Source organism: Argiope bruennichi, chromosome 1, assembly GCF_947563725.1.
Source record: "Argiope bruennichi chromosome 1, qqArgBrue1.1, whole genome shotgun sequence".
NCBI lineage: Eukaryota > Metazoa > Arthropoda > Arachnida > Araneae > Araneidae > Argiope > Argiope bruennichi.
Genome location: NC_079151.1, coordinates 34,211,530 through 34,499,887, shown reverse-complemented (window position 1 = coordinate 34,499,887; position 288,358 = coordinate 34,211,530). Strand labels below are relative to the sequence as shown.

At 29.5% G+C, this 288,358-nt stretch overlaps 7 protein-coding genes and 1 long non-coding RNA gene across 10 annotated transcripts; 5 read left to right on the top strand and 3 right to left on the bottom strand.

Annotated features, from left to right (window-relative positions):
* The first annotated feature begins 22,598 nt into the window (after positions 1 to 22,598).
* On the top strand, positions 22,599 to 56,252 carry LOC129964992 (aldehyde dehydrogenase, mitochondrial-like). The gene is made up of 12 exons (XM_056079147.1): positions 22,599 to 23,022; positions 23,496 to 23,600; positions 25,446 to 25,586; positions 31,728 to 31,807; positions 42,028 to 42,139; positions 45,222 to 45,464; positions 47,217 to 47,319; positions 47,624 to 47,808; positions 49,948 to 50,112; positions 53,270 to 53,427; positions 54,442 to 54,556; positions 56,089 to 56,252. Exons 1-12 carry the CDS (start codon positions 22,912 to 22,914, stop codon positions 56,119 to 56,121), a joined length of 1,551 nt encoding a protein of 516 aa, XP_055935122.1. The 5' UTR covers positions 22,599 to 22,911; the 3' UTR covers positions 56,122 to 56,252.
* A 9,637-nt stretch (positions 56,253 to 65,889) lies between these two features.
* On the bottom strand, positions 65,890 to 88,225 carry LOC129965505 (U4/U6 small nuclear ribonucleoprotein Prp4-like). Its single transcript, XM_056079472.1, has 16 exons — positions 88,150 to 88,225; positions 86,667 to 86,889; positions 85,980 to 86,053; positions 85,823 to 85,895; positions 85,323 to 85,450; positions 83,814 to 83,893; positions 82,466 to 82,559; positions 81,650 to 81,744; positions 78,242 to 78,300; positions 77,151 to 77,274; positions 75,336 to 75,428; positions 74,218 to 74,340; positions 71,142 to 71,249; positions 69,287 to 69,405; positions 68,143 to 68,192; positions 65,890 to 66,097 (listed from the first exon to the last, which is right to left on the bottom strand). Exons 2-16 carry the CDS (start codon positions 86,860 to 86,862, stop codon positions 65,951 to 65,953), a joined length of 1,563 nt encoding a protein of 520 aa, XP_055935447.1. The 5' UTR covers positions 86,863 to 86,889; positions 88,150 to 88,225; the 3' UTR covers positions 65,890 to 65,950.
* A 340-nt stretch (positions 88,226 to 88,565) lies between these two features.
* On the top strand, positions 88,566 to 96,759 carry LOC129970668 (geminin-like). The gene is made up of 8 exons (XM_056084479.1): positions 88,566 to 88,789; positions 89,546 to 89,647; positions 92,844 to 93,186; positions 93,464 to 93,532; positions 93,730 to 93,792; positions 95,073 to 95,155; positions 96,354 to 96,443; positions 96,560 to 96,759. The coding sequence occupies exons 1-8, from the start codon at positions 88,748 to 88,750 to the stop codon at positions 96,572 to 96,574; spliced, it is 807 nt and encodes a 268-aa protein (XP_055940454.1). The 5' UTR covers positions 88,566 to 88,747; the 3' UTR covers positions 96,575 to 96,759.
* Positions 96,760 to 106,473: 9,714 nt separating this feature from the next.
* On the top strand, positions 106,474 to 203,141 carry LOC129981330 (integrin beta-PS-like). Of its 2 annotated transcripts, XM_056092124.1 has the most exons (21): positions 106,474 to 106,615; positions 111,756 to 111,813; positions 118,058 to 118,143; positions 124,466 to 124,564; positions 126,007 to 126,091; positions 131,828 to 132,056; positions 132,673 to 132,844; positions 135,651 to 135,734; positions 139,109 to 139,372; positions 140,826 to 140,905; positions 142,845 to 142,896; positions 145,495 to 145,650; positions 147,043 to 147,185; positions 159,055 to 159,127; positions 167,635 to 167,716; positions 169,850 to 169,959; positions 184,663 to 184,758; positions 185,364 to 185,490; positions 192,782 to 192,895; positions 201,094 to 201,260; positions 202,962 to 203,141. In XM_056092124.1, the coding sequence occupies exons 1-21, from the start codon at positions 106,595 to 106,597 to the stop codon at positions 203,049 to 203,051; spliced, it is 2,388 nt and encodes a 795-aa protein (XP_055948099.1). In that variant the 5' UTR covers positions 106,474 to 106,594; the 3' UTR covers positions 203,052 to 203,141. The 2 variants fall into 2 exon arrangements, with proteins under 2 accessions (XP_055948099.1, XP_055948107.1); XM_056092132.1 differs by lacking the exon at positions 139,109 to 139,372.
* LOC129981343 (uncharacterized) lies at positions 150,810 to 197,685 on the bottom strand. 2 transcript variants are annotated; one of them, XM_056092160.1, is made up of 5 exons: positions 197,621 to 197,685; positions 169,029 to 169,232; positions 158,602 to 158,746; positions 153,978 to 154,064; positions 150,810 to 150,873 (listed from the first exon to the last, which is right to left on the bottom strand). In XM_056092160.1, the coding sequence occupies exons 2-5, from the start codon at positions 169,209 to 169,211 to the stop codon at positions 150,860 to 150,862; spliced, it is 429 nt and encodes a 142-aa protein (XP_055948135.1). In that variant the 5' UTR covers positions 169,212 to 169,232; positions 197,621 to 197,685; the 3' UTR covers positions 150,810 to 150,859. The 2 variants fall into 2 exon arrangements, with proteins under 2 accessions (XP_055948135.1, XP_055948144.1); XM_056092169.1 differs by lacking the exon at positions 150,810 to 150,873 and adding an exon at positions 153,250 to 153,319.
* Positions 203,142 to 206,558: 3,417 nt separating the features above from the next.
* On the top strand, positions 206,559 to 213,840 carry LOC129981342 (glycogen-binding subunit 76A-like). Its single transcript, XM_056092146.1, has 2 exons — positions 206,559 to 208,728; positions 213,211 to 213,840. Coding segments are annotated over exons 1-2 (2,040 nt in total). The 5' UTR covers positions 206,559 to 206,689; the 3' UTR covers positions 213,212 to 213,840.
* A 5,008-nt stretch (positions 213,841 to 218,848) lies between these two features.
* LOC129981617 (ras-related protein Rab-22A-like) lies at positions 218,849 to 230,179 on the bottom strand. The gene is made up of 7 exons (XM_056092533.1): positions 229,895 to 230,179; positions 229,704 to 229,783; positions 229,066 to 229,147; positions 226,045 to 226,116; positions 223,303 to 223,426; positions 221,567 to 221,659; positions 218,849 to 219,229 (listed from the first exon to the last, which is right to left on the bottom strand). Exons 1-7 carry the CDS (start codon positions 229,934 to 229,936, stop codon positions 219,138 to 219,140), a joined length of 585 nt encoding a protein of 194 aa, XP_055948508.1. The 5' UTR covers positions 229,937 to 230,179; the 3' UTR covers positions 218,849 to 219,137.
* Positions 230,180 to 230,454: 275 nt separating this feature from the next.
* On the top strand, positions 230,455 to 238,171 carry LOC129980929 (uncharacterized). Its single transcript, XR_008785280.1, has 4 exons — positions 230,455 to 230,619; positions 230,926 to 230,993; positions 232,305 to 232,393; positions 233,989 to 238,171. It is a non-coding gene; the product is annotated as an uncharacterized LOC129980929 (long non-coding RNA).
* The last annotated feature ends 50,187 nt before the right edge of the window (positions 238,172 to 288,358 follow it).

Below are 288,358 nucleotides of genomic sequence, written 5' to 3'. Positions count from 1 at the left end.
GATAGATTGATAACTGCTGATCGCTCATGGCATGCAGTTAATAAATACATATCTGTCTGAGAATATGCGAGATAATTTTTAGGAAACACTCCTACTGGTTTCTTAAACGAAGAACATCAACACTTTTACAGATATTATCTAAGTATATATAAAATTAGTCTTCTCTTATTTAAGTATATATATGTAATGATATTTTAAACTCTTAATTTCAATTTAATTAATTTTCAAGATTTTATCTTAATTTAGCCAATAGGAACTTCATTCTGAAATATTCTCTTATTTCGTGATCCAATGCCACTTTCTCTACTTAATTAATTCAAGAGAAGCTTTATAAAATTGCTTAGTCAGCTAAACGCCGATACTTTCACGCGCTCGCCGTGAAGGGGTAAAAATGTCCAGTAAGCACATTCTTTCTTAAAAGATCCCCGTGCTTCCCTTACATGTGATTGGCATGCGCCAGAAATCCCTATCAGAATCTTAATAATATATTAGCACAATGAAGAAATATTTTCCCTGTCAAAATCTAAGGTTATATAAGACGAGGGATAATTTATTTCGGCCCTTTTCCCCCACCGCTGCTTTTGCAACGCGCTGTGGCGGACGCGTAATGTCCGCGTCTTATCTTGTAAATAATTATGCTTTCCCGATGGATTAAAAAGAATTTAAAAATGTAAAAAGTCTCTTCACTGTCTTCAAAACTGCATCCTGCTTCACAACAAATAATGTTACATATTAAAGAGCCGATTGGATTCGAAAAGTGTTATATGTATCAATAATGCCGCTATCTATTTAATTTCATGAAAATTAACTAATTTAAACCTACTCTTTCTTTTTGAATAACCCTGCATTTAATTACTTTTTAGATAAATTGTGGAAAAAAATTCTGACATTTCTAATTGATTGGATTGAACAGCAGTAAAATACTACGATTTCATACTTGTCTATGTCTATTTTATTATGGCTGTCAAACTTACCAATAGACGCGTGCAGCTTGAATCCACAGTAGTGACAAAGAACAGGTGATAAACGAGGCTTAAAAAGTAATAATTCTGTGCGTGACAAAACTGCTTGTATGCGCCTTTCACGAAATTTCCTTTTTGTCACAGTTCAATGAATAAAAGACACTTGAAATTTTCTGTGGTAGTATTCGAGTGGAAATCCCTTTTTAATTAATTAAAAAAAAGTGCTTTGCTTTTCCGAAACGCTTAGCGGTTAACCAATGGCGAATACGGTAAAATTCACTATTTTACCATTCTACTATGTAAAAGAATTAATTTGTGGTTGTAATTTCGTAATGGTATTTCCGTATTATAGTCATTTTTTCTTTTTGCTTTGCTATCAAAGGCAGCTAATGCATTTTAGTTTGGAGATGCTGAGTTCTATTTTGCATTGTGCAGCAAAATTTCTTGAAATAGTTTAAATTTTACCTCTCCTAATTAATTTTTAATAATTTAATTATTAGGTAGTAAAAAATAAGTGATTTTTTTTGTCATGCATGCAGTTTTTAAGAAATAAATAAGTTTTAATTGATTACAATCTTGTATATATATATATAAAATACAGAAAGAAAGTATTGTTATATTAGTTATAATTTGGCGTAATGTTGATTTTCTTGCAAAATTTCCGTCACATCAAGCACTCGGAAAAGTAATTCGATGCATAATTATTCAGCTAATGCAAAGACTTGTTTATTGCTCCAAAAAAATAAATGTATATAATTGTTTTAATTTGAATTCTTTCATTTAATTAATCTGCATCTTCTTACTACTCTGCAGGTATTTTTAATAATCAAAATTAAATAAATAAATAAATGAAACATCAAAATAATGCATCATCCGAGTGCAAACCGAGTTCAAACGTGTTTTATTCATACGTGGCATGCCTCACTGATCTTTTTTTTGTATTTTCCTATGTGTAAGGCGTAGGAAACATAATATTACTTTTGTTTCTATTGAGTTTGTAACTTAATATAGTTGCCACTTTTCTTATTTGGATTTAAAACCGTCTTTCTTACATCTAACTAACACAGTAGATGGAAGGCGGACAGGAAATTAAAATCAGGCGCGACAACAGTTCATCGCGAGTTTTCTTTTTTGGCGAACGCTGATTTCGGTGATGTTTTGCAAACGAAAAACAAAATTTTTCCTGAGTTAGGACACTGATATGGTTTATTTTAACTTCATTTGAAAACTGAAAGAACGGACATTTTTTTTTCTCTTTTTTAATTTGACAGATTATATTTAAAACGGTGTTTGTATTATTCAATATCAAAGGCTTTGGCGATAATATAATTTTGCATTTCGGCAAGTCATCAGTGCTTGTAACTCGTCTTTAAATCTAGTTATCCTGATGAAAATTGTATCATCTTATAAGATTTTCTCTGTTCTTTCAAAATATTTGTTTCTTTTACTTTTAGATCTGCCAAAAACTGTAATTTTCGATCCCCCCCCTACCGATTTATAGCGTATTTATTTTTATGCGGTATAACTTGCCAAGCTTTTCTATCAACCTCTTTTATTTGTCACATTAGGTCAAACTGACCCCGTATATATTGTTGCAAAGTTATTTTCGACTTCACTTCAATATTTTCAGCTTCATTTTGTTCTTTACTTCCTCCCACTCCCACTGGGGAGGGGGCATCGCAGAAATGAGAAGGAGAATCCAGTATGATGATTAGTTCTCGCCACCCTAGTGGATACAGAAATGTTGAGAGTCAGTTACCTCTTATCGATGACGAGACGCGCTCCCAGCGGGAAAGGTTGTATCGTGGCCAGTAATGGCTCTTCGGACTCGATATAGTTCTAGCCAGTGTTGCTGTCGCAGCGATCCGATCAGTCAGATTTAATCTAAATGCCCGTAGCCAGTGTGGTTACCTACTTACAGTTTCCAGTAGTACAACCCTAGTCAGAAAATTTAGGCACCACTGATTTTAATGTATGGTTACCCAATGTGAGTGTGGTTACCTAATGCGCGGTTTAATGTGTGTTTGGTTAAGTGTGGTTACCTACTTCCAATTTCCAGTAGTACAACCTTAATCAGAAAGTTTAAGCACTACTGATTTTAATGACCACGCAACTGGTTATATCGAAATTTAAACAAATTTTATTGTTTCATCAAATCTTTTACTCGAGTGCTTTTGTGAGTGTTTAAATTTGGATAAAAATAATTGCTTTCTTTGGTTCTTAATTAGAAACAGGATTTTAACTTTCAATTTTATTACTATGATAATACTTTTTGGGGGGACCGACATTCTTTCTCTTAATTGCATGATGTAAAATCCGTTACGTAACGAATGTGTCAGCTGAACCAGAAGAAGACAACGCAGAAGAACTATCTGTCTAAGATGTTTCGAATTAGAGGTTCAAATTTTCAAGTGCGTACATAATTAGTATCAGTTGTTTCATTTTGAAGCAGAAAATTTAGTTTTCTTTTAGCTACTAAACAATGGACATCACTCTGCAACATTTTTACTTTCACGTGAACAAAGTATAGAAAGAGAAAATATTGCAATAGTCATAAAAATTTGACCGTATCTTTATGCGCCCAGAACTCCTCAACCCCGAAAAACACATTTTAGAAATTATGCTTGACAGTCTGTTTATGAATAAAATAACTCAAAAATGCTAGAAGAGTGAAATGTAATATGGTTTATTTATATTAAATACTCGATCAAATTTTGGACGAAGGCTGTCTGATTACTGGAGAACACATAAATTCAAAACATAAATAGCTAGATGGACAAAATTTGGTACACAGTTTTAGCATCTGTAATATAGATCTACATCAAATCTTGAACTATATCCGTCCAGACTTCCATTTCCATATGAAATTTTGCATGCGATTTTTTAACTATAACTGTCTAAAACTGTAATTCTTTATCAAATTTTGGTTTTAATCGTTCGAAAAGGAGACTTTCAAAATGTATACTTGGGTTTCTCAGCTACATATATTACGAAGTACAGACCATTTATTTACAGGGCTCTAAAAATAAAAATCAGTGCACTTATCGAGGTCACAGCTTTACTCAAGATACAAAATTTTAGGCGATTTGATTACTCTAATATTTAGGAGTATCCCAGAATCCGTTGGGAAGATCCCCCTCGTTGATTTTTGTTTCCGCATTTCTTACTGAATTCTTCTTCTTCTTCTTCTTCTTTTTTTTTTTTTTTTTGTTATTTAATCTTATATATATATTCATTTCTTATAATTATTTCAAGAAATAATTATAAGAAATTTTTTGAGAAATTTAAATACCAATAATCAGTTTAACGAGATCTACTGTAGTGAATAAAACAAATATTCAAAGCATCGAACATACAGATTATAACAGTGCAAGATGCATTTTGGGTCGCGGTGGCCTGGTGGCAAGGTCTCGTTTCGTGAGCCGTAGGGCTTCAGGTTCGAGATCGAGACCGTTCAGGTTCGAGAAGCGTTGTGTAAGGGGGTCTGTTGCACGTTAAATCCGTCAGGCCAAACGTCCTTCTACTGATGTGGTCTGGAGAAGGGGATGCCAGCTCAGGTGTCGTCCTCGTCATCTGACCGTGGTTCAAAATGACGAGGTCCGTCCCAAAATAGCCGTAGTGCTGCTTTACAATGGACGTTAATATAACTAAACTAATCCATGCATTTTATGACTCCAAATCTTTATTATCACCTATGTTCTTTGATTAAATTTTTACTATCGTAATTTATGTTATGATTCTTTTTATTGTCTGGACTTTTTTTCTCGTACTGCCTTAAATTATCATAATAGTCAAGTAACTTAATAATATTTGAAGGATTTATTTTCGATTTCATTGTTCTATACTTTATTTTATTTTATTAAGTATTATTATTTTTACACTCTCATACACAAAATATACAAAAGACAACATATTATATTTGTCAAAATTCACCCATGACTTTTTGACGAATCTTAAAGTTCCAAAAACATATTTTTGGAATTATGTCTGTCTGTCTGTCAAGTCGAAAACTAAAAGTTGATTTAAATTAAATGTGTGAAACTCTGTCTATACACAAATTCTATCAAAGTTTGAACGAAGTTCATTCTTACTTTGTTTATCTTTTCGAATGCAACTGAACACGATGGCTATAAAAGATATAAAAAGTTATACGGATAAAATTTAATACACAGTTTTAACATCTAAAATCATCTTGATTCTTACCAAATTTCCGATCAAATCGGTCAATGGTTTGAACATCTGCCGTTTTGTACTTTCACATGTTTATAAACACTATAATTCCAAAACAAAACGATTAGGATAAATTACTTTTAGTGTATGATCTTGTTGCTTTTCAACTCTTTCTTCAATTTTCAACTTTTGGTGTCAATAAACATACAAAAGGCATACTCGCTATGGTAGAAAGCACAAAACTCTCAAGTGTGGCACTCTAAAAATAAAAATCTTAACCTTTCTCGAATTCCGTAAGTAATGCGAAATGAGGGTTGCCTTTTTAGGAAAAATGTAGGAACGTTTCATGGAGATCACTTCCATTAATTTATAATACTTCTCGATTCATGTCCTGAAATGAAAATGAAATGATTTTTCATTTACTTGAAAATGAAAGCTGACAATTACTCACGTTCACAGTCAGCTAATCAAATGAAACGCAATTTCAATGCAAATCCTTGGGTTTGTTTGCGGAGCTGAGTTTTATACAATTAGATGCAAATGGAAGAAAATGTAATCTCATGTCTGGAGCGACGTCAAATTTATTGCAATATTCATTATCAATATACACTTAAGGTGAGAATGTTCTTTTCGCAAACTTTATTTTTATTAAAAGTATTAAATATTTTGTTCTTTTTATTCCAAATTATCGGTATTATTCTTTTATGGCTACCCGTTAGTATTTCTGACCAAATTTCAATTTTAACGTGAATTTCATGAAAAATGGTTTTTCTAAAAACCTTCTGGCTTACACTAATAATGATGTTATTCTCTTTCTCCAGCGTAAAATTGTGGACCATTGATCAGGCTTTTAACACGAAGAGGGCTCCGATTTTTATTTTTAGTGTTCCACATATGAGAATGGTATATTTTGTGTTACATTAATATTAATCGCAGGTCATTGGCGAGCAATATTTATGAAAGAGCCAATTAGCAGGCGATTTTAAGTAATTTTCATTTGAGATTAATCGTAAATATGTGGTTAATACACAAATACTAGAAAACCAAATAAGAACTTTTAACAACTTTTTTTTCCGATTAATTGAAAATATAATGACACATTACAATCGTAGATCAAATCATTGCGCTTTCGAATTCGATATCCAGTTCCTTATGTACAATTTCTTGATAGTTAATAAAAAAATTCTAAAAATAATTGATTTCTAATAACTTAAAAACTAATAAAATCTTGGAAAACCATTTCTTAGTATGAGCCATCTACCTACGAGATAACTCCGTGTCAAAGTTGGTAAATCTGTGTTTAACAGATAACCTGTAGGGCGTCTTGAATAATTATCTGCATACTGATGATGAATTTGCAAAATTTACAGAACACAAAGCTCTTCCTTAATACGTACTAAAATTATGTAGTGCTACATGAAAATACAAATGTAAAAGTTTAATATTCATGCCTTTATATACATTTTTTGATAAACAACAAAATGACCCTAAAAACAACGTTGATTTCTAGCCACTTAAAAACTAATTAAAATTTTGGAAGATAAGAGATTTAAAAGGCTACCTAAGAAATAATCCCTGTAAAAGTTGGCAGCTCTGTCGTCAATAGTGAACCTGTAGGGAGTCTTAAGGTGTACGTACACACTTCAAGATTTTTTTAAAAATTTTAACTTTAAAAATCCAGCTTTTTTACAGTAGGTTTAAACTCGTATATGTTTAAACCCATTTCAGTGAGAAAAAAACCATATTACACTAATTATTAATGAATTAAATAATATTTAATGAGCTAATTAGGCTATTTTTTGAAACATGATATCTTAAATTCTAATTTGTACAGACACGCAATTCTAGTTGGAAATGATGCCTAATATTAGTCTTCATGTTGTCTGCCTCAATTAAGTTATAAAAATGCATAGTTTTTTTAAAACAATTTTTTCATCAACAATGAATAGAAAAAGCGAGATTTTTTCTGTCATTTTAACTTTTAAATAGCTATTAAAAATGTACTTCTATAAATATAACTTTGATTGAGGCACAAAACATCCGCTATTTCATACAGATTATTTTGATATATAAATAACTGTATTTGATTCATTTTTTGTTAAGTTATGAATGTTTGAATGAAGCAACATAGTGGGAAAATATCATTCTTCATAAAATGAATTTTAAAAAAACCGCAACTAGAGTTTTTAATGAAAGCACCTCAAGAAAAATAATTATAACTCGAGAAATATTTCGAATATTGACAACATCTTGGTATCATTTGAAATCTAATGGATCAGAGAACATTATTAAACAATAAAAAAAAATATTCGATATTTTGAACGATTTTCGAAGTTTCAAGTGTGTACATACACCTTAAATAATTCTCTGCATCATGCATAACGCAGTTTATAAGTCGGATTCTAACATAAAAACATTTTCTTGCTAAAACATTTGTAGTACTGTAGTAGTGGCATTACTCTATCTTCTCTTTTGGATAATAGATGGCGATGCCTGATTATATACGCATCCCATAGTGCATTGCGATTGTAAATATAATCAGACGTGAATGCCAAGTCTTGTCTTCGTGTTTTGTGTTTGTTTTGTGTGAAATGCGATCATTAAAGAAATGGTCTCGAAAACATGGGCCCTCTTGCTTCCACTGCACGGATCATAATGATCTTCATTCCACCACAGTACATAATATCTAAAAGTGAAAATGTATCCAAATAATGAACTCAAATATTTCGATTATAAAGACTTTATTTTTATATACTTTATATATGGGAAAGTAAGAAAGGCATGGATAATGTGTTTTATTTTTTCCATCATTACAAACAGATTACAAAAAAGGAAAGGGAAAAAAACCATTTAATCCCTTAACTTTTCCCTTTTATTACCCTATTTTCTCCCACAAATGATACTTCAAGCAAACAGTAATGGTTTTCTTCAAAAACCCGATAAAAACCGATAAAAGTCAGTTACTGCTGCCCCACTTTAATTATCGTTTTCCTAATGCCAAAATGTAACTTTGTCCTCCAAAACACACGCAAAAAAAAAAAAAAAAAAAAAAAAAAAGCATCTCAATACCAACAGGAACTAGTTAGACACGCTTTCCTAAGTATGATGGATATTATTTTTATGACCTCTCCTGAGACGTAAGATCTATAATTCTAAACAACAAGACATTTTCATTTTCCGTTTTCGCTCCAGAAAATGAAGGAATGAGCGAAAGAGGGGTCTTTTAAACATCCACGGCAGTTCTATGAGCCCTCGCCCTGCGAAAATTTCCACAGATCGGATCCTGATATCGGCCGGCAGAGCCCAACATCCTGCCGATCAATTATGCTTGTCACAGACCAACAATAACACGTGCAGGGAGTGAAGTTTTTTTGTCTATGTTTAGGCATGGCTACGTGGGATTGTATTCTTTGAACCCTCAACAGAAAATGAAGCTGATATGTATCTGCTGACCTTTTTTACTGAATGTAATGCTATTTTTCTTGAACAAGACATCTTTCATTCTTGTGATCTGCCTATAAGGTGGATGATTAATGGGAGGTCGGGACTTGTCAATCAAGAAATTAGGAGGCGTGGTAATTTTTTTTAACAATGCAAAGATTGCCCTATTGTTATTAGCGTCATATGTAAACATATTATTGTTTTCAATAACTTATTAAGATGTCTAGGGGTCTTAGGTAATGGAAATTTCAGCCCGCCTTTTTTCCCACTCTCTATCATTCAAAACTAGATATTTTTTTTATTTATTTTAATTAAATTTCTATGTTAGTAGTTTTGAGTGGCAAATTTTTGAAAAGATACTTAACTCCGTGCCACTTCCAAAACATTTAGTGTTAGTATCTCGCTTATAAAGGGGAAAGAAATCCAAAAAGTAATTTTTAAACAAAATAGTAAAATATATACACATGTATATTTCTTTAACACAAGCTAAACGGATAGGTGTCCCTATACCGTCATTCGACGTTCAACGTACGCTGATGAGATCAACGCTTGCTTGAAATCATGGCCACTGTGGCGTAATATTGGAAAAAGTCCAGCTAAAAATGAACATGCGCGTCCAAATGCTACAAGATCCATCTGCTGACAATTGTTAGATCAACCAATTCTCGCACAATTTGTTAGATATCGGCGATGGTAAAGTTGCTGTCTATAAAATTACTGGATGCATAAAATTGCCCACTAATTTCTGCACTATCGTTGATTCGTACAATGCTCTCATTGACCGCATATTTCCCGATGTACGCACACATGAATCATGTTTGGCTGATGGGAAGAGCCATTTTGGCAGCAAAAAATGTGGACGTCGACGATTTAAACTTCAAGATACAGCAGTCGTTGTCGGGTGACTTGGTATCATAAATTTGCGATGCTAACGAAGCTGTAAATTATCGAACATAGTTTTTGAACTCACTGGATTTGCCAGACATGTCACCACACCTTCTACGACTGAAAGTTGGATCTCCGGTTATTTTACTTCGAAATTTGAACCCATCATGGCTGTGCAATGCCACGCGATGGGTCATTAAAAAATTAAGGAAAAACGTTATCGAAACCACCATTTTGAATGGCAAATTCCAAAGCGAAAATGTTTTGCTGCCACGAATTCCAATGATTCTCACAGACATGCCAATTGAATTCAAACGTGTTCAATTTCCTATTAGATTGGCATTCACATTGACAATCAATAAGTCGCAAGGCGAAACGATGTCTGTTTGCGGCTTAGATTTGGGTACACCATGTTTTTTACACGAACAGTTATACGTGGCATGTTCTCGCATGGGCAAACCATTGAGTTTATTTGTGTTGGCTAAAGACGGGCTGACAAAAAATATCGTACACTCAATTGCTCTTCGAAATGAATATCGATTTTCTTTATTTCATTTTTATACTTTAGGATAAAAAATATATTAATTTTTTCACTTTACGTTTAACTTTTAAGAGATCAAACAATGTATATGTTCGTTACGTTAATGAAATATATTGTATTGAGAAAATGAATGGTTGGTGTCTTTTTGTTTTTATCGGCGATCAATGTCTACAGCGCTCCATTCCGCTTTCTGTCATAGATCCCATCCCCACACACTTACAATACATTCGTTATTTTTTAATTTACAACCAAAATATTCACTAGAAATGATTTATATGGCAGAACAACGTTTGCCGGGTCAGCTAGTATAGAGATATTATAGTAATCGTCAAAAAATTCGAGCTCGAGATTTTTGACGAATCTCCACGTCTTAGACATCCTTGAGTTCGAAAAACACATTTTTGGAAAATGTCCATCTGTCCATCTTTTAAAAAAATGTTTAAAAAAACTTTCTGGATTAGACGATTGAAATTTTCTATGCGGTCTTAACACCAAATTTTCAGATTTCTATCAAATTTTGAGTACAATTCATTCATCGGAAGTCCGTCTGTCCGACTGTTCGAATATAAGTTAACACGATAATTATAAAATGAAGAGAGCTAAATGTATACAATTTGGTACATACATTTAATATGTGTATTGTAGACACCCATCAAGTTTTGAGCAAAATCAAATGAGTGTTTGACCGTCTGTTTGTTTGTACTTTCAGAAACATTCAAACGCGATAACTCAGAAACGCAGTGACTTATATATATCAAATCTGGTACGTGATTTTGCGTCTTTAAATACAATTTTGTGTCAATTATTTTTCTCATTCAGCTGGAAAGAATGTATCCGAAATCCAAATTCGAATTTTAGATACTTTTAACCACAAATCAGAGATTTATCGCCAAAACAAGCGCCAAGGATCACACGATGGATTCAGTAACAATGCTAAACTCACGCCAAAGGTTAATATTTCGTAACTATTGTACGCCAATATCATTCAGGACGCTTACTAAGATAACATCTTTATTGGAGAGTATGCGAGAAAGTTTTATGGAGACTACTCTCCCCGGTTCAAAGCAGAATAAAACAACATATCTTAAAATTATCTGTATTAATAATACAAATGAATGCGTGTGTTGGCGTTCTAGGCCAGATCGTTTAACTTATAGTTACAAGTTTGGTACAGATATACCTTGGAAAGATGAGCAAGTGCATCTTCGAGCAGAATGGAGCTGAATTTTGTCGTTTTTCTGAGATAACTTCCGAAAATATTATCATTTAAAAAATTGACCTTTTAATGATACTCATTTAATAGTCACATTTTTCTATAATTTTGGCAACTTAAAAAAAAATTCCAACATCATTACCCTGAAGTCCAAATCGTTTCCAATGTTTCATCAAATATTTGATCGCGTGGTTTTCTTACATTGTCGAAAGTTAAAGATGGATTTCGTTTAACATCCTGTGTAGTTTACAAGAAAAATGAATAAAATAAAGTTACAATATCGCGAAATTTAGGAGATAATTTGTTATTCACGTTTTTAATAGCATAATGATATCATGGAACAGTCTCTATTAGAAGGATTCATCTCCACAATAAACAGAACTTAAAGGAGACAATTAAAATAACACAACTGTAATGGGAAACAATTTGGTGGAATCATAAACATATATGAACGATTTACCTTAAATTAATCATAACCAACAATCCAGGCGAACCAGCTGATTGCCTGAAGCGACCATTAAAACAATATAATGTAACATTTACAAATGTAATTAGTTAAAAATGCTGTTAAAATAATGTTCTGAAATTTAAACGAAACAATATTTGATTCTAATTTAAATAAGTTGCCGAAGAATCCTTGTACCAATGCGGGGGGGGGGGGAATTGGGAAGCAGACTCAATGGTCTTTTATCTATAGCTTCAAGCAGTGAGTTCAGTGTGATCAATAGCATCACAAATAATTTGCGCCTAAAATTAAATGAGTTTTAGCATAGATTTTATACATGCATGTAGTAAGAAATAGAAATTCTTTTTTTGTTGTTGTTGATCACGTTCAATTCTGAAAAAATTATTATATTAATATTTGAATCTTCCAAATAAATTATTGGCCAATTGCTTTTCACTCTATCTGCCTTCTATCAATCGGTAGAGCTATTGTAAATTTAATGAAAGAATAAAAATTCTGAAAATATCACAAAAAGAAGAAAAAAAATCTTAATGCTTTTGGCAGTTTCAAAATTTAGAGACTTCCAGACGACTGCCTCTTTGATAATCTGGTATCAATTATTTGTTGAACGAAATCGGCGGCAAGAAACAGTTCGAGGAACAATAACGTATAAATTTTAAATTGCCATCGTCGTTTCAAAATGGTTTAAGTTATTGTTTTAATTTTCTGTTGACGCCTCTCGCTACCAGAGTGTTCCAAGTTGGAAACCTCCACTAAAGATCCACCGTGAATGCGATCCTCATGCAAATTAAACCAGTCTTCGTGAGCGAAGCGTCTTCCCATTAGTGTAGTATGGAGGTTTGGAGAAGAGGTGCCAGCTCAGGTGTCGTCGTTGTCATGGTTGTCATTTATTGGAGGCTCCAAGTTCGAGACTTACACTAAAGATCCGCTGTGTATGCGATCTTGGTGCGCATTAAATCTGACGTCGTGAACTAAGCATCCTCCAGCTGGTATTGAAGTTTGAAGAAGTGTGAGCTCATGTGTCGTCCTCGTCATCTGGCCGTGATTCAAAATTATTAGGTTCGTTGCAAAATAACCCTAGTATTGCTTTCAAACGGGACGTTAATATAATTAAACTAAACTAAACTAAAGTACACCTCTCACGATTTCTATGGTCCTCTAAAATGGCTTACGTGAAAATCACAGGTGGAGATCATTTTTTTCCTTGTTTCAATATGAGTTCCGATCTTTTTTCCTACAGGGAAAAATACTTTAATATGTATTGTTTCAAGTTTAGTTTACCACAGGGTTCATTTCTTGGCGTAGAATTTTCTTAAAAGCTTGGAACTAATCCAAACTCATTTTCCCCATGCATCATTTTTTTGTATATGAGATGCATTTGCTTGTGCTCTCATTTCTGTTTTGTGCGTTGTAAAAGACATAGATTTTCCGATTGTAAGAAATAGAATAGAAAATTAAAAAAAAGAGAATGAAGACGATAATAATAACACTTCCCGGTATTCAATAAATGAAGAAAATGGTGAAGTGTGAGATTCTAAGAGTGGGGATTCTTTAGGATTTCTAGTTTTCTATTTTATTTCAAAATTTCTGTAAAAATTTTCAAAACAAACTGACTTTGAAATTAAATGAATCTGAAAACATTTGCACTCTCTTTTAACTAGGAAAAATATTACCGTAAAAGTCGGCGTATTATATTTTGAAAGGCAAAAAAAAAAAAAAAAAAAAAAAAAAAACATTTAGATTCTTTTATCTTCTTGAAAATTCCAATTAATTTATAAATAATAATATATTTACATACAGAAAATATAAAAAATACATCCCGTATTTTGAGAACGGAAATCATCTATATCCAATCACATTTAGAGAATAAAAGTAAATCAAGAATATATTATACAAAAATCAGCTTTTCACATACTTGCATAGAAAATGGTGAGTTTTAAGTCAGATTTCTTCTTGTAGTGATGGGAATATAATATGTGTTTTTGGACCACTGGCACAAAAATCTGATATGGGTTTACAATTTCAAAGCAAAACGTCAGTTAGCTGGCCTTTTATAATCTCAAATGAATACATTCAAACATAAAAGTACAAGCAAGCACATATAGCGCCCCACCCCCCTTTGGCAGATTTTGACACAACAACAGCGGTGCATGAATCATGCGAAATTCCACATATCTAGCATGTTTCGATTTTGACTTAGCACGTAGAGAACGCTGAGATCATATCGAAAAGACAGCTTCATGCAAGGTTTTTCCAGTCTGTCAATCTGTCCAGTCAACGCTTTAATGGATTTGCTCCAAAATTTGTTATAGATTTAAAGTTAAAAAATCGTGCTACTTGTTTATCGTATTACTACAATTTTAAGTTACTATACTCACATGTAAGAAGGCAAATAAAAAAATAATTTTCCGTCGGTGGGATTTCTAGACGGACATATAGACAGACAAAAAATTCTGATTCCAAAAATGGATTTGAGATTTTTAACTACCTAACTCTTTCTGTTCCCCAAATACCTTTAGAGCATCGAGTTATAATATTTTTAGGTTTAGCTAAAATTCTTATGAATTAACCCCCCCCCCCCTTCCCCTTCTAATGTGACTCAAAATTTTGGATAAGGAATAAGTCCTCACCGTCAGACGGACGGAAAAATATGATTTGGAAAATTGATTTAACGTGTTTAAAGGCAACTCGACCAGCTCTAATTTATTATAGCTTATCTTACTTTATATTAAAATAGCCCTTGCAGTGCTTCAAAATGGTGCAATATTATAACTAATCAAATTATACATTTAACACTTAAAATTTTAAGTCTCCATATTCATAAACATAGCGGCATTGAAATAATTCCAAATATGATTATTTAACTAACTTCTAAAATTATGTACTATACAATGATTTCCAGTTCTTAATAATTCTACAATATCTGATAGTCGATACGTGTTCCATATAAAAACCTATTTGAATTAGTTCTGTGACTCCAAAAGAGAAATGAAAAAGCAATAACATAATACTCGTTGCTGCTTGCATTGCAATTCAAAATTTAAAGTGCTTTATAATACTTTTCTAAAATATATAAAATGAAGTTAGGCACATTTGATAAAAGTTTCCAATAGCAATTTCCGAGCATGATGCCGATTGATTTTAATTATCATAGTTTTGGTTTACTATTTGACTTGCAGATGGCAGCACATGCTGAAAAAATTAAAAAAAAAAAGAGCTACGGTTTGGCGGTTTAATTTATATTACGGTTTCAAAATAATTTTAATTTCCACGCAGGAAAATAGTCTTTCAATCGAATAAACAGAAATTTAAGTACTTAAAAAAAGAAATTATTTAATATTTAAACGTTAGTCTGATTTAATAAAATGAGCAAAAATGGAAAAATATATTTTTCTATTATAGTGGTGTGTTGTGGTTTTCTAAGGAATTGCCCGGTTTTAAATACACTATTTTTAATCTACACAAACACAGCTACACTACAAAATTTACAAATACTTATTATTACAGACACATAGAAGATTAGGTTAAAAAACAGTATGGTGGAGGGATTCCACGGTATCCAGCCGAAAGCAGTCAACGTTGGCGCAAGGGTTGAGCATGGAAAAAAGTCGACCTCAGGATGCAGGTCTGACTTTCAACTGCTTGTCTTCTGTAAAACGCCGCAAAGGGGCGCTCTCTTCTCAAGGGGGAAAAGAGGTGCTACACTATTATATATTCACAATATTTCAAACTCTATAAAAGAGCCGGATTATTAAACTGATAAATTTGGCAACTGTCTTGAGTTTCATAATTTCCGAAGGTCTCGAAGACATCCAGATCTTAACTGATTTTTTTATATTATAAAATTTTGTTCTCTTATTTAACTTACAAGCAAATTAAAATAATAATTTCATTTACTCATTCAAATTAAAGTACTATATTAGTTTCAGAATAATACACTTATTATAATTTTTTTTTTCTTTTTCTCGAACTCGTTCTCTTTATAATCCAAAAAATTTCGCAGTTAGCCGAAAAATAAAAATTCAACAGATTTGGTGAACCTTCTATTAAAACACAAATTATGGTTTAAACGTTTCTTAATTTTTTACACATTTTATTTAAAATTATATATAAATTAACTCTTTATGTGAAAAAATAGACTACAATTTTGAAAAGGACCTGCATATAAATGTCTTTTTTTTTAATTCAGCTTATCATTATGTCTAATACTTGAAAACTGTATATTTAGAAATTAAATTAAAATCAATGATGGGTCAATATATGGTTGGAAATTTGAAAAGTGGATTCCCGTAAAATTATGTTACTTAATAGTGCCTACAGGGTTTAATCCGATCTTTCTAAGAAATAAAAAAGATCCATAAAAAATTAACCAGTGATTTGGTATTTCTAACTATTATTACGGAAATATATCTTTTTGAAGTACAAGAAGCATTTAAAATCCTTTAAAAAAAAGTGCGAATATCTGAAATCTGCCTTCGTATCCATATTTCAGACCGGTCTGAGTTCGAAAAACATATTTTCAAAACTGTGTTTGTTTGTGTATATGATAAGCTTTGAACTGGACAGATAAAATTTAGTATAGGATTTTTACACCGAATTTGTCGATTTTTATCAAATTTTGAATAATATTCATTCAAATTTTGAATGATGAAGTTCGATTAACCGAGTGCAAGTGAAATGATAACTACAAAATATAAAGAGATAGACAGATAAAATTTAATTCACAAATATAAAGAGATAGACAGATAAAATTTAATTCACAAATATAAAGAGATAGACAGATAAAATTTAATTCACAAATATAAAGAGATAGACAGATAAAATTTAATTCACAAATATAAAGAGATAGACAGAAAAAATTTAATTCACAAATATAAAGAGATAGACAGATAAAATTTAATTCACAAATATAAAGAGATAGACAGAAAAAATTTAATTCACAAATATAAAGAGATAGAAAGATAAAATTTAATTCACAAATATAAAGAGATAGACAGAAAAAATTTAATTCACAAATATAAAGAGATAGACAGATAAAATTTAATTCACAAATATAAAGAGATAGACAGAAAAAATTTAATTCACAAATATAAAGAGATAGACAGATAAAATTTAATTCACAAATATAAAGAGATAGACAGAAAAAATTTAATTCACAAATATAAAGAGATAGACAGATAAAATTTAATTCACAAATATAAAGAGATAGACAGAAAAAATTTAATTCACAAATATAAAGAGATAGAGAGATAAAATTTAATTCACAAATATAAAGAGATAGACAGATAAAATTTAATTCACAAATATAAAGAGATAGACAGATAAAATTTAATTCACAATTTTAGTATCTAAAGAGTAGATCTGTCTTAAAATTTGAACTAATTATATCAAAGGGTTGATGATCTTTCAGTCTATATTTTTTCATGCATGTAGATACGATAGCTCAAAAATGCAAGAACTTAAATAAATAAAAATGTGGTATATGTTGTCGAAAATTGTAATTATATCTCAAACGCTGGTTTCAGTTGGTTGGGCGCCCACAATATATATTCGATTTTCTGGCACTTGTTTGTTAATCACATTTCAGTGATTAATCATAAAAAAAAATCTGATTCAGTAAAAAATACAAATTCTAGATGCAGTAAAAGTGTTAGAGTCATGCCAAAGATGGATTTTTCGTAACTATTGTTCACCAATGGCATATCATTAATATACAATTACTTTGCCTTACTATGGAGATAAAATTTTCATATGTGGATATAAAAATCTGGGCACTTATAATGTTTAAGACCTTGCACAAGGTCCATGACTTTATGCAGAAATAGCACTTTTATTAACCCTTTAAAGGGCCATTTTTTTTCTAGTCATATTATGTTAAAATATTTTTAGGCTTGAAATTAGAATAAGAAAAGGGATTTATTTAGCTTATTAGATAAATTTAATTTGATTAATTAATTAATTAATTAGGTTAATTAATAATTAAGTAACAAATCAAGACACATCATTTTGTGTAAGATAAAGAACTGAAGCCTCCAAGTTTCTGTCTTTCTACAAAAAATGTGTCAGAACTGATGCCAACCTACATAAATTCATACAAAAATTGATAAATTTGGTGGAAAGCATACTTCCCACGGCCCTAAAAGGGTTAAAGAATATATGAATAAATTTGAGTTCACTTTCGCTAGTTTATCGAAATTATGTCTGTTTATCGCTTTCCCTATATAGGATAACTAAATAATACTTTGAACGTAGTTGAAATTTAGTATATGGTCTTTGCAACATATTTGCAGATTTTTATTAAATATTTAAAGAAAGTCATTCCAAGAAAACCTGTCTGTCTGGCAGTCCGAACACAAGTGAAAACGATAACTAAGAACGTAAAGAGTTAGCTGAATAAAATTTGATACACCAATTTAGCATTAAAATTGTAAATTTGTATGAAATTTTCAGTTAAATCCATCAAAGGGTTAATCGTCTGTTGGCTTTTACAGTCATATACTAAAAAAGTCAGACTTAAAAACGTTGTGACTTACATAAATGTAATTTGCTATGTGATCTTAGTACTAAAATTGTAGTTTTATGTCAAATTTTGGTGTTATTTGTTTTTTTTAATCCAAATTTAATACTCGAATTTCTATACTATTCTACGAAGTACAAAAAATCACGAAAACAAGTAGTATTTGCTTACGAAAAGTATTCTACTGATATTGTATGAGCATTATTGTTATGAATAGCACTTCTGGTATTCACGACTTTGCCCAAGACCTATTTTATGCGATAACTTTAACCCTTTAAAGGGCCATTTTTTTTTCTAGTCATATTATGTTAAAATATTTTTAGGCTTGAAATTAGAATAAGAAAAGGGATTCATTTAGCTGATTAGATAAATTTAAGTTTATTAATAAATTAATTTGGTTAATTAATAATTAAGGAACAAATCAAAACACATCATTTTGTCTGAGATAAAGAACAGAAGCAACTGAGTTTCTGTCTTTCTAAAAAAATGTATCAGAACTGATGCCAACCTACATAATTTCATACAAAGATTGAAAAATTTGGTGGGAAGCAAACTTCCCACGGCCCTAGAAAGGGTTAATTTGAGAGTCAGCGAGAAAGTTAGGGTGAGATCCCTTCTGCTGATTTTTATTTGTGATTTAATAATTGTGCAATCATTCATAGCAATTTAAAAAGTTTATGTACTATTTGGCTTTTAATTATTGGAGTTAGACTGCTTATGTAAATTGATTTGTGGATTTGTGGATTGTGGATTTTGTGGATTTTATTGGCACAAGAGCCATGATATTGGCTATGCTGCGCCAAACTGTGTTTTTCAGGATTAAATTATAAAATTTCAGCTATAAAAAAACAATTTTTGAGAAAGATGAAGAAAACTTAAATATGTGGATAAAAACCTATTGATTTCAAAAATGCAAAAATTTGAACATGTGGTGTCTTACCAAGCAAAAAAGGTAATGGAGTATTCGTATTTTGAAAGAATTGATAAACCTATTTAAAATTTTCTAATAATCTAACTCGAGAGAAAAAAAATTAAAATAACTCTTTTTTAAATTTCTTTCTCTTATTTCACATACACACGGATGATATCAGTGGAAATTTAATCCCACTATTTCATATGTTTCATTAGTTCTTTATTAATAATGGTATCAATCCAAATTGAAAAAAAAATTCAACAACAATGGAAACTTTTAAAATTAACTTAATGTGTTCGTCTGAAATTCTTATATATCTTTTGTTTGAGTTCTTGATCGAGATACGTTTAGTGTTATTTTCAAATTCTTCCATGTCTTTGCATTCTTACTCATATTTTCTTATTAATTTATGGTTAAAATGAAGTAATATTTGACTATGAAAATGCGGATAAAGCATTGTTAATTGTACGTTTGCTATTTCTTAAGTTAAATATTGTTGAAAATAATTCAACGTCATTACAATAATAATTTAAAATCTCTAACCACAATACGGGAGTCTTACAAGAATCATTTTGATTAATTTAAAGAATATTAAGCATGCATTTTCCTGACGTCTATTTTTTTAAAGTTGGGAAGGCCAGTGATTTTCTTGTGTCTTACTTAACAAATATTGATATATTTCCCTTCTAATAATATGACGATACTGATTTTTTTTTTACAAATAACTCAATAATGATAATTCTATACGATATTATAGAAAGTGGTGTTTCGAAGTTAAGTGATACCCAGTATTATTCATTCGCTCCTTTATAATATTTTTTCTTAAAAAAGTGACATGAATGGTCTAATATTTTGTTCCTGCGGCCCCTCTTTAGATTTGCACCCGGATCATCTGCACTTATCTGTTGCCCTCTGGTTGCGCTGCGAAGTGAGGGGTTAACAGGGTGTTATAAGATTTTGCCCATAAGGACCATAACTAAACCATTATCACACATATGCCCATAACTGTCACTAGTGGGTTAGCAAATGTCAATAGGGCCCAGGACATGGCATTATTATTTTTGCTTTTTACAGCCATAAGTTCACTAATGTATTTTCTTCATGACGCCCCCGAAGACTGACTCCCGGTGAATCTAGATTCGTTTGCCCTTGCCTCCGATCACTATGGTCATGGTCATAGGATGTTTTACTGCACTAAGGTCTTGTACTTACTACAGAAAGAGACCTGGTCTTACCTCACTGTTTGAATAAAGAGAGGGAATAACTCAACAAATAATATCGGGTTCCAATGCCGACCAAAAAAAATAACACCTTTCTCATTATGAGTAGTTCTATATGCTGACTTCTCTTATAGAGGTACGACCCGTCATCGGTAGTGCTCGAGAGAGCAGCACCACCATTCTTATTCCACCAGGGAATCGAGAACCTGTACTAGAAGCATCTCATCCTATTATATGAGTTGCCCTTCGGTGGGATTGCAACAGGGGTAAAACAAACTCCCAATTTTCCAAACAAGAAGACAGACATAATTCCAAAAATATGTTTTCAGACATAAAGTGGTCTGAAGCATGGTGATTTCATTAAAATCTCGAGGTTGAATATTTTTGATGAGTACTATATATTGTTGTTTTATATTTCTTAGAATAAAGTAAAATTTATGATCAAAACGTTTCAGTTTCAAACTAAAACTAAAATTACAAAATTCGATCTAATTTGGAGGTATCTGACGTAGACAGACAGACTATTTAGATCTTAATTTTGAAAGAATTCCATTGTTTCAATTCTAAAAAAGTAATACAATTATTAGTAAATTTAATATAATATTTATAAAAATATTAATTATAATTAATTAATTAAAAAATTAATTAATTTTTAAAAAATTATATAATTAAAAAATATTAAAAAGTCCTTTTCTTGCAAAAATAAATCCGTTTTGATTAAAGTTGAAACGATGATTATTTATAAAAATTGTTAATTAATTAATTAATTAATTAAAAAATTAATTTATTGATAACACGTCAAGGATTTGGCAGTACAAATATACATTCAGTTCAATTTTCATTCAAGTAAATGGCATCATCTGGCCTCGATTCAAAATTACGAGGTCCGTCCCAAAATAGCCCTAGTGTTGCTTTACAACGGGACGTTAATATAATTAAACTAAACGTTCCTGTAAATGGAACAATGGATCGTATGTTTAGAAGCCGATTTCTATGGAATCACATTTATTCCACGAGATTTCCTATATAACAGTTTCTGAATGTGATGAACCTATTCCTTGGAATTGTAAATAATATTTCTGAACATGTTATTTATCTATTAATATGGATTTAATATACTTGAGTGTATCAGGTAATACTAACTATATTACCTGATAACTCCACAAATTTTACCAAACGGACGCTATTACCCAATAATAAGTTCTTCAGTAGGAGCACTACAGTCATCATTTCTTTTCTTTTTTTTTCTTCTTATTTTTAATATATTTTTACCATTTTCTAATTATTAGTTTTAATATTAGACAAATAGTTTTAATACTTACTACGCTCTGTACAATTCTATAAATAATGAAAACTTCGTAGCAGCTAGAGAGGATTCTACAATGAGCTGGAATCATTGTTTCTGAAAGAACTAGAAGACCCCAGTTCATGAATTCAAGCTTCATTGATATTTGAACCAATGACAATAATTATGAAGTTTAATGATATGCTTCATTTACTATTTTAATTCACTTTTAGAAATTAGTAAATATTATTGTATTTCTAGTTTAAAAAAATTAAAAATATTGAAAAATTTCTCAATAATGATCTTTGCTGGAATAGTGACTACAACTTATCAAATCTTGAACTTTCAGTTGAAAAAAAAATTAAAAAGTCATCTGATCGCTATTATTTTGACTATGATTAGTTGTTTATGATGATTGTTTTATGATTATACATTAGTTAGATTAGTTGTATAATTAATTCATAAACCCTTTGAATGTTTGAACTGTCTTTTCATTGATCGTATTCAATTCAAAAGCAGATAAAAAAAATATTCATTCAATCATGAGAAAAAAAAACCTGTTGTTAGAATTATTCTTAAGGTTCCAAAAATTCGATGACATAAAAAAAATTAATTTGTTCAGCGTGTTCGTTTTAAAAGCAAATATTTCAGCTCTTACAAAGACCGCATCAAAATGATTCGAGGTTTAGAAAGAATTATGGAATTACCTAAATTAATACACTGGCTAAATTTAAAACAAAAAACTTTCATAAGTTCCCACGTTTGACTAATTACTTCTACGGACGAATAGAAAACTTGAGTTCAAAACGCATCTGTCCGTGAAACGACAAGAAAAAAAAACTTCTGAAGGACCTCTTTTCTTCCTTTTGTGGCCTTGAATCATCAGACACAACAGGTAGCTGTTTTCCGAGTTTATGTTCTTTAATGGTACTCGCTTGTAAAAACTTTTATATTTAATCAAATTAATTATTTATTTTATCATATAAATAGGAGTTAACTGTTCTATATATTAAATCGTTTGGTGAAAGAAATATAAACGAACATAATAATATTTGATTAAATCTTCTAAAAGTGCTTTTTTTTTTCTTTCAAATATCTAAAGCAATTATCTTAGTTGCGAGGCAATTTTATCTGTCTGTCATTTTAAATGATAATACCTCACAGACTGAAAACTTATTTGGTACGAACACTTCCTTGTATCAGAGATAATGCAAGTTACTTTTTAGTTGTGTGTTAAGTATTAAGATAACCAGATTGAATTCTTTTGCTTTCCCGAAAGAAACTGCCGCTTTTTCAAGATGTGGTCAAGTAAACTGAAAGTGAATAAGTTGCCATTTTTGAAAATTGTGAGGTTTTACTCTAGTCCGACGCCTCAGCCTATTCGATCGCTTGAAATTCATCATAAAAAAGTTAGTAAATCTTTTTTTCTCTCTTTTTCAATTCAAATAAGAAACTGATTTAGGATGTTTATTATTATTTTTATGCTGTTCTGTGTTATTTTCTAGCTTCCTGTTTATTTTCCCTTCTTCTTTCATTATTTTTATTATTTTATTTTTATTCTTTTATTATTCCTCAATGGAATTGTATAATAGATTTGCATTAAATATTGTGCATATTAAATTGAATTTTAATAATTAATTTCAGTACTAGCATAAATTATATTTATTAGTTATGCAATATGAAACAATGTACTTTTGTACTGAAATCGCTATTTTCATTGTTTTGTTTTAACTTAATTTGGAGTTGTATTTTCTACACTAACTATGCTAGTTATCTTTGGAACTGCCAGAGATCAGAATTAGTGCCTATAAGGGCTGGTCAAATTTCGAATCGTTTTTTTTTTACCCTAGAAATTTATTTAAAAGGATTAATTTTATTTCAGATATTCATCAATAATGAGTGGCACAATTCCCTATCGGGAAAAACTTTTCCGACTATCAATCCAGCAACTGGAGAAATAATAGCGCACGTGCAAGAAGGAGATGGGGTAAGTTCCAAACCTTTAGTTTTAAAAAATAAAATGAAATTTATATATTTTTAGGCTACAGAAATTAAAATTTATTTGTTATTGTTTATTATAATTTAATTTAAAGCTATCTTTTTCTTACAATTTGTGCAAAAATAATTATTTATGTTTCAAGTATCTTTGCTTCCCTTTGACTTATGAATATTTTCATTGAAAGATATATATTTTAAATCTGCCCTAAATCATTTAGTTATATGATGTATCCAAACAAAGCAAAGCCAGAAACCTTTGATATTACTTTTCACTCGGTTTTATTTTTAAATAATAAAAATCATTCTTTTAATCTCAAATCATTTATATTTTACTATCCCGCTTTATACCTATTATAAACCCTCTTACCCATCGAGTTGGCCACGGTGGCCTGGTGGTAAGGTCTCGGCTTGTGAGCCGTAGGGTTTTAGATTCGAGACCCGATTCCACCGAAGAACCGTCGTGTAAGGGGGTCTGTTGCATGTTAAATCCGTCATGCCAAACCTCCTCCCGCTGGTGTGGTGTGGGGGTACCAGCTCAGGTGTCGTCCTCGTCATCTGACCGCAGTTCAAAATTAATAGGTCCGTCCCAAAATAGCCCTAGTGTTGCTTTACAATGGGACATTAATATAACTAAACTAAACTTACCCATCGAGTCCATGTATCATAGGAGCATCGAATTATCTCTTCTCAAATTTATCAGCTGAAATTATGAATCTTATTCTTACCAGTTATGGGCTGAAATTGTCAAAACAAACCTCTTTAAAACTGTCATCAGTATCCCTTCAGGATCCCCCCCCCCTCCTTCTTAATTGTTAAGTTTCTGGGTTTAAGATTCGATTCCCCCAAGATTCGCAACGTGCTCACGTCTGGAATCCATGTAATGCATCGGAATCGGCTCCCAGTATAATATTCTTTCAAGTTCTCCTCGTTATCTGATCATGGATCAAAGTCAACCGAATCTGACCTTTGTGTAGTTTTAAACGAAATTCGATCTGACTAAAGCGAATATATTATTTATCTGAATGATTTAATTATTGTTTTCTGCTCTACATATTCTATAAATGGCTAATTTTTAGGTTAATTAGGCTATCAAAATCAAAAGAGTACGATTAGTTGAAAAAAATGTAATTTGGAATAGCTTATATTTAGCAATGTAAATACAATACTTAAAAATACTTTTAAATAATTAAGAAATTAAACTTATATCATATTTTGATATTTTATTCCTTTTTTTCCATCGTTGTCTCCACAAATCTGTTACCAAATTTCATTTATGCAACTATCTATGTTTTTGAATTTTCGCACTTTCATGTATACGAATAGACAATTCATCAAATAATTAACCGTTTAATGGGTATGGTTCAAAATTTGCCATAAAATCTACAATATACGAAATTTTCCTCTTCTAGATTTTTGCATTTCTGCGTTATCGTATTTGCACTTACATGGAAGAAGAGACAAACTTTCCCCAGACTGATTTCTTTAAAAATTTGAAAGCAATCTCCAATTTTAAAAATCTCATATCAGATTTCACTCATCTAATGGCCTGGTAATAATGTCTCAGCAGCGGGTTCGAAGAACTGCAAATATGACCCTGAACCGATAACAATGAAGAACGGTTATGGACACAGGTTCGATCCAAGTTAAATCTATCGAAGCCAAATGCCCTCCCTCTTCTTGGTACGGCAGCTTAAGGAAAATGGAAATTCTGAACTATATCCATGTGATGGGTGCCGTTCTGAAAACCATCATCTTTCTTGTTCACAATACTCAGGTGAAAAACATTTAGATTTTAACTCCATTCCGTTCATTGATCGATTACTTTGTTTCCTAGGCAGATATCGACAAAGCTGTTTCGGCAGCGAAAGAGGCCTTCCGGTTCGGAGCCCCTTGGAGAAGACTGGATGCATCCGAAAGAGGAATTCTTTTGAACAAATTGGCAGAAAAAATGGAAAAGCATCGGAATTACTTGGCTGTAAGATTTTAGTTTGAAGTTCTATTAAGTATTATTATTACATCAACTGATAACATCTTTAAAAAATGGATTTTTCGATTTTAGTCTCAGAAAAAATTTTGGAAACTAAAGAGAAATTTTAGTTTCAAGAAATTCCATTAATTATTAAAATGTGTGATGTATATAGGTTTGAAAACTCAAAATGTCATAAATAGAATATAACTAATAAGAGCCTCATTCCTACCTTATAGCCCAGATAAATTGTCTTAATAAATAGCGAAATTTGAATATATATATATATATATATATATATATATATATATATATATATATATATATATATATATATATATATATATATATATACATACACTACAGCAATTTTATTAGTAAAGTAATGCATTCTCTACATTTCTTATAGGAAAAAGTAAAAATACCGTTTCAGAAAAGAGATAAGGATAAATAATGGGTTAAAATACGATCTATTTCATACAGATTATCAAGAGCAAATCAAATGAAAATAATGTATTATTTTTCTATTTTAAGACTATATGTAATATTTGTTTCCTAAAGTTATTTTTTTTTTTTTTGTTATGTAATAAAACATATATTTTGGTTGCCTTCGAGTATCACACATATGTATATAATGATATCTCTTAATCTAATTTAAATCCTAATTATTTTCCTAATTTTTATCGTAATTTAGCCCATATTTACTTCATTCTAAAATATTCCCTTATTTCGTTATCCAGTTCCCACTTTTTATTTAGTTATTTTTAACACGCACTCTAGAAAACTGACGACTCCAGCATTTTCCCACGCTCCGATTGAAGGGATAAAAATCCTTAATGCTTACAACATTCTTTTAAAGATACCTAAGATTCCCTTTCTTAAGCCTACACTTGTCAAAGAAATCCGTATCAAAATCTCATAGTAAAATCACTGAATTGAAAAATTCCGGTCTCTTTTACTCTTATGTCACGATGTAGACTGGCGTATCTCTTATCACTGTTTTATCTGTACAAATTATGACTCCTGTAGTGAAATAAAGCGAACTTAAAATTTCAAAATTCTCTATCCCACCGGGGACACCTCGTTATTGAAAATGAAAAGCTTCCAGCATGGTGGTGGTTCTCGCCACCTTGATGGGTACACGCCAATGTGGGAGTCTGGCTCCTCCCATCAATGAAGGGACGTACTTCCCAAGGGAAGGGTTGTGACGTGGCCAGTGGTGGCCCTTAGGACTCAACCACAGTTGCGACCAGTGTTGTTGTTGCGGTGGTCCGGTCATTACGATTTTTCCGTGTGTCTTCCCGCGGGTCGGAATACTTAGTTTAAGGTTTTAGAAGTCTCTTTTTCTCGGCCAAGAATCTGCTAAAACATGTTTACCACAATATCGAGTTCCAATGCTATTTTCCCATATGCTTATTTTACAGTAGGAAAGTATATAATTTAATCTACTGACATCCATGTTTAAAATTGATTAAATTACATGAAAAAAATCAGAAAATGGTCGTCTTTTATATAAGGCTCTAACATTAATTGATATAAAGTTTAAAATTGAGGAAATAAAAAGATGCAGGATGTATTATAAGTAACAAAGATTAAAACACAATTGCGAAAAACACTCTTTAACAAATTTACAATGCACTAATGTCAATTAGATATTGAACATTGTGAAAAATTAGCATCTGCGTTTTTACGGCGACTGCATATTTACAACTAATAAACAAACGAAAAAATACATCTTTGACCCGGTGCGCTGATTTAAAATTCGAAACTAAAACACGCAGATATCGATTTAGAACTCCCTATAAAATTAAGATGACAACTTTTAATGCTCTCTGAATTCGTTGATATTATACGAACGATCAAACAAGGAAAAGCAACACAAATAAATTTAGTATCAAAACAACTTTTTTTTCTCTTAATAAACATATCTGCAAACATAGTGTTATTCAAGGTGACATCAAATAACTTAATTTGAAACAAAGAATTCAGAAGATGAAAGCCATTTTTTTAAAAACTGGTAAGTTATTTCCATTCTTTTGAATTGTAAATGAGTGCTGATTTTCTCATAGATTTCGTCGTTAAAAAAGTAATTTTTCATAATAATTTGCCGATTGACAAGGATTCCTTTTGACAAAATTTGGATGGAGTGGAGATATTCATACGAAATCTAAATTTTCATCTTTTTGGAGTAAATTAAGCCGATATTTTTGATTTGTTAGATCTTATGAAAATAACTTTTTTCTTTTTTAAAATGAAACGCATATAATTTTCACTACTGTATGCGTTACTAATACCAAAAATGCATCTAGATTGCTTTGAATAAAAGGCTTCCATGGTAGTAATAACATTTTCATTTAATTGAAAATAAAATTGAATAAACAAAGGATTCAATTATCGCTTTGTTGTTCAGATGTGGGGAAAACAGCAGATGTTTCGGAGGACAATAAAATTAGGAAAGGCTGAATTATTTTTTCTTTTGAAAACGATAATTTGATGCTTGTTTAAAAATATTTTATATCGGCGAAAATAAAATCAATCGAAAAATGACTTCATTCTTTTTAATTCTTATAAACAGATATTTTTGTATGGCATAATTTCTTAAAAATTGATCATAAGTATATTCGCGTGTGCTAAAGCTACTCATTCTTTTAAAATAAATTTGAAAAGGCTTTAAAGTTTAAAATCTTTAATTGTTAACAAAAAAAAACAATTTTCATTTTCATTTAATTTTCTTTCTACTGGCAACAGATTTTTTTTTTACACCGAATCGAGTCTGTAATTTTTTTTTTTTTTTTTTTTTTTGTACGTACGCACGTGCTATTTCGATACGATCGATTACTGTGTATTTCGTACGTATTTCTTATCTTAAAAAGAAAAAAAAAAATTCGAATTCGAGATATTGATAGATCTCCATGTTCCAGCTCTTCCTGAATCCGGAAAACTAATTTTTGGAATTATGTCTGTCTGTCTGTTTCTGAACACTGTAAATCAAAAAACGCTTTTGAGGGAGACGGATGAATTTTGGTACTTTGATATTACATCAAATTTGTAAATTTCTATCGAAATTGGAATAAAATCCATTCAGGAGTCTGTCTATCCAATAGCCGGGTGCAATCGAAGCGATAACTACAAAACATAAAAAGCTAGATAGATAAAATTTGGTACACAGGTGCGCCATCTAAAATATATACTTTTATCACAGTTTGTGCCAAAAATATCAAAGGGTTGATCCTTTGTCTTTCTATATTTTCACATGTACATAAACGCAATAGCACAAAACTGCAATGGCTTAAATAGATTTAGTATGCGATATGGTAACTGTAATTACAATTTTATGCCAAATTTTGATTTCATTTCGTACGAAAACAAAAAGACATTAAAAATTCATATTCGATTTTCAGATATTCTTACGTTAACCGTAAGCCCAGAATTGATCCCAAAACATTCGCCAAAATTGGAAAACTAGATTCAATAAAAATTCTAAATTCATGAATATATTTTGTAATTATTGCAGGTCAGTGCCATATAAGGCATTAACGGCACCACTCCCATAATTTTATGCGTGAAGAGGAAGATAATATCTTTACTAGAGAGTATGCGAGTTAGTTTTCCTATTTTTCACCGACTATCATGTGATGAAAATCAACTGCGTTTCATAGGTTAGTTAGTTTCATTAAAGAGCCAATTACAAAATATATTATGTGATAAATTGCATAATAAAGTGGAAAGTCAGATAATATGTGAAACTACATGTGGTATTAGAGTAATACAACATTAATAGATTATATTATAGCTTTATGCAAATGGTTTGCCTTTTTATAAAATATCATTTTAATCAGTTTTTTTTTTCAAATTAATAATTTTAGACACGATTATTCTAATAAAAATATCAAATTCAAATCAAAATTTTGGTATTTTGTTAGTGAATTTTTCATACTAAAATGTAATTAAACGTATTTTAGATCTAGATTTTTGTTTGTAAAATATTAATTGACTTCTTTTTTTGGACTTTACTATTCTTGTATTTAAGACTTTCTTTTCTCGATTGTGGATTGATACCCAACCAAAGACTCTTGAGGAATCCCTTTTCATCTTTTTGTTTGCCGTTTGTTATCATTCTTCCAAATATTACTTCACCGCAAAGAATTTTGCTTTAAAAATATTAAGGATTTGTATTAGCTTGAGTGGGAAGTTATTCGAATTATGTTAACAAACTTTGTAGGGTTTTACTATTCATTTTTATTTTTTCGTACTCGAAATATATAAAGCGAAAGTTTAGTAATCATTAAAAAAAATCATCTCCAAGATTTTGACAATCCTCACGTTTCAGTCTTGCCTAAGTACAAAAGACACGTTCTTGGAATTGTGTTCGTCTATGAACATGATATTTAACCATTGGGTGTGGTCTCTACAAAACTTTCTCGCATAGTCTCTGATAAACTTGTCATGCCAGAGAACGTCATGCATGGCAAAGGACGTGAACTTTTCACGTGAATTTAACATTTTTTACTGAATATTTAGTGTTCTTTTTTGCGAGTTATTTGGAGATTAATTCTTGGCATGCGTTTAAAAGAATTGTAAAATCGAATTTGTGCTTTATACCCTTTTTCTCAACCGATTGACACAAATATTTGACATAAAATTGTAGTCACAAAATCCCATATCAAATTTGATATATTTAAGTCACTTCTTTTTTGAATGATCGGGTTTACTTATTTATGAAAGTACAGACCGACAGACAGTCAACCTTTTGTTTAATTTGGCTGCAAATTTGATAAATGTCTACACTGCACATGTTAAATCTGTGTACCTAATTTTATCTATCTAGCTCTCTTCTTTCTTGTAGTTATCGTGTTAACTTATATTCGAACACCCGGATAGACAAACTTCCTCTGAACAGATTTTACTCAAAATTAGAAATCTTCAAATTCGGTATAACGACCAAATACCAAATTTCATCTGTCTAGCTCAAATTGTTTTTGAGTTATGTTTGTTACAAACAGACAGATAGGCATTTTCCAAAAATGTTTTTCTTACTGAGGTAGACTCGACAAAATCTCGAATTCGAATTTTTTGACGATTATTGGTCTTTCTCTGTACTACTTATACGAGGAAGTAAAAATCAATCATTACATTGTAATTTCGTGAGAAGGAAAACATAGTTTGAAAGCACACAAGACATTTATTCACAGACATAGACAACAATTAACATTAAACATAAATGAAAAACAGGTTTAACAGTTTAAAATACTCCGGGATTTTAAAAACCAAACTAATTAAAAATGCTAACTATCAAGAGTTCAGGATCCGGTCATCACACACAGAACAAAAACCAAAGTCTCCCCCCCCCCCTTCTTGCCTCATCCTTTCTTTTTATATCGTCAATGCTCATCTCACTTCAGTTTAACTCCCAATAAGACCTGAAGAAGTTCCAACAAATTCGGCTCCAGAACTACTTGCCTTTATGAGTGGCAGGACGGTACAACATAGATAAATTCTAGTACGTAAATTTGAAAATTTCTACAAATTATGAGCCAGATCTATTCTCAGGAACTCTATCTGATAATTTTTTCAGGAACAAATAAACACAATAACTACAAAATGTTTGGCGCCAGAGGTTTAAGATTTGGTACACTTAACTTAAACTAAAACTTAAACTGTAGATACGTATCAGATTCTGAACCAAATCTATCAAAGGCTTATTCGTCTGTCTGTCTTTACATCCGCATGTACATAAAGGCGATAAATCAAAAATGCAAAGACTTGGGTATATGAAATTTAGTATTTGATCATGTTTCTAAAATTCTGGTTACGCGTTAAGTATTTATACAATTTAATTAAAAACAATGCATTTAAGATGCACAAGTGGGTTTGTTTACAATATTAAGCAATACAAGATGATCATGTTGAGAATATGCCGTCTGAATAAATCCTCTAAGGATTTTATGCTTGTTATTGTACTATTTTTTAAAATTTCACCTTAATCCATTATTCCTTTTTCTACTATACTTCTTTTGCATTTACCCAAAGCGTAGCGTATTACCTGTTAGGGACCTTTGCTCCATGTTTTATAACAAATCTTCTGAAGTCATTTATCAAATTTATATCATACTTTAGCATATCTTTCCTTTTTCTTCTGATTTTTTGCAGAACTTAGAATCGCTGGATGCTGGTAAGCCTATCAGTGATGCTTTCTACATTGATGTGGAAATGGCCATTAGAACTTACAGGTAATAATAATTCATTCAAAATAAATTTTTTAATTTGTTGATTTTAAATAAGAAAGTTTTCTATATCCTTACGTTTTTCTAAAACCATTCTTCGAGTAAAATCTGTCATTGATTAAAATTTTTTTAAAAAATTAACTGTAACAGAGATTATACCACTGATACTTGTTCTGGCCGAATTAATAGACGAACTCGATTTATTTATTTCTTGTATATTATTATTTAAAGGTATTGCTTATAAATTTAATTCAGTTATTTATGTATTCACGTTATTACACTAATGCTTTGTAGTTGTAAAGCATTTATAAGATGTTTTAACGTCCACAAGTCATGTGACACAAATGAATAAAGTCTGAAACATCTGCAAATAACAGACTATATAATCATACATCCAGAACATAACAAAAAGAGTAAAAATTCTAAGCATAGCTGAAAGCTTCTGATAGGTATTGTTACAAATCAACTTGGCAATGAATTTAGTGAATTTGGCAGCAAAATGGAAGGTTTTGGAAAATTCAAGAATTATGTCCCTATCTCTCGTGGACTACAACTTTCCTCTTTTTTAAGAAGTGTTCTGACAAGTTTACTGACTGATTATAACTTCATATGAAAACATGACATTATAACCAGCCAGAAAACTTGTATAAGCCCGAAGGGATAAAATAAAGTCATTCTCTTCTGGATGCAGATAGAATTGCGAATTGGTGACATCAAACGCTGTTGAATTGTTGCTGTTCCTATTGTTTAATTAGCACTTTGCTGTCTTCTTCTATTCTGTTAATTACTATAAGTACTGTTTTTGTTTTATTATATTTAGTTATGTTCTTCTTATCTGTGCTTCGTGTTTTGTTGCAGAATAAAGCAGCTTTTTAAATTACGCAATTGTTCGAGTTCCTAACACCATACGATAATTGGACGATTTCAGTAACAATATTTTAAAAATACTTACCATTACTTCATTTTTGCTTATGAATATAATAATAAACATTGCTTTAATGTTAAAATTTTTTATTAGTTATAACAAGAATTTAGTAGTCACGTGTTTGGATACCATTTATAAATAAATATAATAAAAACAAGAATGTTAGATATGTATAAAAATCATATAAACATAACTTTGTATATAGAGATGTGAATTTGCATTAATCTTTTGATGATGGTGTATTACAACTAACTTTTGTATAACAGGTTACCTCTGTAACATGGTTACTCTCTAATGTTTATTGATGTAACATCATAGTCAAGAGATAAACGATACTGCGCATGTCATCTAAATAGGATCAAAATGTAGCACTATGTGTCACATACGCTTGTCTTTAAAATCTTGCGATGTGTTAAAATGTTTTACGCTAGTTTGCATACCAAAAACAAGAGCATACAAATGATACTGCGCATGTCATCTAAATAGGATCAAAATGTAGCACTATGTGTCACATACGCTTGTCTTTAAAATCTTGCGATGTGTTAAAATGTTTTACGCTAGTTTGCATACCAAAAACAAGAGCATACAAATGATACTGCGCATGTCATCTAAATAGGATCAAAATGTAGCACTATGTGTCACATACGCTTGTCTTTAAAATCTTGCGATGTGTTAAAATGTTTTACGCTAGTTTGCATACCAAAAACAAGAGAAAAAAAAAAGCAACACATGTCGATTTTTACTCAAGGAAATTTTATCAATTAGGCTGTAAACGCCATTGATTCAAATGTTCCTAAAATTTATTATATTGATCGCATTTTAATCATGAACCAAAACACTTGTTAAATTACGATTTTAAATCTGTTGTAAGTAAAAATAGGGTTATAGTGTTAAAAATGTAATCGATTTTATGATGTTACATAAATATGTATATCTGTTGAAAAATATTCATACTGAACCAATGCATGAATATTTATTTATCATGATATCATTAAAATTGATCATATATGTGATTATGGTCATTGGAAATGATATGCAAAATTTTATTTTCAAAAGGCATCAGTTTTGAAGATTATGAAGCGTTAATCAGCTAACCCTTGCTTCAAATATAAAAAAAGTGACCTTCAAGCATGCTGTAACCTTTTAAACGGCCATTTTCTTCTAGTCATATTATGTTAAAATATTTTTAGGCTTGAAATTAGAATAAGAAAAGGGATTCCTTTAGCTTATTAGATAAATTTAATTTGATTCATTAATTAACGGTTAATTAATAATTAAGTATCAAATCAAGACACATCATTTTGTGTAAAATAAAGAACTGAAGCATCTAAGTTTCCGACTTGCTAAAAAAATTTGTCAGAACTGATGCCAACCTACATAATTTCATACAAAGATTGATAAATTTGGTGGGAAGCATACTTCTCACGGCCCTAGAAAGGGTTAATTTGAGAGTCAGCGAGAAAGTTAGGGTGAGATCCCTTCTGCTGATTTTTATTTGTGATTTAATAATTGTGCAATCATTCATAGAATTTAAAAAGTTTATGTACTATTTGGCTTTTAATTATTGGGGTTAGACTGCTTATGTAAATTGATAAACCTATTTAAAATTTTCTAATAATCTAAATCTAGGATACCATTGAATGGGTGCAAGTTTAGTTTCCATGATTCCATGGTTTGAAAATTAAGTATTCTAGTAATTTGATCCCTCTTTCTGCATATGATTTCACTTGCATCAGGTATTGTTACACCCTCCTTAAATTATTACATTTTCCCATTCTATCCACCTTAAATTGTGACAGACTTTACAACAAAGATCTTTACAAGCAGTATTACGAACACTTATGCTTTAAAGAAAATGATTTATCTCGAGTATTATTTATTTAAAAATTATTTATCTTGTATCAGAAAATTTTCTTTTAACCCTTTAAAGGGCCATTTTTTTCTAGTCATATTATGTTAAAATATTTTTAGGCTTGAAATTAGAATAAGAAAAAGGATTCATTTAGCTTATTAAATAAATTCAATTTGATTCATTAATTAATTTGGTTAATTAATAATTTGGTTAATTAATTTGGTTAATTAAGTATCAAATCAAGACACATCATTTTGTGTAAAATAAAGAACTAAAGCATCTAAGTTTCTGTCTTTCTAAAAAAATTTGTCAGAACTTATGTCAACTTACATAAATTCATACCAAGGTTGATAAATTTGGTGGGAAGCATACTTCCCACGGCCCTAGAAAGGGTTAAATAAGGAATGCAATAAAATCCGACACATTATATGAGCAATAATTTTTTTTTCTTCTAAGATTACTGTTGTATAAATTGGTAATTAAATAAATATGTAGTATTAAAATTTCAAGAAATTTATAGGGCATAAATACTTTTAAAAAATTTAGTTTATATTAATTTTGCAAAAGTTCTTTCTCGATTATCTATTTCTCTCTTGTTAAAAGATACCTGCAAGAACTAAATCTATTACAATCATATCCCATGAAGCTGTCATTCTCTATTGATTACTTTATTTGAAATCCTTATTATAGATAATATTGAGTCAACTCGGATAAGATATCAAACGTTTTATAATATCACTATCATTGCCTTGGCAACTGGGACTATTCTTTGCAAAATTAATCTATTTCCCTGCCAAGTTTTGCTTTCAGGCATAACTAAATTTAAACCGATATCGAATACATATATATTTAAACCATTTTGATATCGATTAGAAAATTCGAATTCTTTTTTTTATACTGAGTAGTATTGTAGTCATCAACAAATTCTGAAGTAGTAACATAGTTCGAAAATTCCACAAATCTCTTTGTTTTAGACATCCATGGGACAAAAATCGCATTTTGTCGATCATGTTTGTCTGTCTCTATCTGTGCAAACGATGACACAAAAACGTTTTTACATAGACAGATTACATTCAGTATGTGGTCTATACAACAAATTTGTAGATTTCTATAACATTTTGAACAAAATCCATTAATAGTAAATAAGTGAACTCAATAATTATAAAACGAAAGGAAGTAGATAGATAAAATTTGATTCCTAGTTCTATCGTTTTAATGTATTAAATTTTAATCAAGTGTATGAAATTAAATTTTAATCAAGTGTATGAAATTAAATTTTAATCAAGTGTATGAAATTAAATTAAATTAAATTTTAATCAAGTGTATGAAATTAAATTAAATTAAATTTTAATCAAGTGTATGAAATTAAATTTTAATCAAGTGTATGAAATTAAATTAAATTTTAATCAAGTGTATGAAATTAAATTTTAATCAAGTGTATGAAATTAAATTAAATTTTAATCAAGTGTATGAAATTAAATTTTAATCAAGTGTATGAAATTAAATTTTAATCAAGTGTATGAAATTAAATTAAATTTTAATCAAGTGTATGAAATTAAATTAAATTTTAATCAAGTGTATGAAATTAAATTTTAATCAAGTGTATGAAATTAAATTAAATTAAATTTTAATCAAGTGTATGAAATTAAATTAAATTAAATTTTAATCAAGTGTATGAAATTAAATTTTAATCAAGTGTATGAAATTAAATTTTAATCAAGTGTATGAAATTAAATTAAATTAAATTTTAATCAAGTGTATGAAATTAAATTAAATTAAATTTTAAGCATACCAGTGTTTGAACCAAATCCATCGAATGGTTGACCGTTTGTTGGTCTATACATGCGCATGCATTTGTTGCTGTTTATAATGGTACTTGCCATGGACAAGTTCGCTGACGATTTTAAGATAAGTCAGTGATTTTAAGACAAGGGAGCGTCTCTTGTTTTAGTAGCGCCAATTAGGGCCAAGAGTACGTCTTAGTTACTCACGCATCACATTCGCTTGCACAACCCCTTTTTACGGGGGGTCACATTCACACATCTCAGAGATAGAACAGATGAAGAACAACCATACCCGAACCGGGACTCGAACCCAGGACACCCAGGTCACGGGGAAGACGCGCTAGTTTTAGATTTTAGGCTTTAGATTTTTGACGAAAACGGCGTTCCACATTCGTACATGTTTTTCTTTATTTGTTCTGGTGTGGTGTGGTGTAGAGAAGGGGATTCCAGCTCAGGTATCGTCCTCGTCATTTTACCTTGGTTCAAAATGTCGAGGTCCGTTCCAAAATAGCCTTAGTGTTGCTTTACAACGGGACGTAAATATAACCAAACTAAATATTTGTTCTACGAAGCATAAAACGCTCAAGTGCGAAAACTTTGAAAATAAAAATCTCATAGCTTTCACTAACTTACCCAAGACCTTCAATGTTTATTCGGGAAAAGAGGGAAGGATCCCGTTATTACGAGTGTGTGAGACCATTCCCGCTGGTTATCATTATATTACAAATCAAAAAACGCACTTTGTTAGTGTACAAGAAACTCGAGGGAATAAACCCCCAATTCTTGTGGTTTCTCAACTGTTTCGCCTAATTGAAGCCATTCAAGAGCAAAATCCCAATTATACTAATCTTAAAAGCCTGATTAACTTTTCTGGTGCTTACGCACGTATTGTTGGAAGCCACATTTGAACTGAATCCTTATTACAGCTGAATGATTATGTTTCAGAGCGAAAGCGAAGTAACAACAGATTTATCTCTAATTCGCGAAGCAGTGCATGACGCGATGTTATGTCATCAAAACATAAAGTGTTGAATATTATATTATAGTTTTTCATTTAGATAGCTGAGAAACGCAAAATATTTAGTCTCAAATTATATAAATAGCTTTTCTATAAGTCAAAACATGCATCATCGCTAGTACTCTTTTTCAAAATATAATTTTTTTTATAAAAATAAATAAAATTTCTATCATTACTCTATTAAAAAATTAAATGAAATGAGTGTTGCGGCTATCAGATACTTGAATCATAATTGCTAAATTTGGCACAGATATAATATTTAAGACATGGGATTGTGTGTTCATACCAATTTTTAAAATTTTAATTAAAGTTTTAAATAAAAATAAAGTAATTTTCTATAAAATTTTTAAAATAGTTTCCATAAATATTGCACAAAATTGATTTTTTACTTTATTTTAAAATTTAAAAATGTCTTTTTAACTATATCAATTTAATTGAAGAGCAAATTTTTCCTCATTTTTTTTTCTTTCACTTTTTTACGCTAGTGGATTTTTTGCTATTCTTTTGCGGGAACTTGATGCTTTGCTACCGAAATATATCAGTTGTAAGCTGCTCGTCACTTTCGCTTCATCTATCAGAAATATTTTTCATATTATTAACTCTCCATGACCCTCGGGGGGGGGGGGCACCTCGAAATGAGGATGAGATGCTTCCGGCATGGTGGTTGGATCTCGCCACCCTGGAGGGTACACTAATAGGTGGGGGATCTGGCTCCTCCCATCGATGACGGGACGTACTTCCTTCGGGGAGGGTTGTACCGTGGCCGGTGGCGGCCCTTAGGACTCAACCACAGTTCCCGCCAATTGCTGTTGCGGCGGTCCGGTCATTCAGTTTTATGGTTTAAATCCGTGTGCCTTAGGGCGGGTCGGAGAGTTAGATGGTTATTAACTCTCCATAAGTTGCAATGCATAAGAATGTAATTTGTATTTAATAGTTGTTTTTAACGCAACACGATATGAATTTTCTTTGCTGATTACTCTACCATTCTCATAAAGACTAATTATTTTATTGCAAAGAAGAAAAAGAACTAATAACTAAATGAAACTAATAACCAAAAAAAACTCATAACAAATCATTAACTAATTGTTTTTATGGCAATAAAAAACTAATAACTAATGGTTTTATGGCAAAGAAAAACAATGATCAGTACTAAATTAATCGATTGTAGTATTTTAAAATTGAATAGATTTTATATCTATAGTGTACATTTTGTCCATATGAGGATGCAAACAACTGCAACTAACGGAACTTTAATAGCATTCAATTCCTTATGTTTTTCTCAAAAAACAATTCTCTATTGTAATATTTTTAGGAAAGACCAACGGAATTGGTCACTCTGAAATCTTCTCGTATATCAACTAATAAGATTGTATAAAACGTTGGGTCCTTGGATTACTATAAACAGCTACGCCTACCCGCCCGAAGTGACAGCAGCATAAAAATCTAAAATTGAGTCCTAAAGGCCATCTCTAGCCACTGTATAGCTCCCGTATTAAGTATGCCCTGTCATCCATAGAGGTAACTAGACCCCACACCATTTCTGTATCCACTTGAGAAACGAGAACCAACCACCATTCTCGAAACTTATCATCTCCCTGTCTGAAGTAACTCTCGAGGAAGAGATACTTCCATGGGAGAGATAAGACCATGAGAGCTGCGAGTACTCAGATTTTTATTTTCAGCCTTTTTCAAGCATGTTCTGTGCTTCGTAGAGTAGAGAAGAATGCTGGAAATTTTTTTGCATTCCTGTGATTCTACCAATGGACATAAAAATTCAACTAAGAATGACAATTTTAGTACCATGAACACACATGAAATTTCATTTATGTAAATTGCATGATTTTTGAGTTATCGCATTTATATGTATGAGAATCTATAGACTAACAGATGATCATCAAATCTGCGAATTTGTATCAAAATTCTATAAGGATAATCATTTCAATTATTTAGAAGTATATACCAAATTTTATTCATATAGCTCTTTATGTTCCCTTACACAAGGGCAGGAGTATAAATAAACGTTACGTGAATGAGTTCATTCAAAATTTTATTAAAATACACATATTTGGTGCAAAGATCAAATACCAGATTTTATCCGTTTGAACGCTTTTGAGTTTCATATTCACAGATAGATAGGCAGACAAATTCTGAAAATGTGCTTTTCTACTTGAGGAAAGTCTGAAATGTAGAGATTCATTGAAATCTAGGGATTGAATTTTTTTTGATGATTATAATACTTTCTCTTGACGAGAAAATAAAAATTAATGGCGGAAGGGGGGATAGACACATTCCAGCTCAAGTACAAAAGCACTGCTATAATCCTTGAGATGAAGGAAAATACCTAATTTCTTTTTCGATAATGAAATGTTCAATTCTTAAAACTCATTTCCTAAATAAAAACTGGATTCGACATTTCTGTTCGACCTTCATTATTTTAATCACGATTATGTAAGACAAAAGATATGAATGTGTACAATGTTCATGAGTTAGGATTAATTTTAGTTCAATATTTAAATAGTTGCTAATTAATAATTGAATTATTAAGTTTTTCACAGTTCCTAAAAGTATCGAAAATATTTTGAAATCGTATGTGAATCTATTTGTTTATAGCATCAAAGGAATCCAAGAAATGAAGATTTTTTTTAATATAAATAATCCCTGATTTTTATTTCATATTTAATCTTAAATTATTAATGTTTTTCATTTTTAACTGAGAGTGCTTGGCAAGCCAATGGAACTCATGTGAGAACATGATGCTGTTTTGGTTAGGGGGTTTTGAAGCTCGAAATCGCGTAGGCAATGAATAAAGCATAAATAGCATTTTTCATTTTCAGTTTTTTTCTTGACTGGCAAGAAAGCTTTGGAGCTCTCGTAAACCAGTTTAAGACGAATAATGACTTAAAAAAATAATAATGTTCTCACATGATAACTTGAAATTTGCGATCGTAGATTTCATTTTTACTTTTTTTTTATTATTTATTATTCACTCGACATCATTATTTAAACAATGAAAATTTTTGTAACAATAAAACAGTATTTTATTCTATTTATTTTTATAAAAAAACAACAAAATGTTCCTGTTTAAAAGGAAGGAAAGTGTAATAAATTTAAACTTTAGAAACTAAATGATTCTAAGCTGTTATGATAAAAAAGATGGACAATTACTTTCCTTATAGAAGAGTGTCTTAAATTCATTGGACAATTTGTCTTTGCTCATTGAGTTAATGGATTAAAATACTTCATTTTAATACTGATTTTTTTGTAGGTTTAGATTTTATTTGGACACTACGAATGAGCCTTAAAAATTCCTGATTCTTCTATAATAATAATGTATTTCGTCTTTGCGTCTAAAGCTAAGATGATTTTTTTTCTTAGTTTGAACTTTTCAATTTTTTATTCGTGACAACAGAGAATCAATATATAGTAAGGACATATATTTGGATTTATATTTAGATCAAAATGGTGGAAAGTAATTTTATGGAGTTTTATTAGGTTACACTGTAAAAAGCAGGCTTATAGGGTCAATATGTATATTGTTACAAATTTGTAATTTTGCTACTCGGCCATGAATAGTGTCATCGTGAGAAAGACCGTTGTAAGATCTGTGCTGAGCAGCTGCCGCGTAAATGACCTGAGAGCTTGGCGACCATTTGGCAACTTGGCGACAAATTTGGCGAGTTTGGCGACTAAATGGATAATACCAGAAAGTTCGAGAACTTTCACGATCCATCCACTAATAACAGAGATACACCCAGGTACGCACTGATTTGTCTGCAGTTTCTAGCCCCGCCTCCCGGAACTATAAAAGACGGGCACTCAGAAGCTACGAAGTGGTCGTGTCGTGTGTATCGGAAGAAGTCGTGTGGATCGTCAAAAGTTGTGTGTGTGAGAGTGGTCAGAGTCGCCGATGAGTAAGAGGTCTTGGAGGATTAGACAGCAAGAAAGCTGTTGAACTATTAGAGATTAAATGCGTTGCTTTATTACGATTAATTTGCGATATTTGTAGTAGAAAAATTTTTCGTAACAATATATATAGTATAGTTATAGGGTCTATACTATATAAGTCTATACAGCAAATCATTTCTATTACTGATCATGATCGGTGTCTGCCTTACTTTTTCAGAAATCGCCACCCGGGTCAGACAAGATATTTGCTCTTCTTGGAGGAGGGCCCCGTGCATGAATGATATGCGGAAAGTCGCCCTGGTGCTGTTTTAATTTGGGTTGACAACAGCCGTGATCAGACAATTCTTGCTAGATTTCGAAGTGGACACACTCGTGTACAACGTCATGTGACAGGCAACAAAGTTTATCTCCTGTGTCCAAAATGCAATGCGCCTCAAGCTGCTCCTGCCCACAATTTGGCCTGCATCTGTTTCAATAAAAGCCAACTGTTCTCGATTCCTGAGGCTGTGCTAAATTGTTTGAAGCTCTCATGGACCTGGTTTGATGTTACTGTCGACCAGGTGGGATAAGCCACAACACACTGATCATGCGGAAACATAATTGTACACGCAAACCCTGATTTAAATAGATGAATTTTTATAAGTAAAATATCACGTGTCTAACTGAACATTTCAAAAAGTAACTATAATATTAGTTTATATAGTTAAAAGAAATATTGATTAAACCATTTTAATTTAATAGGTATTACGCAGGATTTTGCGACAAAATTTCTGGAAAAACTTTGACAGTGGACGGCGATTATTTTTCTTTCACGAGACATGAACCTGTTGGCGTGTGTGGACAAATTATTCCGGTAAGTGCATTTACAAAAACATGTTCGGAGCATAAACAATTTGTCTAAACACATACTCAAATTTATATATGCAAGTTAATCACAAAAGAGCAATTTAAATTTCTTTTCTAATGTACAATAGATAAGAGGCACGATACGTCACTATCGGGTAAAAGAAAGTTCAATTTCAAATCCATTTCTTAAGTAAAGTAGAAATAATAAGTACAAATAAGTTCAATAATAATTTAAATTTCTTAAATAAAGTCATGAAGTAATGGGTCCCTGGTTATTGAATGTGCTTGATAAGCAGAGATGTGCTTCGATCTCTTCAATCTTAAAGATTAGCATACATAAGTGGTATATACACAATACCTTTTATGAACCTGCACAGATAAAATTTTGCGAGGTTAAAGTAAGGGATTTCTTGCGACTACTTTAGAAAGCAATTCGATTACATTCAGCTGTTTTATTAAACGTATGAGAATGACCATTGATTTTCCATTTCAACCAATATTGTACAGGGAGTGTAGAAAGTATTTGTACAGGAGCGGTTTCTTGAAAGACATTAGCTTTGGTTTGTTAATTCTGGAGAAATTAGCATAAAATTAACAAAAACTAATAAAATATTTTTATCAAATGTGAATGTATATAAAAATCAGAACAATATTACAACAGTGGTTATATTATAATAACAGTATTCATACATTGAAAGAAATGAAAATTTTTAATGTACTTTGTGTTTGGTTTAACCATTATGATATTGATAGTTGACGTCATCTTGAGAGTTATTTAAAAACCCTTCCGTGGAATTTGTAATGCAATAAAAAGCTAGAAATTCCATAAATGGTTGTAAAAGTAAAAAACGAGTGTTTCCGAAAAAGAATGAATTTCCATAAGGATGGTAAATCGTACGATGAAGTGTTTGTTCTGGTCGACAAACCCAGCTCAACTATGCAGTCAGTCATACTCAAGTTTGTTGCCAATGGAAAAATTGAAAACAGTGCTCGTTCTGGGTGACCATATCTGTTGTTTACTCTGACAGGCGGATTCTAAAACGTTTATTGAAGAAGGGTCCCAAAGTAAGTTCTCCTAAGCTAACATCAGAATTAACGAAAATGGGAACAGCAGTTTCGGCAAGTAATGCTTAAAATGCTTACAGAAAACAAGTCTCCTATGGTCGACTTGCGAGACGAAACTTTTTTGTGAATGAGAAGAATTGCTAGTTGCTATTTTCTTACGCCAAGAAATACGTGAATGAAAACCCTGATTTCTCAGATTATTTTTTCAGGTGAAAGCAAATTCAATATCTTTAGATCGAATAGGAGACGAATGGTATCGAGAAAGCGCAATACTGAAATGTATCCTAAGAATTTCTTGCCAACAGTGAAACATGGGGATGGAAGCCTGCTTGTTTAGAGCTGTATGAGTGCAACCGGGTGGGTGAATTAGCCTTTATTAAAGATATTATGAATAATCAACTTTATATTGGCATTTTGAAAAAATGATTTAGGACCTACCGCGATGAAAATGAGCTTATATACTGATTATGTTTTCACGCATGATAATGGCCCCAAGCTTACATTCCTAAATACAGGGCTGTGGATGTTATATAACATCCCAAAATTTATGAAATTTCCTCCTCAGTCACTGGACCTTAATGCCATTGAGAATTTATGGAGCATTCTTGATAAAAAAAATATTATATCCAGTCACATTTCGACTAAAATAATTTGGTATCAGCTCTTAATTAAGAATGGGACTCCATATTCAGTTCTATAACAGCAAATTTGAATCAATGGAATTGAATTTGGAATCAATGCCAAGAAGACTCAAGGCAGTTATTCTCGCTAAAGGTTACCTTCAATGTATTAGTTGAAGCTGTTGACCAGTATATATGTTAATGTACGAATACTTTTTATACCACAAGATGATGGATTATTTCAAATTTATAACAATTTACTCATGTATTTTCATATAAATTTCACAAGAAAACAGTAAAAGTACGCTCCATTAAGCATTTACAATTTAAAGTGGAATTTATGATTTGTATCGATGATAAATCGAATTTGAATTGATGATTTTTTAATGAATTTTATAGAATTTGATTTTTATTCTCTTTTTAATCAATACTCTTTATGTACAAATACTTTTTACACTCACCGTACCAATTGTAAATGCGTTTATAAGGATAAGGGACTTTTCTTTGAGCTTATAACGAAATGCAATGGATTCACTCTTTGTACACTGTACTACACAAAACTACTTTTACTGGAAAATTGCCATTTTCTCATAAATAAATAAAAAAAACGTGGCTTTTACCAGAATATCCGAATGTTTTTAAAATAAAATTTGGTGCTTTTCACTATCCAGTGATGTATCGTGTGTGTTTCATATTTTATCGTTTGTTAGAAATATTTTAAAGCTGCTCTTTATTTTTCAATAACCGTATATAAATATGAAGGTTTTGTCTTTAATTGTTCAGTGTTCTTGTGATTTGACGTCACCCGCAGATGGCGCTCTGATTTATCGTGGTTTCATATATTTAATTAATTAATCTCGCTAAACAAAGAATCGGGAAAATATCGTTTGATATTTTCGAACTTTTTTTTTTCAGTTTTAAATATAGTACTCTTGAAATACACAGCTTATGTTTATTTTAATGGCCGTTTTGTTTAATTTATAAATGCACTTTTACGACTTTTAGAAAATTAATTTCAACAATGCGTGGGAATGTTTGATGCGCAGCCATATTAAAACTTCTTGATGGAAAAAGGAAAGTATTTACTTTTTAAATTATCCTACAATTATATCTGTTTGAAGAATTTCAATTACAAAAACATCTTGAGAAAAAAACAACCTGGTTTGGTTTCTTTATAAATGTTTGCAAAATATTTCTAACTGCTAATACGATTTATCTACAGCCAATCAAATAATCGCTTAGAATCTTTTTCTAAATCATATGTTGCAGACAATTAGTTACATTTTTATCAATCCACATCCTTGGAACCTAAACACAAATCTGCTATAGGCCTCTAAATTGTAAAACAATTTCTTGAACATTTTAATGTTTTGATGATGATTTTACTTTTCTTTCCGAAACCAGTGGAACGTCCCTCTTCTGATGCAGTCCTGGAAACTGGCCCCTGCACTGGCTGCTGGAAATACAGTCGTCTTGAAGCCAGCAGAACAGACTCCTTTGTCAGCCTTGTTTGTTGCAGAACTCATCAAGGAAGTGGGTTTCCCACCAGGCGTCGTTAATGTTGTTCCAGGATATGGACACACTGCCGGGGCAGCTCTCGCTGCCCATAAGGATGTCAATAAAATAGCATTTACTGGATCTACAGAGGTGAGAAATCAAGTTCAGATCCGACCACGGTGGTCTGGTGGTAAGGCCTCGGCTTCGGAACAGGAGGGTTTCAGGTTCGAGACCCGATTCCACCGAAGAATAACCGCCGTGTAAGCGGGGCTGGTGCACGGCAAATCCACCGAGGCCAAACGTCCTGGTGTGGTGTGGAAGTTTGGAGAGGGGAGTGCCAGCCCAGATGTCGGTCTCGTCATCTGACAGCGGTTCAAAATTACGAGGCCCATATCAAAATAGCCCTAGTGTTGCTTTAAAACGGAACGTCAATATAATTAAACTAAACTTAAATCTAGATCCCATTCTAAGAAAAGTAGTGAAAAATGTTAGAATAAAATATAATTTATTTCACTTATTCTCAGACACAAGACCCCGCTTTCATTCCATAACAGAGTCTTTCTTTATAAGCAAGTTCTTTGACCTATCCTAACTTATGTAGTGTAAATCTGGGGTCTCGCAGCTAAACCCATCACCGAAATTTAAACTCAACAAAACAACAACAAAATGAATGCCCCTTGAACAATGATGAATGCCCTTTGGTTTAACCGAACTTCGGTCATCCATGAGAACTATCTAATTAGCAGCCAATTTGAGTTTACAAATAGCAATGGCAAGCGCTCATAACCATATTCGACTTATAAATGGTCACATCCGCTCACGCTGCCTTAATCTGTGCTTTTTTCATCCCCACTTTTTTTTTTGAAAAACCATTATTTAAACTGCGTCGTCTCTGGAGACTTCTGCCTCAACGCTTTCACGTAAATTATCGATGTTCTATCTCAAACGGTTCTGAACACTTATTCAGTGTAGAAGCGCATTTTTGAGTTCAGAAGAAGAGGTAAACTATTAAAAGACAGAAAGTGAGAAAAATTGTAAAAAAAAACTTACGACCAATTGTACCATTTGCTTCAATTTCCACAAATGTGTTTAGAATATTTTAATGAATACCAAGTACATAGTACATTGTAATAGTTTATCCTAAATATAAGTGAGAGCTGCGGTGTCCTGGTGGTAAAGCTTTGGAATCGGAAGGTTTTAAGTTCGCGATCCGATTCCACAGAAGAAACATCTTGTAAGCAGGTCTGGTACACGTTAAATTCATCGGGGTCGAACATCCTCCAACTAGTGTGACGCGGAAGCTTGGAGAGAAGAGTGTTCAGCTCATGTGTCGTCCTCGTCATCTGATCGTAGCATTGTTTTAAAATGAGATCTGATCCCAGTGTTGCTTTAAAACGAGACGTTAATAAAACTGAGTTGAACTGAACCTAAATATAAATTAATAAAAAGTATAGTGTAATGTGTATATTTTTAATATTTTTATGTTGTATATCCAATATTTATATTTAAATGCTCATTTCATTAAATTCCTTTTAAAAATTCAACTTAAAATTCTACGTAAACTTGACTATCAAGAGCATCCCCTATATTTGAGTGACGAGGCACCCCCGGAAACATTCTTGTCGCCCAGATATGGGTGACGCGGCGACAAATGTTAAGACCACAGCTTGAGGTATCTATATTCCCTTTGCACTCCGGTACCTAGGCCTGAAAAGACACTAGGTTAGAGTAGATGGTAGAATTTATATTGGGAAGTGTTAATATTCAAATTATCAAACTCTTTGGTTTCAAAACTTCAAACTCAAAAACTTCTAGTTTCGAATTAAATAACATAAAACGTAAAAAGCGAATAATTTTGTAAATAACTACATTTAAAAGGCTGAAATGTATCTTTATTTTTAGATCGGCCAGATTGTAATGGAAACTGCCGCAAAATCTAATTTGAAGAGGGTAACTTTAGAGCTTGGAGGAAAAAGCCCGAACATTGTGTTTAAAGATGCAAACTGTGAGTGTATTTTTATCACAAGATCCTTCAATGCCTTGCTTATTAAAACATCCATAATATTTTATTATAGTTGTATTCATATAGATCATCTTAAAGACAAAATTTGAAATAAAATTTTGGATAAAAAATAAGTTTTAATTAAATTTTTAAACTATTTGGAGTACTAAACATTTATAAGCAAAAATTTCAATAGCTTGACATACATTTATTCTTTAAAAAAACGTTTTTAAAAGGAGAAGTGTTTTTTTTTTCATTTTATGTATGGGAAAAACAATATTAAATATTGAAATTCGTTATTTTTCAGTGGAAAATGCAATCGAGGCGTCTCATTTTGGTGTATTTTTCAATCAAGGACAAGTCTGCTGTGCAGGTACGAGGCTTTTTGTGGAAGAAGATATTTATGACGATTTCGTCGAGAAGAGTGTCGAAATGGCTAAGAAAAGAGTCCTGGGAGATCCACTTGATTCGAAGACCACACAAGGTCCTCAGGTACGTTTAAATGGAATGAAATCTCAAAATGATGCAATGAATTTTTCAGTATAAGTTATTGCACTATTTGAAGAGATTTTTTGTTTTTATATTTCTATAATTAATATTGTGTATAAAAAACGCTGTGTTTTAATACAGCTGTTCAGTTTCATTGAATTTTAGCCCTTTTATAAGCTTTACACACTGAAAACAGCCAATATTATAATGCAATTTTTTTAAAATATTGTATGGAAATATGCATGCAACATTCGGTATAAATTATAATGTGCTTGATCGAGAATATCTGTAAATTAAAGAGAACAAAATGATATCCAGGATGGAAAAGAATCAAGAAATTAGTGTATGCTTAACAACCTCTGAAAAGTGACTTAAAATTCATTTTTTAATGAAAATGCTTTCGAAGACGAGTTAAATGATTTAGGCCAATAAAACTATTACTCAATTTAACTTCTTTTTTTTTAATCACATTATCTGATAAATGAATTCTCAAGGATTTCAATGTGCAGCATTCATATATTCAGGGATCAATTATGGTTATTTATTAATTAAAGGTGGAGGATTGGCGATTCGTGGAGAAAATAAATATTAAACAACCAAATAAAATGTTTATTAGTTTTTTTAATTAGAATTTTGGGTCTTTCATCGCTAATTGTTCTGACAAATTAACGGTGAAGGATTGACATTTGTTGGCACTAATTTGAAAACAAGCAACCAAACAATTTGGTTTTGGTGCTCCACTTGGCGAGTTTTGGCCTTTTCATCGTTAATTAATAAATATCAACTCCAAAATCCATTTCTTTTTGGGATAACAATTATGAATTTTAAAACAATGAATTACTCTCGAAGGCGTATTAAATGATTTAGGCCAATAAAATTGCTATTCAATTTAGCATGCTTTCAAACAAATCGTATTATTCAATAAATGATTTCTTAATTATTTCAATCTGCAACATTCAAATATTCCTGAATCAACTGTAGATGTAAGACGATATTTCTATGCTAATAAACTAAAAAATATCTTTTCCTACGCATTTGTTTTCTGAATATAATAGTATTGTTACGCATCTGCAATGTTGCTTTCCAGAACAGTTAATTCCATCTTAGGAAAAATAGTTCTAAGGACAGTTTTATTGGATGTTGATCGGATACCTTATCAATAACCTCCGGACTTGGCGATGATATTGGCCGCAAAATGGATGATACTGGAATCTTCAGGAATTTTGGCGATAGGGCCAATAGGAAGCGAATTATTTTGATTATTAGAGAAACTTCTGTATCCTGCTCCGGAAGGTTTAAAGACCGGCAGTCCAAGCCGAAGTCAGTCGTATAGAGAGAGTCGTGTAGTTAGTCAGAACTGAGTCAGTGACGAATTAGTCGGATCAGTCTAGCCATCTTCACGCAATTAGTGGACTGAGAATTGAGGTCTGAACGACGAGTTTTGGAGGCAAGTATTGAAGCAGCATCTAGTCTTGTGCTGAGTAGCCAGTCATGTAGTAGTGAGTCGGCATTTGTTAAGTACAGCTAAAACGAGAAGACAATAGAGAATAGAAGGCGTTTGGAGAGATCTTAGTGAATAACTGCTGAGTTCTGTCATCATTGTTTATTACCTATTACTACTTATAGACTGCTTTTTGTTCTAAGTGATTTCGGCTTGGACTGTCGGTCTTTAAACTTTCCGGAGCAGGATACAGAAGTTTCTCTAATAATCAACATAATTCGTCTCCTATTCGCCCTATCGCCAAAATTCCTGAAGATTACAGTAACATCCTGTGTACGTCTGGTTTGCCTGTTTATCTCTATATATTCGTGTTTTCGTGTTAATAAACGTCGTTATTTGTTATTGAGGCCGTTGACTGTATCATCAAATAAAAATATTTTAAACAGTCACACTGAAAAAATTATATTTGGAAACACTGGTTTTACAAATTTATTTCATTTGCTTAGACATATGACGGACATTGACTATAATTCTTTGATAAAAAGAGTAGGACTTGTAGAAATGCGTATTAAGTCCTTCAACACCGTAACTTCCTAAATTTCTATCAACTGCAAATGTCGGTTTCACAGATAGCATATTTCATAATGCAGCCATTTCGTTCCTTTTTATTTTATTTTCTTAATAATTGCTCTTCATTTCAGATCGATGAAAGCCAGATGAACAAGATTCTAGGTTTAATCAAAAGTGGAAAATCTGAGGGTGCTAAAATGGTGTGCGGTGGAAATCGTTTCGGAGACAAGGGTTATTTCGTCTCACCCACAGTCTTTGCTGATGTGAAGGATAATATGCAAATAGCGAAAGAGGAGGTGATACTTTAAATCATATATGTAATTATTAATAATCTATATAAACACTGCTATTAGATAAATAAGCAAAAATATGCTTCCTCTGATAAACGTATTATCTTTTCCAAATTTATTTCGATATTAATAACATTATTGTATAATATTTTACACTGTCCCCTCATGCGGCCAGCTGATTAGCCCGGCATATTAGCTATATTTGATTTCAGATAAATTATTTTGATATAACTTCGTATCCCTGATTCCATCAAACTGTCTGATACTAAAACTGTGTAATTTTAACTACATTACTGAAGTTCTATTTATTGTGTACATGACTTCCACCGGGGGAGGGGTACCTCATTGGATGAGAAACTCTTGGCATGGTGATTGGTTCTCGCCACCCGAGTGGGCGAAGACATTGTGGGGTTCGGCTACCTCCTTCCTATGACGGGATGTATTTTCCACGGGAAGGGTTGTACCGTGGCCAGTGATGGCCCTAGGACTTAATTTTAGTTCCCAGCAATGCTGATCTGGCGGTCCGGTTATTCAAATTTAATTCAGATACCTTTAAATGGGCGGAGCAGAGTAGCCTTGTGTGTTTATTATGTACATGAGCCTTTCTAATGGAGACAGTTCCATAACATCATGGTGTTATTGAAAATATAAATTTCCGACTCATCTGAAGTCTAAATTTTTCTACAAAAAAGGTAAATATTCGATTCATCTTTTTTATTTTTTATTTGTCTGATAAACAACACAGACATTGAATAGAATCGTTCTTCTTTAGCTCTCAACAATGGAAAAAAATCATGCGATTAAATATTTGATAAAACAGTGAAAAATATTTGAATTTCAGGCCAACAATGTAATCTTTTGTTGGAAATAAGTCAAATAATTTTTTTTTCTTAAATTGCTGAAATTCAGAAAATTTTTGCATTACTATTGAATTTGTATTGTGAAAAAAAAACAATTTTTTAAAATTTTTGAAGGATGCACGATTTATTTTTGTGCAATACTGTTTTTGGAAATTATTGCGGAAAAAAAATAAAAACAAAATTCAACGTAATTTCTAACTAAGGAAAACTAATTAAAATTTCAAAAACATCGCTCTGAGCATTCCCACCCTAGATGTATAACAAATTTATTAGCCGTAGGTCAAATGGTTTTGCCTGGAATATATCAATACTCACTCACAACATGCATTCATCTTTATTATTAGTAGAAATTATTTTGAATATTGGTGAATTCCATAAAATATTGTAAAATAGCAATATGCTACTTGAATAGGGCGAGTTAAAAAGAGCTGAACTTTTCCTGTAACCAAATGCAAGGGATAAAAATATTTTTTCAAGGAAGGAAAAGAGAAAGAAATAATTTTTTTTCTAATAAAAAAAATTGACATAGACATTTTTTCGTTTCGAAAAAGAAATATTGTCATTGCATTAGATGTTTGTGAATGACTTTTAACCCTAATATCAATGTAGAATTTTTCATTTTATCAGTATAATACCATGGCTAATTTTAGTCATTAGTAAAAATAATCAATGCATTTGTAACATGATATGAGCCTTTAAATAAATTCAGATATTTTTGCGACTAGCTGAACTGTTGTTTATACGTGGCGTTATAGCTTTATAGCCTAGCAAACTATACAGGATAATTAAAGTAGTAGCCCGTAAGTAACAGTATATCCGCTGTGCAAAGAGCTGATTAAGTCCCAAAATTTTTGCTTTTGCTTTTCCAAAGCTCTTTTGTGCACGTTATCGAAAACTAGATTATAAAATTAATTTCATCGAAAGAATTCCTCTCTCATTTATTTTAAGCGATATTTTTGAATTACTATTAAACAACAAATATGATAGCAGCCAATAAAGACTGCTAGCAATATTACCGAATTAAAGGAGTCAATTTATGCTAACATAGCTGATGTAAAAGATTCTGCATCTATGTAATTGTGATATCTAACTGCAGGTCTTGCAGAAGAGAAAAGACTTAATGTAACAGTATAAAGTTAGAAGGAATTAACTTAGATGTTTAATGAAATGCTCCATTATATTTATTAGTCCTGTTCTGTTAGCATAGCATTAAGCTAGTGTACCAATATTTTTCTATTATTTTTATAGCTTCGCATCATTGTTGCCAATACTTAATGACAACGTAGTGTTTGGCGATAACTTGTTCTCCTTTGGCTTGAAATCAATACTAATATGCCAAGGTCAGCAGTTATATTGCTTTTTTGAATATTAACGAATTTAATTTTATGTTTATAAAATCTAACTTGTTACCAATATCTTAGTTTCTTGACGGTTGGTTGATTTTCTTGATTTTATTGGCACAAAAGCCATGATGTTGGCTATGCTGCTCCAAACTGTGTTTTTCAAGATTAAAATATAAAATTTCAGCTATAAAAAAAATAAAAGTGAAAATTTTTGAGAAAGATGAATACAAAAAACTTAAATATGTGGGTAAAAACCAATTGCTTTCAAAAATGCAAAAATTTGAACATGTGGTGTCTTACCAAGTAAGAAAGGATAATGGAGTGTTCGTATTTTGAAAGAAGTGCAAACGTTGAGCATTGAAATTTGGACATTCTGACAATATATGTTGGACAGACATTTGACAGTCACACTGGGAACATAGAGGTTCTTGACGGTTGGTACTGCACTTGGAACCAACACTAACACGCCGTTGTTTGGCTACTACATTTGGTGTCTATTTAAAACTATAATGTCACCAATATTTGATGACTATTTATTTTGTCACCAATATTTATGACAATATTTTATCTTGACCCTGATCTTCTGTGAATGGATTGCTGACAGAAGAGCAAAGCGTTTGACTATTCGCAGAGTTGATAATAATAATCTGCACTTTCTCTGTTGCTATATCTGAGTTATTAAGATTAATTAACGGTGGTGATTCATTGGCGTTAATTTCGTTGGCGAAAGTACGATTTTTTTCCCTGTAAACTTTGTATAAACAGATGCTTGATTTCTTTTCGTAAGTTAGAAGCGCACTCATAGATTGGCGCGTTTTTGTGCTACATTTGGCGACTTAAGGGCTCTTTCACCATTAATTAATAAATAATTTAATTTTTAATTGCTGCTACTGATTTATTTGCGCTTGAAGGCTTGCCTCACTATTTTCAAGTCATTTCTTATGATTCACTGTTTAATAGATTTTTGGTCCTGTGATGCAAATCCTGAAATTTAAGGATGTTGACGAACTACTAGAGAGAGCAAACAACACCAAGTATGGCTTAGCTTCTGGTATCTTCACTCAAGACATTGATAAAGCTATGTACTTTTCAAGCGGTCTGCAGGCAGGCACTGTCTGGTATGGATTTTTGTAATACTTTTTCGCATTTTAAAAATGCTATTTAAAATTTTGAAATCCATTTTTTACTCTTTCTTTGAAGTGCTGAAGTTCTATAGTTCTAAATAGTTGTCTTCCCTTTGAAAAAATCTATTATTTTGATATTTTCAAAACTTAAAATAAAACCAAGAGATTAATTTATTATTAATTTTTACGCCATAAGAAACATGTCATCTAGTTATGTGTTTCAGAAAAATGACTAAAAGAACAGTTCAAATAATAAATTGAGAAATACACAAAGTAAGCATAAAAAAATATATAATAAAAAAATTTAGAAAGGGGCTTTTATTAATAAGCTAAAACATTTTTAATTGTTTTAGTAAAAATTTATAGGTAAAAAATCCTAAACCTAAATTAAAAAATATATATATTTTTGTAAAAATTTAGAAGAAAATCCTAAAATTCCATTCTATTAGCTCCGCTTACATTTCAGATTCTTTATAAATTCTTTATAAAAATTATTTTCTGTTTTTAATTCTGCTAAGAAAAGCCTATTTTAAATAAGATTTTTATTTTAATTATTTTAATATAATTTCAATTTAGCTTGCTAAGACGATATACTTTGATTGTTGTTTCAGACAGATACAGATTGTTGTTATTGGTAATAATCTGTTTCCAAAACAATATACATAATAATTTTGGTTTAAGATCGTATCCGATTTCTTGCCAGCTACTCTGAAATTGTGCCACCGATTCAACAAATCGCCTAAAGCTAGTCATCTTAGATGTCACATTACTACATTTGACAATAAATCGACATAAAAAAAGGTTCACTTTGGTGACCAGTCTCTATTTTTAAGTTCGGCTCATACGTTCATTTGTACTTCTCAAATATATTTGAGGGGAAAAAATCCTGTGCTAGAATATAACTAGAGTTCCATGAAATAAGTCCTTTTTAAACAGTGAGATGCATCAGAATCCCGACATCAAATTTGTTTACAAGTGCATCTCATTGTGATTATTCTATTTTTATAGGATCAATTGTTATAACGCCTTTAGCACTCAGGCACCCTTTGGCGGCTTCAAAATGTCAGGAATCGGTAGAGAAATGGGCGAATATGGAATTCAAGCTTACAGCGAAATTAAAACGGTAAGTTCTTTTTTTTATTGATCATCGCAGACAAAATATTTTATTCTTGTATATTCTAAAGGGCAAAATTAAAATATACTATTAAGGAAAATGTAATTCTAAAATCATAGACGAACAGGCTCAGTAACAAATAACCCAGTAACAATAACGGCAAATGAAAACACAAACACAAAGACAACAAAAACAGCCGAAGCGCACGCAATATCAGCAGTTACAGTAAACAACCGCTCACAAGCAACAAATTGGTAGTACAAACCGTAACGGCACAAAGCTTTCAGAAAGAACTCCCCTGGTGAGAGACTCCATACAACTATTTACGCCTCTCAAACGCCTTCTACTCTCCACCAATTACTCATCTGAGATGAAGATTGCCGATCCACTATTGGCTCAATACTGACTACACGACAGACTGCAGCTGTATCTCTCTGCTTTTCATAATTTTTATGGCAAAACAAAGAAAGATCTTCATAACTTGCTTCCTAATGGAACTATCGATAAAATTTCTGTTATTTATAGAATCTTCGATTTAGTCTTCAAGATCAGATCATCCAGGTTTCATTGATCCAGCATCTATTCAACATCCATCAGAATTATTTGTAAAACTGTCTTCCTTACCGCAGAGCTAATTGCATTTGGAAGCAACATTAAAACTGGTGTTTTTCGTTAATGTTAGACAAATTGTTCCAAATGTTAAAGATTCACCAAAAATAGGTCATTGTGGAGCCATAATTAAAATTCTTTTGTTCTGCTTTCTAAATAAAATTAGAAACTATATTTGAATTTTTATTTCTGGTGTGGTGGTGTAAAATTTTAATGGAATCAGTGGAACATCGTAACATTAAGTCTGTAGTCCAGATTAAAAGAAAAGTACATAAAGTGTTATGGAACTTTGGCATGTTAAAAATTATTCATTGACGCTTCCGAACATCGAAGAAGTTTAAGAAAATCTTGAAACTATTGTCATAGTTGCATTTTATATTAGTTGAGATGCTTCATTGTTTTGGTTTCCACTCAAATTATTGCTATAATTTTGATTTAGAAAATAGTTATTTCTTGCTGCTAACTAAAAAAAAAAAATTATATTTTTTTTGTTATCACTGCTTTTAATTTTAATAAAATTTTGGTTTTCTGCTAGAGAAATATCCAAATTATGGGTTAACAGATCTTTAGTAGCCCAAAATATTATACAATAACTCAATGATGTTGTTCGTACAATATCATGAAAATATTCATAATATATTCTGTGCTAATTGGGATCTTATTAATCCCAAAATGACATTTAAAACACTTCAGTTACTATAACAAAATTTACTCATCACACTTACAAAAAGTCGCTTTTTTCCCTTCATATAAAAGCAAATTTATAAGTGCCAAAATCTGTTTTTCAGCCAGAATTGTATTTGTTGGTACCCTAATTTAAAACAAACTATTAAAATTTCTTTTTATGTCAATTTGAGTTTTATGAATAATCAGGAATTTGCTGCGTATGATTTTACTATGCTTTATTCTCAAAAATTGTTCTTGCTTCACAGGTCACAATGAAGGTACCTCAGAAAAACAGCTAAAGAGTGAATTTTGTATTCTTCCAAATTCAATTTTGATAACGGCAAATAGTAAGACTGAAGCTATCCATGTAAATCTCGTACGCAAACATTGTCAATATCTACTTATATACAATAAATGTTATTTTATGGTTTAATAATTGCTATGATTCTTTACAATTTCTTTATTTTAAACGATATGAAAATTTTTACTGCGAGATTAGTTTAAAAATGATGAAAAATAGAACTTATAAGAAAAAAAAAATGAGACTAGATGAGTGAATATACTTGCAATAATTTCAAATAAATGAATTTTATTTCAAAGTAATCATAAAAAAAGCTAACATTATATTTAGAATTAAATGATTTCTGTTGCTGTTTATTAGAAAAAATGTGGAAATAATCAATTTAATTTGCTGCATGAGTTCTGTAAATGTTCTACTGGTAAGTTAAAATAATGATAACTTATTTGATCGTTTCTGACGACAATAATCTGTTAATTGGCTTTTTTGTAGGTTTCATTAAACTATTACATTGCTACATTACATTGGCACCTTCAATGTTTAGAGCTTATCTTCTATTTTCTCTTCTTTCTGCCATGTACATAACAAGCGAATGGCTGAAGCGAAACTAGAACTAGAAGTCTCGTTGCTTATGGAGGTAGGATACTTTTCGGTTAGCCAGGTGCAAGCGAAAAGCAGCCAAATAATTTTTACTTACGCACCAAAATAATGTTGTCAAAAAAAGCCTTTGCTTGTATAAAAGTTGACGTAGGTCTAAGGTGTTTTTTTTCTTTTTTTCGCAGGTTTAAATTATTTGACGATCTTTCGTTTGCCCTCGGCTAACCGAAAAGTACCGGAACTAGACTAAACATTGTGATTCATCCTCTTTCACTTTATAAAGCAGAAGTTGACTGCTACTTTTCACAGAAGAGATGCTTTCACCAATCTATTTTTAAGCCTATTTGTTATTCCAAAATGTATTTGTCATCTGTATGATGTAACTTGTTCCAATTCATTCTCATTCATCATTCCTGTAAGCCGATTCTGCAAGTAACTATTCCTCAATGCATCATAAACAGAAATTTTCCAAGCCTATTAGTTATTTCACAATGTACTTAATGTCATCTGTATAATATGACTTGTTCCACTTCATTCTCACTCTTCACTCCTGTAAGCGGATTCTGCAAGAAATTATTCCTCGATGCATCATAATCAGAAATTTCCTTTGCTTATTACAGTAAGCCACATTGCTATTGTAACTATAACTGCCCAGAGCACTGGAATTCTCGCTCACTTCGATATTTTAGACGAAGATAAACCCCTTCTTTTCACAGAAGAGATGCTTTCGCCATTCAAATTCAAAACCTATTAGATGTTTCAAAATATATTTCAGATCACCTATATAATTTCATCTGTTCCAGTTCATTCTTTAATGTCTTGTATTCTTCGTTAAACACAATGTTTTTCAACTTTCCTTCTTCATCGAAATAGCATAATTGCTCAGTTTCTTTCAGTATCGATAAAAGTCCATCGCACCTGTTGGATGCTCTCTTAAGACATTTTCGGATTCTAGCTAAGCATGTGGTCCTTTCTGGTTTGTTTTTGTAGTAGGATACAGCGGTAATGACGTATTTCCAAACATTGCTTAAGAACAATAGATAGATTTCGAAGGCCATATCAGTTGAGGCTTCCCTCTTTAACAATTTATTAATAAAAGTAGCATATTCTTTCAAAAATATTCCTTGTTCCTTCTTGGTTTTAGCTAAAACTACACTTTTAATATGATCCACAATATCTCGTTTGAATTCTCCACTTATATCTCTACAAAGGATTTTGCATATCATCTGTAAGCTAAATTTAGTATCTGGAAATTCGTCTTGCAATGGAATTCCACTGTCCTCTAATATTCCTTTTACAAACCACGCCAAAGCCCATAAGTTGTTTGCCATTGCGCATAATTTCTTTTTGCCACCAGAGTGGAAGTTGTTACTAAGTTTCCTTGAAGGAATAAGTTCGATTAAAGATTCCGCATACTTCATGCAACAACTGTGTAAGCCGAATACAAAAGAGGCAGCACATTCGGAACAATTCGAATCGGACATAAGATCCCAAATCGGATAGAATTCTTTTTGAATTAGATCTGAGGTCTGTTTCACAGAAGTCGTCTGTTTGTCATATCTGCCAGAGATTTCAACCATTTTTGTTTCAAGTTCATCTCTGTTGACCAATAGCTCGATCTGAGCAGATACCACATGCTTTTTCCAAACAAACCAATCATGTATGGTATTTGCACCAAACCATTCATGAAGTTGCCCCACTTGAATTTGTCGTGGACGTTGAAGAACAGAATTAAAATAATTGGATACTTCCTTTAATTTCCTAAAAATTTCCAGAACTTCCTCCTTCTTTCTCGTTTCCTCTTCATGGCTCGATTCTCTTGCCATCTCGCTAACATGAAATTTCAATGGCTCCCATAGATGGCGCTGGCATGTTTCATATATTTCTTCAGTGTAATTTTTTTCTGGAAAAACGTTTCGGACTACTTCATCTGCTGCTACTTGATACGTTTTCAGAAAGTCCAAGAACTTCATGATACTTTCATTTCTATCTTTGGCTTTTATATTTTTCAAGTCTTGTGCTTTATTTTCAGACCAGGTATCGGCCTCAGTCCGTAATATACTCCAAATACCAGCATGGGATCCTGTGATGTCTTCATACAGACTTAAACACATAAGAACAAACTGAAACTCGATACGCTTATTTTTATCATTTGCTATATCAAAACTATGAAGTGAACTTAAAACACCATGGCAGATGGTCTTTAAACCATTCAGAGCTTGAGCATAGATTTCTCCAAGAGGATTGCTCAGATAATTTTCATGACTAGATGGTAAAATCTTCATATTTTCATTCGTCTCCTCCAACATATTGTAAAGAAATTGGAAATCAAAAGTAAAATTTTGACGTGCTAAGCGAATAATGACTATAAACCGACAAGCCGAATCTTCAAAAGTAGAAATATTGCCTTGTACACTATGCTGGAACAACAAAGTTCGAGCAGAGGAACTTAGAATCTGGTCCCAACAAAATATACTCAAGTCAGTCGATACATTACCTTTTAAACCGTGTTCCAAACACAGTTTAACTAATAATAAATGTCTTTTTAACGCATCGATTGTATTTTTAGGTTTAGTGGCTTCTATTCTCACCGCTACATGCAACTGCCCTTGCTGATAACTTCCTTTTGATGTTTTTAGCGACAGCCATTCGTCAATGCCTTCAGCATATAAATTACCAACTTCAATTTCAGTCTTACCAATAAAATCATCCACTGACCGTCCGCCACAATGGCACAGATCCTCAGTCAAGTCTGAGCAAAAATACCAGCATCCACGTATGCTTCTTATGTTCTTAATCTGCTTTAAATTTTTTGCAAACCCAATCGGATCACTATCCCAAATTTCAAAATAAATTATATCCTTTTTCAGATCATGCAAATTAAATCGAAATTTTTCATTCCACATAGGATTTAAAGTGTGTTCCTTGACTTCTGTAGATTTATAAAATATCTTCCTATCGTTCAGCCAAATTTTACAAAAGGGATCACTTAATCCATCTGGATCAGTGGCGACTAGATCCATCGCCTCAATTACATGGATAGAAATGATAAAAGGAGGAGGAGGTATGCTTTTTGACTTCTGTAAACTTTCATGCTTTTTACGGGAATTCAAAGGAATAAGTTGATTCAGGAAAGAAGAGAGTTTCTGAGGGCCGTCGCTTTTTGGACCTGGCACACCGAAATAGTTATTTATGGTATAAGCAGAAATAACATACAACCCTTCCAGAAACTCATCCGATATATCATCGTGTAAAATATCTTCCAGCTTTGCATCGCGTATGTTGTATCCTGCTTTAAAAATTGCTTGCGATAAATGGTCTATTTTCAATTCTTTTGAAGTGTCTTTGTGGCTATCGGCTTTGAATATCGAAACTTTTGTTGATTCTGCAGCATCGAATCCATTAGTAGAAAATGAGAGCAGTTTTTGACCTGTATTCGTTTTCCTGATGGTGATGGATTTCCGCCTGCTGCTGTCTTCAGCTTCTGAATTGCGGATAAATTTGAACTGTTTGTTGCCTGTTGATCTTTGACTATCGTAAGTGGGTATTTGAATTGAAGCTTTTTTGTTTTGTCCATTTTCAGTGGAGTGATGTACATCTGAAGTATTTAGAGAATAACTGCTGCTATTAGCAGCAGAGTCATCGAGACTCGTGAATAGCATTTTGTGGATAGAACCTCTTTTCAGGATGGATTTGCAGCATTGAAAGAAATTGTTTTTGCAGATAATAACAACGAATCAGAGAAGATCAGAAAGGGCATCTGTTTCTTTTTTATTGATTTTCAGATAGAAGAAATAGTTCTATTCACATTTTCTGGAAAAAAAAATACTCAGATTAATTCAGATTACATATTTGCAACCAAAAAATATTCTGATAAATTCGGCTTATTTAAGAAGACGATTATATAAAAGAAAAACTGGATATATTTGACCCTTTGCGCTCAAGAAACTTCTAAGAAATGCAACCAACAAATTTCTATCAGATGTTTTTACGCTTTAACCCCTTCCAGTAAGATTTAATAATGAAAAACTGTGTATGAAATAACCAATTAATTTTTATGTAAGAAAACTTAGTTTATTTTATGCCGGCGTCCTCATAGGGGTAGCGCGTCTTCCCCGTGATCTGTCCTGGGTTCGAGTTCCGGTTTGGGCATGGTTGTTCTTCCGTTGTTCTGTATATGAGATGTGTGAATGTGCCCTCCTGTAAAAAGGGATTGTGCAAGCGAATGAGTGATGCGTGAGTAGCAAAGTCTTGGTCCTAGCTGGCGCTGCTATTGAAACAAGAGACCCTCCCCCACCGGCTTAAAATCGCTGCCTTCGTAACAGCCGGCTTGTTCATGGTAAGTGCCATAAGAAACAACGGTTTATTTTATAATTCTTACATATTTTTAATTAAAATTATATTATTGATATGGATATAATTGCAATTCGTAAGTTCATATTCAACACTTTTTCAAAAACCTCTAATGATTTCGGATTAACACATAATTTTCGCGTTTGTGCCAGACACTCCTATAATTTTTTTTTTTTATTGCAGGCACATTATCTATTTCCTTCCAAATCCATTCTTCTGATGCATGTGTCCATGACTCCAGAGCATTCACTAAAATCACTTATTAGTCGCTAAGCGCGTTTTTGTCTTCTTGGTAATATTTCGCTATAATTTGTTTCATTGTCAGTATTAGGTAAATGCACGCTTATTTCTTCTGATTCTCACCAATCACCTAAATCTTCATACTGCGCACTACTTTTACTCTTTATTGTGTTTATTTCACAACATGTTTTTCCTTTTGTGAGACATATTCACGCTAAATGTTTATAAGAATGAAGTCAACTGACTAACAACAATTTGGACGTGACTTGTGCCAAGACAATCTAACGGTAAACAATACGTGATAGTGATCTATGGTTTCTACGTAAGTAATAAAAGCGCTGCCGGATTCAGTGTACCAGAAATTTTAAACCACATTTATTATTATATTCAACAGTAGCTTTAGTCGTATGACGAATATATATGGCATAAAAAACCCAATGACGAACTATACTCTTCATTTTACTGAAGGGGTTCAAGTAGAACTGTCATAATGGCACCTAGTCCATAAGTACTACATTTAGTTTTTCATCGCTTTTGTAATCCACTCCAGAAAATTATCTTCTTATATTTTTTTTACATAGATTAGCAAATTTTATAATTTTTTTAAGTAGGATTTACAAAATGATACATTCTAGAAAAATAGTAAATTAATAAATTGCGCATAAGAAAAATGCTATAGACGATAAATTAAACTAGTCTCTGTAGTAAATTAATTACAAATTAATTGATTGCATTTTCAAAAAAAGAAGAAAGAAAAATCCCCAGTTTTTTTTTAGCCACAGAATGTTTATCTTAAATATTTTTTTATTTATTCAACACAGCAACTCAATCCCATTTTTAAACTTTATCAACGCAACTTCATTGGAATCCAATCTAGCCATTATCTTAGTACACCCATAATTATTATATAAATCAAAAAATGTGTTCAAGATTTAGACGAAAAGAAGTAAAAATGAAATACAATGCATTTCAAGAGGCTCATATTTGTTCTAAAATTCTTTATAAGAATATATGAGGATTGCCCAAATGAAAAGTGGACACTTGCGATCGCATCAGAATGACAGCAGCAATCGCAGCGCCACCGAACAGGGGTATAAAGGGCGGTAGGAGATGTGCACTGCATACGGCGTTCAACAGTGAAAGCTGTTCGTGGTAGAAGAAATTGGTTAGAAGTAAGGTCATGCGATGCATGGATGAGTCCAGATCAGAAAAACGCGCGGTAGTACTTTTTCTGATTCTTCGATTGCCGTGGACTCGTCATGATTGATTTCCTTCCCCAAGGGAATCATCAAACCAGCATATTACTGTAGTACTCTGACGAAACTACGGAAAGCAATTAAAAGCAAACGGATAGGCGGTTTTACACAAGTGATTCTTCCCATGACAATGCCCACCTACACTTCTCCTGTAAACCCCAGACGATCTTTAAAATATTCCTGGAACACTCGTCGTGCAGTCCGGATTTGTCACCCTGTGACTTCCAAATCTTTGGGCCACTTAAGAGAGCCTTACAGGGGACACGTTCCCATTTGGGCGACGAAGTGTGCATGCTTTCCTCAATTATCAACCACTGTCTTTCTACAGCAAAGGCATGTACCTGCTACCTAAATGTTGGTACCTGTGTTACAACGCTCATGGCAATTTCTTTTTTCCAATAAAGTTTTTGTTTTTTCATTGAATCTATCCACTTTTCATTTGGGCAACCCTTATAATTGCCTCCAACAGCGTACAAATTAGCACTAATTTCTCTGAAATAATTGTCTTGTAAAATTCTAATTTTAGAAACTAAGGTAATCAAGCATCAAATGATATATATTATAATGGGATTTTATGTGTGCAAAATTTTTCTGACATTACCAAAAATATATTTGATCTTAATTTTTCTTTCCAGCCAAAATCGAAATATTATAAATTCTCTCACCGGTTTGATCAAACCACATGGCATTTAAAAGCTACATAGTTTGAGCTTCTTCGATTAATCGTTATAAGTTCGTTTTCAGAAACTGCTTTTCGTAAATTAGGAATTTTAAGTCACAAGCTTTTTAAGGATTACTATTTTTTACTATGCAATATTTAAATATGAAATTTGAAGTAACAATTATTGTAGTAAAAATCTACAACAAAAAAAAAAAAAAAGTAAAGGTTTTTTTCCCCTCTTACCTTAATATTCCAAAATTTGTCCCCTCTCGGAAGCATCATCCTTTATTAAAAATCGGTGTACCAAATATTATTTTGTAGAGATTTAATTCTATTTATAAAAAGCAAAAATAGTTATGTTTATAAACATAATCGCATATTCAAAATGAAACAATGAAAAGAGAAATTATTGTTGAAAACTTTCAAACAGATAAACATTGTTTCAGATAAATCTCGTAGTAACAATTAAAAGAAGAGAAGAATAAATTCTGGAAGTGCTTTAATGAAATTGACTAGCTAAACGACTGAAATAAAGAGAAAATACTGTAATTATCAAGAAATCTAATTTTAGAGTTTTGATAATTCTCATTTTTAATTTTCCCGAAAAAACATGAGATTATGTCAATCTGTTTTTGAATATTATAACTGAAAATTTGGAAAGGATGAACGGAATTTAGCACATATTATGTATCAGATTTGGACGAAATAAATCAATGAGAAACCTGTCAATCCATCAGATTGCATATCAGTAGCATAACTCAAAAATGCAACGAGTCAACAGAGGAAATTTTGGCAAGGTTTTATTGCCGAAATTGCAGATCTTTATCAAATTTTAAACTAAATTCAATTTGTAAGTCCGTCTATTTGTAAGTATATCAACATACTTAATTAGAAAAGTTAGATAAATGGTGATTGAATATATTAATATGCCCTTTGAATTAGTCGCCAATATGTTAACCCAAACATGCAAGGGCGATTTTCACTGAATAAACGTTACATTCGACCTTACGTTTTCTGGTAATTTTTCGCCTACTTAATGGCTATTATCCTATGCTCTGAATTTATCTTTCGAATTTGACAACACCCTCAGCAAACATCAGTACCGATGTTTTCTGGCACCCACTTTAGTTTTTCTTGAATATCTTTAAAACTCCCCAGTTCTCACACTACATGCTTATAAAAAATTATATAATATAAAATTCCTCACATTTTCATCCTTTTATTTTTCTTCGTGTTTTAACATTTTAGAAAATAGGGGTTCTAAACTACTTTTTCGTTTTCAGTAATTTATGACCCCCTAGATCATCAAATCCACATGCTATCTACATGAAAAAATACTTTTAAGAATGTGCTTTCAGTTGAAAAAAAAATCATAATTGAAATACCATTTGTTATTTTTTTATTAATTTTTTACAGTTTCTAACAGTTCTCGAACTTTCTATATTTTTGCAATTTTTACCTACTAAACGTCGTTTGGGACCCCATGTTGTATGGAGATTCTTTATCCTCTTGATGCCTACTACCACCAGTCTGAATTTGTCGGCCGAATTCGGCAACACCCTGTATGTATTCATATATATATATATATATATATATATATATATAGTGGCTATTATAAAAGTGAACATTTGTATCTGTTGATCCTCTACAAGACAGACTATTGAAGAGCTATTAAATTTGGAAATAATACACTTAAGAGGGCGGAAGTGAACACATTTGGTGAGTTTGAAATTTTTAGTTAAAAAGTTTGGTGTTTTTCATTGATAATTTTTAGAAATATGGCACAAAAATGATTTTTTCCACTATCTTAAAAGCAATATATATGGTTTCAATTACATCAATTTATTTGTCAAAATTTTTTTTTCTTTCTCAATTTTTAGAAGTGTATTTTAATATCTAATTTAAAATAATATTTTTGATCATTGCAATGAAGTTTAAATCTTTTCTAATGTTTCTACTAATGTTTTAAATGCTAAGGAATGAAGATTTTGTTTATTTCTTCCATTTTCCTAAGCTAAGTAACAATGGATTTTTATTTTGTGTCATTAAATTTTTTTTGTGGGATCATTTAATAGTGTCCTCTAGGAATTACGTAATATATGTAATGTACTAAAATTATATTTACTCTTCTAAAATTTTTAATCAAAATTTCAATCTAGATAATATGCTATTAAACAAATCTACATAATAGAGTGGGTGGAATGCTCAACATCATTTCAGTGTTGGAATCAACAATATAATTAAATTGGGGAACAAGAAAGTGAATTACAACTTATTATAAGAAGGGTGAAATTAGATGTTAGATAAAGTGGTTAAATATCTTCATTTACACAATCGACTGATTGATTACATTCCTTGGTCATCTTTATCTGTGAATGTGCTTCTTTCTGAGATTAGAACAGTTTTAGATTTACACTTCGGTATATATTCAAGATCTGATATATATGTTGAAAATCTGATTTCAAGCCTGTCATTAAGAGGAAGTTTAAAAAGTGGAGAGAGAACTTATGTGATTACAGTATCTGCATATCAAAATAAAGAGGTAAGTAGCTTCCAAATAGGATCTTAATAAAATTAAATTGGAATCTGCCCTAACTAGAACAAAATACTGGTCCATAAAATGTCTGGCTATATAAAACAACATATGCATTTCCAACAAGGATTAATTAAAAATATCATTTTATTACAAACAAGAAAATATACAATAACTGTACAGATCTCAATTAGCTCTCTGGTGACCAGAGTTTAAAAGTTCTATCAAAAGACGCTGTGGCTATATATTTATCATCATTTGAGATGTCAGCCCCCATCACTTTGCCACTGTGACCACAAAGGGTTTGAATAGGAGTCCATCCAGGATGAGACCACACCTAATAATAAATTAAATGAGTTTTACTTTCAATTATAAAAAAAATGAACTAAAAATGCCCATATACTAGATAAAAATATTTAATAAAACAATATGTTTATAATAATAGGTTATAACATAATATGTTAACCCTTTAAAGGGCCATTTTTTTCTAGTCATATTATGTTAAAATATTTTTAGGCTTGGAATTAGAATAAGAAAAGGGATTCATTTAGCTAATTAGATAATTATTAATTAACAAAATTAAATTTAAGTAACAAACTAAGACGCACAATTTTGTGTGAGATAAAGAACTAAAGCATCTAAGTTTCTGCCTTTCTAAAAAAAATTGTCAGAACTTATGCCAACCTACATAAATTCATACAAAGATTGATAAATTTGGTGGGAAGCATACTTTCCACAGCCCTAGAAAGGGTTAATAATGTGCTTTGAATTTTATCATGAACAATAATGCAGATGAACATATTTTGACAATCTACAGGATAGACCATTATACCTAGAGCTATTAAATTTGGTATTGATATTACATTGTAAAAGAAGAATGTGCACTTTAGAGCAGTTTTTTTGTACATAATTTCTAAAAATATAACAATGCATAAAAACAAAAAAGCAAAATTAAAAAAAAAATATTTTTTAAAACAATAGACAAATTTGCACAGCAATTAAAATATTTTTAAAAACATTTTACAACACTATGCTACTAATATTTCAATTCCGATTTTTTTTTTAAATTTCATTTATTGTTGTTAACAAAAATAGGCTTATTTTCCTACTGGCCACTTTTAACAACCAGTTTGTTCACCAATAATATTGATTATGTTTAATTTCCATTAAATCTCTTATGCTAATTTTTATGTCCATAACTTGTTTTATTTATTGTGTAAGTGAATATTTGTAATGAAGCAGAGTTCTATAGCACCATAGTTCTATTAAAAATGTATCATCAACTGGAAATCTACTAACTTCCACAATACTTTCAATTTCTAATTCCTCACTAGGCATCTTTGGTGACTAGTTTTTATCAAACTTGATTTCAAGGGCTTTTTCAACCAAATATTTTTAAACTTTATTTGATATATATATCTTACATTATTTCAAAAGTTTTACAGCACTGTTGTTCACTGTGATCTGCATTTCCCTAATTTTCTGTCGATATCTCCATACACCCAATTATAAGAAAAAGCAGTAGTGTTTAAAAATGAACTCTTTAAAAAAATATTTTAACCTCAAGTTAAACCTTAATTAGTAAGTTCAGCAAAATTTAAAACAAATTATACTGAAACTTATAAAATATGGAAAAAGAAGTTGAATATTCATTATCAATAATGAGTAGAAAAAAACCAGGATAAATACTAATAGCAACAATGAAATATGTAGCTATAAAATAATTTTTAAAAAAATGACAATTACTCGAAGGTGCACATTTTCATCTTTCAAAGTATGTATGTACCAAGTTGATAATTCTAGATCAAATGGTCTGCGTATAGAGTAGCAACTCAAGAATTCATTATTATTATTACAGATGTTAGTTAATAGTTTCTTTTATTAAAAGCATTCCTTAAAGGTCAAATAATTGAAGTTTTTAACAAGAATTAATCCTAGAAAACCAACAGGTAGCTAAAAGCAGTAAGTTTAAAATAAAAGAATAAACAGAACATTTTTTTCTTAACATTCAATTCATTCTGCAGTGGCACATGAACAACACGATACACTTCAGTTGCCATTTAAACAGATGCAGCCTTTTCTCCAATTCTAAGATATGGGCATATCATAGGTTATCTTATTGCACCTCTAAAGTACATGGTATAATTATATGGCTAATGTAAAGCCTTTTGTAAAATCTTCCTAGAATATATATATGTCTTTGATAGTTAATGCACAGCATTGTGTATTGGCAATTAGTTATATAGAAAAATGTTATTTTAATATCCTTAAATGATGCGAGGGGAGAGAAGCTGTGCAACAAACAAAAGCAAAACTTTGAATGAGAACATTTGTAATTGATAAATGTTCTCATTCAAATATTATACAAAAGAAAAATCTTACCTTTAATGAGTTATCGTAGGATGTTGTAACTAAATATTCTCCATTTGTTTCTATAAATAAAGACAGAAGTTAAAAATAATTACACTTTTATTAGGAAAGATGCATAATAGTTTATATATTTTTCTAAATTTCCTCAGTAACAATATCTATTATTCTATTTTGAAACAAAATGCAGGCATGTAGTTATTTTGTGGAAAATTAGTGATAAAAAAGAAATAGTTTTTCACTCAATAATTTCAGAACATAACATTTTATGGTATTAGTTTTTCAATGATATTTGATACCCATAGAATTTTTTCTTCTTCTTAAAATGATGACTTCTTAATCTTTTAACAAGTGCAATTTTGTAATAATGTTCAACCAAATAATAAAATTATGAATATTTAAATAGCTCTCAGTTGATTAAGCAAAAATATGTTTTTTAACTTATAAACATATTTTGAAACAAAGACTGTTTGTTTAAAATGGTTATTTTTTTAGGCTGACATTCTTTCTGAAAATTATGTGAACTAAAAATCATTAATATTAACTGAGAATGTTAATCCGTCAAGCAAAGAATGTTAACATGTTCTGGAATAGAGCTTTTAATTTTTCTTATATTTGTTTTCAGCATGTAAGATTTAATAATTTTATAGGTTTATCTCATCCTTATTTATATTTCCTTCTAGGGATATTAAATTGTTAAATTTAGATATGCTAAATTGCAAAATTTAGCATATTATTTTCAACATTTTAGATGAAAATAAAATATCTGCAACAAATTACTTTTTTTATGAATATTTCAGATTACCATCATAATTCTATATAACCTGAATTAATTTAAATTAAATAGAAATTTCAAATAAATTGTGTTCCATTAAATTTTGCAAATATTATATATGTGTATATAATGCAAATTATTGCTAAGTATATATTTACTAATTTTTTTAAAAAAATATATAAAAGAATAGATCTAGTAAAAAAATTCAATAGATTCAATTCAGTAAATTTAAAATCTGCTGACTTAAATGGCATATAAAGAATAAAGTAATTTTTAAAACAAAAAAATTGATGTCATGTTTTATATGAATTCTGAGTTTACAAGCATAGATATAAGTTATTAGAAAATGAATAAATTCTTTAAGTAATTGTTTAGAAAACTCACTTTCAAAAAGTACTCTTGACACAAGATTTGTATGAACAGATATAGTGTATTCACACTTTTGTCGTCTCAAATCCCATACTTTCACTGTGTTATCAGCACTGCCTGTTGCAAGTTGATAACTAAAACAAAATTAAAATGTAGCTAGTAATAATGATATTATTACACATATAATATAATATTAGTTTCTTCTAATGTTAAAAAATAGTGAGTATTAACTTAAGAAGCAAATTTTGGAGTATTAATGAAATTGCATCTTCTAATATTTTTAAATTTAATTATCTCCTTATTTCTTGAATAACGCCTTAATTAAAAAAAAACCTTTTAGATATGCAATGAATAAAAATAAAAAATTTAAGAAAATTTTTAATTGCAATTATAAAAAACATATTCATTTAAATAAAATATTATTAAATCAAATATTTAATAAAAATTTCTAGGCTCTTTAATTTCTAATTTATTATTATATCTAATTTCTTTAAAATTTTTAATAAATATGAGCAAAAATAACTTTTTTTCACACTTAGAATAAATAATGTACTTATATACAACATCAAATTTTTGAATGATGCAATAATTAATATTTATCATATAAATGGTTCCATAGATTCCAGTTTAATAAATAAATAAAAAAAAGAATAAATTATAACAGAACATATAAAACACATTTGATTAGAATATTTCATTTTTTTTCAATGATAATAAATAAAATTTACAAAACTGATTTTTATACACTATGAGAAATCAGACCTCAGCATTTCTCAGAACAATGTTCCATCTTAATTTAGACTATTTCGCCTTAACTGATTAGGTACTAGATTTTTTTTTTTTACTTTACATATTTAACTAATGTTAGATTAGTTCTCATCTTTTCCAGGAAAATCAAGTAAATCTGATTTTAATTTTAGATAATAATCACTCTTTTTGAAGGGCTAAGTGCAAGGTTAAAATATTTTCTTTTGCATTTACAAATCTAAATTTTTCCAATATCACGATATTTCAAATATATGTAAAAAGGAATAGCTTTTCCTCTTAATTTTCATTTCAGATCTAACAACACAATCAGCAATTTAGTCGTGTAATAGAATAATGATTACTACAGTCTTGAAAATCATTAGATTGATATTTGAGACAGATATCACATGAAAATTATTTATAATAAGCTTTTTTTATTTGAATGTGAGAAGAACAGTCATGGTGCTAAATGGAATACAATTAATCTAAAAAAAATTATTAGCATTCATTGATAACTATTAGTCAGAAAGGGGGAAAAAAACCAATAGTATTTTGAAAAGTTTGAATTGAACTGAACGTGAAGAACAGGGAATAATTTTCATTAAAAAAATCTGTTACAGTAATTAAGAGTAATAAATAGTTGTGATTAAGGTAGTATGGATACAAAAACCAAATATTAGTCATTTTTACACATTTTTTTATTATGATAAATTTATTCACTTAATTTCAACTCTAGAGACAACAAGTAGCTATGAACTGTCCTACAATGATATCAAAATCTATATATATATAAAAAATTCCTACAGCCCATTCCTAAGTTTGTGAACTCACCTAAGTATATCCCTCATTTTGAATGCATTGATAATCATCAGAATATCTTTAAAAATTTTACATAATTTTAACTTTAATCAGAATTTATAAATATATAAAAGATCCAAAAAATCTGAATTCAAACGATTCCTTTTTTAATATTATAAGAGAAAGAAAAAGAGTTCCCCTATTTTATTTAAATCTTTTAGTATCTTCTAATGTATCAGTAAACAAATTTTGTCTGAAACAGAAAAAATAAAGAAATTCAGTGCATGAAAAAGACTAAAATAATAATAATACACAGTAAACATACCCATTTGGAGAAAAACATATTGTAAGCACTGAATTTTGATGACCATTTAGAAACCAAATGCATCTCCCTGTGCGTAAGTCCCAAACTCTTCCAAACGAATCCATACCTCTAAAATAAAATAATATAAAATGGTGAGTTTTTCAAAACATTTATCTGTAAATATATTTCAAAAAGATTTATACAACATCTTTAACAAAAATACACAGTGGAAAACCATGTTACTAAAAAATGGAATGCTTTTAAGTTATAACTAGATTCCAAAAGCAAAGTGATCACATTCAACTCAAAATGTTAGACAAGAGTATAGATGAGTTCAAAGATTAGGATAACCATAATCCAGGATGTCTGATCAATTTACCATTCATACTTTAATTAATATGAATCATCGCATAACAAATTAATGGAAGTATGAAATTGAATTGTCATCAATCATTAAAATATGGTGATCATATCTTCTATAAATAGTAAAACTAAAGAACTAGAAGTCTCCAGAGGTTATATTTTTAAAGTTTAATCTGGCCAATCTTGCTTTAATATGGACTATTTACTCTCTAATGATAAGACAATCCAAGACATTTTATTCAAATTTAGAAGTTAAGGAGCCCCCCCCCCCCTCCAAAATAGGAAAAAAATCAGATTCTCTTCTCTAATCTAGTATATGTCTGATAATTTTAATAAAAAACAAATCATAAGCAATGAAAATTATAGACTGCTATGATTAACATTTCAACTTCTATGATTCAAAAATTCTGGTATTAAAAACATAAATGAAAGTTTAATTACAATAAGCATAACAATTATGAAATTCTTTCTCATTTTGCACATACACATGGTTAATCACCCTAAGAAAAATAAAACATTAAGAAATTTAGCAATTGATTTAGTTTTTATCTTTTTTACACAATTTCTACGTACATGAAATCTCTGACAATTATAAATGTTATAATTAAATGTAAAACCATTAGCAGTAATAACTAAACTCCAAGCTTAGAATGGCAGCATTATAAATAAATTTTTTTGTAAATTTTAAATCCATTAGAAGACATATTGACTTATAGCTTTCATTGCAAACATGAACCATTAAAGTTTTCAAAATGAACTATATTTGATTTAAAACAAGTTATATGTCTTATACATGATACAACCAATTTTAAAAACTCACAACTTAGTATTAACATCTTCAAAAACCCAACTTTAATAATATAAAATACATCAGAGAAAAAAATATTTCTACTAAAGAATGACATTATTTATTTATTTAATGAAGATATGTACATCACAGAAAGCTGACTGCAGCTAAAATTCTATACTTTTTAAATGGATAAAATTCTTGTCAAAGCCTTAGAAAAAGAAAAATTATTCTTCACAGCAATAAACTAAACAAATATCTTCCCATTCTCATTAGATAAACTTTAAATTATCAATTAAAATTAGCTTAATTATGACGATTAGGTACAAGATTCCAAGAATGAAATATATCTCAGTAACTTTTATATCTGCAGGTATATTCCTCGGAAAGGTCCTCATGATCATATGCAAAGTGTATTTGAATACTTTCAGAAACATATTATCACTATATTTATTTTATTTAAAAATAATGTTTAATTGAACTGTTTTATACAAATAAAATGGTCACTCACATAAATTGAAATATTTTTCAAATAAAAAAAGCAGCTTGTCTAACAGATAATTAGCTAAATATTGCAGAAATAACTAACAATATAGTACCAAGTTGCCTTATAAGAAATTCAAGACTCAAACAACATATATGAAGAAGCTGATTATAAAATAGAACCTATTCTTTTTTTCATCATTCATTTTCTTACAAGCAGATTCATATTATAAATTTAGTTTCTTTAAAAAAGAATACTTCTAAGCTAAATTTAACATCAGAATTTTATATATAGAATCTTTGAATTTCAAATTTGAATTGCCCTCCAAGCTATATAAAATAGCTACTTCGAAGAATTGCTCCATTTTTTTTATAGAATAGCATTTTTTTTAAAAAAATGACAAAACTTACATCTGAATCTTTTTTCAGATCAGTAGATACAGTTTATAAAATGTTTCATATGAAAAATAGAGTGGCTAATCAGCATTTAAAGACGGAACATAAAACTTCACTAATGAGAATCTCTGATAAAAAGCAATTCATGTAATGAACAAACCAAAATGCAAAAAAATAGTTTGTTTAATGAATGACAAGGAGACAATAGGACATCACATGCTGGAATGATCTGAATCAGTCTACATTGAGCAATTTCTATAAGAAACCCTTTCTATACACATAAAAGACATTTTGTGCAAATGGTGTCGTCAAACATAACTCCCAAGGTTTTGAACAAATGCCTGTGGAGACAATAGATGAGATTGTTTTTGGTAAGAATATGGAGCTAGAGATGGATAATAATACCATCAATGAGCCAGAACAACAAAAAAGTTTAAGCAGCTGCATTCTGTGCCACAGCAAAAAAGCTGCCAAGGAGATTTGGAGAGGAGTGGAAGAAATAATAGATGAAGCAGAGTAACAATCCTCCAGTAAAATAAGGGAGAGGTTGAAAGGATAGGAAATTATTGCATCACACATTGAAAAGCATCGCTTTAATAAGAGAATAGATATGCATACTACAAATTCATTTAATGATAATGGTATGTCTCATTTTCACCAAATTTTGAAGCATACCTAAAAACAGATACCTTTAATCTTTTTTTTTTTTTTGCTAAAAAAAGCTTGTATTATAAATAATAAATTACATTATTATAAATCTGTAATTTTTTTTTTCGGAATGGTATGCATTGTCCTATTTTTCAGATAATCCTGGAAAAGTTGTTTTGCTTAACAAGTGTTTCACATTATGAATAAGATTCAAGAACAAATTATGCTCATTAAGCAAGGTTTCACTGCATATATAAACCTAAAAAAAAAAAAAAACCTTTCAAGAAATATTTGCATGTGATTTTTAATTTATAAACAAAATGCCACTTTAAAATTATGGATTGAATACAAAATTAAAAATCAAAAGCCATTATGAAGTGGTGAGAAAAGTTTTGTGTTAACAAAAATCAAGATGCATACCCGGTAGCTATAAGTGATCCATCACACTGAAAGCTTGCATCATACACTGGCTTACTGTGTCCTTCTTGATGTAAAATTTCCTCCTTCACTTCAAGATCCCAGAGTCTCCATGAATTATCGAAACTAAATGAAAAGAAAATGCGTATGTAATGAATGCCAATGCATATCCATGTAAGATAAAATTGTCATAAATAAATTTAAAAAAAGTATGAGCAAATATAGCTATCATTTTTATTTGTGTCTTATACAGAGACATTCCTTAAAATAAGCAGTTAAAGATAATGATAAATTCTAATATTAGTTTTGAAAAAGATATCTAAGATATTTAGAAATGATTTGCCTCTATCTTCAATTTAACATTTTAATCAGTGTATTAATTATTCAGTGATAACCAAAAACATCATGGCAACAAAAAGAGAAAAAGTGTCTTTCATTTTAAATATATCTGTTTTAATAAAGATGAGTCAATAATCTTAGAAACACAAAAGATTGACTGATAAATTGATTTCTGTTCCTTTTAATACAAAGTCACATCTAATAAACACAGAAGTAAAATTTTGTAATGATGAAAAATCATCATATATTAATCACAAGAATATAAAATTTCCATAAAAACTGGTCTTGAAAAGTACATGGAAATAATTTACATTGAAATATACTTCAACTAAAAAAAATTAATTGTCCTGAAGAGTGACAACATAGACTTGTATTAATTTTTGTTTATGGGTAAAATAATACCACAAATGAAAAAGCAACAGTGTGATGTTGTTTGAGAATAATGCTCATATTGTAAACCACTTCATAGATACACATTTAAATAGCTCAATAAGAAACATATAAGATATCATTTATTTCTCATTCATTTTCCCCAATCCTTTGTTAATCATTTTGAGTAATATAATTTATGGTCACTTTGTACCAAATAGCTTTTCTTTTGCATAAGATTCATTCTGTACAGTAAAAAAAAAGTGTAAATTCCAATGAGTGAAAAAGAATTTAGCAACAGCAGACATAGAATTTCTCCACAGAAGAAGGTATTGATAAAACAAAAAAACCACATACCAAAATTAACAAAAAATAAAAGTAAACAATTCCATGATATAATTTGAATTACTTACACACATGTAGCTAGAAAACGACCTGAAGGATGGAAGACACATCTAGATACTCGATGAGGTGCATGGCCCTCTAAATCCGCAATTGGCTCATCACTAAATAAATGCAAAAATTAAATTGAAAAATGTCTTTTTTTATAAAGTAAATGAAACACAATTTTTAGAAAAATAACTCTAACTTAAAGAATACTGAATAATAAATAGTTAATTTCAATTTCATACTTAAATCAAAAACTGTAACATAAATTAATAACATTAAATTGTAATTAACATAATAACAGCATTGATTGCTATTTATAAGAAGTTTAAAAAGCAAATTTACACTAAGTAATGAAAATATAATTAAGGATTATTAATAATCAAAATTAACATCTCTAAATACTTTAAAAATAATTTTGTATAAAATTCATTCTTGGAAGTTTCAACTTAAAATACATTTCAATCTTTTTCTGCAAAATATTAAATAATTTTTTTCATATCTTAAATATTACATTTTTCAAAGGTTAATATTAATTCTTAAAGCCTCAATTTATATTACACATAAAAAGTAAATTTCAATGATATCCTAAAATTACAAAATGTAGGAGAAAAAAGCCATACAATGTGAATGTAAAATTGTACAAAATATTAATCATTACTTCACAGACAGTTGTAAATAAAGTTATACATTTATATAAATAAATGTACAAATATAATTACATAATGCCTACTAAAGTGCTTATTCAAATAGCTCGAAAATATTTAAGTACAGTAAGCTCCAATAAAAATTCATTCTTTATTAAAACATACTAGAAAACTTGTCGATCAAGATGGTCTGTTATCTTCCTAACAATATCTCAAATATGAATCACAGTTAAGATAACAAAAGTTATAGTAGAAAATCTCATGCATACTGGCAGAGTGCTTAAGAAATGAAATCAACAAAAACTTTATTTGTACTACACTTTAAATGTAAACATTTAGTAACACCAAAACAAAAATAGTGTTGAAAGGAAATATTCAATAGACCTTAGCTCATTAACCTGTGAAATAATCCAGCCTAAAATAAATAAACAAAAATGCAAATAAAATGTACGGTAAATGCATGTAATTAATTTTTATTCTCTTGTCTTTGTCTCTGCCTTCAGACAATTCTCTCTCTCATTAACCTTCGTTTCTTTGCAGAAGGACCACCTCTAATTAACAACCTGAACACTCAAATTAACAAATAAAACTGGATTGATACAAATAGTGATCCATTAATAGAAAAATAATACATTGTCAAATACAAAATGTTAAAAAATGATGGGAAAAAATAACAGAAATAATTTTCAGTTGTCCTGTGAAGACAGAATATAATGAATTGAGACATGAAGCAGCAATCTAATAACATTTTTACCAATTAAAAATTTCCTAATCGATCTTTTATCAATTGCTTTGCCATATTTAAAGAACAATTTTGCTTTATTTTTCTGAATGATGTTAATAACAGCAATTTCTCAGCTCTATTCACACGTGCATTAATAAACACTTCTGGGTTCTGCTTGGGATAAAATGCATGTTTGCATAATAAAAATTGCAGATCTCAGCTCACTGATCTTTGCTATAATCCAGCAAACTAAATAAATAAATATAATATTAAATTTATGATCTTACTACTAATTATTATCAATGCTTAATTTGATTTGCACACATAAAAAAAACCTTAGTTGAATCACTAGATGACAGAACAGAAAAAGATGCTGGGTGTCAAAACAGCATTAAAAATTTCAGAGGATAATATTTAATACCGATATCATGGAATTATTATAAAAAATTATATTAAAATAAGTTATGTACCTTTTTAAATCCCACAGTTTAACAGTGCCATCTGTAGAACAAGATGCCATATTAACAGCAGTTTCAGACTGAGTCAGAGTTGCTTCGGGATGAAATACAATAGACCCAACATTGCAATTGTGACCTATAAAAATGAAAAAAAGTAGTTAGTACTAATTTTAATTAGAAAAGTATGCATTAAAAACAGAAAGTTAACCTAACATATTTCTAAGTCAAAGAGTCAATTGTTTGTCAATCAATTAAAAATGGGTAAAATTTTCATTTGGCATAAAATATATTTGAATTCATTTACATACTCTTCAAATCTGAAGGGAAAGTTATGTACATTTCACATGTAAAAGAAAATTCAAATAAAAAAATACTTGGTATACTATATTGATAACAAAAGAAAATAGATCAAAATCAACTTAATATAAGTTTTCCATTCTATTACAATCTGACAGATGTTTTTTTTAACAAAAACTTAGTAAAGCAGAATAAGTTTAACGATCATTTCCTGTGTCTGGAATCCAGAACATTGCAAACTGTGATGACAAATTTTGCCTTCTCCAGGCATATGAAATTGTTCTATTTCTCTTCCAATATTCTATATCAAGTCACAAAAGACTGTACTGTGAAAAGAAATATGAAAGAATATGAGAAGTTAACACATAGAACCAATAACCACTCTCCATGGGAATCTTAACACAGAGATAGCTCAAAACAATGATTTTTTTTTTTTTTTTTCATTCAGTGGTTAACAATATTAGAGGAAAAATATAGTAAATTTCCAACAAAAACTTCTTTGAAATTATGTCTATGATAATGGTAAATATGAAAGTTACAGCATACAATGAGCATAGAAATTCAGTTTAAGTACATTTCTGTATATATTTGGCAATAAATACTAACAATATAGGAAATAAAAGAAGATTTCTAGAGAAGATTTCTAATAAATAAAGAAAATAATAATATGATAAATTTATAGTTGCCATTCGAAAAAATATATTTATACTACAGTAATTTTTGCTATTTGGTGAGTTGTATGATACTGTAAGCCTCATTCTGAATTTTCCTACTTATAACATATTTTATAAGTAAAAAATACTTGCCCCTTAATGTCCTAATTAATTCGCAATCAGGAACAGACCATAGCTTGCATAAACCACTCCTGAGAAAAGGAAATGAATGAATAAATGAAAATGACTATATGAATTTACTAAATTTTTTCAAAGTCATTTTATTATATAGAACCAGAATATGTAATTAATGGTAGAATTAAAAAAAACATGTTCACACATAAACTGAAACAAACACTGTTTATTACTCATATCTTGACAAAATTATATATATATATATGTAACATTATTTGTTGTGAAGCATGATGGAGTTTAAAGACAGTGAAGATACTTTTAATTTTTGTGACGTCGTTCATTTGAAGAAGCAAGCATATGTACAAGCGATGAGCACACAAAGCGACACAGAAAAGGAATGAATGAGGGGAAAGCTCTTGGACATTTTATCCCTGGTCTTATATAACCTATGATTTTGATAGGGGAAATATTTCTTTACAGTGCTAAGGTATTATGAGATTTCAATAGGGATTTTCTTTATATGCACGGAGAAGGCAGGGGAAACACAGGGAGATTTTAAAAAAGAATTTGCCTGATCAGAGGTATTTTATCTCTTCACGCGCAGTGTGGGAAAGTTAGATTTTAGCTGATTCAACAAAGCTGCTCTTGAATTAATTAAGTAGAAACAGTGAAATTGGATCACGAAATAAGAGAATATCTTAGAATGAAGTTACTATGGGCTAAATTAAGATAAAATCTTGGAAATTAATTAAATTGAAATTAAAAGTTTAAAATCTCATCACACACACACACACACACACACACACACACACACACACACACACACACACACACACACACACACACACACACACACACACACACACACACACACACACACACACACACACACACACACACACACACACACACACACACACACACACACACAGTAACAAGACTGATTGTATCAATATAGAGATAGATTGTTGAAATTGAATTATTTGAATATATATATTTTGATATATAGAGATGAAGAGGGTTTTTTTTCTCAGTACAAAATGTAATAATTTTTTTTTGTTTTGTTATGTAACCTCAAAGCAACGTAATTAACTCTTTAATTAGAAAAAAAATAACGTAAAATTTGTTATCAGTCTAATTATGGACTGTCTTTTTAAGGAATAAATATATCAGTTTTGTTACATCTTGGCTTTCCAAATTGCACAACTACTTTCTTAAAGCACACTAAAATAAAAGGCATTTTTTGATTCTTGAATTCATAATAGCATGAAATCAAGTATGACACTTTATGCATTGATCATTTCTTTTTCTTCCATTGTTTCTTTACATATGATATTTCCTAAATTTTTATTTTTTCTGCATCAACATTTGTTGTCTCTACTGCCCTCTTATTTTTATTTGCTTGTTTCAATTTATGAGGACTACTGTTGATTTTAATAGCCTTCAAAGTTATTTCCCTAGCTTAAAATAATGGCAACTTTGTTTTAAACAGTTCAATTTAAGATCTGTTTGGGCTAATTTTCAGCAGCTTTTTGGTTGTAGGTACATGCAGTGTTTGTTATCTTTAAAATATTTTTGCACACTGAATAAAAATATTCTCTTCCTAGATATAATAATATTTTTGCTATTTAGTTTAAAACAGCATTCTGATTATTAATTAAAATATACATGATATTTAAATATATACATTTGTTTTCTAATTGCAGCTGCACTCTCTTTAAAAATTATTTCATAAATCACATTTACATTGTTAAAATATAATTTGTCTATTTTATGACATAAATATTTGATGGAATTATAGTTAAAGAATCAGTCCAATCTAGACAATGGTCTGAATCCAGTGATTTTTCTTTTGCAACTTAACACCTTTCAACGCTACCGATGAGATATCTCATCTTTCAGATATTTCCAATTAAATTGGAAAATATTGGAAATTAAATTGGTACCATTAAAAAGATTATTTTTTGAATCTTAACACATTCATCGCTAAGGATGAATTAGATAAAAACTCCATGAAAAGACGAATATCAAATATCAATGGAAGTATCTGAAGAGACAAGATATCTTGTTGTTAATGTTGAAAGTGTTAAATTTCCAGATTAGTTATTTTTTTAATACATAATTGGTAAATCTGTTTTACAATAAACTCATTGTCCTTTTCAAATCTCACTTATATGGGTATATAAATGTAAAGCATGTTTGATAAGTAATAACCTAAATGCTGTATGCACTGCAAAATATTATTTAATCTTATTAAACAAAAATATAAGTGAAGTTTATGAATAAATGAAATTTCTCAAAACACTTTTGGAAAAAAAATTTTAGGGATTTTTTTTTTTTTATTACTTTATCTCAAATTCTGAATATTAATTAGCTACTTTTTCTATCAGCTAGCAATTCTTCATTCTCAACACATTAATATACATATTTCACTAAATATTTTCAGAGTTATTGTATTAAATAAGAAATAGTAAATGTAATACTAGTAAACATGTTTTTTTGGTTTTTAGGAACATTAAATATAAATGTTGCTATTCCCAGAATTCATGGCTTCTCTTACCCACAAAAGTAGTTGAAAAGATTAATAATTTCATAAATGGAAGATTAAAACATTTTTTTGTATACCAATGAAATGAAACTGTTCAAAAATTCTACATATGCACTATAAAAATAATTTCAGTTATTTTAATTTATATCATATTTTAACTCCAGAATAGGATGGCTTTTTAAGTATGACAACTGCTGAGTATATCACTGAATTTTAAATTCTTTGCTCGTTTTAAAAAAGCACACTAATGAAATCAGTCTCTCAATTTTAATGGAAAAGACCTGCTGACTTCCCAACAAAGAAATTGGAGTATAAACCTTTTTATCTTAATAATAATTCTTTTTAAAGAACAAGATTTCACACTCTCAACACAATGGCAAACTGAAAATACTTAAAGATTTACAATTTGATTATATTCATAAAATATGTTCAATAATATTATGAATGAAATAATTTTTGTTTATTCAATTAAGCATTTTTGTGTTATAAACATTATGCAAATAAAATTTAATTAAACAAATATATTTTTAAAATTTATTTAGTAGTAAATTGTAATTTCAGAATTCGGAAAGTGAATAATAATTTTTTTAAAAAAAATTATGTTTTATTTGATAAAATACAACAAAAAATAGTTGTTGAAAGATTATACTGAGAAAGTAAGAGAAAAAATATTTACCAAAGGTGCCACTTTCTAACAGCAATAATTAAGAACATCTTTTGTAACTTTAATGTTTATTTAATTATATTATAAAATTAAACTATTATCACAATATATATAATTATTATAAACATGCTATTATTTTAATGAAAACTATAATTTAAATACTTAATTTTTTTTTATTTATTAACTATTAATAAAAGATAATTTACTACTTTACCAAGAGGCTGTAGCAAGCATCTTTGAATCAGGACTAAATTGGCAAAATGATAATGGTCTGGTGTCTCCAATTTGACTGCAGTTAATGTTTAAAGACTAAAAGAATATAAAATAACAGACTATAAAATTTAAAATAAAAAATGTAATTAAAAAAATTCTTAGTTATTAATTTATTTTTTCTTAAAGTTTCATATTTGAATTTAATATCAACATTCAACCTTAAACCAAATTTTACTCCATCAATTTTTGCAATAATTCTAAATTAGCAATACAAAATATTGCATCAATAGAAAAATAGAAGAAAAAATTGTGATTAATCCTTTTTTAATAACATATTTCAAAATACAAACATTGTAATTTTGTATTTTAATCAGTCAGCATGTTTCAATGAATTTTGTGGGTCTCTTCAAAATGCTGAAACAGCTATTTCTTATTTATTATTTCCTGAATTATTTTTCTCCTTTTCAAGGCTTAATTTGATAACTGCTTTTTAGAATCTGATATCCAGCAACAGTATCTACAAATTCACACTGACATTTCAAAATGATAATAGACTATCACTAAAAATTTCAATAAAAATATTAATCTAATACTTTAGATTATCTAAAAAATATGTAATAGCAATTATAGAAGGGGAAAAAAATGAAAATTTTTTTTTTGCAACGTATCCAAGTAATGGCAATTTTAATTGTACGTTACAAAAGTAAAGTTAAAATAAATTTAAAGGAAATTTACAGAATATTGATGAATAAATCTAAAAAAAAATGGTAGTCATTAAAAAATATTTTTAAAAAAAATGAAACTATTAGGTACATACCCTAAGTTTCTTATACAACTCTTGTCTCTTTGCATGTCTTCTAGAATCTGGTTCCTCTTTTTCCCTTTTAGCTTGTTTAAGTCTTTCCTTTGCTCTAAAAACATTCCACAATAACATTTACTTTTATATGCTATTCTTTTTAGTAAAGTCACAACACAAAACCTAATTCTGAAAATTCTCAATTGAATAATTTTTTTTATATTAACAATCTTATTCAATTTCACTTTACAGAAAGAACTTTTTCATATTTTAAGAAATTTTTGATAATTATACTTAGATAAAAATCTTTTCCAAATCAAATGGGAAGAGGGATAAAAAAGAAAACTTATGATTACTAGCTAGAAATGTATATAGAAAAGATCAGCATGGAGAGGAGATTTATAGAAAAAAAAATCAGCAACCTGTTTATAATTGCTTCATTAATTCTAAGAGCAATTTACTTATTGTATACAAAAAATATTACATTAGCTTATATCATAATTATGATTGAAAAGTCCATACAATGATTCATTTTTTATAAGGATAAGAAATCAATAAGATATATAACAATGCATATTACTTTAGTAAATAAACAAGAAATTCTATTTAAAATAGGTTTCTTTGCCATATTATTTTGTAAAAAATAATTTGAAATTGAATTTTTTACTTGAAATATGCAAGGAAAGTATAGGAATTATGCAAATTAGTTACTCATTCATATACATTTAAAGATGTAAAAATTCAATTATTAGATTATCTAGTTGAATTATTACAGGAAGTAGAATATAAATCATTTTTTGTTAGAAGATTAGAAATCTATTACAATAAAGCAAAATATTTCTGTTTTCAGTTAGTAACCATGGAATGCAAATTATTGAATCAAAAGTTAAGAATGATTTACATTATTTTTCTAATTTTGAACACTTAAACACAGATGCAATATTAAACCTAAAAGTTATTATTATGCATATTAATATTTTTCATCTAAAAAAATCTACTGCCTTTCTTATTTATACATTAACTCAGAGAACACAGAAATTTTAAATAAAGAAAACATTCATACATAAAACCAGAGGATTTTGCACTTGAATAGTAAATATGAAACCTGTAATTTCAATTTTAAAATATACAATATATGAGATACCAGCTTGTCTTAATTTTAATTGAAGCAATATAAAATTTAATTTAAGCTAAACAACAAATCCCCTCTTCATGCATTATTTCAATTCTGATAAGATATTATATATAGATGCACCTAATGAATATTGAGGCAACAAAATATTTATTAGATTCAAATTATTTATATTAAACAGTCAAACAAGCATTACAAAAAACTATCTAAATACTGGACATAAATGAAAATAATTACTTAGGTATGGAATAAGCAGCTATCCATACTCTAGCTTTCAGTAGATTTTCTGTACCTTCATGATACCAAGTAGTTTTAGCCTGAAAAATACAAATATAATTCTTTAATGATGATATTAGAACATCTCAGCTGTAAGCATACAGGGTTGATATAGAATCCACATTGTCTTTTGTTTTCACATCAAAATGGCATTTATCAAAACTAAAATAACTAGCATTAATCTGAAATAGTTTACAGTTTGCTAGAGCTCCTGGAGATCTAATGCATACACATTTGATTTACAAATCTGTTTTATAATTGGCATTTTCTATGATTCCTCAATGGAGATAAACAGCAGTAAAACTAGAAGTACTTTGAAAACTACAATTAGGGAAAAAATTTTAATTTGCTGCACCATGTTAAGGTTATACATAGTGTCATAAAAATTCAAGCAATTATGAACTATTTGAAAGAGCTTTCTGTCACAAAGAATTTCATAACGAATGAATTCTGCTTATAATTCAGCAATTACAGAAAAGATGTTCTTTGAATCTTCTTGAACTAATAAACTTCTGAGTAGTTAAGAGAAATTAAATGAATTCAAAATTTCAATTACAAATCTGATATGCTTAAACCTATTAATGTTCAATTTAATTTAAAACAGAAATTTTTGTAATTTTCTAAAAACACCAAGATAAAGATAACTGAGAAGTAAAAATAAAATTCCATTTTCTTTATAGAAAAATTCAATATACTTTTATGAATCATGCAAAACCATTCATAAAATTATAAATTTAAATTACAAATCTGATGAATCAAAAATCATTAAGAAAACTTTTTTAAAGTAATAAATTAAAATATTTTTATAATGTAATAAAGCAAAAGAAAAAAAAAAAGGATTACTTTCAAATTTCTAGCATTACTTTAAAAATACAAACAAATTTCAAAATGGCAATATTTTGATTTCAGAATCTGGCTAGTGGTTACAATATAGCAATTATTTAGTTCCTTGGTAATGTATATTGTTGGTCGAATAAAACTTTCAAACTTTCAATGTCAACAACCTTCCATGTATGTTTCGCTTACAAATAAAAACAAAGTTGTGTGTGATGCAATCAGTTCCAGAACTCATAACTATAATTTCTTTCTTAACACTATTATAATTACATTTCAAAAACTTTTGTCATTTTGGCACAGATCCTTATTAAAACTATTTAAATTACACCTGTATAAAATTCCCCCACCAAAATTTTTTTACCATTAAAACCTACTCTTTTTCAAGCTTTTAAAATTTATTACCTAAATTTCTTTTTAAGGCATTTTCCCTCTTAGCTATAATTTAATTGGAATTTGTTAAAAAACTTTTAATCACACAATTTCAAAGTATTCAAATTTGATATAATTATATGAGAAAGCAGAATTGTTAACTACGGAGACAATATCTTGTTGCTCGAAAACTACTCATTTAAAAAATTAAACATATAAATAAACATTTAATCATATAAATAATAATAAAAAAAAAACCCTTACTATTTCCTCTTTGATCTCCTCCTTTTCCTCTTCCTCCTCCTGCTTCTTTTTTATAGCATCCTCTCCAAGAAGAGCTAAAATTTGTCTTAATCTTTCTCGACGTTCTGCTGGACCTTCTCCAAACAAACCTATTTTGCATATATAAATTTTGACAAAATCAAAATCAATTTATAAGAAAAAACTTATTATAACTTTATTTTGAAAAATTATGTTTATACAATAAAAACAAAAATGCAAGCACAAAATATTGCAGTTCTTGGATAACCAAAGAATAACACATAATAAAATAACACTATTACCGCATTTATTTCTTTCATACCCAATGAACCTGATTTAATATTTAAATCAGCATAATAGCATTTGACATTTTTAATAGATCTTATATTAAATAAAATATCCAGCACTGATAAATTTAAAGACTTGATAGCAATAATCAAAATTAAATGCAGTCTATGCTTTAGAAGGGGAAAAGCAATAATTGATTGATAAAAGGAACTTACAAATTGGTTCTCCAATCTGTCTTAAATGTATTTTGACCTCAGAATCATCTGTTGAGACATTTATTTGACGAGCCTAAATAAAGATAAGCAAACTAATATAAGCATTTAAAATAATTTCAAATTTTTCTGAGCTTATAAAAGGTAGTAAAATCTATACCTTTTTTCTTCGTTCAAACTCTTCCAGAAGCATCTGTTTTTCTTTATTTACTTCTTCTTCCAAGTCCATATATTCTGAAATATATAAATGACATCATGTAATTAAATAAAACAAATATACATTGTCAGATACTAGTGTTAAAGATTCATTTATTACTGCATCAATGAATATACAAAAGATGAACTTGTCTGTAAACTTTTTTTTTTAATCTTTTATATTCTACTAATTTCTTAAGAAAAGTTTTCCTGGTTACATCATATATATGCCTTCCATAATCAAGTTGGAATGACTGCTTTATATACAATCTGAAAATGTGCATATGCTATTTATTGCTAGCAATTTTAACATTATTCTTAGAAAAACACAGAAATTGAAAAGGATATTCTAATTTTAATTCAATTACAATTTCATACACAGCATATGATAAAGTCAATATCTATATATTTGGGATTTAAGTGAACTATGGGCAAATCTTCGCCATAATCAAATTTTGTATCTATGGTTAGATACAAGATAGAGAGGAAGGTAGTTACTACAGTCCCATTTATGTTAGGAGAGTAGTAATAATCAAATGGTTTAGTGACCTGATGTTTGCATTAATCGGTACGTGGAAGACAAAAGTTTCTGGACACAACAACTGCATTTCCTAGATGGTAAAGATTAAATGAGCAAATAAAATAATAATACCTTCGCTAACATTAATACTCCCAGAAGCCGTTGCTTCTTTTTCTGGTTCATTTTCTTCTCCCTCACTGCTTTCTTTACTATCACTATCTTCTTTTATCTTTTCTTGTTCCAATTTCTGTCTTTCCTGCTCCTCCAAACTACCAAAATGAATGATCTTTTGCCGCTTGACATAACTAATTTCTTCATCATCCGACATTTTTGGCTAATCAAATGAACTCAACTGCTGTTAAAAGAAAATAAACTACTCAATATTAAGCAATACTATAGAAAAACATATTATATATAATATATATATATATATAAAATAATGACAATCATGCTTAAATTATCTACAATATATATATATAAAAATGTACGTACAAGATTTCATAAATAGATAAAGGGGGAGAAAGATGACAAAATTTAATATAAAATCAAATATGAAATATTTTATATAATGAAAAAAGTTCATTACAAAAGTTACTAAAAAATAAACAACACTGTCTTTGCTTCTATAAAGGAAAATAATGATGGATGTGACATTTTAAACAAAGATACTACTAAATTATTTTCAACTGGTACAAAATTGATAGTTTTAGCATAACATCTTGAAACATTTTACATACTTAAAAATATAAACTTAATGAGAATGATCAAATATTAATTTAATTAAATAATAATCATAAGAAATATATTATTTTACCCTTCTCTTATGTAAAAGAGGATTGGGACATATTTTTAAAAGACAATATGCCCCTTATGTGTGCTTAAAATTTAAATTTTATTCCAAATTATTATATTTTAGAAGTCCAAATCAAATCAAAAATATTACAGAACATGATTAATTAAGCCTTTTGGGCACATACAAACATGAAACCCTACAATTAAAGTGACTCCTAACAATAAGTATATCATTTTACAGCTACTACAGTCAATATAAAATACCATAAAAACATATACAAAAACCAAACCTGTTATGGAAAACTTTGAGAGGTCAATTATGGCCACAAGAATTTTTATTATAATTTATAACCAAATAAAGAAATTTTATGATTTCTTCACATAGCCGAAGTTCATTATGAAACAAACAATAATACTGCTAATTAAAACAGTTTCTATATATTTAATTTGGTAGGAATTAATAGTTTTGTAACAAAATTCTTCTAGTCATACAGACTTATACTTCAACGTAGTTTGATTTTTTTAAAAATATACATTTTACGTTAAAGACAAATTTAATTATTTGTTATTAATTCAATGTTATATTAAAAAAAAATTGTGTTCTCAGAAAAAAAAAATTTTAGACAAATTTTAATTTATAAAATTACATAGCTTGTTAAAGAAATTTCCTTAGATTTATTTCAAGAAAAGAAGTACATTATTCAGATATTTTTTTCAATACTTTCTTATTAAAAAATAATTGTATGCATAATAGAAATCCTTAAAAAATAAAATATAATTAATGTAAAAATTTATAATTATTGAAAAAAGTACAAAATCTTACTTTATAAAAACAATGTTGTTTACAAAAACAGACGTGCCGGTTTTCTAGTGAATTGCCAGAAGCAAAATACTAAAAGATTCTTTTGCTTTTATTTTGAAATCTTCAAAATCTTGAAAGGTATCATACACATATATACAAAGTCTTCTGTATCAATTAAATTATTTTCAATTTATATTGTATATAATTGATAACATATTCAAGCAGAAAGAATAGTCAAACTTATATACTTTTTTAATTTATTGAATATATAGAATATTTCATTATTATAAATGAAAAGGTAACAAAAAAAATTATTTTTTATTTTTATAAACATATATCACATTTATGTGTAAAGACACAAATAATCTCCATTCCTTTATTCAAATGAGGATCATTCTTTAAAAAAAATTTCTCCGATATAACTAATTTGGCGATACGACTGTAACCATATCAACACTTGAAGTCAAAGATCTGCAGTGGCGCTTTGTTTAATTCGGATTTTATATCTCTTCGCGATTTCTTTATTTATTTGTTCCTAAACATCAAAATTTTAGTAATAAATTGTATTATCGTACGAAAAGTATTGGTGAGAATCTAGTCGAGCGAAGGAAGTCTGAATATGAGCCGTTTATTAATGTCGGAATCACCAGCCCTTACCAAAGTAAGAAGTAAATGCTTATTGATTTTTAATTTAGTTCAAATTATTAATTTTAAATTTTTTATAAATCTGCTGCTATTAAATTTTCAAATGAAATGGAAGCGAAATCAAGAAATACTCTTAAGTTTATTCATTCTGTTATTAACTATTAACACTAATTTATTCGTTAACGAAAAATTGATATAAATGATGAGAATGTACAGCTATATTCAGTTCAGTACTTTAATAAGAAGATAGCCCTATTACAAAGGATTGTAATGTTCAAATTATATTATTTAAATGAATATGGATTAAATGAAAACTTTTTGACTTGCCAGTTTTCATATAGCTTTGGTGATATTATTTTTGGAATTATTAGGAACTGTATTTTTAAAAAATAGTTTTTCTTCTATTCAAATACGACAAATCGGTATGTAAGATTTTAAAATAGATGTGCTTTAATTATTTAAGATATAGAAACTGGACTAGAGTTCAGTATTTCTAAAAAATTGAAATTTTGTTGTACTTGACATAAAATTTGAGATACAATGAAATTAAATTGAGTTACATATTTGAGCATTTATCCTATTCAACATGAGCAAGATTCTTTGAAGAAAAATTAAACTAAGAAAAACATTCCTAAAGTATTTGCTTTCAAAATTAAGTAATTTTGTTCAAAATTTGGCAAGTTTTCTGAATATGCAAAAAGAATAAAATTTTGCATTGGAAATTAATTATTATGATAAAAATTAAATTTTCTTTTTTGTATTGTATTTTCAGTTAAGAAATAACAAGTCTAAAAGAGTGCTGCAAGTGTTGCAAGTTTCAGCTACTGATAAGGATTTGCTTGTTTCTCCGAACTTAATGAGTGGAAATGGAAAGGTATATATTTTTTTCTTTGTATATAAAACTTAAGATGCATTTCTTTCTATGAAAAATATTTTAAATTTATTAATTTTGAAATATTATCAAAATACAAACTGAATATTGTATGTATATAAGTATCAAACTTTAATGTTTGATGTGCCACTTTGAATGTACATTTTGATTTCAAATATAAAAAAAGATCTTTTCAGAAGAAAGTGCATTAGCATAAGAAAAAAAATGCTGTTTCCCAGTTTGTGAAACTTGTTCATTTTTAATTAAAAAACTAGACATTAAATAAATTATTTGCTTTTATAAAGCATAAGGGAGGGGTACCCTCATTTCTCAAAATAAACACATTTGAAACTGATTATATTTTGGTAGTTTTAAAGCAGTAAATTGAAGTTCGTATGGCTGTTATAGAACTGTTAAGATTTCTTTTTCACTGGGAAAATGTTAAATGCTTCCTCTTTATTTTTTTAACTTCAAGATGCTTTAAGATTTCTTCAAAATTTTAATTAACATTCTCTTTCCATCACTATTTGTATTTTGCATTATTTTTAGGAAACTGTTTCGTAATTGTTGATAAAATAATTATCCTATCCTGAAATATATTATTTATAAATACAAGATTCTTTCATGTTTGAAATTTATTGGTTTCAGATCTTTCAGATACTTTTAATTTTTGATTCTGAATAATTATTTATGGGGAAAATGAATTTGAAAATTTGATTATATAGTTCTTTTAACTGCATGTCTAGTTGGTTTTGATTGTTAGTTATTGATTTTAAAAGAATGTAATTTCGATACGTGAATTTTGTTTTTAAACATTACTTTTATTAAAATTTGATGCTTTTATAGATGCCAAGTAAACTCCATTTTAATAATCATTCATGATAATTTCTGGTGCATATTAAAATTGGTCTTTATTCTGTTTCACACTGTCTTTGTTTTTCTCTTTTGCAATTATGAATATGATGGAATTAATGTGTCAGTGATTTTCTTTAATTCATAATAGAAATATTGCTGACTTTATTCTTTTTATCAAAAATTCATAGTGTTTTGGAATTTGAAATTGCCTCGTATAAGAATTGGAATATCATTTGGTACTATAAAAATTCCATAAAGGATATTTTGTCATTTTTCTGAGGTTTATCTAACCAGATTCCTAATTATTCATTTTTGAAGTGATTAGTTATATACTTCTGCTAATTAATTTAAAAATATTCTTTTCTTTAATAAAATATATCCATTATAAAAAATCCATTATAAAAAAATATATTTTTGAATTTCCTTATCAAATTATTTCTCTACATGATCAGGAATAAAACTTGAAAATAAAGTATTTTGTAATTATAACAATTATCAGCTTAAAAAAAGATATATTAGGAGAATTTTGTTCTGTTATATTTTACCCCCAATAAGATGGCACAGATAAAATTGAATTTGAGGTGAGATTTGATATAATGGTATCTAGAAATACTAGACAAAACTTATTGAAACAAATAACTCTAATTTACATTCATCACCATTTAAAATATTTTTATAATTTTCTGTTAAACCAAACTGAATCACAAGTTAAGTATTATATGGTTTAACTTTTATTTTTACATAAAAAGGAAACATTCATCAAAACTATTTTGAAATTGTTAATTAAATTTAAATAGTTTTGATGAAAATTAAAAGTAAACTAAAATCACATCTAGGATTGAAACTTGGTCTCTTCATTATGAAGAAAATATTGTGATGACCATACTATTTGGATGTTGAAATTTGCTAATATATGGGTTATAACAAAAGTTTGAAGGTTATTTTCTTGGAATTATTTGGCTATTGCATTTTTAATATTTTGATGAACATTCTAAAGATATTTATACTAAATTTCATTTTGAACTTAACTTGTACCTTCCTGTTCTTAATTCTATTATACCATTTCTCGAAATGCTATATTAAACATTTATATTTACTTTTAATTATAACATGTTCCTTGAAATTTATTTCTTTCTCCTTATCCTTTTAATTTTGTCAGTTTGACATTTCTTTAACTCAGTAGTATCTAAACTATTTTTTTTTTTTAATCTCGTCTATCAAAATAATTTACATTTCAGCATTAGTTCCCCCCCCCCCCTTTCTTTTGCTTTTCGGGCCATTAAACATTTACATCAACTAATATTGTTGTATGCTAATATATATAATCGTTTTTTTTTTTTTTTTTTTTTTGTTTTTAAAGATGAAATCAATGTTTTAACTAAACATTTTATTTTATTCTTAACCACATGATCATGTATCTTTTGGTTAAGAGTTTCTAATTATAACTCTAATTCGTTATCTAGAGATTTAGAGTCGGAATCATTGAAACTTTTGATATGTAGTGAACATTATATCGGCCAACTTTTGGTTTTAGTGAGCCTATTTGCAATCAAACACAAGCTTTCTTTTTTTTCTTTATGCAATTGGTCTCTGTGTGTCAATGTTCTGTTTTGAAAATGTTATTGGAGTATAGAATACTCTGACATGTGACTACTTTATCGTATTAAAAAATGAAATCTCTAGTACAAATTGGATCATGTTAAGATTTCTAATTAACCTTTTGATAAATTCTGGCGACTTGCTATAAATCTTTTGGCATGCTACAATCCTGCGGAAAGAAGTCTTGTATTCTTGAGCACATTATTTTGGGTCTTTTTTAAGAAGCAACATTTTCTTTGAATAGCATGAATTTGGAATACTTATAAAAATTATAAATTCATTTAATGTTAATTTTTAGTCTTACTGTATTGTACATGAAATGTTGATCTTTTTTTAAAATCCTTTTAATTCCATTTCATGTTTGTTTTGGCATTGAGATAAATATCTTCTTACAAATGCATAGCCTTGGTTTGCAATTGTTGTATAATGTAAAAAAGAGTTATATTGATAATTGTATTTCTTTTAGACATTTTTCTTATATTCAGCATCATTAGGAAATATTTTCATTCAATAAAATAACCAGAATTCTGACATTGGAGTTTTTAGTATAAAAGTCCTAATGTTTAAATTTAATGTATAAAAAGTTAATGTTAAATTCTTAAATTATTTTTTTTAGTTTAAAATAGATTAAATTTCCATGATTAAGCAGTTTGAGAGAACTTTGGATTCTTTCTTCTTTTGCTACTTGATTTGTAATGTTAAATATATTAATTATATCTTGATAAATATAAGCTTTCGTTTTCAGAAACCGGCTGAATCTCGAAAGAAAACTGAAGTTTATGAGGATGGACTATTAAGTAAAGAAAATACACCTGTTGTGCCTACTGTTAGACGATCGAAAAGAAAAAATATGGTTTCACAAGAACAAGTTAAGAAAATGACATCCAAGGAAGGAACAGAAACAAAGGAGTCCTCTAATAAAGTATCAAAGGTTACAAAACCCAAAAAGACTTCTTCAAGAAAGAATAAAAAGCAAAGTACTGTTGATTCAAAACAATCAAAAATGGATTCATTCATTGCTACTTGTTCTACTTCAAATACAATTTTTGAATCAAATCTAGAATTTGTTGGAAGCCCTGTTGATAATGGTATGTTAATAATTGATAAAGTTCAATTTACCTTCTATCTTGTCTGTTATCCGATTACTATTGTACAATACAAACTTAAAATATTTTAATAAAATTTTAAATGTATTCGTGAATAAAAATTTGCATTGCTTTGACAAAAGTACATTGTTTGCAATTGAGTTATTACTTTTATGTAATTATTCTACTGGAATCTTTATTTTATGGTAAAATGCTTTCTTGTAAATATATAATATAATATCTTAATATACATTTTAATGTATCTTCATTTACTTTATAGATATGCAATTGCAGCAATCTAAAAATTCTGTGGAAGTTACTATTAGTACAAGTAGTGCTCTTACTTCAGGTATGGAAAGATATCGTAAAATTTTAATTCCTAATCATACGTTATATAGTTTTTCGGACATTTACAAATTTTGTAGCATGTTGCTAAAAAAGTTTTTCTAAAATATCTGTATCTTGGATTTTATTCAGATTTATTATTTTTCTTATTTTCTAGTACTTTTCAGAACTGAAATACTTTAATTTTTCTTATTCTTATAGCTGCATCATTGCAAGATTCTAAGGACTTGGGAAATGCTATCAGTCCAAGTATGCTTACCTCTGGTAAACAATCTTTATAATCTGATTTTCATTTCAATAACTTCTGCCATCAGCTAAGATAATATGAAATTCCAAAACTTTGATAAAGATTTTTTGTAAAATTTAAGACATCACTTGGATATTTAATTGTTAGCTATTTATTTCTTAATGTTTTCTTTGAATCGGAATTGTTTAAAGAATATATATTGCAAAATGATGCTATCAATTATTTTATCGCAATAAATTACCAGTTTTTAACATTTCTATAGAACATGTTTTTTAAAAGAGAAAATCTTGTAAAGTTGTATTCTTCATATAAATTCTAATGAATAGATGAAAAAGTAAAAATTACATTATGGATTAGGAGTGTAGAATTTGTTCTGTGTGTCAAGATCTCTTCTTTGGAATGTTTCAGTACATTTTATTCCTTGATAAATTCTTGTTTTAAAATATTTCTTTTATCATAAGAGACCATTGCCATTTTAAATTGGTTAAAAATGGCTGTCCATTTAGTGTGTTTTATTGAAAAATAAAATTTTAAATTCCTATTTGATATAAAACTGTAGACAGTAACTTTTAATTGAAATCATTTAATTGAAGGCTTTACTTTTACAAACATTGATGTTAAAAAATTTTTTTGGTTTTTGCAGATTTTAAATTATCTTGATGCAAATTGTACATACAATTTATACATCTCTCTATATGTAATCTGTATTTTGAATAATTAGGAAAATCAAAGAACCAATCCCCTGAACATTAGTCTGCTTTCATCAGTTTCAATTTGTTTTTCATAAAAGCTCTTAACATTTAGATGAATCAATAGTTGCCTGTCCCCTTCCCCCATTTTCAAAAGAAATCTTGTACATGATTTTGCTCTTCATTTTTAATGGGGAGGGGGAGATCATGGCAGTCTTTCTATCTCTATACAACGCTTTAGATATGCCATCAAAGGTTTATCCTTCACTTTTTAGAGATATAGCAAAATAAAACCTTATGCAGCCTCCTATTCTTAATAATGGCCTAATTTGGCCACTTTGTATGCATAACTAATTAATCAGAATGCTCTGCTTATTGTGCAAGTATAATTTAAAAAGCACATTCATTTGATAAGATGTAGTTCAACCAAATAGACTGGCCAAGTAATCAATAGTACTCATTTAGTAATCTAAATGAACACAATTAATATTGTGGGAAAAAATTTGGATTCTAGAATTGTTTTTAATTCAGTAAATTATCAGTAATATAAATTCATTACAAAAGTTAAAAAAAAATCAAGAAATGAAAATTATTATTTAAAATTTTAGATAACCCGCCAGATAGTTATTGGAAAATGCTGGCCGAAGAGAGAAGAATTGCTTTAGAACAAGCACTCTGTGAAAATGAGCAGGTAATCTTAGACTTTTTAACTATATGTTAATGTTATTGTGCATTATAAATGTTAGTATTTATAATCATTGTACAATATAAAATTCAACTTATCTACGCCTGTTTAAATACCATTTAATTTTTAAAAATAAAACCTTTTATTTCACTCTAAACATTTAAAAAGTGATGCAAGTCTTTTTGAGAGCTTCAAAAGAACTACTAAATTGTAAAAATGAGGGTTGTTTCCTTTCCTATTATGCAAAATCTGCAAACATAGTTCTTGTACCTTTCTATTCTTTTTGATTTTTGGTTTGTCAATGTATGTATCCTCATCCATGCTAGCTGCTATAGATTCTTCTTAGTTATGAGTTTTTATCAAATTTTTGTCATTTATAGATAGAATAAAAAATTCTTACAGAAACTGAAATCTTCCACTACCTACATGCTGTCATTTTGATTATATTCCTTGATATGGCTGTAATGAAGTGGATTAAATATTTTTCTTAGAAATGTAAACTTAGTATTAGTTTAACTATGATGAAATATGTAACTGATCATAAATTCAAAAGCTTCCTTTTTTGTGTATGCGTGCTTTTGATATCTCAAATTTCCATTTTTCCTTTTAAAACCATCTTGTCTCCTTCCTTTGTAATAATTTACTGTTCCTGGCTTGAAAATGCTAAAATGTCATTTTTGAATACTTTACTTAATTATTAAAAATGTATATTAGTTAAGATCTCAAATAAAAGCTTATTGGACTTAAGTGACAAACTTTGGTTTAAAATTCTGCACTGCCAATAGCAGTTTTTTTTTTTTTTTTTTTTTTTTTTTTTTTTTTTTTTTGTGTGCGTCAGATATATTATCTTTTTGCTAGTACTATCATACTTATTTTGGTCTTTGTGCTATTTCAACCATTTGTTTTCATGTAACAATTTTTTGGCATGTATTATTTTATATATCAGTTGCTTATAATTAACAATTTTACAAATTCCCTTGATATTATAAGTAATAATCTAAAAATAATCACTTACTGCTGCATTTTTTAATACTATAAAATATTTAAATATTTCCCATATAAAATGGATGTTTTGTTAAAAAATCTTTCTCTTGTATTATTATACTAATGGAATTTCATATTTACAGAATACATTATCTTTGTTTACTGAAATTTGAAAAATTTTATTTGCATACTTTTTAATAACTGAAATCCTCATTTTTAGCTATATGATCAAATACAAGTCCTTGAAACTGAAAATAGTCAACTGAAAAGTTGCTTAAAAGAAGCTGAAAAATTAGCTGAAGTATTAAGAGTAAGTATTCTTATATTTAATCTGTATTGTCATTTATATTATAAACTTGTGGTAATCTTTCCGTTGAATGCAATTTTTGCAGTATTGATACAGCTAAAGATATTTTTCTTTTTCAGCAAGCACTTGATTAGTGCTATTCTCCAAGAAAATGGATTGTGATGTAACTATGCATTTGACTAGATGAAGCTTGTTCTTTGCATATTCTGAATAGATATATATATATATATTATGTGTGTTTGTAATGTTTTTGTTTAAAAAAAATACTTTTTGTATGATGTTAATATAACATTTTTCTGTAAAACCATGCTTTTTAAAAAGTTGTTAAATTTCAAAAATCAAAATATGCTTATTTTTTATCTTTAATTGTAGTTTTTTTTTTCAATTAAAATCTAATACAACATTAAAGTCAACCATCCTCTAAATTTAAAGCTTTTTATTGTATTACATCAAAATCAACATTAATCAATCATCATTTATTGTATTACATCAAAGACAAATGAATTCTGCTTAATGACTCCTGTGAAATAATTTGATTTGTCTGTTTTTTAAAAAAAATTATTAAACTGATTCACTAACTTTTGTCATACTAAATAATTTACCCCCTTTAACTTGCAAGGTTTTATTGATTGAAATAATGTTTTACATTTATAGAAATGTGTTTTGTTGTCATAAGACTTTTGTTTATTAAAGAAATCCTAAACTTATTAGAAATCCCTTAAAAATTCTTTTTCTCACTCTTGGAAGAATGTTTAATTTTTAAGAATGAATCTTTCTGAAATAATGTTTAAGTACAGATTTATTAATTGAGGCTAAAATTTCACAATCTTTTACCATAATTCATATTGGATAATTTTATTGCAATTACAAGACTCATTACTGAACGACTTGATCAATTCTTTTATTTTAGCTTTGTTACGTTTCCTTCTATATCAGATCTCTAATCTAACTGCATTTTGAATTTTATTTGGAATAAAATGCTTTTAAAATCATTTGCATATGTTTTAAAATGTTTTTCTTTTTTTAAGGAATTGTTTCCAGATTTCTTAAACTCTATTTTAATCCAAATGTGTAATTTTTTATGTTTAGAATATTAGCTTACTTTCTTAATTTAGGCTTAAAACTTGATAAAATTTTGCAACTAATTTACATTTAAGAATGCTATTGCAAATTAAGACTCGTTACTATATTTACGTTAATTTTAAAAAAACTAAAATTGTACATTTTTTTTAAATTTTTGGATTAATTTTGATCTTATCTGTGAACTAGCAGTCTTTGCTGAGAAACTGGTTGCATTGTTATTGTGGTATCCGAAAGCTTTCTTAAAAATAACTAATATCACTGAAAACATTTGTTTAATCTATATATTTTAAATAAGCTTTGCAGTATTCAAATATATATATTCTTTGAAGCAGGTATTGTAAATAATAAATTTCATTAAAAAAATACTTTTATTAGTGTAAGGAAACAAAGAAATTGTTTTTTATTTTTCATTATTGTTAATCTTTATTAATGAATTAAATTTTGAATCTTGGAAAACTAAATCTTTCCTTTATCTTTTATCATAAGTATCTAATATTTTCTTTATCATAAGTATCTAATATTTTCTTTATCATAAGTATCTAATATTTTCTTTATCATAAGTATCTAATATTTTCTTTATTATAAGATGTCACAGGAATTTAAATGAATGTTACATATAATTTAATATTTTATTAATTTATTGTTATTATGAACATGTAGCTACAAAATTTCATTTTTAGAACTATGGAACTGACCAAATAAATTATAGAATACTGGCATTTATATGCAAGATGCATTTATATTAATATTCAATAGATGTTACTACATTAATATTCTTTTGGATTATAAGGTATTTAGCTTCCCATTGTGCATTAATAAATTTGCAGTGTACTGATATAGTACTATTAAAAAAAAAAAACTGCGAACTATGATTTGAACCAAGAATCAGCATGGGTTGTTAAATAAAACAAAACTCTAACAAACATGCAGGATGAATTATAATATTAGCTAAATACAAGATATAATCAAAATTCAGTTAATCTTCTTTAAAACTATTATATAATGGCCAGCTTTGGCAACTAGTTGGTTTGCAGGGATCAGCAGCTTCTGAAATTTCCAATTGAACATTTGCACAAGTTTTTCTTAATAGTTTCGTCAAAATATATTTAATTTCAGACTATTGATAAGCATATTACTTTATCATTCTATTTTCGAAGTCTTGCATCTTTCTGTTCATTGTGTTATGTATTTCACTAAATTTCTATATCTTTTGTGTCCAATTATATCAAAGAATTGTTGTGTTTAAAAATGAACACACTTTAAAAAATTTTTCAACCATTGCTTGAATTTTGAAGTTAAATCTTCATTGCAAGTACAACAAAATTAAAAATATGCTTTATATTGAAACCTACTTTGCTAATAATAGAAATGTAAGCATTTAGATATTGAACAGAATTCTGTAGTTTTCATCGATAGAAGATGCAGTTTAAGGTTTTATTCCCAACAATGAAAGTACTATTTTAAAATATACTAAAAAATATCTTTAAAGATTAATTAAGTCTGAATTACAGAATTTTGCAATTAAATTAGTATAATTTTAAAATGTTTTGAACTTAAAGTGTAAGAAAACAGTTCTTGTATAGGAATATTTTCAGAAGTTATTGAGAAAAAAATGCAAAAATACTGTTAACAATTTCAATAAAAAAACACATCAATTGCTTAATTACGTAATTTTCTTCCGTTGTTGAGAGCTAAAGAAAAATCAGTTTAAAATCAACATAATTTAAAAGACATATAAAGTAAAATTTTATCGAGAAATTTAGAGGATAAATTAGCTCTACATTTAGGTTTTTAATAGTGCTTTGATGGCCTCCCATTAGAAAGGTCGCTGTATACAAGGAACAGAATATATGCAAAAACAATTACAAAAATACAGCTTTCATATTAATAATTTAAAAGGATTATGGTCATGAATTTATATATAAACGATAGAACTAAAATGAAATATAACCTAAATTCCCAGTAAACCAGGTCATTGCCAAAGAAGGCTAGTATAATGTTAAAGGTAAGTGTCTGTGTGTCATCAGGCTAGAGATTTTGACCTAGAGCTACAAAATTTTGCACATATAAGCCTTGGAGAATGGAAATATACACCTCAAAGTGTTTTTCTTTTTGAAATTTTAATTAAAAATGTGGTGATATTTTCCCATTTTTTTTCGCGATAACTTCCGAAAGTATTCCTACACAAAAAAGATTTTTACACTGTTTCAAAAAGTTTAAAAATCGTCTTTTTTTTAACAGCTATTCTTTTGATGCGACTAGTGAAAACGATGTTACAATACCGTGAAAATTAAGACATTACTTTGGAAGTTACCTTCTTAAGAGTACAATATTATGGGATTTTATTCCATTAGGATGGCTCATACACACAGTAAACAAGACGGGTATAAAGCTATTAAAATAACATGGCTTTGATTTTTATAACAATTTAATGCTTAAAAATATTTTCTTGGGGTGGCTATAAATTGCATTAAAAATTTAATTGGATATTACATAAATGATACACTTTGCGAACCAGCTGATCGTCAAAGGCGGCTAGTATACACTGTTGCATAAATACAAAAAATGATTAAAACAATCAATAAAAAGAACACAAATATGAAAGTATAAAGTGGAAAATGTTTATTTATGTTTCATACGTTATCAAGAAAAAACAAAAAAACTAACGTAAGTATAAATAAGAAAAGCTAAAATATCTTGAAATATTGTTTGTCTGGAGCAGAAATATCTTGATGTTGTTTTTCTTCTTATTGGCCACGCACAGAATTATTGTTAAATTACTCCTTCAAAAACTCCAGTTGTAAATATAGATCAGTCCTAGATTAAAGTTAAATGTGTTCAGAATCATCCGTATCTAGTTAAATTAATTTTTTTCCTCTATAAATTCAAATTTTTTATTGCACATTCATCATTTTTACCCTACTGTAAGATACAAAAGTATACATTCAGTTATAACAATTTTAGTTACTTAATATTTATTTTCTACTTAAAAAAATTAAATTATTTTTAAGCGTATTTTACAACGATACTTTTCAATATTTCCTTTATAAACATATGGCCGCGGTGGCCTGGTGGTAAGGTCTCGGCTTGTGAGCCGTAGGGTTTCAGGTTCGAGACCCGATTCCATCGAAGAACCATCGTGTAAGGGGGTCTGTTGCACGTTAAATCCGTCATGCCAAACGTCCTCCCGCTGGTGTGGTGTGGAGAGGGGGGTGCCAGCTCAGGTGTCGTCCTCGTCATCTGGCCGCGGTTCAAAATGACGAGGTCCGTCCCAAAACAGCCCTAGTGTTGCTTTACAACGGGACGTTAATATAACTAAACCAAACCAATTATAAGCATATATTTCTAATGGTATAATTTTTGTTTTTACGTTATCGTTGCTATAATTTATATTAAGATGAAGCATTAACATTCCTCGATGTTTACGACTGGAGTGCAATTTAATTTAGTTTAGTTATATTAACATCTCATTACAAGCAATAACAGGATTATTTCTGGGGCGAATCTCGTAATTTTGAACCCCGGTTCAGATGGTGAGGACGGTGACACCTTCTCCAATTTTTTGCACCACACTAACAGGTTTGAATATCCTTTAATTTTTCTGAATTATACATGCGACAACTCGTTAAAAAACTTTTTTTTTCATTCTCATGGATTCTTTCTTATAAAATTGGAGGAGGAAATGGTGGTAAACGGAAAGGGTAATATTTTTTATCTCGAAGCAAACGGTATCTACTTTCGCTTTCCATTTTGCCGACAGGTGTTTTAATTTCTACGAATATGACAAAAGAAAATGCATACAAAAAGAAAATATTATAATAATCGGAAAATGCATCCTCGAGAGTTTGACAATTCCATTTTTTCCGGTTTCAGACCTACCTGGGTGCAAAAAAAATTATTTCTGGAATTACGTCGGTCTAATAACTGAAAAACTCTTTTAGCTGGATGAATAAAATTTAGTACGTTATCTTGTGAACCAAAATTGTAATTCCGTTTTAAATTTCGGTGTCGATAGATCGGAAAAAAGTGCATCCTGATTTTCTTCATTATAGTATGAAGCATACAATTCACACATATGGACTCTGAAAATAAAAATCTGAGTACCTATGACCACTGCCTTGCTTAAAATCCACAATTTTTGTACACAAAAGGGGTGGAGGGAAAAGGAAAATAGCATTTTTATTAAAGAGTATACGAGAAAGTTTTGGAGAGACCATTTTCACCAGTTCCTCTTGCAAGAAGCAAAATAAATTTCAAAATCAACATAACATACTTGACATGGATCACGTGAGCATAAATTGCTCCATCAGTAAACCAAAGAGAACATAACCCATTTTTCTTATCTAAATATGTCCTTTTTATATGAAAACTATGAGTCAGATGTGGTGTAACTGTATCTGTAATGGGGAAATATGCAGCATAAATTATTGCAGTTTATAAACCGAATTTGCAGTTATCTATAATTTTTTCTTATTTTCATGTATACTTTACTGTAAAAGAGAAAGTGTTGAAATCGTCAAAATATTCGTAACGGAAATTTTGATGAATTTCCGCATGTAGGATCTCACGACGCCGAAAAATACATTTTTGACTTTGTATCTATTCTGAACACAATAACTCTTAATGTATGAGGTTGGACGAGATGAAATTTTTCTTTATGGTCTTTAATTGTAGCTTTCTATCAAATATGTATGAAATACCAAACAAAAGCCTGTTACTGAAACGAGAAATACTTGAAACGAATTGACAAACATATCTCCGGTTCAATAAAGTATGTTGTTACTAAAATATTACCAGGGCGACATGAAAAGATTTCTAGAGACGTTTTTCATCCAGACAGGCCTGTGTAGCGACTTGGGCCATAGTAATCCCTAAAAAGGGAAAATCTAGCTCGCTTTTTCCCTATCCAATAGGGAATTCAGCCAGTCTGGATAAAAACATGATCGAATGAGTATGGAATCGGTAAATAGTCAGTAATACTACAAATGGCTACTTCGACCCTCTACAAAAGCATACGGATTAAATCTGACTGATCGGATAGCATTGGAAGAAACTAAGGTTGAGTCATAAGGACTATCACTGGCCACGGTACAACCCTTCCCACGAGAAGCACGTCCCGTCATCGGTAGGAAGTAGCCAACTCCCACCATTTCTGTACCCATTTGAGTGTCGAGAAGCAACCACCATGTTCAAAGCTTTTCATCCTCAAATCTGAGATGCGCCCCCTTGGAAGAAATAGCTGGTAAGTCAGCCATCTAACTCTCCTACCCGCCACGAAGGCACACGGATTTAAACCATAAAAACTGAATGACCGGACCGCCGCAACAGCAACATTGGCGGGAACTGTGGTTGAGTCCTAAGGGCCGTCATCGGCCACGGTACAACCCTCCCCCCCCCGAAGGAAATCGATGGGAAGAGTCAGATCCCGCACTTATTAGTGTACCCTCCAGGGTGGCGAGATCCAACCACCATGCCGGAAGCATCTCATCCTCATTTGGAGGTGCCCCCGGGGGGTAGAAATAGCTGGTAATAATAATTTAAAATGGCTTTGGAATTATTATATGCTTTTGCTGTTTTTATATGTTGAATCCGTATTCGTAAAATTTGTTGAAAGCAATAAATAATTAATGGCAAACGACTGATTATTTAGAACACGCAACAACTGTAATGTGCATTTGACACAGCTCGCGCCGCTAATACATGCAATGTCATGCGACGCAAAGTGAAAAAGGCTTTCATTTTTCATGTTATTTTTATGTCAATAAAACTTTATTCCATACGTTCACCATAAACTATTATCTCATATCACTACTACATAAAGGCGTTGATTAGACATCTGATCGACGGCTTCGATTAGACTCGAAGTGGGTCTGTATCCAATGCATACTAATGCAATTAAACCGAATATGATAGCATTAGATTTATTGCTGCTCACTAAATAATGCGGATTTGTGGTGAAAGCTTATAAGACGTTTAACAACTACGCTATCCGAGTAATTGCTTTGGTATCGTGGTCATGTTACGGGACTGCGAACTACAAGGTCCCAGGTTCTATCCTCGCTCATCACATTCTTCCACAGATTAAGTGAAAACTTGTTTCGAAACAAGATGGATTATATTAATTAGAAAATCATCTCATGGGAGTTCGGTGAAAGAAATTCAACGTGTGAAAGAAATTCAACGGGGAATGGAAAACGAAGATTTATTCTCCAAGGAAATACGAAGCGTAGGTAGCAAAAACACAGCCGGAGTGTACACACATGCAAAATAGGCCTTGTTGAAATTAACAGCGCAAACGCAAACAGCGGAACGCTGCTTAAATAACAGAAATAATGCTCGGCTAAACGAGAAATTGCTGTTGAACTTCTCGCGGTAGACATCAGTAGTGGCCTGAGAGAATTGCGAATTGTGGATAGCAATAAGGAGCCGACAATCTAAGGAAAGGTTTGGTGATTTTAGTCTTATTACACTTTCAGATAGTTATTTTCGATTCAGATACTATCTTAATCAAAAGTACCATCATTTCTTTTAAGAAAGGATTCGATTTTTTTTTCGAATTTGTGACCTTATTCGGATTTTTTTTGCATTCGGATTGATGATGATATTAAATGTTTCAAATCAAAATTTATATCCGAATTTTGCCTACATCATCACAATAATACACATAAAAATGGAAATTTGTTTGGACCTTATAAAATTCGATATCCCTTGTTCGAATCCGGCATACATGTTTCTAACACATAGAAGGATTATTAGAAGGAAGGAGCTATTTAAAAATTATGCCCCCCACCCTCCTTAAAGAGGCTGAGATGTAGTAGACAGATTTTTCTACCAGATCTTTGGAAGATAGTGAACAAAAATTATTTGTACACTATCTTCAAATTTTACAAAATTAGCTTTTCAGTGACAATGCTTTGAAATGTAGCTTTTCAGTGATTATGCGACTATTTCTCTGAATTTAATCAATTTTATGAAATTTTTTTATGCAAGATACTATTCAAATTAAGGCTGAAGATTTCTAAAACATCTTGGGGATGATAAAAAAATTCAAAAACTCTTCTACATAAAATTATACGGATTTTGATTATATATATGTAGATATAGACAGATAGATAGACACATACATAGAGAGAGAGAAATGTACTAAACAGACTACATTGAAAATGTTTATTAAGTAGCTACTTTTCTTGTTATTCGATTATTTATGTGATTAAATATTTATTAAATCATCTGAAGTATTCTCCCCAAACCTTTCTCGCATACTCTCTAATAAAGTTGCCAATTCCAGAATACAAAATATTAAATTTTGGTTTAAATTTAGCTTTCTTACCGAATCTATAGTGTGCTGCAAGTTATTTGACGATTTATCCCTGGCACGCGTTAATAGTATCTCAAAATCGAATTTGTATTTTAGATACGTTTTCCTCAACCGATTGAAACAAAGATTTGATACAAAACAGTAATCACAAAATCCCATACCAAATTTCATGTATCACTGCGTTTTTGAATTATTGCGTTTACATATTTCTGAAAGTTCAGACCGACGCATGATCAATTTGTAGTTGGTTTTGGATCAAAATTTGATAGGTATCTATACAATAAATATTAAATCTGTTTACCGAATCTTATCTATCTATCTCTTTTCCTTTTGTAATTATCGTGTTATATTCTTACAGACAGATTTCCTCTGAACAGATTTTACTCAAAATTTGACAGAAATCTACAAATTTGGCGTAAAGACCATATACCAAATTAAGGCCATGTAACTCAAAATTATCTTTCTCACAGACAGACTGACACACAACACCACTTCCTGCCCCTGCAACTATAACTCTCTGGTTATTTAAACAGTGTAATGAGCATGAAGTGGGGGAGACATAGAAAGACGCCCCTGTTCTATCTATCTCTGTGACTATTGTTCGACGTCTGACATTTATTGATTGGAATTTGCTTAGGGAATTTTAATATTGGATAAAAGAAAGCCGAAAGCAATGAGCTGTTAGAAATAAAATATGGGAAGTAGCTTTGGATTGTAAAGCAAACCATCAGAGATAAATTATAAACTTGTGCTAATTTACAAACTGACGTACAATTTCCAAAAATGTGTTTTTTGAACTCAGGAAGTTCTAAAACGTGGAAATTGTTCAAAAACTCGATTCGAGTTTTTTGACAATTGTACTTTCTCTATACTACGTATACGAGAAATTAAAAATTGATTTTTTATCTTTTTCATGTATTTCTTAAATTCCTTTTGAACTAATCTATATCAAACATTATTATTTTGTTCTGTGAAATTTGTTTCAGGGGCTCTTAAGTTAATATTTTGCATCAAGATCAGCTTTTGTTTGGATCGATTCTGGTTAAATGAGAACTGAAAAATGAACACTGAGAGAACGCATTTCAGTGGTCAAAAATCACTTGTTTATTTTAATTACTGATTAACACGCCCCTTAGGTAAATTGCGCCCACTATATGATAAATATTTTCGTTGCCACATCATATTTTAAAATGTTGCAAATACAAATACTTATCACCCTGAGTACTTCTTCCAACCCTGGCGCCCTGAGCAATGATTTATTATATATATATATATATAATATTCTGGTCAGATATACCATTTTTAAAGTATTACTATTGTAACCACGTGTTGATTTTCTGTAACAATTTTTATGTAGATGGCTCATTTATAAAACATATTCCAAAACATATAAACATTCCATGTTAATAAACAAGACAGCAATCTGAACCGTCTTGCATTCCAAATATTCACGCCAATACTTATTTCTGACAGCAGCATCGCAGTTATATGATAATTGCTTTTGCATTCGTTCGGATTCTTTTCTTAAAACAATGAGATAACCGAACGAAAAAGAAAACATCGCGGGTTTTGCGTTCTTCCGGCAGCTTTGAATCAAGCTGGCTCATTCGGCATTTCCTTCAACAAAAAAGGGATGTGGCTCTGATATCCGGTGAGATAACGAACTTGCTGCTGTCTTGACGTATGTTTGTGAACACACCGTTATTTGCCGTCCCATTTCACCTTCAAAAGAAACCGATCCAGCACGACAAATATGAATAAACTCAAAAAGAAGGTAAGTTTACTTATTTACATATTTTTTTAAGTAAATAATCTTCAATTTGGTGCTGTTTATACCAGTTTACTGGTCGTATAAGATTCGAATATTCTTGTTTACTTCACTTTTCATCCGTTTTGCAGTGTAGTATGGTTAGATTTTTGAATTGTATCAATTTTTATTGTCTCGTTTATAAAGAAGATTTATTGTAATTGAAAAATTCTACCCTGATATTTTGAAGAATCTATGTTTCAGACAATCCAGTGTCCAAAATTTTTAAAAATTATCTCTATCTTTTGTTCAGTCCGCCTGTCTATAAACATGATAACATAGGAACGCAAGAAGCAGGACGGAAATAATTTAGTGTACGGTCTTTAGCAAAAAAATTATAGATATATGTATTCCATTTTGAACAAAATCTTTCAACGGAAATTCTGGCTGTTTGTTTATGTTCATTTGAATGTTATCAATCAAAAATGTATACATCTGGATAGTTAATATTCATCATATGATTTTATTATCAGAATTGTAAGTATACAAAGGGTAAAAAAAGTTTCCGTACGGAAGACTAAAATAAAAATAAACTAGCATAATTTCTAATCTTTGCTTTTTATCTTTGTGAACTACTTGTATATGGTTAATATGAGTCTTTAAAAGGGAGTTTCATAATAAATTTCTCTTGTTTACCAACTGCAGTAAGTCATTTTGAAATTATTAAGATAAATGACGAAGTGTCATGCACAAAAAGTTTCCATTCACAGTATGCAAATTATTCCTGGCGTGTTTTACAACTGACCCGCAGTAAATATTCGAAGTTGGATAATTTGTCAGAGTCAAGAACACGACATAGCAATAGCTGTTTAATTCCAATTTGCAGCTGATCGTTTTAAAAGTTCAGAAAGTGATTCGAGAGTTAATGATTCGTTTGTGAAAAGATGGATTATCTATTGAAAAAAAAATCAGCGAAATCACTAACAAACCAAGATCTACAGTGCAGTGTATTATTGAAAGATACTGTGAGCTGCAAACATTTGAGGATAGAGATCGATCCATAAACCTCCGAAGTTAATCGCTTGCATAAAAGAAATATGTGAAGCAGGTGCAAGGTTAGTATAATTCAACTTGCAACCGATTTAATGGTTCATTGCAACATTAAAGTTGCATCTCAAATGGTGAGAAATGTCATTAAAAAAAGATTATAATGGACGTGCGACCCGTAATAAGCATGTTATGAATCACTGCAATAGAAAGAAGCACCTCTAGTTTTGCAAAGAAGCATGTAAGCAAGTATCTATTTTGGGGGGAATTTGTCCTTTTTCGTGCTGAATCAAAATTTGATATCCGTGGGTCAAATAGCCGAGTTAGGGTCTGGAGGAAACCAAAATAACACATGTTAATTAAGAATTTATGTGGAACTGGGAAGCACGACGATGGTGGGAACATGGTATAGGGGTGTAGGAATACTGCTAGTGTCGAACATTTATATTTCATAGAAGGAAATATGGATAGATACATGACATTCTAAAACAAAACGTTTTAAACAATGCACAAAAACTGTCACTTGGAACTGACTCTACTTTTCAATAGGACAACGATCCTAAGTACACCTACAAGATTTGTCACGAGTAATGTCTCTATCATGTTAAACAAGAGCTTCATATCTCTCTTCAGTCTCCCGATTTAATCCCTATAGAGCATTTATGGGAAGAAATCAGTCGTGAACTAAAAAAAAATAATATGACATAAATAACAAGGTTGAACTCAAAGGGGCCATTCAAGATATTTGAAGCAATATTTCACAAAAACCACAAAAAACTTGTGGAAGTTAAGCCACAACGTTTGAGAGAACTGATAAAGGCCATAGGAAGGCTTACCAATCATTCAATGCAAGCTGGTTCAGCATGAAAAATATCTTTCGTGTACTATGTAAATACAGTATGTAAATTTTGTTCCTTATTTGTGGCATTTTTTAATTCTTTCAATTTAAGAATTCAATTTTCTCCATAGTTTTTTCTTTATAATATTCATAAATACTAAAAGAAGTTGTGTTAAACCAATTTTCAAATTTTCATTTTCATAACAAAATATTTTGTGTCAAAAGTTAAAATTTCATTAGCAGTCATAGCTCTGTACGGAAACTTTTTTTACCCACTGTATATCAGATTTTGAGTGAAATGCATCATTAGTTTAACCGTCTATCGATCTAACTAATCGTGCTAGATCGACAGACAAGCTAATTGGATGAATTTTAATATAGGGCCTGAAAACTTTAATTGGTGTCCAATTTTTTACAGAATTTGTAGGAAGGTGGATTGTTTATTTGCTTGTCTACCCGTATGTATGTACACATGATAACTCAACCAGAGGAAGTAGTCTCCCGAACACTTTCTCCCGTCTCTCTAATGAACTTGTCATGCCAGAGAACGCCTTACATGGCACTGGTGTTCAGTAATTACGAAATATTAACTTCTGAGTGAATTAAGCATTTATACTGAATCAATTGTTTCATTCTTGGCGATATTTTTGGCGATTAATTCCTGGTTAATAGTATTCAATTTGTTTTTTAGTCGCATTTTCCCCAATCAATTGAAACAAACATTCGAGGCAATTGTAGTCATAAAATCCGATACTGAATTTGATATATTTATGTCATTGCGTTTTTGAACTATTGCGTTTACATGTTTCTGAAAGTACAGACAGACAGATGGTCAATTTCTCAGTGGATTTGGCTGAAAATTTGAAAGGTGAATCAGGAAACATATTTTTTGGAATTATATCTGTCAGTCTGTGAACATGAAAGTTCAAAAGCGCTTTGAAATAAAGGGCTGACATTTCATATATGGAATTAGGACCAAATATTTAAATTTCTTTCTAATTTTGGAAATTCCGTCACAAGAAATCTGAACGTCTGGTTGTTCGAGTACAATTGAACCTGATATCTATAAGACTCAAAGAGCGAGGCAAATAAAATTAAGTATACAAATTTAACATTTAAAATATTGATATTTACCAAATTTTGAACCAGATTCGTCAAATGAGTGACCATCTTTTGTTCTGTGCTATTGCATGCACGTAAACGTAAAAGCTGATAAACGCAATGATTTAAATCAAAGAAATTCAAGTTTTATCTTATGACTGCAACCGTAGTTTTGTATCAAATTTTGATTTCACTAGTGCCCACGTAGGGATGATACACATCAAGATAAGCGTATTTCCGGTGTGACCTTGACTTCCATGGCGAAATAAGCATAAGCTCGAAGAGTTCTGTATCTGAGAAGGGACAGTGTTTATTGAGTCACAGAACATGAAAGTAAGATCGAAGAAGTTAACTCTTTGTTTCTGACTTACCGCCCTTTTTTGAAGATTTACTATCTCTCCCCCCATAATAAGTTCAAGGGATGAAGATTTTTATAAGCAGAACCGAAAAAATGGTATTATTCAGTCTAAGCATACTAGAAAGACAGTGGAGATATATTCCTACTGTTTGAAGCATGGTGATTGGACAGACAGACAGACATAATACTAAAAATAGATATCTTGGACTCAGGACGATCGGTTATTAATCAAAATCTCAGGGCAATTTTTTTTATTTACAATATTTTCTTTGTATAACTACTAACTTGTGTTTTATCTGTGAGGTGTATGAAAGAGCCCCCCCCCCTCCGCGTAGAAAGGGGCTGTGCAAGCGAGTATGTGTGTCATCTTCATGTGAGCTAGAAGTCAGACTTCTGCCCTCGGGTGCTCAGGGACACTTATCCTCAGAAGCTACTGCACAAACGGCTTAAATCACTGATTTCGTCAGCGGATTTGTCTATGGCAACTGCCATAAGTAACAACAACATAATTACTAAAATATTTCTAAAAATACAAGGGGATCGCTAAAGTCCTTTAAATTTAAAACGGCATTTCGTGACATGTGACTACAGTAGATTAATTAGGATTAATTTATTAAGACATGTTCCAATGCCCCTATTGGCGAAATCATAAAGTAACAAAAAATAAAAGATATCGGACAAAATTTGAAAAATGTATGCTACATCATAGAAAAAAACACAGGTAAAAGCCTCGTAATCTGCAAAATTAGCTGAGATATTTGCGAATTAAATTATGCGCTTTTCATGTCCTGAAATATATACTTTTTTATAAATTTTGCCTTTTAATACCTATTAGGAAATTTTAAAAAATTGAAAGCTCAAACTTTTGCTTCTTGCAATGGATGTGTTTACATTTATGAGTTAATTATGAGGATTATTTATAATTATATGATGATTAACTATAGTCCGCAGTGCCTAAAAAAAGGCATCATTTCTTAAAAAAAAAAAAAAAAATTGAGGACAATTCGAATTCTGAAACATGTAACAAAATAAATTCGAATACAATTTTTAGATTTTTTTTTCGATACAAATTTAGAATTGATTAATCCATTTTTATATTATTCGTAAAAAAAGATTTTTTAATTGTAGCAATGGTCATATGCAAAAGATCGTTATAATGAAAGTGCGCATAAATCCGATAAATAAAGTAATTAAAAACATTGTAATAAGATATACTTAAAATATTTTTTTAAAAACTATTAAAATTAGAGGAAAATATTACGTTGATTAAATTGGTGTCACTGAAATTATATTTTTTAAATTTTCAAGTGACGTAAAAAAATTGCGTGTTAATATGTTCTAAAATAATTGGAAAAAAAATAGGTAAGAATTTCGATTAATTTTTAATTGTAAACCTAATTTAAATATTAAAAAATATTTTTTTAACCCTTTAATTGGCAAATAGTGAAAAGTCGTGGTAAAAAAATTGTTACCCAGACGTCGGTGTAAGAAGGCACGTTTACAATATCCATTTAAAGCATTTGGAATTATAGATCTTCCACGTAAGTCAATGAAAACACATGCTGATTCAGAGTAATTGTACCACATAAAAGGTTAATGAACATCTACTACCCAAGTAGTAATTACCTGCCTAATTTGGTTGCTATAAGTACAACGATTTGCCTTACAGAGTGTTTTACATGATTTTTAATCAGACATGTTACGTCATGTGTGCTGCATGACTCAACTCATAATAATGATCTTTTATTTACTTATAAAAATTTTCTATAATTTCATTATCCTTTGTTTATTGTATTTACGTTTTTTTAAATATCTCTTTTCAGATAGAGTCATCCAAAAATCTACTTATACTCATATTTGTTGTTCATATGCTTTTTGAAGGTATGCTGCTGATTTTATTCTAGATAAATATCACGATCTTTTTTTAAAAATGGAAAATTATATTATGCTTACGAATGAGTTTGAAATTTTTTTAAAAAAAATGTTTATTTTGTTTAATTTATAATTCTGTTTCATCATTATTCATTTCTGATATAGCGGATGACAGGGAAATAGTTTCACACTTCTTAAAAGAAAAAAAAATATCACTTATGATTTTTACCTTCTCATTTTGAAAAGTAAAATAAAGAAAAAATATTGAAATCGACAAAAAAAATTTGAATTCAACATTTTGACGAATCTCCACATTTTAGATCTCCCTGAATTTGAAAAGCACATTTTTAGAAATATTTCTGTCTACGAAATGATAACTCAAAAAACACTGTGAGCTAGACGGGTGAAATTTGGTATGTAGTTTTTTGGCACCAATTATGTAGATTTTTATCATATTTTGGGTAAAATCCATTTCCAGGTAGTTTGCATATCTATCTGCCTGATTACAACGGAAATTCGATAACAAAAAAAGGATCTGAATTAGATTATTAAAATTTGAGACAATTTCAACAGCTAAATGACTGATCCTTATCAAAATTTGAATCAAATCCGTAAACGGATTGAACTTACGTCTCCTTGGAATATTCATATACATATAAATGCGATAACTGTAAAACACAGTGAATGTGTTTTATGTGATCTTATAATTAAATCTTATTATAAATATGTGATCTTATTAAATCTGCAGCCCTATTTTCAATTTTGATTTCAATCGACCGAAAAATTCTGATCCATAATGCTTGATACTCGATTCTCATTTCTTACGAAGCAGAAAATGTTCTTGTGAGGGACTGAAAATAAAAATCTGTCCGATTGTGGCTTTCATGGTCTTATTCATGGTTTCCCTTTTACTTTCCGTATACTTAGATAAAGTATAGTAATTGTCGAAAAATTCAAATTCGAGATTTTGACGAATCACCACTTTTTAGACCTCCCGAGTTCGAAAACAACATTTTTTCGAAACTGTTTCATCTGTCTGTCTCTCTGTCTGTGAAAAATATAACTAAAAAACGCTTTGAGCTAGACGGTTGAAATTTGGTGTACGATCTTTACATCAAATATGCAGATTTATGTCAAATTTTGTGTAAAATATGTCCAGATGAAGTCATTCGGCCCAACTATTCGAATATAAGTTAATTCGATAGTTAAAAAAACAAAGAGATCTATATGATAAAATTCGATTTTCTATTTACTCAGCATCTGTAGTGTAACACACCTATCAAATGTCAAGCCAAATCTAACAACAGGTTAACTGTCTGTCTGTCTGAACTCGGTACGAACCTTGAGTTCAAGAAGTCCGTGCCACATTCCTCAATATGTAAACTGGAGGATGAAGTGCACCAACCAAACCTTTCTAACTTCTTATAAGTTGCCATTCTTTCTTATATTTGATATTTGTCACTGGTTTTAATTAGTTAACGTTCCAATTTACCTCCATTTTAAACAGTTTTGTGAAATTTTCCTCTGAACATATGATATTATTATTATTAATTTTTGTCCACATACATTGCACAGTTAAAAGGAAAATGGCTCTTGTGCCAATATCTTAATATATATAAATTACGTGTCACGTTGTTTGTCCGCGATGGACTCCTAAACTACTTGACCGATTTTAATCAAATTTGCACACCGTGTGCAGTTTGATCTAACTTAAAAGATAGGATAGCCCTTTTTTTGAATTTTTAATTAGAATTTTAATTATTAATTAAAAACTAACTTTCCCGCCAAAAAAATCTTGAAATCGCCAAATGAGTACGACTTCAATTTTTTTTTCCTAACAGTCATGAGGCTAGGCTTAAGATTTTTCGGCTGATTATTTGAAACGATTCTATTTATTTTCTTAATGTTTGATGCATTTAAAATGAAACATTGTTAATGAATCGATCTTTCAGATTCATTCTGAAGTACTTTTGAATTAAAATAAAACAGAATAAAGGAAATTAAAAATTTCTAATCTGCATAGCGTTACCCCAACTGGCGTAGAAAAAATCACGCATTTGCGTTCCGTAACTGGCGTTGAAAATTCACGCATGCGCATTGTATTATCATTGTTAACATTTCAACGGAAGCGGACTCGATTTAAATTATTTTTAGGTTCGTTGCATGTTTTTGTAATGAAATTGTATTTAAGTTAGTTATATATTTTTTGTATACGCTTATAGTTTTAAGTACATCGTTTTTTAAGTAGTTTTTTTTAACCTGTTTTCAACCGATTATTTTAAACGATTCGTTTTATTTTCTTAATGTTTGATGCATTTAAAATTAAACATTGTTAATGAATCGTTCTGGTCATGATGAATCTGAGAATATTTTGTTGACAAATTCTTGAAATATTACATAAATTAGGAAAGATATTCTTTAGTGCCCATAAAGTTTAAACGCTCAGTGACTCTTTTCAGTAATCATATTACAAAAAAATACTTTGTTTCAGTAAAAAATATTATTATATTAATTGCCGATTAATCATTTCCACTTTAATTTATAGTATAAATTCTACGGGAACTAACAGAAAATGAGAAAGATACATATTACGTTGTGACTGAAGGCGTTTATAATATTATGAATGAATTATATATCAAAATTTGAAGTTTTAAAATATTTTGATGAAGAAGTTATTAAAGTAGGAATTGCATAAAATATTTAATTATTAAAATTTTAACGAACATTAAGATGGGGGAACCGGCTGGTCGCCAAAGGCGGCTAGTATATATATATATATATTGTCACGAAGATGCAAAGAATAACAAGTCACAAAATAATACTATATCAAGTTTATTAGCTTTAAGCAACTAGTAACATGCAAGCGAAGAATTGATTCCACAGCTTGTGGAACTCAGAATTTATACCTTTACAGAATAAACGAGAATTATAAAGTTCTAGAACATTAACAAATGAATAATGAGAATTTAAAATTAAAGTTCTACCTTTAAATTAATACGACTTGCCAGGGATTTGAACCCCCGCCTTTGTGCTTTCCAAGCGTGTACTTTACCTCTGAGCCACTCTGACTATGTGCATATCTTTGTTTTGCAACAATATATATCTTAATATATATAAATTACGTGTCACGTTGTTTGTCCGCGATGGACTCCTAAACTACTTAACCGATTTTAATCAAATTTGCACACCGTGTGCAGTTTGATCTAACTTAAAAGATAGGATAGCCCTTTTTTTGAATTTTTAATTAGAATTTTAATTATTAATTAAAAACTAACTTTCCCGCCAAAAAATCGTTTCATTTTCCCCACCGCCAAATGAGTACGGCTTCAGTTTTTTTTCCCCAACAGTCATGAGGCTAGGCTTAAGATTTTTCGGCTGATTATTTGAAACGATTCTATTTATTTTCTTAATGTTTGATGCATTTAAAATTAAACATTGTTAATAAATCGATCTTTCAGATTCATTCTGAAGTACTTTTGAATTAAAATAAAACAGAATAAAGGAAATTAAAAATTTCTAATCTGCATAGCGTTACCCCAACTGGCGTAGAAAAACTCACGCATTTGCATTACGTTTCGAATCCGAATGTTCGAATTATTTATGATCCTATCCGAAAACGTTTCTCAGGAATAAGATATCATTTTCCACAATTATTTTTTAATGCATATAATAAATTTGATACGTTGCAACGGATAAAGTATCACGATCTTATGTTTGAATTTTGTATTACTGTGCACGGTGGCAATTCTCAGAAATAAGATATTTTATTTGAAAATGATTAATTACAAACGTTTTAACGGATCACTGATTAATATAGCATACTAAAATTCTGCTTTTTTTTAATTATAAAGAAGTTTGGAAAAATACTTGGAGGTGCACACGGATAATTATTACTTTTCGTTTTGAATGAATTCCGATTCATTATTTGACTGTTTACTAAGAAAAATGTTGTACGGCAATAACATTTGTTACCTTCATTGAATTTTCAATTAAATGATTTTATTTCTTTTGTTAAGCATATCGTAAAAAAGGTAAGTGAACGAGCCAATAATAAGTTCCTCTAATCGGATAATAAAAAAAATATTAACTCATTTGTATGCTAAATGAAATTTAATCTTTTTTATATAAATTATTGAAGATATGATAATAAAAAATGGTTACAATAATCGTTTCAGTTTTTCATTTCTTTACTAATAAACTGCATGTACGTATCAAGTTATGTCAGCTATCATCAACTCAGCTATCATTCACTTTAGCTACAATGCTTATCATTATTTAATAAATGTTTCTGAAACTGATTTCATTTTGTAAATGAATTCTGAATTATTGCAACAGACAAATGTATCAATGACGGAATAAATCTCATGGCAACTTCATGTGTGGAATATAGAACTTTTTTTTTTTTTTTTTAATCTTTCCTTTAAGCTGAGGAAGCCAGAATCGGTATCACTGAAGTTAGAGGATTTATTATACATCATAAAGGGTTTATACTAAGAAGGAAGGTTTTAAGAAGGAACAAATTATTTGTTCATTATTTGACAGTCACAATTATCTCTTAGCTCCAAGCGATTCTAACAGATGGCGGTATCTGTTGACTGGATTGAGTAAGTATTCTAACAGATGGCGCTGTGTTAAAAGTATCAACGTTTCACATAAGCTACAATTTAATGGCATAACCACCACGTGTTGCTGAGGCTAAAGTATAAGTTAAATTTATTTCGTAGTAAACGCAATACAATGAAATTCAATTGTTCTTACTTTTTCAATTTTTGGTATTAGCATAGCCGACCACGTGTTATTTAGACTGAAGTATAAATTGAATTCATATTATATTAAAAGTAATACAGTGCAATTCTTCTTGCTTTTTAATTATTAGTGCTTCATTGTTCAACAATCTTTAATTAAAATGCATGTTTAAAACAATCATTCTTATGGCGAAGTGTTGAAACACTTCGATTGGCCATAAACATGCGCGTACAATTGCAAAATGATCCATCAGCACAAATATTTTCTGAACAATTACTAGATATTGGGAACGGTAAAATAGAACTGCAACCAAATACGCAATGCATTAAACTGCCAGACAATTTCTGCACTGTTCTTGAGGGGGAAATGAATTGATTCAGAGTATTTTTCCGGATATACAGATTAATTACTTGAATCATAACTGGCTCAGTTATCGGGCTATTTTGGCAGCCAAAAATGTTGATGTTGACGAAATTAACCACATAACCTTCGATTAAAGGTTGGTTCACCTATTATTCTCCTGCGTAATTTGAATCCATCTCGATTATGCAACGGTACGCGTTTAGTCATCAAAAAGATCACTGGAAATATACTTGAAGCTACCATTTTAACTGGAAAGTTTAAAGGAGAAGTGATCCTGTTGCCACATGTTCCGATGATACCATCAGAATCTACGATACCCTTCAAAAGGTTACAGTTTCCAATTCGTTTAGCTTTAGCCATGTCTATAAATAAGTCTCAAGGCCAAACAATGTCCATTTGTGGTTTGGATTTGGAAAATCCATGTTTTTTTCATGGGCAACTATATGTTGCATGTTCATGTGTAGGAAAACCGTCAAATCTATTTGAGTTAGCTAAAGACGGGTTAACCAAAAATATTGTGCACCGATTAAGGCTAAATTAAATTGAAATTAAAAGTATTTATAATTCAAAATAATAAACATTAAGATAGTTTTAAATCTTTTATTAATAAACATTAATAAAAGATTTAAAACTATCTGCCCTACCTACCTCATTTATAAGTTTAAGTGTTATGTGTTTTTTACTAACAACTTTGTAATGTACTCATTTGTTACAAACTTGAAAACAAAAAATAAAGAAATTTAAATTTATTTTTTTTGTATTGATTTTTGCTCAATATCAACGGTAGTAGAAAATCAATCATGGAGGTTCCCATGTTTTTTTTTTTTTTTTTTTTTACAAATGGCATCTGTGTAAAAAAAGCATGGTGGTCCCCATGACTGGTGTTCTCCTACCGTTTCCCTTGAATAGTTTACTACTATGTAATATAACAAAAACCTTAGCCACAGCAACGAGTGGCCGGGTCTGCTAGTATATATATATTGTGTCGGTAAGACATTACAAGCCAAATATAGTAAACATTGGACATTTGATAAGCTCCTTTTAAAAACGACCGTTTCACAAGAACAATCATATTGTGCTTGATTTTTATTTTGTTACTGTCTGAAAATTTATAATAATCGGAATAATTTCATTTGATTTGCAGGTGTTACAAGCAACAGGTGTCTTTCGAAAGAAAAGTGTGGGCAATGCATTGCTGAGAGTGATCTCTGTGCCTGGTGCACTCAAGAGGTATGAGTGACATATCGATTTAAATTAAATTTAATGAGTAAGTGACAGTATGATTTCTTTGAAATTAATTTATTGACATTTTAGAGAAACATAAAAGCTGCTTCAGAAGAAACCTTGGGAATTTAAATCATGTTCTGATAAAAAAGGACAGCAGTTCTGAACGTACATTTGTAATGCGTTTCCGCAAAAAGAAAGAAAGGAAGAAAGAAAATCAAAATTTCTTTTAACTTTTGTATCAGCACAGAAACGAGCCCTCCTCGGATGATGCTTTTATATGGGAAAAAACGTGTCTAAAATACAAATTTGATATTCGTATATTAATAACCGCATTCCAAGGATTAATCGCCAAATAACTCGCCAATGATAACACGACAGATTCAGAAAAAAATCCTGTTTTCACCCCAAAGTTTAATATTTCATAAATATTGTACCAATGCCATGCAAGATGTTCTCTGAGATAACACCTTTATCAGTGAGTATGCGAGAGAAATTAGGGGAGGCCACTTCTGCTGGTTATTTCTGTTCTGCACACAAATGTTGCCCATACTGTATTCTGCAATACAATCCCAGATCATATCACTAACTTGATGTTTAATAATAGGTATCATGCAGTCAGAACGGAAATCTCCTTCTTTTCGCTTTTCGTACTTCATGTCATCACTATTATAAAGTGAGATTTTGGTCTCATCACTCCAAAACACACTTTTCCATTATTCTGATGTCCAATTAATTTCGGATCTTGCCTAATTTAATCATTATAATAATAATAATTAAATAAATATAATCAAATAAATATAATCATTATATAAATAATTAAATAAAAAAGTGGTTAAGTTTAGTTATATTAACGTCCCGTTTTAAAGCAACACTAGGGCTATTTTGGCATTCGTAATTTTGAACCGTGGTCATATGACGAGGGCGACACCAGAGGTGGCACCCCCCTCTCCACTGCACACCAGTGGGAGGGAGCTTGTGCCCGGACGTTTAACGTGCAGCAGACCCACTTATACGACGGTTCTTCTGTGAAATTGGATCTGAAACCCTCTGGTTCCGAAGCCGAGACCTTACCACCAGGTCACCGAGGCCCCATAAAAAAGTTGTAATTGGATCAAATAAGTGAACCTTTTAGAACTAATATAACATGGGCTAATTTACGATAAAAATAGAGAATTAATTAAGATTTAAGTTAGATTTTAAAATAGTTACACACACAAACACACACACACATATATACACACACACACACATATATATATACACACACACACATATATATATATACACACACACACTGTGGATAAAAGAGCAAAAAAAAAAAAAAGAAAAGAAAAGAAAAGCTAGTACAATATTTGATAATACTGATTTTAGTTAGAAGAGTAGCGACAATTTTACGAATTCTTAAAACGAGGAAATTCCTATTAAAAGTTAAGAAGGAGGGGGGGGGGAATGAACATTTATCAGTGACACTTAATGTACTTTCAGCATATACAGGTCTATTCATCATTTTGCCTGAAATGTCAATTCCAATTGCCAGGGACCATAAATAATACATTAAGAAAATAATTTCGGAAAATTGCTATTTATCGATTATTTTTTTTTATAAATGATTAGACCGAGAATTACTGAATCTTATTCCGAGATTATTCCTTCAACTCACCTTATCTAAACTTCTGAGTATTAGGTAAGAAGAAATAAAAATAATTTGAACAAGTTGAAGTGACCAGAATCTTTGATGTTGGGCTGTCTGGCAAAAACGCCTCTGATTGGACGATTTCTTGATCCTTTCCGCCTTGATGGTTATCTAGATTTATCTTCTAGTCCATGAAAAATCGCCAACCTACCAGAGCTCCTCTGATGTTTACTCGCAGTCGGACTTGATGAGAATTTGCAGCGACATAGCGAAAGGAAAGAAAAAGGGGTTTTCGACCCTCTGGGCGCCAATCGTGGAAGCGCCAACGACAAATATTTGTGCGACTATTTCATTTTTTTAAAGCCAAATAAGAAGGAAAAGCGGGAAAGAAAGTTTAAAACCCTGCAAGCTATTTACTCCTGTTTCGCCACAGAAAAAGCAGAGACAGGTGCTAGGAGATATTTTATTTGCGCTGAAGTAATTTGTTATTAGCTGCCTATAGCGACTACTAGTTCGCCAGGAATATTAATTGTGTTTAATTTCATATGCATAATTTGATGATTATGATTCCTACAATTAAGTATTTTTAATTATTGAATCGTGATAGACATTAAAATTACATTATTTTATATTAAAAGTTATTCTCTTCATTATGTATATGGACCATCCGAAAAAGAGTGAAGTCCCTTGAAATTTCCATGCAATTTTAGAAGTAACCGTACACGACCAATTGTCATTGGACTTCCGTATACCGTTTTCTTCATATCGGTATAAAAAACAATCCTTCTTTTTACTTTCTCGTATACGTAGAGAAAGTACAGTAATCGTTCAAAAAAAGAGATTTTGACGAATTCCCAAGTTTGAGATATCCTTGAGTTTGTGGTGAAAGCTTATAAGCCAGTTAACAGCTACGCTACTCGAGCAATTGCTTTTGTATCGTGGTCATGTTACTGGACTGCGAACTACAAGCTTCCAGGTTCTATCCTCGCTCATTCCAATCCGTTACATTGGTGACCTCGGACGATGAACCTTCAACTTTCGTACTGCTGTTGTAGCGCCATCTACTTGCAACCAAAGTCGTCAGACTCACTTGACGCAGCAACACAAAAGGCCGCAGCAACCCAAAGTCGTCAGGCTCACTTGATGCAGCAACAGCATCAGTAACCACACACACTCGCCAAAACGCTTGGTGCTACTCAAATGGATACAGGTGCATTAGAATAAACTGCTAATAATACATCACCTCTCAACAGCCATATCGTTCGTCTCACCTCCGACTCACTGGAGGGAGAGTCTGTTGTGAAAGCTTATAAGCCAGTTAACAGCTACGCTACCATAGCAATTGCTTTTGTATCGTGGTCATGTTACTGGACTGCGAACCACAAGGTCCCAGGTACTATCCTCGCTCATACCCATTCGCCACAAGCTCGAAAAATGCATTTTTGGAAAATGTCCGTCTGTCTATCTATCCGCCTGTGACAAAGTTAACTCAAAAACGCTTGAGTTAAATGGTTCAAATTTGGTATACGGTCTTTCTACACCAAATTTGCAGATTTCTATCGAATTTTGAGTAAAATCTATTCAGAGGAAGTCCTTTCTCCGGTTTTTTTAATATAAGTTAACACAATAACTATAAAACGAAGAAAGCTAGATCGATAAGATTCAGTGCATAGATTTAACATTTGTAATGTAGACACTTTCCAAATTTTGAGCCGCATTCAACTACGGTTTAACTGTCTGTCGGTTTGTTAGAAATAAGTAAACGATAATTCAAATTTTTGTGTCAATCGTTTGAGAAAAAACTTGTTTAAAATACAAATTCGATTTTTGAATATTATTATCGTATGCCAGGGATTCATCACCAAATAACTCGCCAAGGATGACACGATAGAAAATGCTAGATCGTGTCAAAAATTAATATTTTGTAGCTATTGTACGCCAATGCCATGTAAGACGTTTTCTGCCATGCCAAATGTATTAGACAGGACGCTAGAAAGTTTTGGAGAGACCACTCTTATTTTTTTTTTATTTATGTATCAAAGCAAAGAAATTCTTCCCCAAACTTAAATTAAATCACATAGAAAGTATTTCTTTTTAAATTAAATCTATACTGGCCATGTTATATTTAGGATTTACCAACATAGGTTGTTTGGAAAGGAGCCACTTTGTCAATGTGGAATTTCAGGAGGAATTGTGGGTAATATAATAAAAGACTGCTCTGAATGGAATAATTTAAGGAGCGACTGGCCTTTTGGACTGGCAACTACAAAATTTGAAAAAATTTATTCGGCATCCTGTTGTTAAAAAAAAAAATTATGTATCGATATTATTGCTCAACTTTAGTCAATTGAAATCGAGTGACTTTATTGCATTATTTTGTTTTTGTATTACTTTTTTGTGTATTGTATAACTATAAGCGTACTGTAACTTTTATTATAAATATTATTGTTGTATTGTTTTTAGCATTGTTTCTATTGTGGTTATGTTTTTCTAAGTATTTCCAGGAAAGCGGGTAGTTTTTATGTGGATGTGGTTTGGTGGCTGTTTTTGTACTTGAGACATTTGGCGTGTTCTCCGTCAGGATTTTATATCGATTTCCGATTTTTAGTATCAACATGTGTCTCTTGTATCTGGGGTTGCTTTATGGTGACGTCATCTAATACCCCCCACCCACCCGATTGGCCTTTGACTTGGTCGGGGTTCTCTTATCTTATCATAGATTTTAACGATGGAAAAATATCATGCGATTAAATAATTGATGAAGCAATGAAAGTGGTTTGAACATTGAACAACGTTTTTAAATGGAAGAAAAACATTTCAATAATGAAATATATTGTTGAAAACCATGTAAAAAGTATTTTTTTAAAAATTACCAAAATCCTGAAAAATTTAACGGCAAATAATTATAAAATTTAGTTTTGTGTTACAATATTTCCGAAGGTATCACCTAAAAATGCTAAGATTTCAGATGCACATTCTTATGCCCCAAGGCATATCTGTGCCAAATTTGGAAACCTTAAGTTGCACGATCTGTTGCGCCGATGCGCAGACACATGCATACATTTTTCTTCATTCGTATAGAATTAATAAAAGATAAAAGCATTATACATGCAAAGTGGGAAGTACATGTTTAATGGAAAAGTATATCAATGCATTGTCCTATAAGCTAAAAATGCCTAACAAATTTGTAACGTTATCTTATGATATTGGCCATCATTTAGAATATCAAAAACTATCGCAGAAAAATCGTACAATATCTTGTTCTAATAGGATTGTGCTAAGGATGCTTTATAAAATCAATTTATTGCTAGGAAAATTCTTTTCAATGTTGGGAACTTAGCTCTGATGACATGAACTAGTTCCTTTCAACTAATTAAATTTTATCTGATATACTTGTATGACCAAACATGTATGATAGTATAAACCTGTATGATAGTATTGTAACATTCCCAGTTTCCCAGTACTGATAAGATATTGTGTTGTACTGATTCATTGTGTCGTCGCTGTTACTTACTAAACTCCTCGAGATAACCAGATGGTGGATCTTTTCACATGTGCGGTCTCTCATCTGTTCATTAGCTACTACAATGAAAGACCACATATGGAATTCCTCGTCCCAGAGGTATTGATAGTACCTTCAAAGATAAAGGGGTGTCCAAACATCGGGATTCTAGATGTTTCTCTTTGTGAAAGGACCTTCACACGACCCACTGGTGCCGCTGAGAGAGCATATGGCTGAACCCCGATTGCCCGAAAAAGAGCTCAAATGACCAATGTAAATTAAGAGGCGGAGATTGACCCCAAATAAAGTGCGGAGATTTTTTTTTTTTTTTTTTTTTTTTTTTGAGGAGGAGAGAAGAAACGAATAACAGAAGACTGTCGGACTATGCCCACGAGTTTGGAGTGTGAGAAACTACCCCTGGAGTGGTCGTGTTGGCGTGATGGAGAACTGAGTTTCAAGAAAAACCTTCGACTTTGACTGTTGTATCTCCTACTACAGGTGTAAATAACTATTTATTTAACCAAGATCAGAACAAGTTGTTCTTTGTGTATATATAGGGCTGTAAAATAAAGAATTGTCCGGAAATTCTAGTTCGTTATTTGATCAGTCTAGATCAGGACATTACAGTATCAAATATGACCTGTAGTCTTAGCTTATTTTTAATATTATTATTTATTGATCATACTAGAGGATGTGTTGATTCAAGTCCCCCCAGTTGTCTTTCCCACGGGTAAATTGGTAAATATCGAATAGCCTTGTGAGAACCGTTTTTTTTTTTTTTTTTTTTTTTTTTTTTTTTTGTTAATATACCATTGCCAAACGTTCTTTTTCTGTTTCATTTTTCAACTAATATGCTAAATATTTTTAAAAAATGAATCAAGTATCTGAATTGAATAGCATGTGCATGTACCGTATGTGCGCAACGGTTTATATGTTGTTGATGGTGCCTCAACTTATTACTTAGAAACAGTAAAATTTAAATTAAATATGTTTTTTTAAAAATATTTTATGCATAATTTTCTTATTTTAAACTGGAAAAATACAAGATATTACAAATAATATTATTTGAAATTTTATTTTCATTACAATTTCTTCAACAAATTTCTACAAAATGTTCTAAAGTAATTTATACTATATGATTACATTTTATATTATTGACTTTTATTTAAAAAAAAATATTTTCCCCTTAGAATTTCGGCTCACCTCGTTGTGATCTTTTGACAAATCTGAAGAAAACATGCAAAGAGTCTGCTATCGTGGCACCTACTGGAGCTCTTAAGTTAATCCAGGTGAGTTTTTACTCTTCATTTATAATTTTTTTATTAATGGTATAAACGCTGTATCTATAGATTTTTTCTCTCTCTCTGTACCTGCACATATATATGTGTCACCACCCATTAGAATTTACCTACTCTTGTAGTTCTAATATCTTGGGTCCCCGATTACCCAAACGATAAAAGTACACCTTTATCTTATGGTTTACATGTAGAACAGATCTTGTTTACCAACGGTTTAAAAAAAATCACTCTTTTTTCCCTCTTAAAAATCCGTTTGCACTTTGCTTATACGGGAACAATCGTTGGTCAGAAGAGGAGATCACGTGACACCATCAAATATTGGGAAAAGTGTGTGTGTATACTTATGACACAAATGTCAGAAGTAATGTGGATTAGACTGCTTGGCTTGTAACTGCTTCTTTTTTTTCCTTCCTTTCTGCATGCTAATGTGCATTAAGGACAGAATACCAAATAGAGACGAAAATTTGTTCCAATCACTACGCCTCCTGCAACAATCGATAGTCCCAATGTAAGCAGAATCTAAACAAAGTCCTGTATTTTGCTTGGTTGTAATCTAATTGCTAAAAGTCAGGGAAAACATTTTTTTCTTATCTATATCTATTCAAAAACAGAATTAAGTATACATTAGCACACTAGCTTGTGGAGAATAGCATATAAGACAGTTAACAATTACGCTGCACGAGCAATTGCTTTTGCATAATGGTTATGTTACTGGATTGCAAACCACAAGGTCCCAGGTTATATCTTCGCATCATCCCAATCCGCTAAAAATTGGTGACCCGGACGTGATACCTTCAACCTTCGTAACAGCTGTTGTGACGCCATCTACCCACAGCAAACCAAAGTCATGAGACTCAGTTGACGCAGCAACCACTCACCCAAACACACTCGCGATAACGCTTGGCGCTATTCAACTGTGTACAGGCCCATTAGACAACAGCCAAATACATCACCACTCAACAGCCATAGCGTTAGTCTCACCTCCGACTCACTGGAGGGAGAGTCTGCGGTGAATAGCATATAAGCCAGTTAACAACTACGCTGCGCGAGCAATTGCTTTTGCATAATGGTTATGTTATTGGACTGTAAACCACAAGGTCCCAGGTTCTATCCTCGCATCATCCCAATTCGCTAAAAGCTACACTATTCCATCTCTACTGTACTTTTAAGGGATAAAGAGGAGCACAAAAAGGTAATCAGAAGAAGATGCCTGCGTGTTTAAATATACAAGAAAATCGAGGAAAGAGCTTTCCCTCATACTTATATTGTGTTCTAGAAATAAATCTACATTTGCATAAAAAATTTATTCCTTTTCTAAGATTTACTTAGATTTTGAATATTTGGCTCATTTTAGCATTTGAGATGACATATCTGGTTTAAATTATTATTTGTCATACTTGTTTTTGTTATTATTATTGTTTTTATTATTAAAGGATATGAGCTTAAGTGACAAAGGAGCTAAAGAAGGTGAAGCAATACAGATAAAACCGCAAGAGCTGAGAATTCGTCTCAGGCCTAGTAAGTTAACTTTGTCACAATTTTTGTGAATAGTTCTTACACTCTTTTATTTTACTTGATATCTTCTATATTTTTAATGATATAATCTTGTAATCTATTTATCACTCACTTCCTGTTTTGCTAGTATTTGCACTTTTGTGTGCTCCTGAAATATAATATTTTAATATTTTTAGAATTTTGTTGTAAATTAATCGATTAAGCTTGGTTAAATTTCGATTCCATATGAGAGGTGTCTTCTGGTCATAAATTTATGTATATAAAAAATTTGATAATAAAATTCCAGAATATTTTTAATAACCATTCATTAAATATATTAAATACTAAAAAGTAGAGAATAAATAACATAAATAAAAATATGTTTTTAAAGAAGCTTTTATTTGGATACTAAAAAGTAAATTTTTTTTTCTTTCCAAAAGTAGGAGATTAAAATAAATTTTGCAAAACGGTGAGAATTTGAAGGCTGTTCTGTAAGAAAAGTATACCACACTGAATATCATAAATATTATTAAAATTGGTTTGATTAAAATATCTCATCTCACGTTTTCACTTTGATTTAGAGAATTTTTTTTAGTAAAAAATCTAGCTGGTAACCGGCGTCTTGCTGCTGCAGCAGGAAAAATAATTTAGGAAATAGCGTTTGAAATTTGAAATAGCTATCTTGTTTAATTACGAATGATAGAAATAATTATATTTATTTTCTTGTTGACAATGAATGCATTCTTTGAAATTGAATGATATATAAAAAAGAAGTATAAATAACATTTATTCTATTTTTTTGACTATATTATTCAAGTGATTTGGGATAGACAATATTTTCTTCAGTAAAAACAAATAAATTTCTTGACTCGAGAGCATCCAACATAAAACTGGCTATGTGTATGGATTTTCTAGATTCAATCCGCACTTGAAGTGATTGACTTTGCTCCTTGTCGATGGTCATCACGAATGCAAATCGAATGGGGAACTGCAGTCGTTTGAAATCAAATGGCATGTCGGTGGGAATAATGGGAATGCTTGGAATAAGCACATCTCCATGACTTTTGTTAAGAATAGATGCCTTGATTCTTGTCGCATACTAATTTTCTGATTCTTATGCGAATGATCGGTTAGCACATAACCCTCATCTATTCTTATCTCATGTTGAGCTTGAGATTCTGAAGCTTGTGAATTTACAATTCGTAAACGGTTTGCTGCATTGCTCGTTTTTGCTGGAAAAAAAAAATGTTTAGCAAATATTGAAAAGAAAATGAATGAAAAGAACTAATTTAAATAAAATCGGAAATTTTTTTAGAAACATTTTGAAACTTTACATTTTTGTTGTGAAAAAGCATTTTAAAAAACTTAACAGTTTTTTTTTAACGGTTTGCATCTAATTACAACAAAATAAAGCAAATTCTTTTGTCCAAATTATAGAAAAAATACTAGGAATACCGAGTCACCTTATTATTTTATAAAGATAAAGCTTATCAAAAAACGAATTCTTTCAAAATATCAGGAAATTGCATTGTGTAGACTTTTTAATTACTTTAAGAATGCACTTATAACTAATAACTCAACAAATTTAAAATGCAAAATTGTCATCCTCTTACCTTTCTCTGCTCTCGGGATAAAAAAAGGGGGGATTCAATTTTAAAACACTTAAAATGTTGTAATTATTAAAGAGGAATACAAACAAAGCGAATCATAACAAAATTCAAAAAGAAAAAAAAAAGAAGGAGAATAAAAAGCAAAGGAGAAAAAAAAACTCAGTGAATGCAAATTTTGCAAAATGCAATTTCGTAAACATTTCTAATATTTTTTGTAACATTAAAACAGTTTTTTGTAAACATTACTAAATCTTAAAATTAGTTTGTTCACTTTTATATGAACTTACAGAAAATTAGTTTATTCATTTAAAAAACGTAAATTTTTTTCGCTTTTAAGTACAAAAGCTAGTTTGTTAAAATCGGGAGGTGTGTTTGACTTTTCGCTTTTACATTGTCAGCCGTCACGTAATTCCATTTTCGCGATTCTTTATCCTTGACCGTGTTTCCGAAATGAATCTAGTCACGTGAGAAGTTAACATCGATTTTTGCGCAGTGTGCGATACAGATATTAATGACTGTGTAAGGAAGACGAAAGTAAAGGTCGGCATCGGAATGAATTTCACGTGGCTAAAGAATTCAATGAAAGTCAGAACGAATAATTCACTGAATATTTCCGGATTTACGAACCTAATTCCATTTTTAAGATTAAATTTCAGTTTAGCCCCATCTAATTGTTTATTTTCAGAACAGAAAATAGCGTGCTTTTGCGCACGTGTCTATCAGTTTTGATTTCACCGATATATGATTGAGATAATAAATGGAGGAGGATATGTTTATATTTTAATAAACGATATTTTAAAACATTAAGTAATTTGAAATTGAAACAATATAGCAGAATTTAAAAGCAAAATAATAATGAACAATGGGAAAAAATTACGAAAAAAAAAGAAAAAAGATGAAGATAAACTTGCTAAACGCAAAACTGCAGATAAGTACTCTTCGCACTCACTGCTAGTCACCCTTCTGCAGAATAGAATCATCCAAAAGCTACAATAAAGGGATTGTGAAATGAATGATATATTTGGATTACAATTTTTGATATGATATTTTTAATGTTAAATTGAAGTAAATTCAGTGTCTTATATATAATAGATATCGATAAATCATAAAATAAAAATTTACAAAAAAGTTAATCTATTATTTTTAATTCATGAAAATTTTATTATTTTTTTTCTTTTTTTCTGTGATGTTAAATAGAATTTAACAAACTATTGTTTTTTAAAAGATAATTAGAACATAAACACTGCCTTAAATATATATTTAAAAAATCACGAGTTGAGTTTTCAACAACACGAATAAAGTAAAAATGCTTAAAAGTTCAAGAATAAATTCAGTGTGCATGGATTAACTGTAAATTTGTCCTACATTATGAAGATAATCAATATAATAATCTCTCTGTATATTAATAGAGTATATTCTAAAATACAAAATTCAATGAAAAGCTTGCTTATTGCAGCGACATATAACTTTGGTATAGAGTTTATTCCTTGCCTTTTGTGGTTATACAGATTCATTTAGCAAATTTTTATTATAATGTTATGAATTTTAACGAGGGTCATCTTACATTTTAAAGGTGTAAATATTTAAATTAAAATTAAAGCAAATTGAAATCTTGTATTTAGTAAATAAATAGTTATTAAGTAAATACTACCCAAAAACTTGCATTGTGTAAAAGAAAGCATTTTTGTGTTGTTTTATTTTTTTATTTATTCATTCATTTATTTTTGCATTTCCAATCTACAAAAATCGATAAAATGCCCTTCATTTTAAGCTAAATATACAATTTTAGTCACTGTTTTTCAATAAAAATGAATTTTTTTATTCAATACACGGCTACATTTCCATAAATTCATAAAGCATGCAATGCATTACTGACGAAAGTAATGGAAGTGTTCACCTTTGGACTTATTCATATTTTTCACAATATATATGTAATGCTTAGATTCTTAATTTCGTTAATAGGAAAGGCTCATAACTGCTAAATTAAAAAAAATGATTTTAGAGTTAAGACCAAGAAAAAGCTTCTAAATGAGTTTTTTAACATTCAAAAGAAGTAAAAAGGATATAAACTTCTTGCATGTTGGAGATGATTATTTCATGTGCCATGGGGAAAAATAAAATTTAAATAATATTTTCTTCAAATGATAAATTTCGAACTTGCACCACTGCAGTTCTCAAGAGAAAATAGAATGAGCGAATGGAGTGTTCTTTTCGAAGGGGAATCTTTTCTTATTAATCTTTTTTGTTCTTCATCAAATAGAAAATAATGGAATAGTACAACGTCTTTTTTTCTATTTGTCTTCATATGAAATCTTCGTAACGAGTCTGTTATATTACTTTCTTGCAATATGAGTCTCATTGCTGGATAAAAGGGATTTATGGAAATTCTTGTTGGATGCTCGTTCTTTGACATTCAATTTTATTTACCTAACCAAAATAATAAAATATAAAGATAAATATAAGATTTTTGCGAAATCCCTATTAGGATATGAGATCCAGATATTCTTCTAGAAAATTGCATGCACTGTCAGGAACCTATATAAACGTGAAAGCTAAAATGGCGAATCTAGTCCTTGGAATGCTCATCGCATAGCGTCTTTTCTATCTGCACTGAGCGCTGTTGTTGTTTTCTGTCTGCTTATGATATGAATTTTCACCAAAGCTATTCTTTGTATATATTTCGGTTGTGGTTTCACTACATGCACTTTGTTTTCCCGTGCGAAATTAAAACGTCGTATTCTGCATGATTCGTGCTTTCTTGAAGAATAAAAACCGTTATTACATTTATGTACCAGATGATTTCGGTAATAACTGTTAAATAGTAAACAAACGCCTATTTACGGATTTTGTCCCAGATTTGATATGCAGTAATAGACCGACAAACTTGAGTAGATAATATGAGAAAAAAAAATGTAATGGGGATGGTCTCTGAAACTGCTTTGTGAAAATCCCCCCCCCCAAAAAAAAATGTACGCAAATTTCGAAACCACGCTAGAACAACAAAAAGTACAGTAATAACCACAAAAAAGATTTATTTGATTAATTACTATAAGAGTTATTGGAAGTGGTGATCGCTGACGTCATTGCAACGACGTAAAAATGATTTCTGGGTGCGCTCAAAGTACTAGGTATGCTTTTGATGTCTTGCCTAACTACTTCAAGATGCGTTATAAAATTCTTCGCTGTTCCAACAGATGTCGCATAAATGAATGATTTTAGATCAACCCATAGGAAAAAGTCATATAGATTAAGATCCGGCGAACATAGAAGCCAGGTACGGGGTGGTTCTATGTATCCAGTCGACCCTCTTGAATAAGTAGCAGCGAAGTCATTAAGTTAAGTTACAAAGTTAAAACTACAGACTTCGCAGGAAAAATATGCAAGGGCATCTTCGTGCATAAGCCATATACCTCACTGTACTGCTGGCATATTTTGTAATATTACCAGGAAGACGTGTTGCAGGAAAACAAAGTATGTTGTTTCATTTAGGCGTTCGAGCAGCAAGTACGATCCCAAAAGATAATCTTCGAGATTTCCTGTAAACAAGTTGATACTAAACCTCTGTTCCATGAAATTTCCATGATGCACTGGCATGGGGGTTATCTATCGGCTGCGTGTGTGTATTATATGTGTTCATAATACCGTCTGAGCTCTGAACATGCGTGCGTTTTTCGAAGCTTTTATCCTTTCAACATGGTTTGCGATATCACGTCCCATGCTAATTTTTATTCCTTTTCATCCTACCAACTTCCCTCTGATATAATAGAACACCCTATAAATGCAGGCTACATACGAAATTTCATCTGTCTCACTCATTAGGCTTTTTTAGATACCGTTATCTGAAATTTGCCGGCAGGTTGACAAAAATATAGATATATTTCTCGATGAATATGTAGCCTGTAAATGCACGCTACATATGAAATTTTATCTGTCTCAGGCATTAGGTTTTTTTAGATATCGTTATCTGAAATTTGCAGGGAGGCTGACAAAAATATACACATGTGTTTCTCAAAGAGCTGTAATTGTTTTAATGCCTTAATCTGAAATCCCCAGATTAACTAATTGGTAATTACAGTACTTTCTCTACATCTAATGCACGAGAAAAGAAAAATGAAATAATAATATTTTCTGATTTGAATTCAATGTACAGATTCCGTCCAGAAACTAAAAGTGGAATTTCGCCAAGCCGTCGACTACCCAATCGATCTCTACTACCTAATGGACTTATCCAATTCCATGGCGGACGATAAAGCAAAATTGGCCATGCTGGGGAACAAATTAGCCGCCGAAATGAAGACCATAACTACAAATTTCCGGCTGGGATTCGGATCTTTCGTGGACAAGACGGTGGCGCCTTACGTCAATTCTCATCCGGACAAGTTTGTATATTTCGCTCAAGAACTGCTTTTTACATTTGATTTTTAGATAACGGCTGAGTGATTTATCAAAGTTACTTTTAAAATGGAAATTCTAATAGGGACGTAAGAAAATGGTTTTCTTGTTTATTATTCTTTGGAATAGATGGTCCTTAGTTATTCTTTTAGCTTTCGTGGATATTTATGCTCTTCTGTTAGCTAATTAGCATAGAATTTAGCCACTCCACACAGGCCAGATGCAAGGGCAGTAAAATAAAACTTTATGTAAATTAATGATAAAACAATTAAGAACTGAAAGGGTGTCCCAAAATTAATACAAGATTTGAATTTGTCGCCATTCATGCAGTATAGTTTTGGCAACCCTATTAAAAAACTATTTGACTGCTGATAAACCATAAAAAGCATAAAGATGATAGTTAAAATGAAGCGTTACATGATAGAATAACGTGTTTTTATTGTTGAACAATATTTCAAAAATAATGAATATCTAACTACCACAATTCGATTTTAAAGAATTTTATATGAATTTAAAATTGATGATTATTATAATAATTTCAGCTTCTAACAGTCGAGCATTTTTATTCAAATTATTGATTATTCTTTGATTGTTTTCTATTAGGTTAAGGGAACCTTGTCCCAGGTGTGCTGCTCCTTACGGTTTCCATAACAACATGCCGCTGAGTGAGAAGACACGTGAGTTTGCGACTAAAGTAGAGAACGCACCTGTTTCTGGAAATCTGGACGCACCAGAAGGTGGTTTTGATGCTTTGATGCAAGCAATAGTCTGCAAGGTTTAGCTGCATTTATTTTAATATAGAATATTTATTTTATTTTCAGTTTTAGCGATTCCATTTTGAGGTCCATATTTCTTATTAAAAATTATTTTCTAAGCGTTTTTAAATTTGTTTATTGTTTATAAGTTAAGCAGGTCACCATTATGCTTAATTTATTTTATCTATTCCGGCTTGAAATGTGTCATCGCTTTTAACAAAATTATATTTATACAACCATTATTGCAGACACAATAAAGATGTCTTTATCGCTTGCTCTTTCAAGCAAATTTATTTTTTCATGACTGAGAGATACGAGAGACGAATTCCTAGTTGTGAAATGTTTGAGGTGAAAACAACATTTCTTTCTTTCTTTTTTTGGTGTCATTTTGGGTTGTCGACAGATCATGCCAGTAAGGATCCAGGAATAAAATCTTTCAGTGGAAAATATTCTGAGCAATTCTGGGTCTATAAAGTTCTAACGGAAATGAAAATTTATAAAATACTACGTTCAAAATGTTCTTGAACTTATTAAGAGAGATGATAATTAAGAGAACCACAAGTCTTATCATCCTAGCCGTATTATCCAACAGATAAAATTGGCAATTGCTTAGGGATCCGTAAGTGCTGAGATCTTTTTAACAATATTCTCGAAGAAATCTAATTTCGTGCTTTCAATTGATTTACTCCATGTACTCGAACTCATTCAATTTAAAGCCAGTTATCATTTAAATCATAATATCGTTTTCTATCTATTTTATTCCATCTAGTTTAGCTTTTGGTATACCATAATCATATGTACACGACAGAGAGACTTTCCTTTGGCAGATTTCATTAAAAATTTTGATATAGATGTACTGTTTTCCTATTAAGATCACATGCTAAACTTCACTTGTGTAGTTTATTTTGTTTTTTGAGTTATGAAAGCGTAATGACAAGCAGTCATAATTCTAAACTTGCTTTTACATATCCGAGAAGATTTAAAATATGAGGATACATAAAAATCTCGAGATTGAAATTTTGGAAAAGTACAATAATTTTCCTTTTTTATACTTAATGTAATTACTGACTAAATGAGAAAAAATATTCATTTGCAAAAATAAAAATAATATTTTATAAATTATTTGATTATTTACAGCTAAATAAAAGAAATTTTAAAACTACTTCTTAGTTCCAGAGAATTATTTGTTCAGTTGAATCATGTTCATTTAACGAATATGCAATATTTTATGCTAATATCATAAATAACAATAAAATTCCATATTTTGCATCGTATCTGACGAAATGAATTTGCCACATTATTATTCAATTCCACGAAGCGATGAAATTATACTTTTATTAGCAATATCAAATTCCGAAAAGCTTAGTATCAGTAATTTTTCTCGATTTTCTAGCTTATTATATATCAAAACAACAAACCTTCTGGCTTGATCATTGAAACTTAAAAAGATTCCGCCATGTTTTTTTGGCGGGAAACTGTCACTTATCCAGCTTATCTACTGGTAAACCGCCATTGTCTTGAGTAATAAATTTAGATTTATGACTATGCTATTTAATGCTTTCGGCAATTTGCCCCCGAAAATTTATCCTTTTGTCATGGGGCTTTTAACGCCGACTTTCGCAGTCATCTATCATTGTCAAACCAGTGTCTCTTTCTATTAATAGGTGAAGCGAGTTTATGATGTTTCTCCAGTAAATACTGCGCCGAATTTAACTTTCAAATAATTTGAAGACCTTATTCAATAAAATGCTGAATGAAAAAATATTTAGATTTATGATATATGGACATTGAACAAAACTAGCTATCCGATTAATTAAACTTGTTGGATCTCTAAATAAGAAGTCATATCTACTTAAATTTTGTTCCATCATCGGAATACCATGTGTGATTGGAAGATAGCCGGTCACCTGATCCATGACTTTCGAGGTTTGTTTTGTCAGTATTGCTTGAAATATTTAATAAAATTTTTTATTATGTAGTAAGTATTTATATTACACTGGACACGTGAAATGGTTACAAAAAAGGAAAAGTAAAGCTTTAATGAACATCAAATGAATGAGATCAAGTAAATGAGTTTAAAACAATATTATTCGTTAATTCTACTTTTAGAGACACTATATGTGGCAACACTAATAAATAGTTTTCCAGTTTGTTTACTTTTTACGAATGATGGAACTTTTTCATCTCTTGGCTGCTAATCGTCTGAATAGCTAAGCAAAATTTGTGTTAACCCTGCATTAATTTTTAAAATAGTAATGGACCACCCAGCCATATCAGATGAAGACAAAAATGCGGAGACAAATCGAGCGAGAATCTGCCAATTTGAAAAGAAAAGTTGATCGTGATGCAGCTAAGGTTTCGAAGTCCATAATATATATATATATATATATATATATATATATATATATATATATATATATATATATATATATATATATATTATGCGTACACAGTGCGTTTCTAGTAAAACAAATTTTTATCATATAGCTTTTAATGATCTATCAGTGCCATTCTTACGTACATTTATTGCCACTTTATTGCCAATCCTATTTGCCATTACAAATTGATTCACACTTCTTATTTTATCGCAGTGTTATATATCGAAGAAGTCAATATCTAATAATACAAAAATATCTTATCCTGTAAAATACTAGTTCAAATAAATTCAAATCAGCGAGATATGGGCAAAATTAAACTTAGTAATTTAATTCTTTACAAAAACACCACTTTAAGGGCTAATTTATGACGCTTTATAGTAAAAACAATGTAATTAATCGGATATAATTCCAAATGAAATGCTAAATTATGTCATTCGTTTTATTTTAGGAAGAAATTGGCTGGAGAAACACTTCTAGAAAACTGCTGGTCTTTTCAACAGATAATGCTTTCCACTATGCAGGGGATGGAAAGGTAATTCTTTTAATCAAAATACTTTTAAGAAAATTTTTTTAATAATATCTTCAAAATAATATTTAAATTTTCAAAATTTGTTATTAAATAAAAACGTAACCGTTACAAATTGTATCTGAATAACTGTAATTAGCCATTTAGAATCAAACAATGTCCAATCTTTTACAGAAAAAAGCGATTAATAATTCAATAATTAACTTTAATATGAAAGCATGCAGCTTAGAAACTCCATCCCCCATTTTATTAGAAATCTTGTTGATACTTAGTGAGGAAAAAAGAATTATCTGAATCCTGAGAATTGTCCTGATCAGAGGCATTGGTATTCTAACTATGGTAGGAGTTTTCCACTCTCTGCATTCACCAATGATTAACAATGGTAACCGGCAGTGCTTTGAAATGATTTGATTTTCCATAATTTAATGAATAATTTTTATTTGATAATGATTTTTCACTTTAAAGAGTGACATAATATCACATTAAAGTTTTATTCCTATAGAATTATCTGACACCTGGGAATTTACTTCATTTAACCTCCTCCTGGTCATTACGCCACTGATCCTAATTATGCTATCTGCAAATTTTGAATCTTGACGACCAAACATCATCTTTCTAGAATCTACTGTTCAGTACGTAATTTTTAAAACCCTATAAATCGAGTTGATTCTATGAATGAGTCAGTTTCAATCATAGGATTTTGGATTGAATCATATTGATCAAGAGTAATATTTATTTAATAATAATAGAGTAACGTTAACGTATCCCCATGGCATTCCGTAAGTCTGAACCGAACGATCTATATTCCATTTATTCCCCACCCCCAGTCGCTACGACATTGATTCTAGCTATGCTATTGTGCTAGTTTGGAAGGTTAGCACAATTCGCAAGGTTAGGGTCCATAGTCGAGTAACTTAACCACTAGACAAAAGTGATCACTCTGGTCCGGAGCTTGTTATTTGGCTTATGAAGTTACCACCACACTATCTAAAGACTTTGAATCTTGACGATCAAACAACATCCGTCTAGAATCCGGTGTCTCTAGAATTGTACATAATTTTTATAAAAGTCAGGTTGATTTCATGAATGGATCAAATAGAATCATAAGACATTTGAGACAAACTGAACTTCACAATAAAGAGTGACATAATCGCATTAAATCTGTATCCCCATGGCATCCCTTAGCACTAAGATCAAGTCCATTGGCCCAGCTATGCAATCTACAGACCTCAACAACAAGTTTCTGCACTTTCCACAAAGTCAGAACAATATTTTTCGAACCTTAAAAGTGAGGTAAATTGCTCAAATGAATCAAACTGAATCATAGGATTTTGGCACTCCTCCCCCTCAGTGTCTCCAATACAATGCTTTGTTTTTGAATAATGAAGAAATGAAACTGAATTATCACCTTTCACAAACTGATTTGTTTATCATTCCTTTTTTGTTGAAGCTTGCAAAATATGATGTATTAGCAATCGGAACTCAAATTTACAAGTAAAAACGTTATTTATGTGACGCTTATTTCTAATTAAAGTACGTTTAAATATTAACATAAAGTTTTGTTTAGTTATATATCAATGTTAAGTTTAGTTATATAATAACACTAGGACTATTTTGGGACGAACTTCATAAACTTGAACTGCAAGTTGAAGATTAGGTCAACAACAAGGCTGGCATTTCCTTCATATTTGACTCACGATTTCAGATTTAATCTATTTGAGACGGATTGCACAACGTGTGTGCAAAGAATGGATCAAGAACAGGGGTCCAAGCCAAAAAAAAAAAAAAAAAAAAAAAAGGGCAGCAGACCGTGTGTGCAATGATATTGAATCGCTAATTTCCACTTCTGGGAATGGTTCTCAAAAAAAAGCATAATCTTGAATGAGTTACATGCACCAAGCTAACATATGCGATCGGATTTCGAAGAAGGAGTTTCCTTGCCTTGAAGTCGAAACCTTACCACTAAGTCGCCGTTGCTGCGTGCGCTATTGTTTAATTTCTACTTTCAGCAATGGCAATATTTTCAAAATAAATAATATTGTAGTAGACCTTGGATTTTACGCTGGAGGATCGCAACAATGATATTTCTATTCGATAATAATTCTGGAATTATGTAAGTTCAGAATTTTTTCTGCAATTATTTGCCAAACTTGCTATATGTCAAAAGATGCACTTTCGAATTGGTTCATAATTGCTAAATTCCTATCGATTGCTTCTAAAATAGATTTAATGGCGATACGATTGCAACCGTTTGGTATTAGATGACTATAGGTTGCATTTGCTTTTTAATTGGAAAATGGCCTTCTGGTTTGCAATCTGATGACGTTTATTACAATTAGTAGCGACGAAAAAAAGAACTATAGTTTTGTATGTGTTCGGAACATTGTCATCAGAAGAGAAAAATAATCTTTTCGCATTTATTATTGATGTTGAGGCAAGTGTCATTATGTTACACATATATAGGAATTTTAGTATGCATAATATTTATAAGAAGAAATTTAAAAAAAATATCCAAAACAGGTATTACATAATTCATAAGTTTAAATTCTATTTTGAAATTATTAGTGAGTTTTAAATGTTATGCTTTCCTATAAATATGAATAATCATAAACTACATTTTAGAAATTTAGAGTATCCATTAACCTTTTAACTGTTGTATCTACTGTCTAATTAAATGACAAATTTCCATTTCGGGGAATCGCTGCTGTACTGATTCTTTAAGAATCCATAGAATATTTGGTGTTTGAGGATTATGTTTACATAATTTTAAAACATTTTAAACTATAATGTCATTTATATTGTGCCGAAGCATAAGTTGAATCATAGTCGAAGCATAACTATTGTGTCGAAGCATAGCGTCTCTGAATGATTTAATTTTAGCATATAAGTTTTAAAAGGTTATAATTCGAAGCACTTATCACATGGGCAGGACTGTTAAAGAGTAATACAGGGTAATTTTTTTATTGTGAGTAATTTAACAGTTTGATACAGTTGTACTTATATTATTTATGCACTTGATGTTTGAAACGGATAGCTACAGAAATGTTTACAGGCATATATAGTCCACACAATTTAGCTTTTAGCATTTTAATATTGCAGCATAGTGATTTGTTATGGAACTTGTTAATACAAAATTGTATTCTGCTGGAATTTACCAATTTTTGAAGCCAATGATATTTAGTATCAAAATGAATGTGTAATTTTTTTTTTAATATTTGATTTTTTTGTTCATCCAAAAACAAGAAAATCGGATTTAACATCTGGTTTGAATAGTAAAAATTTTAACACTTATCCACAAAGAATTTTGGCACAATTAATCTGAAGTTTTCTGATTGAAGAAATAAATATTATAGATTATCAATTCTTTTTTTGTGCTACAGTTAGGTGGTATTATAGCGCCTAATGACGAAAGATGTCATTTGGACAAAAAAGGATATTATACCATGAGTTCCGAGCTGGACTACCCATCTTTGAGCCAAATCAATAAGCAAATCAGAGATCACAAAATCAACATGATTTTTGCTGTAACCAGCGATCAGGTGCTTTTGTATGACAAGTTGAGCAAAAGATTGGCCGGGTCAAGCACAGGAAAACTAGAGTCGGATTCTTCTAATGTTGTGGATCTTGTTAGACAGCAATATGATGTAAGTATAATACAATTAGAAATCAGATAGAAAATTTACTTTTTATGTTTTGAAAATGTTTATAATTTTGAATGTTGAAAGTGATTAGAAATAAAAATGCATAAATCGGCGAAAATATTCGGATCAAAAATATTTCTTGATTTTATCATTCTTTTTAGTCACACTTAAATACACTGAAAAACTTTCAGTTTTTCAGATTGTATTTCATAAGTATTAACAGTGATATGTAATAATGAAAATGGCAATAAATGATTGTCATAATTTCAGTGCACGAAATATTTTACGTCTGAGAACCAAAATTCATGTAATTTTTCTAAATTAAATCCATTGCAGTGCAGTTTTTTGTTGTCTAATTAGATGACATTTTATTCTGGAAAGATGTTTCCATATTAATTCTACTGGAATATTTCAAATATTTAAGGATTTCTCTCCATTTATGTTTCAAATTACAATATATATGAATAATTTAGCACATGGTTTTACATTTGTAATAGCTAAAAATATTGTTAAGCGATGCATGGTCTAGGTCAGGCACCATAGTTTAACCCCTTTGCGTACAATGGCATGTCTAACACACGCATTGCGTCATTGAATTTTTAATCTGCAATTAAGTGAAAGTATTAAGTAATTTAAAATGCAAAAATCACTCACAAACGCTTTATTATCTCAAAGCTCCTTATATTATTATAGGAATCAAAATAACAATAAATATCCCAGATAGGATGTCATCTAATTAGGAAATTAAATAAATTCGTAAGTCAAAAGATTAAATTTAGTTTTTTTTTTTGTAAGATACACAATTGATTTAAAAATTTAATATGTATCACTTGTGAATGAAGAGACTCTTTTGACACTTTATATCATGAATTAGAATTCTTGAATCGCATACGCTTTGGATATATACAAGATATATATACCAGGCTATACTTTTTAAATCATATTCATTTTAACGAAAGAAGCGAAATATTTTATAGAACTTCTGAACTTTATAAAAATAATTGCTTTTTTTTCAACATTTTTGAGACAATTTCTATCAAAAATTTGATATACTATTCAGCTATTCAAAAATCAAAATTTTTGTACATAACAGAAGTTTCTATTACAGTAAAGATACTACAAGAAAAATCGTTAAATAAGTCTTTGCATCAGAAGTAACATTTAAACCAAAAATCTTACAGCTTTTACAAAATATTCAAAATGAAAAAGTGCCTGAATAAATTAAAGAAGATATAGAAAAACCGTTTTTAAAAAGTCATCGTAATCATGTAATATGAAATTCAGATTCAATTAAAACTGGATTAGAAAAACGATTTATAATTAAAATTGTCTACAAATTAAAGCATTTTAATTTCATTTTTTTTTTGACTGAAATATTTTTAAATCGTTTTTTACAATTAATCGATTAATTATTAAAATTAATCGAAAACGATTAATTATTTTAAATCGTTTTCAGAAAATAACATCCGCTGTTGAGATGACAGATGACGTAGACGAGACGAATATTCGGTTATCATATTATTCCAGTTGCCTTGGGTGAGATATTTCTTCAACAATTCCAAATTGTTTTTGATTATAAAAGATATTTAAGAATAATAAAATAATAATGATAAATATTTAGAATTTTTAAAATTATCTTCTAAAATTATTTCTGTTTCAAATGTTATTTTATTCTTACCTTTTCCTGTATTTTTATTTGATATTTTAGCCTTCAGTATAATTGTAATATGTTAGAAAATAGTCATATGCGTAAGTTAAAAATTAGGTATATGATAGATTATTTAGCATTTTATTCGAAGACTCATGATTGCACAGTTCGTACAATCAATTTTCAGTTCAAATGTAAATTCATCACTGATTCTGCAGAAATTATTGGATGTTTGTAAATATGTTATGCTTGATTTTCAAATATCTTTTAATTTCTAACCATCGTATGAATCTTTGGATAAAATATTTGAAATTTTTTTCAATGTTTTTAGTAATATTCTAAGCTTATCCATTACGATTTCAAAAACTAAATTTATAGCAGAGAATTGTTTAAATTTGTTTAAATGCACTTAAAACAATTGAAAATATACAAAATTATCATAATTGCTTTTATAATTTTAGATTATTAGAATTATTTTTATTGAATAAAGCTAATGACAAATGCTCGAATGAAATAAAAACTGGTACATAGCTCATTACAACTCCCACGAACCAGCTGTATGGTTTCCCACATTAACAAAATATCATTAAAGTTGGTTAAATGTATTGAAACTGAGGTTAATTAGATGTACTTAGTAAAAGACTCACAAATCTTTGTAAATAATTGAGTAAACCAAACTAAATTAAAAATTAACTGTCGTCTTTTACTTCCTGGATATACGAGTACAACAGAGGAGAATTGTTTCACGTATTTAACAATATATGAGATATTGTCATTTTTATAGCCACGATGATGCTTTGTCCGATTCGTATTAAAAATGACTCATTAATGGGCATGAAAGCGATCATAAACGCTTATTAGATAGAAGAAAGGTAATCTTATTAACTAAGAATCCCAAATGTGCATCTCCACATAGTTACTCAGCTGGAGTATTCTCCCCTCAGCTTTTTCCTGTACTAACACGATATGGCGCGTTTTATGCTTCATAACATAATAAAGAAAAATGAATATAAATTTGGAAATAAAATTTCCATCGATGGGTCCAAATCTCGATATTGATTTAAAATATTGACTATAAGAAACAAATATTAAATTTCACTCGTTTAAGACGTTGCATTTTCCATTTATTGCTCTCACGTTTTAGCAGATATACAAACCGATAAAAGACAAGACCAACCTTTTGACGGATTGGATCCAATTTTGATGCAAATCTACAATTCTAATGATGACAAATTTCACCCGTCTAGCTATTAGCGTTTATGAATGATTGTTCTCACATGGACAGGCGCAGGATTCTTCCAAAACTTGACAAAAGGGAAAGAAGATCTATTTCAAATTTTATGCCTGTAATTTTTAACGTTGGCATAATTTCAAAATTGTGATCATTGGATCCAGGAAGAATATGAAGATTCATCAATATTTAGAGGTGGAATTTTTTGTTAACAATTGATACTTGTAAACCTGATATATTAATAAACTATTAAACTTATTCAAATTCCTTTTGTATTCAAGTTTCAATATAATCAAAGTATTTAAAAAAGTAAGAATAAATATTATGGATTTCCTTTTGATAAGTGATCCTTAAATGTACACGGCAATGATTAAAGAAAGAAAGAAAAAAAAGCAACTTTGCAAATTCCATATCATACAGGTGAAGACCCCCCCCCCTGCTAAATTTTAAATCATTCCTGTGCACGCAATGATATATTTCGCATCAAATACAGAGAAATCTATATCCCGATATAGTTCAATGTGTAGAACGTTGTTATTTGATTTTAAAATATTATGGATTTCAAAAGCATCTAAGAAGTGAATTTTTAATTTCAGAGACAAAAAAGAGCAAACTAATGTATGCAGAGGCCTAAAAGTAGGACAAAATGTAAGTACTCAATTAAAATTCTATAACATTTAGGATATTAATATTTGGGATTGTAGAATATTTTCAACAATGATGATTATTTTAGATTGATGATGCGATATGCATTACTTATTTATAACATTCCGGTATCCCTCAGTTTATTAAATTTTACCCTATTTTCCATTCCTGATAGAGAAAAATAAGTACCAAAAATTCATTGTAATTGTAAAAATCAGTAATAATTAAAAATAATTATTTATCATTGATATTTGGGATCAAGAAGATTTTTAAGAAAATTAGTTTACAAATGTTGGGGAAAAAAACGAGAAATTGTTTGAGCGTTTCATGACTTCTCATTATTCTAAGATTCTAAAAATAGTATCTGTTATCTTTTATATAACATTTCCACCCTGCATTAAAAATATAATTTCGAAATGATAAAAAATTGTTAACCCTCCCCCCCCCCCGCCTTCCCCAAGCTTCATGTGCACTTACTGAAGTATTTGACATATTCCTTCATTTTCATTTTTTATTTCAAATTAGAACGACTGAAATATTAAAACCTATTTTAAAGATTATGGCTAACACCTACAAAGACTGTTAAATTTCAGTTAATTCACTGAACCTTTCCTCTCAAATTTTCTGATATCCATTTTGTTTTAGACGTTAGCTTTAAGTCGGTCGAATCCCTTTTTTAAAACCTGGTGGAAAGTTTGGAAAACACCTCGTCAATTTGAACCGTTTTTATATGAGGGAGTTATCTGCACCAGTAACAATTTCTTCAAATTTCAATGCCAAGAAATTGCGTATGCTTGGAAATCGGGTTAACAGTAAAAAAGAACAATGGTACTACCATTCTTTCATTCTAAGATTTACCACACGTTTTAAAAATGTTTTTAAATTGAAAATAAAAATTTTATGTTAAATATTTTTATGTAGGTACCATAAATATCAAGTTAAGCATGGAAGATTTAGTTGAAATTCTATACGACCAATAACGCTGCCGAACCAGTTGATGGCGAAAAGACAAGAGACTTCAAAAAGTGTTCATACCTTTATCTGATTAGCACTATATAATCCTTTCTGATAGATCTTAAAAATTTCCTAATATGTATAATTGACACTTTATGTATAAGAAAGCTATTAATTTTTTTTTGTGTGTGTGTGTGTGTGAATTCTGGTTGTGCACGATATTAGATAGATTAATTTAAATTTTTTGATTGAAACATCTGTTAGGATAGAAAACGTTTTATTTAGCAAAAGTACTCAGAGGTATACAAATGAGATCAATTGTATGGAAAATCTCGCATGTGTAGTTTCAATTCTGAAATTTTTTCCAATATACCCAATCATAGATAACGAGAACATAAAAAAAAATCATTTTAAAAAGAATAATTTTGAAATTATATTAAAACCATTCGATACAATTTGTTGCAGGTCAAGAAAAAACTTAAGTAATTAACAAAAAATGTGTTATGAAAAAACAACACTAGTTTAAGCAAGTAACCAGAAGGGCATTACGAGGGTCGTGAAGTAACCAATTGCTGATATTTAAACGAACAATTCGAGAAATTCTGCTTATACTAAAAATTAAAATAAATGGTAAATACTGAATTCACAATTCATTTGCATGACCCAGAACAGTTACAGGTAACAAAGAACAGAGATAAGAACAATAAATCAGAATTTAAAAAAATCATTGATTAAATATATTTATGCATACTGTTTATGTAATAGTTAATTGCCATATTCTTAGAAGTATATGGAAGTAAAATAATTGATATTTATTTCACTTTTTTTGGTATATCTCAATTTTTTCTCAATAAAATATCTGTCTCAATACATTTTTTCTATCTTATCCATTTCTGCTTTAGAAAATTTTATAATATACGTTATATTAACACAATGCGTACAGCGCACTACGCGTCCCAGGGCCAGCACATTTTTGAACGCTCTAAAATTATGCTTGACAAGCAATAGGATGCATATATGCACATTTTTAATTTGCATTTGGTATTTACATAATACATTTTACATATTTATATAAAGTATTCTTAAATATTACTATATATTTTGTATATGTATTTATTATAAATGATTTTGTATTTTTTTTTGTAACTATTATTTATTTCACAGACTTTAGAGTGTGATATTTGGTTAAGCATATTACCTTGTGCAAAGGTGTTCGGCACGATTTGCAGCAGTATCTTGTTTTAAGACATTAAGGACCGCTCACGAATTTTCTCGTATTTCGCGTTCCATCTGTTATTGCTTCATAAATAACAAAGTTATGATGATTTTAGAGCGTACGAGTTTGTTTACAAACGTGCTGTCCCAGGCGTATGTCTTACAGATTTCTTTGCGGTCGTTAATGTGTTAAATATTATGGTGATTGGTTATGCATCGATTCAGCCGGGGGAAAAAACATGAAAACGAGATATCTCGTGATCCGGCCTCGACGCTCGGCCTGCTGAAAACGAGAAATCTCGTGATCCAGCCCCAACGCTCGGCCTGCTGAAAACGAGAAATCTCGTGACCAGTACGCAATGTGTTGATTATCAGAAGTTAAATATTTTTTATGCATAATATGTTGAATGGATTATTTTTTTAACCACTTAGGTAACTTTTGAGGTAAATCTTGAATATGCCTTCTGTCCCCAAGAAGCAAGCGAAAGAAGACGAACTTTCCACATCTTTCCCGTCGGTCTGCACGATCAGCTCACGATCCATCTAGAAATGATGTGCGAATGCGATTGCGAGAAGCCTGAAAATGGGGTAATTTTATTATAATTTTCCCAATTTAACTATACTCTTTTTTTTATTTATGTGTAATTTTCACAATTACCTTTTTAAAATTAAAAAAATTCTTACATTATTTCGTCAATATAGTACATAGCAATAATATTTGGTTATTGGAAAATACATTGAGAAAAGTTATTTTTTCCCTATGTATGCATAATGGGGTCATGCAGGCTAAATTCTGTTTTTATTTATGCGAGAAAAAGTATGAGAAATATTAAAAATTTTTTAAAAAAAAATTGATGAAAAATAGGAACAATTTATATGTTAAAAAATTGATATAATTAAAAAGATAATTTTTTGAACTGTAAGATGATGGAAAAATAATTTGTTTGCTGTAATATTTTCGGAAGTTATAGTGAGAAAACGCTAAAATTTGGTTTTACAGATTAATTAAAATTTTTTAAAAAGAAAAAAATAATCTCTCCTAGGTGCACATTCCCACTTTCCAAAGTATATTTGTGCCGAATTCGGTACTTCAATCTCACAACATATGGCCTGTCGTATACTGACAAACACCTTTATTATAAGTAGATACATATGATCAATGAATAAATCATTATTTATTTTTTTATTTTAAATAAAGTTGCACTGAAATAAGAAGTATTGATTACAAAATTTATTAAAAACTCTGTTTTCAGTTTTATATCATCTTTTCCTCTTCTAAAAATAAAATTATAAGATGGTTAAAAAAATGTAAAAATATTGCGATGATTACAGTTTATTAATTTATTTTTGAATTATCTTTCAATCTTCCTTTTTTCAATAATTGGAGACTGGGAATGGAAAGACACAGTATTTGTTAAATTACTAAATTAATAGAAGACGAAAAATAAATTTATGGTCAATTTCGTCACTTTCTGTCTTCGCCAGGCCAGTGGTACTTACTTCGTATTCCTTTCACTTTAAAATAAAAATCTCTTAAGCTCTTCTATCAATATAAGTAAATATATTTACAATCACCTAATACGATTCTTTTTTTTAATATACAGTGTGATTTTTTAAGAACTTTTTTAATATTCTTTTAATATGTTAAAGGACTGATAAAATAATACTGATCGCAGGAATAATCATGGCATCTACTATATTCTCCACGTCACTCATTGCAATACTTATGCCAATAGCGCTTTTCAACTATCTTGAGAGTATTGACTATTTCTTATTTCTAGGGAAAAAAGAAGGATGGGGTATTAATTTCGTTTTCTATTTTCCATTACTACCAACAATTGTGAAATCAAAGTAAAATTTTATTCCAAATACATGATTTGTAAAAATTTGTATTTTCTTTTTGCTATATAGAAATTCTTTAAGTTTTAATAAAAAAAAATGGCATTGCAAATTTATAAAAAAGATTTTGCCTACCCACAGGAAGCTTTCAGCCCTAAATGCAGCGGAGGTAATGGCACTTTTGAATGTGGCATTTGCAACTGCAATGCCCAGAGATATGGAAAAGAATGTGAATGCGATGCAAGTGACACGGACCCATTCCTAGAAGTCAAAGGATGCTTCAAGTAAGTCCTTTTTACATAATTTTGTACTTTATGTTGCAATTTCGTTCATGTTATTAAAGATCAGAGGGGTGGTCTCTCTTAAACTTTCTCACATACTCCTTAATAGAAATCTTGATGGACCTCCTCCTATAAAAAATTTTGGACCTTGGGCAAGGTATTGAATAATGTGAGTGCTCAGCTTTTTATCTTGCTAGTAATGTGTATGGGCCTTTTGTGCTTCGTAATATAAAGAAAACAGAGTATAAAATCTGGACGCCTTTTTGACCGAATAAAAAAAAATACTGTTGCAGGGTCTACAAGCTGTTTGGTAACAAGATAACATGTCAAATTTCATTTGTCTAAGTTGATTACGTTTTCAGCTATCGCATTTACTTTACGTACATACATTACAGACTGACAGACAGTGATCCGTTTTCGGACTTGGTCCAGAATTAGATACGAGTTAGCGCACTAGATGCCAAAGCAGTGTTCCAAATTTTATTCATGTAGCATTTTTTTTAACAATTTGTAGCTATCGCGATTTCTGGCATTCTAACAGACAAAATTCATTTGAACTACTTTCATTCAAAATTTGGTTGAAGTTTACAAATTTGGTGTAAAGATAACATGCCAAATTTCATCTATCTAGCTCAAAACATTTTTGTACTATCACCCACAGACATAATTTCAAAAAATGTTTTTTTGAACTCTGGTGGATCTGAGACGCCGCCGCCAATTCAGATATGTTGCGGTCCTAAGCAATAACGTCAGGAGGCCTCTCTTTTAATAAGATGGTCAATCTAGGTTGGCATTGCGGCACATTTTTAAATATATCTATAATTTATTTTAAGTTAATATCCTTTTTTTTTATTAATTTTATAGATACATTTTTAAATTTCTGTTATGATAGAGACCACAGCAGACACAGACCAAAATTGAAGCAAATGTTCGATTTTATAAATATTCTAATAATCAAGTGAATATAATAAGACAAATAGGAACCTGACCTAGTTATTCTTGATAAAATCTTAATATTATTCTAATAATTTACTATTCGAAGAATTTTTATTTAAACTGATTTATTTGATACTAGAAAAGAATATTTTTTAATTGGCCTACTTGTAGCCCCCTCTCAATCAACTGGCTTTAAAAAATGCCTGGTTAGAGATCCGAAACTGTTGAGAAGTGGAATTTCATCGCAATTTCGAGGTCGAAATTTTTGACAGTGAAAATATTTTGTTGTTTCTAATGGCATTTGTCATAGACAAGCCCGCTGACTTTAGAAGGCAGTGATTTTAAGCCAAGGGTTTAATTTTGTAACAAATATTTCATTTCAAATTTTTTATTTACGAATATTTCATAAAGAAAGAAATAAAAATTTACTGAAAAAAAGCTTATAAACATGGTGTTAAAGATAAAAATTTGGTGAAATGTGAAACTAAATTGATAAGCTTATTAAAAAAGGCGTTTCCTAGTGTCACTATCTAGAGCTGCAAAATGCCACTGCACAAATTAAATGTAATTAAAAAATGAAAAATCGCTGTTAGAATCACGTTACCTTTCTTTTTTATATATGGAAAAAAACTTTTTTTTTTTTTGTCGTGTGACTATTTAAGCCAAATTTTTGCGCAGTAGCTTCTGAGGGTAAAGACCCCTGAGCACCCGAGGACAGAAGTCTGACTTCTTGCTCAAATGAAGATAGCACACACACACTTGCTTGCACGACCCCTTTTTACAGGGGGCTCATTCACGCACCCCACAGAGGGAACACAAGGAAAAAAAAACCGAACCAGGACTCGAACCCGGAACGCCTAGATCACGGGGAAGACGCGTTACCCCTAGGCCAGGACGCCGGCGTAAAAAAAACTTCTGTTCTTTATGAAAGATCACACAAATTCAATATTAAACATTTCTGTCATTACGCGATTTATAATCTTCTGTTTCTTATTTCAGAAGCAAAAATTTAAGTCAAGTTTTTAAAAAATGGACTTTTTTTTTCTTCTTTTAATGACCAGTCTTACGTCACCTTTGTTTAAATTTCATTGCATATTTAAAAAAAAACTGAAACTACGTGATCCTTTAAAAATAATAAAAGAAATGGAGATACCATCTTAGAATAAAATTATTTATTATATTTTAAATATATAGCATAGGTAAGCTGAATACTTTTCAACATCTGGAATGCTCAGGGTATAGCACTGAAGTAACAATTTTAGAGTTCACTATAGATCCTGCAGGGAAGATGCGTAACTTTTACAGGTTAAGAGCCACTCGAGTTAGAGGAATTCGGCTCCACTAAGACACGTGCATGACTTGTCCTACTCCCCCCCCCAAGTCTTATGTATGTGAAGTAGCATAAGTAGAATTTTTGTTGTCACTTGAGTTCCGCCAAAGTCCAAGTGTTTAATCTGTGGTACAGTCATTGAGATATTTTGCTAAGAAAAGAATCATTTTGGATTTTTTTTTACAGTGATAAATGATTTAATAGAATCAGATCTATTACAAATATTGGAATGTCTTTTCGACCATTTTTTAAAATTTTTCCTCTGTGTTTACAAGCTGTTCAATTAGCATTCTAGTTACGATTTTAAGAGGTTTAACAAGCATCAGTTTATGCAGTTCAATGTAATTTCAGCAAACATCAGTGTATGGCGTTCAGTGTAATTTCAGCAAACATCAGTGTATGGAGTTCAGTGCAATTTCAGCAAACATCAGTGTATGGAGTTCAGTGCAATTTCAGCAAACATTAGTGTATGGAGTTCAATGTAATTTCAGCAAACATCAGTGTATGGTATTCAGTGCAATTTCAGCAGTGTATGGCGTTCAGTGTAATTTCAGCAAACATCAGTGTATGGCGTTCAGTGCAATTTCAGCAGACATCAATGCATGGAGTTCAGTGTAATTTAAACAAGCATGGATGTATTTAGTCCTGATTTATATAAAACAAAGAAGTATTTTTGATAAATCATGTAGATTTAAACTCAAATATTTATTTGAAATGGTACAATCGGATGTTATAATCCAAAAATCGACTATCAATTAGTGATGTTTTGTAAGACTTCTTTGTCAAAAGAGAGAAAAAATATTGTTTTGAAACAGCAGGTAGTTGGTTATCTCAGAAAAAGTAACAAGGATTTCTGGCGGAAGAATTTCTATTGTTTTAATTGTAACAATTCTTGCTCTGTTCGGGTTGCAGACTACAATTATCGAATAACATGGTTTGTATTATGTATTTCTTCAGGAGTATCCGTGTGAAAAAAAAACAGAGATGAACTTATTTATGTTTATATGTTTAACAAATATTAATTTAGGTAACTTATATTTTAAATTTTTATATCTTCTACTTTTTATTCACCGGTTCTTTATCAAGCAAACGATTTTGAATTTTAAAAAATACTTATATTAGCTGAACAAACAAACAAAAAAAAAATCGAACCATAACACTGAGTTGGCTACATTTTTGTTGAATGGAAACTCAGTTCTAATTGGAATTCCTGTTGAGCTGTCTCTACTATTGATAGACACAGGTATGCTTTCAAAGACGAGACAAATTACGAAATGAAGTGCAGAACTCTGTCCTTTAATGTTCCTGGTACTTGGCCAAATCTTTTGAATTCGCAGAGAATTTCTTTCAGTGGTATATTATTTTTGTATTTAATTGCATGGGAAAAAGTCGTTCTTATTGAAAAATAGCATTATTTGTCGAAATCTGAAACTTAAAAAAATAGAATGAGAAATTAGGCCACTTTGAAACATTTTTTATACATGTCAGGCAATTTTAGTATGTTACTAGTGAATGTAAATATTGTTGTTAATATTTTTCAAAAAGTAGACCTATTTATTTCTGTATGTCAGAGTGTAAGCTTATTAAAAGTAGGTTTACTCTTAATTATTTTCGTTTATTAAAAATAGACTTGCTGATATTTTAGCACATTTTTCCTTAAATTTTTTCATTAAAAACATGCCTTACAGAAATGTAATTCATGGATAATTTTATGTCTTCTGAATTAAATTGTTTTTTTAAGATTTTATGTGGATTTTGGAAGAAAATCCTATATTTAAAGAAATATCAATTGCGGTTGGTAATCAAAATCATGTTTTGAACATGAATGTTAACTCGACTCTGCAAAGTATTCGTAAACGAAATACAAATAATTTACATAGATGAGCCCAAGAGTTATTTCGATTTTTATATTCTACTTATTTCTGGTGTTAACTACTTATTCATGAGTTGCGTAGAAGTAGCTTAGCATATCAAATATTATCATATCAAAGTTTGCTTAACATATCAAATGAAATTACAGCTCTAAAAATCATTTAGTTATAATTTTATTTTGACAATTTCAAATAATATTTATTTTAAAATTTATTACACAACGCAACATCAAGAATTCGTCAGAATGTTAAGAATTCTGAATTTAAGATTAAGATAAGATTTTTGACTTAAGATTTTTTTAAAGAAGAAAAGTTGCCAGCAAAATTAACCCTTTAAAGGGTCATTTTTTTTTCTAGTCATATTATGTTAAAATATTTTTAGGCTTGAAATAAGAATAAGAAAAGGGATTCATTTAGCTTATTAGATAAATTTAATTTGATTCATTAATTAAATTGGTTAATTAATAATTAAGTAGCAACCAAGACACGTCATTTTGTGTAAGATAAAGAACTGATGCATCTAAGTTTCTGTCTTTCTAAAAAAATGTGTCAGAACTTATGCCAACCTACATAATTTCATACAAAGATAGATAAATTTGGTGGGAAGCATACTTCCCACCAAGTAAATATGGAAGTAAAATATCATAATAAATACCGAAGGATTCAGAAGTCCGTTAACACTTGAAAATTCAACAATGTAGGAAGAGAGGGAAAAATTGACACACATGCTTGAAATGACAGTAGGTTTTATTGAAACCAAAAACAAATTTAAAAAAAGAGCAAAAATAGGAAAAATTTGCCTAATATGCTATGGATCGACGAAGCCCATTTCACATTCCTAGGGTCTCTCAACTCTGGCAACTGCCGAATTTAGACTACCTAAAATCCTAAAACTGTCGTGGTAATCCTACTGCATGATGAGAAAGTCATGATGTCATGTGGATTTACCGCATCTATCGTGATCGGACCCTTTTTCTTCGAGGAAATGTTTGGTTCTGCTTTTCAAACTGTGAGCGCGAGGTAAGCCTATATGTTACAGAATCGCATCGTCCCTAGCCTGGCTGATAAACACTTTCTGAAAGGTATGACTTTTATTTAAGATGCTGCTACACTCCATACGCAACATGTGTGAAAGATCATGTTTGAGCTCCCACGTCTCCAGATCTTAGTCCGTGTGATTATTGGTTGTGGAGTTACCTGAAGTTGCAAGTCGCGATCATCAAACCTCATTAAGAATGCTAAAAGACAACATCTGATGACAATTTCTCACCTCTGTACAGTGCTGTTCGCCACATTCTCTTTAGTGTTTGTTATAAAGAACATAGTCTTTGCTAAAAATCAATTGTTCTACTAATAATTGTTTTTGTTATCATAGGAAGTGCCATGTTTGCACTTTTGCATGTTGGCCAGTTTTTGCACTTCTTTTTGTTTCAATAAAACTCCATATCATTTCAAGCATGTGTGTAAAGTTTTACTTCTCTACCTATATTATTCCGTAAATTATTAAATTTTCAAATGCTAACGGACTTTTGAATCACCCGATATTTACAAAAAGCAAATTAAATACAGCATGTACTATACTTCAGCCACTAAATTGAAAAAAAGAATGCTATACTTAGTATCGGGTATGATGCAATTTTCCAACTATGATAACTAGTTGCTAATGTGGGAAGCTCTCTTTTTTTGGACCTCGACTTGATACCCATTCCACTAAATAAAGAAACCATCACGATATTGTTCTGAGCAAAAAGATTGGAAACATACGCTAATGTATTTTCTCCTCCCCAGCCAACGCTTTATTTTGGGCAGAAGCCAGTTCCACATCTCAGGGCGGTTAGACGGCGACTATAAACCCAGCTCTCAGAAGCCACTGAACTTCTAAACTATCTGCTGATTTACATAGGAGGGTAAAAGGGCAGGAGTTGTAACCTGGAGAATGTTTCTTCTTTTATTCGTTTCTTTATTTCTTCTCCATTTTTAGTTTTCTCATTCAGACTTTTCTAGAAAGAATAGAAGATCATTATGGGAAAAAGCAGGACTGGATTAAAACCTGTAGGAGTGCTTAGGCAATGCAGATTTTTGCTCCCCTCATCTTTTTTCGTTCCATCTTTCATGACCCCCTATCTTTTTAGATATTTTTATTTATTCTGTGTATAAGCAGTTTCTCGTATACATAGTATAGAGAAAGTATAGTAATTGTAAAAAACTCAAACTCGAGATTCTGATGAATTTCCACATTTTAAACCTCCTTCGTTTCGAAAAACACATTTTTGGAAAATGTCCGTTTGTAACAAAGATAAAAAATAGTATGACAAACAGAAAAAAGATTTAATTATGGATCACCTTCAAGAGAATCGGTGTCAATATATTGTGCATACAAATTTCAATTTAAAAATAAATTTAAATGAAATGGTAGAAGTATTAAAAACTTTTAATCAAAATTTGAATTTTTTTAATGGACAATTTTCCAAAGCTGGTGATTGATGAATTAATCAATCAACTACAAAAAATGTGCCCTACACTAATTTGTAAGTGAATTTGAGAGCATGAAAAGAGATTATAGGAATGTTCTGAAATTTGATGACACAAGATTTTAATTTGAATACAGTCGAATACAGAAAGTAAATGACAATTAAATGAAAACAGAAATTATATTACCTGGAAAATAAATCAAACAAATCTGAAGAATTTTCCTCCTGGAATTTGCAGGGTCTTTAGTCACTTGCTTATTTTGCCTGTTTGATACTGAAGAGCAGGAAATAAAATAATTTTTACCTTTATATATGGCAAAATAGGGAGATATTTGCCTTACATTTTTGATTATATTTGTTGAAATGAAAATTATATAGATAATAACAAAAATAATAACGTTTTCTTCCATTTATACTTATCTTCGGAGAATAATTCTCTTTTTAATTTTTTAGCCAGATTATATCTATTTATAAAAAATGAATCTCTGTGTGTAAGTGCCTGTGTCAGTGTGTTCTCACTTTTCAAGCTAGACTTTTTGACGTTAATGTAGCTATCAGATTTTGCACATATCTATAATTGGATAGATAATATATATATATTGGATAGATAAAGTGTGCACCTCAGAATAAATTTAAAAAAATGTAATTAAAAATTAATCAAGAGTTTACCTCTTTTTCGGAAAAAAAACTTTCCAAAATATTACAGCCCGAAAATAATTTTAAAATCATCATGACATAAAAAAAAATCTTTTCATTTAGAGTAATTTTTATGGTATTTTTTCTATTTTTAATTATTTTTCAAAACAACACATTAATAACAACGCATAAACAAGTTCATTTTCAAGATTTACGATAATATACACTCGCCTTCAAAAATCAAAGTACAATATGTTTTCCTAAGTTCGCTATTAAAAAAAAACAATAGAAACATAAAAATTCAGTGTATATGCATGTAAATAACGAACTTTAAAAGAATTTACGCAGAAACAATAGCTACTACTTATACTTTAAAAAAATTTAATACTTATATAGGATTGGGAGAGTATAAGTTTTGTGTATGATTGTTGACCTTAAGTTGTTATCGACAGTTGCGTTGACAATATCTAGGAGAGTCTAGAAAATGTCTAGGAGAAGTCGTTTGATCTATTTGTTAAAGTGTCAATCGGTCGACTGGATGAAAAAGAGTTGTCACAAGCTGATGCTGCTAGACGTGCCTCGTAGTGTGGCAAACGACTATGGGACCAATTTCAACCCAAGGATTCTGTGTCTAGAAGACATGTTTCAGATCAATAGCAAGTTACGAAATCTGCGGGAGGTGTTATTTGGCTCATTCGAAGGAGGAGAAACACTACTGTGCCTCACCATATTGCAGATCATTTTATGGCAACAGGGACAAGAATTTCCGTTACTGCAATGCGAAGGTGCCTTCACAATACAAATATGTATGCGAAATGACGATTTCGGTGCCTCCCCTTAAAACCTGGCCACTGGAATGTCCGTTTACTTTGGATAAGAGAACACGTCTCCTGTACTAATCAGTAATGGTCTTTTGTACTCTTCACAGACGAGTTCAGGTTCACACGGGAGAGGGATTCAGGTCGTCAAAAGATATGAAGAACGTACCAAATACAACCAATCCAACATTGCTGAAAGCCATAGTTACAGAGATGGTGGAAGAACGGGTTGGATCTCGGTGGTCGCACTGACCTGCATGTGTTTCCTGGGAGAACTTTGAAAGGTTTGAAATATCGAAGCGAAGTCATTGATTTATGTCTGCCCATATAACATTGCTATTAATAATTTTCTTCTGATGGACGACAATGCATGACTACACAGAGTTTAGTTTATTGAGGGCAATCTTTAAGGTCATGGTATGGAGCAAATGCACTGGCCAGCTCTATCTCCAGAACTAAATCCGATACAGCATATTTGGGCGATACTTTGGGTGACAGATTGCTGCTTTAAGTCATCTCCCAAGGTCATTAGATGAGCTGGAACAAGGATTACTCTGTGTCTTGTCTTCGCTACCCATTTCGGTATCCGTCTAGAACTTAATTCTCAGCATGGAAAGTCGATGCTGCTAATGCCTTGCATCTAGGGATGGATATTTTCCTTATGAGAACCCATATTTGTAATGTTACTCGACATTTTCCCACATAAAACTGTGGCCTGCTGTTTTCAAGAAGTATGGAGTTCTCTGTCAATAGCGCATTTTTTTTTTTCTGTAAAGCATATTTGTTTAAAACTTAAGAAAATTTGTATGTTGCATTCATTAAAAATTTGTTTGGTGCATATTTCTACCAAATTTCTTGTTTCTATGTTCATTCATTCTCAAATTAGACACAAAAGAAGGATTGTACCTTAATATTGTATTTCATTACTGAAATGATATTCAGCCATTTTCATCGTTGCTATTAATGTTTCACCTTTGCTTTTTCCATTTGTTATTGATGAAAAAATGATATAACGTCTTATTTTCTCATAATGAGCATATTTCTATTAAAAGTATGCTTTTAATATACCTTTTGAAATTTGCTGTGTTTGCAATTAAAGTTTAATTTCGTAAATAAGCGATGATGAAATTTTCTTTTAAAGATTTAATTTCGTAAGTAAGCAATGATGAAATATTTTAAGTGCGCCCATTTTTTAAATACTACTATGCTTTAATTAGATAAATAAAAATATAATACCGCTTTTTATCGCTTAAAAATTGCTTTTTTATTTAAGTGCTCTAAATGTTTTGCTGAATCACTAATCATTAAAATTATTCCGTAGAACACATAAAACAATCCTGAATGACTCTACTGTTTGTTGCTTGTTTTAGTTGAAGTTTAAACACTTCCATTTTTCCAGTTAAAGTCCTAATTTTAAGTAAGATAATAGAAAATTGGGAAGATGCGTTGCACAATGAATGGAATAGGGCAAGGTATTTTTAAATAGTTCTTCTTGCATGGGTATTAAATTGTAAAATATTTTGCTGAAGAAGCCAACTAGACCAAACTATATAAAGTATTCGATTGAAAATTTTTACCAATCATTAATCCTGACGAAACAGCTGATCATCAAAGGTCATTAGTCAGATAATAATAAAAAATACAGTTAAGGGTAATATAACATTCAACACCTGGAGTGGAAAGAACCTACTCGTCTTATGCATATATCAATAACAAATATTACTGTAAATTACTGATTCTGCTCTAGCTGTGAAACAATATCCATTTTCGATTGAATCTTATATCATAAACTGAACTTCATGAAACAGATTCAAGATAGTTATAGAGTTATATCGAAATTATCTTTCATTTGATTAATTATTTGAGCAATTGTTGTTCATCCTAAATGAAGGCGATATCCTTTCACTGCTGTCTCATTTGTCAAGACATACAATTAATACTATTATAAAAGCAGAATAAAATGGAAAATAAAAAAAATATTCCTACACATGCTATTAAATTAATTCCAATATTTAACATTGTTAATAAAAGTTTCTTTGGATGGAAATATGATTGGGAATTGGCAAGGCCATTGCTATTAACTAGGCAACGTAGACAACTCCCTATTGCTCCTGCAACATTAACGAGGGATTCAGGATTGATAGTTTTGCACGATATTTTCAGAGCAATTCAATTTTGAATTTTCATTTCATTTACTGGGATTGAACTTATTCATATTAAAATCAAATATCTTTCAAATTTTAGAACCTTATTCCAGCAGCATTTTTAATTAATTTACTTTAGCAAATTTTATAAAAAAAAAAGTAAGATCCTATATTTAAATAGTATTTAGGCTACACTTAAGATATTTTTGTTTTTTCTTTCCATTATTTTATTGCTTTTGAATTTTTATTTACACCCTAAATATTGAAACTTACTCTCCTGATAATGATCCACAATTAAATGCTTTCAGTTTTCAAAAACTCATTACTTAAAACTACTGTTATAAAAATTAAATTAAAATCAATAAAAAAATATGTGACTTTTAGAAGTTGGGGGAAAACGGGGCCTTGAAGTTTGAATTGGCTAAGGGCACGTAAAAGTTTTAACTCCATTCTTCTGGTAAGGGCACGAGAATAACAAATACTCAAAAATGTATAATGGAAACATGAGGTACGGAGGAGTTAAAAATTGGGAAACGCTGACGTAGGAAAGGGGGATAAAAACTCGCTGCAAGTAAAACTGGGGAGCGTCATTTTGTTCTTCTATTGTCGGTATAGGATACTGATATTTTCCTATATTCTTTATTATCCAGATTCTGATCCTTATCTGGATATTAAGGAAGTTTTTTTCTCTGCTCAATTGTGTAGTATAATAGATGCATTGGAAAACTTCGTCATTATTGAAGAGTTTATCCACAAACCAAGAATTTATTGAAGATGAACGGATATTTAATTTCAGTGCAGAAATTAATTCCTTTTGCTAAAATATTTTGAAAATAAAGGCATTATTCTGCCCAAAGTCATTGACTCCCTAAATATAAACATGTTTTAGAATAGCGTGAATTTTTTCAAATAAAATCTCATTGAAATATTTCAAAGATTTTAATTTTAAACTACTTCTATGGGATCATATTGTTACGTAAATTATACGGCTGGCGTATGGTGGGTGGAGTAAATGTTATGGTTAATGTAACAAACTGGATAATAGAAAATGACATTTTATTCCACCAAATACTGCAGAAAACATTAAGCCACATAACAAAAACATGAACAAGTAACAGCATTTGTAGAAACTAACATCACAAGAAGATAGAGAAAACTGCTAATTAAATAAATGTAACAGCAATATCAATAGTGCTGGGTATTTATAGCTCACCATTTCCCACTACGAACAAAATTCTTGAAAGAGATAACTCGCTTGAGCGCCTCGGGATAATATAGCTTTCTGGTAGGAACAATAGTACTCGCATACTCTCTAATAGCACATGGAATTCTCCAGAATAATCATCAGATCTCGGTTCCTAAGAGAAACAAGGATATAACTATTGTATCTTTTAGAGCCTTCATTTTTGTTTCCGAATTAATCACCAAGATGAGATATTATTTGTTTGACCTCCATTGAGAATATGTGCAATTTTTTTTTTCCTATCATAAGGCTCATATTGCAGCAAAACGGTAATTTCAAATTCGAAGGTGAAACTTATATGCGTAATAATATGTAGGAGTAAGTATTGGCAGTAGAGATGTAACAGAAAAAATTTAAGGTAAAACATAAAATTTTGCTCTTATAAAACGATTTTTAAGAATAAATATTTCGTTTCTGTTTCAGTGGTGATGATTCCAGACCTTGTTCGGGACTTGGAAAATGTCGTTGTGGACGTTGCTTTTGTGATCCACGTGCGGTAAGTCGGATTTCTCTTTTTCATCTCTTTGAACAACATGAAACCTTCTGTGATCATAAAATGTAATATTTTTTGGCTACCTACAAGGCCACTTTATAAACATAAATTTTTTATTTTTATTCCACTTAATAATAGTAAAATCTAAACAACAGTTAAAGTCACCTCCTAGTAGCATATATCTGCATACTCAAACTTTAGCTTAGCTCATAATAAAGGCTTAGCTTAGAATTAAGTTTCCTTGGGAAGTTGAATTATAAATTTCAGTTCCGATGTGTATATTTATGCAAAAGCTAACAAACCTTAAGAAAACACCAAACAGCCAGAAAAAAAAAATTTACTTCATTAGCAATTCATATTCTAAGTTCTTACTGACCACATAAATTTGGTTAAATTATAAAAAGAAAAATTTTGTTGAATATAAATAAATTTCGGATAATAAAAGCCTTAAATAGAAAATCAAACTTTGGACAAATTCGTTTTGATGCCGAATTACAATCAATAAATTGACACGGGGGAAAAATAGTTTGAAAATAAATGTTTTTTTAAAAACAGAACTTTGTTAAATGACGCTAAAAAAGGTTTATTTTTTTATCATCAGTATTTGGTGGTTGAGAAATTTTAAAATAATCTGCACTTAAATTTTCATTAAATTTTGCTTATTTACCTTACGAACTCTTTTAGATTAATTAGCAATGAAGTCGATTCAAGTCGCATTACAATCACATGACAAACGTTACTACACATGTTATACTCGTTTAATATTTTTGCTATTGTCTACTCATCAGTCTTTGATAGATTTCGTTATTTATTATTATAATTTACTATAAAATTTTCAACCCAATTTTTTTTTCTGAAATTCATTACTAGATGGCGCCTTTGATACAGAATCAAAATTTAATTTAAATAAATTGATTAATTCATAATACAAAAATGAAGTGAAAAATTAAATTATTTTAAGAAAATATAATTATTATTGCATTGTCATCGAAAAACTCCATTTGTTCTAAATTTGAAGAGACTAGGAAATAGAATACATCAAATAGTGAAACACCGATGACAAAAATTTCATCTTTCTAAGCATGCAAAAAAATTATAAGCGTGTAAAAGCCGAGGAGAGGCGTGAAATGGTTTTGATTCTCCTATTTCGAGTAGGCGTGTAAAACATTTTAGTTGAAAGTGAGGAACGCATAAAAAAAAGGTGACATGTATTATTAACACTCGGTTAGGAGTTCGTTAGCTTGTGAGGCACACTCCTAAGTGACAGCCAGAAACGTTGCTGATGAATGACAAATGCGGTTGCGCCAGAATGAGATCTATTTCGAACTCTCTCGAAAGAAAACAAAAACAAAGAAAATGGAAAATAACTGCAGATTGGTGTTGAGTTTTGAGAAGTTGAGGATCGAGACTAAAGATGGGAAAAATCTCAAAATTTACATAAACTGGAGAAGGAAATTTTACCAAAATATAGCTGAGAGAGTACTTGTTTCAGGCTTATGTTCTTCATATTTTATACCGTAGAATAATGTAAAACAGTTAAAGTTACAGAAACAGGCATTAAAAACGAGGAAAATTCAAAAGTTCGGGAAACTTAGTGTGCGCTTTTATAAGTTAGGACTTTAGTGGTTAAAAAATAATTAATTTAAAAAAGCACATAAATTCAATTTATGAATTTATGGCGAGTTCGCAAATTGTACAGACTAAGTCTATGGCAAAGGATACCGAAGGATACCGACGTGCTCTGATTGGTTTAAACCTTGGCATCTTTTTGGCAATGTTTTGCCAAAAAAATGCCATACCGAAATTTATTTTTATAAAAATAAATAAAATTTGTGAGTTCATCTCCCCTTCTGTTTTTTACGGTTTACATGTAATATTAATCTGGAACACATATACAGCAGAAAAGATCAAATCCTGAAACCTAAATTCAGGAAATATAAAAATTACAATTTATTAAAAATATTTTTTGTGTGTGTTTCTTCTTAATATTATTTTGATATAACTAAAAAAATTTGCCACGAAATCACATATTTCGTTAAAGCTTATATATTTATACGTTTTTTGGCATTAAGTAATCATCTCTCCATATGTAGTTGATGGGCAAGTAACAAACGTTCACAACAAATTTCAATGACTGCATAAATTATCTAATAAAGGCACGAAAATCAGAGAAAAATAAGAATTATTTAATTGCTGCATCCTATGTTGAATAATTACTTTCATTCAGTTATTATACTTCTATGCATAAACAACATTAGTTAATTGTATTACTAGTATTATTAGTAATATTTATTATTATTATTATTAATTAGTATTAGTAGTATTACTAGAAATATTTAGAGAAAACAATTATATTAATAAAAATTGGATCGTGTTGATATTCACTCGTATCTTCCATAAAATTAATGAAAGGTACAAGGTTTGAGCCAAATAAGCGAAAACTACACTATTATGAGTGCAAAACATTGCCAAAAAGATGCCAAGGCTTAAACCAATCAGAGCACGTTGGTATCCTTTGTCATAGACTTAGTCTGTACAATTTGCGAACTCGCGAATTTATGTACTCAATTTATGAAATTATTATGGTATTACTTCTCTCGACTCACGTGACTCACTCCTAGATTGTACGCTTTACACTTTTACAGCTACGGTGACAGCACATTGAATTTTCTAGAGCAAACGCTACAGCTCGAGTCCTAATAGATATATCACCAGATTTCTCGAATATTCTGGATCTTTCATTTTTATCGCCAAGGCCGAGTTTCATTGATCTTGCAGTCATTCGGCATTCTCTAAAGCCATCTGTAAAATTCTCTTCCTTACCACGAGAGTAATTTTTCAGGGAAGCATTAAACAAATTCATAACGATATAACTGCTAATATATTTAATTTTGTACATTATATCTAAATCCCTGTACAATCTAAATCAATTCCTTATAGCTCTCTCTATCGTCGATGTAAAAGCAAAGGAAACAGTAGTTCCTTTTCGTAGAGAAAGAAACTTTTCAATACTGACTTTTAATTCAGTACCGATTTTAATATTGCGTATGAGAAGCGTAGCAAAGTGCACAAAAGTTGATGTTGTAAGTGCAAAATGTCACAAATATTACAAGCAGATTTTGCATGTTTTCTCATAAATTTCTTCCAATGCAGCACTATTATTATTTATTAGTACGAAAATAACATCTTAAGGAGTGTATTTGTTTTAACTTGACACATTTACGATTTTTTCTTTATTGTTCAGCTGAAGTTTCGTGAATTTTTAAAGACGAGAGTAATCACGTCAGAATTATCTCAGCCCTGTCTAGCAACCACGGTAATCTGAATGATCATCTTGGCTACAAACCGCAGACGGAAGTTACGATTTAGTGCTAATGACAGTCATTAGCCACAATACAATACTTACCGTGTGAAGTATGTACTGTCAAAAAAGTGGAGGTACTTTGACCCCACAGCTATAATGTACCCACCCGAGAGGCTGGAATTGGCCATCCTATTAGAAGATTCATGGTTGAGGTACCCCTCTTAGAATTAAACGGGAGTAATGACTGCGGGATATATAATTCAGAAATTATATTTTGTTAAAATTAATCAAGTTTAGTTGTTGTTTATTACATTTTCTTTATTAAAACTTAGTTTAATAAGTCAAAATCTAATTATTATTTATAACATAATAATTGTTACAAAGCTGATAAACATACAAAAAATTTAGTTATGTTGATTCACATAACGGTACAATATGATATAAATTACAGTTCCCCCAGGACCAGTAGTATCGATAAAAAAAGGCATTTTTTAAAAGTATAAAAGTCAGATTCGTGCTATAATAATTTTGTAAGTCGCAATAAAAAAGTCTGAAAATTTTGCTTAATTTTTAGTTAAAACTTTAATTAAAGTTTAAAGATATCCCATTAAAGTGCACATTTTCATTTTCTAAAATATATTTGTGCCAAATTTGTGTTTTTGGCTACTGGTTTGTACTGAAGAGCGCCAACACACACAATAGCCCACGTTTCTTTTTATATGTATCGATTAATGTTCTATACATTCACAATTGATTTCTTTTGTCAAGTGTCGAAATTACTGCGATAATGTCCGAAAATACCTACATAAGGTAGCTCGAATAGTCTTAAATGTTAATGCAATGAAAAGATTTTTTCATAACTCCAACTTTTTTCGCCAGAACGCATTTTAACTATACAAAAAATGTACCGTTTGGTTATGTTAAATCTCATTGATAGGTGTAAGAACCGTGGAAATTTATGAACATAAAATGTTTTCAAAATAAAATCTTTCCAGTTAAAATCGTACCATGATGTCCAGAATTAAACTTGAATGACTGCTCCACTGGTTTTTTCCCTGTCTATTTCAATTCCCAAGAACAAAAATATTTGCAAGTTTCATCAAGATTTTATCGTTGTTGATTCTTGGATGAAGTATCACTACTAATGTTTATTTTCAGTCCTTAGACTTGTTGGCGTTGGCAACAAGTCGAAGCTGGCAAACGGGCAAGATTTCGAACCTCTACACGAAGGAAAATTAATGAATAGTATGTGAAAAAAAATAACACTTTCCTCCATAAGGTTGTTGTTTCTTCTATACAACTAAAGTACTTATATGACTACGAATTAAAAATAAAGTGTTGGTGACTTGTATCTTGCTACAAAGCTTTATGGATTGATTATTATGGATTGATTTTCCCCCCATCTGTTAGGTTGTCGAATTTTTCATTTGTTAAATTGGAACATTTATTATCTACTAGCAAAAATCCAGTTTTTAGAAAAATGCCTGTATTTCCATATAAAAAAGTCAAAGAGGTACTTTTTTTGTATGTCTCATGCAACCAAATACTCTCGAACTACGTCAATAAAAATTCTTTAAAATATCTAAATTTGTCTTATATACTTATGACTTCTGTGAATTATAATTTTGATATCGAAATTTTGGTCCTATTACTTTTGTTAATGAGTAAGTAATTGTAATCGTCAAAAAATTCGAATTCGAGATTTTGACGAATCTCCACGTCTCCACTCACCGATTCAGATGAGTCCGAAAAACTCATTTTTGGAATCATGTCCGTTCTGTCTCTGAGCACGATGATTCAAAAAGTCTTTGAGCTAGACGAATGAAATTTGGCATCTGGCTATCAAATATGTGAATTTCTATCAACCATTGAATTAAATTTACGCTCAAGAAGTCTGCCTGGCTGTCTATCTGTCTAAGAGCAAGTAAACATGATAATAGTAATATATTTATATTTTCTTATATATAAGTGTATAAACAGAAGGTATTGTAATCGTCAAAAAATTTGAACGCGATATTTCGCTCAACGTTCCAGACTACCCCAAGTACAAAAAAACATGTTTTTGGAAAATTATATCTCCTTGTTGCTTTGTCTATCTGTGAACACGACAACCCAAAAATACTTGAGCCTTGGTGGAGGAAATTACTTATATGCACTTAACACCCAGTTTGTAAATTACTATCAAATTTTAAATGAAATCCATTCGTAAGAAGTCTGCCCAGTGAACACAAGTGAACATATTTATGATCTAGCTAAATACACTATAACATGCAACTTTGGAATCTAAAGTGAAGATATGAGTGAAATTTGGAATCAGATTGTTAAGCAGCTGATCTTCTATCCATCTGTACATTCGCATATATGTAAAGGAGACAGCTCAAAAACACAACGACATATATAAATGAAATTCGGTATTTATTCTCGCTACAAAAATTGAATTGTACCAAATTCTGGTTTCCAACCGTCAATAAAAATAAGCATCTAAAACGTTAAACTTTTTTTTCTTGATTATGTTATCAAGCACTAAATGCTCATATGCAGGATTCTGAAACGATATATATCTATGCACCCTTGTCGTTTTTAGCCTTACCCAATTTTCACAATCTTTATATTGCAATGAGAGGAATAACATAACACCTTTACTAGAAAACTAATTGCCTTTGGTGACCAGTTGGTTCAAAGGAATATTTATTATATTTTAGTTAAATCGTTTAGATGAAATTTCATGTGTGATTCCATCAAACTGTCAATTATTAAAGCCTTGTTTTTTTAATCGCCTTATATATTATATATACGTACTCTGTTCACTATCCACTTGAAAAGTTCTAATAGAAACGAACCGCATGATAGCTCAGTGGTCGGCAAACCGTGGCTTGCGAGCCACTGATCAGATTGAGGACGTTCTCGGACCCACGACCAGAGGATCTTCACAGATGTGGTCATAAAACTGTCACCCTTCCTTCGTGGTGCCACCCCCGCCTGTGGCAGCGGACCCACGACCAGAGAAATCTTCAGACGGCACGCGTTCCCCTTTCGACCGCTCAAAACCCTCAGTTTCTTTGACTCCCTTCCCCCCCATAGCCCAAACAAATTTTCCGGTTCTTTGATGTTTATCCATCTACCGACATTTTGCGGGAAGCTACAGGCGTACCACGGGCGACGGAGGAGTGTGGTCCCCCAGTGGGTTGGATGTCAGATTTATGACCAAATCCGTGAGGTGGCAGGTCGTTGGACCGTAGGAGTACCCTAATTAAATGAATAACAATATACCGCTCTATATAATGTAAGTTTTAAAATTGGCTCTCAAAAGAGCTTTCAGTCGTTGGATTTTGATAATTAGTTCTGTTGACTAAGTGCGTTTGAGTCTAACTCAGTTGACTGATGAGTTTGCTGATCGCTGTCATGGTGTATTAAAAACGCAAATATGAGGTTCTCCTACCTTCCAAATTTCATATATTGTAACGCTACTTTAATTATTCGTCTTCTAAATGACACAGATATCAAACAGAATCTGATTTTTGTTTTCAGCAGTGAAAGAAAATCTCTGGATGACATGTTTGATGAAACAATAGTGTAACAGGGTGTGTGGGTTTTTATCCAATGAACATTTTCGATTGCCTTTCGCTTATTTATATTTGGAATTTGACATCCCACACTCAGAACATGGACGAAAATCACATAGCATTTAGGATAACACACAGAATTTCACATTTAGCATTACCGCTAACAACGAGTGAGCTATGCCTAATTGTACCCATTTAACACAGAACAGCCACGGAAATAAAAAAAAAGCAAGTGCTCGTCACTCCCTCTCAAACTGTACAGTTTAAAGAGCATATGCAGCGCCATCTATTAACAGCATTAATTAGCATATTTAGCATACGTATACGTTTACACCATAGGTTCCCAAAGTAGTCCAGGTGGACCCCCAGGGTCCATAGCAGACCACACGGGGGTTCACGTAGACGTGAAAAGAAAACATGGGTTCACAAGCTGTAAGTGGGGGTCCACGAAAACATTTCTGGTTTTCATAATAAAGAACAAAAATTTTGGCTTGGATTTACCTATCAACGTAGGCAGGTAGCATCATTCACTAGGTAAATTTAAAAAAGGCTATCAAACATTTTGGCTTCCGGCAGAAATTCCCGAAAAATATCCTGGGCTGTGGGAAATTGCGCGAAAATTTTTGATAGCGTTTCCCTCGTCATATCTAGTCGAAAGAAGTTTTAGTGCCGTTACCAACCTGTTACCAAAAAAAGGGAGCCGATTGAACATCACAGAACGGGGAGATTTGAGATTACTTCTTACAAAACTGAAGCCAAATATTGATAATTTGCTGTCATTTCATCAAGTACATCCGTCTCATTAAAAGTATGACTACTTTTTATTGTTGATTTACATTTCAGAGTTCATTGTTGATTTCTTATCAATTGTAGATTGTTTGTAATAATAAATGTTTATAATTTTGTATAACCACAAGTATTATTTTAATAAATAGGACACAAGAAAATGGGCTACTTTTTTTTTCTTCTTAACACCCCCAATTAAGGGTGATATTTTTTAGGAGTTTTAGGAATACAGTAGAAATGTAGCAGCAGGGGATCTACCGAAAATAGTAAAACTTTAAAAGTGGTCCAAGAGAAAAAAAAAGTTGGGGAACCTCTGGTTTACACAGAACAAATAATAATTACAAATAACAGAATTACATGAACAAATAGAAACGGTTTGAATTTCGGAGAGGCAATGCAATCTTTTGTAAGAAGTCAAACAAAGCGATATTTTTTTTAAAAATAGCGAATTTCAAGAAAAGTCACCATCAATAAGAAGAATATCAACCAAATTCAAGAAATGCACGATTATTAAATTGGCCTCATTAATAAGACAACTTTTAAAATGTTAAAGCTGTGCAAAATTTATTTTTCTGCATTAATGTTTTTGGAAGTAATCGCAGACAAACACAAAAGTTCAGCTTAACTTTTAATTAGTTTAAATTCTAACAAAAATTTCAAAAAGTATATTTGGGATAAATCGTCTGACCTATTGTGCTCCAATACGCACGCACGCACGCGCACGCACACACACACACACACACACACACACACACACACACACACACACACACACACACACATACGTGTTCTAATCTTTATTATAAGTAGAAATAAGCTATATCTTAAATCTATAACATTTAATATTTTGTTTTTAGAATCCTGATGAAAAAATATACGGAAAATATTGCGAGTGCAACAATTACAGTTGCGATAAAAAAGACGGAAAAATCTGTAGTGGTAAGTTTTCTTTTAATCTGATTGTATATTTATTCAATATAAAGTTAAAAAGAATACACTAAACTGAATTTCTTCAAACGGAGTTATAGAATAATAATATTATTTTAAAAAGTAAGCAGAAGTTTTGACAAAATTTCTCTAACAAATATTTTTTTTACTATCCAATACAAGTAAAATCAAATAAAAGCAATATTTGGTACTAAATTTGTTCTTTAACGATTAGTGCTTCAGTGGAAAATTTTTATTCTTAGTTGATCAGGAACGTGGACTAGAAATAGGATTTAATCAAATATCCGTCAGGTGCACATTATTTATGTTGGGGTGAAATGTTATCTGATGGTGAGAGGAATACGTGACATGTTGTCTGTTGGTTTGTATGAAAACTAATACGACAACTGGAATCAATGACGTGAATCAAATGGCGAAACTCATTTGACATCACAACGGTGCAAGTTTCTGTGCTGAGCTCATCATCGAAACCAGTTAAAAATTACGAATCTCATTCTCGGATTTTCTTTATATAACAGCCTAGGATTAATATTAAATTAGGATTTAATTCTATCAAATCAAATTTTAATTAATACGATATAATTGCATATTATGTGGTGCTCATGTGGGATGAATTCAATATTCATAATTGTATTATGAGAATTATGAGCTAAGTTTATAGAGCAACTGTAATAAATTAAATGTATTATACAAATGTAATAAATTAAATGTATTATACAAATGTAATAAATTAATGTATTGTAGAATTGTAATAAATAACTTTATAAGACAATTTTATAAAAATAATTATTTCAACTTCAAACTGGGGGACAGTACAGTACAAAGAATCGTTTTTCTGCCCTTTTCAAAAATTAAATCAATGATGAAAATGTACCCTTGTTTTTATGTACTCTAGTGAAAAGAAAGCGTACATTTAAAAAAATGACTGACTAGTAACTCATTTCAACTCATTTTTTAAAATTATTTATTATATAATCAGTAAAATTTCTAAATATATATATATATATATATATATATATATATAATTAAATAAAATGTTATAATTAACATATTTTTCTTTCATAATTTTAAATAATCCTTAAAACTGAATAGCATTAAAGATATTTTTTAATTAAAATTGTATAAAAATTGTTCTCACTTTCAGTAATTTATCGATCTGTAATTGCCAGCGCGGATGAAGAACTAGAATTTCGACTTATTTTGGCAAGATAATAAAGTTTTACGAGCAAAAGAAAAAAAAAATATTTTTTGACACCGTTCGAAATTTGCGCCGGAATTGCTTTAAAACAATCGAAGCACTTACATGGCCTTCGTACTGAAACTTAGAGGAGCGTGTTTGGCACAAGTTCCAAAGCACAAGAAACGAAGACACAATATTTCTTGCACGTGTTCTTCGAACCAGAGACACGTGCATTCGCATCCTCTGGAATTGATCTAAAACATTTGTTGAATCGATTCCAAGCCGAACAAGACGTCTTCGCACCATTTAAGAAGAAACTGCATCAAACTAAAAAAAACATTATGAAGTTCTTCATTAGGCTTATTAACTACCTATTAATTATAATTTATTATGTTTCATATTTCTGTCTATCTATACTGCTACAGAACTTTAAGAAATTATTTCTGCAAATGGAACTATATTTTTTTAAATCAGCCATTTATAGGTACTTGCTTATTTTTACGGCCATTCGCGATAAATTGGCGAAAAATATAAACTGTCACCAACCTGGCGCTCTTGGCGTAATTTAAAATTTGCCAATAAAATATGGTAATGCCAATCCGATTACTCTGGCGAAATCTTGGCATCGCACAAAGCTTGGCGACTTTGGCATAATCTGAAAATCACCAATAAAAATAAATAAATGCCTATTTTCATTATTTCCATAAAATCTTAACACACTGCATTCTGTATACAGCAGTATTTCCTAAAATTTCTCGGCGCCGTTGCTGAATTTACATTCTACCAAGTCAGTCCATATAAAAGTTGCTTGGCTAAACAAAAATAAATTAACCTCAAATTTTATTAAATATAATAATTAATAAGATTTGTGAATGAGTTGTAGTATCAAATTTATTTAATACTTGGAAAACTCCTCTTATTGAATTGCTAACACTTATTGATAGGTCCCGACCACGGGGTGTGCGATTGTGGAGACTGCAAATGTATGAAAGGATGGAAAGGAGAGGACTGCAGTTGCAGAGATTCGATCGAGAGCTGCATGGGCCCGAATGGGGTAAGAATGCCATTCTTTAAAAGTCTTTCTATGATTTAAATTAGACACAAATCTGACAGTATCTAATCTTATTCAATGAGAGTGCTTTCACCGAAATTCTTACATACTCCCAAATAAAAATGTTATACTCTACCCCCGCCCCCCTTTCAGAAAAATTGTGGATCTGGAGCAAAGCTGTGAAGCTATGAGAGCTCAGAATTTTATTTTTAGTCCAAAATTTAATATAGAACTACAGTTTAAAAAAAAAAAGATCCCACACTGAATTTTATTTATCTAAATCTTTGCGTTTTTGAGTTATCATGTTTATATACATACAATTGTTCAAAAGCTTAGATAGACGATCAACTCATTGGCTGATTTTCATACCTACACTTTAAACTGTTCAGACAGATAGACGGTCAACTCGTTGGCTGATTTCCATACCTACACTTTAAACTATTCAGATAGATAGACGGTCAACTCGTTGGCTGATTTCCATACCTACACTTTAAACCATTCAGACAGATAGACGGTCAACTCGTTGGCTGATTTCCATACTTACACTTTAAATTGTTCAGACAGATAGACGGTCAACTCGTTGGCTGATTTCCATACCTACACTTTAAACTATTCAGATAGATAGACGGTCACCTTGTTGGCTGATTTCCATACCTACACTTTAAACGATTCAGACAGATAGACGGTCAACTCGTTGGCTGATTTCCATACTTACACTTTAAATTATTTAGACAGATAGACGGTCAACTCGTTGGCTGATTTCCATACTTACACTTTAAATTATTTAGACAGATAGACGGTCAACTCATTGGCTGATTTCCATACTTACACTTTAAATTATTTAGACAGATAGACGGTCAACTCGTTGGCTGATTTCCATACTTACACTTTAAATTATTCAGATAGATAGACGGTCAACTCGTTGGCTGATTTCCATACCTACACTTTAAATTGTTCAGACAGATAGACGATCAACTCGTTGGCTGATTTCCATACCTACACTTTAAACCATTCAGACAGATAGACGGTCAACTCGTTGGCTGATTTCCATACTTACACTTTAAATTATTTAGACAGATAGAAGGTCAACTCGTTGGCTGATTTCCATACCTACTCTTTAAACTATTCAGACAGATAGATGGTCAACTCGTTGGCTGATTTCCATACCTACACTTTAAATTGTTCAAACAGATAGACGGTCAACCTGATTTCCATGTCTACATTTTACACTTTAACTCTTTGCATTCCTCTATCCAGTCTGATTGTCATTGCGTACGATCCATCGTTTTCAAATTCTTCTAGTATTATGATATATATTATTATAAAAGTCACGAACAAGCAAAAATTTTCATATTAATTTGTAAGAATTATAATAAGCCTACTTCTATTTCTAAGTATTTTTAAAAAAATCTTTATACTCACACATATATAATAATGCATCTCATTATTTTTCGGAGTTTAAAGAGTTAAACTGGATGCCAAATGTTATTTGTCTAACTCATTACGTTTTATTATTATTATGTTGTCTTGTACTTGAATAGTCAAACAGCTTGCGCTTCGATTTCGCTCAAATTTTGAATAAATCTACAAATTTGGAGTAGAGACCATATAGTAAAATTTACATATCAAATGTTTTTGAATAATCTTGTTCACAAACAGAAATAATTAAAAAGAGGTATGATTTCGGACTCAAAGAAGTCTAAAATGTGAAAATTCGTCAAAATCTCGAGATTGAATTTTTTGACTAATACAATATTTTCTTTTTATAGTTAAAAAAATGACCTTATTACATCAGTAAGCGAATTATAAAATTTAGCTTGAACCGAGTTTTCCTTAGTTGTACTTAGTTAAACATCTTAATTTTTAACCAAATGATCTTGTATTAATTTTGGACATTGCCTTTTATTGCACGAATTATAATGCAAGCTTTTATTTTATTTTATTAAACTTTTTTAGCTTTTTACTTTTTTAAAACTAATCTACCCTATGCCGCTGACTGCATAATTATCGATGGCCTTTAAATCAAACTAATTTCTATTAAATGTCTGAATGTCAACGACTTTTAAACCAATAAATTGCCACAACCATCAAGAGAAAACTAATTTTACTCTCGCAAACTTCAGTTTATTTAATGCAAAGAGTGAGTTGAAAATATTTTTGAAGCTTTAGAAAGATTTATTTTCATGTAAGATGATGAGAAATGTGTAGTAAAGGAAAATGTCAAGTTAACAAAAATGTAAAATGTAAGGTGACCAAAAATGTAAATGTAAGGTAAAGAAAAAAAAAACCCCTATTTATTAAAAGGGTATTTTTAAATATAAATATTTTGCATTTATTTCATTTTCTGGCTCAGAATAAAGGTATTATTTTATTTCCTGGCACAGGAAAAGAAATATTATTTATTTATAGTAAAAACATTAATATTCTGAGCATTTTCTTCATAAAATCTTCTACAATTGCATATGGTATGTGACTATATTCAGGACGAATTTTTTGAAAAAGTTCGAAAATAGTCATATTTTTGATATTTGCATAAAAAAGATTGAAAAAACAATAACTATGAAACCAAAACATACCAGTTTAAATGGCAAAATATTTTTAAAAATTGGGAAAAAGGGCTTTTGGCTAAAAAAGAGGAATAAAGCAAAATTTTTGAAGTTTAGAGATTTATCAGATGATTTGCTTAAAAGTTTGCAGATAGCATAATAAATATATTATCTAGTTCCTTAAATATACTGTAAAAAGCAATAACTATGAAACCAAAACATACCAGTTTAAATGGCAAAATATTTTTCTATCCAATCTATAAATATTGCGGTTCGACTGATAAATAACACGAAATTTAAATTTTTTTTTTCACAATGTGAAGAAATAAAATAACTATAAAATATTTTTGAATTAATAAATTACTTATTCAAGAATTATAGAACATATTGAGAAATTATACCATATTGGAACAAAAAGTATGCGTTAGATTTTAATTTGTGACGTTTTTCCTAAGAAAATTCTATCGAAGATTAGAATTTGCGAGAATAACATGTAAAAATATAACATTAAAACGTATGTAAACGGAAATATAAAAATCATTATAACTTCCCCCGAAAAATCTTTAGAAAAAAAATTCTAAAGATTTTATTAAGAAACCTGTTGAAACATTAAGATTAAATAAATAAAATGTTATAATTTCGACAAAAAATCCACTTTTCAACGTTAAGTTACCTACAGGAAAAAAAAAATGTAAGAAAACACTTCTTTCCCATATGAGCTCGTATCAATCTAGTATATTATTTTATTTAAAAGCAAATTGTAACTGTATTATATATGAATCATAATAACTTGAACAAGTTGAAAGAACTTTTTTTTAATTCATCCATTTCCTTTTGGTATTTGGCTGAAAGGGTTACAAGTAATCATGTGACTGAAAGCATTTCGTTCTTAATGTTTACGAAGCGTTTTTGAACACAATTATGATTCATGTTCTTTGCCAAAATTAAATATTAATTAACCATCTAATGCGTCAAAATTAATAATTAATTAGCCGCCTATTAGCTGCCCACAATATTAATATCATAAAATTAGGAGTTCAGCCAAATTTGACAAAATCCATCTTATCACACATAATGAAATTACTATTTTAAATTGAGTTTGCATAATAAATATTGCTATAATTGATTGACACTTCTGATTGGCAAATTATACATTCAATAATATTAACTTATTTTTTTATTTAAAAATACTTTGAGATGCACTTTTTTACCTACATAACTTGACATTTTTTATAAGATATTCTTTTTGCATCAAATATCTCTAGTGATACAACTTGAATAAAAGGAGAAAAATTAATATATTCGAAGTTGAAACGAGATGAGTTAAATTAAGGCATCTTACTGAAAATCTGTAAGCCTATACATGAGTAAAACACTATTTCGTTATCGAGAGTGCAAAAGGAAATATTTCTATATACATATAAAGCTAATGTTCGTGTTGTAGAAATCGTTCTTTTTACTTACTAGCCGCCTTTGGCGACCAGGCTGTTCGCCAATCTGAATGCTCAATAAAATTTTAATAATTAAATATTTTATGTAACTTAATTAAGTATTTTATGTTTTTTAATAGCTTCATCATCAAATTTTGATAGTCATATAATTCATTCATAATATTATAAAGGCCTTCAACCATAACGTAATATGTATCTCTCTAATTTTCTGTTAGCTCCCGTAGAATTTATGCTTTAAATTAAAGTGGAAATGGTTAAATTGCAATTAATATAAGAACATTTTTTTACTGAGACGAAGCATTTTTTTAATATGAGTACTGAAAACAGAGTCACTGAGTATTTAAACCTTATGGGCACTAAAGAATATCTTTCTTAGTTTATATAATATCTCAAGAAATTTTCTACGATCTGGCCTGTAGAGCGCTAAGACACACACACATTGAGCTTTATATAAGTATAGATTGTCGAATAACAACAGTTAAATGTAAACAAACCACCGTATGAATGCTCCAAACTGGTTTGCTAAAAGTTGCCAGTTTGACCACCTATATTTATTTCAACGCTTCTTTTAGCAAATTAATAGAGTTACAAAATATTGAATTAAATTCCGAAGAGGGTTCGCCCTGCCAATGAAACTTCCATTTAGTCAATGAAAAGAATATTTAAAAGAAACTGAGATGATAGAAATAGGCGCCAGATAGAATGTTGAATCGAGCATGAAAATAGACTTAATCATCGCTATATAGGTAATTGCTATGATTTATCTATAAAAATTGAGAATCGTTTGAAAGATAATTGCTTTTAATTTAACATTTAAACTCTATTAAAAAAGTCCATAAAATGCTATAGTTTAAATGAAATTCCCGATTAAAAATATTTTAATAGTTTACATATATAACATTTTTTTTCTTTTTATGCAAATGGATTTAAACATATTTAGTTTAAGATCGGATTTGTCAATGTATATGACGTGTACATGCAGGCAAATGTTGTTGATTTTAGTGCAATTTGTTTGTAGGTAGATATTGTTAGTTTTCATAATTTCTATCTCATGATAACAGGCGATTGAAATTCCATTTGGGTTAATTTCAAATATATATGTATAATATAATAAAAGCTAATTTCAATAATTCCATTTGGTTGAAATTTCATTCCATTTGAAAAAATGGTTTCCCTTTTGTTCCAATTATTAAACCTGAATTCTTATGGCCGTAAAGACTATTTAATTTTTTCGAAAACACGTCACCATAAATTAAAACATATTTTTTCAATTTAAATACCACAATTTTTAAAAAAAAAATAGATCATTACAATGCCATTTGAAACTGTAGAATAGCAGTTTTAGAATAGAATTTCTATTCTCTCCAAGATTCCGACATATACTCATACGCATTTTTCAGTGACTTTATTTTTATCCACCCCCCTCTACCTCCAAAGTCGATTTCAAGAAATAATGTCAATATCGATCTGAATTTTTTTACCAATTATTCTTTTCTATGTAATACGTTCTTAAATCGAATTCCAAAAATTTTGCTGCAAATAATACATATATCCGAATTTACACTGTTTAAAAATTTATTTGGGACCTAATTAAACAATCGTAACGTTCGACTGCTGTTTTATAAGGCTTTATATCCACCCGGGGGGCACCTCGAAATGAGGATGAGATGCTTCCGGCATGGTGGTTGAATCTCGCCACCCTGGAGGGTACACTAATAGATGGGGGATCTGGCTCCTCCCATCGATGACGGGACGTACTTCCTTCGGGGAGGGTTGTACCGTGGCCGGTGACGGCCCTTAGAACTCAACCACAGTTCCCGCCAATGTTGCTGTTGCGGCGGTCTGGTCATTCAGGTTTATGGTTTAAATCCGTGTGCCTTCGGGCGGGTCGGTGAGTTAGATGGTTGACTTATAAGGCTTTATAATACCTAAAACTTATTAATTTTTATATTTTAAGGTTCTCAGGTTAATGTATTCTATTTTCTGTTAAGTTAATAACTTGCTATTTATACGCAGAAAACCGGTGTTTCAATTTCCACCTCCCCCACTTATCCGGGTAATACATCTGGATAAGACACTGTTCGGATAACCAAACCAAAATTTTAAACCAATAAAACTGCTTTAAGTATTCTTTCCGCATTTTGATATTTATCATGACAACTGTAAATAGATTTTGAATATACGACCTTTTGCATTTTCAGAAATAATATATTGGATAATCCAACGGTAATGTTATTTAGCCATTTTATAAGCTTTCTTTTACCTGTGGAGGACTCTTTTATCAAGAGCACTTCTCCAAAATTTCTAAGGAAACGGAAAATTCCATTAAGGCGAATCCCATTTTTATGCTTTTAAGGATTTAAATATTTCTGCTGGAATTCTGCCAAATGCATCTTTGCGGAAATTATGTTTTCCCAAGATATCTGGATAAAAGATACTCAGTCGCAACAGGCTGTATTTTATGGCTCTAAAAGGCTAGATTGTGTTATTACTTTAAATTCACTTAGAGATTGGAGCTTTACATTTCGCGTCATAAAGTTTATGCATTACTTTAGAATATATATTGTGAATAAATTTTTAAATTCTAAGAGTAAAGTAAAGCTTCAATATTTTTTCTAATACAAGTTTTTTTTGTTGACATTTCCACAATTTTTGTGTAACATACTGGTTAAAACGTACTTGCTGACTTTGCATTGCTTTCATTAGAACGAATCTATAAATATAAAACACTAACGTATGCAACAAAGAAATGTAAGCATATCGATTTCCGAAAGTTTCAACAGATTGCTTTATTAACCGTTTTTACATCTGCACTTCGCTTATTAAATAAAATTATTATATTATAAATGATGCTGCCGTGTCAAGCACTTCATTCAGTCAAAAGATGTAAAAGAAATTAAGAAATAAACTTTAGTTGGAAAGTGTAATAATAGAGAGTGAAAATAATCTGAACCAACTCTAACGATACTCGCTATGACATAAACTAAACTCAGTGGCACGACAGCCCTATGTGGGCCAAGGTCTACAGTACCCATATCTGCTTTCATGACCGAGGGTCTTGGGGTACAAGGCATATGTCCCGGTTAGGTGGTCAGTCTAGCCTTGTAGTGAACAGATTCCATTAAATTCACATTTTCCAGTCTTATCAAAAAACATGGTGAGATTTTAAATAAATACATGCCAGATTGAGTACAGCCAGGAAAGCTAATATTTCGGACAAACAGATTGATAATGATAGTTGGCTATTTTATAATAAATTTTAATCAAGTAGAACAAATATTAATTTATTTAATAGTAACAAATACTTGAATTGTCTGTCATTTCTTTTTTAAAATGGTGATTTTAATGATAATCGGATGGCATCTGGCACGGAAATAAAATTTTTTTTTCATGTTTGTGTATTTATATTTAGAGGTTTCTCTATCGATTTATAAGTAAACTATCGGCAAACAATTAGATTTCAATAACATATTTCGAAGCTACAAGAAGACATTTTAGCAATTTTTTTAAATTTTCCATTTCCAGAAATTTTTAATGTTTGTAAGAAAATAAGCATGACAATTGAACTATCAAATCACATTAACGAAGGGCATTCGATTGTTTACATTAAATAAAATGTGCTTTAAAACTCAGAACCAAGATAAATATTAAGTGGAATCGAATTCCGAAATGTAATCTCAACAATGAAAATGTTACTATCGTCGCACCATGGAATCTTACGTTCAACTGGAATATATCGTATTTTAAAATTATTAAAAGGGTACTTTATTTTCTTTGCAATATCTTTTCGAAATCTATACTGGCATCTCTTTTTTTTTTCTTTTGGGAATTTCAAGTATTTTTTTTTATACCAAGCAAATTGTTTTATGTTTTGAATTTCCTATATTCCTTACCTTTCTTTTTCTTTAAAGTCGCTTACGTAAAAACATTGAGATAGTCGGCTTATCCTATTTTATTTTTTAGTTACTTATGCCAGAGAGTTACAATTTCGAAATGACAATTTAAATAATCTGGATAAAGCAATGCTTTTTACATTCTTTTAAACGAAATATACAATATGAAAATATAATCATCAAAACATTTGAATTTAAGATTTTGACGACTCTCCACTTTTCAGACCTTCGTGAGTCCGAAAAACAAATTTTTTTGGAATTATATCTGTCCGTCTCTCAGTCTATGAACAAGATAAGTCAAAACCACTTTGAGCTAGACAGATGAAATTTAGTACATGATCCAAGTACTTCAAATTTGTAGATTTCTATTTAATTTTGAGCAAAATCCAATCAGAGGGAACGTGTCTATCTGTTTGTCCTATTATAAGTTAAAACAATAATTATAAAATGAAAATGGATAAAATTTGATACACAGTTTTAACAACTAAAATATAGACGTATGTCAAATTTGGAACCAAATTCGTCAAAATGTGGGTCGTCAGTAGGCCTATACTTTCTCAAGCATGTAAATATGATCCGAGACGCAATGACTTATGCAAATGAAATGTGGTATATAATTTAGTGACTACAATTGTAATTTTCTGTCAAGTTTTAATTTTAATCGGTCGGAAAAAAAGACATCCAAAATGCGTAGTCGTTTTCTGGTACTTCTTTATTGACAGCATGCCAGCGATAAATCGCCAAATATCGTACTCTAACTTTTGTTCGCCAATGCTATACAGTTAATAATACACAAATATATTTATTATAGAAAAAGTTACGGGGGTATCATTTCCGCTAGTTAAAGAACATATTATGACTACAAACCGATATTTAATCTATGAAATAATTTTTCGTAAAAAAAGCGGAGAAATAAAGTTCAAAAAAAGTGCGAATGCAAGAAATTATTTTTGCATATATTGTATGTTTTGCAAGAAAACAAATCTCACAGTTTTCATAAAAACAGTGAAAACTTTTTGTTATTGTTCTCGGAAAGTCAACATCGTTTTCTCACTATCTGGAACTTCTCTAGTTAAAACCAACAACAGTCCAAAAACAGATCTATTTGCAGAACTGCCGGAAGAACTCCCCGCATTTCTCGTATAATGTGCCCCATATGTCAGGGGGGAACTGCTAAATGGAGCTGGAAGAAATGCATCTGCTCAGATGTTTAAAAGCCTATCGATTTATACGATATTAAGTGTTTTTGAGATTGCTTCTTATTAATAATACACTTTGTTTTACTATATCGAATCTTTTAGCATTATTTTATGTTTTCTTCATTGTTCTCATTGAGGAAGTTCCGATGCTCTTAAATTAACCACTCCATTTTCATACTACAGACTGATCAAGTTTTCATTTTTTTTTTTTTAAATCCTTCCACCTTTTGTGTAAGTCCCAATGACTACTCTGAATATGCAAAATGCAAATATGCTTTTCTGTTGAGACGATCGTTTCCATTTCAAACAGACAAAATGAAACCAGAAATATGGAGCTCATTCAAAATTTAGGTATCCAGCTTTAACATCAGAGAAGTCAGCTACACATTATAATTCAAAATGTTATACTATGTTTTCACCTGTTATAGAGACCGCAGTGACCTATGGTAAGGTCTTGGACCGCCTTGCATGCGGATAGTGCACGTTAAATGCGACATCATGGTACAAATAGGTCTCTCCTACCTTCTTTGGTGTGTAAAGAAGGTGCTTGTTCAAGTGCCCTTCTCGTCATCCGAGCAAGGCTCAAAATTATCACTTCCGTTTAGTTATAATGGTGCCTTCAAAAGGAACATTAATATAATTAACTTAAATTGAACTGCTAAATATTATTAAAAAAAAATGCTACGTTTACACTTACTACCAAAATTAAAAGAAGTTGCTCAGAATATTCAAACATTGCCGATATTTTTTCAAACATAGCTTAAAATATAATGAATATAATTAGTATATAAAAATGATTGCTAGCGACATGTTTGCTGTGTTCACATTTATATCGGACTACTAAAGAAATTCTGCCATTGGACAGCTGTGTATGGTTAAAATCCTAACATTATAACAAGTCATGACTAGCATAATCCTAAACTAAATTATTAGTCCTTCAAAAGGGACATTAATATAACTAACCTAAATTGAACTACTAAATATTATATAAAAAATGCTACATTTACACTTACTACCAAAAATAAAATAAGTTGCTCAGAATATTCAAACATTACCAAGATTTTTTCAAACATAGCTTAAAATATAATGAATATTATTAGTATATAAAAATGATTGCTAGCGACATGTTTGATGTGCTCACATTTATATCGGACTACTAAAGAAATTCTGCCATTGGACAGCTGTGTATGGTTAAAATCCTAATATTATAACAAGTCATGACTAGCATAATCCTGAACTAAATTATTAGTCCAGTCAAATTTTATCTTAACAGGGAAAAAGTACATAATAACATTTTTATTGCTTTGTTAAGCTGAGTACTGAAAACGCACCATTATATCATGGAAGGGGGGGGGAATTGGAAATATTTGCTTCTTCACTTTTAGATGAAAGACTATTAATCTGACAGTTTAAATAAGAAAATAATCGTCATAAGTTTAAAAAATGAGTCATCGGACAAAGATAACTCAATTCTATCGGGAGCTAATTTTGATCCAGCAGAAAGGATTCAACCACACATTTTTAATAAATGTATTTGTGTATTATTAACCATATGTCATTGGGCAGTAATAGTTACGAAAGAGCGAATAATTGTTAGGATGTGGTTAATACACAACTATCAGTAAAATGAACGTATAGTTTGGACGCATTTTGTTCTGATTGACTGATCAAAATTTGACACAGAATTAAAATTGTAGTCATAAGATCATGAACCAAATTTCATATATTTCATCCATTACGTCTTTGAGTTACCATGTTTATATGCTTGTGAAATTACTGTCCAACGGAAAGTAAATTCTTTGACAGATTTGGTTCCAAAATTCTACATTGTGGATATTAAACCTTTGTACCAAGTTTTATTCATATAGCTCTCTTCTTTTTGTGTTAACTTATATTCATACAAACGGACAGGTAGACTTTTTCTGAATAGATTTCGTTCAAAATTTGATAGAAATCTATTAATTTGGAATATATGCCACATATCACATAGCCCAAAGTGTTTTTTGATTATCGAGTTCAAGACAGACATAATTCCAAAAATGTGTTTTTAGGATTTATAAAGGTCTAAAATGTAAAAATATCTCGAATTCGATTATTTTGCTATTTACAAAACTTCTTTTCGTTTACTTCGGAAACGAAAATATAAGAAAAAAAAGTTGAACTTTTTTTTTTGTGGCTAATTTTAACGAATATTTTGTCATTCCATTAAAATACGTATTATACTAGAATAAATATATGGGATAAATTTCATATCAGTATTTGAATTATTTTTTAGCGAAATTCAATTTCATAGGAAATAAAATGTCTCGATTAAGGGCTATAAGTACTTTTCTGTCCGTTCGAATATGTAAAAGAAAGGATTTAAAAAGAAAATTGTTTTACAATTTCAAATGATACCTTTTTTGGTATCATTTGATCATTATTATGCAGAAAAAAAGAAGTAATAATTAATTTTGAAACTAACATTTTGTATCAAGTAACGAGTTCATTACACCTGATTGCGTTCATTCAGAAATTGAGATAAAATATCAGCTTGGGAAAACTTTTAATCTCTTTTTTTAATTTTGCTAGATACTTTCAGCATCTCAAATCGAATCAAAATTCATTACAATTATTATTTAGAATATATTTTTTAGTATAATCTATAGTTATTTTTTCTTTCAATATGCTTAAAATAGAAATCCCCCCTTTCAATATCGGCTCAAGTATCGTTAACATCATCTATTCAAAACGACTATCAAGGGCATCAAAATGGAGAGTTAATTTATTTTTAAAACTGTAATATGTATCAAATTTCGGATAAAATTCGTCAACTGGAAGAAAATCTGTTATCCCTGTCCTATATGTGTGTGTATGTGTTTATGTATGCATAACAAATATTTCATAACTTCGGAGAGTTTTTTAATAAAATTTCGAGCGGAAAATTACAAAAGATGAACAAAATCTATAAATAACGAACAGTCAATCAATATATTTCTTCTTATTTTGATCGAAAGGTCATTTAAAAGACGCAAGAAAAAGAAATTTCTAACAGATGGTCTAGAAGTCTATTATAACAATGTCAGACACTTGTTTCGACAACTTATTATAGTTATTGTGAAGTTTCTCTTTGAAAAAGGATCTCTTTTATGTTATTGATCGCTGCTGAAGACAGGTTTAAGCTCAATACTTGAGTGTTTTTTTTTTTTTCAATTGGAGATATGATTCAGTTTTAAATGGATTTATTTTATGTAACTTTGAATGACAAAATCGTGGTTTTGTCTCGTGCATATTGGGATTTTAATGCATTGATATTTTAAATCGATAGGTTTATGGAGGAGATATAAAAGTCGTATTACATTGTCTTTCACTGGCTTGGAAAAATAAAAATCCATTGCTTTTCCGTGATGACATTTATTTATTGAGAAACTTTTCTATTTATATCGAATATAAAATTCTTTTGTGTTCGTTTTACTTGCTATAGCATTCGCCATCTTAATTTAAGTAGTATTGATTGGCTGAAACCAGTTTTTTGTGAACCGAATTTTATGATAGTAAATGCAAAATGTAATGGATTTTGAAAAGCACGGATTCCAAAAAATTATTTTTTCTTCATATTTTCTTGAGAACCCCTTCTGACATTATTGTTTTAAGTAGCACAATTTCATCTTTGCTTAGTGGTTAGTCTGTTGCTTATGTTGTGAAACATCCTAGTTTTATTAAGTAATTTTACATTTTTTCTGCATATGTAGAGTAGATTATTGATACTTTAACCCTTTAAAGGGCCATTTTTTTCTAGTCATATTATGTTAAAATATTTTTAGGCTTGAAATTAGAATAAGAAAAGGGATTCATTTAGCTTATTAGATAAATTTAATTTGATTCATTAATTAATTTGGTTAATTAATAATTAAGTATCAAATCAAGACACATCATTTTGTGTAAAATAATGAACTAAAGCATTTCAGTTTCTGTCTTTCTAAAAAAAATTGTCAGAACTTATGCCAACCTACATAAATTCATACAAAGATTGATAAATTTGGTGGGAAGCATACTTCCCACGGCCCTAGAAAGGGTTAACAGAGCATTTATGCAATATGTAAGGGCAGTGCATTAATTATACATTTTCTCTAAAACATAACTGTTATTTTAATTACTGGTTATTATTGATGAAATTCAAGCCTGTAACATTTCGGAACCAGAAGGAAATATTTGAGATTTTAATTAAATACATATTTTAGGACATTAGAAAATAGATTTTTAAATTTTTGTTCAAATTAAGTCCCACATTTCATCTATGTTAACGTCAAGAAAGGTAAAAAGTGTTAGAAATCATTCACAGTAACGTCTTAAAAATAAGAAAGAAAATACTTGTTATTTCTTTGCATTTCATTTTTCTTTTGTTAGAACTAACATCATTTAGTTGTGAATGTACACATTTTTCAAATTTATAACAGAAATATACAAGTGTAATAATTTTGCTTGTACTTAATTATTAGAGTCTTAGTTTTTCACTTTTTCATATGCGAAATATACAAAGTGAAAGTATTCCAATTATTCTAAAAATTCAGCAACAAAATTTTGATAATGTGAAACTGAAATTTCTATGATTCAATCTGCTTTGAAAGAATACGATTTGGGAAAACTGTCTGCCTATCGGTTTGTGAGTATGATTACTAAAAAACGCTTTGAGGTAGATGAATTGCATTTAGTATATGGTCTTTACGCAAAATTTTCAGATTCATATCAGATTCTGAAAGAAATTCAGAATCAGTTTGTCTGTTATTTTGAAAGAATCGAGTACGATAATTACAAAACTTAGAGCTAAAGGGATAAAAGTTTTTGTGCACAAATATGACATTTAAAATGTAGATATGTAATAAATTTTGAACGAAATCCGTTGTGGAGTAGACTATTTGTTGATCTGTATATTTTCGCATATAATATAAATGAAACAATTCAAAATTGCAACAACTTGTATAAATGAAATTTGATTTGTTTTGTAACTGAAATTGTAGTTTGTGTCAAATTTCAGCTTCGGAAAAAAGACGACCAAAATGCACATTCGGTTTTATTTACAAGTACTAAGAAGCACAAAGCACTCATGGCCTTACCGCCGTTTCATAAATTTATATTGTTGTGTTGTTACTTATGGCAATTTATAAGCCCGCTGACAGATCTGTCAGCGATTTAAGCCGAGTGAGCCTCTCTTGTTTTTTCAGTAGCGCCAAGAGTACGACTTACCTACTTCATGCATCACATTCGCTTGCACAACCCTTTTTTTTTTACAGGGGTAAGGGCACATTCGCACACCTCACAGATAGAACAACAACCATGCTCGAACCGGGACTCGAACCCCAGATCACGGGGAAGACGCGCTACCCCTATGCCAGGACGCCGGCTCATAAAATTATACATGAGAAAAGAGGATGCCAACTTTATAGAATAGTGCGAAAAAGTTTTCCACTCCCTCTGATTTTTAATTTGTATTCTAAAAGATTTATATTGGAGAAATTCTTTAAATGAAAATAATAAATAATTTTGTCTCAAAACTTCAAAAACTCCAAAAGTTTTTGTTAAATTTTTGTACTTTTTGCTAAACAATTTTTTTTTTTTTTTTTTTTTGGTTTTCTTCCAGGAAATTTGCAGTGGCAATGGACATTGCGATTGTGGTGCTTGCGTATGCAGTAGCGAAGAGCAAGAATACTTCGGGACATACTGTCATGACTGCGCTGTGAGTTATTTCTACCTGAATAATTTATATACGTGCTAACTGAAAGAAATTTTAATATTTAAATTAATATGTTAGTTAAAATATGAGATTGAAGTCTGCTATAATGTGTCCATGCACATTGTCAAGAATGCTAACAATACCAAGTCACCAAACTCAAATACCAAGATGGCTGGCAAGGTGAACAATATTATGAAAGGATTTGTTAAAATATACACCGCCTCCTTGTTTGGGTTATCATATTAGCGATAAATTCGAAATGCATTAAAGTCAATATCAACGAAGTCATTAAAAAACTTCTTATTGAAAGGAATAAGAAAACTTCATATCTAATAAGCTATCGATAATTCAGTTTGCATATACTATCTTGTAAAGTTACAATTATCAAATATGAATTTTTAAATATTATAATTAATATTGAGTTAAAAGTCTAATACTTTATTTTGGTAATGATTTGATTCTATAAATAAATCTGATAGAAATATCGCTATAAAAATGTTAATATAAAATCTACAAACTTCAAAAAATGGTTGACTTTACAGTGCTGCATTTTGTATAAGAAGTCGAAATATGTCTTATGTATTGCTTATTTTCATGCAACCCGGCAGACCTGTCCTGGAATGTGCGGGGAGTTAAGAGATTGCGTAGAATGCTTCATCACGTATCAAAAGAATCCTGCTCGCAACTGTAGCGCATGCGCATCATTGACCATCTGGCCCATTGAAAAGATAGAAGGTAAACTCACATTTGGATCTTATATTTTATTATGGAAATCGTCATTGACTTTAGTTCAATAAGCTGGATAATGTGAAATGAACAATAAGAAGTAAAACTGAGTAGTAATTTCAGTACCATCTAGGGTTTTTTTTTTTTATAAGTTTTTTTTTAACGTGTCCACTTGCATTCGGGTAAACAGATAAACTAACTTGCGAATGGAATTAGTTTAATTTTTGACAGAAATGTACATATTTGATATTAAGACCATGTTAGAAATTTCTTCTGTTTATCTTAAAACGTTTTTGAGTTATCGTTCATATACAGACATAATTCCTAAAATGCATTTTTTACGGAAATCTGAAACATGAAGATTCGTCAAAATCCCGACCTTGAATTTTTTGACGATTAAAACACTGTACAGTTCATACACGAAAAAAAAAAATGATTTCACCCTTTTGAAAAAATAAATCATTCGTTTTTTAAATTGTTGCTGTCGATTTTAGTTATATTAACCCGTTTTAAAGCAACAATAGGGCTATTTTGGGATGGATCTGATAATTTTGAACCGCAGTCAGATGACGAGGACGACATGTGAGCTGGCACTCGCTCTCCAAACTTCCACGCCGCACTAGCGGGAGGGCGTTTGGCCTCGACGGATTTTAAGTGCATTAGTGCACTAGAAGAAGAAGAAGAAGAATCCAAGAATATTCCAAAAACATAAAGCACAGATAGCAGAAATACAGCCAAGATGCACACAAAGAATAGGAAGTCGCTGAGTAAGTAATAGTAATAGTATAATTCACAAAGTATCACAAAATTCCAGAGAGAGGTTGATTCGCTCTTTTGTGCCTCCTCAGATTTATAATTACGGCTTTCTAAAGCATTACGTTACGTGGAATCCTTAGATCTCTGTTCCTAACAGAGAAAGTGCAATAATTCTTGCAGTGGCTCAAAATTTCATTTTTATCACCAACCTGCAGAATTTATCACTAAGAGGGGAGATTAATGACCTGGAATTCATTAAGAATGTCTTCAAATTAAAACCATGACTGAGATCAACATGGAAACGGTACAATGAGGGAAACGATATGACAGATTCGTCACAATATACAATAGAGTAATATGGAGCAATACACAACGGAGTATACCACTAATTCAGATTTTGTCAAATTTCTGTCAATTAAAAGATCATTCATTTTATATGAAAATAATTATTTGTAAATAATTATATATAATTTTAATTCACGGCAATACAATTTATATAACAAATATGAAGTTTAACAATAAATAAAATAAATGTACTAGAATTTGCACTCTTATCTCTGACTAGTAATTCCTCTCATAAGACTTGGAAAAAAAAATTGTGTTGCATGTACATTCATAGTACTCCATTATATCTCCATTAGCTGCAACTTTGAAAAAAATATATTGTGCTAATTAAATATAATTCCATCAAATTATTTTGAAATATTCCATTTTGTGGCATCAAAACTTCTGGTTATACTAGAAATTAATAACATCAATTCCGTTTTCGTGATATCGCAAAGAAATTATGTCCACCTGAAAATTCTTTTTTGAATATTTTTGCATACTGCCAATTGCTCTTTCCATCAAGAACGAATAGCGTTTCATAAGAATTCAAATCGGGGCTATTACCAAGCCATGGAAAGCGCTAGATACTCTGTTGAGCTAGGTATTTCCAGAATTAAACCAATCATCATGCGCACAATGGTAATTCGAATGTGCTAATGTATAAAATTTGTAACAGAAATAAATCCTGTGAAAAGCAACGACATTTTTTAGCTCAATAACATGGTGCAAACTTTCCCTGTATGTTGCAGTGTCAGGTGTACCAGACCGATTACGAATAGTGGTAATAATCTTGTACTTTAGAACACGGATGTATCCATCCCCATTAGACCTTCCGATCAAAAGCCATAACTGTCACCTCCGCGCCCAAATCATTTAAGAACTCGAGAATGTAAGAGTATTTAGCACACAAACCACATGAAAAATTCCTCCCTGTCTATATCTGGCACAATGTATTCAATCAAAGCAAATGTTATTACATTTAATCTGAAATGAGAAAATCATTTGATATATTTTATTGTTCTCTTATGTAATGAAAATTCCATTTTGCACACAGAGCCCGAACACGATGTAATTTTTCAGTCAAAAGAGTTTTTTGTTTGTGGATGTTATGCTTTCTAAATAAATTGAGGCAGTCTTCTTTTAACTGCTTGGCTACTGATAATAACATTTGATTCGATTCCACAGTTCCGTCTGGTAAAATACTGGAATAAACTTTCCGCTTTTGGAAGCTCTGTTTCGATTTGGTTGCTGGTAATAATATTAAATTCGATTACCCAGTTCCAATTCGATTTGGCTGCTGGCTAAAACACTACATTTGACTTCTGGTAACAGTATTAAATTTGACTGTCGAGTAATTATATACCAATTTTATGCGTTAAATATCATTCTTAGTGCAAGGCAAATGCCACATTTTTCTTATAATATTTTAATTAATGCATATTGCACATTAGCATGTACGCCAAAGTGACTTTTTGTCTTTCCTGTTGTTTTTATACACGTGGTTGGTCCAATCACTTTCAAAATGACATAGTAGCAGAAACGATAGTGCAACGACATCCTTATTTCAAATCGATGAAAACTTTTACCTTCTTTTCAACAATATTATTTGACCTATTTATACTTATAATGCCATATTCATTAAGAATGCAAGTGATGCGATCTAATTTAATGTAATTTAAATCTAATTTGATCTAATTTAAAATGTAATTCGTTGCATTTAAATGTTTACGTTGCATTTAAATGTTTACGTTGCATTAAAATTACGTTGTTTATACGTATGTGAATGTACAGAAGACAGATGGTCAACTTTGTGACGGATCTGATTAAAAATTTTATGTGGATTTACACTTTAGATGCTAAACCTGTATAGCAAACAGACTTTGGGCAAGCAGATTTCACTATAAATCCAGCGTTAAGATCACATACCAAATTTCATTAAGCTGGCCCAAAATTCTTGTGAGTTATCGTGCTGACAGACAGACATTATTTCGAGAATGCGTTTTTGAAGTTCAGGGAGATCTGAAATTTAAAAATTCGGTGAAATCACTAATTCGAAGTTTTTGATGTTTATAATACTTTTTGTTTGTATACTTCACTTAAGAGAAAATAAAAAAAAGATTATTTTTACGATATGGCATACAACTATTTACAAAAATATTAATTAGTAATGTTTTGCTAATTCCGGCTGAAAGTTATTCAATAAATTAGTTTGTATTTGCAATGTTTTAGTAAGGTGGCATTGAAAATAAAAATTTTCAAAATTTTTACACCACTTTACACTCTCAGCCCAAAGATATCATTAGCGTCTTCTCATGTGATCAACGAATTTAAAATTGGGTTAAATAAACATTAATAATATCCAATTGCCCAGTTCCACATCCTTCTAATAGGTAATTTAAATAATAAAATGGCATTGCATAATAATAGCACAATGCCCCGTTTTTATGACGTGACGACCTTCACGTGTAATTGAAATCTTTCGCTTTGTTCCCAATTACTTCATGGCACTGTGAGATGTCATGTCAAATAACTGCATCTCCGCATATTCAAATATCCATTCATTTAAAATGACGAGTGAGATTTCACTTATGTCTACAAGCATAAATTCAAATATCCTCCTAAATTAATAAATCAGAGCATTAACTATCTTCATGAATATGGTGAAATATTTTGATTATTAGAAAATAGCTTCACAAGTGATGCTTCCTCGTTTAAATGGATTTTAAAATCATAGAATTTAATTTAAGAGCCTTTCTTTAAAGGTCATTTCAGTTGTGCATTAATCGTAAACAAAGAGTATGATTTGTTTGATAGTTTGATAAAGTTAAAAGTTTATTTAATTTTTTTTATGAAAACTGAATATGAATATTGATTGATTATTTTTGATTCTGTAGAAAAATTCTTTTCTCATCGAATTTCCTTGTTATTCCGTTTGTATAAATATCACTTTTATTATTTTTTAAATTGAATTTTGGCCGTAAAGAGGATTATACGAAGGAAATTATTATTTGTAATTAATAAAAAAGAATGTCCAGCCGTAATATTTCGATAATCCACAGGGCCGAGGTGGCCTGATGGTAAGATCTTGGCTTCGGAACCGGAGGGTATCAGGTTCGAGACCCGATTCCACCGAAGAAACAGTAGATCTAGTGCACTTAAAATCCGTCGAGGCCAAACGCCCTCCCGCTAGTGCGGCGTGGAAGTTTGGAGAGCGAGTGCCAGCTCACATGTCGTCCTCGTCATCTGACTGCGGTTCAAAATTATCAGATCCATCCCAAAATAGCCCTATTGTTGCTTTAAAACGGGTTAATATAACTAAAATCGACAGCAACAATTTAAAAAACGAATGATTTATTTATTCAAAAGGGTGAAATCATTTTTTTTCGTGTATGAATTGTACAGTGTTTTAATCGCCAAAAAATTCAAGCTGGGAATTTTGACGAATCTTTGTGTTTCAGATTTCCGTAAAAAACGCATTTTAGGAATTATGTCTGTATATGAACGATAACTCAAAAACGTTTTAAGATAAACAGAAGAAATTTCTTACGTGGTTTTAATATCAAATATGTACATTTCTGTCAAAAATTAAACTAATTCCATTCGCAAGTTAGTTTATCTGTTTACCCGAATGCAAGTGAACACGTTAAAAAAACTTATAAAAGAAACCTAGATGGTACTGAAATTACAACTCAGTTTTACTTTCCAAAATGCAGATCCGTAAGAAATTTTGAGCTAAATCCATTTACGGATTGACCGTCTGTCGGTCTGTTCATTCGCATGCACGTAAACGTAATAATTGAAAACCGGAACATCTTTGAAATATTGTATGTGATCTTGTTACTAAAATTATAAATCTGTAATAGGTTTTTTTTCAATCAGTTATAAAAGCTTTCAAAACGCATACTCGGTTTTTTTCCCTATGCTATGAAACAGAAATAATTCATGTGAGGGACATTGAAAATAAAAATCTGAGCACTCATAATGCTAATGGTCTTCTTGTGCAAAGTTTAAAATTTTTATGGAAAGTGCTAACAGTTTTATTATAGAGTATGCGAGTACTATTTCGTGCTGGTTACTATTTTGTGTGTGAAAAAAGATATTGTGATTGCTAAAAAAATGAAAACTGGCATTAAGATTTCAATGAATCTCCCTTTTTTAGATCTCCCTATGGTGAAAGGAACCATTTTTGACTATGAATTATGACCATATTTATCACTATGAAAGTGAAAACGAAAAAACAAAAATGAACGAAATTTTATTACAAATTGTCAGCAAAATCATTATAAATTCGTAACTATCAACGACAATATCGATGAGATTCATCAATGTGATGTCTGTCTGTCTATCAGTCCAGGTGTATGTAACACGATAACTTAAACTCATCGCGCTTGTTTGATGAAATCTAGCATAAGGTCTAATCAAAATTGTAGATGCGCGTCCGATTCTGAATTATTTTCGTTTACTAGGTCATTTCTTGTCGGTCTAGACGTCTGTCTACATGGAAGAAATAAGCAAAAAGTTACATTTAGTACATAATCGATACACCAAAATTGTAAATCGATATCTGAATATGGATTTAATGCATTAACAAGTAGATTGTCTGTCTGCTTGTCTATCTATATCTATGCGAATTCAATAATTCAAAATCGCAATAATACAAAAAGAGTTTAACTAGTGGCATTGATATTCAAATTATAATCAATGGAATGGAAAGGAATCAATCAATGGAAGTGAAAACAATCAATAAAGGGATAATTGATTGTTTTCACTCTATGTTACGAAGCTACATGCAAAATGTACAGCATTTTGAAAGTATTTGAGGAAATATAGAGAACACTCTGTACAATTCGTGTTAATTGTTAAATTCTTTCATTGTATTCTAGCTTTGATTTTTAAAAGTTTAATAAATACATTTATCTTTCAGTTACTGTAATAGAAGGCGGCTATAAAGAAAATAAATTCATGATTAATTTTATTACAATTTTTTAATTCTACAAAATTGCATCTAATCAAATACAGTTTTATATTAAATTTTAAAAAGTTGTTTATATTGCATCTAAAAAAACTCTAGCACATTAATCTTAAGTGAAAGCATTCAAAAGAACTAAGAAAGTGTGTATTTTATCAACAGACAAAAATCAAGATTTCTCCACTCACATTATAAGAAAGTCATATATAATATGTTGTCAATGAGTTGCACATACATTCGTATCTCGATAATAATAATAATTATTATAATAAATACATAAACAAACTTTAAAACAATCTAAAATAGCCTTGTCTATTTTTTGTTTTCTTAATTATATTACTTTCTAGTAATCAACGTGAGAGACTATCATCTAAAAAATATCTTATGCCACTGCAAATTTTTTTTTAAAAAAAATTCTATATTACCATACAGTAATGCTAATTCAATTCGTTCTTACTTTTCTTTAATTTCCACATTATTCATTATTAGTATTTTATATTTAATTTTTCATTACATTCATTATAATGTCATTTAAAAAGTGTTTCTTATTTTTATTGATATAAGTGACAATACACATAATCATTAAAATGTTTTTTAGAATAGCAACATGTAAGTAAGTTAATTTAATAATTAAAAATTTATATTTCACTTCATTCTGTATAAATGACAAAATGGGTTTTAAAATAATCTTTGTAAATATGACATTTTTTTGTGCAATTTTGCAGTGAAAATTTAGTGAAAAAAAATACTTATTTTCGATCTGAATTTTTCTAAATGACGAATAAAATCCAAAATCTGGAACCAATACATACGGTAAGACCAAATCTCAAGTTGTATTAATTCAGCCCATGCTTTTTTACTTATCACGATCCAACGCGCACACACAAATATTATATATATATATATATAATGTTAGGAATAGTAATTTTTGTTGGTATTTTTTTAGTATACTGAAAAATGGAGTTAATTCTCAATTTTTAGATTTCTGTATTTTTTTATACATTTACATTATATATTAAAAGAAAAATTATGTATGGCGCAGGGTATAGTTAATAATTAGAAGTTAAAATGTTCGCTATCACTATAAACTGAACAGAAATTTTTTTAGCCATTTAAAAATTAAGTCTGATATAGCGCGAATGGTTATATACAGAACTCTTTAGCACACGATCATTAGCGAATGTGTCAATATTGTAATTATTTATTTAAAATTAGAACTAAAAGTTGATTATAATTTCTGTATTTTAGTGAGAGAAAAAGAAAAGCTGTGTTCCTTTGAAGACGAAATGAAGTGCCGTTTCACTTTCAAGTACGCTTTTGATCAAGACAACCAACTCTTGGTATGGACAAAAATGGTTAAAGGTATGAACATTTTTTTCTTTTTTTCTTTTCTGAATTCTCCTCCAACTAAACCACATTTATTTGTCGAATTCAAAGAAATTAGAGGAAGACTCATTATGGATAGTAATTTTAACACACTATTATAATACCCTAGAAATTTAAAATATTAAAAGAAATGACGGAAAAGATTTCTAGCCTTTTACCAACAGTTCGAAGATTCTTTGAACTTTTGTTGGCCTTTTTTTTCCTATGCAAAACTTGGATATTTAGTCAGCATAACATCCAGTCACAACAATTACTGTTTACACGGCTTAGTTCTGTGATAACGGGGTGGCTGGCAGTAATTAAAATAAATAAAATAAGCCACATTGAAATTTTGTGTTAGCGTCTCTTTTTTAAAGTAAAACTGAAGGATATGACAATTTTCAAATTTATCATCGATGCAAAATATGAATGCTTGAAAATTGATTTAGAAAATAAGATAGCGTAAAATTTTCACAAATTATAAACATTGTAAAAACTATCGAATAGTTCAGATATTCAGCGATCCTATTTAAATGATACTTCAGTTAAAAGTTCCGCTAAAAAAATGGAACCATCGTTCTATAAATCATACGTCAGACATTTTGTTAGATCTATATTATCAAATCTTTCACAGACTAATCAAATGTACGTCGAAATGAAATCTAAAAAGCATAAACAACATTCAAAGCATCATACAGCCCATGGAACAAATTAACTTTCTAATCTCGAGTGATATATAAAAATTCGTTCATTCTGCTATCGAATTAGCAATGGAGAAATCGAATAGAGCAAATATCTTCCTTCCATATCTGCTGTTCCGAACAAAAAAGAAAGCATCGGAATGGCATTCGCATCGATCGATTCCGAAAATTGCTTCGCCCACGGAACAGCAATTTAATCTCTCTTCTATATAGGAATTCTAGTTGGAAATTCTTAATGGATTCGTTTTATGTTACGGAATTCGTTAAGATGCTTTTAAAAGTCACAGAACAAAACTTTTTTGTTTTAATTAGTTTGAGCTTGGAACAAAAGATTTCAGTCTTCTGATTGGCTTACGTAGCAATTAAATACACAGGAAACGAATGAGAGGTTCTGGGTTCCTTAATTAAGATTTATCTTGTTCTCTTTTCTGTTTAATGTAAAAATTTTAATCTGTAGTATTTAATAATTTTTAAATTATAAAATGTAATAAAATCTTCTTTATAACTTTTTCTTTTTAAACTAAAATCGAGGAAATATAGCCATTCGCAAAACATTACTAAATTTCCTTCGTCCCCCCCCCACTCCGCAAGAAAAATAAATTTGGAATCTATGTACCAAACAATCTAAACGGATAAAATTTGGTTCTGGGTTTTTACACCAAAATTATTCGATTTCTATTATTATTTCACAAAATCCATCAATGGGAAAACTGCTTATCTGTCCATCCGAGTACTTGTAACTTAAAAAAGAAACAAACAACAAATATTACATCTGGAAAATGATTTTATTAGAATTAACGATCATGCACCAAATTTCGTACTAAATTTTTCAATAGTTAAATAATTTCTTGATCTTGTAATATGAACGTAATAATAAAGTATTAAACCAGATCGGTGAATTTTGGTAAATATAATAAAAATCGTAAATATGTCTGTTTTCCAGATTTTTCGTATTAAATACCACAGTCCGTCGTTTGTATGACGTGTCAATACATAATATGACTCCAACATTACAAAAAAGATAACTGATATTTAATATGAGACTTTTGACGCCAAAAATTGTAAATCTGTATTAAATTTCAAACCCATTGGGATAAAGGCAAGATTTCAACATATTTACTGTTTTATCTACGATACCATAAAGCTTAGGAAAAAAAAAAAAAAAAAACACGCCATATTGTGTAAGTACATGAAAAATTCGATATAATAAACGATGTAACAATGCAGCAATGTCATAATAATTCAAATGAAATGATAAACAGCTTCCTCGAATATTTTCCTATTCCTTCTTATTTTATATTTTCTCGCATACTTCCTCGTAAAAGTGTGATCCGTCTTTCATTCTGCATAAAAATTGTGAACTTTGGTAAGACCATGAAAGCCATAAATGCTCAGATTTTTATTTTCAGAGACCTGTACGTAAGCGTTTTGTGTGTGTACTGAAGTGAAGAAAACCCAGCATGCATTCTGGACTTTTTTGAAATCGATTGATACATAACTACAATTTTAGTAACAAGATTGCATGACAATTTACATAAGAGCATAACAACATATAACATGTCATAACAATTTACATAAGGCATTTACATAAGAGCGTTTTGAGTTATCGCGTTTATACATACGAATGTACAGACCGACAGACGGTTAACCTTCTGATAAATTTGGTAATATTAATTGATATACTGTGAGATCGTAAAAGCTCCCCCCCCCCTTTTTTTTGTCTTTTTGTCTCCCATCGAAACGTATTCGGCACAGAAAAATCCCTGTAATTTATGGAACATGAGTGAATAAAGTATATTTTGATCTTAAAGTTTTATATTTTTATTGCAAGCAACATTTATTATTATTGTATAAGAAAGGAGATAAAATATCATAAAATATATTGCTTGTCTGGGGCAGATATATCTTAATGGTGTTTTTCTTATTTTTTAGCCTCGGAATTATTGTTAAATTACTCCAACAAAAAACTCCAGACATAAATACAGATCAGTCCTAGACTAAAGTTAAGAAATATGTACAGAATCATCCATATATAGTTACCATAACGGCCATGGTAGTAGTTACTTCATGGATAGTCGGTGCTCAGTAAAAAAGTGTTTTATTATATTAAAAATTAATCGATATGTTGATTTTTCCCATTCTATTCCTCTCTAAGATACAAAAATATACCTTTCAGTTATGCCTATTTCATTTACTTATTATTTGTCCTTTAATTATAGAAATTAAATTAAGTATATTTAACAACAATATTTTTCATTGTTTTCTTTATAAACATATGGTTGCGATGATATTAAATATAATTTTTGTATTCACGGTATCGTTGCTATAATTAATATTTTACGATGTTTGGGACTGCAAGTGCGGTTTAGTTTAGTTATATTAACGTATCATTATAAGCACATATAGGTTTATTTTACAACGAACATCATAATTTTGAACCTTGGTCAGATGCGAGAACGCTGGGATCTCCTCTCCAGCTTACTTCGCCACACCAAAGGAAACTACAGGTTCGAATATCCTTTAAATTTTCTGAATGATTAACTCGCTGAAAAGCTCATATTTTCTTGCACTTTCATTCTTGTGAAAGTGGAGAAGGGAAAAGGTAATATTTTTATTTTCATTTATTTCGAATCAAACGGCGTTTACCTTCACTTTCCCTTTTGCCGACAGATATTTTTATTTTTTTCGAATATGACAAGAGAAAAGACATGCAAAATATACAAAGTGAAAATATTGTAATCGTCAAAAAATACAACCTCAAAAATTTGACGAATTTCTACGTGTCAGACCTCCAGAATCCAAAAAAAACACATTTTTGGAATTATGTCTATCTGTAAGCACGATAAATAAAAAACGCTTTCATTTAATCGTATATGATCTTAATGGGGTCTTAGAACCAAATTTTTGGATTTTCATCAAATTTAGACAGTGGTCTTAGTACCAATTTTTTTTAAATCAAATTTAAAAAGAAATACATGCGCAAGAAATCTGTTATAACAGTTTAAAGAAAATACGTATTTTTAATAAGCATTTTCAAATGAAAGCTTGTATTTCTCTCATAAAATCTAAAGAATTCAGCAAATAAAAACAAAATTTGAATCAAATATATAAGTTTAAAGAAACTGAAAAATGAATACTTAGAAGCTTGAATAAAACTTTTATATTAATATAAAACTACTGTCTTATTAATTGTCTATAAATTATCATAATTAATTGTTTAAAATCCACACATAAATATAATTTTTCAAATAAAATCATTGATGCTAAATCCGAAGATATAGATTTCGTTCAATAATAATTTTTCTTGTACAATTTTATTTATTGAAAGCAAAATATTAGAAGAATAAATAAAGTTTGAACTGCTGTATTTCAAACATATATTTACTATTTCACGCTTCAAAGGAATGTGGGGGGGGGGGATAAAAAGAAATATATTGCGCGTCTCTTTGGTTGTGAAACAACAATGCACAATTTTTAAAAAATATTTTCTGATTTAATACCACCAAAAATGTATAATCCAATTAAAATAATAATTTTCTAATAATGATTTTTCCAAGGTTATATATTTTCCTTTTTAATACATTTCTTTGTGTAAAAATATATAGTTAGATTATCGTGAAATATTAAAATACTTTATTTTAAAGGCAATTTAAGAAATTACAGTACGATTTTTTTTTTTTTTTTTTTTTACACTAAGCACAGCTCTAGCCCCTGTACACGTAGTCACTGGATATTTACTGTCATACCAAACAAATGAACTCGGTGTCTTCCATTATTGTGTCAGCCTTTTGCTAAATTAATAAATGAAATTAAATTTGAATAAGAAATTTTTAAGATGACTTTGATAATTTGCGAATTTTATTAATTTTAAAACGCAATAACATTTTAAATTTCCAACATTACGTTTAGATGTGTAATTTTTAAGTACACGGATATATAATTCTAAATAAGCGTTTAATAAAAATGAGACAGATTTCGTCATATATCTTGTAATATATATATAAATAATAAATTTACCTACCTATATTTAAGAAAAAATACGCGTGATTTACAATATCTACGAAGTTGCTGTAGCGATGCTACTCTGCGTGCAATAATCAAAACAAATATTCCAATCAACTTCTGTTTCTGTATCTTTCGTTGGAACTAAACATAAACATTTCTTTCGTAACTATCAACAAGTGTTCTATAAAAACTTAAAGTTGTATCGGATGCCAAAATATTTGGGGCACAATACGAAAGATTTTATTTTTGAATGAAAAGTTGCAAATGTGTGCCAAAATCTTTTGTTGAAAGTAAAAAAGAAAACGTTTTTATTCTTGAATCACGTAATGCTGTAATTACTTTTAATTCCCGATTACAGAGATAAAATAAATACAAAATTGAATTATATAAAAAGTTTGTTTTATATTCGAATTAAATATTCAAATCTCATTTGTTGAAAGTAAAATAGAAATATTTTATTTGTTTACCCTTATTCATTTGTTTAATCTTCTAATATTCTTTTTACCGTTCTACTTATTCTTTCTACCGTTGTACTTTAATTTTACAAATTATATTGAACAAATTTTTTTATCGATTTAATTTCATAATTTAAAGCAATACTTCATAATTATTTTTTCTGCTATTTCAATAACTTGAAAAAATGTCATTTTCTCGAAATGTGCTGTTAATAAAATTTTTATCGAATTACCTAAAAGTGTAGAATAAGAGCAATGGTATTTTATTATAATATGTTCACTGATTTTTATTTGCACTACAAAGAATTTCTACAGAGAAGAAAATATCTAAGTAAGGAAATGAATGTTAATGAAATTCATATTGGGCTTGAAAAGAGTTAAAATCCATGCTTACAATTTTTCAGGAAAATTTTTTACGTTACCTTGTTAAAAAGTACTATCTTTCTCCATCAAATACAAAGAATTTATTGAGCTAAGATTTGATATAATTTAAATGCATTTTAATAATATTCAGTTTTTGATTATACTGTTTTTTAAAGTCATTTAAGGTAGGTGACGACGTTAAGAATCCAATATTTCATAAAACTAATATATTAAAAATTTAATATTTTTAATTTCTGAACTGTTAATCATTTGAATATGTTTTTAAGTTCATTCTTTAGGCAGTTACATTGATTTTTATATTTGCATAACTTACATTTTAATGCAATTTCTCAATTTCTAAACTTTAGAAAAATCTTTATGACATAAAATATAATGCATGTTTTTAAATTTAATTTTTGTATAATAATTAGCCAATGTTCTACCTGAAGTACAGAATAAGTAATTTGAAATTTAAAATGTTTTTATAATTATTTTAATACTTCAGAATCGAAAAAAAGTTGAACATTTCATATTATCAGTTGAACTCAAGGATTTAAAGATTGGATAAAAATTTCTAGGTTTAATTAGGTAATATATTTTTACCTAATCTGCAAAATTTTAAAACTAAAAAGTTTTTGCTTTACACCTCTTACTATCCATCCTCAAAAAAAAAAAAAAAAAAAAAAAAAAAACTTTCAAATTATTATTGACTTTTAAATAATTTATTATTCGATCCTTCATTATTTTCGACTTTTAAATATTAATTTTGACTTTTACTACTTTGTATACATATATACTACTATATACTTTATATACTATTTTTACTACTTTTGACTTTTAAATAATTTATTATTATATAGGTTTGTTTTTCCAATCTATATTATGCAAATGAAATAAAAAATATGTATTTTATAACACTTTCCAAAAAAAATTCATTCTAAACGTAGTCAAATATCTTAATAAAAATAAGAAAATGGCGAAAAGCGTTTTTATTTTCATAAATATAAACAGTAAAATTAATGTAAACTATGCGAGTAAAAATTAAGAATATGCTAAAATGAGCACTAGCAATGTTGTGTTAATTTTTAATTGAAATAAAGCAAAGAAGTAAACACAATCTATTAACTTGAAATTAAAAGAATAAGACAATAACAGCCAAAAAAATTATCTATTCTATTCGTAGTCAAATAATTTAGTAAAGCCTTAAAGAGCAGAAAAAAAATTTTGGCAAAAAGAACAAGATTTCTTAAGTGTAGGAAAGAGATCCTAAAAATGGCTGCACTTAATAGTGAAATACGAAAGTGTATTATCGTGATGAATGGAACTTCCACATTTCAAGCCACATTTTAGGTTCATTTTTCTTAACTTATTCACGCAAGCGTCTGGGAACTCAGTCTGTTCGGTCTGATACGAAAATTTAAGGTCATATAGAATGTGAAATCTTTCGGCCAAAATTAATCTTCGATCTAAAAATTTAATTTTTCTGTCGTAGAAGAATTCGCAGAAACATAAGAGTAAACAATTTTTAATGTCGTTCATTTTATTATTTAAATTTACTATTTAAAAATTACTAAAAAAATTCACATCCATTCGCAAATTATCGTTTACTCAAAATATCTATTTTTTCATCCACATTCATAGCCATTTATCCATTTGAGCTTTTAGAATCTTTTTTTTTTAATACTTTAACTACGTAAGTTGATATAATCTTATTTAATTAATAAAAAAATGGAAAAAAGGAAACGATTTTAAAGCTCAATGACTTTTTTCGATTATCTCGTTTAAAACAACGGATTTTTTGTACCATAAATGACAAATATACACTAATAAAAAATTTCTTTGGCATATGAAAAAAAATTGCATTTATTGTTTTACTAATAACAGATGCTACAAACATGATGATGTTTTATGCAAGGCGTTTAAAATAAAATTGCAAAAAAAAAAAAAAAAAAAAAAAAAACTTAATGAGTTTAAAAGTGTTATCTATTAAAGTTTCAAACTGATTTCAGAACAATTTTTAAGATATTACAAAGTACGGTTTAGATCAATAAGATTTCTTTAATTTATAAATCTGAAACATTTGTTCTAGAATATTGTTTTGATTCATTTGCAAATAATCAGTTAATCCTTATTTTTATATTTCGTTTATTCAAATAAAATCTCCTTATTCTTAGTGTTTTCAACGGAAATGTCTTAAAAATCGAATTCCAATAATTCATATTTATTCTTACAAAAATTTTATGAAATTATTTAAAAATTAATACAGTTTTTTTACGCCCCATTTTGATGCAATTTTAGAATTATTTTGAGATTAGCCGTGATTTTAAACTGTGATCAGATAACAACCAAGCTGCAACTTCGCTCTACAAACTTTCAAGTTGCACCAAACGGAAGAATACTTGGCTCCAACGGATAATGTCGAATTCATATTCTCTAATAAAATCGGACTTAAAACCTGGAACCCTGAAGTGTCGAACCCGAGACTTATCATAGATAATCATGCCCCTATAAGTATTGAAAAGCGAAAAGATTTTCGAAATTCGCATACTGTGTGATAAGTAACCATGCCAACGATGTGCTTCGTGCACGGTGTTGGGGTGGAGTGCCGTAACGAATGTGTGATAAGTAACCTATAAAAAAAATCAAGCAGTAATCGAATTTTATTTTTCAGAATGCCCAGAACCTGTGGATCTCATTGCTATCGTTTCAGGAGTATCTGGTGGAGTAGTTGCTACTGGGTTATTCTTACTGATGCTTTGGAAGCTGTTAACAGTGATTCATGACAGACGAGAATGGGCTAAATTCGAAAAAGAGAGACTCATGGCAAAGTGGAATCAGGTAAATTGCAGCATATTGTATTATAAGTAAGCATAGAAGATTCTAATTTTTACAAAATTATTCAAATCGAGGGGAAAAAAACCCCCGGAGATTTTCAAAATGGAAACATTATAAAAATATTTTTAATTTATTCTTTAATTAGCTATATTTATTCGATAGTTTAGTTATTTACAGTAGTTACTTATTATATTGGGAGGGGCTCGAAACAAGGATATCGAATTCTTAGTAAATCATATCCGTAGAACTAACAAACTCAGTTAACGCAGGCATAACACACATGCCTGCCCTTCCTACATAAGAGCAGGGGAAAGTTAAGCCCTGTAAGGCTCCTTAGACAAAGTAGGCTTCGGTACCTCTTTTCACTTCCTCAATTTCCAAAATCAGAAGAAAAATAAAACATTTATTGATTTTATTTTAGTTTCTATATAAGCAATTTTTAAGTAACAAATATTATAACGAATTAGAATAATAAAATATTTAGGTCAGCTTCAAGATCATTGAATTCAATAACTCGATAATAAAAAAAATTAAATTTTAAATAAAGTGAAAAAAAGGACGTCATAAAACTTTTTCATGTATTTTAATATTCAAATACAAAATTTGCCAAAGGTCCTAAAACTCCGTATGAATAAATTTAAGTGCATATACCTTGTAAATCAATAATAAAAAAAATAGCTTGAAAATAAAATAAGCTCTAAAAAGAATTTAGAATACAGTATTCTTTCTAATCCGACGTTCTTGCTGGAACGTACTATTCGATGCTGAGCCATTTTTTTTCTTTCTTTCTTTGAAAACTTAAAATCTTTCTTGTTTCAATAAATGATTTGACTGTTTAACATGCTTTTTTTTTTAAATTTTTTTTACCTTAACATGTTGTTAGTTTGTCTTTCACAAGTAGAAACTTTTATCATTGTTTAAATTCAGTGATTTATATGTGACGCACTATAGCCTGACAGGTATTGGATTAGACAGAATCTACAGTAGTTTGAAAATATCGCCTTAAAAAAAAACCAGAAAAAAGATCTCGGAGAATAGTGGTTCTTAAATAATTGTCTATTTGATAATCTAGTCTACATGAAAGTTAAAGATACAAAGTAATAAAAGTAACGAAATTGTTTACGCTAATTCAAACGTATCTTCGACGGGCGCTGCATGACACACACACAAAAGAATTAAAAGGCCTTCATGAATCAAAGAAACAAACTCTGCGCCGCTTGCAAAAATAATTCCCCAAGTTCCTTGGTTCTTGTTTAAGAACCAATTGTGCCAGCCTACAGTCGCGAATTCAATAGTAAATTACTTCCATCCTGACGTTGTACAAGTACTGTGCCAAAGTTTAAATAAAATTTTGAAATATGGGTCATTCCATGGTCACGATGAAATCAACATATAATTAGTTCAAATTCTAATTAGACCTGATGATTAACTTACCGTTTGGAGAGTATCGAACTCTAACTTTCCGATGATAGCCGATTCTCCGTTCAAATCGTAGTTGATCTTAATAACCCAATAAAACTTTTGCCAATCGATGATTTCAGTTAACAGCCAATATCACCATTTGGTAGAAAACAGAAGACACTTCCTAGAATCTTTCTTGTAAAGAGAGATGACACATATATCTTTGATAACTTTTAATTATTTATGATAAACTACTGTCAAGCGTAGATATTCAAACTGACCAATACATTTTCTTTTTCTTAGGGGCAAAATCCTCTGTACAAAGAAGTTGAAACAACCTATCAAAATCCTGCTTATGGTGGAACTGCAAAGTCCATGGAATTCACGGAATGAACATTAAAAGGCTTTTAGACCAAAATATTGCACACATATTAAATGGTTCTGTACATAATTTATATTTATGAATAAATTATTTTAATCTTATGAAGTAGCAGAAATCTTTTATTAAAAATCGTACTATGAATATGAAAGATCGAAACTCAGCCGTTCAACACTTCTCTTGTTATTTCGGAATTCATTTTTTAAAAATATTGTATTAATTTTTATTCTATCCTAGTCGCCTTTGGTGACTAGTTGATTGGCGGTTATATTTAATTTCAATCAAATTGCCAGTTAATCAGTCAATTGAGTTTAAATATAACGACATGTCCATAAGATGAAAGTGAGCGCGTATGTGAGTTGGCGCTCTACAGACCAGACCATTTCACTTAACTTAAAGCTACTAAACTAGGCCACATTTATATTCTGGAGGGTGGAGGTGTGAACCTTGGAGTGACTTTTTTTAAATTTCAGATCGAATTTTTATGAATTAAATTATGAGAAATTTTTCTGCAACAAATTCCGAAAATATTATTACATAAAAATAAATTTTACAACACTACAAATTTTTTTTAAAAAAAGTCATTTTAGTTATACCATTTTATTAAATTTGCATAATTTTCTCAAATTTTTTAAATAGACTTTTTTTCTAATTTCATAGACATAAAATTATATCTAAACGGTTTATTTAAATCAAATACAACCGATATTCGGCAAACCAGCTACTCGAGAAAATAAAATTCTTTTTTCTGATTAAAATTTCTCTAAATGGATTTTAATAAAAATTTAACAAATACCAACTTCGGATATAGTTTACAAAACCGATAATAAAATTAAATTTTATTACATCAAAACACAGTAGCAATTTAAAAAGAAATTAAAAATATATACTTTTATTTTTATTTCACTTGTCGTGAAAATTGTTTACTAAAATAGAGAAACCAACAGAAAGTTCGTTTCAAGTTTGAAGTTAAACATTCTATAAAACTGTCTTTACTTTAAATATTATTTTATTCTTTATACATTGCATGAAATGGTACAATTTCCTATACAAAAACGTTGCTTAGTAAAAAAAGATTTTTTTTGGTTAATATTTAGCACATTAAAAAAATCGTTGTTTCAAGAAAATTTAATTTTAATTTATGAGAAATAAATGCTAAATTATTTTCAAACACTGGATTTTTTTACATTAACTATTATAACGCATTTACATTGATCTGAAATTAAAATTAATTATTCATTAACATTAAAATTAATCTGACAACATTTTCATACAGAGGAAATATAATTAATTTCATTCATATATCATTCGAATAATACAAAACAAATTTTCTTGTTCCATCCATATTTACTAACTCAACATCAAGTATAAATAATTTACCATATTTCAATCCTTGAATATTTTCTTGTCCCTGGTTTTTGAATCTGTGATGTTCAACACGTGAATTTACTAGGGTATATAAAAAAATAAATATATTTAGATTTCACGACAGGGGAAAAAAAAAAAAAAAAAAAAAAAAAACATCTACAGAAAGAAAAGTATATAAGTTCATATTGTACATTTTATTTTTCCCCACCAAATTTAACAATCTTTGAATGAAATTATGTAGGTTGGCATCAGTTCTGACACATTTTTTTAGTAAGTCAGAAACTGAGATACTTCAGTTCTTATCTCAGACAAAATGATGTCTTGATTTGTTACTTAATTATTAATTAACCAAATTAATTAATGAATCAAATTAAATGTATCTAATAAGCTAAATGAGTCCCTTTTCTTATTCTAATTTCAAGCCTAAAAATATTTTGACATAATATGACTAGAAAAAAATTGGCCCTTTAAAGGGTTAAGATAATTTAGTAATAAAGTTTATGAAACAGTGTAACGTTTCATTAATTTTACAACTGATTTTTTAGATCCAGGATCGTGCATCTGAAATATGTTCAATTGCAATTTAAATTTATTTTAAATCTACAAAAAGCGCCTTGATTAATTTTTAAATCAAAGTATTTTATTTTATAAGTAGTAGTAACTTATTTTATAAGTAGTAGTATAGCAAAAAGTAGAGCAAGGGGTTATAAGTGCTTTGAACTCCCAGTCTTGAGAAGGTTTGCAAAAACAGAAATATTATAACATTTATTTCTGTTAAAAAATTTTTTTTTCATGCAAAGAATATGTGGAAATCAAGACTGGACTGAGCCTTCAAGAAGCTTTTGTTCAATGCAAATCTCCGGTGACTTTTAATTTTCCAATTTTTTTTTTCGATTTATTAGTAATAAATTTATCACCTACGTAAATTATTTAATTTACTAAGCGCAACTACTTATTAAGTAATCTTATTGACAAGAAATTATTTTAATCACCTGTTATGTCCGGAGGTTAAGAATCTTGAGTTCAAGAATTCTTCATACGAGTAATTTTAAGTAACAAATTTTGACAAACTGAAATAGCAAAATGTTTATTCGCACATTATTTTCTAAAGATTTCAGTATATTACCTAAAAAAAAATGCACAACTGACATTTAAAAGAATTTTTTAACACAGTATATTACCTTAAAAAAATGCACAACTGACATTTAAAAGAACTTTTTAACAAAGTAGCAAATAAAAAAAAAAAAAAAAAAAAAAAACTAACAAAATATAAATAATATTTAATAAGAAAATAGGACACTTTTTAGAAATTACAAAATACCATATATTTTTAGAATTATAAAATAACATAAAAAGTTGCCAATGGTAATTAATTAGAAATCCTCATTAGAATTTCCCAGAATTATTTAATCCAAAATTTTATTTCTAATTAGAATTAATTAGAAATCTCCAGAATAATATTTCAGAAGTAATTTAAATAACACTTGATTTTAATTTGAACAAGATCGACTTTATAGTTAAAGTTATATAAAGACTTTATAGTTAAAGGATGACTTTAAACTATAACTTTATAGTTATAGTTATCCCCTTTATAGTTAAATGAAAAGAAAAAAATTAACTTTCAAAATATGGCAAAAAATCTCGAGGTTTCGAACCCCGCTAAAGTTGTGGAGCCCTAGGCAACACAGAATGTTCTTGTTTAATAATCCTGGTCCTGGTGGGAATCAAACTTTACCTTGGAACCATTTACCCCCTCCCACGCCACTTGCTTTAAAGAACACTCGCCAAACTTTTAGAGTACACGACACCGTGTCTCCAGCGTGAGACAGAAAATGTATCACGACGGAGACAACCGAAACCTTACTAAAAAAAAGTACTCTTTCCTACCAACCTACAAAAGAAAAACAAAGAGTGATGTAAGAGCACTCTATAACTATTTTCTCATCACTAAAACTCAATTAAACCACGTGACCCAACCAACTTTTTCCAGACTTATTCACTACACCTCGATGTGCGTCATTCGCACCTTTATTTAGATTTATATATCCTTGTTTCTTAACTCCTGACGATCTACTTTCCCACGACTCAAGAAAAGGGGGTGCGCAAAAAGCGGCACTCTCCGCGCTAAATGGTTAAAATTAGCCTTTGCAACGCCCCCTACCGGCCTCTGAAGAGCCAAGCTCTTTTCAAGAGCAAAACACTCTCCCCGTGAAGGACGCCGAAGGTCGCATCCTCTTCTCCTCTTGTCATTCTCGAGTTCCATAAGCAGAGGGAAGGTACACCTATGCTCAAAAGAAAACGGATGATTACCACCTGCAGTCTGTCCAGTTGTAGGATCAAAGCCGAAGCCCTGGCCCGTGTGTTTAATAGTCGGATATGGCCCTGCACGTGGGTCGATCGGAGAAGGGCAGAGGACAGCGCGGAGGAGGATGAGGAGTATTTCGAGGCATCCCCCATCGAAGATGAGAACGAGCAAAGGGGTCGGGATTCCTCAGCTGCCACAGTGGAAGGTCGGGCCAAACTTTACGAACTCCTGCAACAGCACGCGAACGATGACGCAACAGAAGTTTTCTATGACGTCAGCGACCACGTTGAAAGTGACGCTGGAAATGTCAGTCAGAGTGTTGTTGAAGAAAACGGTTTTGAAGAAATAGAATTGCGAGATTCCCATGCCGGAATTTCTGAAATTAATGCAACAGGTGATGTGATAAGTTCCGGCGAACTCGTGAGAAACGGCGAGTGTAAGATAATGCCGATCGATTCCGCGTCCGAAAATTCCTCAGCGGCAGTTGTAAAGAGAAGTTATTTTGATGACAGCGAGTTCGACGGCGTGATTAGAGAGGAACCCAAAACTTCCTCTTTTGAGAAAGAGGTACTAGCCGGTACATGGGATTCAGGCTCCCTTGGACCGAATCGAATTGAAATATATCCCAAATATTTAAACGGTTTCTTAAATGATGAAAACATAAACAAAGAAATTGAAGTTTCTCAAGACACAAATGATACTTTTATTGATAATGACAAACAAGAGACAGACATTAATTTAAACAAAGAACAAACAGATTTAATTTCTGTGACAGAAAAAGAAAAATATAATGCTTTTGATTTCGAGAATGAAGAAATATTAACAGTATCAATAGATTCCGGATCATGCACTATCAATCAAACTGAAGTCCATGATGACAAAGCTATTAATGCTCTCAATAAAGCCAACATCGTCAGTGATCAAAATGGTTCCCAAATCTTTGACACTACAAATGATCAAGAGACTGAAAGTGAATCTCAAAATATTGATACCACAATTGAAAACGACACTGAAATCGATTTTCGAAACTTTGACGCCACAATTGAAAAAGAGAGTGGAATCGATTCTTGTAACTTCGACACCACAATCGAGAAAGAGACTGAAAGCGATTCTCGAAACTCTGACACCACAACTGAAAAAGAGATAGAAATCGACACTAAAGGAAGTGAAAATTCAATTTCTATTGAAGTAATTAGTTCATCACCACCAGGAAAAGATAGAGAAACCAACAGCAATGAAAATATTTCTAAAGTTGATACAGATATACAAGAAAATTGTCGACTCCATGTTTTCGCTGGGGCAAGGCCGGCAATATCCAGAAGTACATCTCTAAAAACAGGGAAAACTCCCCCTGGCACACCCAGTAGGAAAAAAATTGTTCGATTTGCTGATGTTCTAGGTTTAGATTTAGAAGACGTTCGTCATATAATCAGTGGTGACTTACCTAATGTACCGTCCTCAGCTTTCAGTGATTTGGTTTTACCAGATGAAGATCTTCCAACAAAATGTACTCCATCAGCAACATTAGAATTAACAGGAATACCGCAAGGTTCGTGGGAAAATATCCAACAAGGTGCTGTAGGTCTAAATACCATTTATCCCCTTTTTGATATTCCAGGTCAGCAACACGATTTTATAGACAGAGTCCGAAACAATGGTATTTGTCTCGAAAATGTCATAATCTCGGACTTCAACGTGCAGTGCACATGTCGAGTCATGAACTGGGGCTTCACCAAGAAAGTTATTGCAAGATACTCAATGGATAACTGGAATTCCTCTCAAGATATTAATGCTTCATACGTTTCGGATTCTTCCAGAGACGGAATGGACAGTTTCGCCTTCAACATTTTCCTCTCCCAGCAACGCCGTAATGTGGAATTCGCCTTGTGTTACACTGTGAATGGCAGGGATTATTGGGACAATAATAGTGGGAAAAATTACTGCCTGGGTTACCATAGCAACGACAGTATCGGAAATTCTTCCGTTCCCACCAGTCCGACTTGGATACATCAGTTCTGGTAAGGACTATGTGTATATATATATATATATATATATATATATATATATATGCTTTATATAATTAACATTTTATATCGGTCCATATTTCAAAATTTTACATGTGCATTGCATTTAGATGCAAAATATTGCAAAGAAAGATTCAAACTGCCTTTACTAAAATAAAAAGTATTAATATAAATTAAGTAATATAAATTCACGCATTAATATAAAGCATATTGTGCAGGTATTTTACCAATGGTGTTTGTGAAATCTGTGATTGTGTGTAGATAATTATTTATATAGATAGATTATATAAGAATGTGACATGTTTATAATATCTTGTTATATAGATATGTGCATGTGTTTAGAATAGCTTAGAACTACTGTAATTTTTTTATTACAGATTATTGTATTTTCTACGTGTGATATTTTGTTATTTCAAATCAGTATTATGCATTCATCTGATAATCATCTGCTTTGAGATATATAAAATACAACATTATGATCAGATCAAGAAATGTATTTCACAGAAGAATAACAAAAAGAATATATATATTATTACTAAGAAGTTTTTAGACATTTTTCAAAAAGTAAATATCAAATTTTAAAAAATCACAAATACCTAAGAATATATCCTTTTAGCTAGAAATAAAATTAAGAAATTTTTAAAGTATTAAGCTAAATGCCTTTAAACAAATATCAAAGTAAAGCACCAATAATGGCCTCATATCTTTTTTTTTTTTTTCTTTAATACATGGAAGTAACTCAAAGATAGTATTTATTGTATAATTAAGAACTTCTATTTCATAAACAAAAAGATTAATGTTGTATATAAATATGTGTAATAATAGGTTAAAAAAGCAAAACAATGACAAACTCTCGCCCATTCAAAAAGACTTATTTATTTTGAAAATAGAAGGATTGTCACATTTTCGCAAAAATTTAAATCAGATTTAAAGAATTCTCATTCTAATAAAAATATTATGAATTAAAAAATGAATCAAAAATCATAAATTTAAAAAGGTAGAAAGGTTTATTTAGTTCTTCAAATTGTATCAAATATAAAAATAATAATACTTTTAAAGTAATGTCTGATTCCCTTTTTAATTCATCATTAAGGTAAAAGAACTTAAAGAAATACATCTATTTGAGTACAACTTTACTAATGATGAAGCTCCAATACTAAAGAGAAAGCTCTACATTCAGTAAATTTATTTTATTAATGCATGCCAACAACTGCCATTTATGATATCTACAAATATTTTAATGCAATAATTTGTTAAGACTCGAAAATCTAAAATTTTGTCATAACCTTTTCTAAGCAACGAAAAACCAGAGAAGTGTGATCTAAGTACCTTCAACATTTAATAATTTGATCAAAATGCAAGCAAGAATCGATTAAAAAACATATTTGAATTCATTTTATATAATGATCCAGTTATTGCCTGCAATTTTGAGACTTGTATATTAATTGCATGCCACTGTGAACTTTTTTTATGACTGCATGCTATTGACGAAGCTGCATCTTATTGGCAACATAGTCAATAGAAAAAAGGCAATTTTTATTTCCATTTCTCACTGGCATGCATTGAATATACAAAGGCTAAAATTTTTAATAAATAGCCAATTTTAATTGAGCAATTATTATTCATATCAAACAAAAAAAATACCTAAAAAAATGGGAATCGAACATTTTTCTCTTATTAATAAATGAAACTATAATAATGGCCAGTAATGATAGAAAAACAATATTTAGGAGGTTGAGCTTACATTAGTGGAGTCTTACATATGTCCGTCCCTAGATTTTTATGTGCGAAACTGAAAAGTGGATTCCGTGACTTTTCTAATGCTTTGACAGCCATGTGCCCATCAATCTCATTTTTTGAAATAAAAAGGGTATTCGTCATAAAATTATATTTGAATACAAATAATAAATTTCAAAGAACTTTTGCTATGATGCAAGTTCAAAGAGATGATAACACAATGTTAAGTATATCAAACTTTGATTACTATATTGAAGAAACTTGACAAGAAGTAAAGTCCTGAAACCGAGCCTTTTCATTACAAAAATGTTATTAAGAAATAACATATTAAAAAATAAAATTGTGAATTTGTTTTTTAAAAGCTCCTTATTTTTTTTATCTCTCTCTGTATAAACTACAGGTAAAATACTAGTAAGAAACTTACTTGTTCCAGAAACAGTAGATTCTTTGCATTTCCTTACTTTTTAATTCTGAAAAGTTATTTTAATACGAAATGAATTTACTTTCATTCTAAAAACCTTATTGCCATTCATGTTAAAATATAATTAAGAATCTGAGAAATCCATAAATCTCAATCAGTTAGTGCAAACACAAAGAATCATTAAATACAAGAGAAAAATTAAAAAGCAAACAAAAAACTGCAATAATTTAACTCATAAAAGCAATTTACAAATTATACAAATGGTTATTTTATATAATCATTACATCCAAAAAGAAAAAATATATATATCAACTGACTTATATAATAGAGTATAAATAATTCATAAAAATTCTTCTCAACTTCAATTTTTTTAAGAATGTAAAATATGTGGGTCATTTGTAACTCTCTTCTTTCTAACACAAGCCATGTACTTGATATCATATTTTAATTCATAAAATAATTAATCCAAGAGAAAGAAAAATATTAAAATATTTATAACTCATATCAGTGTTTTCCAATAACTATTTAAATTTTTCTTATCTATGTATCACATTTAAATCAATACGTTTTTCAAAAATCAGAAGATCTGATATTGATAATGTAATTAAGAGTGCAATGTTTTTCTTAGCACAATCATTTTCTCAGTGGATAACAGTGTCTATACATGTGTGATTTAAAATCATACCATTTCTTCCATATGTGTATTTATATTTTATAAATATACCCATTAAATACATATAATAATCAAGAAATCACTCATGAAAATAAAGACCTATACAAACATCTAAAATTTTTAAGTCTCTAACCTTATAGATTATAGGTTAAAGACTTAATAATCTTAGAAATATATTATAATTATAGCATGCACTATCTAGTATACAGATTTTTCAGTAGCTTACTATATGCAAAATGTGCTATTAACATGATTGGCAACATACTAATTAAATTATCATGAAATCAATTAAGGCTGTTACGTGGTATGTGACATTTAAAAATTCAAACAATATTTACATACATGAGCATCCTATGCATGCAGGAGAAATACTAGCCTTTATTAGCATGTTGCCAATCATACCAATAATATTCACTAAAAAATGTAGATATAAACTTCAAAACAGTGAATTTTATATAATTAGCTTAATATCTTATAACTACTTCAGATGTTATTTGCTTCAGATAAATAGTATTGCAGAATCTTGTTTAAATAGTTCTAAAAAACATTAGTTTCCCTCCTGAAAGATATAGTCTTCTGTTAAAAGCATTTTCATTTAAGAAAAGCTTCCAATAATAGTTAACAGATAAAGTAATAAGATTAATCATTTTAATAAAAAAAAATTGAGTTAATAATGAAAAAATACCAACATTGAATCCTTCAGTAACCATTAAATTACATATATTTGCACAGAAATAATTACTATAGTGACAAAAAATTCCATATATATTCAAATGGCTAAAAGTGATTTTATACCAGATTATTTAAAGAAAATATAATCATTTTAATGCATTTTATATGCTCATTCTTGGCAAAGCAAATGTGGCCTATCTCTAAATATTTAAAATGCCTTTAAAAACAAATATATTTTCTCAGTGAACTAAGTTCCTTGATCAAATCAACGGTGATATAGATATGGAAAAAATATTTTGTCTTGTCCAATAAGTATGTAAATACACTTTCAGTGCAATCTATTTATACATATTTGATGTGAATGTGAAAAAGGAAATATTTATTATTTGTATGATAATGTGAAAATGATAAATAAATTTCTTGTTGCCAGTACTTTAAAATGTGTGCTTTCTTTTGTTTTACACCACATGCGGATATTAACTAAAAATTTCTTTTTATGTACTTTAATTATAGTAAGGTTTGACAAAAATTATAACAAAGCTTTTAAAAACTTCCAAATTACCTGCTTCAAATATTTCAAATTAATTTACTTAAAAAATATATGAAAGGAAGAGAGGAAGGAGGATGCCTTAATTTTGATTTTGTGTTTAAAAGATTTTCAATTTGAGTTTTGATAGAATATTTTTTATGCATGTTAAACTCAATTAATAATACCTACTTATTAGTAGGAATGTTTTCATATTGGTATGGAGTGAATATAATGTAGTGAGGATTATCATTTGATCATGATTTCAAATTATATATTAAAACCTTCTCTGATAGAAAATAATAAAACTTCAAAATAGTAGATTGACATAATAAGCAAAAACATAGAATGATTTTTATTGTGTGAAAAAGGGCTAGGTCGTTTTCTTTAAAAAAAGAATCATTCTTAAATATTATTCAAAAGTCTGAAAAAATATCTTTCTTTCAGAGCATCAGGAAGATGTCACAAAATGATGGAAATATTTTTGTAAAGAAATCACTGTCCTCTGCTTTTGTGAAACAAATGATCAAAAGTAAGGAAGTGAATGGAATTCAAAAGTGTGCAGTGTTTTTCCCATTTTTTTTAGAACTAACACTTACACCTACATAAAAATTCTTTTAACAAAATTGCATGTTTAAAACAAAACTAAGAAAAATAGATTTGGTATATAGTGTAATAAGTTAGAACACATCCAGTACCATCAAGTACTGGATGTGTACTTACTGGTACTGTACTCCAGTACCAGTAAGTTTATAAAGTTTAAGGAAAAAAAGTTAAGATAGAGAAAAAGAAAATACCAATATTATTATTATTTTAATTGAAAAATCATCAATTCAATGTAATCAACAATTTCTGCAAAAATAATTTCTACAGATAAAGAACTGTGTATACTTGGAAATATAAAGCAATCTTTCATATCAAACAGTTTTTATTCTTCTGTTAATTGGTTTCTGTTATAATAGATATAGAGTTATAATTGGTTGACATCACAGAATCCAAATTTTTCCAGTACATGCAGTAAAATATTTCAGTTACATTTTTTTGTAAGTAATGCTATTTATTATTAAGCTAAATAAAATATAAAAGATTGTTATTTTGAACATAGACAGCTATGTAAAAATGTTGTTTATAATTAATAAATGTTTTGATAGATCTTTGATCTCATTTTTATACTTGTGTACTAATAATCAAGTAAACTTGTATTATGAAGCAATTATGTGTACAACAATTATTTTTCCCTATAAGAAGAATTTTAAACGAAAGCATTATGTGCATAGCATATTTAACTACCAATATTTATCATATGCTTTATTGCTGTGTGTGTGTGCTTTTATCACCTTTTAATACAGTAATTATGGCAAATAACTCATATTTAACACAGTTATCGCATTCAAAATCACTTGATATCTTGAATATTTAAAGTCTTGTAAATATCTCATTGCATTACATCACATCCTTTGATTCAAAAATAGATTTCATGTGAACAAAAGAGTAATTGCAATTTACCATTTTAATAAATTACAGGATACCACTCTTATTAAGCCTCAAGGGCTTATAAAAATCCATTTTTAGAAAATTCAGGGAGTATAAAATGACATATATAAGACATAAAAATACGACTGATTTAAATCAAATATTTTCAATATTACCATTCAAATGCACTATTATTTTCATGCTTACTACTTCTAGATGCTTAAGTGAACAGCACCAAATTCAACTGTTATTCTTTTCCAATAATTAATAAGACAAAACTTACAGTACAGAATGAGTTTTAGGATAATAATGCTGCTATTATCAATGCACTATTACTGTTAGATACCACACAAGTATTACAAGAAGCTAATTTCACACAAACTATTACTAGGTACTCACTTTACAGAAGAAGTTTAGTTGAAACAAATTGATTTAAAAAACTGATAATCTCACTAGAATGTTTACTTTTGTCCAATTGTTGGCAAAATAAGCAGAAAAATATAAGAGATACAAATCAATAGACCTTTATTTACATTTATATAAATGTAATAGAAAAGACATTTATCTTTAAAAATATTTTATATTCCTCTGTTTAAACCTCAATTGTTAAAATTATTTTATTCTAAAATGCATTGAAAAAAACCTATTCTTCTCTACCTTTTAAACTAATTTGTTCACAGACTATTGCAGTAAAGATTCTTCAATTTTCATTCTTTTTTAATTTTTTTTTTTTATCATTTTGAGATAGTAATCTTTACTTATCCATGTTTTCAACATACGGGTGAACATTTCTTTTTATTCAATTTTTTTTTTTTTTTTTTTTTTTTTACAATTTAAAGTTTCTCTATTTCACCACATTTTTTTTTTCAATTTACCAGCAACTTAACATATATTGTGATATAGGTTCTCTTTAAGGCTTTCAACCTTTTTCTTGAAAGAAAATCCCCTTTCAATAATGATTTGACCATGAGACAGTCATCATAATCTTAATTACCCCTCACAATTTCAAATATTTTGATAAAAATGCATTAATTCATTTCTTTGTATATACAAAACTGGATACTTTGAATTCCTCAAATTCTACTGAACTGAAACTATATCATGCAAAGTAATTCTATTAAAATAGAATCACCTTTTCCTTGCAGTTGCTTGCAATTTACAAGGTCAGGTGACTTTTATCTTATTCTACAGCAGTATGCTTGTTCAGCAAGAATCTAAGTACATCATACTCATGACAATTGCATAGTTAGGAGGAAACTTATCCAAAACTTTATGAAAAAAAAAAATCATTCAAATTCCTACCATTCATGTTTCAAATCTCCATGCTATATTTTTTCTGAAAATTTTCTTTCATCTTTAAACTTATTGAGAGAACTAACTTTGCTAACTCCACACTAATTTTGCTGGCATCAACATATATTAATCTTTGTTTGAAAAATTAAACTTAAAAATGCTATTTACAATTTTTAAACCACTAAGACAAATTTTTTCAAACAGCTAGTGAACACTTTTTTCATATCCTCTGATAAAATAGCAACAATCTTTAAGTAGGATATTAAAAATGGTTGTATAATTTTTATCCATGATTTCAATAATCAATATCAGAAACCACAATTTGACAGACAAGACAAGATCTTTGCAACACTTTACAACAAATTTATTGTTTAAGAAACTTAATTGACTTTCAGAATTTTGTTTAAGAAAATTGTCTTTCAGATTTTGTTTAAGAAAACTGCTCTTTACAACATTTTTAGTGATTTTTATCATTTTCATTGCTCATTCAGAAGCAGTTGCTTTCTCTAGTTACTTATTTCTGTTGAAATTTTAGGAAAGTAACTAACATTCTGATCATTTTAAACAGATCTTTCTTCACCAGCAAATCTTTAAATAAGTAATACACATTAGAGAAAAAGTACAATATCCCATGCAAATACTATTCTGTTAGGATAAAATAAAAATATTGACAATATGCAAGTTATAACAATTCATATCTATTACCTATGCTTAAAATTCTTTTGCACTTCATAATTTAATAAGTAAAAAAAAAAAAAAAAAAAAAAAAAAAAAAAGATTCAATTTACTTATGAACCATTCAATGAAATAGACAAAATTCAATTCAAACTTATCAATTCAATTTTTCCATAGAGTTATAAGAGTCTCTTAAAATATCTTTAGCTATAGAATGGCTGATGACAGCTAGTTTCACATATTGGTTTCAGACTTCTGGTATTTATACTTTTCAAAACTGATTAGATAAGCCCATTTGTTTCGTTTACAATGATTTGTTAGCTTTACAAAATATTCTATATATTAAGGATTAGACAGGTACTTAATTAAAGAACTATTAATGTGTGGAGCAATGGTAATGAAATTAAATTGGAAAATTTTGCCACCAGGGAACATTTTCCAGCATGAGTTCAAAATCTGCGTGTAAATGTTATAAAAATAATAACATTCCACATATTTCAAAGACCATACCTTTCAGCACCTAAGTATTGTGAAAACAAAATGAATGGTGGAATACAATTATCTCCAAATGCTGGGTCCATTGAAAATTCCTTGATGGTAATGTAGCAATAGGAGATGCTCGAGGATAGAACCTGGGACCTTCTTGTTAGCAGTCCAGTAACTAAACCATCATACCAAAACGATCGTTCGGGTAGAAGAGTTGTTAACTGGCTTTTATGCTATTCACCACAGTAACCTTGCTTGTACTCCCCCCCCCCCCCAACTCCTGAGCTATATAGAAAGAAAAGACTACCAATTGACAGTATTTCCAACAAAATCCTTTTTCCAATGGTGGAATTCTCAAAGCAAAATCATCACAAATTGGTTTTCTCTTCTCCCCAACAAAATAATGAGCATTTTGCCTATTTTCAGACTCAATGAAATGGAGGAGAAATGGAGACTTGAGCACAGCAAAATAAAGTAGTTTCAAGGTATTGGAAACTTAAACTAAAGCAGAAGGTTTTCTAAAATATTATTTTCCTTTATTCATTGAAGTATTATTTTATTTCAAATTCTGTTTTATAAATATCACTTGTTAACTAGTAATAGGATTAATGCTTTTGAATATTTTAGCTGTATAATGAACATTAAAACTGAATGCTGAAAATTAAATCCCAGTTCAATTACACACAAAAAAAAAAATTATCTATAGAAAATTTGAATGATCTATGGTGTTTATGTGATCAGTTGCAGATGTTTCAAGTGTGGAAATACAGTCATGACCTAAATATCAATAAAATAATGCAATTTATACTACTCATATAGGTATGCATAAAAAAAGGAAAATTAATTATATTTACACCTCCTCTTTCCCTATATCATAATTTAGCTCTGCCTAGACAAGAAATTCTAGAAGAATGTTTTTCTAAATATAAATCACAAATATCAACAACAAAAATAACAATTAAGTCATTCAAATATGATGACACATTAGAAGTCTATTTAATATTCTGATTTTAATAATTGGAAGTGTATTATTTTCAGTTGCAATAATAAAAAAAAATTACAAAAAATTGGTTTGCAAAGTGCTAATTCAAACTAATCACTATAGAAATTTTATTTAGATATATGGTGAAAAAAAAAGAAGTTTAAATAATACCTCCAAATAATCTGTAACGGTAGAGTGGAGTTCAAAATATTTCCACCCTTTGGTCTGCACCATTATTGGAGGGAAACTTCTGTTTTCATGACAAGCAACTCAGATTTTTTTTATAAACATTTAAACTGACTGTTTTATTTGTGTGAAATTACAGCTATAGATAAATACATATTATGGGATCATAAACTTGATTTTTTATAAACATTTTTAATACTGAATCATAACAAAGGTTAATGAGCTCAGGTCTGCAATTATTATTATTTTATATTTATATTGATTCATTCTTCCATGGACCAGAAAAGTATCTTTTTTTTTTCCCCTCCAGCACTTTTAATTTTGTATTTGGCAGTGCATTTTTTTTTCTATAAGTGAGTTACATTTCGCCTGGATTCAATTTTAATGATTAATTTTTATTTGAGTTTTGAGTATTATATATAGGAAAGATCCCAACAATGTAGAAGAAGAAAAATAGAGCACTCAAGAAAAAAGGGGGAAAAAAAAAAGGCTTTGCAACTTTAGTAGAATATTGTGAATGTATTTGATTTAATCTGTGATAATCAGATCCAAGATATTGTACCCAGGATAACAGCCCATCTGGATGGGCCCAACTTTTAGTATTTAGAATTCGTTTGTACAAAATTAAAAAACTACAACAGTGCAAACTTTGCTGAATGACCTTACAATAAAACAGACAAAACCATAAAAATCAACAATACTTTAAATTTAAATAATAAAATTAAATAAGTTTGTCAGGCAGCACCAAAAAATAATAATCAGAGATGTACTAACGACATGAATTTTGAAAAATGCAGTTTAAAATTGCTTAGGTAATTTTTTTTTCAGAGTAAATATAAGAAAAAAAAATGTTAAAACACTAGATTTTTTTTTGCGAGGATTACAAATAGATAGGATTTTACAGTACTAAGTTTTAACTTTCTTAAAAATTAGGTATTTTAGCAAGCAAGTGTCAAAACTACTTTATCTAAACCAGACAAGACACAAAAATTAAATAAAAAATATATTTTTCACCAGCAAATTACAGAATATCAACAAATAAAATTCTAAATACAATTGTGTAAATCAGAACAATCACATAAAACAATACTGTATAAACATTTCCAGAATAAATTACGTATCTTGTGTAAAAGATCATAAATTGGCAATTCTATGAAAAAATAAATTATCTAAAAAAACAACAACAATTCACATTAGAAATACTTATCACTGAGAAGTACATTGTTCAAAATCGATTCCAAAAGTAGTGAAGGCACAAAATGCACAAATTTCTTCAAAATTAGCAACACCTTTTCTTTTTCCCAGGTTTATCAGACAAGCGTATTTCGTGACTGGGAGCTTCTGGGGATATTCTTTTAGGCAGTCTAAGAGCTTCAAAATAGAGAGAGAGAGGGGGAAAAAAAGCAAATAAAATAATTTTATATCAGACATAACAAATATTTTCAAACAATTTGAAAACAAATATCCCGATTACTTAATGAGTACAACACATTTTTTTAAAAAAAAATCTAAATAAACAATACTGAAATAGCTAAAATAGTTTATTCTTAAAGAAATCCAAAGAACTGATAATATTTTCCTCCATTTCATATACATATATTATGAAATACAAGAAAAGTTTCAATGAAGAATTTGTTGCCTTTAATTAAATAGCCATTTTTTCATTATGCAAAAAACATCTATGAATATATTTATCATGGCTGCTTTCTCAAAGAAAATCTTTGTTACAAGAGAAAGCATGTCAAAATAGCTCAGTAGTGAAAGAGATTGAAAACCTAAGAATCTGTATAAGATTCGCTATATCAATGAGTTGATATATTCACAGCAGTATAGTGTTCAAGTTTAAAAAAAACTGATTTGAAACACTTGAATGCAATTTAATTGTTCTATATGCAATTGTTTTCTTATTTTTTTATTTTTAATTTCTTATAATCAACTATTTAAATAACTTAACATTTTTCTTCATACTTCACTAGGAAGTGGTTCTAATTTTCTATTAATCAAAAACTGTGTTTCTGTGTATAAAAATATTAGTTTTTTTAAAAAAAATATTTTAACTTAAACTAAATAATATTTAAACTAAACATTATTATTTTAAATAAATCCTTAAAAATTATGAAGGAAATTTCCTACATAAGTATATGCTATACTTATGCAGGAAACACAGTTTTAGTGTGTATTTTTTTAAAATCATGCAGTTCAATTGATTCGCATTTTAATTCTAATAAAAGTTTCAGACCATCAAAAGATTTTGTACAGCATAATATTTTATATAAAAGTATTTTTCACATTTAGAATATTAGATAAGTATTTCAATCCTTTACAATAATAACCAGCAACCCGATGTTACATTTTGACCATGCATTAAAATAGAAGATCCTTTTTACATTAAAATATTTAAAAATATGACTGATTCAATTGGGATAAAAAAAATTCATTTTTAATTGTTCAGAAAGCAAATCAAAGTTTCATTCATAACAAATTGTTCTCAACAAACTTTGAAAGCTTCGTTTGTGATATAGCATTTTACTAAAATATAGTACAGAATAAATTGAATTTCAGTTCTTGAAAAATAATCTGTTTGAAAAGTAAATAATTTTAGTAAATTTGTCAGTATGTTACTGTTACTATGAATACTGTTTCCCTCCCCCCCCCCCAAAAAAAAAGTTTAATGAAATGCAATTATTTTTTTAAATAAGAAAAAGAAAAGTAAATCATTAAATGATTATCAGTTGTAAATATTTTATTATTTCTAAAAATTACCTATTCTGTTAAGACATTTTAAAAATGGTAAAGAATGGCTTCATTAAAAAAAAAAAAAAAACACACTTAAAGTAACTTATAAATTTCTAACTACTGAAGTTATGTAAATTGGGATGTTTAGTTTAATAACAAACTTTAAACTGCCTATATTTCAAAAAAAAAAAAAAAAAAGCATAAATAAATAAAAAAAAAAAAAAAAAAAAAAAAATGTAAAGACTTTTTTTCAAACTAGAGCACAAGTTTATTCTAATTTATATACTAAAGTTTATGTCATCCCTTTACATTATGATGACAGCCTTCCATCTGTTAAAAAGATGGCTTGGAATGAGATTTTTTTCATTTACCACTTTACAGGAATAATTTTCTATAGTATAAATCCATTTACAAAGAGTTTAATTCTGATATTTCTAAAAAGCAATGGCATAAAAGAACATAGTAAATTATTGATGCACTTCCATCTCTAGAGCTGTATATCTCTTACAGATTTGGGAAATATGTAGCTGTAGATAAACAAAGGAAAATACCCACATATTAGATTATGCATATTAACAAAATTTTATATGCATTAAAACTGAAAAACCTAGAAAACTATGAGCAAGTAATTTATCTCAGGATGTTGGTGCTATGAATTAAAAGAAATAGCTAATTGTTGATATTAATCCATACCCAGAACAGGTTTTATGCAAAAACACTACAAGATTTCAAGATTTTTCAAATGAGATTATAGCAGAAAGGTTTTTAATAACAATGCAATACCTTCTGAATCCATTACTTCATAAATTCAAAATAAAAATTTAGCAATTACAAGAAAATAAAAAAATTAGATACAAAGATTTAAATGAAAACATTTTATACTAAGTAGTAAAAAATACTTAAAACATAGTTTGAAAGAGGTGCATAATCATAGATTCGGCAAAAAAGTGGCACTATAAATCAGTCACTCACCAATTTCTTTGAATAGTTCATGGATATTTTCAGCAGTTAAAGCACTGGTTTCTACAAAGGCAGCATTTACTGAACGTGCATACTCTTTTGCTTCTGTAAATTAAATAAACTGTTGGAAATATAACACAGTGAACTACTATAATATTATTTATAAAATAAGATGCATTAGCCTGATAATCATTTCAACACTTCGAAGAAAATGCACAAATTATAGTGCTTATAAACAAAAGACTAAAAATTTAGATATGGTAGTAACATTTTTTGGATATTTTTACTTTCCTTTGGGAGTTATATTCTGTCATTATTAGGCATTTGCAGCCTAGTCTTTTAAAGAAATTATTATATAAATAAAAGTATATTTATATATAAGTTAAATTCAACAAACATCATTGTCAAATTTGAGCTAAAACTACTTATTACAGCAAAATTAGTGTATTTATTAAGTTTCATTTATATACAGCAGCAATACTTTATTTCCTTTATTGAGACATTTTATTTTGTTTTAAATGATTACTTTTAGTTATAACAACAGTGAACAGTTATATATGTATCCACATTATATATTGTTCATATTCATTCCATGCTACATGACAAAGTTTGAAATCCATAACCCAAAGCAGTTTCATAGTAGTAATCATGTTATTTATAATGCAATCAAACATATTTTAATCTTTAATTAAATCATTAAGTTTCCTGTTGTTGATAATAAAATATTTGCATATGAATAGTAACAATACACTCTTTTATTTGCAAAGGTAACTATATAACATAACTTACAAACCAAAATAAGCTTTCAGATTTTTGCAATTAAAATATTTTTATTATAAAGAAATTCTGAATAATTTTTTTTTTTTTACTTTACAGTTATAGATTGCATTGAAGAATCAATTGAATTAGAAAAACTTCAACATATCAGATCAAACATATTTTATCAATTAAGATTTACAAGGAAGAACATTTTTTAAAGATTAAAGAAATAATAATGAAAAAGTACAATATTTTTCTCACTGAAGCAAGTTTTGTAACAAAGGTTAAAAGATTGTCTGAATCCTAATGCAGATTTTAAAATTGTTATTAAAGAAAATTTTAATAAAACATTACTAATTTATCTTTTAATAAGTAAAAATTAAAAACTTTCAATTCTGGCAGTTACTTCCAAAATACTGAACAACACTTCTTAATATCTATTTATTAATTACCCAGAAATTTTTCTCCACAGACACAAGAAACAAATATAAAAGCAGTTGAATTGTTTTCATGAAAATTATACTGTTTTTTCATTGTATGATAGTGTAATTTCTATAGGATAAGTGAATCCGATTAGCAAAAAGGTTTCAAGTAGAATTAAGAGAACTTTATAAAGGATACAAACATAAATTAGACTTTCTCATTATAAATGGTTAAAAACCGAAATCCTTTGCCCATAAAAAATAAATTAAAAGTTAACAAAAAAGAAAATATCAAATGAAAAACACTCCATAAAATTAAATTAGGAAATTTCTTATTCTCATTTTATGAGATGATATTTCAATAATTAAAGAATATATATAAATACAAATAAAAATAAGGCATTAATTTAATGCAGCTTATGTTTTAAAACTCAATTTTATACATCTTTTAGAAAAATTGCATATTAAAATCAATGATAAAACTTTGCAATATAATTTTAAAAGGAAAATTCTAATACTCTATTTTATTTCAAATGAAAAATATGATTATTTTATTAGAATCCTTGCCTTTGGTTGGGACTTCCCGCCTTTCACCTAAATCTGCTTTGTTCCCAGCAATAGCCATTATAACATTAGATGGTCCATGTAGCTGCAATTCTCGTATCCATCCCTTAACAGACTGGAAACTTGTCTGTAACAAAAACATTCGTGACAAGAACTCCATTCTGTATTTGCATAATGAAATATACAACTATACAGTGTTCAATTATGTGAAATCCAAATCATTTAAAAATACTACATACAAAAAAATCAACTTTTCAAAAAAAAAAAAAAGATTTTTTTTTTTTTTTTTTTTTTTTAAGTTTAATAATGCAATCACTGTGTACAAATAAGAACATTGCACATAGAATTTTATTAGTCAAAATTTTTTTTAATTAAATTTTCTTTTTCATTAGTCCCCAAAATATCACACTATTTTTATATATTTCATAAAAAACATGGCATATAAGGGAGAATCACATATTTTACAAAAAATTACATAATGGTTTAATTTTTATGGGATCTATGGTAATTAAAATATTTATTACTTAGAACATATAAGAATTACTTTTTCTTTTTCTGTACTACAGAAATTTTCACAGCAAGAAGATTCATTGCTTCATTTTAACATTTATTGAGAGAGTAATTTGCATCATTTTTATAACAGTTAGGAAGAGCAATGGAACAATTAAGAATAAAAAACTAGAAATTAAAAAAAAAAAAAAAAAAATTGCCATATAATTTTAAAATGTTTCAAGACATTTTCAGCACTGAATGCTTACTAAAATTTAAAATTTCTGCCAATCTAATTTTTCTAATTCAATAAACTATACCATATTATCAAATCATATTAATAAAGATTCTAAAAAAGAGAGATAAATAAACAAAACAAAATAATTATCTTAAAAACACACTAATTACATTCTTATAAGACATTGAATTTATAATCACATAAATAGTATGTAAAATATAAATATGCTTACTTTCAATTACTATGTAGGAGAAGCATAAAAAGAAAAAGAATATCAATTTTAAAAATTTTTACTCAAAATATATACAACTAAGCCCAAAACTATATACAACAAATTTACAAGAAATACAAATTTCAACTTTAAAAGTATAGATAACTTTAAAGTATATTGTGATTTTTTTCAAATGTATTGGGAAACATATTAATAAATAAAATTATTTCAATTTAAGTACACACACACACAAATGCATCAGTTCTAAACAGGTGCCAAATTAGAGCATAGTTTCATCACATTTATAAAAAGATATTATTTGATTATGTTCTTTACAATTATTTATCAAGAAATTAAGAGTCCAATAGTCACTGCATGAAATACAGAATTTTTCAAATTATGCTTTGTTTTTAAATTTTTCCTAATATCTGATTAACAAACTTTGCAGTATAATTTTAAAAATGTACAAATCAGTCGTAAAATTTTATAATTATACTATTGATATATAAATTAAAGAAACTAATTTTATTTAACACATAACACAATCTGATCATTTTTACCATTCAATACTTTCTATAATTAATGATTCATTAAAATATAATTATAACCATTTTTGAAGTGTGATGTTAGATCAGATATTTTAACAAACAATCTTAACAAAGTAGCAATAATATTTTTTTTTCTTTGAGAATTATTAAAAGTCCATGTTTATAATTTGGAAAAAAATCTACAGCAAATTAAATAAATATTTCAAAGTCAAGAAAATAATAAATGTAAATAAATGTATAGTTATTAAATACCAAAAACCACAAGCAAAATAAATGAATAAAGCAAATTCTAACACACACATACACATAACTGTAAACTAATTTTGATAAACTAATAAAATTTGAAATATACATTTGCAAAAAATTGACTTTCTAGTTCAGTAAACATTATTAGAATATTTTTTTTTTTTTTAAAGTTTGTAGTGAATAATATTAAAAGTACTATGAAGATTTAATTTCAGAAGATCAGAAAATAAAACACCATTTTCTTATATTATAGGATATAAAGAACCATGTACATAAATTGTTACAAGTGATTTAAAAAATAAATGATCATGAATACTTTCAACAATTAAAAAATTTTTTTAATTGATCAAGAAGCATATGATTGTTTTTTCCTAAAAACACAGAATAAGAATTATTTCATTTAGTGATGTAAAATATCAAAATATTATTTACATGGGAATTTATTTTCAGTTAATTTTATTCATATAAAATACTTATACTGGTGCTTAGTATGATATGTATGTAGCTATATATTTGCGTATGTTAAATTTATATAATATAACCAATAAAAATTAGAAACATATAAACCTTTATAAAAACGTCAAAAAAAAAAAAATCAGAAGCAAAGCTATATTATATTATGCATTTTATATTAAAATACCGAAAGGGAATAATTGAAGAATTTTTTTCTTTAAAACAGAGATACTTACATGCCTCGCCACATCATTCCTCTATTTTAAAGAGGAAAAACACTACAAAGATTGGTATCATTATTCTATCTTGCCATCCAAGTAGATGTAGTAGTAAGAAATTTTAATTGTAAATACTTATTTCAAATTATTAAGCATCTTAGCTAAAGAATATTAATTAGTATGCATAATCATCAATAACAAATTGTTTTTGTAGACTAATAATTCAAGAAATGCAAAATGGAAAGATATATATTCTTTAGCTAAGTGGCAATTAAATGAGAAATGAATTTAAATACAAATTATTACACATTAAAAGTTACAAAGCTTTGCAAAGTTACTTACATAGTTTGTGACATCATATACAATCACCGATGCCCCAGCATTTCTATAGTACATGGGAGCCAAAGACCTGTACTAAAAGAAACAATTAGAAAACAACGAAATCATTTGCTGTAATTTATTTGAAACAAATTACAGATATGCATTGAGATAACAATTTGTAGGATTAGTCATAAAGCAGTGCTTGGAAAAAAGGCTTTTCTTCTACAAATTTAATCGATTTAAAACATTCAACTCAATTACACCAGAAAAATTTCAATTACTTATTCATTTTGATTTATAACAAAAATAGGCAACTTGTAATTTTGGTAGTTACCATTTCAATAACCAACTACAAGGTGCACAATGAGAAAAGATGTAAAAATTTTACATTTTCTAAGCACATTAATGCACATAACTTCATTATCTGCCAAAAAATGAAGTACATTTATGCATGCAAGCATATGTAAAATCACATATTAAAGATGTTTTCTGTCTTATAATAATGCAAAGTTTTTATAGAAAATTTTAAAAATATATTTTTAAAATTATATATATACATATATATATAAATTTTTAACAAAAAAACTTTTAATATTTTAATTGAAGTATTCTAATTTTATAGGGAAATTTCTAAAATTGGTTATAACTTTTTTCAGAGGTTGAATCAATAGAGGCAGCTTTAAAAATGTTCCAATACAGGGCACGTCATTTCTGGTATTAAGGAGAGAGGAAGCAAACAAAATTTCTCTAATTCAGCTTCAGAATAACACAAAATAGTGAACTGCATATCAAAACCAAGGTATTGTACTATAATTGCACAAATTAAATATTTAATTATAATAAAATTTATTTATTTTAATTGTGTTATTCCAAAATCAGGTAAAAAAAATTATTCAACCAAGATGGAAACAAAATTACACATTTATATTTTATTGTAGAATGAAATAATAGCCGAAATAAGAGAAAATAATTATTAATTTATTATTAAACTTGATTAATAAACATTATTATGCTAATTGAGCTTATCTGAATTACTGTAAATGAATGTTATGGAAGTGAAATCAATCAAATCAAATGTTTCAAATATGTTTAACCCATTTTTAAAAAAATCAAAGTTGAATTGTTTATTAAGATACCAACTATGGTTATTGCTGTTATTTTTAGTAATGTAAAAGTTTTAAAGTCTAAAAAAAAAAAAAGAAAAAGTCAATACCTTTTTTTAAAAAAATGATAAATAAAATAAAGATTTATGTCTTTATTTTGCTAAAAAGAATTTTAGATAAAAAATTTTAACTCAAAAATGTGACTTTACTAAATTAATAATTTGAAATGAGTTTATTCAAAAATAAATTATTCCTGAATCTGAACCTGCTTGACTTCATTTTCTGAATGTGGGTGTTTGTTTATTTCTATTTATTTTTTTCATAAAACTACTGACACCTAGAATGTTCTCTATGTTTTTTTTCCTTAATTTTGAATAGAGTTTTTCTTAATGTGGCAGATATGAATAAAAAAAACTTTTTTTAAATTAACTCCCATTTTAACAAGACACTTATCCATTTGCCATTTAAAAAAAAACAAAAAAACATCTAGAATATTATAGTTTTTGTAGTAAAATAATTAGTAGAAGGAAAAAAGAAATATTCGAATTCCACATTGATAATACTAAATGTGATAGTTGAATAATTTTAAAATGAATTCATTCACAAGAGTTTAGAGTGTTCTCTACTATACCATACATATATATTTACTTTATGTCATCAAGCTTACAATTGGTAATATTTTATTAGTGAAATAATTGTAACTTACTGTATTAAATCACACACACACAAAAAAAACATTTAAGTAAATGCATTAAAAGAAGTAAAATACAGTGTAGTCTTGCTTAATAAATGTAGTTTGTTCCTATATCTTATTCATAATGCAAATATTTTTTTCTACAAGAATCCATGCAAAATAAAATAATACATTCCATTAAAAAAATCACATTTATAATGATGTCATTAAAATGCCTGCTTTTTTTTATAAAAAAATCTTAAGTCTTAAGATATTTGTCTTTGGCTATGCTTCAAATAGCAAAAATGGGACTCATCATTATCATTAAATAAGATTGCAGCTACTCATAAGATACTACCTTATTAAGGTGATGATTCTCATCATATAATGAAATAACTTCCCAAGCTTTCAGCATTTCTTGTATTTCACTGGAAGGTTTTTGCTCTGTTGCATCTATTATTACTTCCTCTCCTGATCAAAAACCCTCTGCAGCTTTTTGGTGTGACACAGAATGCAACTCCATAAATTCTTTGGTAGACCTGATTACATTTTCCCACCAGCTTCTTGAAGTCAGTGTTATCTTCCTCTAGCCCCAAAATCTTAGCTAGATACAAAATCTCTTCAATTAAGGCTCTATAAGTACATACTTAAATCCCTTAGAGTTGCTTTGGCAATGACCAAAACTTTTACCATGTAGATATAAGGGTTCTCTTCAAAAAGCACTACATACAAACTGACAAAGGCCAAGCCAGCATGTGATATCACTGTGTCTCTGTGGCACTCATTTTTCAAAATATTGCTCATTAAACAGATCACTGTTTTACATTTTATATTGCTCGTTATATCTTTTACTTTATTCTTCAATTCATAGAATTTTTAAATCCTAAATAATTAAATGATGAAATTTATAATAGAAGATACCAAATAAAGGCAGTGGTATTACAGTTACATACAAATAATGGCTTATGCATAAAGAAAAGGTAGAAATCTAAAGATATGAAGCGGACAAGTTTCAAACTAAAGTTTAAGAAAAGAAATTGGTCAATAATGGGGATTCATAATACTTCTTTACAAAAATTAATATTGAAGATAATCCTAACAGAGTTTTTCCCCTTGAGATGCTGAAGTAATGGTGGCAGTAAAATGGATTTGTATATATTTCATCTCATTTCATTTTAAAATTCCAAAAGAAAATTCACAATTATTTTAAAAGCAAGAAACAAACTTTTATTATATGGATATATAATAAACTATTGTTGTGCTCACCCGTTCTTGTCCAGCAGTATCCCAAATGTTGAATTTAAATGTGCAGTCATCAACAAGCATACATTTTGTCATGAAAGATGCTCTAAAAAAATAATAATTGTAACTAATAATGTTGGAATACATCTAAGAAATTAAATTTGATTATTATAGCAATAATAATAAGAAAGCAGAAATGCACGAACACACAGTTTAAATACTGATAATTCTATAAATAAACTTCCCAAAAATTGTTTCCTGTATAAGGATTAAAAATTTATATCTCTAGAATATCAAACAGTAAGGGCAAATGTTTTTAATGATACATCTATAAATTTGCCTATATTCTTTCTAATTCTAATTAAATTTCAAATATCGTTATACAGCCTAATTATAAAAATAAATATCAATTCATTTATTATTATAAGTCAGCAAATTTACAAACAGCTTCAATTATAACAGTAACGTTTTATTTTCCTAATAAATGTTTTAATGTTGAAAGCCTTAATATTCAATACAATAATTTCAAAGTTTATTCGCACACATTATCATTATGTTTCTTTAATCCCAGATGTAGTCTAGCAAACTCATTTAAAGACAGCAGAGAGATTTAAACTTCTGTTAAAGTAAAGTAAATATTTTATAAATAAAATAATATTTACCCTATCGTACTTTCAACAGATGGATTAAATGTGTTATGCACAAAACGCTGAACGATACAAGACTTTCCAACACCGGAATCCTAAAATTTAAAAAAAATGTAATAAATTAGTAAGAAACTGACCAATTATAAAATTTATACTATATAATCAGATTAAAATTACAAATCATTATTATATGAATGATAACTTACCCCTAAAACGCATAGTTTAACTTCTTGATGAAATCCTGACATTTTTGGAAAATCACATATGCTACAATTATTTTTTAATACACTTAAAAATCGCCGAAAAAATTATTGCAACCGGGTTAGAATGAATTTTCTGATAAAATAATTAATCGGACAATAATTGTGTGGTTACTTAATACGATCCATATCTAAAAAAACTTCTAGCTCAGAAATTTCAAATCCTGTAAAGGCAAATTGTGCCCTCACGGATAGTGTAAATTGAAAATCGTAAACAAATCAACGCCTCTTCATCTTCATTCCAAATGTTGCCAAATTAAAGAAAAATAGAAAAATCACAACAAATAAACTGAAAGAAAATAATAAAGTTTACACTTTAACTGAAATTACATCAAATATGCTGATCTAAAAATATTTAAAAATAAAAATATTGTATATAAAATAATGATATTCATATTTAAACAAATATAAACATGGTTCATCGCTAATGAAATAATATTTTATGATGAAATGGCAACTACTTAATGTTTTGATGCATTCGCTTTCTTTTTCTTTTTTGACAACTGTGTAAACAAATACGATAAGTTTTGCTTTCGTTGCATACATTTCATCATTTCTTGAAATTAATTAGTTTGGATCTTATTCTATGCAAATTAGATAGAAAAATTTTGGTTTTGCAAGAATCAATAAAGTTTTAATAATTTATTATATTGCTGTCACAAACAAATTTAGTACGTTTTTTCTTTAATTAATCAATAATTTTTCTAAAAAAAATTCAGTGTTATGGATTTATTGTGTAAAAGAAAGATAATTAAATAAGTTCATTTATTTTTTTATTTGAGTTGTTTAAAAAAGATTCTGTTTGTAAATTATTTGCTTAATATTTGGTTTGATTTTTAGGTTTTCATGCTATTTTAAATTGTGGTTTAAAAGTTTCTGTTGAAAAATATATTTGTTGTATATATTTATATTTATATAAAATATTGTATATATAAATAAATTGTATATATTTATATAAAAATATATTTATTTTGCAGTTTCATCATGGCTCGAACTAAGGATGCAACAAAAGATGTGCCTGTTGAGAATTACAGGAAACAGATTGGTGAGGATTTCATTTTATTCAAATTACGGACTCTCAATGTTTCTTAATTATAAAATTTTTCTTACATGAAATTGAATGGCCAGGTATTAAATATAATCTCTTTATTTATGTAAAGATTTTATATGAAACTTATTATAAGTTATGAATTGTTAAAAATTTTCTATTGACTCCCTTGCAGCTGACAATATATATATATAGTCTTTGAAAGTTACACTTGCCATGATTTTATCTGTGAGACAAAATAAAGGGATGTATTTCTAATTATTATTCCTATGAAAATAGAGTAAAAAATACCTGGAAGTAGATTCTAGATAATATTGAACAACATCTTCTGGATTGTGCAAAAATGTATTGAAATTATTCTGTTTGCACAAGCAACTATAAGGTTATATACGAAATTTATTGAAGAAAATCTCTTTTTTTTTTTTCTCTCAACTATAATTAATTTTGTTTGAATAGATATTAATAAAATATCAATATTGCGCTATTACTGGGAATCAAGAATTAACTTTTTTATGTTATACATTTTTATTGTGTATTGTGATAATTTGAATATATGATTTAGCTGTGTTAAGTTGTATTGGGGACTCTCCAATGAAGTAGAGAAAATAATGTTATACAATAATTTACCTGTATTCAATATGACTTTACTGATTCAAAATCCATAAAAGTTATGATACATCTTTTATACCCTAAATTTGTAATTTTCATATGTTGTTAATTTTGGAGAATTCTTGAAGTGCTAAGATTTATTAATATCAATGCACTTAATTATGCAATATGTTAAAATTACTTTTAATTTAATGCCTTCAGTTAAACTAAATTTGTTGATCAATCTTATGAAAACATGGTTCACTTGTTTTGATAAATCACATTTTCACCAATTCATATGTAGTGATAAGTATTAACATTCAAATATGATGATGAGGATAATCTCAGTAACATAAAGATACCAAAACATTATTTGAGATTAACAATTATTAAGTTGTTATTACACTATTTAAGTTGCTGAATTGATTTATTTTCTCATTCATGATAAATACAGGTCCATTTACTTCCAAAATAATTCTAAAAGGCTTGCCCTTTAAATTTTTTTTGTATATCTCTACCTACTTGTACATCTGTACCAGATTTGAATGATTTTTAAAAATATATTTTTATGGCACCTTTAGATAATGTATTACAAAGGCAATTTTTTTACAATAAAACTAGAATGTTCTACAGTTTTCTAAGATTGAAGTAGATTAAATTAAGGCTTATATGTATTAATTTCATGAATATTATTTTAAGTCATATTCGTTATAAATTTAGGAAAGCAAGATTACAAGAAATCAAAAGCCGAGTTAAAGAAAACTAAAGCTCAAGCTCAGGCCAAAAAAGAAGGTCCTACTTTATATCGAGTAAGTTATTTTTTCCTCTATTTTGAATAATACATGCTATTTGTAATCAGTTCCCAACATTATTATTATTTCCTTTAAAAGTTATTCTAATTTGCATGAAAGGAAGAAGCAGTGGGCTAATTGAGCTGTAAACTCAGAGTTGCTATAGAAAGATATCCAATTATTATTTATTGTATTGATTTAGTTTTAATTTGAATAAAAAAGTATTAAATTATAATTTTACATATGTTAAAATAAAAATATAATTAAGATTTTAACCAGCTATCAATTTTATAATGTGGTGATAAACATGTATATCATTTCATAAATTTTCATATTGAAGTAATCCTACATAATTGTTGATAAACTTTATAGCTGCATTACTGTATCATAGTAGTGCATCAGATTTGCTATTTAATCACCCTACAGAGCACTATGTTCAAAAATATTATGTTTTGGTTATTAGTTATATATTTTAATTGACCTGTTTGCAATTTTGATGGGGTGGGTCAAATTACTGTGGCCTAGATCACTAAAATTTGCTGCAGCATCTCTATTTAAAAGACAGAAATTAAATTTGGGCCGGTAGTAAAAAATAAAATCTTTTTTTTTAAAAATTACTAATATAAATAAATTAAATCTTATAGTTGCTATTTACTGTTAATTACACAAGCTAACATTCTATTGTAATAATTGAGCTGTATGTATTAAAAATTGTATTTTACTCTTTCACTTTTAAATACTTCTTAAGATGATGTAATGTATTAAATATATATTGCGTTGAAATGTTCTGCATTTTTAAAGATCCCCATTAGTTGCATACACAAATAAAGATGTTAATTGTTCAGTAGCTTAGATATGTTTTTATTCTAACATACATCATATTAAATTAAATATTATATTAAGCAATGGAATATTATATTAACATATAAAAAATTTTACTCTTCATGAGCACAACAGGGCCTTGCAGACCTAAGCTGCTTCAACCACACACACTTTCCATTATTTTCTATCCCTCACAACTCCCTTCCAGTTCTTTATCCTCAAAATACTCAGGTCTCTTTCCACATCATCCAGCCATCTAGTTGGAGGTCTTCCTCTGGCCTGGGATACTATAGGTTTTTAAAAGTGGATATTTTGAGGGCACTGTTTTCAGGGCTTCTCCATATATGACCGAGCCATCTTAACCTATTGCTCTGGATAACCAATGTGATTTGGGGTTGCCTACAGATTTCATATAATTCAAAATTGAATCTAGTTCGCCAACATCCTCTTTCTAGTACTGGGTGAAAGAAAGTTCTAAGGATCTTTCTCTCGAACATATTCAGAGAATTATTAAAATCTACAAAGTGATTGCATGATATTTGTATTGCATTGTGGAGTTGTTTGGCATTTACAAATGTATCTTTGGAAATAATTTTATAACAAAAACTTATTACTCAATTTTTATAATATTATCTATTGTTACATAATGTTATATATAATCATAACATTTGCACAAAGACAGTTTTATATTATTACTGTTCATTATAATATATTGAATCCCATGATATCATTCTAAATATTTTTTGTTGCAATTTCTTTAAAAGTTCTTTTTTTCCCCAAAAATTTTTCAGGATATGGCAATACTAGTATTTGGAATAGCATTTGTTATGGGTGTTGTCTATTTCTTTCTTTTCCTGTATTTGGAAAACAAAGTGGAAGGAAGAATCTAGAGTGAATCTTAAAGACCGTCTGACAAATTGAAACACATATTCATGCATATCTTGTTTGAGTTTCGTCCTTGTGATGGAATTCAGAAGTTCACTGAATATTTGTAAGTACAAAGTAGTCATGAAAATCTCTGCATTTTTAAAGAGTTCAAAGATTATTTGATGTAAAAGTGAGAAACGGAAACTCACAATATCCCAATAAGCATATTTTTATGAATCTGCTTTTTGAAATGTCTCTTGTTTTCTTTTATTGTTTTAAATTTTAACTATGCATTTTTGATGTTAAGTGTGGAAAATGTACTCTTCTTTATTAATTGTAGTGACAAATACAGGGTGACCCAAAATTGTAACCTTGATTGCAGTTGCCTTCAATTTTTTTCTAATATATTTAAGGCTTTACATTTTTCATTAATATATAAAAGTTTTTATAATCCATGAGAGTCCATGAATTTCTTTCAGTTACATAAAATACTATGGTTTATACTATAACCAGTTACATAAAATACTATGCCTTTGTAACATCTGTTTTCAACCAAGCAATTAATGGCATTTCCCTTAATGACAAATATAGAATTAGTTTGGCATAATAAGTAAACTTTGCTATTGGTCTATGCATCTAAAAGGAAAAGCATGATCAATGCAATCACAAAGAGTTTAAAAATATAAATTATAAATAAATATTTTTGAACACCCTGTATTTCAATAATTATGAATATGATTATAAAATAATGAATGTGTATTTTAACTCAGTTGCTTAACCTGAAAATAAGAGTAGGAATGTAGATATATCTGAATCCTTTCATGTATATGCAAATTTAGCATGTTATTATAGGATGTGAATTATTTTCTCTAATTTTGGTCTATACATCTGAAATCAATTTTGTAATATTTGCCTTAAATATTAATTGCATTTTTAATATTTGTCTTTATTTTAGTTTTAACTTCATGTTAACTTATTTGTATTTTGAATTTCTAATTATTATTATTATTTTACAATATTTCTGTACAGATTCTGAACTTTGTTATATCTTTAGATTATTTTATAAATGATGTGTTGAAGTTTGACGAAGTTCCATAATTATGGTGCTAATATTTTATTTCCATATATTTTTATGTGATGTTTTTTTTAAACTTTTTAATCTTATATTTTCTAGTTTTGCTATGCTTCGTTTAATTTTTCTACAGCATGCAATTTGAGCCATTTTTTAGATTATTATTAATTATAATGCAAAATATTTCAATTTTAGTGCACAGCTATCCAATGGCAAATTATTGTGCAGTGAAACATAACTTATTCTTTGGAAGGTGTATAAAAACTCTTTTTTCTAAGTTTTAAAAAGTTGCATTAATTTTTAAAAAAAGAATTATGCTATTATAAATGCAGATAGCAATTTTTAGGCATTCATTTTTATGAATGGTGTATATTTCATTTTTGCATGCAAAATTTCTCATTTTGCTTAAATCACTTCCTACCATTATAATAAAAAATCATTAATGTACAGAAAAATAATCAAACCCTTTATGCTCTTAGTTTTATTCTAATTGAATGATCAGGGCAGAAATTTACAGAGAATAAGAATTTGTAATAATAATTATAAATAAGAATTTGTGGCTAAAGATTTTGTCAATTGAAGTTTAATATCTACAAAGAACATACTTAAAACACAGAAATGAAATTAAAATCCGATAATTTGTTTGTATCATTAATATAAAATCAGTTCTCCATGACAAATTTTACTTATTTTAAGCTTTAATATAGAAAATTTTGTACTTGTTTTTTTTTTATCAGTAGTTAAGTATTTTTCATCTATTTTTTTTATTGTTTTAAACTTTTTTGTGTCGGGCATTGTAAAAATCCTACCTCAATTATTCCTACAATATTAACATCTATATTAATATATATTGATTTGAATAATTTATACGAGTGAAATAATTAGCAGTATGCTTCTATATGAAAGTATTAATTAACTGTAATCTTCATTTCTAGTCGATAGCAGATAAAATTAGCCCATCACTGGTGAGTTAAAGGAATATAGTTAGCATGCAGAGTGCTTCTAATATATCAAACAAAATAAATTACTAAATGTTTTTTTTTTATGTAAATTAAATAGAATAAGAGAAAAATTGCTTTCTGATTATAAATTATAAAGAAAATGATTATAAATATAGATATTATAAATTATAAATGTTCAAATGCAGATTTATAACATCGCAAAGAAGCACTTATATAAATATATTCAACAAGCAATATGCATTTCATTGAATAGAAGTGCCTTTTATATATTCAATCAATTTTATTGTGAAGTAAATAATATAATTTTATAACAATTTTTATTCAGCATCTTATAATGCATTCCTCGCCAAACCTTTTTGAAAATTCATTTTGTAATTAAATGTATGAAAATGTGGCTTGCATTTTATTCATGGCTTACTTCAAAAGCATATAAGGATTGTACTATGTTAATTTAACTCTTAATATAATTCCATCATAGCATGTGACTCACATTCCACTGTTATTTAAGCAATATCTCCTAAGTTTTCTATGTCTCTTATTATTATAAAAAAAAATTATCTGGAAATTGTAGAATATAGTTTTTTTTTTCCATTTACAGTTCAAAATAAATTGCCTTCTGTGTCTGTAACATTATGGATTATTTATATAAATTATCAAAATTATGCTAATTTTTAATATGATTAGTATAAAAATATTCATGAATATTGATAGTTGAAAAAAAAGAATAACTAAATTTGGCTATTGTGAGACAAAAATACATAATTAAATTTTTGTCTGACTATTTAGTGTTTACTATGATTTTTTAAGTGTCATTTTCATGCAAATGTTATTCTGAATTATTAGGCACATTTTATCATTTTTAAAAACAAATGTTTTCTTTATGCATATGAGCACTCTCTATTAACCCTATGAGTCTGGACACCCCAAATTGTCTCATTTGACAAAGCTCTGACTCTGACGATTTCATGCTTATAGCTGAACTTGAAGGGTGAAAGGTACTTCATGAAAAGTCATGTATTGGAGGGAATAATTTCATTCTGTTTTTGTGCATGAAAAATTACCTTGTGTTTTGAGACACTGCAATTCTTATACTAGCTATACTAGAGTTAATGAATCTTATTGATATGATGTTCTAATACATTTGCATCTTATTACTTATTCAGGAGTGCTATAACATTACAAAATAAATGAAGCTGAGAGCCTGTTTTTCTTGTAAAAATCATTTTTCTGTACTTCAATGTAGGAGATTTTGCCAATGGGGTCATAAGAAATAGGTGTTTTGACAATCATGTTTGGTACATAATTTGCTCTGTTTTTAAAACTTAATAATAAGGCAATGTTATTTAATGAAAGAAAAAGGAAGTTATTTTAACTGAATTGAACTATTTCATCTCATAATAGTAGGGTCTAAAATTAACTTAATTGTTTTTTGTTGTTGTTAATTGATGTGTGTAAAATTAGTTAAAATTTATATATGCTGGTTTATTGTTCCATACATATGGAAATATCTGTTACTGAAGAAATATGATGATCATTTATTTTTCTAAATCAGCTTCTGTTACTTCAGTAATCAAAATAAAGGAGATGCCATATTGTGGTTCTCTCATCTAAGCTCCTAGGATTTTTTGAAATTATTGAGACATGGTGTACAAATTTAGTGCGAGTAATATTGGTTTGTTAATTAAAAGGCATTATTTTTATTATTGCTTCTATATTTTGTTTTATATTATTTGTTGAAGCAAATTTTATAATTATTGATATGGAACTGTCATGGTCATTATTGGAAGTAGAGTACAGTTTATTTCATTTTATTTTTTAAAAAAGAAACTTAGTGACTTTAATAGTACGGAAATTATGTGATGAATTGTTTTTGATTTTTTTAAAGTCTGATATTTTATATATTTAGTATATATATATATATAAAACTTTACAAAAATATATTGTTTTTATTCTTCCTACAAATGTGAAGTTTTTTTTATTCCAATTATAAAATATTATTTTTTTCTACTAGAATATGTTGTGTTTTGAATTGAGAATTTCTTTTCTCTTGATATTTAAATAAATTTATTTTAGATTGCCTTGAATTTTTAAAATTTTACTGTTATTATATTTTTTATTTCAATAGTCAAATACATTTATTTAAATTAATTTAAACATACTAACTGTTTATATTTTCTAGTTTGAAAAATCTTCCAAAATTGCAACTGTGCCATTTTTACTACTACATACTATTTATTGTGGAATGAATCTTTTATTTGTTGCTATAAATGTATTTTTATGTATTCCATGAAAAATGTGATGCATAAATATATTTTATAATTTGTAATGTGTGTTATTATTTGTTAGTAGACTATTATAATTTTTTATCGATGGAATTTATAACTTTTTTTTTTTTTTTTTTTTCATTTTAAAGGTTAAAAAACAAAAACTTTTTAGAATTACTGAATGATTATAATTTGTAATTTTCACCAAATTCAGATAAATATCGGTATCTTTACAAATTCTGATTATGTATTTTGCAGGATATTGGGACGTATATGTTAGTTTTATTTTGTGTTTTAAAATAATATATAAATTTAAGAAATTCTATAAGTAAAAAAAATTCAGATTTGTAATAGAATCATTTGAAGAAGATGATAGTTTTTGAAATCTAAAAATCTATTGATTTAAATTTGACATACTTATTTCAAACAATAGATTGTTTAAGAATTTATTTTGGAAACATCTAGTTCATAACCATTAGAGGTTATGAATTGTGTTTAATGGGGAAATGTTTAAAACAGGAAGTGTCAGTTGATTTGATTACATTTATTAGCTCCTTGAGACATGTGCTCACTGTATTTGCTTTATGTTCTAATTGTCCAAGCAATATTCCCTTCAGTTTTTGAAAGAATGTGCTGAAAAGATTTTTTTTCCTAAAGAAAAACATTGAATGTAACAAAGAAATTTCATGATGAAAAGAGTTGGCAATATGCCTAAAACTTTAATCATATCAGAGGGACATCCGTGTCATTTAAAAAGTGAAACAATTGCTAAGTCTGCAAATTATATAGTCGGGGGATTAATCTAAGACAATTAAAGGTACAGCTATTTTGAGATGCTCAGATGAAAAGTATTTTGAAGGCATGGATAAATTGCAATTATTATGCATATGAAATAGCTATTTTTGGGAAAGGAAACTAGACATCATCAATTGAAAGTTATATTTTCATTCTCGTTCTTTTAGATTATGAAATACTTCAATTTTTAAGATGCCACTAAAAAGCTCATGATAAAATCATGATTAAGCACTGGTGTAATTGGAATAGGAAGGCAGAAAACAGGAAAAACAATTATGCGAAATTTTTTGAATGGAATTTAGCAGAGAAAGCATTTTTAGTTTCAGTTCATTGAGGTCTGTATGAGAAAATAAAAAACCATGCTACTCAAGTTAAAGTGAAATCTACATTTGTGTGATTAAAAAATGATTATTTTTTTGGAATTCAGATAATATGAAATTATTAAATATATATTTGTCTTCCTTTTGATTTGTAGCATTTTTCATCAATATTTTTATTTATATTTTTAAATATAAAATGCAAATGAAGATGGCTGTTTAATTCAATAATTTTAAATTTAATTATTTTAATTTAAAGCTTTTTCCTGCCATTTTTTGTTGTAAGAAAATAATTTATCAGTATAGCTTTATTATTATAAAACGTTCTATAGAACTTTTTTTTAAAAAACATAAAAGGGTGCATTTCCAGTAATCTATATTTACTTTCACAAACAACAAAGTTAAGCAACAATCTTTATTTACTTTTAGCTTATCACATTTATAAATAACTGATTTTGTTCCAAGCATTTAATGATAAATTTATTTGTTTTACTTATGACTTTTATGAAATGTAATGGCTCTATTTCTGTGAAAAAAAAATCGTTTGTGTGACTGTTTGTATGTAACTGACATTGTATTTGTTTATTATTGTTAGCTTTGATAATTATAACTGTACTTAGAAGTTTGGCCAGTTTTTTAAATGTACAATTGTGAATATATTACATTCACAAATAACTGTTTTGCATGTTTTTAATATTTTGATTTAATGAAATTGTGATGATGTAATAGTCGTTTTTATATAATTATGATGTTCTATCTGGTAAGATACTACATACAGTTTACAACTAGGCCAGTGCTCTAGAATGACATAGAAATAGTGTGATTTGATTGCACAAGAGGACTGAGTCCTATGTTTTAACACTCTGTATATTGAAATAAAAGAAAAATTTCAAATTTTTGGAATTGTCTCTTTATTTGATCGCTCAAAATTTGATATAAGTATTCACTAATTTAAAGTAATGTAGTTGGATTGTTTGCTCTCAAATCTAAATTTAGCAGAATATTTTATTTGTTAAATTTGAGTTAGTTATAAAGACAGAAAAAATATTTATCACATTGTAATATTCCTGTAATATTTTTATTTCATCAATTCTTTAAATATCAATGCTTTTCAAGAGAATAATTTGATCAAAGCTTTCTAAGCACTGAGTATAGATTCAGACTGATTTTTTTTCATTATAATTAACTAATTTATAAAAATATGATTAAAAAATCATGATCTGCTTGTATGTACATTTTAATTCTTATTAATTGATGCAATCAGCTGATATGCTGAGAATACTCGTTATATTGAATAGAATTTAAATCCTTTAGGCATAATTTCATGTCCGTGATTCCATCAAATCATCTTATTAAAACCATGTTGCGTTAATTATTTTACACATGTTTTGTTCATTGAGACCAGTCATACATATGATACATTGGTCATACATCATACATATGAGCCAGTGATACATATCGCTATTAAAGATGTTTAACCATCTTTTAAATTTTAAGATACTATAACTTAAGTTTTTTTTTTTTTCTTCGTCTAATAAACTGCATCGATAATTAACAGAATCCTTCTATAGTTTTCAGAAGTGGAAGAAAATCAATCTGGAATAGTTGATGAAACAATGAAAACGGTTTAAATATCAGAACAACAATGTAATCTATTATTGGAAAACTGGGCAACAAAATATTTTTAAAAATTGCCAAAATTCCGAAAAAATTCGCTTGTTTATTAAAACAGCATCATTAAAAAAGGTTTTTTTTTTTTTTTTTTTTTTTTTTTTTTTTTTAATAATTTGGAACAATATAAAAATATGTTTATATATTTTTTTCAATTTTATAGTGTAATATTTTCGGAAATTATTCCGGAAAAACGTCAAAATTCAGCTTACTTTTTTAATTAATTAAAAATCTATTCCTGCTTCTTATTCTCACTCCCCAAGGTCTATATACGCAAAATGTGGTCGATGTAGATCAAAAGTCTATATTGGCATAAAAGGCATTTGATAAATATTGGGAAAGAAATTTTTGAAATTTTACTCTAAATAATTATATAATCATCGATATTTTTTTTTAAATATACCTAGTTCAGTAAGATATTCATTAGATTAATTTAACTATCCTTGCATAAAAGCCTTTAAAATACGCTAATTAGTGAGCAGGGCGTGCTGGTTTTAAAAACAATAGAAAAGTGAAAGTTTGGAGTAATTTTCGTATTTTAAAATTTTTGCTGATAAATAAGCATTACAGTCGTTCATAGGTCAATAAAGGTCTCATTCTAATTGTCTCTTTTCAAGGGAATGGGGTTCTCACTGAAACCATCTCGTAAAGACTTTTTATTTTCTCATATAGGGAGTGAAAATATTGTAATCATTTAAATATCCATGCTCCGCCAAATTTCCATGTTTCAAACGTCTCTGCATTTAAAAAACACTTTATTCATTCTCATATACGAAATATAGAGAAAGTATTGTGATAATCGGAAAATGTCTGTCTGTCTGTGACAAAGATAACTCAAAAACGCTTTGAGTTAGGCGAATAAAATTTGATGTACGGTCGTCACGTGATATTTATGGATATTTGTCTGTCAAAAAAATTCGAACTCGAGATTTTGACGAATCTCTACAATTTAGCCCCCCCTCCCCTAAATTCGAAAAATACATTTTTGGAAAATTTCCGTCTGTCTGTCTGTGACAAATATAACTTAAAAACGCTTTGAGTTAGACGAATGAAATTTGATACATGATCTTTACATCAAATTTGTTGATTTCTATCAAATTGTGAGCAAAATTCCTTCTGTGGATATCTGTCTGTCCAGCTGTTCGAATGTAAGATAATACGATAACTACTAAACGAAAGGAGCTAAATAGATAAAATTTGGCACACAAATTTAACATCTATGGTGTAGAAACCTATCGAATTTTAAGTTAAATCCAGCAAGGAAGTGACCGTCTGTCTGTCGGTTTGTATTATGAGCAGAAACATGTGAAAACTTAAAAACGAAACATGAAAGCACGATAACTCAAAAACGCAGTGGCTTAAATATATCAAATTTGGTATGAGATTTTGTGACTACAATTGTAGTATTGTGTCAAATGTTTTTTTTTCCCCCAAACAGTTGGGGAAAACGCATCTAAAACCCAAATTTTATTTTCGGATGCTTTTAAACACATGCGAGGGATTAATCGCCCCCCCCAATAATACTTTTTTTAGTAAAAACAAACATCTCCGTGTTTTTTTCCCCCTTGATATTCTTATATGCTTAACGTATATGACAACTGGCATGCAGTGTATTGTTACGAACCTGTGATGCTGCTTCCCAGCATAGTTGGTTCCATAGGAGGTCCCAGAGCTTGGCGACGAATAGCGACTTGGCGAAATAGATTATACCCGAAACATCGAGCATTTTCCCGATCCGTCCAGTAGGAACCGAGTTACGCATCGAACGTTCCTGATTGGTTGAGAGGCTTCTAGCCCCGCCTCCTGAGACCTATAAAAGGAGCTGCAGCTGCCGGGGAGTCGACGATGAATTTGGTAATGAACCAGATCGGAGAGTAGTCGGGATCGACGGTGAAGAGTGGCCTTCCAGAGATAAGCGGGGCAGCGACGGAGTCAAGTTAGTGCTGAACTAAGCTGTGCGCTACTGTCTGCAGTAGATTCTTATTATATGCTGCTGTGCATGCTGTTGTTGCTGCACGTCTCGGCTGAAGATAATCGTCTTCTGTGCTGTATATAGTGTCGTCTTTGTGCTGTCCTGTGTGTCTTCGTGTAAATAAACGTCGTTGTTTTATTTTCTACTGCCGCCTGGTGATTGAGCGTTCTCCACACCATATAATTCCTACTATCCAAACGAACCCCGGAAATTTCGTAACAGTATTTAATTTCAGAAAGCTTTACATCTGAGCGAAGAAAACTGAATAATCTTTATAGTTCAGTACTATCTCTAGACAAGATTCAAATCCTGTTTTAGATCTACACATTCGGTGTTATAATAATATACTAAATTTCAGTTATTTAACCTAGTATGCTATCACGTTCGAATACACACAAATAGACAGACGATAGGCATTTAATTCTTTTATGGATTGGATTTAAAATTTGATATTACATCTTCTCTGAAAAAAAAAAAGATACTATTTTCATCCAACCATCTCTTCGTGTTTTTCAGTTATCATGTACATAGCCAAACAGAAATCCTACCGATGAACTTCGTTCGAAAGGCGACACAGATCAACAGTTTTGGTTTAAGGATCATATTTCATTCTTCTAGCAATTAAATGTGGATTTTTCTTTTTTTGAGTTATCATTCTGACACATTGATTTAATTGCAAAAATGGGTCTTTTAAAACCCAAGAAAGTCTGAAATGTAGCCAAAAAAATCTAATAACTGGATTTTTGGGTTAAATCAGCATTTTAACATGGTAATATCTATATACTTATTGCTATAATACGATGTAAAAATCATTGAAAACACTCTATAAGACGACTTGATTATATTAATGCCCCCTTTTAAAAAAAACATTATCGCTGTTTGAGTAATATTAAACCATGTTCAGACAACGAGAACTAGTCTTGAGCTGACATTCTCTTCTCCAAACTTTCACACCACACCATCGGCAAGATATTTATCCCGGCAGATTTAACGTTCACCAGATACTCTTGCAAAACAGTTCTTTGGTGGAAAACGATCTCGAACCCAAGGTCCTCGTCCCTAAAACCGATATCCTAAAACAAAGCAACTGCAATCACTTTTCATGGTAAATGGTTGTGCCAAATTTGGCCCGTAGTTATTTATTGCAAGTAAATTATTTCTGAAAATTTCAATTAGATTTTTAATTAAATTATCGAAATATAAACCTGTTTTAAAACTTTATTTTGTAGAATCTCAATTATCTCTCTTATCCGAGACTTCCGTTAGTCCGAGGCACTTGTTGGTACAAATAATTTGATGCTAAGCAATTTTTCCTGTTACAACTTGAAATCTTCACTCTTTCAATATATAATTTGTCTGTTTAACGTGCTTCAACTCAAAACTTTAACATGGAATTTTTCTTTACAAACTGTTTATTCATTTTCCACACTAGAAAAACGTATCATTTCGTAATCCCAAGGACCATGGTAACCATGTGGTAACCACGATCTCGGCTACTGCACCGGAAGGTTCCAAGTTCGAGACCTGATTTCACTAAATAACCATCGTGTAATCGAGTACAGTGCACATTAAATTTGATGTCTCGGAACAACTGTCTTCTCGCTGATGTGACGCGGAAGGGTTGTGTCAATTCCAGTTTCGTCCTCGTCGTGGTTCAAAATGACGAGGTAAGCCCTAAAATAGTCATCGTATTGCTTCTAAACAGAGCGTTAATACAAGTAAACTAAACTATTGCATAATTCCATGATATATATATGATTCTCTATAATCCGGACTCTTTCTTTAATCTAATAAGTTTCCGGTCCTATATGTATCGGATTAGAGAGGGTCTACTATAGTTTACAATAATACTTTTTTATTACTTTAGTTACTGCCTTTACACATGCACCTTTTCCAATGATATTAAATGTATTTTTTATGTGCATGTTGTAGTTTTTATAATTAAAAGTTAATTTTTAAAAACAGTATGAAGAGACTTTATCATACTAGTATGATCTGATAAAAGTTTGAAATGTATTAAAACATTTATTTTCTAATAATTCATATACCAAAAAATAAAGTCGATCTTTTACATATGAAAGACTGAACCACAAAAGAATAACAACAAGAAAAACTAGAAAGCAGGCGAAAATTGCTTCTCTCTCGCACATTCCTTTTAGTGTTCTTTTTTTTTTTTTATCACCCCTACAGTAAGAAGCCAAAGAATGTAGCAAAAGATGAAAAACGCGGGAAACAACAACACCTGACAGCTGATAAGAAGAGTCAGACTTTCGTTCATCTCCATTGCATTTGTCCCTGTGCCGGCAAAACCCCGACAGCCCTTGCTTATTGAGATTTCTCACAAAAATCTCATATGCACTTAATCTAACTCCGGAAGTAGCTTAGCACCCCCCCCCCCTTCAGGATCCCGAGGAATGTTGAATTAAACATGAGCGAGGAATTGGCCTATGTCCTGATCCCCTGCTCATATGGCAGCGGGCCACCATTATTAGAATCCCAGATCTGTTGGGTGTCTTAGTAGGGATGCCATTTCGGCTGCATCAGAATTTCTCGCGGCTGTACATGATACACGTAAGGCTGCTTATGTTAGTGTTTACTGCAGTAGTTTCGGTTTATCTAACGTTCGCCAGGGCTGGTGTCAATTAGTTTTTAGTGTTTTCTATTAGAGTAAATCCTTTTTTTTATATATATATTTTATTATTACGAAAAAGGAATTTCTCGTTTACATTAATATCCGTTGTTTCGAAACAACGAAAGAATGTAATGTAATCTACAGGGTGTTCATTAATTATTGTTAAGGTTTCCGTACCTCATAACTTTCGAATAAAAAATATTACTCAAAAACCGATTTCGTATTCGTAAATTATAACTCAAAGAATTTTATTAATGATATTAAAGTGTAAAGCTTGCACAATTTGCACTTAGTAGGCATTCAGCTGAAGGCGATTATGTATTCGTAAATTACAACTCAAAGAATTTTATTAATGATATTAAAAAGATTAATGAATTTGCACATGGCTGCCCTTCGTGGCTCGTAACACAAAATTCGATTTCCCTCCAAGTGTCCAAATTTTCCGAAGGAGGATCTTTCTTGTACGTGGTCCTAAAGTGACGTTGAGTAGTTATGACTGATTTAGTTTCGAAAAACCACAATACACACATTGCTTTTTCTTTCACGGTCATCAATTTTATTTCTGACGTCATAATTGCCCAGACTGAAATGCGCTAAGATCGTATTGTTGCCACGTAAAATTCTTTGAGTTGTAATTTACGAATACATAATCGCCTTCAGCTGAATGCCTACAAAGTGCAAATTGTGCAAGATTTACACTTTAATATCATTAATAAAATTCTTTGAGTTGTAATTTACGAATACATAATCACCTTCAGCTGAATGCCTACTAATTTACGAATACGTAATCGGTTTTTGCGTAATATTTTTTATTCGAAAGTTATGAGGTACGGAAACCCCGACAATAATTAATGAACACCCTGTATTGCTTAAAACAATAGAAATAAGTGCTTTAACCCTTTATTTACTGACGGTACTTAAAAGCACCATTTGAATCTGGCTTATACCTTCGCAATATGGTTATTTTTTTCTGATGATATTCAAAAGAACACGGAGAATGTAACCCAGATAGCAAATAGTTAATATAAACTAAAAGTAGAAATTAAAAATATTCAAGTATCGATTAAATTAATTAAGATATTTGAATTCACTAAAAAAGTTTTCTTGGATTACCTGGGATTATTCTTCAAGGAAACATGACTACTAAAATAAAGTTGAAAAATTGATGGCTAAATAATTCGATAAATAAAGGGTAGATATAAGCACTAACCTACGTGACACACAAATCGCTCTTATTACGTATTATCGAAAGACAACAGTCAAATATAAAAAAAAAAAAAATCACTATTTAAATATTTCAAATTGCTATATAAAATGTTTTGCAGCTAAAAATTCAGTACCTTTCTAAATAAAGAAGATACAAAATATTATTAGAAATGCTCTAGATAGGGTACACCAAAAACTCTATTCATTCAGAGAAAAGAAGATGTAAAAGAACTCAAGAAATAGGCATCAAACAGTGTTTAATCCAGTGAGAAAACAGACTTAACCATTACCAAGTAATCGCCTATGGAAATTAACGACCATATCTTCCACAACTATCATCTCAGAAAAATGCATTATCTTCTAACGCAAAAAAATTACCTTTTTAATGTTATCAATTTCCTTTCTATACAATATTTTCTTTATTTTTAATAATTTTTTAATGTAATACGTAATTTGCGGCATTTGATTTTTAGTGTTATAAAATGTAAATTCATCCATTTAGTCTCTTGTTTTTCCAATATTAAAATTAAGATTAAAAGAAATGCTTACTTTGGACATTAATTTCAGTGAAGGATTTTTATTTCCGCTTTTATTTCGTAGTATACCCATTTTTAATTTACACGCATCATAATTTGTTTTGGCATGTTCAAAATTCATGTTTTTCGGTATAATCAAATAAAGTGAAATTTTAAAAAATATGCATTTTATATTAATATTTAACTAGCTTTTAAGAAAACCAATATTTGGGAGAAAAAGTCTGATCGCCAAAGATGGCTAGTTCAAAAATAAATATATATTTTTTCTTTGGTATAAAAAAATTCGCAGCAAGAAAGTATAGGGCTTCAAGACAAGGACGAAACGGGGGATCGTGGGTGCAAAACTATTTACTCGAAAGATTTGTCTTATATACAGGGACCTGGATGTCATTAAAACCATAAAGGATCGAAGGTCCTTCTTGTGTAAATCAGTAGTTAGGTGAAGTGTCGCTAGCTCAGATGTCGACCTCGTCGTATGACCATGATTCAAAATTATAAAATTCACATCTAAGTAGCCTTTGTGATTTCTTAAGGCAAGGGATAATCTATATTTATGCAGAATGTATTTGTGTGTATGCAATATCTAAACAAATCCATAGCACCTATAACCATACAAATTTGGTAGATAGTCGTAATGGTGACTCAATGTATTTAGAAACTTGAATTTTAAAGTTTAATGTAAAAAAAAATTATTCACTATTTCGCGTCATTTTGGGTGATTGTTTGCACTTATTTGAACATAGCATCTTTTACGATAATTAAAGAAGGGGAAAGAAAAACACACACACACACACACAAAAAAAACATCTCTCTGTAATTTTAAAAGTATAAACACTTCTCTCAATAAATTTTATGAATTAAAACTAAAACTCTTGCTCTCGAACTTCTAATTAATCTATCTTTTTCAAATTTTTAAAAGTCATAATCCACATATTTTTCTTTAATATCTAATTGTAATAAAAATGAATTTGTGTGTGTGTGTGTGGTGGCATTCTACGGGGTAGACCTTTAGACCTAAAGCTACTAAAATTCGCGCATATATATTTTGGTGAATTTAAATGTGCACTTCAGAGCGAATTTTTTTTTTGAAATTTCAATTAATTAAAAATTAAAAGAATTTTTTTGGCGATTACTTTCGAAAATATGAAAACATAAAAATGATTTTTACATTATCTTAAAATTTTAAAAAAAATTACCTTTTCAATAGCTATTATTTTTCTGCATAATTTTTTCAGTTTTTAATTAATATGTAAAAAAAATATTTTAAGAATATTTTCCAATGAACTATTTAACACAAAATAAGAATAAAATTTAACCGGCACGATCACGTTACACTTACATGAAAAAAAATTAGCTTTTATCAACATTTTGCCAAAATTTCAGATTACAAGATTAAATTAACTCTCACAACAAACTATATCTAAAAAAGAGCGTTTTTTAGTATGTGTCTCTAGGAAATGAAATAAATGTAAGTAGGTGCTGTAAGAAAAGTTTTCTGAAACCTTTAAAAATAGTTATATTACTGATTCAACAATTCTGAATTATTTAAGACAAACATTACTATATGTATACAGGATATCTATTCTAATCACAGTCCAGCAGCTAATTTCTAAACCATTAAAAATAGGCATATACATCTAGAGTAAAAATGGTCTAAATGAAGAAAAAATTATATTTCATGTGGTTTGAATCAATAAATTTTCTGACGAATTGCGAATTAAAAATTTTTCTACAATTCGTATTCTGACGAATTACGAATACAATTTTTATACTTATATATCAAAAATCTTTCTTAATGCAGTAAACTGAATTTTATTTAGAATCTCTAATTTGTATTGAATAATCCTCTATGATTAAAAAAAATATTCTTTAGTACAAATGGAATTTTAGCGATAGGCAGTTCTTGTTTCTGTATTCATATTTTTTAAAAAAAAATATGTGTGAAATCAGCAAAAATGTTTTTGTATTTGCTAAAGTTTAATCATTTCGTTTCAAATTAAAGTTCAAATTTAAGGAGATAAGACAGAGAATAAGAGAAATGCATAGTACAATGAACAGAGCAGTGTAAAACTTCCAAAACAATATGAACTATATTACTATAAAAATTTAAATTTTAAAAGTATTTTTTTGAGGAAGATATTAAGAAACGTAAAATAAGTTAGTTACATATAATATTAAATTGTAAATTTTAGCAGCAATTGATCCAGATGAACCAGTTGGTTGCCAAAGGCGGCTAGTTTTATTTTTTTTTAAAAGAAAGACCAAATATCTTTTATTCATTGTATTTTAATTACAGATTTCCATATAATTTGAAATATATTCTTCGCCGATAAGCGGTAGAAAATGTTGATGTTCTGGAAGTTTCACTTCTTCGCTGATTTGGCAAGTAGCCAAATTACGAAATCAAGAATCATTAAATTATTTTTATATAATTTAAATTCTGAAGGAAATTTTCTGGCAATTCGAACTCGAAGTTTCAACGAATCTCCACATTTCAAACTCGTCTATATCCGGGAAAGAAACCTTTTTGGAATTATGTTTGACTGTCTGTGAGCATGAAAACTCAAAAATACTTATTTGTAGTCTTTACTCCAAAGATTCAAATTACAGTGAAATTTTGAACTAAATTCTTTTAGATTTAGTATTGAACTAAATTCTTCTGTCTGTCCGAAATGTCGAATATAAATTAACACGATATCTATAAAACAAAGATAAATAAAATTTGGTGTTTAAATTCAACGTCTAAAGTGTATATATGTATCAAATTTTTAACCAAATACGTCATGAGTGCTCCTTCTGTAAGTCTGTATTTTCACAAGCATACAAACACTTATTACAAAATGCAACGACTTTAATATTAAAATTTGTTAAGTGATTTTGAGACTGTAATTACAGTTCTGTCAAATTTTAATTTTAATCGAAAGGGGGGAAAAGTTCAAAATATATAATCGGTAATCTAGAACGTATATAAGAACTATACCCCAGCGATTAATCGCCAAAAAGGGCGGACTAATATTCTCTTTATAATTATTGTTGAAGAACAAGTAATATATTCTAATATTATATTATACAAGTAATAATACACGAGTACATGTTAGAAAGTATGCGAGAACGATTTGGGGAGATCTGGTCTTCGGTTAATTTTAAACATTTACTGTTTTTTTTATGCTCATAAAATAGACAAAAAAAATCACAATGTTCCGAGTCAAAATTGTCTCTTTTTATAAAGGAAAAATTACAAAAAGGATGTATAAACTAGCATACTAAAATATTAAAATGCGATTCGATTTAATCTGTTCTCTCCCAAATTCGGAAATTTCAATCATTTCTTTTTTTTCTGAAATTTATATACTTTGATTTTATGAAAAAATTCCATGTTTTTAAAATCAAATTATTGCACTTTCTTAAAATAAATAGAATCTCACAGGTGAAAGAATTTTTTAAACGCATTTACAATAGTTTTACTTCGTTATTAATAGATGGCGCTACGGAAAACATTCCATGCCATAAATTTGCAATAGATCATAATAATTTTGAATAATTTTTTTAACTGAGATTTTGAATTTTGAATAAAAATTATATTATGCCAGAATCTCTAGACTAAATAAGACTTATTATTGCAGGAATAATTCAACTAGTTCATTTGTTCTTATGATTGTTTTGTTACGAATTCTAAAAAACTCTTCTAATTTTTCGATATTCTAATTTTGCTTTTTATAAAGACCACATATTTTGGAAGTTCCAAATCTTTATTCGTTTCCCGGATTATAATGCTTTTTGTCTTATACGTAAGTAGTTAATTATCTAAATAAATATAAAAGATTTTGTTTAGGTTTAATTTTAAAAAGTTTTCTGAAGAATTTCGTCAATTTTTTTTAAAAATAAAATGAGCATAGAAGTTATTTTGGATAAAAGATGGAAAAAGTCTCTCCCCCTAATTTAATTATTATTATGTTTTGAATAAAAATATTATTTCGATGAACAATGAAAATAATTAAAAGAAAAAAGCGAAGAAGAAAGAAACACTATTTCGGATAGTCGTTCTTAAACGTTTGTCACATATGATCATATTTTTAATTTAAAGTTGAAGAAATTACATTAAAAATTAAAAAATAATATTATTAAGATTTAATCTCAAACCAACGGGAATAATCTCGAAATTTACTTGCATATGTTATTATAATGTTGATATCTCCTTTCCCTAGCATAAAACGTATAGCCTTTGGGTTAACCGTGAAATCCATTAAGTGCTTAGATTTTTATTTTCAGGATCTCGCAAGTGTGTGCTTCTTACTGTAGCGAAGAAAATCAATAGACATTTTAAGTCCTTTTTTTCTGATTAAATTTTTAAAAATTCACACAATTTTAATATTAATATATTAAATTTCAACTATCTAAATCTTTGCGTATTCGCATTTACATTCATGTAAATACATAGATTAATGGACGGTCAACTCGTTGATGGATTTAGTTGAAACCTTGATATGAATTTATGCTTAAGATGGTTAAAAAAATGTGTTTTTCGGACTTTAGAAAAAGAAATCTGGAGATTCGTCAAAATGTCTTCAATTTTTTTTGAGGATATCAGTACATTGTTTTTGTTATATTACTGTGATATCATGAAAATACATCCGAGTGAATAGGCCAAATTTGTCTATTTATAACAGCACAATCGGGCAAAACACACAACATAAAACACATAACATAAAAAACATTCACAACACATAAACAATAGGAAATTCATACATTACAATATTTGTAAATCTGTTCCCACGACCATTATCTTAATCCACAAGATCACAAGGTATCAAATCCTTTCACTTTCAACACCACATAATACAACATCACAAAGCAATTTTCGAGTTTGGCAATTTTCGAGTCAAATTCTTTACAATTATATATACGAGAAAGTAAAAAGGACTTGGAATATTACAAACAATATTTTACTTAAAATGGAACCATTTTATTTAGTCCCACCCATAACATTGTCGCAAATATACTCTCTACAGTGGTCACGATTTCGTTAAAAAAAAAGAGTGAACGTGATGTAACAAATCAGAAAACATACAAAAAATTTTCTTGGTGAAATTCACGTTATACTCGAATTACTTCTGTATAGGTTAGTTTTATTTATTTCTTACTTTTGCTTTTGGATATTAGATTTTGATTGTAATAGTTGAAAACGGAAACTAAACTCGAAAATTTCGAGATGCATGGAATAGCTTTGGTTAGAAACAGATATTACCATGCTTATTTTTTATATTAAAATTCCATAAAATCCATTACTAAAACAGAATAATGCAAATTTGCTATCTATGGAATATATTCGGATCAAATATCATAAATCTGTTTCATTAACTACATTCTTGTATATAAAATAGGCTTAAATGATTCATTACGATTTCCAAGACTCAAATCAACAGAAATATTCATTTCAACGTAGAATTAAATTATATATATACAGTGGCTCAAAAAATTGAGAGTACACCTTACGTTTACTTGATAAATGCGACTTTCAATATAAATAACACATTACCGGGAAGTGCAAACTTGTTTTTATTTTTACACATAACAAATGGTTTAATTTAGAGTAAAGATAAAGAAAAATCAACAAAAAATTTCTAAATTGAAAATTTTCAGAAGCATTTTAAATAAACATACGCAGAATTTTGCCTCAAAAAATTGAGAATACACCATGAAATTTTTGCAATATCACGCATAGAAAAAAAATGTCACTATTAAATTGCATGTCTTTTGGCTCTTATAATGGTCTCTAAACGTCATGGTACCGATTCGACCAATTTTTGGTGGTATCTGAAGATATTTTACCCCATTCTTCTTGTACCACTTCTTTTAAATGGGTTTTGTTTCTAATTTTGTGTTTTTGAACCCCTTTTTCGGGTATGGCCCACGAATAGTCAATGGCATTGATGTCAAGGTACTGTGGTGGTGTGTGTGACTGTTGTTTACAATGAAAAAGACATATTTTGACGTTACGTGCATTCTGTTTGGGGTCGTTGTCCTGCTGGAAAATGGAATTTCCATCTAAACCCAAATTTTTAACACTTTCCTTTAGATTGCTGCTACCATATGGTTCATCCAACTTGTTGCAGAAACTTTTCAAATCATAGGCAGAAGTGTAAGTGCTGAAACTGTGCTAAATGCCATTAAACAAGCTGGATATAAAAGTAGCATTGTTAGAGAGAAACCGTTCACCAGCTTGCAAATTCAGAAAAAGCATTTGAAGTTTGCAAAAACTCATCCATTGAAGACCAATAACCTTTGAAAGAAATCTATATTTAGTAATGAAAGAAACCTCAACATTTTTGGCAGTGACAACCATCTTACTGTATGGAGAAAACCTAATACAAAGCCTAAGCCAAAAAATTTACGTCCTACAGTTAAACATGATGGTGACTCCGTGATGATTTGAGGTTACATGGCTTCATCCGGGGTAGGAAATTTAATTTTTATAGACGGCATTATAAATGATACGGTTTACTTGGGTATATTTCGCAGCAATCTAAAGGAAAGTGCTAAAAATTTGGGTTTAGATGGAAATTTCATTTTCCAGTAAGACAACGACCCCAAACAGAATACACGTAACTTCAAAATATGGTGTCTTTTTCATTGTAAATAGCAGTTACACACACCACCACAGTACCCCGACATCAATGCCATTGAATATTCGTGGGCCATACCCAAAAAAGGGGTTCAAAGACACAAAATTAGAAACAAAACCCATTTAAAACAAGTGGTGCAAGAAGAATGGGGTAAAATATCTTCAAATACCACCAAAAATGGGTCAAATCGGTACCATGACGTTTAGAGGCCATTATAAGAGCCAAAAGACATGCAATTTAATAGTGACACTTTATTTCTATGCGTGATATTGCAAAAATTTCATTGGTGTATTCTCAATTTTTTGAGGCAAAATTCTGAGTATGTTTATTTAAAATGCTTCTGAAACTTTTCAATTTAGAAATTTTTGGTTGATTTTTCTTTATTTTTACTCTAAATTAAACCATTTGTTACGTGTAAACATAAAATCATGTTTGCACTTCCCGGTAATGTGTTATTTATATTGAAAGTCGGATTTATGAAGTAAAAGTAAGGTGTACTCTCAATTTTTTGAGCCACTGTAGATTTAATTTTTTTGGTGAACAGTTCATTTTAGTTGTTGAAATATCAAATGAGAATAATCTAAAAACACCAACGGCAATAACAGAAGCGAGGATTGAAAAATAGAAAATTAAATATTCCATTGAAAAAATTTTGTTAAAAACTAAAAAATAATAATAATAAATAAATTAATTAAAAAAATGAATTATATCTATTAAAATTGCTTGAATAATGAGATTACAAATAAATAATGAAAATGGTAGTAAAAATAAGTAAATATACAAAAGAACAAGATTAAAAAGATATTTACAGTTCCAAGAATTTAAAGAATTATTCATAATTGAATTTTGTTTATCTATACATACTGGGAATTTGGAAAGGGATAAATTGCTATTTAAAGAAAACAACAGAAAAGCGGGACATCTTTTCAGTTGTTTTTTCGTATTAGTATCTGTTTTGAAATATAAACATTCCGATCTATATAAATTATTAATATATTAAAAGATAATACCGTATAATGTAAAGGCAATGCTTCAAAATTCATCTTGTGAAGGGTATGAAATATTTTGAGAGATGGAATGATGTATAAAAAATTCAGGATTTTCTTTATCCATCTAAATTGAAAAATAAAATTAAATATGCATTTGTCTTTTATTCGAAACTTAATTTCATTTCTATCTCAATTTCAAGACATGTTTTAATAAATCTAATTCAAATATAACGGAAGCTATTCGAGAAAAATTAATCAAGGATATTTTGGAAATTTCCTTTCATAGTTTGCTCTTAAATTTATCTAATTCATTTATCTTTTCAAAATAATACACTTGCAATTGAATAGTTTTTGATATCCTCTGTGTACATTAACTCTAAACAAAACACTTTATCCCTTATTTTCCTAAATATCCCATTAAGAAAGAGATATTTACTTCCACGAAAGAAAAAAGAATTAATCTTCCTTTATATTTCATAAAATACGGATATAAATGTTGTTTTCAATTAATTCCCTCCTATATTTTGTTTCCCTTCGCTTATTTAAAAGGACAATCCGATTACTCAAGGATGCATTTCAAATTTAAATGTAATTTAGCCAAATAAAATAATAATAAAAAAATTCTATTTTCTTCTACAATTCAAATATAAATCCTCCATTTCTTTCCAAATTATTCTACTTTTTATAGTACGGCATATTAAATATTTTTGTTTAATGATTTTATAATTTATCAAGACATTTAAATCATTATTTGCTAAATAATAATCAATATTTTGTGAATAATTTAATTTACAATCGAAATTAATTTATATTTAAAAAAAAGAACATCAAAACGCTAATCACTCCAAATCAATCTAATCTTTTCACGTCTGCAAATTATTTTGCAAACGATCCTGACTATGAATAATTTGCAGACGATCTTTCTTTTTATTGAATTTTCTTTTCCTAAATTGATTAATACGAATTATTCTTTGTTTATAAATAAATGAATTCATTTTCATCTAATAAGAACAATTTTTTTTACAACTCTGAAATCAAACTTAATTTTATATTCAAAAATACCGATGCTTTGACTCTGTATAAATATTCTGTTTTGATAAATAATTCCTTAACACAACACAAGTGATAAAAGAACACAAGTGATGAAAGATAGAAAATATGATCTCATTTCACAAAAATATAAACCGTCTGAACCACTAATTCTCAACATGCATTAAAAGAACTGTAAATTATTCTATTCCACAATGCTTTCAGCCGCGCCTTCTTTTGGATTTAGGTCTGAATATGTTTTATGCTTTACTGCAAATGTTCGTTGACAAGAATTTATTATGTTATTCATCATATTGATATACTGACGACATGCATTTCTATATTTATTATCATTACAAGCACCGCAAAAGCACATTCCTATGTTCTGTGAGTTATGACAAATCTCCAAAAGATTTACGAGCTCAGCCTGTGGAGGTTTATTGAAATAATAAAGGCATTTGTTGATTTACAGCGTACATAAATTAACTTTTTAAGGAACTGAATACCAGTGTTTCATAGTTTTTATTCACAGATATATTTTTTAGCTAATAAATATAATATTCTAAATTTCGATATTGAGTTTTATTATTCTAAACTCAACTAAAACTCAAAATAGTTTCTACTCTCTTAAGCTGTACTTAAGCAAATATATACTTAATACACGGGGCTGTAATTTATGCATATGCTTCTCTTTGAAATATATAATTTACTCATAAAATATTTCATACATGGAACTATAATTTGAAAATAATTCATTTTTCACGAATTCTTGCGTCTGAAAGTATTTGAAAAAAGTTCATTTTTTTAAAATATCAGTAACAATCTTTTTGTAATAACTAAATTCTTAAAGAAAATTCCTTATCCGTGCCATTTATAGAATAAGTGGCACGGACAATTATTTTTTATTATTATCAGGCGAATAAGGCAAAATCTGCAATACTTAGTTAAAAAATTACACAAATATGTTATTGACGCAACAATGCGAAAATAGCCGTTCTTTAGTAAAAAATAATTAGTGCAAATTAATACTTTTTCTTCGGTTTTTCATATTTATTTAACGTTGAAAGATTTTCTCAAGTAAATGAGTCTAATAATAGGAAGGTAATTGTTTTTTTTTTTTTTTTTTGCAGATTTTCAAATTTTTGTGTGGAAAGAGAAGAAACCACTCCTCACAGTAATGCTTTTTTTAAAAGAAGCCATGGAAAAATCGATTCATAAGTTTCTTGAAGACTGAAAAAAAAATTACAAATTCAAAGACACTGAAAGCTGAATTTTCATTATTTGAGGCAACGAATAAAAGAAAAAAAACCTTGATTTGTTATTTGATGCCAATAAAACTATAAAACGAAACTCAAAAGCTAGTGACCGAGTATTTTCAATTTCAGGCAATATTGTGTCCAAAATAAGAAAAAGACTTAGCCATCGTTCAGTGGATATCTTATGTTTTTTGAAATCCTATTTTCTTAGGAGAAATTAAAATGAGTGAAAATAATATAAATATTATTTGAAATTTTTTTTGTGTGTTTTCGTTATTTTGTGTAAGAAATATGTATATGTAATTTTTAATTTTTTTCATATTTTGACTTTGATATTGATTTCGTTTTTTTTTTTTCTATTTTATGTAAATGAAATAAATTTTTTTCCACTATTCTATTTTTTTTCGACAAAAATTCGAAAACCGGCTGAAACCGATTTTTTGGAAATATTGAATTCGAAAACAGGTTTTTAAAGCGTCGATTTTTGAATAAACCCTAATTCCAAATAATCACTAATCGTTGCTTTTTTCAAAACTACAAGTCAAAATTTTTTTAAAAATTCTTACACGAATACATTTTCAGCTATTCTTACATTTAAGGTGAAAAGTTTGCAATCTAATTTTCACTTATTACCTGATGAACTAGAATTCTAAAATTTTTTATACTTGTATGTTCTTGATAAAAATATTACATTTTAATATTTTCAGGAATTCATTATCAGTGAACTGACTAAATTCAATTAAATACTTATTCTTATTAATAGTCATCATCTGGAATTAAGAAAAATATATTTACAACATTTCATAATTTTTATAGTAAATAATTTACAAAATATATTCAAGATTAAATTGTAGAAAGATATTAAAAAAAGCTTTGAAAACATGCTCTTATTGTTATACTAGCCGCCTTTAGCGACCAGTAACTTGTACCTTAATAAGTAACTTGTATCTTCAAACAAAACATTTCTAATCATCAAATTTGATAGTCATACCACACTTATACTGTTGTTTAGATCGTCTCGTTCAATTTACTATATATATTTTCCTAATTTGTTGTCATTTCCGGTAAAACTTCAACTTTAATTTAAAGTGGAAATGCTGAGATTGCAATTAATATAAAGATATTTTTTAATGAAACCAAGCGTTTTATTTTATTTATAATTTTTATTGTTATTTATTTATTATTATTATTATTGAATATGAGTACTGCAAACAGAATCGCTCGGTATTTAAGTCTTGTGTGAACTACAAAATATTTTTCATAATTTATGTAATATCTCAAAGAATTTGAACAAAAATTTCTCAGATTCAGCATAAAATTCAGTTTTTAGCTTTGCTTTCAAAAGGATTGAAATGAAATCAATAATAATATTTTGTTCCGGCCTATAAATATATTTCAAAAATTATGAAGTCTAAATTTAATGCAGTAAGGTATCAGATTCTGAGAAATATTCTGGACACACCAAATTTTAAATAAATGAATGAATGTTTCTATTTTCCACGATCAACTAAGACTGATTTATGAAATTTTGAATATTAAAATTTTAGAAAAACTCAACATTTTCATTATCTTAGGCCAATTAATCTTGAAAAACTTGTGCGCTGATTGGCGTATTTTCTTTGAAACGATCGATGGAAAAATCTAAAATAATCCTTTTTTATTGAATAGTGATATTCAAATTTTCATAAATCAGTCAGTTTAAGTGATTGATTTAGTTGATTGGAAATTAACTCTTTTTATTTAAAATATTAGTGTTTCAAAAAAATTTTGTTAAACGTGATTTCCACAGCAGAAGCTTTATGTAAAATCAAAAATTCGTTATTTATTAGAGCATTTATTGGATCAAGTTACATAAAATATAATCATTTTCCATTTAGACCATTTTAGAAGATCTGTGTCTATTACTAAAGGTTTACAAATTAGCTGTGTGGCCCTGATTTGAATGGATATCCTGATCATATTAAACAAAACTTGTCTTAAAATAAAACTGACTTATTGGATTAATAATATAGATAGTGTAAAAGAACATAAAATAATTTTTCTTGAATTTATTTTTTAGAAAAAATAATATTTCATATTTGTTTCATTTCCTACAGACACGTGCCGAAAATTATATTTTGGCAGATTTCATTTCCAAAAAGATTTAATTTATTTTTAACTGGAGCTTTTATCAATGTGATGGCAACACTTTGAAAAAAAGCTAATTTTCCCCCGCGAATGCGAAACGTGCTCGTGCAGCTAAAATTTTATTTTTATTTTGTACGTAAAAAATTTTTGAAAAATATAGTTAAAATATTTATTTAAAAGTTCACTAAGAATAGAAATTTAATTTTAAGGTTAAAACATTGGTATCATTTAAAAGATAAATGTTTGATCTTTAACTTGATGTAAAATACTTTTTTGGGCGGTAATATTTTCGGAAGTTATAGCAGAAACACGCCAAAATGTCGCTTATTTTTTAAATAAATAAAATTCTAATTAAAAATTCGAAAAAATAACCCCGAGGTGCACATTCCCGGCCTCCAAGGTATACACGTGCCAAATTTCGTAGCTGTTGGTCGAACGGTGTGGCCTGTAGAGCGCCAACACACACACACACACACATTGAGCTTTATTATAAGTATAGATAAATATAACGATGGAAAATAATGTTGGTTTTCAAAAGTATGGTGATGGAAAGTATTATTCAATTACCGATAATCTTAAGTGAAATGAAACAAAAAAGTCAATATTTTTTTTATTGGGATAATATCCTTTGGTGTTCCTGCTTTTTTTAAATATATAATTTTGAGTAGTTTATCAGAATTCATATTTCTTTTCTATTTGCACTGTTATTTTCCAGAAAGTTCCTTTAATAAGAGTAAAAACAGCGAGAAATCACCCAGTGATCATCCTAAAACTTTCTAGCATACTCTAACAAACTTGCCATGCCAGAGAACAGCTTGCTTGGACATTGGCATACAATAGTTACGAAATATTAATCTTTACCGAGAATTTAGCATTTTTTCTGGATGTAACATGTCATTTTTGGCGAGTTTTTTTGGCAGTTAATGACTGGTATGCGGTTAATAGTATTCAGAAATACAAATTGTGCTTTAGACGCATTTTTCCCAACCGATTGAAACAAAAATGTGACAGAAAGCTACAATTGTAGTCACAAAATCCCATATGAAATTTGATGTATTTAAACCTTTGAATTTTTTAGTAATAGCGTTTAAATGTTTCTGAAAGAATAGACAGACAGGCGGTCAACCTTTCTATGGAATCGGCTCAAAATTTGATAGTGTCTACACTATAAATCGATGTACCGAGTTTTATTCATCCAACTTTTTTGTAACAGCCAATAGAAACTTGAGCTTCATCAAGCACCTCCCACCTCACTTCCTGCTAATACTACTTTAGCGATTTCATTTGACTATTTCACCTGGTCTCATGACCACACTTAAAATGCTGTTGTAGCCATAACTTCTCAGGGTTTCAAAGTCATGTACCACAGTCATATTCATACTGAGTAGAAGTGTTTTTCACTGGCACTCAACGAAGAATCCAAATTCAGTCAGTTCTTCGAGGATGATCAAGCCAAATATTGAAAGCAAGGTTTATGACAAGTCTTTTCATTTACCGGAGTCTAAGCCCCAACCCTTGGGGCTAGGCGCTCCGTTAAGCATATCATTAACTTATTCATCCAACTTTCTTCATTTTGTAGTTATTATCTTTACTTATATTCGAACAGTAAGACAGACAGACTTCTGAACGGAGTTTACACAACATTTCATAGAAATCTACAAATTTCGTACAAAAGCTGTATACCAGTTTTCATTCATCTGACTCAAAGCGTTTTTACATCATCTTTGTCACAGACAGACAGATGGACATTTTCCAAAAATGTGTTTTTTGAACCCAGGGATGTCTAAAACGTGGAGATTCGTCAAAATTTCCAGTTCGAATTTTTGGACGATTGTAATACTTTCACTATACTACGAATACGAGAAAATAAAAAAAGGAAAGAAATACGAGATAAAATTGCCTGCAACGTTTTAAAATAGTTTTATTATTAATTCAGTTTTATTTAAGGCATACATAGTTTAAGATATATCCATTCTAATCAGGGACCAAGAGTTAATTTCTAAAATTTTATTAATTCCATATATATCTAGTAAAAATGGCTTGAATGAAATAAATTATCATATTTTATGTCATTTGAAACAATAAATGTTCTGAAGAATTCCAGAATTCCGAATTTTAATTTTTTCCACATATCTTCTGTTCTGTAAGTCATATTTAATTAAATATATGCGAAACACTAATATATTAAAGAAAAAATTTTACTCTTTTGCTATTAAAATTTATTGAGTTATTAAAAGAATGTCTCCATTCTATAAAAATGTACTGTAATTAAAAATAAAAAAAATCACCATATTATAATTAAAAATTTCATCGTTTTATTGCGTTAATAAAAACGTTTTTTCAGCTATTTTTATTAATTTTTCCACTGACAATAAAAATAAAATATACATTGTCGAAAAAAAGAAAAATGTTTCCTGCCATTTACAAAGTTTCATTTTTTGGTTGAACATAAATGAACACGGAAAATGATTATCTATCCGTCGATATTGGTATCTTTATACTTTTAGTAATAAAGAAAATCCATCTATCGCAGCAATGGAGTCATTTACACTAATGGAGTCTGCGTAGCATGTAACCCCATCGATTGAGTGAAAACTCTATTATGCTTTAATACAGAGACAGCAAAACCGTAATATTCGCTTGTCGACTAGAAGCACCTGCCGGGAGGAGGAGGGAACGGGACGGAATTATTATTATTTTATGAAAAAAAAAAGCTGATATTTTAATATTTTTTTCACCTGAATAGAAATAAATATGATAGATATACGATCATTTTGCTATTTTAAAAGATTATTTTATGTAATAAAATAAGAAACATTTGTTACAAGTAATAAATTGTCAAGGACTTTTTCAAACACTACGAAGTGGGATTGGTTTAGGAAGCGTATTTCTGGTACAATTCGGTTTTAATGTCGACTAAAAAGCGCCAAGAAAAAAATTTCGCCAAATTATAAAAATACATTGAAGTATCAAGTTATACAATTATATGCTATATAGTTTGACGATTGAATCACCAAATTGGCGACATTTTTTCTTGGAGCTTTCTGGTCACCGTTACAATTGACAAGTACCATATTTCCTAACAAAGGTTTAATTTCTCCTTCCTTTTAGCACGAAATTGTGGACAGTGAGCACGATCGTCAACACCACAAGTGCTCAGATTTTAATTTTTAGAATCCAGAGCATTAGCGTTTTGTGTTTCTTAATATAATGAAGAAAATAGAAAATGAATGTTTGGATGACTTTTATTCATTAGACTGAAACCAAAATTTGGCACAGAACTGTATGTTTTGAAATATATATCAAATTTGATTTCAAGTAAAATATCAAATTTGATTTATATATCATATCGAATTTGATTTATCTAAGTCATTGTATTTTTGAGTTATCCCTGTTTACTTGCACGGAAGTTCTTGGACAGACAGGTGACCAACTCTCTGACATATTTCGTTTGATATGAATTTGCATTTTAGATGCTAAAAATGTGTACCAAATTCTATCTATCTAGATTATGTAGTTATCGTGTTCAACTTGCTCTCGGACAGACAGACAGACAAATTACTTATAAATGGATTTTGTTCAACGTTTGAGGGGAATCTACAAATTGCGCGTAAAATCTACACACCAAATTTCATCTGACGAGATCGAAGCGTTTTGCGATTAGCTTTTCACAAACAATATAATTCTAGAATTGTGTTTTAGGACTAAAAGGAGTGCGTGTGTCTAAACATGGATATTCGAGATTGAATTTTTTGCCGATTATAATACTTTTTATTTGTATGTGATAAAGTTAAAATTGCCGCAAAAACATAATCATTTATCAATAATTAAATTGTGATATTTTTTGTGATAAACAAGTCTATGCAAATGCTTTTTTTTAAAATTTTAACTCCTTAAACTGTAAATTTCTTTAAACTTTGACGCCACATTTTTTTTGGAAATTTATTATATTCTGATTCTTATCTACTATATAAGAAATAGCAGGAGTACCTGAGACCTTCAAACCATGTGCCTTAAGGCATGTGCAACCCCAAAGAAAATGGTTTTTGCCTTTTTAATTAATTCTTGCTTCAATTTAAGTACAGTTGTAAATTTCAAACATTCTGTAATTCGATGGACTAATCCGTCATGTCATTTAGTACAAGAAATTCGAAATCCATACGTTTAAACAACACAATACATATGATTCAATGTTTCCAGATATTAAGTTAAACATAGAATATTAAATATGCAATTTGTAATTAGATGTGTACAATTTTTTATTATTAAATATGATATTTTTAAAACATATAATAAGTAATAAATACTTATAAAATACTGCTATGTGATTGTTAAGATGACAAAAAAAAACATGAATAACAATGTATTTTGATACAGAAATAGCGTTTGTAATGGTATATTATGTAATGGATAGGAGAAGAAGAAGACCCTTATAGAACTCTGATGTATCCGTTTTATTGATGTTATTTCCCTCTCCCGCAACAATAGACGGAAGTCTACAATACTTCAAAAAGCATATTCTAACAATTTCTTTCTGTATTATGGAAGACCAGTGTAAAAATAGCGCGAAAAATTTAAAATCGTTCATAATATTGTTTTGTTTAATACTAAAATTTAAAAGCGTTCATAATGCTGTTTTCTTAATATTAAATATCTTTATTCTGGAGTATTAGTAAAAGTATGTTATTAAAATTTATATTCAATTTATTTATTGTAAAAATTTGAATAATTACTTTTTCAATGATGGGGATTTAAGCAATTTGTGGCACGGATAATATACATTATATGCCCCTTCTTTTAATAAACTCATTGACATTTCAGTTCATTTCTGTTGTAATCAACGATAGAAGATTAACCAAAAATAAATGTTATTCTTAGGTTGATTTTTAAAATTATTAAATAATTTTATATAATTTATTATATATAATATATTGTATATAATATAATATAATATATTGAATATAATATAATATAATTATTTTATATAATATAAATTATTTATTTATTATAATTTGTGATTCCGCGAAATCCATGTTTATATATAATTATTTTTAACCTGTTAAGCAGGTAATTAACTTATATTCAAATCGTTTCGTCATTCACAGGCAACAGGTTAAGCAGAAGTTCACTATTAAAAAGTATTGTAATAACAAAATGGACATAATGAAAACAAATGAGAACATGACCAACTGTATTTGACAAATGATAACATTACCTTAATATTTCCTAATTTATATAATTTAATTTTGTTGCAAATTCATTTATTTGGAAAATGTTCAAAATAAAATTCTTTAATTCTACTTGTTTGTAGCCCCCTAACAGCTTAGCGGCCCTGGCTACTGCCTGGGGTCCGCGGTGGCCCGTTAATAAGGTCTTGGATTCGGAACTGGGGATTACGGGTTCGAGACCTGATTCCACCGAAGAACGGTAGTGTAAACGAGTTTGGTGTACGTTAAATCTGTCGAGACCAAACGTCCTACCGTTGGTATGGTAAGGATGTTAGGAGAGAGGGAGGGGGTGCCAGCTGAAGTATCGTTTTCGATATATGACCGCGGTTCAAAATTATGAGGTCCATCCCAAAATAGCCTAGTGTTGCTTTAAAACGGGGCGTTAACACAAATGAAATGAAAGAACTTGCAACTGCCTGATCTGAAATTCGTCACTACTTTTTCTACATATTTGAAAATTTAATGTTTTAATTATATTATTTTTATTTATAAGAATTTTGTCTTTGTTAAATCTTCAATATGAAGAGCTTACCGGGATTGAAGTTAAGAAAATATGACCACTTCTCATTTGAAGAAGCACTCTCTACATATTTTTTGTTTTGCTCTAATGTTTAAACGGAATAATTGCTATCAATCAGGTCCCAATTTTGCCTATGTTGCCAATTTAAGTAGGAAATTTGTTCGGAACAATTATTTGATGAGCATGCATCTTTTTTTCGCAGCGTTTTCTCAAGGACAAATATCTCCGAAAAATTTCGCTGATATATTCTCAATCGCACAAAGAATGAAAAAACAAACAAAATATTAAATAGATCAAGAACATTCCATTTTATTATTTTTCGGTAATTAGGTGTTTTTTTTTTGTTTTTGCTTTTATTTCGTTGCGTATCATTAAATGACGCTGAGTATATATGATAAATATTATACATTTTATTCGGGTGAATTTTAGAACTGTTATCTTTCATTCAATCAAGAAAATGGTGGTTTCATTCTGTGCATACAATCCTAAAGATGTCTATGAATTCGAAAGGATAATTGTAATTTTTTCGTTGACTCCAGGACAAATTGTGAGCCCAAAATTTAACCCATCACCTAACAACATCGAAAAATTATCTATTGCGTTAAAAAAAAAAAAAAACGATGGTTCAGTTTAGTTATATTGACGTCCCGTTTTAAAGCAATACTAGGGCCATTTTGGGACGGATCTCGTAATTTTGAGCTGGCACCACCTTTCCAAACCTCCACACCACACCAGCGGTGGATGTTTGGCCCCGACGGATTTAACGTGCACTAGACCAACTTACACGATAGTTCTTTGGTGGAATCGGGTCTCGAACCTGAAACTCTCTGATTCCGAAGTTGAGACCTTGCCACCAAGCCACCGTGGCTTAAAAAAATTCGATAAAATTATCGTTCTAATTCGAAGAAGAGAGTATAATACTTAATTCCGGCTTAAGTCTTGGGAGTTCGATTGGCTTATTAACCCCTTGAATGTGTAATTTTTTTAAAATCACTATTTAGATGCGCTGTTTGCAAATAAGTTCAAATGTTTTTCAAACAAAATGAACTGATACTATATGTTACACGATAATAATATGATATAATAATAATCTGTAATCAGAAAATTAAACATTCTAAATTGCAAAAAAACGCGGGATGAATAGAAAATGGACTGATTGCTAACCCGCGGAAATCGCGGGATGAACAGCTGGAGGGTTAAGGTATATTTAGTTATATCCAGATATGACCTAATCGAGGCAATGTAAAACAGAAATTTATTTCTATGGCATTGCGGACAGATATGTAACAGGTGGTACAAGCCCTGAACCTCTTGTTACTTTTTATTCAAAGTCTTGTCTTTTAAATGTGGGATTAAGTTATTGCTGTGTAGATCTCAGTTCATTACCCGAAGATAAGTTGAAAATTAAAGTGACAACCAACTATTGCTGGTCATAAATTAAATTCATATTAAACGATTAGTGGATTAATCATTGGAGATTGATTTTATGTATTACTATCTGAAGAAATGTACATTGGTTTTAAAAAAAATGTTCATGAAATCATGTACTTACCATTCGAATGGAAATTCCACTATTATAAAATATCAGTGTCTGTTCCATTTGATGCTAAATTTCACTGTTAGACATCATGATCTGAAATTGACAAAAAGGAAATAAATTATGGTAAAATAATTGCTATGCTATGCAATATGCTTATTCTTAAGCAATACAAAAAAACCAATTAATGTTGAGTAATTCTTAAGCAATATTTAGACATTGCCATGGAACTTATACAGTTATTTTCATTATGAAGTCTAAATTTGACTATCGCATCCAGTTCGAATTTATTAAAGCTAAATTCTATATAAAGTTTAGTAATGTCGTCTTATAAGTCTTCTTAGTATAATGTATATAGAGAAGGTTTTCATGAAATCATAACAATCGATGAAAAAGATCTGTTTTAGGTTTATTTTCATTTACAGTTATTTTTCGGATTGAAATCATTTATATATTGCATATTTCATTTTTATTTCAACCCTACATAGCTGCGTAATTTCTGTTTTGAAAACTACTATTTTTGCATATATCAAACAAACTTTGAATAAACGATTAATTAAATTATCTGAAAGTTATTTTTAAAACTAAGAATAATTTTTTTGTTGTTTAATAAGGAAATTTTATTTAACAGTTAGTGTTCTTTAAATATATTAATGAGATTCAACTATAAAACATGTCCCTTTTTGCCTTTTTTATGCAATCAGAATAATGAGATATAAATATTCTATTCCCTACAATTTCAAGAGAAATTTTAGAAATATTACTTTATTATACATTATGTATGGGAAGGAAAACTACGATTGAATTACCAGCCGCAGCCACTGTACTGATTTCGTCAATTTTTATGTCCCTTAAGAATGCTCATGATCCCTTTGATAAGTTATCTTATATCCCCTGCTCTCCTCCTCACCAATTTTTGAGAGTTTATTACTTCACTATATATTCTTAATGGTGGGAGAAAAACCCAACCAATTTACCGATTTCGCTATTTTTTATTTCATATGAAAATTCATGTACCTGAAATAAATTGTATTCGTTTGTTACCTCATATCCGAGAAAAATCTAAAAACACCACTTCGTTGTATATCTATAGTGATAAAACCTTGACAAAATCCCCCAGCCACAATCACCGTACCGATTTTACCCATTTGTATTTCATACGAAAGGCCAACCCTATTAACTCAAAAGTCCATAACATTATTAGGATATCTTCACGATATTGTTCGGCATTCAAAATATGGAACAACATCCTGGAGATGACGACTTAGAATAACTTGGGGTGATAGAGATTATCCCTGGACACATTATCAGTGCTTGTTTGATCCCTCTCTCCAGTTTTTGAAAATAAAACTTTGGATGAGTCTACAGCCCTATCAATTAAAACGATTTCGAAAATTTGCTTACATAGCTAACCAAACTGAATGTTTTAGGATATGGAAATATAATTTAAAATTAAATTTTCTTCCTTGTGATTGGACGTAGTTCACCACAATGGTCGAAATGATTCATTAAAAAATATTAACATTGTTTAATTACATTAATTAGTGATAAAAAAGTTCAAGTATCTCATAATAGTCCAGGTTTCTTATTACTTTATTTCTACATCATCATTTGATGAAATTCAAAATCATCTGGTCACGGAATTATATTTCAGTTTGAAGGAAAGACTAATTAATGAAGAATATTTTTACGAAATTTCCCTGGTTCTTTTGGATAGTGGAAGTGATATGGTGTAAAGAACGCTCAATCAGCAGGCGGCAGTAGGAAAAAAACAACGACGTTTATTTACACGAAGACACACAGGACAGCACAAAGACGACAACAATTTACAGCATAGAAGACGATTATCTTCAGCCGAGACGTGCAGCATACAACAAGACTCTACTGCAGACAGTAGCGCACAGCTTAGTTCAGCACTAGCTTGACTCCGTCGCTGCTCCGCTAATCCCTGGAAGACCAGTTCTTCACCGTCGATTCCAACAACTCTCTACTGTGTCGCTTCCAACTACGACTATTCAATTCACGACGACTCCCCGGCAGCTGCAGCTCCTTTTATAGGACTCAGGAGGCGGGTCTTGAAGCCTCTCAACCAATCAGGAACGTTCGAGGCATATCTCGGTTCCTACTGGACGGATGGGGAAAATTCTCTATGTTTCGGGTATAATCTATTTTGGCGCCAAAGTCGCCAAGTTTGTCCCAAGCTCCGGGACCTCCGACGCGACACACGAACTCCGTCCAATACAGATGACTGTAAAACGGTCTTTTTAATGATGGAACCAACTATTCTAGGAAGCAGCATTACAGATTCGTAACAATATTATTTTGCATCTATCAAACAAATTGGGCTACAATCAGACAGAAATATCTTTTTATTATTTTATGTATAAGTGTTGATTCAGTTGTTCTGACAACTTTTAACTAACAAAAAGCATTTTGAAATAAGCAAACACATTATGAATTCTAATTTCATTTGGCTTAAATTTAATAAAAGTAATTGGTCACCAATTTCATTTATCTCACAGTGCTAATCGAACTAAATTAAAAAAACAGCTCAGATTCTTTTTGCTTTCATAAAAGAAACCGACGGATAATAGACGAGGCATGCTACTTCTATTTTGACTTAATCAGAGGTTGCAAACGATTTCGTGCCACTAAAAATCGATAAAATGTCATTCCGTGTAAACATGCCATGAATTATAGGCGCTATTGACAGATTAATGTATAAAAAAACAGCGCAGAGGCGGAACCAATAATCACGCCTTGTTCTCTTGGAAGGACACACTATAACTTAATTTTCAACTTAAACAGCTTACATTAGCGATAATTGATAAGAATGTTCGATAAATCCGTTACTTTCATATTTATTTATTTCAAAAAGAAATGAAACAAGAAACTCTTTGTTAAAAGCATTTAATTAATATGCTAACTACTTCATACAGTTTCTTTTTACTTTCTCAGGTACTAAGTATGGGGAAAGTGCTGTAATCGATGAAAAATTTAAACTCGAGACTTTAACGAATTTCCGCTTTTTAGACATTCCAGAAGTCGAAAAACACATTTTTTGCATTATGTTTCTCTATCAATCTGTCTGTGTCCCTTTTACAAATGAAGTTCTCGTGTTTTTTACCCGAGTTATACTATTTTATTTTAATGAAATCAGTCATTAGAATGGGCAAAATTTGGCTATTAGAACATTTCAAAATGCCTTTTCTTGAATTATTATTTCATCTCTAATCAAATTTCATAAGCCAGAAAACATATTTTTTAAACCACCTGATATTTCATAATGAGAATAAACAATCAATTATTTTCAGTTTCTTGCCTCAGTTTGTAAGGAAATATCTTCGATCGTCTAAATAATTTCTAATTAATGAAAATAATTAACAAATAAAATTAAACTAATAAGCTAAATGAATGCCTTTAATCATATGAATCTCAAAAATGTTTTAAAACATCGTAACTTAATAAGCTGTAAGGTGTTAAGGCATGTTTATACAAAAATAATTTCTTTCATTCTATGTTTTTGGTATATTATTATTATTTTGTATTAGTACATATGGTATATTCATCATATATTATATACTGTTTTGTGCAAAATTGTTTAAAAGTCACACTGTTCATTTAAAAGCCATTTTAAATCAATTATAAATAGAATGCGATATATTATTTCCACTAATAACCTACTGGCAATGTACAGATTTTGCAAGGCTAACCTCCTAGGGTTGATGAGCAGGGAGTAATTTTCCATCGAAGAAATAAAACGAAGAAGTTTTCATTTTGTCTTGCCATTAAACAAAATTCTGATTTTATCATTTTTATTATCTGAATTTATCATCTTATAACTATGTAATACGGTGAAACGCTTGTACAACCCATAAAAATGGTTTGAATTTTACTGCAAAGATTGATATCATGATATTAATATATCCAAATTATACACAAAAATAGTTTAAAAAGATTTTGAAAATTAAGAAAAACATCTGCACTTCAGCTAAATTCACATCAATAAATATACAGTGACTCAAAAAATTGTGAGTACACTTTACTTTTACTTGATAAATCCGACTTTCAATATAAATAACACATTACCGGGAAGTGCAAACATGTTTTTATTTTTACACATAACAAATGGTTTAATTTAGAGTAAAAATAAAGAAAAATCAACGAAAAACTTCTAAATTGAAAAGTTTCAGAAACATTTTAAATAAATATACGCAGAATTTTGCCTCGAAAAATTCAGAATACACCAATGAAGTTTTTGCAATATCAAGCATAGAAACAAAGTGTCACTATTAAATTGCATGTCTTTTGGCTCTTATAATGGCCTCTAAATGTCATGATACCGATTCGACCCATTTTTGGTGGTGTCTGAAGATATTTTATCCCATTCTTCTTGCACCACTTGTTTTAAATGGGCTTTGTTTTTAATTTTATGTTTTTCAACCCTCGTTTTCGGGTATGGCCCACGAATATTCAATGGCATTGATGTCAGGGTACTGTGGTGGTGTGTGTAACTGCTATTTGCAATGAAAAAGGCATCATATTTTGACGTTACGTGCATTCTCTTTGGGGTCGTTGTCCTGCTGGAAAATGGAATTTCCATCTAAACCCAAATTTTTAACACTTTCCTTTAGATTGCTGCTACCATATGGTTCATCCAACTTGTTGCAGAAACTTTTCAAATCATAGGCAGAAGTGTAAGTGCTGAAACTGTGCTAAATGCCATTAGACAAGCTGGATATAAAAGTAGCATTGTTAGAGAGAAACCGTTCATCAGCTTTCAAATTCAGAAAAAGCATTTGGAGTTTGCAAAAACTCATCAATTGAAGACCAATAACCTTTGGAAGAAAGCCATATTTAGTAATGAAAGAAAACTCCACCTTTTTGCTAGTGAAGCCATCGTACTGTATGGAGAAAATCTAATACTACTTTGGATCCAAAAGATTTACGTCCTACAGTTAAACATCATAGTAACTCCGTCATGATTAGAGGTTGCATGGCTTCATCCGGGGTAGGAACTTTAATTTTTATAGACGGCATTATAAATGATACGGTTTACTTGGGTATATTTCGCAGCAATCTAAAGGAAAGTGCTAAAAATTTGGGTTTAGATGGAAATTTCATTTTCCAGTAAGATAACGACCCCAAACAGAATACACGTAACTTCAAAATATGGTGTCTTTTTCATTGTAAACAGCAGTTACACACACCACCACAGTACCCTGACATTAATGCCATTAAATATTCGTGGGCCATACTCGAAAAAGTGGTTCAAAAACACAAAATTAGAAACAAACCCCATTTAAAACAAGTGGTGCAAGAAGAATGGGGTAAAATATCTTCAGATACCACCTAAAATGGGTCGAATCGGTATCATGACATTTAGAGGCCATTATAAGAGCCAAAAGAGATGAAACGTAATAGTGACACTTTGTTTCTATGCTTGATATTGCAAAAACTTCATTGGTGTATTCTCAATTTTTTGAGGCAAAATTCTGCGTATATTTATTTAAAATGCTTCTGAAACTTTTCAATTTAGAAGTTTTTCGTTGATTTTTCTTTATTTTTACTCTAAATTAAACCATTTGTTATGTGTAAAAATAAAAACATGTTTGCACTTCCCGGTAATCTGTTGTTTATATAGAAAGTTGGATTTATGGAGTAAAAGTAGGGTGTACTCTCAATTTTTTTGTGGCACTGTATATATATATATTTGAATTTAGAAGTTTTGATATTTTTTTTTTAATTAAGACAGTATGATATTATTTTTTGAAATTACAGACAAAAGATTTTGCTTTAATTTTTAAATAATTAAATTTCTTACTAAAATTACGACTAAAGAGCTCCAATGTGCTTATTTCTCATTTTTCAAAAAAATAGATTTCATTCCAATCACATTCGCTGCAGAGAACTAATAGATATACACACACATTAGTTTTTATTATTTGGAGAGATATATGGACAATATTCAATACACTTGCATATTGCTTTCGCGAAATAATATGAGGTTTCATCTATTATCTTTTTATTCTTTTAAAGAGAAAACCACATTAAGTAGGAATTCACACCCAAGGAATCAGACGAAAAATGTCAGATATCATTGAGATATAAAAGAAAAGAATGAGAAATTTTCGTTCTCAAGTCACTGAAATGTTGCCAGATCTTTAGTTATTTAAAAGTTTTGGTTCTCTAAAAAAATAAAGCCTTTTTTTAGCGTTGTTATTCATTTAATATTCTTTTGCTTTGTTATAATCTACTTCAAGAATGAATTATAATCCTCTTGCCGAGTTATATTTTACATCTGAAAAATAATGACTCTTTTGGTTTCTTTCTTAAAGGGAAAAAAAATCGTTTTCGGAATATTAATAATAATTATATTCAAGAAAAAAAAAGAAATTTTATAATAAGTTTCTTTGATAGCATAAGATTTTTTTTCTATAATTTCGCAAATAAAATTTTGTACTTTTTCAAAATAATGCGATATTTTTATTTTCTCGTATACGAGTAACAAAGAACAATTACTGTTATTTGCTCTCGAAATTTGGAAGTATTTCCGCATCCTTTCTTTCTTTTTTTTTAGCCTCTTTGAATTCGAAAAAAAACCCATATGCAATTTTTTGAATTATTTTTGTCTACGTGAAAATGAACAATTCAAAAACGGAGATAAAATTATGAAATTTAGTATGTAAACGCATTGCCTCATTAATAGAATAGTAATACAATATGGTATTTCAGCAGTCTGATCCACTTAATCGCTCATATTGTCCACAACGCTGCCAATCATTTAATTTTCATCGATTTTTAATTTCTCGCATACGAAATATAAAGGAAGTATTGTAATCAATAAAAAAATTCAAACCCGATATTTTTACGAATCAACAACGTTTTAGACTCTCTGACTCCATGAGACCGAAAAATACATTTTTGTTTTTGTATCATCTGTAGTTCAGCTTGTCTACGAACATGATAACCTAAAAGCATTTCAGCTTGGCAGATGAAATTTGGTATATTGAGTTAGACGAAATTAGTAAATATCTATCAAATTTTAAGCGAAATCCATTCAAAAATATGTCTGGCTGGCTGATCATGTACAAGTGAACTTTATAACTACAAAACGCAAAGAGCTATGTAGATATGTTTCGGTGCACAAGTTTAGCATAAAAAAATATAAATTCTTAACAAATTTCGACCCACATTTTTTAAAAGGTTGGTCATCTGTCAATCTGTGCTTTCGCATGCACAAAACTACACTTATAAGTACAAAATCCCATACATAATTCGATACAATTAAGTCACTGCGTTTTTGAATTGTCCCATTTACATGTTTCTGAAAGTACAGACAGACAGATGATCAAACCCATGTTGGATTAGGCTCAAAATTTGATGAGTGTCTACAGTATAGATGTTAAATATGTGTACAGAATTTTGTCCATCTAGCTCTCTTCATTTTGTAGTTATCATGTTAACTTATATTCGAACAGCCGGACAGACAGACTCCCTCTGAGCGAATTTTGCTTAATATTTGATAGAAATCTACTAATAAATAATAATAAATTTCGTAAATAATAATTTCATAAATACTAATAAATAATAATAAATTTCATAATAATAAATAATAAGACCTATAATAAATTTCCTCCGTCTAGCTGAAAGCGTTTTTATCTTTGTCCCAGACAGACAGGCATTTTCCAAAAATGTGGTTTTAGAACTCAGGGAAGTCTGCAAAGTGGTGATTTATCATAAACGATCAAACGATTTATCATAAATTATATATAAACAAGATCCCCGCCGAAGCAACTGGCCGCTTGAGGCGATTAGTAACAAATATGTTAAATAAGTTAAAAATGTGTAGAAATGTAAAATAATATAAGTAAATTCAAAAAACTAGTGATCTCATTATGAGCAATTATTGCCAGGGGTGCAAAATCCCCAAATCCGCCACTAGGTGTCTATAAGATAACTGCAGATTATGAAAATCTACCAATTCAGATCAAAATTATATTAATTTTCTAATTAAGTAAGTCACAGCCGACAATTTTTACTATTTTGATTCCTCCCTCCTCCATTTGTACCCATGGAAAGCTCCAGCACCTACTGTGGTGGTGGGAACGGTGCCGCCCCCTGTTGGGTGTCTATGTTCCATCTCAATGCGTTTTTGCGTCCCCATATTCACAAACAAACAGACATAATTTCAAAAGTGTGTTTTTCTTTATCAAGCAGACCTGAAACATAAAAATGAACATTGTCTCGAAATCGAATGTTTTTGATGTTCTAATAATCGCTTGTGGGCAAGTAAAAATTATTAGGGAGTACTATGGAAAGACAAATCGAAAATTAATTCTACCGTGATGTTTTCTGCCGACCCTCAATAGAAAACTCGAAAACACGACTCGTGTCCCTTCAACTCGAAAAGAGTCTCTTGTCAAGGTATTCACGCCTCGCTCATTACTTGGTAATTTTTAATCAAGGAAATGGGGCATCGGGTTCTTCCGTTACCTGGTTATTTGAAAGTTAGTGACATTCTGGGTATAAATTATGCAGACTATCCTTATCGATTGCAACATATATAAGAAGTGTTTGAAAATAGATTTAGAATTAAAGGAAAAATTCATCTAAGAATGTTTTGTCAATTATGACAAATTTAATTAATCTAGCCAAATAATATAAAGAATTCGTATCAAGCGCCAACTAAAATCGTTTGAGTTTAGCTTCAATCCACTTTTTAATTTTTGTAATTTCTTTATTCTGATAATCTGAGTCCCTCTCAATAAATTATTACTAATAGTAAATCATTATTTATGAGTAAAACTTATTAATAAACCACTATTATTAGTATTACTAATAAAGTTACTAATAATAATTTTTAAAAAATCACTAATTTCTAATATTACTACAAATAATTACTAATAAATCGTACTTATTAAAAATGTTTACTAATTAATCATTAGCAACTATTAATACTAATAGTAGCATCTAATATATCATTTGTTACTCCTTCTAATAATAAGTGAAAGATTACTAATAATGTTAGTAAATATTGAATAATTATTAGTAAGAGTAATAATATGTTTATAATAATAGTTTGTAATAATATTCAATAGTTAATTTCTTACCGTTCAGTAACAAACCAATACTGTCAAAGGGAAAAATGAATATTATGTTTTATGTTATCTAAGTCAATAAATAGACGTTGAAAGTATATTAAAGTTCCAATTCTTTATACAATTCGTGGTCACATAAGTCATATTCAGTCAAATATTTTTACTACTCAATATATTTAAAAAAATCCTCTACACTTCTACTATTAAAACTGGCCGAGATATGAAACTTTGAATTTCATTATTTTAGGCCAATCAATGGCCACCTTGTCGTCGTGCTTTATGTCAATTATATAATTTAAAATAGCGATATCCAAAGCTTCATAATTCAATCCATTTTAAATGCAGTGGTGTATTTATTTTCAAGACTGTTTCGCCAAATACGATTAATATGGACGAAAAATTGTACAGAAAATTGGATTTCATCATTTTTTCAAAAATACACTTTTTAACCCAAGCAACATATAGTTCTTTGCGCAATTTAAAACATTTTTTCCAACTTAAAGTCTCTGCCTGTCATTTTTAGTCTGGTAATTAGGTATTGGGACAAGATTAGAGTGGAAATATTAAATGTGATCTCGAATTAAGATTGTTACAGCAATCCATGTATTTCAGATATAGTTAAAACATTTTGAATATAAAAAACCATTTTTTAAACCAACAAAGCATAAAAATGCATCATTATTCATAAAAATTCCACAAATAAGTTTTTGTTGTTTACCACCAAATAGAATCGGTAGTAGGAATAAACACTGAACATAAATTTTCAAATAGAATTAATATAGAAACATGTCGTTTGTAAAAACCAGTAGGAACGGTCTTCCAAAAACATTCTTGCATAATTTCCAATAATCCCCCCCCCCTCCAACGTAAAATTGTGAACTTTGGATAAACCTCGAATTTCTTGCATGGTATTGATGAATGATGGTGTGGTGAAAGCTTATAAGCCAGTTAACAGCTATGCTATCCGAGCAATTGCTTTTGTATCATGGTCATGTTACTGGACTGCTAACCACAAGGTCCCAGGTTCTATCCTCGCTCATACCAATTCGCCACAATAGATACCAAATATAGATTTTTGGCATGAATCTAATTGGCATTTTTTACTGAATTTATCATGTATTTCGGACGCTTTTTTGTCGACCCATTGACAATAATAATTCAAATGGAACACACAAAATAACATACATAATTTTATTTATTTAAGTTAGTTGTGCCATTTTTTCAATCTGTTGGGAAAATCGAATTTATCTAATATATAAATTCGCTTTTCGGATATATAAACCACATGCCAATCACCAAATAACTCATTAAGGGGTGATATCACTACAGATTCAGTAAAAATGCATAATTCAAACCAGGTCAATATTTTATAATTATTTACGAAATGCCATGCAAGGCGTTATGTGGGATAACACCTTTGTTAGAGTGTATGCGAGAAAGTTTTGGGGGACCATTCATTCCCGCTGGTGTGTCTTAGAAACTACACATATATTAAACAGAAACTTTCTTCTTTAGCTTTCAACAATGAGAAAAAAAATCACACGACTAAATATTTGATGAAACAATGAAAACGGTTTGAATTTTAGGGCAACAATGCAATTTATTGGAAATTAAGCAGAAAAAACTTTTAAAAAATTGCCGAAATTTACCTGAAATCGCACTATTATTAAAGTGGCTTTATGAAAAACAATCTTTTTAAATTTTGAAACAATGTAAAATTTATTTTTGTGCAATAACAGTTTTGAAAGTCATACAGAAAAATGCCAAAATTCAGATTAATTTTAAATAATTAAAAATTTAATTAAAATGAAAAAAAATATCCCTCTCCAATGCACATTCCCATCCTCTGAGGTATATATATATATATATATATATATATATATATATATATATATATATATATATATATATATATATATATATATATATATATATATATATATATATATATATATATATAATGAAATTTTAAACTCTAATTTCAATTCTAAATTAATTCCCAAAGCTTTATCTTAATTTAGCCCATAGTAATTTCATTCTAAAATAATCTTTTATTTCCTGATCCTATTCCACTTTTCTATTTCATTAATTCAAGAGAAGCTTTGTAAAATGCTTTAGTTAGCGGTTCCCATGTTCCGAGTGAAATGATAAAATATGCTAATCTAAACAAATTCTTTTTTAAAAGATCCCTGTGTTTCCTTTACTTGTGATTGACGCGTGTCAGAAATCCCTATTAATAACCCTATAATATAATCCCTATTAATAGTATAATATCACTGTGAAAAATATTTTGCCTATTGATATCTCATGTTATATAAGACCAGAGATAATTTATTTCTGTCTTCTTCTCTTGCCTAATCTGTTGCTGTGAGCGGACGTGCTTTGTCCGAGCCTCTTGTAAATAAATTTAGCCTTTCCGGGATGTATTAAAGCGAATTTAAAAATGCAGCCTTCACTGTCTTGGAAACTGACTTCTGATTCAAAAATTATATGTTTACATATATATAAGCCGAATATGATAGCTGTATGTAAAACAGTCTAGATTGTAGAACGCCAGCAAATACATATATTCAACACTATAATTAGTATTATTTATTTGTCAATTTATTTGTAAAAATGCACACTCTTTTATTTACTTTATTATGACTCATTACTGAATAGCATCCACATTACACCCAATGTCATTTAACTTGATGCTTGGTGCTTATAAATACTTTTGTAATTAAGTGATCGTGAAGAAGTATATAAGAACCTGATCAATTATCTTAACAAAGTGCTGGTATTATCTGTATATTTAATATTTTTAGAATTTGTTATATTCTACGTTTCATCCATATAGCTCAGATGATTTATAAGTTATCGTTCATTCGCAGACAGGTAGAAAAAATCCCCAAAATATTTATTTTGGACTCAAGAAGTGCAACCTGGAGATTACTAAAACTCTCGAGTTAGAATTTTTGTGATGATTCCAATATTTTCTCTTTGCACACTTCTTATGTGAAAAAGTTAAAGCAAACACTATTTCATCGATTTTGAAAATAAAATATAACTATTATTTCCTTAGTTTAATTTTGCGCATTATAGAAATTTAATAGTTGTATTTTTTTCTTAAATTTTAAAAGGTAAGCTTATTGTAAAAATAAAAAAATAAAAATGTGGTAATAACTTCCTTTAAAACAATATAAAAATTTGTATCAAATTTCTGTCAGAAATGTGTAGATATTTTAGGCTGCATGTTGTGAAAAATACCATAAAAAATCGATAGTTAAACGAAACTTTCTTTCTCCAAAGAAATTCGTAAAATCTTCAAAATAAATTATGATAGTTTAAAAACATGTTTATTATTTTCGATACATAATGTCTTTAGATATTTTGGCGATTCATTACTGGCTGCAAAAAACCCCGATATCTTTGGCGATTAATCTTTGGCATGTGGTTAATTTAATGGTACTAATTAAAAAACGAATATTATTCAAAAAAATTATAAAAATGAAACAACGTTAACTTTTTTTATAATGTTGAGAATGAAATGTTCTGTTTCTAGAAAAAGAAATGTTCATAAAATATTTGGTAGTAATATTTATATTATATTAAAAGAAATGTTCGAAAAGGCCGAAATAAAGATATTTTATAAATTATAGGGAGTATAGTAAAATATTTTACTATATTCCCTTCAATCATACAAAATCTTTTAAAATGATGATAAATACGAGACAAACATTTCATTGTTAAATTTTAATCATTATTTAAGCAAAAAGTATGGTTAAAACTAATGTTTATGTAAACAGAATATAAAGACACTATTTAATGTGCATGAAAAAACAGGAATTTTAAATTTTTTTGTGTTTAATACATAATTTATTTACTAAATATAATAATGTATAATAAAGTTTTAGTATCAAGTTTTTTTCCCTAAAATTCAGAACCAGTTACCGCTCCATATAGAATCAAAATATAATTAAAGTAATTAATTAAATGATAATTAAGTTCATAAAATATTAAAACAGAAAAACGTCATCGAGAATACAGGAGTAAACAAAATTTCAAAATTCTTGCACAGCAAAAAAAAAAAAAAAAAAAAAAAAGTGAAAACCAAATTGCGAAATGCCATTCTTACAAAGCTGACATAAGTTATCTTAAACAATTACGTATAATGAAAGGGAATAAAACTGATTACTATCTAATTATTAAAATTAATTATTGTTAAGATACGTCTATTATTACATGCAAAAACATAGTTATATAGATTACTTTTATAAGTTGAATTACCTGAGTAAAAAATTAAATGATTAAATGAAAAATGGCAAAAGACATCGAATAATAAATATAATCTTTCATTCCAATTTCATAGAACTAATAACAAGTGAACAATTTTTTTTTATTTAAGTAAATAGATAAAACTCTCAAAATGAAAGCTCATTATTTTGAATGTAAAACAGATCAAGGCGGAATTTAGTAATTGGATTTTTGTTTCTTTTTATATTGATCCCTATTTTAAATGTACTTTGGAATGCGCAGATATATTTATTATTTTTTTAGTGAACATGAAACAAGAAATTGTAAAATAAAAATGCGATCAAATATAATTAATTAAAATTTTCTTTCTTTTTTACTTCGTTCTTCAATGATAAAAGAACAAATTCAATTATAGTTCGAAAATTAAAATTAAATATTTTGTGACTAATTTGTGAAATTATAAACATCTTTTCTTGTTTTCCTATGAATATACTCGTCATTTTTTATTATTTATTTTTAAATTATATATATATTTTTTATGAATTTTCAGTTTTTTTCTATTTAAGTGAATATTTAAACCGTTTGAATTTATGAAAAACATGGAAAAGTAGCATTTATCCTAGGCATCTTCAACGAGTTAAATATCGAAATAAAAAGTCGTACAAAAATATAAGATGAATAATATACGATACATAAAGATAAATGCTTATTTATGCAATGTTGAAATTGAATAACTTTGCGGCTTCTTATTATGAGGTCCCTCTATTGATAAACCAGTTAATTTATTACATATTTCAATAAATTCTTAAAATGTCAATTATTTATTTTAGGCTTACTATTTTAAAGATTTTGTAAGAATGCACTAGTTTGTATTTATGTATTATAGCTCTAGATAATGCCCAATATCCATGTTTCTACACATTATTATTGAAACAGGGGCTCGGTGTTTATCAATATTCTAAAAACAATGTCAAACACATAGGAACTTGACTACTTTTGTTAATAAATTGTTAGTATTATAATGAAAGCTTATAAGCCAGTTAACAGCTACGCTACACAGGCAATTGCTTTTGTATTGTGGTCATGTTATTTGGCTGCGAACCACAAGGTCCCAGGTTCTAACCTCGCTCATAACAACCCGTCAATTCTAATATTTTATAATTTATAGAATTTGTATTTTTTATAAATTTATTTATTTAGCAATTAAAAAATAGTTTTTTTTATTGACATGCTTGCGACCCTCTCTCAATCTAAAGACCCTAGACAGTTATCTAGTGGAAACTGCGCCACTTCTTATATATTCTTCATCCAAATTTACAATTTTTGTTCGATCTGAATGAAATAAGTAGATATGCTTTTTAAGACAAAAGTAAAGGTCACTGTCAAGTTCCTAACTCTAAAAGTTAATTAAAAAAATTGGAGAAAAATGAAAATGAAATCTGCGATCGCAAGTTTCAAGTTTTTCTGTGAGAACATTATTTTTTAAGGATTTATTTGTCTTAATTAATTTAAGTCATTAACCAGTTTAAATCGGTTTGAAACAATCACGAGACTTCTCTATCGGTCTCTATCCCCCCCCTTCTCTCTATATATAATGATAATTTTTTTAATCTTTCATTTTCAATGTTTCTAGCTGGCAAACAAAGTTTTGGAGCTCGACCGATTTTGTGATGAAATAACAGCTATGATGTCATATTTCTACGTCAAACTTTTAAAAACGCATCTGCTGTCAAAGAAGCATAAGTAATAATAAAGCAATACTGGCAAAAACAGGTCAACCTTTTAAAAACGCATCTGCTTTCAAAGAAGCATACATAATAATAATGCAATACTGGTAAAAGCAGGTAAAAAAAAAATATCGATTAAAAGATGATGATGAAAACTACCATTTATGCTTTATTCACTGCCTACGCTATTTCCAGCTTCAATATTCATTGCCTACGCCATTTCGAGCTTCAAAACTCCCTAATCAAAACAACATCATGTTCTGACATGATAAAATCAGCAATTGTTTTAATGTTTTTCAGCTATATCTCTTGAACATATTGTACCACAAAAATAATTTCAATATTATCGTAAAACTCAAGAAATTATATTTTCAGCTCATTTCCGCACATTTATTTTCTCTACTTTTCATAAGTTTTTAAAATTCAATTTCTTACGTACTTTGTAACGTAACTATTATTGCAAAGAGAAAATTAGTTGAAATAATTTCATTGTTGAATGAACCATTCACTGAGTCTCCATTCTTAAAAGTTAGGATTAGTTAAGAAAATTAAGAGAGTACTTTCTTTGACAATTAAATCCAGGAGTAGTATTTTTACTTATGCGTTTATTTCGTATTATATATATGTTAAGGTAAATGTAATTAATTCGGTGATTATGCATGATTACTTCTAAAATCATTTGTGATTATGAATAAGGATGGTAATTACAGATAATCACCAGATTAATCATATTTAACTTTATATATACAGTTTTTAATTTACACGTCGGTAATGAGAAGCTGATTGAATCCGGTGATTATGAAGTTGCCAAATATATATATTTTAAGTCTTAATCAAATAAAAAAGGAACATTTTAAATAAATTAATTCAATGTTAAGAATTTAACAGCTAGGAAAGCCAACATTCCTAAAGAACGAGATGCCGGTCAAAGGCAATTAGTCAAATATATGAATAGAAATAAAGGCCTCATTAGCTTTATTAAATAACTATCAAAATATCCAGTAAAGATTTCTTCTGAAAGATTAACCTTTATTAAAACATTTAGTCTTTTTAATAGAACAATTATTATTGATGAATGGTTCAAATTTTTGCAGTTTTTATAACTTGATTTTCAAATTAAGATACTGATTTGTTAATGAAATAATTCATTTAATAACAACACTGTTTAGTATCTAAATTAGCAAAACAGTCCTCATTCAGGTTGGTTCGAAATGTTGCATAATGATAAATAAAATAAAATTTACCTGTAAATGGTTTTAACTTTGCAGCTAAAGAATGGACTTTATTAAAATTTATATGGAATAAAATTTTGGATATTTCATATTGAAATAGGAAAATCAGTGGCCTTTTGAAACAAATAGATTAAATCATTCAAAACATCATGGTAAATAATTGGAGTTCTAACATCATTCATTTCATGTGCCATTGCCAAGAGTAAAAAAAAGTTCTTGTGCGACATCAACGTATGTTGAAATCAGTAATCGGACTGCCATCTGGTGGCGTTTTAGTGAAGTTTCTCCTAAATTTTATAGAAGTTTGATTGTTTGCACAAATTTCACGGTGAATTAATAAAATGATTTAAAATTCAATGTGCTAACTTGTAAAAAATATAGAAAGAAAAAAAAAGTCAAGAAAGCAGAGGCAAATTTAGGTATTTAGCAGCACTAGACAATGTACATTATGAGGGCCCTCTTTAAATAATTCGTGAATTTCGTTACACATTTCAAACTATTTTTTATTTAAACAACATGTTAATAATATTTTAGTTCCATTTTTTATTTTAATGACTTAATGAAAACACGTTTTTATTTATTTATTTTTAAAATGCATATTATGAAAGGAACGACTATAGCTTTAAATATTTTAAAACAGAATTATTATGTATAAATAATTTTTTAGTTACAAATAAAAACATTTAATTTATGCGATGAATTTTAAGAAAAATAATAAATTCCAATCAAATATAATATTAATAATTGTTATTTAACTGGGGCTAAAATATAATGTAACCATTCTATTAGATAATCAATTATAAAACAAGTAATATGAATTATAAAATCATTATTTAATTAATAATTCGATATAAATACAATATATTAGCCTAATATTTTATAATTCAAAGAATTTGTACTTTTTTTCCCCACAAATTTCTTATTTTGTCAACTAAATTAAAAGCATTCTTAAGGCATTTGCATGCCCTCTCCCTGCACAGGCAGCGCTACCTCTCTGCCTGGTCAGAAATCTGCCTCTCTGAGAAAGGATAATCGGAAACATGGCCGTTCTCCAGTGCTGTAGTTATATTTCAATGTCAACTCTTTAAATTCCAAGAATAACAATTTACGAATGCTTGGATAGCTGACAAGTATTTTGCGGCTGTAGGCAACATTTGCCTTCTCTTTTAATAAGCTGGCCAATTGAGTTTTGTATTTTTAACATAACTTTATAATTTCATCCACTTGTTAATAATTTTAATCAATTAAAAAAATAATAACGTTGTGAAAATATATGTTTCAATAAATTTTTTTATTATGACTCATGACTACACAACAACACGCTTGTACTCTTGATGTAATTACTTTAAACTAAGTGACCGTAATCAAATGTACAGGAAACTGATTAATTGTATTTGAACAAAAATTAATATTATTCTAATAATTTATAAATAATAGAATTTGAAATATTTACAAATTGATTTATATGGCAATAAGGCTAATAATGTTTTCTTAATTGGTATGCCTGTAGGCCATTTTCCGTTCAGAGATTAAAGGTAGTTGCCTAACATCCCTAATCGGACCTAGATTCCTAACGAGAGAGCAAGGTGTTAATTGTTCGCGATATGGTGTACCGATAGTAGATTTTATCAAATTTAATTGTTATTATAGAACACTTTGTGCTGTGGGTGAAGATATGTGGTGATTTAAGTACATTAAATATAACAGATTGTATGAATTAGCATCCAAGTGCTTAAAAGAGCATAATATTTTAAAACAGAAACGTAAAATTAAATTCTGCAAAAACAAAGAAAAATTTCTGCAGTTCATAATTTACTATGAAAGAAGCTTGTTAATAATATTTACAGAAAAACATGATTTACTGAAAGATGTAGATATCTCAACGCGAATAGTTAAAAAAAAAAGGCATTCCCAAACTGTAAGGTTCAAACTACCGACGAGTCGCGGGTCAATCATTGGTTAGACGCAACTGTATTTTGTATATGCATATTATCACAATTTTCAAAAATGGGATTTTAAAATCAGTATCAAGCCATATGGGGCGACAGGACAATAAAAGCGCAATATGCAAACAAGTGACTCGTGTCAGCTCAAATTCTGCCCAATTAATCAGAGACCTCTTTTCAATACGGCTGTTTAATTTAGTTTACTTACTCATTAATTTCGAAGTACCTTTTTTATTGTTTATCTAATTATTTATTATATTTAATAATAAATACTTTTTTCTCTAAATAAATGTTCCTTTTTTTATGTCCATGAAACCATTTTCAAAAAATATGTGCCCTTTGTCTCAAAATAAATAAATAACTGAAAGATCATTGCGCCTAGGATGAAAGGGGGTTTCTAAAAAATGGGCCGCAGAGTTTGAAAGTTTGAAAAGCCCTGGCTTAAAATATGAATAAGCAGATACATGAATCGTAATCTCAGTTTAAATTATGCATCATTATTGATTAACACGGGGTTAGAAGCCCTCTACCGATTTCAAAGAAACCGAAAATCTCATTAAAGCCCTTTCAAACCAAATCTCATTAAGCTCTTTCGGGTCAAAGTTTAAAAAAAAAATGCAAATCCGGATGATGAGAATTTGATGAGAAACGGTATTTTTTAAAGCTATAGAGAGGTTCGAGATTTTATTTTATTTATATACATTTTTCCATCTCATTTTTTATCTGTTTACCTGGTACTGTAGTAAGAGGAAAAAAATGTTAATCTTTATTTGCAATTCAAGTGAAAGTGATTTTTTTCCTTACGTCATTTTAATAGCATTTCATAAATGATCTAGTCAGATTTGGTAGCTACAAAAAAGGAAAATGCTTATCCGCTTTTAACTTCCGAAAAAAAAATGGAGAGTAATATTTTTTTTTTTACTTTGTTTCGTTTTGGAGTCGAAACGGAAGTGCTATGTTTGTAATTCGATTCTGTTAATATTTTTTTTTATATATATAGTAGTAATTTATGTCTGATTTGAATTCAACTTCAAAAAAAAAAAAAGAAATGGCTAAGATCAAAATTTCCATTATAAATTATAAATAAACGCATTACACCAGCGGTCCCCTTTTCGTTGTGCGGGTGTTATGTAAAAAATATTTTGAGGCCCACTAAGTAACTTAAAATTTTAAATTTAATAAAAATAACTTGAAATTGTATATATAGTGAGAATGTATATGCCTGTTATTAGTAAAGCTTACTGTAAAAGGATTAAATATTATTTACGAATCAAAAGACTTAATTATAATTGTTATTATTTAGCTGTTATAAGAAAATTTTAAAAAAATCGCACGATAAAGATTCAAAATTAAAAAAAAAAATTGCATAGAGTTTTTTAGCATTTGTCCAATATTTGGATTAAAACTTGACAGTTTTAACCTTAATTCTTTCGGCTTTAATGGGCAGAAATGTATCAGAAATCAGATTTCGTTCGCTTTTCGGTAAATAATTCTTACTTTTACGTGGTTATCATAGAATAGAACCACTTTTATATGGGTTTTAAAATTTGAACCATACAAAATTCGGATTGAATGGGTTAAGTCACTTTCTACATTCAATTTATTTTTGCACTTATATTAAAAAAAATTAAAGTTGATAAAGCACATACACGCAGATAAGTGTTTGAAAATTCTATTGAATGTCTCTATACAACTTGGATAATCGCTGAATATTGTTGCGGAACATTTATCCAGAATGAACATTTATCCAATGGTGAAGTTCTAAAAAAAGTTTAGGGGCATTTCACGTGAAAGTTCAGCTAATGATTCTTCTTTGTTTGATGATATTTTTTTTTTAAAATAAAGTCTTTATCAAAAGGAATTCTACTCTATAGTATAGGTTTCAATTTTCGGAAAGCGGGATCTAAAAAAATAAAAAAACACGGTCCATAAATTGAGAACCTCTGTATTACATATTTGAGGAACAAATGTTATTAGATGTGTTTCAAGTCAAATATTGTAAACTGCAACAAATTCTATATAATTTTTACTGAATAATGGGAACTACTTGGCTCAATAGAATGTTTTTAAAGCCGAGATTAAATTAGAAAAAAAAATATTATTTGAATTTTTCCAGTAATATTTCTCGAAAACGGCTTTATTCCAAACTGTGTATTTTGAAGTCAAGTCCTTTATTGTATAATTGCGTCAAAATGCCTATTATTTTCACAGAGTTATTATACAAAGAACGGTTTTCAGATTTGTTGAAAACACTAATATGTAAAACAATAAATTGTAATCACTTAAATTTTTGAACCTGTAACTTTGACTAATTTTCAGCCGGCATCCTGGCATAGGGGTAGCGCGTCTTCCCTGTCATCTGAGCGTCTCGGGTTCTAGTTCTGGTTCGGGCAGGGTTGTTTTTCATGTATGTTCTGTCTATGAGGTGTGTGAATGTGCCGCTCTGTAAAAAGCGGCTGTGCAAGCGAATGTGACGCATTAGTAGCTAAGATGTACTCTTGGCCCTAGATGGCGCTACTGAAACAAGAGACGCTCTCTCGGCTTAAAATCGCAGACTTTGTCTATGGCTTGTCTATGACATGTGCCATAAGAAACAACAACTAATTTTCATGTTTTAGACTTCTTTAATTTCCAAAAACACATTTTTGGAAGTTTATCTATCTGTCTACAAACATAATTTAAAAAGGCGACGAACTGTCTGCCTGTCTGTATATTCTTTCAGAAACATGTAAACATGATATTTCAAAGTCAATGACTTTAATATATCAAATTTGATATGGGATTTTGTGACTACAATTATAGTTATGTATCAATTTGTTATTTTAATCTGTTAAGAAAAATGTATCTAAAACATAAATTCGATGTTTAGATATTATTAACCGCATGCTAGAAATTACTCGCCAAGTAACTCGCCAAGGATGGCATGATAGATTCAGTAAGAATACTAAATTCACGCCAAAGATTAATATTCCGTAACTATTGGCGCATAATTCATATTATTCCTCAAAGAATAATTTACCTACGATTCAGCTAATAAGATTGTATTTGTTGTACTAAGAATTTTTAAATAGTCGTGAGAGAACACATATCAATTTTTCTTCAAATATTTTCTATTTTAATACTTGTACATTTACACAAATCGAAACAAAATAAGGAAAGGCTGGACTCCATTTATATAAGAGAAAAATGTCATCGGATTACCGGAGACACGTACCGTTTTTGTTTGCCTTCATTAGAGGTAAAAACGATCTCGTGCAACCGAAAATCGGTAAAATGTCATTCCGCATAAACACGCCGTATATTATAGATGGTATTG

Bases quoted from the DNA above. Each gene is read 5' to 3' on its own strand.
- LOC129964992 (XM_056079147.1), top strand. From the start codon at position 22,912: ATGTGGTCAAGTAAACTGAAAGTGAATAAGTTGCCATTTTTGAAAATT. The intron at 42,140-45,221 runs GTAAGTGCATTT...TTCCGAAACCAG, and splicing joins TGTGTGGACAAATTATTCCG to TGGAACGTCCCTCTTCTGAT. The intron at 53,428-54,441 runs GTATGGATTTTT...CTATTTTTATAG, and splicing joins CTGCAGGCAGGCACTGTCTG to GATCAATTGTTATAACGCCT.
- LOC129965505 (XM_056079472.1), bottom strand. From the start codon at position 86,862: ATGTCGGATGATGAAGAAATTAGTTATGTCAAGCGGCAAAAGATCATT. The intron at 85,451-85,822 runs GTAAGTTCCTTT...TATGCAAAATAG, and splicing joins ACAGATTGGAGAACCAATTT to GTTTGTTTGGAGAAGGTCCA. The intron at 66,098-68,142 runs GTAAGATTTTTC...ATTTATTATTAG, and splicing joins CCTACGATAACTCATTAAAG to GTGTGGTCTCATCCTGGATG.
- LOC129970668 (XM_056084479.1), top strand. From the start codon at position 88,748: ATGAGCCGTTTATTAATGTCGGAATCACCAGCCCTTACCAAA. The intron at 93,187-93,463 runs GTATGTTAATAA...TTTACTTTATAG, and splicing joins TGGAAGCCCTGTTGATAATG to ATATGCAATTGCAGCAATCT. The intron at 93,533-93,729 runs GTATGGAAAGAT...TTATTCTTATAG, and splicing joins AAGTAGTGCTCTTACTTCAG to CTGCATCATTGCAAGATTCT.
- LOC129981330 (XM_056092124.1), top strand. From the start codon at position 106,595: ATGAATAAACTCAAAAAGAAG. The intron at 106,616-111,755 runs GTAAGTTTACTT...ATCTCTTTTCAG, and splicing joins TGAATAAACTCAAAAAGAAG to ATAGAGTCATCCAAAAATCT. The intron at 124,565-126,006 runs GTGAGTTTTTAC...TTATTATTAAAG, and splicing joins GAGCTCTTAAGTTAATCCAG to GATATGAGCTTAAGTGACAA.
- LOC129981343 (XM_056092160.1), bottom strand. From the start codon at position 169,211: ATGGTGCGAAGACGTCTTGTTCGGCTTGGAATCGATTCAACAAATGTT. The intron at 158,747-169,028 runs GTAAGTGCTTCG...TGTTTCTCTTAG, and splicing joins AGTTTCAGTACGAAGGCCAT to GAACCGAGATCTGATGATTA. The intron at 154,065-158,601 runs GTGAGCTATAAA...CCTGCTCTTCAG, and splicing joins TTTGTTCGTAGTGGGAAATG to TATCAAACAGGCAAAATAAG.
- LOC129981342 (XM_056092146.1), top strand. From the start codon at position 206,690: ATGCTCAAAAGAAAACGGATGATTACCACCTGCAGTCTGTCCAGTTGT.
- LOC129981617 (XM_056092533.1), bottom strand. From the start codon at position 229,936: ATGTCAGGATTTCATCAAGAAGTTAAACTATGCGTTTTAGGG. The intron at 226,117-229,065 runs GTGAGCACAACA...TGTTTCTTTTAG, and splicing joins ATACTGCTGGACAAGAACGG to TACAGGTCTTTGGCTCCCAT. The intron at 221,660-223,302 runs GCAAGGATTCTA...TTTAATTTACAG, and splicing joins GCGGGAAGTCCCAACCAAAG to AAGCAAAAGAGTATGCACGT.